Source organism: Nicotiana tabacum, chromosome 23 (genome assembly GCF_000715075.1).
Source record: "Nicotiana tabacum cultivar K326 chromosome 23, ASM71507v2, whole genome shotgun sequence".
Lineage (NCBI taxonomy): Eukaryota > Viridiplantae > Streptophyta > Magnoliopsida > Solanales > Solanaceae > Nicotiana > Nicotiana tabacum.
In genome coordinates this window covers 87650167-87938524 of record NC_134102.1, presented here as the reverse complement: position 1 = coordinate 87938524, position 288358 = coordinate 87650167, and the positions used below count along the sequence as shown (strand labels likewise).

The window sequence follows — 288358 nt, the reverse complement described above, 5'->3', positions numbered from 1 at the left end:
CAATGCCAGACCCCAATCTAGTCATCACTCCTTTTTAAAAACTTTTCGGTAATTCTTATGGTCCCTGAACATTAAGAACAAATATAAATATTTTATTAGGAAAGGTATTTTGAATGTGCTACCTGTTAAATGTACTATTTCTAAACGTTTGAATCATGTATGTGATGTATGTAAGGTATGTGCCTTAGAAAATGAAACTATCGATCATGCTCTTTAGATGTCATAAAGCTCAGTTAGTTTGGAAATTGAGTCCTATTAATTGGCCTAACTTAGAAAATACTTTAGATTTTGCTGCATGGTGGTATGATATTTTTATTAATGCTAATAAATATCCTGAATCTATTAAAATTGTTAAACTAAGTATTTTAGTTATGTGGCAAATTTGGAAGGCTAGAAATTTGTTAAATTTTAATGGGGATATATGTGAACCTAATGAAATCGTAAACAAAGCACTTTTTGATTTTCACGAATATGAAAATACTATGTGTCACACCCTTTTTTTTACCACCTTAACTACCTCTTTTAAAATAGATAAAAGTGAGTTTAAGCTCAAAAAGGTTTTCAATCATGAAAGTGACAAAATATTTATTTAAAAGGAATTTTTTCAGAGTCGCCACATGGCATATAATCTCGGTGTGCCAAGTCACCATTTAAAAGTAATTTTTCCTTAAAAAACATATTTGACTCTAAACCAGTTTGCACCAGAGATTCCGAGTAAGGGGGTTCATTTAACTCTGGGAGAAGGTGTTAGGTATTCCCGAGTCCCGTGAAAGTTACGGTTGCGTACTTGATCCGGTTGGCTTTAAAGAATACTCAAATTGAGGCAAAACAAACGAAAGAAAAATAAACACATAAGTGGCTCGAGGTCGTCCCCACCTAAATAAAAGAAAATAAAATATGAGAAAAATACCAAAAGTTTATACTATGCTCATTCCACGATATCTGTCACATCCTCCAATTACATTCACCGCAGGGGATATACAAAATTCAAAGGGCATTTTGCCAAGTATAAATTAAAGGGGACGACCTCTCACCTCAAATAAAAAATGAAATAAAAGACCTAATATTTGCCTAGCCAAGTGTGGTCGGCCTAAATATGCTACTAGCGAATAATATAATAAAATAAAAAAATAAAAAAATAAATAAAAGGAAATTTCTAAATCATGCTCAAATTCTCTTGACCTTTTATTTTTATGTATTTGGCCAAGCTCAATTCCTAAGGCATGTAAACAATTTAATCACTAATGAGCTCGGCCTTTCCCTAATACCCGCAAATCAAGAATATTATACTTCTAAAAGATCATCACTCAATGTTCCTAACAAACAAGGACTTCCAAAAATATGAACCAAAAGAAAAGACGAGAAAGAGAGGTAAAAGAATGATAGAAAAGTTTTGCACTTATACTATGAATATTAGCTTAATACTAGCAAACCTACTGAAGTCAAAATGACGTAACTAGTCCACACAGCCAGCAAAACCTCAAGAAATTGACCAAACAATTTAATAAAGTTTTGAAAAATTAGGAAAAAAAAAGATTTTAAACAACATGTTATACGAACTTCCTAATCACTCAGGCACAAATATGTAAGCACCATATTTCTCTAATATAAAGCACACACTAAATCTATGAGAATACCAAAATTTAGACGGTTTTACATGATTTAAGAACTTTCAATTGTTACGTCATAGAATAAAACTTACACTCAATTTCTATTTTAATTTATTAAGCAGATTTTAAGATCCTAAACCCATTTCACTCGGCCATTATCATAAATTAATTTCAAGCATTAAACGAACACATGAGAAATGATGAAGATATGGAACTTAAATAGAAGATTCCTTTAAAATAACTCTGTTTGGGCGAAATGTTTTGGATGACAGAAATCAACAACCAAACAGAGCACTCACAAAATTAATTAACAAAGCAGTATCAACAAGAAATCGCACACATAAAATTAAAAAGGGTAAACAAATAGAGAAGAGATAAAAATGGACCTCAAGTGAGCAAACTTCTTTTAATATATGAATTTGATAACATCTAACTTCGGCAACCCAAATCTGAACCGTAAAGATGAAAATGGCAATGGATTGACGGGAACTCGAACGAATCAAACTCGAACAGCACCTCAACTCATTCGACTTCCATATTTGAAATCCATGATCAAAGGAAGGGACTGGAATTTTGTTATCTTATTTTTTTTTGAAAATTGGAATCAAAACAGAAACATTTCATATGCAATTTTTCTAGATTCAAGAGGAAAATTAAGAAAACTAAACTGAATTTTTTTTTGTTTTTCTGGAATTCAAGAGGAAAATCGACAAGTAAACTGAATTTTGTTTTTGTTTTGAAACTCCAAGAAGAGAAACCCTAAAACTTTTCTTTTTCTCATTTCTCCGAAATTTTGTCTCTCTCCCTCTAAAAAATCTATGTGCATGTGAATATATCCGTGCCCTAGTGCTTGAAGAGGAAGAAAGAAATCTGCTAGCAAAAATCGTGTGGGCCCCTATGAAAGAAAAAAAAAATGTTAGAACCAAAATTCGTGCCCCTTTTCAATCGTGAGTGTGCACTATATGGTGAAAAATCTTTGTGGGTGGTAATGACACTAATTGAAATGGGAAGACCACCTAAAATTTGGTATACAAGAATATAAAATACAAAAAGTTGTTTATAAAAAAAATAAAAGTTTAAATAAATTCCCAAAAGGGTCCTACATTGGATTGTTGAAGAACTCATTTCTTTCTTTCCAATATTTGTCTTTGTATTTGTTTTGTTTTTTATTAATAATAAAATACAACTAGCTATACAAAATACTATTTATCTATAGTTACTAACATTAAAAAAAAAAATAATTATATTAGAAAAATATATTACTCGATATTTACTAAATACTTATAACTTAAAATCACACTAAATCAAGTAAAATATTTTTTGAAACTTTTCTTTTTATCTTTTTGTAAAAATAAAATAAAACTAATTAGAAAAAATATCAATACGATAAAACAAAGGAAAATATTGTTGTAGTTTTAAATTTTTAACATAAAATAAAGCAAAAATGAATTAAAAGTTAAAATAGCTAATCAGACATAAAACCGACATCTAAGCACTAAAAAGGTATAAAATCTCAGGGAGGGTCAAAAATTACATGTCTACAGCTGCCCCTCTTTTATTGGAAAAACGAAATATTTTTAGACAAAGAAAAGACCAGATGAGTTCTTGACCCGACCTTTATTTAAAAGAGAATAAAACTAAAAGAAAGGAGAATGTGATCGAGCCCTGGTATCTGAGCTGCCTACATATCCTTGGCTATAAAGGAATCATGTCACGTGTAGTTCAGAAGTAGAAAAAAATGGAAACGAATACCGAAGTGGAGAGTCGAGTGAAGTGCCGTCGAGGTTCCGGTTCGCGGTTCCTGCCATTACATCAAAAAATGAAAAATCAAATAAAATAAAAATTACAAGAAAAACTACAAAATCTTATCTATTGATTTGTCTTGAATCTTCTACAGTCTTATTGTGCATCTCGAACTATTGACTCGCTTTCTTGAGGCGAGCTTCTGCTACTTCTAACTTGAATTGACTCTATTCTTCAAACAGGCTCCTGTTGTTAATTTGAATTTAACTCTGAAATAAATTCTCTCGTTCTCCACGTGGGTGCCTGCTACTGACTTGAAACTTGAAATGAATTCCCTCATTCTCCAGGTAGGCGCCTGCTGCTGACTTGAAACTTAAAATAACTCTGAAATAAATTCCCTCGTTCTCCAGGTGGGTACCTGCTACTAATGCCGAAACTTGAAATAAACTCTGAAATGAATTCCCCCGTTCTCTAGGTGGGCGCCTGCTACTGACTTGAAACTTGAAATGAATTCTAAAATGAATTCCCTCATTCTCCAGGTGGGCGCCTGCTACTAACTTGACACTTGAAATAAATTCCCTCATTCTCCAGGTGGGCGCCTGTAATCACAATAAAACAGACAAAACAAAGAAAAATGTTTGCACCAGTTTGTACTAGGAACATTTGTAAGTGTTAGTTGAATCCCATTATCCATGAAGGTCCTAAAAGCTTAAAACTAAATCTCATTATCCATGAGGGTCCTGAAAACTTGAAACTAAATCCCATTATCCAGGAGGGTCCTGAAAACTAAAAACTAAATCCCATTATCTAGGAGGGTCCTAAAAACTTAAAAACTAAATCCCATTATCCAGGAGGATCCTGAAAACTTAAAACAAAATCCCATTATCCAGGAGGGACCTGAAAGCCTAAACCTAAATCCCATTATCCAAGAGGGTCCTGAAAACTTAAAACTAAATCCCATTATCCATGAGGGTCTTGAAAACTAGGAAAAAAAAAAACTAAATCCCATTATCTAGGAGGGTCCTGAAAACTTAAAACTAAATCCCATTATCCAGGAGGGTCCTGAAAACTTAAAACTAAATCATATTATCCAGGAGGGTCCTGAAAACTTAAAATCAAATCTCATTATCCAGGAGGGTCCTGAAAGCTTAAAACTAAATCTCATTATCTAGGAGGGTCCTGAAAATTTAAAAGCTAAATTCCATTATCCAGGAGGGTCCTGAAGTCTAAAATTAAATCTTATTATCCAGGAGGATCCTGAAAATTTAAAATTAGATTACATTATTCAAGAGGGTCCTGAAAACTTAAAACTAGTCCCATTATCCAGGAGGGTCCTGAAGAATCAAAAATGAACTTATATGAAACATGCTTTCCTTATGGAGGATCTCTGCAGAACGAACAAATTTTTTTGCCCCTCTTTTAAACAAAGAAAATTTTGTTAGTTTGAAAAGATGGTTGTTAATTTTTGGCATCGTTGCTGAAGGTGTCCATTTGTGCCACTGTCATGCTTTATTTGATTGGCTGCTTCGAGCTGACAAGGACTCGTTTGACCTTCTGATCAAACCTCGACCACAAAAACCTCTGAATGCCCGAGTCGCTTACACTCACTTGTTGCATTGTGTTTTCATTGTGACAATTGTTGAGCCTTTGTAATTTCCAAAATTCAAGAATTACTTGATTGCCTAAACTTCAGTTATCACTATATTGCTCCTTCTGAATCTTGTTATTTGTGATGTGCTTGGCCGAACTTCACATTATGCAATCAAAAAGCTGGTAGTAGGCTTTGAAATCCTTTCTTGCTTGTTTAACAAAGACTAACTGGAAAGAGACTCGGAAAAATAAAACCAAAAGAACAAAGCGAAGTGACTTTGAGAATTAGGAATAAAAAAGAAAAATTTCGAACAAAGATGACTATTTGAAGAAGAGTGGAAAAGAGAATTATCTGAGTGAAGCAACTGGCTCCAATGATCATGACATGCATTTCGGATTGATTAGCCTAATCCGTCCAACCAATCACACTTTCAGTTCGTGTCATGTCTTCATACTTCAAAACCGGGCCTTCATGATCTAACTTCTCTGTAAAGTCATAAACCTTTTTCGACTTGTAGTGCCCCGAAGGGTTTTTACCAACAAGCCTCTTCTATTTGTTCATCTCACAACTCACTGTCACCTTACGGTACCCACGAGGGTTTTTACCAATAAGACTTTCTCATTTTATTCATTTTTGTTCCCATGAACAAAGTGCCACCCATGATGTAAGAAAATCATACCTCTATCTCTTGCTTGACTTAGCATCCTCAAAGATTGATCGGAAGGTCTTTCTTTGGACCGTAATGTGGGCTTTTGGTCAAGGTTCGGAAGAAAGGATGGCATGAAGGCTCAAAATAATTTAAAATGAAAGGGTTTAGAATTACAACTTTTGGAATAAGATCTTTTGCCAAAACTAAAATTTCTTGCCCCAGTTTCTTTGAGTCTCGGGAATTTAAGATTTTTATTTTGATGGAACCGAACCTCAGAGTAAGGCTGCCTACATATCCTTAAAAGAAATCAGGTCAAACGTAGTTCCAACTTCAATTCGTTTTTTTCTTTTTTTTAGTTTCTTTTCTCTTTTTTCAATTTTCTAACTCTATTTTTTGATTCCAAAAGAGGGGTATGGAAGAAAAAAAATTAAGGCTAAAAAGGGGTAGTGAAGGATAAAAGTGTGTGGGTAGCTGAATAAAATGCCTTCGTCATATCAAACTTTGAAAATGCCAAGTATAAGACATGCAATTAAAGATGAGCTAAGAAATCGTAGATAGTATCTTTTGACTGCATCAGATTTGATAGCCATATCCACAACTTTTCCTTCTATGTCTGTTAAATACAAAGCGTCATTGGGCAGCACTCTTGTCACAGTGAACGGCCTCTGCCAGTTTGGGGCGAATTTTCCTTTAGCTTCAGCTTGATGTGGAAGGATGTGTTTCAATACTAGCTGGCCCACTTCAAATTTCCGGGGACGCACCTTCTTGTTGTATGCTCTTGCCATTCTCTTCTGATACAATTGACCATGACACATTGATGTCAATCTTTTCTTATCAATTAAATTCAACTGCTCCAAATGGGTTTTGACCCACTCATCATCATCAATTTTAGCTTCCCCAACAATCCGAAGGGATGGAATCTCAACCTTCGCAGGTATAACTGCCTCAGTTCCATGTACCAACAAATAAAGAATTGCACCTACTGAAGTGCGAACAATAGTGCGATAGCCCAACAAAGTAAAATGTAACATTTTATGCCACTGCCTAGAACCTTGCACCATCCTACGAAGTATCTTCTTTATGTTTTTGTTAGAAGCATCAACAGCTCCATTTGCCTTGGGGAGATATGGAGTAGAATTCCGATGCATAATCTTGTATTGTTCGCATGCCTCTTTCATCAAATGACTATTGAGATTAGCAGCATTGTATGTGATGATTACCTTGGGAATTCCAAACTGGCAAATGATATTTGAATGAACAAAATCTACCACTGCTTTCTTGGTCACGTACTTGAAAGTTACAACTTCGACCCACGTAGTAAAGTAATCAATGGCCACCAGAATAAACCTATGTCCATTTGACGCCACCGGCTCTACTGGTTAAATCACCATGCACCTGGCATTGATGACACTTGCGAACAAAGCTGATGCAATCTTGTTCCATGATTAGCCAATAATAACCTGCTCGAAGTATCTTTTTTGCCAAGACATACCCATTCATATGAGGCCTACAAACTCCAGAATGTACTTCATTCATGACAGTTGAAGCTTCCTTAGCATCTACGCACCTCAGTAATCCTAGGTCTGGAGTCCTCTTGTACAAGATTCCTCCACTTAAGAAAAAACCACTAGCCAGACGTCGAGTAGTTCTCTTTTGATCACCTGTGGCATGTACCGGATATATCTCGGACTTGAAGTATTCCTTGATATCATGGAACCAAGGTTTACCATCAAGTTCCTCTTCAACCATATTACAATAGGCATGCTAATCACAGACTTGGATATGCACGGGGTCAACATAAGCTTTATTCAGATGATGTAGCATTGAAGCCAGAGTAGACAGGGCATCGGCAATCTAATTATGAATCCTGGGAATATGCCTAAATTCTATTGACTTGAATCGTTGACCAAGATCATGCAGACACTATCGATATGGTATGAGCTTTAGGTCCCAAGTTTCTCATTCTCCCTGAATCCGGTGAACCAACAAATCTGAATCTCCCAAAACCAGTATCTCCTGGACTCCCATGTCTACAGCTAACCTCAAACCCAGAATGCATGCTCCGTACTCACCCATGTTGTTGGTGCAATAAAATCGAAGTTGGGTTGTTACAGGGTAGTGTTGCCCTGTTTCGGAAATGAGTACAACCCTTATTCCGACACCACTCATGTTAGCAGCTCTATCAAAGAAGAGTTTCCAACCTCGATTTTCATTATGATCAACTTCGTCAACATATATCACTTCTTCATCAGGGAAATAAATCCTCAATGGCACATATTCTCCATCCATAGGATTCTCGGCTAAGTGGTCGGCCAACGCTTGAGCTTTCATCGCTGTCCGAGTCACATAGATAATGTTAAACTCTGTGAGTAAAATCTGCCACTTTGCAAGTCTGCATGTAGGCATAGGCTTCTGAAAGATATACTTTAAAGGATCCATGCGAGAGATGAGGTAAGTAGTGTAGGACGAAAGATAATGCTTCAACTTTTGTGCTACCCAAGTCAGAGCACAACATGTCCTTTAAAGAAGAGTATACTTAATCTCATAAGGAGTGAACTTCTTGCAGAGATAATATATTGTCTGCTCTTTCTTGCCCGTGATGTCACGTTGACCTAGTACGCAACCAAAAGAATTATCCAAGACTGTCAAATACAAGATTAAAGGTCTCCCAGGCTCTAGTGGGACCAGCATAGGTGGGTTTGATAGGTACCTCTTGATCTTATCAAATGCTTCTTGACACTCGTCAGTCCACTTGATCGCGACATTCTTCTTCAACAACTTAAATATGGTCTCACAGGTCGTCGTGAGTTGAGCAATAAACCTGTTGATGTAATTTAACCTTACGAGCAAGCTCATTACATCAGTTTTATTTTTGGGAGGTGGTAACTCCTGGATGGCCTTGATCTTTGACGGATCAAACTTGATATCGCGTCGACTGACCATGAATCCTAACAGTTTCTCGGATGGGACACCAAATGCACATTTTGCTGGATTGAGCTTGAGATTATACATACGTAGCCTTCGGAAAAACTTCCTCAAATCCTTGACATGGTCGGACTGCTTCTTTGACTTTATGATCACAACATCTACATAAACCTCAATCTCTATGTGTATCATGTCATGAAATATAGTAGCCATCGCCCTCATGTAAGTTGCTCCAGCATTCTTCAAACCAAATGGAATTACCCGGTAGCAATATGTTCCCCATGGTATGATGAACGCTGTCTTTTCTGCATCTCCTCATTCATTAGGATCTGGTGATATCCCGCGTAGCAATCCACAAAAGACCCAATCTCATGGTTGGAATAATGGAAAATGGGAAATTGCATTTCATTGAAAATAAAAGGATAGAAGGGTTTAAACATCAAAATAAGCAAAAAATAAAAATCTGGATTACAACCCTGGAATAACCGAGATAACAGAAAGGAAAACAAAGCAAACTACCAAAACTCCTTCCAGGTGGGGAGAGGAGTAGCTTCGAAATTGCTGAGCTTCACATTTGGCCCAACGAGCTGCACATCTGCGTTACTAGAAACTTTCCCAATTTCTACCATATTAACCTCATCAAAGAGACTCTGGAACTTGTTGATCAGCTCTTCATCAACATCAACTACAACTTTCGGGATTAATGATATTGGACGTTTTGCGGCCCCTGGATTGATAAAGGACTTGGACATGTCTGGAACAGGCCTGGATAGCGACCATGCCTTCTGTTTCTGATTTTTAGCCCTTTTCACGTCCCTCTTTGTGGGCGTGAATCCCAAACCAAATGTGCCAAGATTTTCACGCAGGCATAATGAATGCACAATACCCTATAGAGATGAACCTATACCTTTACCCGGCACAAAACTATTCTTAACATTTCATTTGCTACCATGACGGACGCGGAGGATAGCTTCGGTCCTGGAATGCATTCTCCCTCGGGAATATTCTCACATACACAGTTTTGAATGTTTGGTAGACCCAAAACCCTTTATCATTTTCATTCAATAAATGGAACGGGCGGGTTATTATAAGCAGATATGTCCTCATCACCGTGCACAACTATTTCCTGCATGTCCCATTCGAATTTTACCATTTGATGTAGAGAATACGGGACTACCTTAGCCACATGTATCCAAGGCCTGCCCAACAACAGATTGTAGGAGCAACCACATCTAACACTTGAAATTCCATAGTGAACTTGACCGGACCTATCGACAATTCAAGCATTATATCACTGACAGAATCTTACCCTCCCCCATCAAAGCCTCGAACACATATACTATTCATATGGATTCTTTCAGTACTGATTTTCAACTTTTGTAAAGTAGACAAAGGGCAAATATTTGCACTAGAGTCATTATTAACCAGTACCCTCGAGACAAAAGACTCCTCGAACTTGACAGTGAGATAAAGAGCTCGGTTGTGTTTTGTACCCTCCATAGGAAGTTCATCATCTGAGAAGGTAATCCTATTTGCTTCAAAGATCTTGTTAGCAATCATTTCCAAGTGATTCAATGTGATCTTATCAGGAACATGTGCCTCATTCAAAATCTTCATCAGGGCTTTGCAGTGGTCGTCTGAATGTATTAGTAAAGACAAAAGAGAGATCTGAGCCGGTGTTTTCCTTAATTGCTCCACAATGGAATAATCTTGCACTTTCATCTTTTTCAGGAACTTTTCAACCTCTTCTTCAGTGACCGGCTTCTTTACTGGTATTTGACTATCCTTGAAATGCTTAGCCTTCCTCAATTCTTTCTTGGTAAAATACCTCTCAGAACGAGTCAGTTCTCCAGTTTCATTGACTTCTTCCTCCACTTCTTTCCCTTTATATGTCATTATCACTTGTTTGTAATTCCATGTAACAACCTTTGTATCGACCACTGGCAATTGGGCCAGTCACTTAAAAATAACAGGGGTAATAGGAGCCCCTTTCACGACTACGACAGGCTTGCTTGGGTTCCCTGGCACGACCACTTTCGGCTTATCCCGACTTGCCCCAATATCCTTCGAAGGCCCTTTCACGACCAACACAGGTGGCTTCACGTTGAGCATACTTAGTTTCTCCGCCATCCCTTCAACTGTCGAGGGAATTGCTTTTGTAGAGTCTAGAACCTTAACTGAATTACCTTCACTAGAACGAATCATCATGATAGTGTAATGACCTGGTTGGTCGTTTTGAGTATTATAATCCCGTTTCCCCATTTACTGCTCAAATTTTGAATTACATTGTTATTTGGCTTGCCGGGGTAATTGGTTTGGGTCTGGTGAGGTTTTAAAATGATTTGGAACGCTTAGTTCCAAGGTTTAGAATTTAAATTGAAAAGGTTGACCGGATGTTGACTTAGGTGTAACGACCCCGGAAAACTTTTGCTAAGGAAATTAAGGTTTGGGTTGAACAATGCACCGATGTGTAAAGGAAAATTTTATCGAAAAAAGGTCATTTCTGCGACCACTATGCGGTCGCAGAATCACTCTGCGGACCGCATAATGGTCGCAAATTGGAACAGGAAGAGGGCAAGATTTGAGAAAAATCTGCGGCGTACTATGCGACCGCATATCTGTTTTGCGGTGCATTATGCGATCACAGAACAAGTATGCGGACCGCATAATAACCGTAGAACAGGTCAGTAACGCCCAGCTTTGGAGGCCAAACTATACGGCCGGTATGCGGACTGCATACCTGTTATGCGATCGCATATGCGACCGCATAACTGCATCGGAGCTTCTATTTATAGCCCTTGAAGCTCATTTTTGAGCCAAAAATCTGATATTTTAGAGAGAGGTGAGAGCATTTTAGAGAGAGAAAGTGAAGACTTAGTGATTTATCCATCAATTCGTGTTCAAGGTTTGAAGATTTCACAAGGATCTTGCTAGGGCTTCAAAGAGGTAATAATTTCTTTCCCTAATTCTTCAATTTCGGATTTGGAGTAAAGATGGGTGATTAATAGTATGATTCTTGGGGTGTAGAGTATTATATATACATATTAATAAGATTGTGAAAAGATTGTTAAGTTCAAATGGGTAAGGATTGGGTTGAAAATGGTAGAAATTTTCATAGACTTTAATTGAAGATTTGAGGGTCAAATTGGTGTCAGATTTTGATAAAACTTATATGGTTTGATTCGTGGTTGGATGGGCGTTCATATTCTGTAGCTTTTGTCGGGTTCCGAGATATGGGCCCTACGGGCGATTTTTGAGTTAATTTCGGATTTTATTGAAAAAATTAGTATTTCATTATGGAATTAATTATAATAATTTGTATTGACTGATTCGAATTAATTGTGGCTAGATACGAGACTTTCGGAGACCAATTCTCGTGGCAAGGGCATAGCGGAATAAATAATTACACGGGTTGAGGTAAGTAACAATTATAAATCTGGTCCTGAGGGTATGAAACCCCGTATTTTGTTATCATGAGATTATTTTGGAGGTGGCGTACATGCTAGGTGACGGGCGTGTGGGCGTGCACCGAGGGGATTGTGACTTGGTCCGTCTCGGAAAATTGTAAAGTTGAATAATTTATTGTTAGCTAAATGATCTCTATGTGTTGAAGCAATTTGACTATAAATCATGTTAGAAATCATACTTAGGCTATGTTATAGTACTATTGAGACCCGTAGAAGTTGCGTACTTGTTGAATTATTTGTTAATTGCTGTCTTGTACTCAGTCATGATTTTTCTTGCGTATTATACCTCAGTCTTTCTGGATATTTGTTGATATACTATGTTATCTTTGTTTGGGCTGATCTTTGTGATTTCTGAGAGCCCGAGAGACTTGAGAGGTTGAGGACTGAGTAAGGCCGAGGGCCTGTCGGTGAGGTAAGGATATTATGGCACGTGAGTTGTCCGTGCAGGATATTATAGCACGTGAGTTGTCCGTGCAGCACGTGAGTTATCCGTGCAGCACGTGAGTTGTCCGTGCAGATTATGGCGCTTGGGCTGTAGGAGCCCCTCCGGAGTCTGTACACACCCCTAGTGAGTGCGGGTACCCATTGAGTATGAGTGCTGAGGGCTGAGAGCCGAGTGGTTGAGCTGTTGTGACGAACTGAGTCACTATTGCCTGAGAGGTTGTACTTGCTTTGCATTTGTTGTTGCACTTGGTTGCTATCTGTCATTGTTGTGAAATCTCTAAAAGAATTTATATCTGGATTACTTGAAATTGAACTATATAAATTGATTTGACTTAAACTGCCGGATTTGAAAGCATGTCTATTCTTTGCTGGAACTACTGAAAGTGAACTATGACTGTGTAGCTCATCATTATCTTCAGTTCCTTAGTTATTATTGTTACTTGCTGAGTTGGTTGTACTCATACTACACCCTGCACTTCGTGTGTAGATCCAGGTATTTCTGAACATAGCGGGTGTTGATCATTTCACGTAGTTGATTTTCAGGAGAATTTGAGGTAGCTGCCGTGTTCCGCAGACCTTGTCTCAACTTCTCTATCTCCTTGTTTACTCTATTTGGTCTCAGACTATTATAGACCATATTTTCTAGACTTGTACTCATTAGATGCTCATGTACTTAGTGACACCAGGTTTTGGGAGAGTTATATCGGAAATCGCTAAATCTTTAGTATTGTATTAAACGTTACGTTTTTAAATTTAAAGGAAATCGTGGGTTATTGATGTTGTCGGCTTGCTTAGTACTGAGATAGGCGCCATCACGACATGTTAGGAATTTAGGTCATGACAGATGGATTCGGAAGAATTCCCGGACTCCCCATCATTACGAACTATCTCAATCATGTGTGTCTCTGCGTGGGCTGGCAAAGGATTTTGGTTGATGTTTGGCGCATCTGGGATCTGCACTACAATTTGATTTGCATCAATAAGCCCTTGTATTGCTCTTTTCAAATGCCAACATTTCTTTATATCATGCCCTGGTGCATAAGAACAATATGCACACCTCAGAGAATAATCAAGATTCTTTGGCGGAGGATTTTGTATCTTTGCCTCAATCGGCATCAACACGTCCAATTGCCTCAACCTTTGAAATAAACTAGCATAGGATTATCCCAGAGGGGTGAAGGTCTCTTTACGTTGTTGCCTTTCTCTTTTATAATCTGACCCGGGTCGAAAGTTCGAACCAGTAGGGTTTCGGTAGGGTTGTGGGTGTGGATAAGAGTTTTGTGAAGCTGGTACATGCCATTGCGAGTAAGGAAGGGGTTGAGCATATGATTGTGTGTGGTGAATATGGTATTGTGGTGGCCTGACTGAGTATTGAGGATCCTGTGGTGGGAAATATTGTCGCGGTGTATTATATGGAGTGTGTGTGTAGGCTTGGAGTTGGGGTTGAGGTTGAGTGTACTGGTGAGGCGGACCCCTTGTGCCACGCCATGGCCCAGAGACAACCGTAGCAACATCATCCTTTTTCTTCTTGCCTAACAAACTTCCTGTGTCGTTCTGGATTGCCTGTGTGGTTGCTCTTATAGCGGAGTAGCTCATGATCTTGCTCGACTTGAGTCCCTCTTCTACCATCTCTCCCATCTTTACCACATCATTAAAAGGCTTGCCCATGGCTGAGATCAAGTGGCCAAAGTAAGTAGGCTCTTGGGCTTGAAGAAAGTACTTGACCATCTCGTCTTCTTCCATCGGAGGATTGACCCGGGCAGCTTGTTCTCTCCATCTGAGCCTGTATTCCCTAAAGCTTTCATTAGGCTTCTTTTCTATCTTGGTCAAGGACAGGCGATTCGGGACAATATCTATATTATACTGAAAGTGCCGGGCAAAGGACTGAGCCATATCATCCCATGTATACCACCTGCTAGTATCTTGACGTGTGTACTATTTCAGGGCTGCCCCACTCAAACTCTGACTGAAATAGGCCATCAAAAGCTCGTCCTTTCCATCAACGCCTCTCATCTTACTACAATAACCTCTCAAATGGGCCACGGGATCTCCATGTCCGTTATACAGATCAAACTTTGTCATCTTGAACCCGACGGGCAGTTGGATGTCAAGGAATAGGCACAAGTCCTTGTAAGACACACTTACTTGGTTTCCTATCCCTTGCATGTTCCTTAAATATTGCTCTAAACTCTTCACCTTCCTGAATATCTCCTCTTGCTCCACATTCTTAGCAGGCTTCTCAATTTCAACGGGGGGCTCAAAGTGAGGGGTATAATAATAGGGATCCGGGACTTTGAAAGTTGGTTCTGGAGCATAGTATTGGGCATCGGGAGCTTTGAACGCGGGTTCACTAGAAGATCGATGGATAGTAGCTTGTGAATGGGCTACAAGAATAAGAGTGGATGTTGGAGCGGGATATGAGGTTGTTTTGGCTGGTGGAGCATGGAAAGGCTGGGAAGAGGTGCCAGGGTAGTTGTGATAAGGGGTAAAGCCCGGAGCATGTTGTGGGAAAAAATCAATAGTGGTGGGAATCTGGCCTTGTGATAGTGGTAGGATGGTGGCTGGGTTTTTAGTGTAGTTAGTGAGAAATGAGGGAGGAGGATGCCCACTAATCCAAGCTTGATACATATCTGACATCTGTTGTTTCAACCTTTGAACCTCTTCATTCAACTCAGATTCTGACTCCACAATCTCTTTTGATGTATCAACAACACTTGTGTCTAATTCTTTGCTAGTCATGAATGCCTTGATCTTTGACCTAGTGTTGTATGGATGAATCACCAGAGTGCTACAAACCAACCACCTTCCTACTGCTTAATGAAAATAACAAAAAGGAGCAAAACAAAGCCAATATGTTAGCGTTAGGGCATTTATCAAATAATAATATCACATTACATGCGATGCACTTAGCAGCAATTAACGGTTCTAGAATGACTTTGAGGGTCACAAAGTCATATGGCATCATCCCGATTTGCTGGTTCCAACCTTCCTTATTTTATTTTATTTTAACGCTCTCTGGATTATATCATCTTTTTTCCTCTCTTTTCTTTATGCTTATAAATCTTTTCTTTTCTCTCATTTCTTACATCCCAAAACTTCATCTATTTTCTCTTATTTTTTAAATGAATAGATCAAACCTGTTATAGGTTGCCTACGTATCATGTTCCACATGAATCAGACCAAGCGTAGTTCTAAAAAAAAATTGACAAAATAAACTAACTACAAAAAACCTTTTCATTTATAATTTTTTTTTTTGGTTTTCAAATACAAAATAGGAAGCACGATAACAAAGGACTTGACAAACTAGACTAGACTACGATAGACTCTGACACTACCTAAAAGACTCAATACTGCTAGGCAAGACAAGAACTAAAAGACATAAAAAATTGGACTCAAAACATAAAAAGTCTCCTCAATCAGCTCCGGAATGCAACGGTCCTGGCTGGGATGGTCCTGAGACGTCTGTCATGATCAAGCTCTGTAACATGCCTCGTAAAGATGCACCAATGCTGGGAACAAAGGTCCTGGCGTGTGCCCCTGCCTCCTGAAGGCCGACCCTAAACAAATATTGACCATGATGCTCCACATTGGCTAACAAACCTGCTAATTGAGACCCTAGCAACTCAAACCTACCCCAAGGATCTAGATCTGAAGCCTCCTAGGAATCATCTGTCTGAACTGCTCGCCCCCTAAGCTGTGCTGGTAATGGGGTACTAACCCCAAGTGGAATAGACTGTAACCAAATCAAATACTCATGAGTACATTCGGGCCTGCCAATGTCCTCTACTAATATGTTTTTTTTCATCCTCTTTGCATTGTTCCAATATTGCACGTACTTGATCTCATCAGTCGCCTTTTTGCTAAAATCATGATGTGCCTACGAAGATTCAGAGTTGGTGGATCCCCTTATCTTCTGCCCAACTGTCGCATCACCCTAATTGGCGTGTATGGCATGACACACCTAAGTCCTATCAACATCAAGAAAGGTTGCATGCGACATCCTACCAAGATCTCATCTAAAGGAAGCCAAAGGTAGGTCCACAAAATATTCCCACTTGTCCTCAACCCAAAAACTCAATTCAAGCCATGACACCTACTGGATATGTAAACTTAGGAGACTCCATTCGACGCTCATGTATACCACTCGATCACGCAAAGCACGGTCAATGAAAAAAAGTAAGGAAGCAGTGTGTAAGTGCTCCATCATCCACAATTGTAGCAAAAGGTTACTCCCCTAAAAAAACCTAACACCTCCCCTAACCTCAATGAGGGCTCGATACAATTCTGCCAAGATCATTGGCACAACGATAACAATTTTGCATTGTTTCTCATAAAATAAGGCAATTACTACTGATTGTAGCCGAGTGCTAATATGCCTCTCGTCCAAAGGAAACACCAATATACCCAACAAAGCAAGGCTAAAAGCTTCAAGGTAACGTCTTTGCCATTTTTCTTTAGTTGTGCAAAACTCATCCCAAAAGACATCAAAGCCATCGTGAGGCCTAAATCTAGCAAAAAAATAATCCAAAGATATCCAAGACTGCTCGAGGCATCCCAAATGCTTGTTGTCTTAAGGCCCAAGTCGCTAAGGAATCTTGTTCTAGAGTGATCTCGGGGAAGTATCATGTTTTTGCCTTTGTAACTTAGACGAGTGAGACCAGACATTTCTGACAGGGTAGGAGTCATTTCACACTCTCTAAATCTAAAAATCATATTATGCGGGTCCCAATAGGTCAACATCGCCTCCACTAAATCCGGGCGAGGTGTGATATTAAGAAGTGAAGTGAGGGTGCCCAACTTATTCATTAGCTCGTGTTGTTCTAACAGTGAAAACATTTTCCACCACCTGACCAACTTTCTCGAAATTTTCACTACCATCAACACTTTTGATCGAATTAGTGGGTCCATACCTGAATGAAGAGAACACAGTTAGTGACTCAAGACATTATGTGACACCACATCACTTCCTATTAGACCCATTAGACACATGCAAGACATAATTGGGCTTATATATATATATATTATTCTCTTTTTGTTTTTTATAAATGGCCTATATGGTCAAGGGTGGCTATTAGTGCAAACTCAACAAATGTGACCTCAACCTAGATGTGTACTCAATATTTTAAGACACGGGTCACTGAACCACTTTTGCAAAAATGACCCCATTTTGCAAAACGGCCGATGTGACCAGAATTGGCTATACATGCAAAATTCAACAAGAATGGACCTTAACCTAAGAGGACACTTTGTTGTGGACTTAGGAATCTAAGACATGAGTTAACAAGTAACTTTAGCAAAAATATCCCTATTTTGCAAAGACGGCCGGTGTGGCCAAATGTGGCTAAACATGCAAGATTTGACTACGACCCCCGAAGCCAAGAACTTGAGACTCACTAGGAAGACCGGACCCTATGTGGGCTACCTACGTATCTCGCCCCGAAAGACGAGAATCAGGTGTGCGTAGTTCGGGAGGATTGGATATAAGAAAAAGCTTTGAAAAATGCAACTAATTGGAAAAAACTATACTTTTTTTTTTTTTTTGAAAAATGATAAGAAAGTGTAAAATCTTTTTTTTTGTAATTATTTTTTATTTTTAGAAAATGGGGCAATAAAACTACAGGTGATAAAACCCTCAATATTATTTCTTACTATATTTTTCACTCTTCTTTCCCAAATATCAGTCCGCCTAATGACCTTTCTACCATCAAAGATGTGACATTTAGCACATAGGATGATTGAATGTCCTTTTGGGCCAGCAAGCCCATTTGACATAATTTGGACAAGCTTCCTACGAAGGAACACGGTACCTAGGACCGGGCCGTGCTACGTCATAATAATATGATGCATATAATCGTGACCTAAAGGCTGACCTATGCTTGGGTTCACTAACAAGGCAATTCGAGGGAGTGTATGGCCGATGGTGGCTGCTCAAGCTTTCCACCCATTCCATACGTTCGATGGCTCCCCCTTCTAAAATAAGGGTGACTCAATAAAGAGTTCATGTACATGACGGGTACTACGAGACTTGTTGCAGAAAGAATTGACCCAAGGTTATGCAAGTGATGACAGTTATAAAGCAGTAACACATAAACAACTAGCAAATAATAAAACAAAATAAACAAAATGCAAATCAAACCAAGCAAATAAAGAACATGAAATCGGCTATCTGTGCACTTGCCCCTCAATAATGGACCAAAAAGGTCCGAATCCGAATTGGGCTTTCACTGATGAGCTAAAAATGGACCGGGTTTTGGATCCTCACTAAAACCTCTAAAATCAGGGTTTTAACACTATCAGTGTTCCCCTCTCCATATTTTCCCTTCTTCTCTTTCTCATTTCTCCGGTGAGCAAGAGCAAAAATGACCAAATTCAGGAAACTGAATCGTCCAACCGGACATCGTATGTCCATGCTCAGGTTCCTCTTTGTTCGCATAATTATTTTCCTATGTACTCTTTGTGTTAGTTGAAGAATTTCATATAATTGCAAATGGGTTTGCTGTAGGACAATGGTGTCGCAATTAGTAAAGCACGAGCGAATTGAAACTACCGTTGCTAAGGTAATAGAAGCTTTTTATTGTAGTGTTTTTACAGCTACCCACTTCGCGTAAAGTATAGCTTTGTCCACATTGATTTAGTATTTCTGCAAAGATCTTAGTATTTGTTATTCTTTGATTAATTGGTTAACTCAAACAAATGTCTGATAAAAAACTAATGGTGTACCATGTACATTACGCCACTCGAAAGTCCGATCATCTACCTACACAAACGGGTATTTTCCATAATTTTTAGCCCCCTCTTTTCCTTTTGCTAAACTGCCCACTTGGCCAAAGTTTCCCCTACTGCGTTAGGTAGTGCCGATTGGATGTTGAAAATTGCATATACCAACGACCAGAATTGTGATGGATAATGTGGGCTGTTAGAGGGGGAAGAGTATTACTCTATCTTAGCTACGAACAGTTCCTCCAGCAGTGGACAAATACTGAACTAATGTTTTATCATTTGAAGTAGATAATGGCCATCTCTGTTTGAAGAGTTACCCTTTTTTAATCCTTTAAACCTTCTTAGTATGTTAGAAATTGGCTCTCTGTTGAAATTTATTATGGTTGAGAGTGTCAGCCATGGATCATATGAGTAATTACAAAATCAAAAGATTTAGTTCAATGGCTGGACTCTCTATCTTGAGTTGTCTTTTCCATTCTTTCAGATTGCCTTTGTGGGGAAGTCCAGTGGCCTTTGTTGTATAACCTTTGGTATCCCACGGTGAAAGGTGTCTTTTAAAGGCGTGATAGTTGAAAATGGTCTTTATTCTCTTCAGGGGTTTTTATAACTAGAGTTGTGTCATGCATTTCTACTGTTGTCTTTACTAATTGTAATTGCTTCTTCCTAAATGGGTGGTTGGGAAAATCGAGCATCTGATGCATGGTTTTCTTTGTAAAGGGAGTCATAACACATGGAGAGACCATTTATTAAGTTGGGATTTGGGATCTTGGTGTCTATAAGCCTTTTCTATTATCAAAAGCTCTTTTGTGATGTGATCAAAAGCAAGGATGGCCTTTCTTCATTATAATGGTTGGGATGCAAGATATAGGAATAGATTACTTCATTTCCCCATTATCCTTGGTGATTATGGACGTATTTGGTTTAGGGAGGATCTCATAGGCAGTATCCCTTTATCTGATATATGCCGATGCTGTGTTACCTTATTCACAGGCATTCTATTCTTATCATTTTGTAACTCAAAAAAGGACTTCTTTCACAGAACCTCAATGATGTGATGATCGAGTTGCCCCTTTCCAATTTGATTGGTAATCTTATGCAGTCTACATCTCGTACCCGTAGAGTGTCTTAAGGTTCAAGTCTTTCTTCTCTATTATTAAGTTCATGATTCCAACTGGTTTTGTCTGTTATCTTTTTCCGGAAAGTGGGGGTTCCTTTTGAAACAAAAACGATTTACCGTGATATTAGTTCATCGTAGACTTCACGCCTGTCACACTTGCTTCTATATAAGACTGGTGTATATGTGCATACAAAGCAGGAGTCCCATCCATATTTGATGTGGATTGCCCTTCTGCTAGGGCATTGGAGTGGCTATTTGTAATGATGAGAGAAGCTTGTGTCGTAGTTTGAGTTCTTTCTTTCTAACTTTTTGGGTCTGATAAAATATAGAAGGTAATGTTTGTGCATATGTTTTATGCTTGTAACTTTGTGGTGTATTTGGCTTGAATGGGTTGATAGAGTGCTCTAGGACAAAGATATGGTGCCAACTTTTGCATGTTTAGAATATGGAGTCAACTATAGGAAAAGGAACTCTACTGACTACTTAGGGCCTTATGTTTTTCGTCTACATTATTGGATTGCATATGCGCTTCTAGTAAAATGGTGAAGGCTTGCTTTTTCGTGTAACATTAAATGATCTCGAGAGGAATTGCTGTAACTCCTTGTTTAGAGCTGTCTTTTGTTCTTTGTATTCTTGTTAACATCTTGTCCCAGTGTTATCAAAAACGAAAATCTGGAAAAGTGACAAGGTCTGGGGCTTAAAGCGCAAACCGTAAGTTAACATGCAAGCTTTAATGAATAAAGGCGCAAATAATAAATTGTTTAATTATAAGAATAAAGGTGCAAATAATAACTATAAGAACAAACCGTATTTATGCAGACAAAAGAATTGACATAATTACAGTTTAAAAGAATATTTAGTGTTTAGTGCTCCCCTCTTTAAGAGGGAGCTCATAGTCCATGAAACACATACCTACCTGTAATGAGCTAGCTCTGGAAATAAGGTAAGTTCTTCTAAAATGCGATACATCCTTGAAACTTGAAGTATATCTTGGTTTATTTGACAAGCATTTAAACATTACCTTTTTCTAATAAGTAACAAAACATTTTAAAGCTTTTAAAATTTCAATTTGACAAGCTACTAGATTTAATGTGTATTTGGGCTGATTAATCCCGTCTGTCTTCTTTATATGAATGCAGGCAAAGGAAGTTCGAAGGTTGGCCGACAATATGGTTCAGCTTGGAAAGGAGGTAGAAATATGGATGGAAAATTGAAATTTTGAAGTTGTTTTTTCTTAGAAATGAAATTTCTTAGGTTTTGTGGTGTGTGAAAATGTTAATCTATCGTTTTAGTCTCATTCACCCTTGAAATGCATACCATGACTTTGTACTAAAAAGTAAAATATAATATACTGCAAGAAAAGTATGCCAATTGGTCGCACCCAAGGGTGTGACCTAGTGGTCAATGAAGTGGGTGAGAACCATGAGGTCTCAGGTTCAAATCCCAGCGGAGGCAAATACTAGGTGATTTTTTCCCATCTATCCAAGCCTTGGTGGATAGAGTTATCTGGTACCTGTTGCTGGTGGGAGGTGGTAGGTATCCCGTGGAATTAGTCGAGGTGCGCGCAAGCTGGCCCGGACACCACGGTTATCAAAAACAAAAAAAAATAAAAAAAATTGCCAATTGGTCAGTAATGCTGTATACATGGTTTATTTGCTGAATTCTTAACCTAAAATTGCATCACGGCTATCCACTCTTACATAATTTCCATAAAGATTTCATTTGTTCTATCAAATTAATAGTCAAGCATCACAGCTAGTTTTAGAGAGAGAACATCTGCCTTCTCTCTAGATTTTGAGGCTGTTCTCTGCATAAGGTAGTGGCCGTTCTTTTCCGTCAGAAACTGGGTATCCTATGAAGTTAGATTAGAGCCGATTTACTGTGTAATTTAAGCCTAGGTTATGGCAAAACGAGTAGTAAGTTGGTTTGATTTCTTTTCGTTAATGAAGAGGTTCTTGGTGAGCTAGCAAGGTAGCCATCTCTATTCGTGGGTGCGACGATATGTGGTAGGTGATCAAAGCTTGTTTATAGTGTCAAGGGATGATGCAGAAAGAAAGCTTGCATTTTCGGACCCTTGCTTGGTCCGCCACTTCCATGAATGGGCAGCGTCAATAGATTTGATCGCAGATTGGTGGCGAGGTCTTGAAGAAGAGCCGACCTGACCGAAGGTGTCCAATTAAGGTGATGCCTTGTTGTTTTTCAGATTTCCCTTCAAGGTAGAAGCTGAACGAGTTTTAAAGGAAGAAAGGTGGTGGTTGTGAGTGTCTTTTGCTGCTTGACTGATGTTCCTTTAGCACACAGTGGGCAGGATTAAGAAAAAGAGAATAGGGTTTCTTTAATTAGCTTAATGGGAATTCCCATCGATCGTTGGTGCATGGGACTATTCAAACAGATTGGATATATATATATATATGTGTGTGTGTGTGTGTGTGTATCTGCAGAGGCTTTTTGGATGTGGACATACTCCTACTGATCTGTTGAAAAGTCTCAGTCAAAGACGGTGGCAGTGTTTCGAGTCATTTAGGATCAGAGATGGAGAGTTCTGCTTAAAGGTTGGGATTTCCATAGAGAAAGTTCTGTTTTGTCCCCAAATGCTTCAGTGTTTCTCCAGAAGATTCAGTTTGAATCAGGACACATGACAACTTAAGTTATGGGGGATTGCTCAATGGTGTTATGATGTTGTCTTAACCAATTAATATAAGATGCATATTACCAGTGATTGCACAGGAAGCTTTTATGTGAAGAGGTGGTGTTTGTTCTCATGAAAAAGTGGGGGATAGTGTCTATTTTGGCTTTTCTTGCCATACAGTCTCGGATCTGATTCCTCGTCTCTTTCGCGTTATTGAGGAACGATAATGAGATTTTTGTCCATGTAGAGAAAATGGAAGGACAGAAGAATTAATGAGGAAGATAGGGAACTTATCCCAAAATATGAGGAAAATAGGACAATACTAGGGAGTTCGGATCCAAAATGCCACTCTGAAATGGATTCGAGCTGAAAAGTGGCCAATCAAAGGAGATGATGTTGCTAATAAGAGCAATTTGTGTACTCAAAGAGCATAGTGGTGTTCACCTTGATTAAAAACGAGATGGCAGGAAAGTTTCTTTATTTGGGTTTGATTTAAGAGAGTGTTATCACAGGGTTGACATTTAAAGAAATGGGTGAAACATTGTTGCCTCTTTTTGAAATTTTGATTAGTTTCTCGATTGTAGAGGTAGTGTTGGCTGTTGATGATTGGAGCTTAAGCTGGTTGACCTTGGTCTTGTTGGTTTCTTTTGCGAATTGAGTTAGAACATAAGGTGAAAATACTCCTGAGTCTAATATCACTTTTTCGCATATTTCTTGTTTCAAATCTCACTTCACTGAATAAAAAAAATGGAATGTGACCTTTGTGCGCTTCTCATCTGGAAAACCCAAAAATGAGATTTGAGATGGAATCTAAAGTTATCTCTGCAATTTTATTTTTCTGTTTTCTCTCCTTTGTTTTCTGAGTGATGGTCCTGTTTTCAGGTTTTATCTTTAACTTTGTTTGTACCTGGGCACACTTTTTGAACTATTGCAGGGAAGTCTATCTGCTGCAAGACAGGCAGCTGCCTTTGTGCGTGGGGATGATGTCATTCATAAGCTATTTACTGAATTGGCTTACAGATACAAGTGAACCTCAAACCATTAAATTTCTTCTCTATTTTTTTTAATTGAAATATGGTTCTAAATATCTTGAAACTTATATATTACAGAGATAGAGCCGGTGGATACACGAGAATGCTCCGAACTCGAATTCGAGTAGGTGATGCTGCACCAATGGCCTATATAGAGTAAGATTCTCACTTTAATAGGCGCACTACTTTTGCTAGTAGACACTGAGAAATGGCTTTCTGTTGCGGGTGGGGGTTTTTTTTTTTTTGGGGGGGGGGGGGGGAGCTCGGGGCAGTGATTTGATGATCTTGGTACTTATCCCAAAAAGAAGATAAAAGTAGAATACTGGTTCAGATTTGTGGAGGGACGACTATATCCGTACACTGTCATTGACTATTTTTCTGTTATCTCGGCAGGTTTATTGATAGAGAAAATGAACTTAGACAATCCAAACCACCAAATCCTCAACCTCCACAAAGACCAGCCATGGATCCCTGGACAAGATCTCGGCTCAGCCGGCAGTTTGCACCACCTAAGGAGGAGAAAAGCTCTGACTCTGATATTTAATATTAGTTCTTTTTTGATAGTGCATTCAAGATGATTGCTTTTGTCTTCTCATTTCATATTGATGCAATTGTTTGGAGCCTACATGTAGCAATGTAATGATAATAATGTTTTTCATTCAACAGTTTCTGTATTTTCCAGCCTGCCTTGTACTCTAGGTGGTCAATACACCTGACTCAAGCAAATGATACTTGGCTAGTGCTGGATTGTAAACACACCCCCCCCCCCCGGGCGGTCGAGTCGTTTTCTCTTCAAACCATCCCCTTTTTGTCTGTACCAGGCTCCTGGGTCCTGATAACCTTCACCATGGTTAATGGAAGAGAGCAAATTTTTAATTGGGAAATGTGTGCATGAAGTTCTAATGGCCTGATTGTTTGATTGGGGCCTTGAAATCAGCTCACTACTTTTGTGACCACGTTTCTCGCTCTTTTCTCCGGAGTAATCATTATTTCAGAATAGGCTTGTGTTTACTCGAAAAATCGGATAACGTTAGATTTGTGTATGGTTCTAAGGATATGCGATACAATTTAATATAAATCGTGTAGAGAAATAGAATATGTATATTCTTGACTATGAGAATGAGAATAGTGAATAAAAGGAATGAATAAGATAAAGTAAAACAAGCACAAGGGGATATCTTTCAATGTGAAAAGTGATCTTTTTTTCCCGTCCTCCCTCTTGCTTACAATCCATGCCCCTCTTATAACAGAGGGATCCTACTTTATATACAATAAAAAATACGTAGTGGAGAGCCCATGATGTATTGTCTTTTCCTCGATTTCCGCCAAGATTCTCTCCCATAGTGCGGTTACAACGGCCCAAGTCTGCGAGCTCGATACTGGCTCGAGCTCGGTATTGGATCGAGCCCTCGGTCTTGGTCCGAGCTCGATTCTGACTTGGGGTCTCGGTATTCGGGGTGGGTGTTGGTCGGTCCATTCATCTTCGATAATCTCCGCTTTGCCTCGTAGTTCGATTTGGGTATGAGCTTGATAATGATATCGAGCTTGTCATTGATCGGTCTTAGAGCTCGAAGCTCGCCGCCCCTACTTCGGACCTTGACCGAGCTTGCCATGCGGATATATTTTGATTGAAACATTATCTTCTCGACCAGTCCGTACGACTGACTCAAATCGGTTTTGGCCGTACACAGATAGTCCCCTCGTTTCTCGGAAAAGGATGTGGTGAGAAACGATATGATTTCGCAACAGCTTGATCAGATATATACTGACATTTTCAGCGATCCCGACGATGACGTATGTGATAGTTGTCCCATCGGTTCGGTTTAACCGAGGCATTTTAATGTGTCAGACGGTGGTCGGCCACCTTTGATATTGAATCGCCACTGCTTCAATCTATAAATAGCCTTCCCTTCCACCATTCATCATTTTTACGTCTTCAATCTTTCAAATTTTTTCAAGTTCCTTTTCGTCTTTTCTGAGTTTTCTGCCTGTAAGCGTGTGAGTTTTACTGCAAATTCTTCCTTAGAACACCAAATACTTCCGTTCTTTGTTTATGAAATTTTAAATGGCAAAAACGTCTAAAACTGTTCCGCAAAAAGAAAGCGCTTCTTCATCTTGACCTGCTGGTGGCGAGGACATGGAAGAGCCCCGCCCTGAGGAATTCGTTCCTGTTGGGTGTTCGACAATATGCGATTTTAAAATTGAAAAGCCTTCTCCGAGACCGGGTCGGTGTGAGCCGATGTCGAGGTACCAATGTTCAATCACCGAAAAAGTTCTCGATAAAGTCATACAAGAATGCAACTGGGATAATAAACTCGTAGTAATCCCATTGCCCGATGAATCAATTACTACCTACGTCGAAGGGTTCTTAAGTGTTTATACTTATCCTTTCACGTTGGGACCCTGTCATCGTTGCCTTTTGTAAGAGGTACGATGTGACCCTCGGCCAAATCCACCCTTCCTTTTGGAGGATAGTGATTCTTCTTCGATTTTTCTCGAGCAAGGTCGAGGGGCGCATCTTCACCCTCGATCATCTTATACGTCTTTACAGTCCCCGACCTTATCGAGGAGGGCTGATCAAGCTTGCTCGCCGAGCAACCAAAGCGCCATTCTCAAGCATAGACGAGACCCGGGATCGGGGTTGGATGGGCCGTTTTGTTCGAATCAGAACCTCAGATCTGATCCCTGCCGATGACTTGCCATTTCCCGAGAAATGGAATATGAGCTGTGGGTTAACGTTTCTCTTTGCCCGTTTTGATTTTGTGATTGCTTTCTATTTTGTTGATCCATTTTTCCTTATCACAGTCGTAGCTCGAATGCCAAAACCGATCCCGGATCTTAGACAATGGGTCGAAAGCCTGGTATTGCAGAGACCGTACTCCGAGCGTGCTTGGGTCGAATTATCAAATGGTCGATAGGAGGCTAGCAGTCATGGTAAATCTTTTTGTCGACTTGTCTCTTCATCAGTTTGTATGGTAAATCTCCCTCTTCCCTTTTGTAGGACTTGGGAAAGATGTAGTCATGAGGCCGCCATCTGGTGGCGAAGAAGTTCCTGTCCTGAATCAGGTGAAAGAAAGGAAGAGAAAAGACGTATCGGGCTCCCCGAGCTTGGAAAAGAAGAAACCGGCTAAGAGACCTCGAAAGCCGAAGGGGGGCTCTGGTGTTATGTCTTCGGAAGCGGTCCTTCATTCAAGGGACGAGCCCGACGAAGGAGAGGAGAATTTAGCCTACGTACGGGCTAATGTTGTGATTCAACAGTCTTCCAATTTGGTGGAAACAAATCAGGGAACCTTGGCCATAATCCCAGAACAAGAGGAAGCCGAGATTGTCCCTTCTCAAGCTAAGATGGTTGGAAGGGATACCGATGGTGAATCTTCTCAGGCAGTAGAAGATATTTTAAGGGATGAGTTCAGGATAGTTGACATTGGCGGATCCTCTCAAATTTCGGATGCCATGATTCGGGAGGCCGTCATGTTGGAGGATCGGTCCTATGAGGGTATTCAGGAGTCAGCCGATATCCACGATTTTCTGGAGGGGCTCGAGTCAGGTGCCTCGGAGGAGGTTACCAGTTTTGGTGGAATACCGGTACCCAAAAAAGCGTCGCGGTCGGGTTCCACCGAGCCTACATCGATTCATAAACTGGTGGACCGATTTTCGTCCCTGAGTATCAATCCTGACCGAAGGTGGAAGATAGTGCTCTCCATACCTGCGGATACCCGAATTTTTTCTTCCCCTGTGGGAATTGCCAGTTACCTTCGGTCCTTGGTGACTGAAGAAGATCAATTAGTGATGAATGCGGTGGGGCCTGCCTGTCTCTTCAACGAGGCCCAACATGCTTTGAATCGGGTAACTCTAATGGCGTTTTCGCCGCCTTTTTTTTTTTTTTTTACACAGAGTTGCAGGTAATTCTAATGTTTCCCCTTTTTGTTTGCAGGCTTCGGTATTGCATCACGAGGCCTTTCTTCGAATCAGGGAGGAGCATGATGCCGGGGTTCGGAGCCTCACTGAGAAGAGTGACTCGTACAAGCTTCTTAGTGAAAAACTTCGAGCAGATTTGACAGCGGCTCGGGGAGAGCACGAGGAGATGGCTGAGCAGGTATTCTGAATGTTCCATGATAGTGAAGATAAAAAAGAGATAACCATTAACGATCTGATTCTGCAAGTTCGGCAGAGGATCGAGCAGATTGGACAGCTTAACTCTCAGGTAGATGCGCTACTGGCCGAGGCAGAAGAATTTAAAAGGTGTATGGATAACCGTGCCTCAAAAAAGGAAGCCGTCGAAGCTCAGTTGGAGCTGTCCGATGCCCAACTTCGATCCGCGAAAGAAAATGCTTTGGGGCTGATCGAAAAGATGAAAGAGCTTCAGCATCGGTTGGATTTGGCCACTTTAGATAAAGCAGATTTGGCCAAAGAACTCGAAGTGGCCAGATCTGAAGTGATCGAGGCAAACAAAAGAGCCGATGCCAAAGTAGCTCAGTTCAGGATCGATGTCGAGGTCAACCAAGCCAAATCTGCGAGCATGTTTGAACATGCAAAGTGGCAAGCTCGAAGAGAGGCTCTCGAGGAGGTCAGAGCTCAGGGCTTCGATGTTGGGGCCGAGATTGAACTTGCCAGGGCAGAGGAGAACGAAGCCCGGAGGTTGGCCTTTCCTGAGGAGGACTCCGATGACTCGGGGGAGTCTGAAGACGAGGATGATGCCGAGAATACGACCTCCGATGAAGATTGAGTCATTTAGGGCCTTAGGTCAATCGCTGTGTTCTTTTGATACCGCTTTCGATTTTTGTATAAAGAACTTCTTTTTGAAAGAGTAGCCGCCTCTGCACAAAAAATTTGTAAATATAAATCTTTCTTCTTTTTGAAGAGAAATGGCCTTTCAAACTAAATAGATAGTTTGAATTTAAATCTCAGTTGCCTTCGGGCCTTATGGGTAGTCCCATTTGCTTTATCAGGCTCGAACGTCCTTCAGCTTAAATAGTCAAGTGTTTGTTTTAATTCGAAGAAATGAGTAGTTTTGCTCGAAATAATGTAGCATGTGGGCGTAATAGTCGAGTGAGTGATTGCTCGAACTCGAAATAAAGGTCGAGTGAGTGATTGCTCGAACTCGAAACAAAGGTAGCTCGTAGGCTTAGCAGTCGAGTGGATGATTCGAACTCGATGCAATGTAGCCCGCAGGCGTAATAGTCAAAGTAGCCCTTAGGCTTAATGGTCGAGTGAGTGATTGCTCGAACTCGAAATAAAAGTAGCTCGTAGGCTTAATAGTCGAGCGAATGATTGAACTCGATGCAATGTAGCCCGTAGGCGTAATAGTCAAAGTAGCCCGTAGGCTTAATGGTCGAGTGAGTGATTGCTCAAACTCGAAATAAAGGTAGCCCGTAGGCTTGGCAGTCGAGCGAATGATTCGAACTTGATGCAATGTAGCTTGTAGGCGTAATAGTCAAAGTAGACCGTAGGCTTAATGGTCGAGTGAGTGATTGCTCGAACTCGAAATAAAGATATCCCGTAGGCTTGGCATTCGAGCGAATGATTCGAACTCGATGCAATATAGCCCGTAGGCGTAATAGTCAAAGTAGCCCGTAGGGCTTAATGGTCGAGTGAGTGATTGCTCGAACTCGAAATAAAGGTAGCCTGTAGGCTTGGCAGTCGAGCGAATGATTCAAACTCGATGCAATGTAGCCCGTAGGCGTAATAGTCAAAGTAGCCTGTAGGCTTAATGGTCGAGTGAGTGATTACTCGAACTCGAAATAAAGGTAACCCGTAGGCTTAGTAGTCGAAGTAGCCCGTAGGCATAATGGTCGAGTGAGTGATTGTTCGAACTCGAAATAAAGGTAGCCCGTAGGCTTAGTAGTCGAGTGAGTGATTCGAACTCGATGCAATGTAGCCCGTAGGCGTAATGGTCGAGTGAGCGCTTGTTCGAACTCGATCCTGTTTGCATAATAAATCTTGAACATAGAATATCGGTAAAGAAGAGAGCTTTCTTTGCAAGTCATTATACATGGGTTCATGTTTTGCGTCAGGGCTCAGGCCAACTACATAAGCATGGTTCGTTTTGACCATTTGGCCCTTACAACGTTTCCCGTTGAGACACTGTTTGTCATGAAATAACGAAGTAACTTCCTTTGCACCGAACATGATAATCATCACAGATGCGTTCAATGATAAAGCCCTCCAGTGTACGAGGTTGATTTTAAAGAGGCCTCGAATACTCAGTAGTAGTATCGTTTTCGCTATATGGCTGGTATCGATCTCCGGTCGACTTTTGCTTTTTCGTAACGGACCTAGAAATCAACTGGTCATCTTCGACTCTTATTTTGGATTGATATCGATTGTGCACATCTGTCCAAGTAATAGCTGGGTACTCGATCAGATTTTGCTTCAGCTGCCGTGAAGCCATCGAGCTCCACTCGTTTAGACCTTGAGTGAAAGCTTGAACAGCCCAATCGTCTGTGACTGGTGGCAGATCTATTTGTTCCATTTGAAAACGAGCTACGAACTCTCTTAGCATCTCGTTATCCTTTTGTATTACCTTGAACAGGTCTGACTTTCTGGTTTCGACCTTTATGGCTCCGGCATTTACTTTTACGAAGCAATTTGCAAGCATAGCAAAAGAATAAATGGAGTTAGATGGTAAATTATGATACCATATCATTGCCCCCTTTGACAGGGTTTCACCGAATTTTTTTAATAATACAGATTCGATCTCATCATCTTCCAAATCATTGCCCTTGATGGCACACGTGTAAGAAGTGACTTGCTCGTTGGGGTCGGTCGTTCCGTTATATTTGGATATTTCGGGCATACGGAATTTTTTGGGGATTGGTTTTGGGGCTGCACTCGAGGAAAAAGGCTTTCGAATGAATTTTTTCGAATCTAGCCCTTTTATCATTGGTGGAGCTCCCGGGATCTGGTCGACCCTGAAATTATATGTTTCTACTTTTTTATCGTTGGCTTCGACTCGTTTTGTGAGTTCCTCGAGCAATTTAGTAATTTCGGGAGTAGTCCCCGATTCTTGCTCATTTGACTTCTCTATGGCTGGTTCCGTTATGTGGGTGATTTTTCGAAGCGGATTGGGCTCCGGCCTGCTTTGTACCTGAGTTTGGCTCTGCAACTGAGCTATCGCTATTTACTGGGCTTGTAACATCTCGAAGATCATCCGTAAGCTGACTCTGATCTCCTCCACGTTATGGGTGTCTCGAGCTACTGATCGAGTACCGCCATGAATGCTTCTTTCCGGTTCGGAACGCTGATTCGCCTCTAGAGCTATTTGTGAATTGACATCCAATGGTACTTCGGCTCGAATTTCGGGTGCTTCGATTCGAGCCTCAGTGCCATCATCGGGTGGCCTTCCGGCTCCGGGTGCCAAGTTGTTGGTTTCATCTTGAAGGCCGACTTCGTGGTCGATAGGTAAAGACATTGCTGATTTTAAGTTGTAAGCTGGTGTGTATTGCAGATTTGTATCAAACAACCACTGTTATCCTTAGCCCCACGGTGGGCGCCAAACTGTTTATCCGAAAAATCGGATAACGCTAGATTTGTGTATTGTTCTAAGGATATGCGATACAATTTGATATAAATCGTGTAGAGAAATAGAATATGTATATTCTTGACTATAAGAATGAGAATAGTGAATAAAAGGAATGAATAAGATAAAGTTAAACAAGCACAAGGGGATATCTTTCAATGTGAGAAGTGATCTTTTTTCCCCGTCCTCCCTATTGCTTACAATCCATACCCCTCTTATAATAGAGGGATCCTACTTTATATACAATAAAAAATACGTAGTGAAGAGCCCATGATATATTGTCTTTTTCTCGATTTCCGTCAAGATTCTCTCCCATAGTGCGGTTGCAACGGCCCTAGTCTGCGAGCTTGATACTGGCTCTAATTTTTGGATATGAATATTTTGAAATTCGATTGATGGAAACTGCATGAGTTATGAAACTAATTATCCAAAGTAATGAATTTAAAATTGCAAGAAGTTAAGCAGGCAAACCTCCAAAAGAATATAATTCCCCTTGACTTAAAGTTTTGTTCTAAAACTTCGTTGTAAAATCTCTACAAGTTCATTATGTAATTTAACGTTGCAAGTAAATATCCATAAAAAATTGATGCAATTTGAGGCATTTCCCCCAAGGATATTTCTAGTTGGTTCTAGAAGACTAGAAGAGCCATAATACATTTTAGTATATTATCCGAACTTTACCTATGACTTAATTGATTTCTTCAAGAAGATTGTATACGGGTAAAACCGAGGGTAACATATACCCCCATTTTTGTGAGTCAAACGAAGCAGAGACATGACTGTATGGGATCAGAATTGAAGCCAGGGACTTCTCGTACCAGGGGCCGAATGGAGTGTTCGCCACTGGGCCTGGAAAGACAACACTCCCTGGAGCCAGAACGAGCTCCTAAACCTCGGGAAGCACTACGAACGGTTACACATGACTAGCAGAAAGCCGTGATATCCGCACCCAACCGGGTATCACAGCGCAAATCTCGTCCGACGGCAGTAGCATATCAGTAATTAACGAGAAATGAGAATTCTTTTTACCTTTTTTAGAGTTGTACTAGGGATGAAACTCTCCTACTATATAAAGGGGAAGCTTTTTCATTCAATACACATGGAAACACGCATATCAAAGGAATATAAACTTGTTTATTTACTTTCTAGTTTCTGAGAATTTCTTATTTTAATCATAGTTCTTCATACACATTTGGCTCCGAATCGAGGGTCCGGTCAAGGGCAGAACTATTGTTAAGTTTAAATTCGAGCACGGACTTAACGTCTCAACTGGTTTGGTTATTTATTTTATCTTTAATTCGTTTATCTAACGTTCTTGATTACTTGTGTTGAATCAATTCACATATCCTTAAAACTGCGTATAAATTTAATTGTCATCCATTTAAGGGTAAATAGTTTGGCGCCCACCGTGGGGGCTAAGGATAACAATGGTGGTTTGATACAAATCTCCATAAGACACTTTATTTTACACTTGTTCTTTAAGGTCTCAATTTCAGGTTAGCTTAAAAATGTCAAATTCTCAGTCCGCTCACTTGAACGTTGAGGATGGGTCTGGCCATCATGGCGAAAACAACAATTTGGTGCCTAGCAATGAGGTGCCCCCTGCTAATCCTAATGGGGTCCCAGTCGTAGACCCAGTCGATGCTAACTCACAGGTGGCCATCGATGCGAACCTTCCTACCGACCCCGAGAACAACGTTCGCGGAGGAGCCCGACCAACGGCTCGAGGAACGCCCGAAGGCGAAGGTGACGAGGTCAGTCTGGGATTGATCTTCGAAATGTTGCAGGCTCAACAGGCAGCGATAGCGCAGTTGCAAAATCAGAGCCGAGCCCCCAGCAGGGTGGAGCCCGAACTATCCCGGAAAAATACCCGAAGAAGTGAGAAGATCACCGAAAGGCCGGGTGAAGCTGAGTCCGGTGTCAGCCCTGAAGTAATGAAAATGCTTGATGCATTAATGAAACGGGTGAAAAGAAAATTGAGGCAAACGACAAAAAGGTGAAAACATATAATTCCCAAGTCGATCAAATCCCAGGAGCGCCCCCGATATTGAAAGGCCCGGATTCTAAAAAATTTGTTCATAAGCCTTTTCCTCTGAGCGTGACATCGAAACCAATCCCGAAGAGGTTTCGTATGCCCAATATTCCAAAATATAACGGAACCACGGATCCAAATGAGCATGTGACCTCCTACACATGCGCCATCAAAGGTAACGACCTGGAAGAAGACGAAATCGAGTCAGCGTTATGTATGTTCGGGGCGTAATATTAACTATTCTAAGAAGAGCCTTACCATGTGAATGGGCCTCCCATCAGCCCTTCGAAAGCTTGTGCCACGAGCGCTCAAAATACGACATCTGCTTGCAGATGCCTTCGATCCACTCCTTGAGCTGGGGGACCACATTGGGAACCCAAGCAACACCTGCACGATCACAAATACTGACGGTGAGAAAGGGAACAAAGATAACTCGACACCTAAGTAAAGAGTACACTTATGAGATACATTCCACTTCTCGGGGAATGGCAGAAACTCGGGAGGGATTAAATCTCTGGTCTTCACCCGAACGAAGCGCCCCTGCCAGTCTTGGTCTAGAACCTCGTCAATGCTCGAAAATGGGGCCTTGCTGGCCCGACGAGTGAGCTTGATTAGTCCCCCTCGAAAAATTCGGGGACTATATAGATGGAGTAGGTGGTGGAGGGTGAACCGAGGAGACATGGTATTATTCGCAAAGTAACGGAGGAGGATCACGATCCTCCAAAGAGACAAATGGATTTGCCCAAGGCACACCTCATATCTCTTGTAGAAGTCCAAAACAACTTAGTCTACTGGGCCCAATGTGAAGGGATAAGTGTAAACACTTAAATACTCCTCCAAATGAGTGGTGATATCGTCCTCAGACCCGGAGACTACCACGTCCTTACCTCCTCAGTTATAGTTTTCTCGGACAATGGGAAGGATATCTTCGGTGATAGAGCATATATATCTCGATGCCCCTTCACCTTGGTCTTGTTTGGATGTGGCCTTTTCAACTTTGAAGTCGTCTAAGATTGAACAGCCCCCGGGAATAAAACTTTTCATGGGGGCTCTGAGGCAGCTTCGGCGGCAACCACTTCGGGAGCAGTCGCCTCGGGAGCAGCCATCTCGAGAACAACCACTTCGGGGACGGTTGCCTCGGTGCTTGTGGCCGGGTGAGAAGATGAAAAGGCAGCCTGCTGAGATACTGATTTGAAAGTCTTGGCCATCATAAATCTGGAAGATATGTGAAGACTTGGAAAGAGTTTATGAAGATTTGAAGTTTGAGAGTGAAGATATGAGTTTCTGGGTTGAAAATCCAAGAAAATGTATGAAGACTTGAAGGTAGGATGAAGATCTGAGTAGAAACTTAAGAACAATTATGAAGATTTGAAGGTTGAAGATAAAAAGAAGAAGATTTGAAAGAGTTGGAAGCTGCTAGGAAATTCGAAGATAAGAGCTGAGATCGGAAAGTGGAAAAGGTACAAAAGGTCGAAGCTTTTATAGGAGAAAACGTAATCATTATGCGACGCTTCACATTCGGAGGCGACCAACCGATGGTTGACACGTGTCCGAAGTCAGAACGACGCGACTGATGGGACGTTTCGGCTTCTTAAAACTCCAATCGGTTTCCCATCGGTTTTAGTATATTATCCGAACTTTTCCCATGACTTAATTGATTTCTTCAAGAAGATTGTATACGGGTAAAATCGAGGGTAACATATACCCCGATTTTCGTGTGAGTCAAATGAAGCAGAGACATGACTGCATGGGATCAGAATCGAAGGCAGGGACTTCTCATACCAGGGGCCGAACGGAGTGTTCGCCACCGGGCCTGGCAAGACAATACTCCCTGGACCTAGAGCAAGCTCCTAAATCTTGGGAAGCATTACGAACGGTTGCACACGACTAACAGAAAGTCGTGATATCCGCACCCAACCAGGTATCACGGCGCGAATCCCGTCCGATGTCGGTAGCATATCAGTAATTGACGAGAAATGAGGATTGTTTTACCTTTTTTAGAATTGTACTAGGGATGAAACTCTCTTACTATATAAAGGGGAAGCTTTTTCATTCAATACATATGGTAACACGCATAGCAAAACAATATAAACTCATTCTCTGCTTTTTAGTTATTGAGAATTTCTTATTTTAATCATAGTTCTTCATACACATTTAGCTCCGAATCGAGGGTCCGATCGAGAGCAAAACTATTGTTAAGTTTAAATATGAGCCCGGACTTAACGTCTCAACTGGTTTGGTTATTTATTTTATCTTTAATTCGTTTATCTAACGTTCCTGATTACTTATGTCGAATCAATTCACATATCATTAAAATCACGTACAAATTTAAGGGTAAACAAAGATAACATATTCCATTCGGTCCGAAGAGGCAACAGATTCATATGAAGTCACGTCATAAGATAATTTATAAACGTACCTGGCAAATTGAATGATCTTCCTGCACAATTACTATTAGATTTATTACTTTTAGAACAACTTAATTAAAATATTATAGCCACTATTGAAGATAAACGTAAATCAACGTTAAACTACGAGTTTCCTAACGATCAGGTTAACTAGTAAATTGAACTTTGAGACTTGAAGTTGCAGAACTTGACCGTTTGATTGTTCTAATTACCATTTAATTATCTGATTAATACTTTCCACCCTAATAATTAGGTTAACTAAAGCTCATTTTTCTGAAGAATTTTGGCCCGTTGGTGAAGATGAATGCTACATATCAAACTCATTATCCAACAAGAGTTGTGGTGAGATGAATAGGAATCAGATGTTTTAGCGTCAAGCCTTAGTAATAAAAAAAAATATTGTTAGGAAACGCTTCCCCTTAAATGGTTCTTCCATAACACGAATCCAAATTAATCACCCAATACAATTACAGGAGCAAACAAAAAAAAGGATCAAACTCATTAGAATAAAATCAGCAAAAAAAATGTATTGAGCTTTCTTGTATGTTTGTAAGTTTATTTGTAACTATGACTTCTTAAGAGATGGTTATTTGATTTGCATGTATATCACTTAAATCCAGAAAAATTACTCATTTACTCCTCCTATTTTATTTTGTATGCCATATTTTCTTTCATTTTATTCTAAAAATAATGACACGCTTTTTTATATATAAAAACAGTTAAACTTTACATTTATTTACTCTTAATATATCATACTTTTATAATAATCACAAGAATTTCACTAGTTGATTTAAAACAACAAATTTCAAAACTCTTTCTTTCTTTTTTGAATTTCTTATCCAATTAGACTCTATATGTAAATTTGACGGGAGTATGACACTTGGACAAAAATATTTACAAGTGACGAGACTAAGAGCCCGTTTGGACATAAGAATTTTTTTACTTTTTTCGAAATCAATGTTTGACCATAAAATTTTCAATTTGCACTTGAAAATGAATTTTGAAATTTTTCGAAAATTTGAAAAACTCCAAAAAGCTGTTTTTCAAAATTCACTCAGATCACTTACAAAACTTCAAAAACAACCTAAAATTATATTCATATCCAAACATAACTCCAATTTTCAAATACCATTTTCACTTGAAATTTATTTTTACTTTTTTTTTAAAAAAAATTACAATTCTTATGTCCAAACGCCCGCTAAATTATCTATTAGCAAAATTCAAGGAAAAACAGGATTACTGTTCTGATGAGATAATTCTAAGGTATGTTAATCAAGATATTTGGAGGTCAATAATTGAGATTGAACTCAATCATTATCAAAAGATAAAGACCAAATTAAGCTCACGTCAAAGACTTAAAGAAAAGATATTTTCCAATAAAAAAAGATGAATGCTAATCCATGAAGTGTGTTGATGTGAATAATATCTTATTGGGATGATGGTGACGTGTTTATTATTCATTACATTACACGTGTCAGTTACATATTTACTAGCTGAGTTGTCTCTCTCAAGTCTCAAGACTCAAATAAATGGATGATGACGCAGAAATACCTCATCCTCATCCTCATCCTCATACATCCACTTTCTCCACCGTCCATTTCCGTATTTAGAAATTGCGTAATACTTTCTCTGTTCATTTTTAATTAACATGTATATTAAAAATAGATTTTTATTTTTATTTAACACTTTACGCATATTAAGAGAAGACAATTCTTTTTTTTATTATACCCACAATATTTATTACTTATTTCAAATTATTTTCTCAAATCCAATAAAATATGCATCAATTAATATGAGTATCATGGTAAATTATGCACTTCATTTATTATTTCTTAAAGGACGTGAAAAGTCAAAACATACCGAGTAAAAGTGAACGGAGGGAGTAATATTGAAAACAAACTTAAAACTGAGTGATAAGCTGTAAGGTGTAGTTGGGTAAAATGCATTTGATAAAATAATGCATGTATTAGCTTTGTGTATTAATAATATTTTGTTTGGTACACTTTTTGAACATATGCATTAATTATGCAGGCATTGGTTATACACTCTATTTGGTATTATGCTATGCATAACTAACGCATAGAAAACCATGGTATTAGCAATGCAATGAGTTTTAACGCATGCATTAACTTAGTTAAAGACAAAATTGCCCTTCAAATTTATGCTTGATTAAAATATGTTATTAAATAATTCAAATAGTGAGAAATAAAATTATATCCCTAGTAAATAAATAAATACTTAACATATTTTCTTTTTTATAAATAAATATTCAGTTCTATACTACAATATATTTAGACAAATCAAATAATTTTTTTAAAACTTTTTCATATAAAAACATTCCTAACATATGTTTCTTTAAAAAGATCGAGTGATGGACTGGTTTTGAGGGCATTTTTATAAACAAATAATTCTTTTAGAAATTGTGCAATGCTTTAATACATCAAACCAAACAATGGATCAGAAATATGTCAGCATAACTAATGCAAGAATAACTAATACCAGCATTACTAATACACCATATTCCGCATTATTCTTATGCACCCTACCAAACGACCCCTAAGAATTCAAATACATACATGATGTTAAATATGTACTGAAAAAATTTAAACCGTCAACCCAAACAAAGTACCAAAGCAATACAACAACAATAACAACAACAACAACAACAACAATAACAACAACAACAATATATTTAGTGCAATCCTACATTATGGGGTTTGAGGAGGGTAAAGTATGCGTAGACCTTACCCCTACCTTGTGGAGGTAGAGAGATTATTTTCGAAAAATTCTCGGCTCAAGAAAATAAGATAAGAACAAGAGAACAATAATAAGAAGGTCATACCAGAAATACTAAAGATAAGAACATTAACAACAAGAATAAAGCATTAATATAACAATGCTACTAGACACCACGAATAGGAAAACACTAAAATGATGATACTAGTGCTGGTATATAAAACAAAATCAAACAACCAAAACAAACGTAGCAGATACAGAGTCCTGAACTTGACGGCCTACTAACCCTCAACCCTAATCTTCAACCTCTATAACTTCCTATTTAGTGTCTTGTCCTCGGTAAACTGGATGTCTGCCATGTCTTGTCTAATCACTTCTCCCCAATACTTCTTCAAGCTACATCTACCTTTTCTCATACCTACAATAGCCAACCTCTCACACTTCCTCACTGTGACATATGTGCATCTCCTCTTCACATGCCCATACCACTTCACCCTCGCTTCCTTTATCTTTTCGTTCACAGAGGCCACTCCCACCTTGTCCCAAATCACTTTGTTCCTAATAATATCTCTCCTAGTATGCCCACACATCCACCTCAGTATCCTTATCTCTGCTACTTTTATCTTTTAAGCATAAGAGTTCTTGACCGGCTAACATTCCGCCCCATGCAACATAGCTGATCTAACAATCACCCTATAAAACTTATCTTTAAGTCAAAGTACTAAAGCAATCAATAAAGTATATTTCAAAATTATTGTAGATTCTTTTAGAAATTGTTAAATAGTTGTGAGGGACTTTTGTATTCTCTAACACATAATTTTACGAGGATCTCGACTTCATAAAATAATATTTTACTTATTCCTCACATAGAGAAAAGTGGAAAAATTGTTTAATGCAAATCGAATTCTACACGACATGATTTTGAAGGGTCACAAAACGTGAAAGAATGACCTATTCAGGACTTCATCTTGATCAAAATCTTATACTGGGTTTGAGCAATATATGTGGATTCAAGGAGGAAAAAAGCTAAAAGTTAAAATAAATAATAATTGTATAAAAGAGGTCACCAACTTACTTTTCACTTACGCATAAGAAACATATGTGTCAGGTTATAAGTCACCTCACCGTTTTTTGTGTCCATTTGTCAAGTTATACTGTTGATTTGAGCACTCATTTTTTCCTCTTTTTGTTATAGTTCAGATACCGTAGAGATCCTAAAATTAATAAATATATGAATTTTTTTACGTGAAATATTTAACGTATCACTAATTACCCTTTTTAAACAATAAGCGCAAGATTACTTGCTCACTTATTTTTCAAAACTTTTAAAGGAGGTATAACCTTTGGAGAATATAAGGGCGTTCTATAGGAGAAGGTTCTTCTTAGTTCTTACTACGGTAATACTGGGGTGAGCTAATTGTGTGTATCTTGATTAGTGTATTAAAATTTAGGTAGATAAAAAAAAATTACCTAATTATTTTTTGCCTCAACTGAAATTTGAATCTGAGATATTATGATTTTCCAATTTTATTGACCACTAATCGTCCACACATATCCCTAGTGCAGTAAAAAAAAAAACTCAGCCAAAGTCTCTCTCTCTCTCTCTCTCTCTCTCTCTCTCTCTCTCTCTCTCTCTCTCTCTATATATATATATATATATATATATATATATATATATATATATATATATATATATATATATATGGGTAGAGAGCTCTTACTATAGAACAATTAACTTCGTGACATGATATATTCTATCAAGTCACGAAAAGGAAAAATAAAAAAAGAAAAAGAAGAAAGAAATGTTCATGCAATAAAAAATCTAGGCCAAATATATATACAGTCCATTAATCTTGGCCCAATTTTTTATTTTGGCATTCTAACTCAGTCTAATTTGCGTCACATTCGGAAGATAGCGTTCTCTATCAAGAATTTTTTTCATACTCATAATTCGAACCCGAAATATCTGGTGCCAACTGCGAACAGATAATATATACTACTAATACTATCTTATTATTCTTAGCACCGCCCTTGCCCAGCAAGAAGATACTTTCACTTTTTTAAGTGCCAAGGAGTTGAATTCAACGCCTGTCAACATGGGCAATTTCAACACGTTGCGTGGATGTGTTTCTCATGCTAAAGCTTATGTATATTAGCCTTGATATTAAGATTTATTTTTTGCACTTCTTTTACTTTTGAATGTTTTTTCCATTTTTAATGTCTTTATTATCATAAAATTTATACTTAATTAATTAAAAAGAAGCTATACACGATTTGGAACTTGAGTTCATAGGGGTAGGAAAAAGAAAATTATCTTTTGTAAATTCAAAACTAAGCAATACACACACTTTTAGTGTAGCTTATTCTAATCAGATCAGTTTTCTTTATATATTTTGGCATTTTTGAAAATTAATTTACAATTAGTTTTTTCCTTTTTCCTACCCCTATGAACTCAAGTTCCAAATCGTGTGGTTTCCCTCTCTGGCAACCAACACGATTAAAATATTTTTTTAATTAAAAAATTGACGAACTTGGGTTATTACATTCTGATTAATTTCCTTAATTCCTCATGTACGTAAAAACAAATGACATACAGTACCTTTTTTGTCCACAAAAATAAAACGATGGTTCTCTTTTTTTCGTAAAGTTTTAACCATGAAAAAAAAAAGGAAAACAAAAAAAAACAACGGTTTGTACAGTGGTGAGTAGATATTTTGACAAGATTATAAGGGTGAAATAGTAAAAATAATTAAAACCTACATGAATTGCCAGCTTTCATAATCTAAAATCTCAGTCACCACCTCATCAGCATTCAGCCAACAGATTTCATTTTTTTGGAACTCTCTGGAAAACCATTCTTCGGTACCCCTTACCCCACCACCCCACTACCCACTCGTTCTCCACCCCCACCACCCTATAAAAGCAACACACATTTAAACCCTTCTCAGAAGTCAGAATCCTCCGGAAAAAGAAAACCCTCCTACATACATACATATAATAAAATATATATATTTATAAACTGCGCGCATTTTTCTGCATTGCATTTGCTGGACTTACGATTTGCAGGTCGGAGAATTGTTCGGAGCGTCTGTGATCGACGATCGGAGTTAAAAGTTCGTTATTCTAAGTGATTTTGCGTTAGATCTCTTTTATATTCACTTTATATAGTCCTCTGATTTTCCCGATTATTTTGCTTGAAATTTATTTCTTTTCTAGGTATGTGATCAATTCAAATTTTAATATTTTTTCTTTTAAATATTGAAAATCGCATCCCTAGAAGCAAAAGGAAAGGAAAATAATGGCGCGTTTTTATTCATTCTCTGCTATTTTCATAGTGAATTGTTGCATTAGGTGTTGTTCTGCTAAAAGCTTGTTATTTTCTTTTGTTTTTCTCTGCACTTATTGCTGGCTTTGTTTTTCTTTGCATTTTCAGCTTCTATCGCCGAAGCTTTCAACTTTTTGTGTTTATGTCTGTGCTAGGCTTTTTGCTTTTTTTTTTTTTTTTTTTTTTTTTGCTTATATGAATTACGATGCGTATGCCTTAGTTGGAACAAAGGAGATTTTTGGTGGTATTTGTACGTATTCTGATTGTTGTGCTTCCGTCATGATTTTGTTTTCCTATGGAATTTATAGGAAATTATGATTGTTGTGTGATGAAGAAAGAAAAATATTTTTTTGTTAAGGATCGTGTTTTCCGTGCTTGAGGTCACAATCCATTTGTTTGCTTGCAGTTGTTGTGCTATGAATAGTTGCCTTGCAATTGTTTAATTGCGACTACTGCTTGGTCTATTAGGTGTCTGATTATTGTTATTTTATCCTGGTTTCTTCTATGTTAAATAAAATAATGTGTACAATGTTTAAGTACTGGTTGGATAGGGTTTGATTAATAGAATCGATGTATTTCCAGCTTTGATGGCTTTAGAACCCTACTGTCATTTCTTGATGCATTTAGTGTAATTAATCCTCTATTTCGGGCATCTATCTTTGTTCAGGAATTGTGTGAGAAATTTGCCTGAGTGGCAGCAGCGTTTGTCACCTCCCTATGCAATTTCTGTCTTAGTTTGACTTTCTTTGGACCTGAATGATAGTTTAATTTGAGGTAGCACAAGTTCAGAATATGTGTTGCCGACTTATCTCAAACTCGTACATGGTTTAGTCAAATTGATTACCTAAGAATGGCTGAATGGATGCCAAAGGTGAAAAGTGTTTCAAGTGGAATTGATGGTTAATTTTGAGAACATCTGGCAAGATAGGGATTAGGAATTCTCAAGTAGGACAGATACAGATGTGATCAGAGCATCTGGTGGTTGTTCAACAAAACTTTGCCTGGCTTGTTCTTGACTGCTATTTCAGCGTATACTGTCCATGATGTCTTTCTATAGTATGTAAGCTACAGTTCTGAATCGAAATTCCAACTAGGTATTGAATATATGGAATCATAAGACTGTCTAGAAACCTTTAGAAAGTATATATAAACAGTGGACTAGTTACAAAATCTTAAAGTAGAGATTTTGAAGATCTAATACTGTTATAAGCGAAAGTATACTAATCAAAACAATCTTTACATGGAAAAACTTGGTGCAGAGGATCGTTATTTTTTTCATCTGTTCCTTTTCTGTTGCGAAATTTTGAGGCCATAAACATTAGCATTTCTACGTATGTATGTGATCAATCTGAAGTAGCAAAATTGGGAACTTGAATCAAACGGAAGTAGCAGTCATCACAGTGCCCTTTTCTTTGGACATACATGTCCATCTCCTGTGCAGTTTGTTCGTCACTCTGTGTCTTTTTTCCTATATTTTGTTCAACTTGCCGGTAACCATAGAGGCTATTGGTATTTGCAGTTTTTGCCTTCCTTTAATTGGCAGACTTTGGATTGGGAGTTTGGAGTGCTTTCCAAGACTTGGCAGGTTATTTCCTTCTGCTATGTTTTGTCATCCAACCGATGTAATCTTAGGTTTCTGAAGGAGATCATTCGTACGTGGTTGTGGCTCTCCTCAACAGTTGGCATTGACTGCATACAGTTTACTTATTGCATGAGAAGTTGGACCCCGAAAAAAGATAGATATTAAGGCACAAGATGCTTTTTATATGCATCTCAAAACTTGTAGGCATAGTAAAATATTAGGCATGTCTTTGATGAGGTCTTGGTTAACAATAATAAACTTCTGGTTGAAAAGGAAGAAACAAGTAAAGAGTTAAAAAAATAATAAGAAGAAGAAAAAGAAAAGGCAAAAAATGAGCCAGAGAGTATGGACCAGTGGACGTTGTTACACAACTGATAACACTTTCCTTTCAGACAATGACGCTTCCAAGTAACACGCTGTTAGGACTTATAAAATTCTTCATCAGGGTAAGTTTCCCATGTTGAAGACTACATGATGCAGAATCTCAGACGGAGGTAGGGTTGTTCTCGATGGACAACAAAATAATTCATCTCTGCAGTTTCTCGCACTTTTCCCCTAATGCTTTTCTCTGTGAGGACGGGTTTGATGCTTTGTCCATTGCTTTTACCTTAGGTTGGACTACCCTTCGTCAGTATCTCTTTAAATGGAGGACTTCTCCAAGAATGAAGTTATCATGCAATCATTATTATGTACTGCTGGACGCTTTGGAGCTATGCAATGCTTCATGATAGTTCTAGTTTGGGTTCCTTGTGGACCCACTTGTGGATTCTTGTAGATCAACTTGTTTTGATGAATTCTCACGGTGGAGTTTGCTGATTGGAGCTGTTCAACCTTAGTTGGAATGTGTAGTTGCTGGTTTCAATTGGTGTTCTGCAATGTGCGAGAAAGCAACATTGTCTGAGGTGTTTTGCCCATTTGGAGGGGCAAGTAGACATGCCTTTTGTAGGTTTAGGACTTTTTCCTTAACTGTTTCCTGAATGCAGGGCTTGTAGTAGTTAAGTTCATCCATAAGGCTCGATGGGAGATGTAGTGATTGAACATTCAGGGACTCCACGTTCTGAGGCAATAAACATGCACAACATAATATTTAAGAGTGATGCTGACGTGGTTCAGAATTTCCATGAGGGTTACTTGCCTGAGGATGGAACACGTGACGAAAAATCCTCTTCTACAGAAGCCCTTGACATAGGATACTTGGAATATGGGTATGTTCTCTGTCTCATTCATGATGGTAAACTTATTTCTATTTTGTCCAATCACTCTTGCTTTGACATTCGATCATTAATTCTATGATATTCTTGAAGGTATAGATACAAATCCTCTCTATGTTAGCCTATACCTCATGCATAGTGGACATATGATTGTCAACTATTCACTAATATGTTTTCGTTTCCAGCTGTTCTCACTATCGGCGTAGATGTCGCATTAGAGCCCCTTGCTGCAATGAAATATTTGACTGCAGGCATTGTCATAACGAAGCTAAGGTAAGTCCTTATGAACGACGGAATCATAATTTGGACAATAGACATGGTAATTGGAGATGAAATTGAGTACACGCTTACAAATAGTGATATTTCTGTCATCATAATTGTGACTGAAAACGTGCACAATATGCTACAGTAAAATTCCAAATAATAAAGCACCTGCATCCAGCGACACGTGCATAATCATTTGAAGGCACACTTTTTTCCTTTTCCTTTTTGGTTGCGGAGACACCTTGATTTACCCTTCACGACATTCCATGAGTGTTCTTTCTATATATCCTGGTGTTTCTGTCATTCCTATTTTATTATCTACCAATTGTTTAGATACATATCCTATCCATAGTTGGATTGTTTTATTTATATCTGCTACGCAATCTAAATCTAAAAAGTTATATTGTTCTGATATTGGTTTTGGTGTCCATTTTTTATTTAATCTGCTATCCCATAGTGTATTATATCTATCATGTTGTTCATAATTAGCTGTATAATAATTTGGGTATAATTCTTTTGGATTTTTTACACCTGATGTACTAGGTTTTTCATCCATATTTACATCTCCTGTATTTACTTCTACATTTTTTGTTTTTTCTATACTATCTAAAAGTTCTGTATATGTTTCACTTATTTCGCTTGATTCTGACTCTTGGTCATCTATATTATTATCTATTTCTTCAATTCTGAGAGTTTCTTCTGTTTGTAATATTTGTTTAAATTTATTTATTTCATCTGTTAGTTCTATTTCTTTATTCTTTTCTCTTTACTTGTTTTCATATAGTGCTTTTAACATATTTAATTCTTTTTCTAATGCTATAATCTTTGTATTTTTGGTTTCTTCCAATTGTTGTATTTCTTTGCTTGCTTGTTTTTTAATAATTTCAATTTCTTTTTTCTTATCAATTTCCTCATTTTCTCTACTTATTTTTGTCATAGCTGTTAAGCTATCTTCTAATCTTGCTGTTTCTTTTTCTATCATTAAGTATAATTGGTCTCCTATTTTTTTATATCTTCTGCCTAAGTTTGAAAATATTATTTTTATTTTTAATCCGTCTTGGTTTTCATAGGTTTTTTCATCTATTGCAAATTCTTCTTTGTTCATTTTTAATATATAGCTCTGATACCATTTGTTGGTCATTTGTCATTTGTTGGTCATTTGTTGGGTCCCTTTCGTTGTTAATTGGTTTCATTTGTTATTTCTTTATTCTTTTCTCTTTGCTTGTTTTCATATAGTGCTTTTAAAGAAAATATATCTTAAATATTTGTAACCTCCAAGGTAACATGATCTTAATGGTGCTTTTAGCAAGGTAACTCTCAAAGATGATCTCATTTCTGAGCTTACATTAATTGACTTACGAATACTCTCATGTATGAAAATATGGGGTGTAACAAAAAACATACTCCATTCCAAATTGTGAATATCGTGTCAAGAATCACCTAAATCCAAGCTCCATAACGCAAAATGTGATAAAATAACCAAAACCTATGAAATAAAGTACTTATAAGCAGTGCCCAGATAAATTCATCGTGATCGCGGCATAGCCCTCGTGATCGCGTAGAAGAAAAAATAGAACTACCATCGAAAACACATCTCGAACGTGATACCTAATCCACAAATGCATATCTTCACACTGCCAGACCTTCGCGAATTCTCTTCTACCCATGCGAACGCGATAACATAAACCCTCAGCTCCCTTGCTGAAACGACAATCACGAACCTCATATGTGAACGTGAAGAACAAGTCTATCCAGCCTAAATTCCCTTATCAGCGAACGTGATGGCTCCCTCGGGAATGTGATGAACAATGAACCCAACTGACAAAATGCCCATCACTATCACATATGTGCTCCCGTTATCGCGAAGCTCAACCAGGGCATAAGAAAAATAAATTAAACCAACAGCTCATGGCACCTCTGAAATGGTCCGAACTCAATTTGAAACACACCCCAACCCCTCGGGACCCCATCCGAACATACCAACAAGTCTCAAAATATTACACGAACCTACTCGAGGCCTCTCATCACACGAAATAACATAAAAATTACGAATCATCGATCAAGATCAATTTCTTAAGTTCATAAACTTCAAACTTCGAACCAAGCATCCGATTCAAACCTAACCAATCCAGAATCTGACCGAATGTTTCACACCAGTCCCAAATGACATAACAAACATATGCCAACTATTAGAGTAACAATTTGAATCCCATAAAATCGATGTCAACTCCCGGTCAAACTTGTGAACTTCTAAACATTCAAGTTGCAAACCTTCGCCAATTAGAGCCAAAACCTTCTAGAAACATCCAAATGCAAACCCAGGCATACGTCTAAGTCCAAATCACCATCCGGACCTAATGGAACTATAAAAACTCCGATCCAAGGTCAAATATACAAATGCCAAACTTGGTCAACTCTTCTAACTTAAAGCTTCCTAGTTGAGAATCATTCTTCCAAATCATTCTCGAACCACCCAAAAAGCAAAACCGACGATAGACGTAACTCATAATACAGTATATGAAGCCACTTATAACCTCAAACCATCGAATTGAATACAAATAATCAAAACGACCGATCGGATCGTTATACAGAGATGGCAAGCATCTAAGTCTGTATTGAATTTATCGAAGCCAAAAACAATGGAGCGTAGCTTCTCCCTTGGAAGAATTGTTGCCCGGCCTTATTGGTTCAGATGAGCTTTGGACAGATCACGCCTCCTTCCAAACCTCTACTTGCTTTGCTTAACCTTTCATGTTAGCTTGGATATATGATATAGGTTTATATAAGGAACACTACCATAAATCGTCATAAACTTACACATTAAACAATTGGGGGGTTTCGGATATGAGAGGCATGAGAATTATTGAGATTATTAAAATATAGGTTACAAAGATAAAAAGGTGTGAGTTATGAAGAGAGAATTTTTCAAATAATATATTAAATATAAAATAATGAATACCCAATAAAAGGAGAAAAAAAAGATAAATACTATATGTTTGGCTTAAGAGAGATGCCACCTCACTTTCCTAGTGCCCTCTTTCATATATACTAAAAACTTTTATCCACATTTTGCGCAATCTTAAATCAAAAATAAAATATGCAATATAGATAATGTCTTAAAATTATAAGGGAGAATAATGTGTTAAATATATAAGAGAAAATCAATCTTTACGGAGTACCAAAATATTCCTTGACGATCTGATTAATTCTGCCATGTATTATTAATAAATAATTGATATATTTACAACGAAAAACCTTGTGTACTGTTAGTTAAATTTTCTTCTTCAAACACTTAAAAGTCAAAGTCAAAACCGTAAATATAATATTCATTAATACCTCTAGCATCATCTAAATGAAAAGACTCACCTGTCTTACCATTAAAAAGTTGTACATAAAATATATATGGTTCGGTACGAATTAGCTTTGAGAATTCAAGGGAAACCAGTGGTTTAAGAAATTGAACAAACGTACAAAGTACATGAGAATAACATATATGTTTTGTGTCACGATCCAAATCCTACTATATACTGTTATGGCGCCTACTGTCGTCGTTAGTTAAGCCAACAATTAAATCATCACATTGATAGTTAATCCAAAATGTTATTCGGAACAATTAAAGAAATAAGGAGTGGATAATGTTCGTTTTAAAGATAATATAAATATTATTATTTTCAATGTTCGAATAAGGTTAAAATATAAACCAAAAAATCATAGCGGAATACAATTAAGAGAAAAAATTTAAATCTCCAAAACCCGGTGTCACAAGTTCATGAGCATCTAGTAGACTATACAATACTACTACAATAACTATCTGGAATTGGAAGTAGACAATACAATAAATGGATAGATCAGGGACTTTGTGTGCTGCGGATCGTACATAGTAAGCATCTCACCACAAACTCTCCTCAGCAATTGCACCTATGCGCCCAAATGACCATCAAAAGTACATATCTCAATACCTGCATAATTAGTGCAGAAGTGTGGCATGCGTACGTAAATCAACACGTACCTAGTAAGTAACTAGTCTAACCCTGAAGAAGTAGTGATGAGGGGTCGATATTTGACATTTAGTAGTGGTCCAATAAATCATGTATAATGAAAGTAGACATGCATGAAGCATACGAAATAAAATTGTTAGAGCAGATACCTATATACGTAATACGATCACTAACTGGATGGTAAATACGAAGTTCACAAATATGGGATACTTCATGTAACGACCAACCGGTCGTTTTGAATATTTTAGCCCTATTCCCCTATTTATTGCTCTGCTATGTTCAATTGTGGCTATGTGACTTATCGAGGTTATTGGTTTGAATTTGGGTGTATTTCAAAATGATAAAAAACTACTGCAACACCTTTCAATTCTACTTCAACCTTTCCGTTAATTTCGTAATGATAAAAAACTACTGCAACACCTTTCAATTCTACTAGTTCACTTACAATCTTTACTCTCTCTGGTGGTTTTTACCTGGCTTGTAAGGTTTTGAACTAGTAGAATTGAAAGGTGTTGCAGTATGATAATGAGTACCTAACAAAATCTCCCTTCTCTTCCTTAAATGAGTAATTAATGACTATAAGCTTTCTTAGAGTAACAAGGACGAAAACAATTAATGCCTTTTTAATTTTTTGGAGTGACATTATTTCCTTTTCTTTTTCCTCAAATGAAAGATGAGAAGGACCAGAGGAGTACTCTTTCTTACTAAGATAGGCGAGCTACAATTACTCCCCGTCCAATTTTCACCAAACCAAAGTTACTTAAATTAATAACCTCACACAATAAAAGAAAAACAAATAGAAAACATAAATAAATACAGAAAGTAACCAGGAATAGTGATAGTACTTTAGCAAAGGCAATCCATAGTTCAGTAGTGCCTTCAGACTTCAAATATGGCAGCAACATGGCCCAATATTCTCTCAATCTCCCAACAGTGTTCTCAGGGAAACCAATCAATCCATTAATAACAGTGGAAGAAACTTCCTTTCCAATTGCAGTTGAAGCACAAAATTAAAGCCAAAGGGGCTTCTTAAAGATGAGGATGTCTCAAGTAGTTAGAATAAACAAACATGTCTGTGCTAATCTAAAAGCTGGAGAAAAAGACAGCTGCTCATGTAACACAACAGAACATATCATGTCCTAAACTGAAGCATAATTGATGTAGCTAAATCTGAAGAAATAGAATGGAGCTACAACGTATTGGTACAACAACTACTATGCCTCGACCCCAAGCAAGTTAGATTGGCAACATGATACCTCACTAACCATGTCTGCTCCATTTAAGCTCATCTCAGACCAATATTGTACAAAATAGAAATAAAAGGCATTAGAAGTTCTCGATATTTTCTATGGACACGTAAATCTGGCAGGACGAAGAAACTCCTAGAAAACATAGGACCTAAACTTACTAACATGACTAAAACATATTCCCAACATGTCTACCAAGTGCATTCAAGAAAAAAGATAATAAGTTGAGGATCAAAGTAGAGCTAGAATTCAGGGAGCAATTGGTTTTGAGGGGTATTTGAAGAACAATTAAAACAGAAACCTCAAGAGCCTATGCTATCTTCACCTGAGTAGAAGGCCAAATCAAAATTTACTAGCATAGGCGACCATCACACAATCACTTAAGTCTGAATCACAATCAAGAAACCATCTCACAAGTCAAAAACACTTTGACATAACCAGACAGTCGAATTCGATTAGCAGTAAACAATGAGGACAACTATATATATGGCCTAGTGTGTTAGAAGTAATACTGGTATGAGTCAGTGATACACTACTAGAGTAACATTTAGAAGCAATATATGTAGTCATGAAACATTTATATTCATCAGACTTTGCCAAACTATTTAGCAGGTGAGAAATCAAAAATTGGGGAGCCACAAGGATGAGCTACAACCCTTGTAATTAAGATTCTTTTTCTGAGATTATACTCCACTATTACATATCAGATTCAGAACTATGTAAAGCAAAACTTGCTGTTTGCGATTGTTTAACCACTAAGACCATGAGAAAGGAAAGACAGTTCACACAAATAGCAATACATTCTCTGATCATCCATGGCTGCACACAGATGCACAAAAAAAACAGCTCTTAGGAAACAAATGATCAGGGTTTCTACTTGTTAAAACAGTGTGGCCATTTCGTCAATCATGGGCTTAGTAGCGCAATTGCAGCATCCTATGTAGCAATGAACAAGCCGGTCTCAAAAACTTCATCCCGGCTATTTGGCTTAATTGTGTTTTCAGAATCATTATTGAGTTTCTCCATCTCCTCATCAATCAAAATCGCCTCGGAACGGCAGTTCAAGCTGCAAAAAGCTTTCTCACCTCTGCAAAGACATCATACATATTTTCATTGTCAAAATCATTGAGTCACTAAAACCATTTTAAAATGCACCTAAAATCAACAGACCTGTACATGTAAATATCTTCTCCATCCAGCTTCTTCTTGCAAGAGTAACAGAAGCGCAAAAAATCGCTTGAAGGATATGAAGTGAGAACCTCCGAGCTGTCAACCACCTCAGGCAATGTGGTTTTCTCGTTAGCATTCTTACAAAAATTGGTCAACTCATTGTTGTGACATTCTAAAATGCAGTCACCAAAAATATGAGTTACTTTGGCATTAGGTCCACGGGTTCTCACACAGGTATAGTCCTCAGAAAGTTCAATGTCACTCGCCGAAATAGCACCAGCTAAGCTAGTGCTAGAGCCAACCGATGTTGGCTTAGGACCCAACTTTGAGCAACCTCTAACACATTGAGTATGTGACACCACAGGATTGGTTCCATTTTCATAACCAAAATTCGCCGAGCTTGCAAAATGTGCAATAAACCTACCAGAGTCTAGAGAACAAGAACGAAAATTTCTCGACAACTCATGCTCTAATGGGGCTTCTCCAATTCCAAACACAACATCAGAATTGCCCTTTTCAAGATTGGAGCTTTTGGACAAGGTATGAGGAAAAATCGAGATATTTTTAGGGAGTGACTTAGGTTCCTCAACACAGGTCTGAAAATTCTGTGTCTTGATCCTCATTTGTGTGCCAAAAAGAATGTTTTTACTATCCGATGATCGGAGAACTTTCCCCGATTTCTTCATCTCATCATCATTATCAAGAGAATCTACAATGCCAAGGCCTACTTTAGTGCAACAACCCCAGGTAGCCTTATTCCTAAAGGGGTTACCTAAATTTGAAAAGACCCTAAAATCAAGTGGAGAAGTAGGACTTCTCACTGAATCAGATTCTGAGCTAACCTTAGTAGGATTATTGAGCCCAACAAACACACTAGCAGGAACAGGAACATTGCAAAAGTTGTTATTTTTATTATGTTTCCTATTAGCCAACAACACATCAGATTGAGAATAGGAATCTGAGATCAAATGTTGTCCCATTTGTTGAACTTTGTGGTGTGATCTGCTCCTCTTCCTCAGCATTCTCCCTAAAGCCGTCTGCCCTAAAACTCCACCAACACCTGCACCAACATCAAGATTTTTTTCCTTAATACCTAAAATATAAAACAAATGAGAAATTTAAAAGAAAAAAGATCATACATCTAAAGAATAGCTACATTAAACAGATATTTCAAGAAACCAATACCCAGATAAATTGACAGAAGGGGGATTTTTGTTTCGAGAAAAATAAAATATAGTCAGAAAATAAGAAAAAATGAGTCAAAATCGAAGAGTACCAGGAGTCAACAAGAGAAAGACCTGAAAATGTAGATTATATAAATATTTGAACTATGATGAATACTCAAAAGCTAATGAAAATAAAAATAAAAATATCAACATTGACATATCTAATCAACAAACCACATAAACCCCATTTCTCAAGAAACCAACTTTGAGTGGTGCATCGCACAATAATCTTTAACAATCAAAAGCTGATTTTTTATTTTATTTTTTTCCTTGACGGTTTTCACTTTTTTTTCTTTCTTTTTTTTAAATTTCTTTGAAGGGGAGAGATGAACATAGAAGGAAAAGCAAACCACCTAAAGTAGATTTATTTCCAGAAGCTTCAAAGATGGAGTATTAGTATTAGTTTTTTCCTGAGAGAAGAAAGAAAAACTGAATGCAAGAAAAAAATGCACCAGTGATAGTGAAGGGCTCTTTCCCCTTTCTCTTTCTCTCTTTATCTCTCACAGTTTCTTGTGTGTGTGTGTGTGTGTGTTGTGTGTGTGGCTTCTTCAGTACTCTCTCTCTCTCTCTCTCTCTCTCTCTCTCTCTCTCTCTCTCTCTTACATTGCATCAAAATCAGTAACAGTGAGAGCTTCTCATATACTCATTTCATTTTCTCTCTCTGTATGTATAAAATGTTATGGAAATACGGAGTATAATACAAAGAATATACCTCTATAAATATGTGTAGAAATATATTATTCTATACTTTCTCCATTTCAATTTAGACAATGTTGTTTGACTCGTTACGGAATTTAATAAAAAAAAAAAACTTTTGAAACTTGTGGTCATAAAAATATTTGTTTGGTTATAAAAGTTTCTCATTAATGATAAAATGGGTCAAATGAAGAATTTAAAATTGAATTATTTCTAAATTTAAAAATATGTCATTTATTTTATAACAAATTAAAAAGGAAAGTATATCATCTAATTTGAAACGGAGGAAATACTAATTTTTACACTATCAACAAATAAATGCAAGTAATTCTATAAAAAAAATCATACTAGTGAACTAAAAATTAATATTAATTCAAATGTATTGATGGAGTAAAAATTTTTTATACCATCGATGAATATTAAGCACTTTTTAGCATATATATATATATATATGCCAATGTATCTACCACAGTTTCTCTACCAAATTCACTACAACATGTCAATTAATTGGATTTTGGTTAATTTTCTTTTTTGTTATAGTTTTTGGTCAATACTAAAACATTAAATATGCACATTCTTTTATTCATTTTGGGATAAAGTAGGAACGACATAGAAAATAAGAAAAGAAATCTCTACGTTTAGATCTTACACTTTAAATATTTAAGATAAAGAGTTATTTTCATTTAGTTCAATCTATTAAAGAAAATTTCAACAAAACTGGGACCTAAATATTTTGTATTAGAAAAAGTTCAAAAAAGAAATAAAGAAAGATCAAGTCATGCTTTACCTTCCAGTTAATTCTCATTGCTTCTTATTATCTGGTATAATAATTGTGGATAAGGATGGATTAATATGATCTGACAAGTATTAAAGATATTTTATGACTAGCTGAACTACATACTAAATATACGTAAACGTTTTTTTTACAATAAACGGATCTGAAAATGATGATGCATTTATTATCCTTGCTCGAGTATACCCCAATTTTTTTACCACAGCATAATGTCATTTATTAATTGTTTATTTTATATTTCGGTATTTTCAATGAAACATTAATGTACCAAGTTGACAAGAGACATAAGAATATTTTTTTTAATAAATTGATGGGAGCATAAAAAAGTATTATGAATAGATTATTTGTTATAAATCATTCTTTAATCACATCATTTTTTATAACTGACATATTTATTGAGCTTGATATATCTCATAGATGATGCATTATTTGGATAATTAAGTAAGTACGTAAACAATGGTAATATGGTCAAATTTATCTTCTTTTTCGGCTATGGCCGAAATAGTTAAAGTCGGATAGGAAATAATTCACATTCGTCCTTGTATTATCCAAAATTGTTAAACTTTTTTTGTTAGATTTTTAATTTATTTATACCCTTATCATTAGCAAATAATCATATATATATATATGCCCTTGCAATTAACTGTGTTTCTTTCATGAAATGGAGGGCTGTTATGTGACCAAAATTTTTGAGAGAAACATCCAAAATTATCCTCACCTTTTGACTATTGTATAAAATTAATTGGAATCTATAAATTTATCCTAACAACGTAGGTAATAGTAGATCAAAAGTTTATCGAAACTTAAGTTGCTCCGTTACAGACAATATATGGAAAAATTTGACCATTTTCCCAAGGTTTAATATTAAAGGCCAATACAGTCTTTTCAACACTATAAATTATTTTTTGGGAAAGATGTGGTACTCAGCAATATGTACCGCAAATGTACTTGTAAGGCCGTTTGATTGCCTACTTGTCGATTAGATTTATGCACGTATAAGTTATATATATATTAGTTATGCATGTATTAGTAATGCAGAGATTAGTTATATAGGTAGTAGTTATACATAGATTAGTTACGAATGGATTAATTTTTTGAATATTTGGTTTGTTGTATTAGAAATTGATATACATTATATAAATTTTGAAGTAAAATACTTGTTTACAACTATACCCTTGGCCTTCATTGGCATTTTTTTTTTCTTTTTGCATTTACTTAGTCAACAATTTAGTTAGGAACTTTGGGTGTTACATTCACTTCTTCATCATACTACTAAACTATGTGAGGTTGTAGGCATATTTGATTTTCGCTCCTTACCGTTTGATATTCCTATTGTTTAGTGACTTCTTCGGTTCATTTTGTTCTTTAAATATAAGGCAAGGCAAGGTATATAGTTGGCAAGTAAATGCAATGCAATTAAAGCCGTAAAATATAATTTAGACTATCAAAAGCCTATGATGCAACATTTTAGACAAGATTAATACTCTAATATTTACATTCGCAACTTACACATTCTATATTGTTAAATTAATGAAACTGGGCACATAGTAGAGTGACAAAACCAAAGTGAACCAACTCAAACTGATATTATATTTGACTAATGCATTATGTTTGAATAATACATGTGAAATTCAAAAAAAATGGTCATGTTAAGTATCATGTATATAATTCTTTCTTGATTTTTGGTTGAGTTTTTTGCTACATTGTTACACACCTTATTTAGTAATTCAAAAACATCATAGTACGAGCTTTTGTTGGAGAAACGAAAGTGAAAAGTTTGCTAAAGAAAATGGCAATGATTTTTATTTCAAAAACTAGTTATCCAGTAGCATTTTTTTCAAAAAAAGGTTCTATATTTCAGCAGCATTCTCCTTCCAACAACAGTTAAACAACTCTAACTCACAGCAAATACAACACCAAATTTTAAATTTCAGCACAAGCACCAACAGATTAACCAGCTGAAAATAATACCAAAATAGTGTTGGCTACTTCACAAAAACACTAGCGTCAAAATATTAGCAAATTTCCACGTGCAGTTGTTATACAAAAACAACCAACTTTAAGGCCAGAACATCAACAAATATTTACATTTGTGGATATTCACGGGTTAGCAAAATACAACATCCATATTTCATAATGTAGGTACATAAAAATAACTGAAAGCTTTAAAGTTTGTCATTAATAATCATCCACGCTATAGTCTGACGATCAAGTTCCATTCTCTTTAGGGGTAAATTCGTTATTTTATTATTTTATTCATGTATTATTAATATATGTATTAGTTATTCCATCTTTTATCCTGCATAAAATAATACACAAATTAATTTATAACTTATACATATATTATTTATGTAGAATTGTAAAATGACAACCAAATACGATATTAATTATGCTGAATTTTGTACAAAATAAAGCTACCAAACGACCTCGTAGTACATGGTGGGTCGTACTTTATTCAATTGCATGTGAATTTTTGGAATTTGGTGCTTGTATTAAAAACAAAAATCATTATTCATTAGAAAAAGATGGAAAAAGAAAATAAAAATAAAAGAAAAAAGGTGGGATGGTAGGGTAGATTTTGAAAAGGGCATCCTTTTTCAGAGTTTCAGTTACTTTTTTTTTTGGTGATGATGATTCATCAATAGACGACAAACTTAAACACCTTGTAGGGTCCTCGCAATTTCTTTTTCTTTTTCTAATTATTCTTTTCCCCTTTATTTTGTTAATATATTAATTCTTTTTTTGTTCCCACCCGTCCAGATATTCGATATCTGCTTTGGATCGAATTGCGTGGCATAAGGTTTATTAAAAAGGAAGTGCCCTACTAAAAAACTTAAATTGAAGATTTAAACTTAAATCTGTATTAAGAATAAAAGAATCTTAAAAAGTATAGGGAAGATGTAATTAGTTATTATATGAGTTTACTGAATATATGACCCTCAAAAGTAGGGGCAAGTAAGTGTTTGACCCCAAAATTTTCATATTAATATAGTATATTTTTTTATAAAAATTATTATAATTTAAATTGATATTATGCGACATGATTAATTCTTGTACAAAAGCTATATAAATTTTTGAAATAGTACAACGTATATATCCACTATTTTTCTTCTTCTAATAAGCGATGAAATATTTTACAAGATAGCGTATTTAGCCTAACTTTTAAATCATTATTTCAAACATGTCGGAAATTCGTATCAAAAGTGTTAAAAGCATAAATTTCAAACACTACAAATATGTGATATTTTATTGAAATTAGTAGAAGCCTGTTACAATCCAAAAATAAAAAATGAAGCTATTTGTTCAACGTATGAGCTTGAAATTTTGAGTTTTTATTGGGCATGACTATTTAGTATAATATACTGATTGCGGCTAGTACAGTTAGCAAAAGTTTTCATCAAAATATATGTATATTGACGTTGCCAATAGCCCGTTAATAGGTCTGATTTCTTTTTTTTCCTAAAAATATAGAGAAAAATAATTTGCAACTTTGAATGTGCATATTGAGGTCCGTAGATTAGGTGAAAAAAATATTGAGTTTAACGTTGATTCTTTTCTAAAGGCATATATTGCTTATAGAATAATTTTAACAATTCATGTAATGGTTTAATTTCCTCAGTGAAAAGAAGAAAATTAAAATTGATAAAATCTTACCTAAGATAAAAAATGATTCAAGAGAGATTAAATAAATTAATTGTATTATTAATAAAAAATAAATTATTAATAACTTTGCATCTACAAAAGTTAGAATGATAATTTAAAAAAAAAATTAGTTTAAGGCCTCTCATTATAGTTTGGTTTTAGGCCCCCATTCTTTTTGAATCGCCCCTGCTCAAAAGGAGGTTATAGAGGTCGAAGATTAGAATAGAAGGCTAGTAATTAGTAAAGTGTATTTCCCTTACATATCGATAGCGTTAGTATTACTCTAGTTGTGGCTTGTTCTTGGATTCATATTATTCCCTAATATTGCTTTTATTTCGGTTTAATTTGTTAATATCCTGTTATTGTTTATGTTTTCTTTCCATGACATAGTTTATTTTTATATTGCATTTCTTTACTGTCGATATTATGCTTATCTGAGTTGAGGATCTATCGAAAATAATCTCTCTACCTGCATAAGGTAAGAGTAAAATATGGGTACACACCATCTCCCGATCCCACTTATATATACTAGGTATATTATTATTGTAATATCGTTCATGGTGCTCAATGATCCTTTTTTTATTATTATATTTGTGAGTAAATAAACGAAAGAAATCTTTCACCTTTCGGTGGCTCCCTGGACAAGGTACAAGAGCTCTTTCTATTGACCGTTGCTTGGAGCTGCTGGTGGCAATTTGAAAATGTAATAGTTGGAAAAATTATATAATGAATTTATTATTTTATTGACGTCAACACGTGAGCAAACAATTCCACTCATAGAATCCTATAACTTCTTTGTTCAATATAAATGTGTTTAACCGAAAAACGGATAGAGTGAAATTTGTACGTAGTTATAAGGATATGTGGCGCAACTTAATATAAATTGTAAGGATAAATAGAAATAGAAATATGGATTGCAAAGAATGCAAAATAGATAAGGTTGTAAAGAAGATGAATCTTAGGACTCAACAAGTGGAATCAATTTAAGAAACGTGAAAGAACGATTCTTTACTATGGGAGAATATAGTATTTTTATTACAATGTAAGCCTAAAAAACTTGCCTTTACAGAAATGATAACCATGCCCTTTATAGTAGATGGATCTTGCTCTAAACATAATTAAAAAAAATACTTAGTGGGATACCCACGATAAATTAGCTTTTACACAATTTCTCCCAAGATTCTCTCTAGTGGGATTGCAACGGCTTTTGTCTGCGAGCTCGATCTTGACTCGAGCTCTCGATCTTAGTTTGAGCTTGATTCGGACTCGAGCTCTCGATCTTGGCTCGAGCTCGATTCTGACTCGAGCTCTCGAATTTATTCGGGGTCAATGTTGGTCAGTCTCTTGATCATAAGCTTGATAACTTTACTTTGCATCATAGTTCGATTTAGATCCGAGCTTGACAATGATATCGAACTCGACATTGATCAGCCCCACGGATTCGAAGCTTATTTGTACCATCTTCGGAACCCATCTCAAGGTCTCACTTCGATCGATTATCTTTTGAACTCGATCAGACGTACGAAGGCCGAAATCTATTTCGACCATATACAGATAGTCCCCTCGTTTCTCAGGAAGAATATGGTGAGAAACGATATTTATTTTTTAACGGCTCGATCGGATTATAAGCTAACATCTTCATTGGGCTCGATCATGACGCACGTGATATATGTCCCGTCGATTTAGTCTTTCAAGGCATTTAATGCATGTCAGAGGGTGGTCGGCCACCGTTGATACTGAACCGCCATTGTTTAAACATATAAATAATCCTTTCTTTTATCATTTACCACTTTTACCTCTTCAATCTTCCAAATTTCTCAAGTCCCTTTTTCGTATTCTCTGGCTTACCCGCAAATCTGTGATTTCTCTTTGCAAAAAGCCCCCCTTCAATTTTACCAAATCTTTATCACTTTCTTCTACTCCTCACCTTTGAATTCAAAAATGGCAAAAACGTCACAAATCATTCCTCAAAAAGAGAAGGCTTCATCTTCACAGTGTACCGCCGATGAGACACCGGCAGAACCACGGCATTAGGAGTGCGTTCCCGGGGCGTGTGTTCTTACTTCTGATTTTAAGCTCGATAAAGGCTCATCGGTCCCTGGCTGATATGAGCCAGTATCGAGGTACATATGTTCGATAACCGAGAAGCACCTCAAACAGCTAAAGAAAGATTGCAATTGGGATAAAAAAGAAATAATAATTCCTACTTCTGATGAAGATATCACCACTTATGTGAAAGGGTTTTTGAATGTGTATACTTACCCTTTCACGTTAGGTCCCCTCGATTCCATTATTATTGATTTCTGTCGTCAATACCAAATAACCCTAGGCTAGGTCCATCCTTCTTTTTGGTGGATCGTTATCTTAATTCGATACTTTGTGAACAAAATCGAGGGGTCATTCACCATCGACCATCTTATCCAATTGTACCGTCCTCGACTTTTTCGAGGAGGGTTAATAAAACTTCAGCGTCGGGCTACCAAGGCCCTATTCTCGAGCATTGACGAGGACAGGGATCGGGGCTAGATGGGCAGGTACATTCGAGTGAGGACTTCGGACCTGATTCCGACCGAAAAGATGCCATTTCCCGAGGAGTGAAATATGAAACGTAAGTGTGATCCTGCTGTTACTTCCTTCTATTTTGCTCTTTCATTTCTTTTCTCATCGATACTCTTCTTTTTATTATGCAGCGGTTCCCTAGATGTCCGGAGCAGTTTCCGATCTCAAGAACTGGGTACGAGATCTTGTTTCGACCTCCACATACGTCAAGCGCTCATGGCGTGATTTGTCAAAGGGTCGGTGGGAGGCCAAAAATCACAGTAAGCCCCTTTCTCGTACTCTTTGATAATTCGAACAAGATACCTTCCAAATATTTTAATAATTTTTTTTATATGCAGGTTTGGGCAAAGATGTGGTTTTGAGGCCCTTGTCCATCGAGGAAGAAAATTTGGCCTCTGTCCCAAAGCCGGTGAAGGAAAATTATCACGACCCAAAATCCCACTAGTCATGATGGCACCTAACCCAACCCATTGGGTAAGCTAATTTGCATCTATCAAATTCCAATGAAATTAATTAAAAGAAAATATCTAAAACCAATACATCTCCCCAAGAACTTGTAGTACAAATCATGAGCTTCTAAGAATAAAGTGTACAAAGCGAAAATGAAATAAATACATAGTCTATTTGAATAATACATAAGCAGAGCTTTTATAAATCTAAGGCTACCCTGAACAAGAGGCAGCTATAACAGGAACGCAGGTACATCTTCAGATCCCGCAACCATCGAGCACAGCAACAATGGCAGCCAATATCTGCACGCAATGTGTAGAAGTGTAGTATCAGTACAACCGACCCCATGTATTGAGTAAGTAACAAACCTAGCCGTAGGTTGAAAGTAGTGACGAGCTTCTACCAAGGTCGGGTCCAAAACCACTAGTCCACAACAGTCCATAACAACACAAAGCAAATAGTGCCAGAAGAAACACAGAGATAAAAATGCTCAGCCGAAACATGATTTCAAAAATAATAGTTCTTCCTTTCAAATACATCAGTGAAAACCCAAATCGTTTGCCGAAGTTGCCAAAAATATGAATAATTTGAGAACAGTAAGTCTTCAAAAAATTATTTCAATAGTAAATAAAATATCTCATTTTCTTTCCCAGATAACCAGTGTAAAACAAATGCATCACTATGCCCATCCGTCATCATGTGTGAAAAATCATGAATAATGTGATACCGTACAGCTTGAGGAAAATACATCTCTATGCATATATGTCATGTGTTCATGTCAATGTAATGTATCTCAGAGATTGCACTCATGTACTCACAGTCTCAGAGTACTCAATCTCATAGTCTCGCATTCTCTCTCACTGTGCTCAGCACACTCAATCACTCAGCGCTATATAATACCTGTTGCGACGTGCAGCCCGATCCCTATTTATAGTCGACTGCGCTCACTAGGGATGTCCAGACTCATGAGGGGCTCCTACAACCCAAGCGCTATAAGCACGGACAACCCACGTGCTGCACGGACAACTCACGTGCCATAACATAAATATCTGGATCCGCACGGCCATCTCACGTGTTGCACGGCCAACTCACATGCAATAATAATATAAGGATCCGCACGGCCAACTCATGCGCTGCACGGCCAACTCACGTACAATAGTAATATAAGGATCCGCACGGCCAACTCACGTGCTACACGGCCAACCTACGTGCAATAATAATATAATATATATAAAGCCAATATGGCCTGCTGCGGCGTGCAGCCCGATCCTAAAAATATCCTCACAATCAGGCCCTCGGCCTCCCTCAGTCACCAATCTCTCCGGTCTCTCTCTCATGGTCTCACAATGTCATGAGAATAGCCCAAAATGATGATATGATGTATCAATAAATAACAATAGAGAGTGAGATATGATATGAAATGAAATGAATATGACTGAGTATAAATTTTTATTTTAAAATAAATATTTCACAATAATATGACCTCTGTGGGTCCCAATAATACTGGCACATAGCCTCAAATTGATTTTTAATATGCTTTACTGCTCAATTTCTTTAACTCATAAAATCGCATGGAAAATGCCAAGATCAGTAAACTAAAAAATTTAACAGAAACAATTATGTCACAATTTCTATAGTAGCATGTGCGTCACCTCCCAACAATTCACGAAATACATATATTCAGGGTTCATACCCTCAACTCCAAGATTAGAAGAGTTACTTACCTCGAACAAGCCAAATCCAATGTCGAGCAAGCTAAGCAATGCTCCACAAATTCCATTCTGCGCGTATCAACTTTCAAATAGCTCGAATCTAGTCAAAATAATTTTATTCAGCCCACAAAAATTATAGGAATTAATTCCATATCAAAATACTAATATTTTCCAAAAATCTGAAATTGCTCCCCAAAAATTACCCGTGGAGCCCACGTCTCGGAATCCGGTAAAAATCACAAAATCCGAACCCCCATTCAACCACGAGTCCAACTATACCAAAATTACTTAAATCCGACCACAACTCGGCCTTCAAATCCTCAATTTAAACAAAGAAGGTTTTCAAACTTTTCCAACTTAATTCACCAATTAAATGATAAAAACAACCATGGATTCGGGTAAGTTAACCAATATTGAGTTAAGAACACTTACCCCGTTGTTTCTTCTGAAAATTGCCCAAATATCGCCTCAATCCGAGCTCCAAATCGTTAAATTCTGAACATAAACTTTCTGTCCAGGCCTCTCTTCTTCGCGAACGCGACAGGTCCCTCGCGTTCGCTAAGCACAACTTGACTGCCCACAAATTTAACTCTTCGCGAACGTGACCGTGGCTTCGTGAATGCGAAGCTTTGCAAATCTTACCCTTCGCGAATGCGACCACGGCTTCGCGAATGCGAAGCTTTACCAGCTCAGACCTTCGCGAACGCGAATGCGACCGCCACCTCGTGAACGCGTAGAACAAGAACCCGGGGTCCCTAATCGCCTCACTCCTCTTCGCGAATGCGACACCTCTCACGTGTTTGCGATGCACACACAGACCATACCTTCGCGTTCGCGTCCTCCCCTTCGCGAACGCGAAGAACAAAACCTCACACTCAAAAAACACTCTTCACGAATGCGAGGGCCCATTCGCGAACGCAAAAGAGAAAATCAGAAAAATGCAGCAACAAATATCACCAATCTCACCAAGGCCAAAAATGATCCGCTAACCCCTCGGAACTCACTCGAGCCCCTCGGGACCTCAACTAAATATACCGACAAGTCCTAAAACATCATAAGGACTTAGTCAAACCCTCAAATCACCTCAAACAACGTTAAAACCATGAATTACACCCCAATTCAAGCCTAGTGAACTTTGAAATTTCTAGTTTCTACAAACGATTCCGGAACCTATCAATTCACGTCTGATTGACCTCAAATTTTGCACACAAGTCATAAATGACATAACAGAGGTATTCAAATTTTCAGAGTTGGATTCCGACCTCGATATCAAAAAGTCAATCCCCCGGTCAAACTTCCCAAAAATTCAACTTTCGGCATTTCGAGCCTGATTCCACTACGGACCTCCAAATCATTTTCAGGACGTGCTCCTAACTCCAAAATCACCATACAGAGTTATTGGAATCATCAGAATTAAATTTCGAGGTTGTTTACACATAAGTCGACATCCGATCACTATTTTAACTTAAGCATTTAATCTTGGAACTAAGTGTTCCAATTCATTCCAAAACCTCACCGGACCCGAACCAATTGCCCCGGCAAGTTACACAACAACTGTAAAGCCCAATTTGAGAAGTAAATAGGGAAATGGGGTTGTAGTACTCAAAATGACTGGTCGGGTCGTTACAAAAATAAAAGGAAAAGAGCCTCCGTTCTCGAAGATCCAAACCTGAAGAAGAGGACGGCTCATAAGCCGAAAAAGAATGCCATTCCTTTGACCGTAGAATCAGTTCTGCGTCTAAGGGATGAAGATAAAGAAGAAGAAAATGATGGGTCCACGTTGGCATCCCGAACGAAGAGAACAATCGATGCCCCATCGGAAGCTGGGTCGATGATGCTTCATGAGGTTCCGCCTCAAGATGAGGGTATACCAGAGAAAGATTCGGACAGAGTCCCTGAGTTGTCGGAGATTGAAGACGCATCCCATCGGAGCCAACAGATGGGGGATATGTCTGAAGGGGCCCCTCTTGAATCCCTTCGAACCGAAGAGAATGCTCCAAGTGATTCATTTAGGGCAGCAGCAATCGAAGACTCGCCCACCTTCCCCGCTTTTTCCGCAGGGGTGATTCGGGAAACCAAGGCTCTGGGGGGCCTCGATCTAGACAGGCCTCATGATGGCGAGGATCCTTTTCGTAACCTATTTACCGGCATCGAGGACGTTGTCGGTACTAGTGATGAATCGAATCTTTTTTACGGAGGTGCAGCAGGATTTGAATCAGGTAAGCCTTAAAATTATTTTGTTGGTACTACCTTCATGTTTACTTTTCGTTTCTAACTTCGTTTCTTGTTTCTTTCCAGACAGCGGCAGTTCATCGAGAAGCACGTTCTAGGTCCCAAAATGAGTTGCGTCGATACGAGGCCAACCTTCAACGGGTTACTGAAGAGAGGAACTCTCTAAAACTTCTCTTAGGGCAAAGGTGAGAGGAAATAAAAGACCTACGAGCTGAGCTGGCCAAGGCTTACCGAGATCAGACTGATCTTCCTGAGAAGGTAATGATACAGTTAAAAGACTATGGGCTTGATATCGGAACGATGGCTAATTTCTCGGTTTCACAGTTGCAGCAAAAAATTGAGATGATCTGGAAGCTTCGTGAGGAGGTCGATGTGATAAAAGCAGAGTCTTTGTAGTGGAAAGAAAGTATGGACCGCTTTGCTGTAGAGAAAGAAACTGCTCGAGCCAAGTTATCATGGGTCGAAACCCAACTTCAAAGAATGAAGGAAAAAGGCCTGGTTCAAGCGAGAAGAATAGAGGAGCTCGAGGCTCGGTTGGCCTCTGTACTTGCCAAGGCCAAATCTGATGCCGAAAAGGCAAAGGCCGATGCGAATGCACTCGTGGCCGTCTATCGGGCTGATGTTGTAGCTGCCCAGGTTCAAGCAAGAGAGGCAACCGAGACCGCCGATACTCGAGCACATTGGGTCGCTGATCTTGCTAAGTGCCGATTTCGGAGGGAAACCCTCGAGGAGATCCATGCTCGTGATTTTGACCTCGATGAAGAGATAAAAATGGCTAAAGAACTCGAAGCCGATGCTAAAGCCTCGATTTTCGATGACGAAGATGATGACAGTGATGATGACGATGGGAGTAAGAGCGGATCCGAGAACGGGAGGGAGCCCGATAGAGAAGAGACCACTCCTGGGGATGACCAGGAAGCTTAGTCCTTAATTTTTACGTTGTAATCAATCATGTAAACAAATTTGTATATAGAAATATCCCTTTTCTTTTGCCGACTTGCTTCTATTTTATTTCCGGTCTTGTGAAGACTTTATTCACGCCTTATGAATGTTTTCACAAGGATTTAAATAACTTAATCAAATTTGGACTTCTTAGCCTCTATAAACGAGCGAGCGCTTATTCAAACTTGAAGTGATGTAGCCCTTAGGCTTATTAGTTAAGTCAATGATTTGAACTTGAAGTAACGTATCCCGTAGGCATAGTGGTCGAGTGAGTGTTTGCTCGAACGCAAAATAAAAGTAGCCCGTAGGCTTAGTAGTCGAGTGAATGATTCGAAATGTAGCCCGTAGGCGTAATGGTCGAGTGAGTGTTTGCTCGAACTCAAAATAAAAGTAGCTTGTAGGCTTAGTAGTCGAGTGAATGATTTGAACTCGAAGTAATGTAGCCCGTAGGCATAATGATCGAGTGAGTGTTTGCTCGAACTCGAAATAAAAGTAGCTCGTAGGCTTAGTAGTCGAGTGAATGATTCGAACTAGAAATAATGTAGCCCGTAGGCGTAATGGTCGAGTGAGTGCTTGCTCGAACTCGAAGTAAAAGTAGCCCGTAGGCTTAGTAGTCGAGTGAATGATTCGAACACGAAGTAATGTAGCCCGTAGGCGTAATGGTCGAGTGAGTGCTTGCTCGAACTCGAAATAAAAGTAACATGTAGGCTTAGTAGTCGAGTGAATGATTCGAACTCGAAGTAATGTAGCCCGTAGGTGTAATGGTCGAGTGAGTGCTTGCTCGAACTCGAAATAAAAGTATCCTGTAGGCTTAGTAGTCGAGTGAATGATTCGAACTCGAAGTAATGTAGCCCGTAGGCATAATGGTCGAATGAGTGCTTGCTCGAACTCGAAATAAAAGTAGCCCGTAAGGCTTAGTAGTCGAGTGAATGATTCGAACTCGAAGTATTGTAGCCCGTAGGCGTAATGGTCGAGTGAGTGTTTGCTCGAACTCAAAATAAAAGTAGCCCGTAGGCATAGTGGTCGAGTTTATCTTAATTCTGTTTGTGTAATAAATCTCCAAATAGAGGAATTTTTCTTGGATATAAGATGTCAGTAAAGAGGAGAACTTTCTTTGCAAGTCATTATACATGTGTTCATGTTTCGCGTCTGGGTCTGGGCCAACTACATGAGCATGGTTTGTTTTGACCATTTGGCTCTTACAACTTTCCCTGTTGGAACCCCGTTGTTGCGAAATAACTTTCTTGCATCAGAACTTGATATATTTGAGGGCTAATGCCCCCCCTAGTATTCGAGGTTGATTGTAAAGAGGCTTAGATACTGTTGTAAGTGCAGCACGATCATTGGTTGCCGCATTAAAAACCTTACCGAAAAACCCATTTGGGATAAAAACGGTCTAAGGAAAAAAGAGTGCAACGCGTGCTTTCATATCTAAGGCTTCGTATTGAAGGATCCATCTTAGCTCCTGATCGGACTTCTGCAGGGGTCAGTTTTGAAATGTAAATGATTATGGGAGGGTCGTACCTTAGCAGTAGTATCATTTTAGATGTGACACATTCCAATTGCTTGATAGTTGTTTGCCGTTTATAATACCGATCTTGTATGATCCCTATCCGATGTTTTTGAGAACCTGATATGGTCCTTCCCAGTTCGGTCCTAGTTTTCCTTTATTCCGATTTTGGGTATTGAGGGTAACTTTTCTTAGCACCAAGTCCCCGGGCTTAAAATGGCGGAGCTTGGTTCTTCGATTATAGTATCTTTCAATTCGTTGCTTTTGGGCGGCCAATTGTACGAGAGCAGCTTCTCGTTTTTCGTCCGATAATTCGAGGCTAGTGTTTATAGCCTCGTTATTTGATTCTTCTGTTGTGTATCAAAATCTGGCATTGGGTTCGCCAACTTCGACTGGTATCAAGGCTTCGGACCCATATACTAAGGAGAACGGGGTTGCCCCCATACTAGATTTTGACGTTGTTCGATATGCCCAAAGGACTTCGGGTAGGATTTCTCTCCACTTTCCTTTAGCGTCGTTCAACCTCTTTTTTAGGTTTTGAATGATAGTTTTGTTCGTTGATTCAGCCTGTCTGTTCCCACTTGGGTGATACGGTATTGATAATATCCTTCTTATTTTGTGATCTTCGAAGAATTTCATCACTTTGCTGCCAACAAATTGTTTCCCATTGTCACATACTATTTTGGCGGGTATCCCGTATCGACTTATGATATGATCCCAGATAAAGTCTATAACTTCTCTCTCTCTCTTACTTTCTCGAATGCCTATGCTTCAACAAATTTAGAGAAATAGTCAGTCATAAATAAAATGAATTTAGCTTTACCTGGGGTCGATGGCAGAGGGGCAACGATATCCATTCCCCATTTCATGAATGGCCATGGGGATAAGACTGAGTGAAGTTGCTCTCCGGGTTGATGGATCATTGGTGCAAACCGTTGACATTTGTCACATTTTTGAACAAATTCCTTTGCATCTTTGCCCATATCGATCCAATAATACCCTGCCCTGATTATTTTTCAGACTAATGAATCGGCACCGGAGTGATTCCCACAAGTACCCTCGTGCACCTCACGTAGGATGTAATCGGTATCTCCCGAATCTAAGCATACTTCCAATGGTCCATCAAATGTCCTTCGGTATAGCGTTCCATCCAAAGCCAACGTGAATCGAGCAGCTTTGGTTCGTAGAACCCTTGAATCTTTAGGGTCCGATGGGAGCTTTCCGTTCTTTAAATATCCAATATACTTATTTCTCCAATCCCAGGTTAAGCTCGTAGAATTTATCTCGGCATGACCTTCTTCGACCACGGATCTCGAGAGTTAAACGACAGTCCCCGAGCTCAACCCACCTTTCTCGACTGATGATCCCATGTTCGTAAGTGCATCAACCTCACTATTTTGCTCTCGTGGAACATGCTGTAAAGTCCATTGTTTAAAATAGTGCAAAGTGATATGTCGTTTGTCCAAATACCTTTGCATTCTATCTTCTCGAACTTTGAAGGTTTTGTTTACTTGATTTACCACCAGCAAAGAGTCACACTTGGCTTCAATGACTTCTGCTCCCAAGCATTTAGCTAGCTCGAGACCTGCAATCATGGCCTCATACTCGGCCTCGTTGTTAGTCAACCTGGCAGTTTTGATAGATTGCCTAATAGTGTTACCCGTGGGTGGCTTTAAAATTATGCCTAGCCCGGACCCCTTCACATTCGAAGCCCCGTCCGTAAAAAGGGTCCATAGCCCCAATGACGTACCCGATTTCAACAGGAGTTCTTTTTCGACTTCGGGTATGAGGGTTGGCGTGAAATCGGCCATGAAGTCGGCTAAAATTTGAGACTTGATGGCCGTACGGGGTTGATATTCGATATTGTACCACTGAGTTCGATGACCCATTTGGCCAATCGGCTTGATAGTTCGGGCTTGTGCAAAATATTACGAAGCGGGTAAGTGGTTAATACGCATATGGGGTGACATTGAAAGTACGATCTTAACTTTCTAGAGGCGCTTATTAGTGCCAGTGCCAATTTTTCTAGGTGCAGATATCTATTTTCTGTTTCTCCTAAGGTCCGACTTATATAATAAACGGGAAATTGCGTACCTTGCTCTTCTCGAACTAGGACACCGCTTACTGCTATTTTCGATAATGCCAAGTACAAGCAAAGTTTTTCGTCTGTTTTTGGAGTATGAAGTAGCGGTGGGATGATAGATATCGTTTTAATTCCTCTAATGCCTGTTAGTATTCTGGGGTCCAAGCGAAATCGTTCTTCCTTTTGAGTTAAGAGAAAAATTTATGACTTCAATCTGATGATCTCGAAATCAATCGGCCTAAAGCTGCAATCCGTCCCGTTAGCCTCTGTACATCTTTCACGCTATCCACGATGGTGATGTATTCGATTGCCTTGAATTTATCGGGGTTAATCTCGATTCCCCAATTTAACACCATGAAGCCGAGGAACTAGCCCGAACCGACCCCAAAAGCACATTTTTCGGGGTTGAGCTTCATGTTGTATTTCTTCTAAATCTCGAACGTTTCCTGTAAATGGGTCAAATGGTCCTCTGCGCACAGGAACTTAACTAGCATGTCATCAATATAAACTTCCATTGAGTTACCAATTTGTTCTTCGAATATTTTATTTACTAGGCGTTGGTAAGTAGCCCCTGCATTTTTTAGCCAGAAGGGCATCACATTATAACAATATGTTCCATATTTGGTGAAAATAAAGTCTTTTCCTAGTCCTCCGGGTTCATCTTGATTGATTATACCCGGAATAGGCATCGAGAAAAGTGAGGATCTCGTGATCGGCCGTGGCATCGATCATGCGATCGATGTTGGGCCACGATCGATGTTGGGCAGCGGATAGGAATCTTTGGGGCATGCTTTGTTCAAATCCTTATAATCCACACACATTCTAAGTTTGTTCCCTTTTTTAGGCACTACAACTATATTGGCTAACCATTCGGGATATTTCACCTCCCGAATGGATCCTATCTTGAGAAGTTTGGTTACCTCGTCCTTTATGAATACGTGCTTTACCTCAGACTGGGGTCTTCTCTTTTGCTTCACCGGTCTGAACCTAGGGTCCACACTTATTCACCAGCTCAGATACTAATAATTAATTATATGTTCTAAGACCTCAAAAATTACTATTTATCATTCCTCGACTTACGTGCGTAGTCCGTAAAATTTTTCGGAAAGTTTTTATGTGAAAAATGGATTAAAATGTGAATTAGAGCTTTAAAACTCAACTGAGTTGACTTTGGTCAACATTTTGAGCAAATGAACTCGGCAGTGTTTTGACAGTTTCGGTAGGTCCGTATCGTGATTTGGGACATAGGCGTATGCCCGAAATCAAATTCCGAGGTCCCTAGCCCGAGATACGGAATTTGATGAAAAATTAATAGTTTAAGTTCAAATAGTGACCGGATGTCGAATTATGCGCAAATGACCCCGGAATAGAATTTTGATGATTCCAACAGCTCCATATGGTGATTTTGGACTTAGGAGCGTGATCAGAATTTTATTTGGAAGTCCGTAGTGAAATTAGTCTTGAAATGGCTAAAATAGGATTTTAAGTTTGGAAGTTTGGCCGGGGAGTTGACTCTTTGATATCAGGGTTGGAATCCAGTTCTGAAAATTTTTACAGCTCCGTTATGTCATTTATGACTTGTGTGCAAAATTTGAGGTCAATCGGACTTGATTTGACAGGTTTCGACATCGAATGTAGAAGTTGGAAATTCTTGAGTTTCATTAAGCTTGAATTGGGGTATGATTTGTGATTTTAGCATTGTTTGACTTGATTTGAGGTTTCAAATAAGTTCGTATGATGTTTTAAGACTTGTTGGTGTATTGGGTTGAGGTCTCGAGGGCCTCGGGTGAGTTTCGGATGGTTAACGGATCAAAAGTGGGACTTAGCTGCTGCAAAAGCTGCTGCAATTTTTCTGCTGGAAATATTGTCAAAATCGGGCTGCCTATCAAAATCGGACTCCATGTCAAAATCGGACTCCCTGTCAAAATCGAGCTCCCTGACAAACCGAGCTCCCTAACAAATCGAGCTCCATGACAAAATCGAGCTCCCTAACAAAATCGAGCTCCCTCACAAATCGAGCTCCATGACAAAATCGAGCTCCATGACAAAATCGAGCTCCCTGACAAATCGAGCTCCCTGACAAATCGAGCTCCCTAACAAAATCGAGCTCCCTGACAATTCGAGCTCCATGACAAATCGAGCTCTATGACAAAATCGAATTCCATGACAAATCGAGCTTCCTGACAAAATCGAGCTCCCTGACAAAATCGAGCTCCCTGACAAATCTAGCTCCCCGACAAATCGAGCTCCCTGACAAAATCGAGCTCCGTGACAAAATCGGGCTCCCTGACAAAATCGGGCTCCCTGACAGATCTGTAAGTTATAAAAACAAGGGACTTCGTCTCATTTGCCATTTTTGACGAATTGGAGCTTGAGGAGAGGTGATTTTGATATATTTTCAAGAAAAAATATTGGGGTAAGTGATTCTAACTCGGATTTGGTTAATATACATAAATATAACATTGTTTTCACCATTTAATTAGTATTTTGAGATAGAAATTTGGGAACTTTTTAGAAATCGCATAGAAACGAATGTTTTAGATTTCGGTGTCGATCCGGAGTCGGATTTGAGTGAAATTGGTATGGCTGGACTCGTAATTGAATGGGTTATTGGATTTTGTGAGTTTCGTCGGATTCCGAGACATGGGCCCCACATGCAATTTTTGAGCTAATTTCGGATTTTATTGAAAAATATAATATTTTCTTATGAAATTGATTACTATAATTTTTGTTGACTGTATCGAATTAATTATGACTAGATACGAGTCGATCGGAGTCGCAAAATCGAGAAAAAATCATAATACTTGGTTAAATTGGAGCAAGTCGAGGTAAGTGACTTGTCTAACCTTGTGTGGGGGAAATTCCCCCTAGGATTGATAATTGTAATGTGTGGAAAGTCGTGTACACAAGGTGACCAGTGTGTACACGAGCTAAATATGAAAGATTATATTTTAAATTGTGTAAATCACTGTTGCGCATTAATTAAATTATTTCATTTTATTATATTATGCATTATTGATTTAATGTTTATATTTTAAATTTGCTTCACCTTTTCCTGCTAATTGTTTTATCTGTTTAGTTGGAACTTGATTTTTTTTATTCTGTGCATTATTTTAAGGTTGATTTTCTTTAAATTAAATATTATTAGTATGAAGTATTTGACATTTTTAAACTTGATATTGAAGCAACGTATTAAAGATTTTTAAATATTATTTTCCTGAATTATTTACTCCTCAATATTTTTGTAAGATTTTCGTACTCATTGTGATGGAGCGGTGAGCTCTTTATTGTGGAAAAATACTATTATTGAATTATTTTGACATGAGCTGTGAGCTCTTTATTGTGAAAAAATATTATTGTTGAATTATTTTGACATGAGTCGTGAGCTCTTTATTGTGGAAAAATATTATTGTTGAATTATTTTGACATGAGCCGTGAGCTCTTTATTGTGAAAAAATATTGTTGTTGAATTATTTTGGCAAGTTAAATTATTTGAGCACGTGAGGTGTAAATTGTGATATATTGTGATATTGATACGTATGCGGTGGTATAAGGTCTGGGTATTGAAACGCATGCGGTGAGATAAGGGTGGCTTGATACGCGTGGCTAATAGGGAAACTACTAGAAGTCATGCGGTGTGATAAGGATGGCTAAAACACGGGATGCTATTTCGGAAAAAAAATATTTTATTTCAAATAAATTATGAAGGCTCCCGCGGTGAGATAAGGAAATGAGATATTGTGAATTTGTTTATGATTTGGGACTACGAGGCGGTACCTCGGGAGTGCCCTTGTTGATATTGATTTATGGCCGCAGTTACCTTTGATTATTGTTGTAATTTTCTTAAAGTTGAAAAGAATTATGTTTTGTTTCCACGAGGTATTTATTTGCCATTATTTAGTGTAATTAAATGTGACATACTACTTGATTCATTTCCATTGTCATTTTATCTTATAATATTATTTAAACATTTTACCATGCCATTATTTATTCTCCAGTAGGGCCTAACCTGACCTCGTCACTATTCTACCGAGGTTAGGCTTGGCACTTACTGGGTACCGCTGTGGTGTACTCATACTACGCTTCTGCACATCTTTTTGTGCAGATCCAAGTACATCTTATCAGATCAGGCATTAGTAAACTAGCTGTACGAGGAGACTTCGAGGTATATCTGCCAGCGTCCGCAGACTCCAGAGTCCCCTTCTATCTTTCTATGTTGTCTTCCTTATTTGCTTTAGACTCTGATGTATAGAGACATAGAGAATAAATTTTTAGAAGCTTGTGACTTATTTCTACCGGGTTTTGGGAGTTGAAATTGTTTGAATTGTAGTTTATTTATTTCAGATATTTATTATTATTTCGCATAAATAGGCTTACCTAGTCTTAGAGACTAGGTGCCATCACAACATCATACAGAGAGAATTTGGGGTCGTGACAAGTTGGTATCAGAGCACTAGGTTCATAGGTGTTATGAGTCACAAGCAGGTTTAGTAAAGTCTTGCGGATCTGTACGGAGACGTCTGTACTTATCTTCGAGAGCCTATGAAATTGTTAGGAAATATTCACTTTATTTGATTCTTTATCGTGCGACATTGATTTAGCTTGAAACATATATCTTATATTCTTTTGTATCCACCCGTGTATGACATTGCGCACTAGGTATCAGTTGTGCGTCGACGGTTCGTGATGCCGCAGATGGACTACGAGAGAGCCAGAGATGCTCAAATATTGCCTCAACGTGTGGTTCCTACTGAAGATGCAAGCGTATTGAGAGATCATCTAGTGAATCATGTGGGGGGTGCAACGGACGTTGGTGTCTGGTTGATTTATACGAGCTGTGAAGGTTATTATTGTGGATCATCAGACGTTGTGACCTATGATTTCGCGCCGAGTGGGGGGAGTCCACTATCAATGGGTGGATTGCGGGGTCATGTGTTATATAAGTTTGGCCTAAAATATATATATGTGGTACTGTAAGGTTCCCTAAAATTTACATATGTTTAAGGCTTGAGCTTTTATAGAGGATAAGGTTGGGACTTGCGGTATAGAAACAACTCTAAAATTACAGAAGGTCTATTCAGCGTGGACGTTACCGTTGCTGATTTTGGGGTGCTTCGGATGAAGTACAGTTGTTGACGAGATTCTGGACTATGTGGTTCGTGCCTAGATTTGTCTGTATGGAGCTCTAGTTTTGTGGTCGTTGTGTATAAATATGGGTAAGGGTTACCCAAAAAAAGAATAGAAGATTATATTAAGAAATGGGGTAAGCTCAACAGTGTTGAGTCAGCATAACAAAAGAAGAAATTTGCCTTGGGAGAGATAATTCTCCACCGGTGTTCGTGGCAAGACTATGAAGAGGGCAGACCAGCCAATGCAACACCGCCCACTTGGCTCAGTTCTTAGAAATGCTTTTGAAAGAGTTTGTTTCGCGGACTCTCCGTAATGCGTGGCGCATAGGGTTGAACGGTTGCGTCAGGTCATCATGACGGTGTCAAAATATGCCATCAAGTTCAATAAGTTAGCCCGTCATACTCCTACTTTTCTTCCTACAGCCAGAGAGCGAGTCCACAGACTCATTAAATGACTCAATTATGATCCTAAAATTTTGTACTCGGGAGTTACAGGCTGATACTTCATTTCCGCTAGTTGTAGAAATTGCCAAGATATTAGAACATGTTCGGGGTGAGGAAAAAGGAAACTAAGGAGACCAAGACGTCTCGAGAATCTAGGGGATTCAGTGGATTCTACTATGCAAGTATAAATTATTATGGCGGGGGCTCGGGCAGTCGGCCAGCCCAGTTCGCACATCGGATTACTCGGGGTGCTCCAGTAAGTTCTTTTAATGCACCACCGACATGAGTTTCCTACAATGGTTATTCCAATTATCTGGCACAGACTCAATATGAGCAGCCAAACCCGCAAAAGAGGTTGTTATGAATACGGTGATACCAGGCACATTATGAGAAAATTTTCCCAAACTTGGGAGAGACATATTTCATCAAAGCACTCAGGCTACGTGCCCCATTGCAATTACTACACCACCCACACGACTAGTTAGGAGTGGAGGACAGACGGGTAGAAGGCGTCCTAGAGGTGGAGACCCAGCCGTTGATATATTTGTTTTACGGTATGGCGGAGGTCGCTACATCATATGGTGTTGTTACAGGTACGACCTCGATTTATTATAAAGGAATAATTTCCTTAACTTGATTCGGTTCTCAGTATCGAAACGAGTCCTCCTATGGTGCTCCACTTATGAGTAAGCTTCGTAATTCTATAATCTACTTATGTGTTTACTCTTGTTGGGAGATTCCATGGAGATAACTACGCATATCATTCCATGTTGGTCACTAATAAGACCTGTGAGGCTAAATGTGGCTTTTTGTTACTCATTTCGGTAAGTTTTGATGTAATTTACGGATAATTAATTACAAATTATGAATTATATGTCCTACCGGTGTGGGGTTCATTATGTGTTGTGATTTTGTTTAACAGAAATTATTTAGAAGGAGCAAATGAAAAGTTTCGATTGGCACGATATGCATATTACGTGTGATTCAGAACCGAGGATGAGATCCTCGTATTTTAATATAAACTATTATGTTTAAACCGGGCTACGAGCTGCGGTGGAAGTTATATAAGGACGAGATCCTTGTGAGAAAAATTCTTATGTGTAAGCTCTCCCTTGTGAATTTTAATTTGTACTATATTACTAATAGGGAGTCATGCCTGTTAGGCTTATTTGAAAATTCTATATGAAATTCTCTGTGCATACTTGCCAATTGTGTGTTGTAATTATTGAGTTTTAACCTATGAGGTAGGTTCCCGCCTAGGTGACGTTAAATGTGACTCATTTATTCGGGTAAATAATTATGAGGTCTTCATGCCTCGTGTCTCGTTATCAGTATTGTGAAGGTTTGAAATGAGATTTTTGTTAACATGAAGTTAACTGATGATTCTCTAATTGATTATGAACAACTATTAAGACCAGATTGACCCATATGGACTAAGGAATGTGAGGAGAGCTTCCAAAAGCTCAAGACAGCTTTGACTACAGCCCCAATGTTGGTATTACCTACAGGTTCAGGGTCTTATATTGTGTATTGTGATGCGTCACGTATTGATCTCGACGCAATGTTGATGCAAGACGGTAGGTTGATTGCATGCGCGTCCAGACAATTAAAGGTGCATGAGAAGAATTATCCTGTACACAACCTTGAGTTAGCAGCCATTATTCATGCCTTAAAGATTTGGCAACATTATTTGTACGGTGTCCATTGCGAGGTCTACACCGATCACCGAAGTCTACAGTATCTGTTTAAACAGAAGGATATTAATTTGCGGCAGCGGAGATGGTTGGAGTTGCTTAAGGATTATGATATCACCATTCTCTATCATCCTGGGAAGGCCAATGTAGTGGACGTTGCCTTGAGTTGTAAGGCGAAGAGTTTGGGAAGCTTAGCATATTTACCGGTAGTAGAGAGGCCTTTAGCCTTGGATGTTCAGGCCTTGGCCAACCAGTTTGTTAGACTGGATGTTTCCAAGCCGAGCCGAGTTTTGGCTTGTGTGGTTTCTTAGTCTTCTCTTTATGACCGTATCCGGGAACGCCAATATGATGACCCCCATCTTCTTGTCCTTAAGGACACAGTTCAGCACGGCAATGCCAAGGAAGTAACTATTGGAGATGAAGATGTATAATCGATGCAGGGCAGGCTATGTGTGCCAAATGTAGATGGTTTGCGCGACTTGATTTTCCAGGAGGCTCACGGTTCGCGGTACTTCATTCATCCGGGTACTGCAAAGATGTATCAAGACTTGAGACAGCACTATTGGAGGATGCGGATGAAGAAAGACATAGTGGAATATGTAGCTCGGTGCCTAAATTGTCAACAGGCGAAATATAAGCATCAACGACCGTGTGGATTGGTTCAGAAGTTGGAAATTCCATAATGGAAATGGGAGTGGATCACTATGGATTTCGTTGTTGGGCTCCCACGGACTCGAAGGAAGTTCGATGTAGTTTGGGTGATTGTGGATAGATTGACCAAGTCATCTCATTTCATTCTATGTGATTACTACTTACTCTTCATAGCAGCTGGCTCAAGTATATATTCGCGAGATTGTCAGACTTCACGGTGTACCAGTATCTATCATCTCTGACCGGGGTACACAGTTTACCTCACGGTTTTGGAGGGCTGTACATCGAGAGTTGGGTACTCATGTGGAGTTGAGTACAATATTTCACCCTCAGACGGACGGGCAGTCCGAACGCACTATTCAGATACTAGAGGATATGCTTCGTGCATGTGTGATAGATTTTGGGGGGTGCTTGGGATCCGTTCTTACCACTTGCGGAATTTGCTTACAACAACAGTTGCTAGTCAAGGATTCAGATGGCTCCGTATGAGGCCTTGTATGGTAGGCGGTGCCGGTCCCCAGTGTGTTGGTTTGAACCGGGCGAGGCTAGACTATTAGGTACAGACTTGGTTCAGGATGCCTTGGAAAAGGTTAAGTTGATTCAGGATCGACTTCGTACATCCCAATCTAGACATAAGAGTTATGCGGATCGGAAGGTTCGTGATGTTGCATTCATGGTTGGTGAGCGTGTATTGCTCCGGGTTTCGCCTAAGAAGGGTGTGATGAGGTTCAGTAAGAAGGGCAAGTTGAGCCCTAGGTATATTGGGCCTTTTGAGATTCTTAAGAGAGTTGGAGAGATGGCTTACAAACTTGCACTACCACGTAGTCTCTCTGCGGTTCATCCGGTATTCCATGTTTCCATGCTTCAGAAATATCACGCCGATCCATCTCATGTGTTGGACTTCAGTTCGGTTCAGTTGGACAAGGATCTATCTTATGTTGAGGAACCAGTGGCTATTTTGGATAGGCACGTTCGAAAGCTGAGGTCAAAGAACATTACTTCCGTGAAGGTTCAGTGGAGGGGTCATCCGGTCGAAGAGGCGACTTGGGATACCGAGCATGATATGCACAGCTGTTATCCACACTCATTCACCAGCTCAGATACTTTTTCTAACTCCGTTCGAGGACGAACATTTGTTTTAGAGTTGGAGAATGTGATGACCCAAAATGTCATCTTTAAATTAAATAATTAATTATGTGTTCTAAGACCTCAAAAAGTACTATTTATCATTCCTCGACTTGCGTGCGCAGTCCGTAAAATTTTCCGAAAAGTTTTTATGTGAAAAATGAATTAAAATATAAATTAGAGCTTTAAAACTCAACTGAGCTGACTTTGGTCAACATTTTGAGCAAATGAACTCAGATTAGTATTTTGATAGTTCCGGTAGGTCTGTATCATGATTTGGGACTTAGGCGTATGCCCGGAATCAAATTCCTAGGTCTCTAGCCCGAGATACGGAATTTTGATGGAAAATTAATAGTTTAAGTTCAAATAGTAATCGGATGTCGAATTATGTGCAAACGACCCCGGATTAGAATTTTGATGATTCCAACAGCTCCATATGGTGATTTTGGACTTAGGAGCGTGACCAGAATTTTATTTGGAAGTCCGTAGTGAAATTAGTCTTGAAATGGCTAAAATAGGATTTTAAGTTTGGAAGTTTGGCCGGGGAGTTAACTTTTTGATATCGGGGTCGGAATCCAGTTCTGAAAATTTTCACAGCTCAGTTATATCATTTATGACTTGTGTGCAAAATTTGAGGTCAATCGGACTTGATTTGACAGGTTTCGACATCGAATGTAGAAGTTGAAAATTCTTGAGTTTCATTAAGCTTGAATTGGGGTGTGATTTGTGATTTTAGCATTGATTGACTTGATTTGAGGTTTCAAATAAGTTAGTATGATGTTTTAGGACTTGTTGCTGTATTGGGTTGAGGTCCCGGGGGCCTCAGGTGAGTTTCGGATGGTTAACGGATCAAAAGTGGGACTTAGCTGCTGCAATTTTTCTGCTGGAAATGTTGTCAAAATCGGGCTGCCTGTCAAAATCGGGCTGCCTGTCAAAATCGAACTCCCTGTCAAAATCGGACTCCCTGTCAAAATCGAGCTCCCTGACAAATCGAGCTCCCTGACAAATCGAACTCCCTGACAAAATCAAGCTCCCTGACAAATCGAGCTCCCTCACAAATCGAGCTCCATGACAAAATCGAGCTCCCTGACAAAATAGAGCTTCCTGACAAATCGATCTCCCTGACAAAATTAAGCTCCCTGACAAAATAGAGCTCCCAGACAAATCGAGCTCCCTAACAAATCGATCTCATGGACAAATCGAGCTCCATGACAAATCGAGCTCCCTGACAAAATCGAGCTCCCTGACAAATCGAGCTCCTTGACAAAATCGAGTTCCCTGACAAATCGAGCTCCCTGACAAATCGAGCTCCCTGACAAATCGAGCTCCCTGACAAAATCGAGCTCCCTCACAAATCGAGCTCCCTAACAAAATCGAGCTCCCTGACAAAATCGGGCTCCCTAACAGATCTGTGAGTTATAAAAACAAGGAACTTCGTCCCATTTATCATTTTTGACGAATTGGATCTTGAGGAGAGATGATTTTGATATATTTTCAAGGAAAAATATCAGGGTAAGTGATTCTAACTCGGATTTGGTCAATATACACTAATATAACATTGTTTTTACCATTTAATTAGTGTTTTGAGATAGAAATTTGGGAAATTTTTAGAAATCGCATAGAAATGAATTTTTGAGATTTCGGTATCGATCCAGAGTCGGATTTGAGTGAAACTGGTATGGTTGGACTCGTAATTGAATGAGTTATCGGATTTTGTGAGTTTCGCTGGATTCCGAGACATGGGCCCCATATGCGATTTTTAAGCTAATTTCGGATTTTATTGAAAAAAGTAATTTTTCTTATAAAATTGATTACTATAATTTTTGTTGACTGTATCGAATTAATTATGACTAGATACGAGTCGATCGGAGTCAAAAAATCGAGGAAAAAGCATAATACTTGGTTAAATTGGAGCAAGTCGAGATAAGTGACTTGTCTAACCTTGTGTGGGAGAAATTCCCCCTAGGATTGATAATTGTAATGTGTGAAAAGTCGTGTACACAAGGTGACCAGTGTGTACACGAGCTAAATGTGAAAGATTATATTTTAAATTGTGTAAATTATTGTTGCGCATTAATTAAATTATTTCATTTTGTTATATTATTCATTATTGATTTAATGTTTATATTTTAAATTTGCTTCACCTTTTCCTGCTTATTGTTTTATCTGTTTAGTTGGAACTTGATTTTTTTTATTCTGTGCATTATTTTAAGGTTGATTTTCTTTAAATTAAATATTATTAGTATGAAGTATTTGACATTTTTAAACTTGATATTGAAGCAATGTATTAAAGATTTTTAAATATTATTTTCCTGAATTATTTACTCCTCAATATTTTTGTAAGATTTTCGTACTCATTGTGATGGAGCAGTGACCTCTTTATTGTGGAAAAATACTGTTGTTGAATTATTTTGACATGAGCTGTGAGCTCTTTATTGTGAAAAAATATTATTGTTGAATTATTTTGACATGAGCTGTGAGCTCTTTATTGTGGAAAAATATTATTGTTGAATTATTTTGACAAGAGCCGTGAGCTCTTTATTGTGAAAAAATATTGTTGTTGAATTATTTTGGCAAGTTAAATTATTTGAGCACCTGAGGTGTAAATTATGATATATTGATACGTATGCGGTGGTATAAGGTCTGGGTATTGAAACGCATGCGGTGAGATAAGGGTGGCTTGATACGCGTAGCTAATAGGGGAACTACTAGAAATCATGCGGTGTGATAAGGATGGCTAAAACACGGGATGCTATTTCGGAAAAAAAATATTTTATTTCAAATAAATTGTGAAGGCTCCCGCGGTGAGATAAGGAAATGAGATATTGTGAATTTGTTTATGATTTGGGACTACGAGGCGGTACCTCGGGAGTGCCCTTGTTGATATTGATTTATGGCCGCAGTTACCTTTGATTATTGTTGTGATTTTCTTAAAGTTGAAAAGAATTATGTTTTGTTTCCACGAGGTATTTATTTTCCGTTATTTAGTGTAATTAAATGTGATATACTATTTGATTCATTTCCATTGTCATTTTATCTTATAATATTATTTAAATATTTTACCATGCCATTATTTATTCTCCAGTAGGGCCTAACCTGACCTCGTCACTACTCTACCGAGGTTAGGCTTGGCACTTACTGGGTACCACTGTGGTGTACTCATACTACGCTTCTGCACATCTTTTTGTGCAGATCCAAGTACATCTTATCAGATCAGGCATTAGTAAACTAGCTGTACGAGGAGACTTCGAGGTATATCTGCCAGCGTCCGCAGACTCCAGAGTCCCCTTCTATCTTTCTATGTTGTCTTCCTTATTTGCTTTAGACTCTGATGTATAGAGACATAGAGAATAAATTCTTAGAAGCTTATGACTTATTTCTACCGGGTTTTGAGAGTTGAAATTGTTTGAATTGTAGTTTATTTATTTCAGATATTTATTATTATTCCGCATAAATAGGCTTACCTAGTCTTAGAGACTAGGTGCCATCACAACATCATACGGAGAAAATTTGGGGTCGTGACAGGATCCCTATTATATCTAAATGGGACTAGGCAAAATAATCAATGTTATCGATAAGAAATTGAATAAGTTTCTTCTTGAGTTCGGGGCTCAACCCCGTTCCCAGGTATACCTTCCGTTCGGGCCAATGCTCGATTAGTGTGACTTGCTCCAGTTCCTCAATCGTTGATGTGGTGGCGTCGGAGTCATCGGGAATCACGAAGGATCGAGGGATCCTCGGATCATCATCTTCTTCGATCCCCTGGTTATCAGGTTGGGTCAAAGCCGATGTCTGTGACTGCTATTTGGTATCTCGTTCCCCTTCTGAGCGCGATCCCTTTATTGGCGAAGGCGAGGATATTGGTTTCGCTTCCTCGACGACGAACATTTCTCTTGCGGCTGGTTGTTCTCCGTACACTATTTTGACTCCTCTCGATGTTGGGAATTTGAGGACCTGGTGTAGGGTCGAAGGTACAACTCTAATGTTGTAGGTCCATGGCCTTCCGAAAAGGGCGTTGTATCTCATGTCGCCTTCGATCACGTGGAACTTTGTTTCCTGGATGGTTCCGACCACGATTATTGGTAGAATTATCTCGCCTTTGGTGGTCTCACATGCCATATTGAATCCGTTTAGAACCAGGGTTGCGGGTACGATCTGGTCCTGCAAGCCGAGCTGTTCTACGACCTTTAATTTGGCCGAGCTACCTGGATCAATTAACACACACTTAACTTTAGTTTTATTCATGAGTACGGATATTACCAGTGCATCGTTATGAGGTTGTATGACTCCTTCTGCATCTTCATCATTGAAGGACAAAGTTCATATGGGTGTGTAATCTTGAGTTCGAGATCGCTTTTCTCTCACAATCGATGTCTTAGTGCGTTTAAGCACTGGTCCCTGAGGGTTATTGGCGCCGCTGATGATCATGTGAATGACGTGTTGCGGTTCTTCTTGTTCGTTTTGCTTGCCGAAATCCCTATTTTTAAAATGGTTCTTCGCCCTATCGCTTAAAATTTCTCGAAGGTGCCCTTTGTTGAATAACCGGGCCACTTCCTCTCTTAGTTGCCTGCAATCCTCCCTTCTGTGGACATGGGTACCATGATATTCGTACACTTGATTAGGATTCCTCTGGGCAGGATTGTTCTGCATAGGTTGAGGCCATTTAGTATCTTTGATGCGTCCGATAGCCAAAACGATGGCGGATGCATCAATGCTGAAGTTATATTCCGATAACGGAGGTGCTTCCTTAAATCCGACAGGCCTATCGAACCTACTTCTGTTCATCATCCCCAGGGAGGCCTGACCTCGATCACTTCTTTTGTTATTTTGCCCGAGGTTATGTCTCAATTCACTGGCTTTGTAGCTTCCGTTGTATGGTTGGTATCGATCCCCGATCGGACCTCGTTCTCGATTAGTATCCCTTCGAACAGCGGGTTCAGACCCCAATTGATCATCTTCGACCCTAATTTTTGATTGATACCGATTGTGCACGTCGGCCCACGTGATGGTTGGGTATTCAATCATGTTATGCTTTAACCATCGTTAAGCCGTCGAACTTCGTTTGTTCAAACCTTGAGTGAAATCTTAAACAACCCAATCGTCTATGACTGGTAGCAAGTCCATTCGTTCCATTTGAAAATGAGATACGAACTCCCTCAGCATCTCGTTATCCTTTTGTCTTACCTTGAAGAGGTCCGATTTCCTTGTTGCGACTTTTATGGCGTCGGCATGTGCTTTCACAAAAGAATCTGCTAACATGGCGAACGAGTCTATGGAATTTGGTGGTAGGTTGTGATATCAAATCATTGCCCCCTTCGAGAGGGTCTCTCCGAATTTTTTTAACAACATAGATTCGATTTCATCGTCTTCTAAATCATTGACTTTGATGGCACACGTGTAAGAAGTGACGTGCTCGTTGGGATCGGTCGTTCCGTTATATTTAGGAATTTCGGGCATACGAAATTTTTTGGGGATTGGTTTCGGGATTGTGCCAGAGGGAAAAGGTTTTTGCACGATTTTTTTTGAATCCAACCCTTTTATCATTGGTGGAGCTCCTGGGATCTAATCGACCCTAGATTTATAAGTTTCTACTTTTTTTATCATTAGTTTCGACTCACTTTGTGAGTTTCTCGAGCAATTTAGCAATTTCGGGAGTAGTCCCCGATTCTTGCTCATTTGACTTCACTATGGCTGGCTCCGTTCTGTGGGTAATTTCTCGAGATGGACTGGGCTCCGGCCTGCTTTGTAGCTGGGTTTGGCTCTGCAACTGAGCTATTGCTATCTGTTGGGCTTGCAACATTTCAAAAATCATACGCAAGCTAACGTCGTTTTCCTCGACGTTATGGGTATCTCGAGTTGCACACCAAGTGCCACCATGGATGCTATTCTCGGGTTCAGCATGGAGGTTCGCCTCGATGGCTACATGCGAATTGATATCTATTGGCGCTCCGATTCGAGCTCCAACGGCGTTTACAAGTGGCCTTTCGGTACTGGGTGTCAAGTTATTGTTCTCATCTTGAAGACCGGCTCCGTTGTTGATTGGTGAATCATTTGATTGGTAGTTAGTCGTTGCTAATCCGAAATCCAAGATATTTTCGGAACCGAGCGCAAAAAACACAACGGTGTGTTTCTTCAGATTCGTATCAAATAACCACTGTTATCCTTAGTCCCACGGTGGGCACCAAACTGTTTACCCGAAAAACGGATGGAGTGAAATTTGTACGTAGTTCTAAGGATATGTGGCACAGCTTAATATAAATTGTAAGCATAAATAAAAATATAAATATAGATTGTAAAGAATACAAAATAGATAAGGTTGTAAAGAAGATGAATCTTAGGACTCAACAAGTGGAATCAATTTAAGAAGCGTGAAAGAACGATTCTTTACTATGGGAGAATATAGTATTTTTATTACAATGTAAGCCTGAAAAACTTGCCTTTACAGAAATGATAACCATGCCCTTTATAGTAGAGGGATCTTGCTCTAAACATAATTAAAAAATACTCAGTGGGAGACCCACGATAAATCAGCTTTTACACAATTTCTGCCAAGATTCTCTATAGTGGGATTGCAGCGGCTTTTGTCTGCGAGCTCGATCTTGACTCGAGCTCTCGATCTTGGCTCGAGCTCTCGAATTGATTCGGGGTCAATGTTGGTCGGTCTCTGGATCATAAGCTTGATAGCTTTACTTTGCATCATAGTTCGATTTGGATCCGAGCTTGACAATGATATCGAACTCGACATTGATCAGCCCCACGGATTCGAAGCTTGTTTGTACCATCTTCGGAACCTATCTCGAGGTCTCACTTCAATCGATTATCTTTCGAACTCGATCAGACGTACAAAGGCCGAAATCTATTTCGACCATATATAGAGAGTCATACAAATATGGACATAAAAATATGCTCGATATTAATTTAAAAAGTTAGAAAGTAATTCCTGAAGCTTTGTTAATTAAATTGTATGGTTCTTGTTGTGCTTGAATAATAGGAATAAAAAAATTATTTTTTCGGTGGAAAAGAAAACCCAATAGATTTTGGAAAAAGATTTTAACCCTTAAAACTTGTGCTATAATTACATGTGATTTTCCACCTAGAGAAAAAAGAAGGCGATGGCCGAAAATTTGAGCCTTAGTTTCCTTGAAAATTCATCCAAACGAAATGACTATTTTCGGATGTTATTTGAATAACACATTAGAAGACCGTAAAATATTTGTGGATCATGATCGTGCGGGTAGTGAAAATTCCATTGAGACGTCATGGAACTGAAGCCTCACGTGACTGAAGAGGTGAGAGGTAACACGTAAAATTTCGTTTTCTAGATTACATGTGATTTTGATACGTTGATTACTTCCGATGCTTATAATAATCCATCAGTTATACTATTTAACGGAGGATGCAAATAGTATACATACAAAATATAATTAGAAAAACGGTAAAATTAATCTGTGATGTGTATGTTTATATCTAATTAAATAACAAACTTTAAAAATCAACAAATCGAAGTGAATTGTAGAAAATGAATAGTGTACTGTGTTTCTTGAATTTATTGTAATTTGTACGTCGATTGATCATGTTATGTGTCGAACCTAAGTTTGAACTCAAATTTTGGTGCTAACAATAACAGTTCAAGGCTATTGCTCAATTGTACATGTACAAATAAGGTCAAAATACACAAATCAATGTCAAAACATATAGCCACAAGTCGTATAAAGCAAAAACAGAAAACAAGAACAGTTCTTACCCAGTCTAAGAAATTCCTCAAGATTGGATTCGTTTTCTTTTTTATATTGTGAAAATGGACTTGCAATTCATGTTGATGGAGGCAACTTCAGAATTATGTACAACATTTTTCTTTTCAACATTATATTGTGACAGAATAAGACATCTTCTTAGGGAGATCTCTATCAACAAATTAAATCGAAAAGAACCAAATTAAACCACATTGATAAAGCTTATACTTGGAAAATGTAAACTAATTAGAGGCTGAAATAGACATATTTTATCGATTACCAAGGTTTTTCATCTCCGTTTCTATAAAGTCGTGTATTAAAACAAGAAAGAATCTGCATTGTATTATGTACTTTACATTTGTCAAGAAATATTCTCATAGAGAAGCTAAATTAGTTGACGTAGAGATTAAAGTGAATTTTAAGAACATATAGAGATGCAATTTTGTAGTGCTAAATGTCCGTCAAAGATTTTGGATGAATTATTAATTGATTTTCCTATAAATTTTAACTTTTTTTTCTAAGCATTCTAATTTAAAATAGTATACTACAGTTACTCTTCTTCTTTTTTTTAATTAATTCCAAAAACGTATTTGTGATTTCTCTCATTGACACGGTCAAGCATAAACTTACAAGTTTCTTAATTTCATGTGTCAAACACATTATTAATATAATTATAACCAATTTTATTTAGTACAAGGTGGGTAAAGACTAAAGACAGTTTCAACTTTCAATGTTCATTTTCTGTCCCTTGACATTGTCAAACAGGCCGGTCACTTTAAGTATAGTTTATTTGTACTTAAAAGTATCATTAACTATAATGCTTAACTAAAAGACAGCCTATTGAAGAATATTAAACAAGAAAAAAGAAAACGTCATCTCAAAAAAAATCCTTCTTATTTTATAGTATTTCATGCAACCAGCCGAACCTTTAAAATAGATGACATGAAAACATATTTCTCTATATATTTTAAAAAATCATATATCTCAACTTAACTAAAAAAAGACCCATCATTCTTAAACTAAAGTCTAGTGACCACCATTTTCTTTAAATAAGATGTTACTATTATTTAATCACATGATCTCAAATAAAATAAAATAAAATACTTATATGTGATACAAATAATAAAATTGATTTTCCTCGCCACCACAGAGATATTTAAGATTCCGTGAAAGATTACTTAAATTTGGAAAGTGTGTTTATTTGAGATGCCTAGGAAACATAACTGTCAAAGCATGTTTTGTATGTTTATTGTTTTTCTTAATTATTAGGTTAAACTTGACATTATCATGCCGGTCGCATCTCAAAACAATACATATTATTGCTTAATCTGACAATGGGTCGCGCACAAAATGCAACTAACCCAATCTATATCTGATTATCAGGTGCAAATTATTAATGTTTAATTTTGTTGGTATAAGAACCTAAATCCACTTGGTAGTTTTGATTTTTGAATAGAAATTCATCACAATAGTTAATTCTTAAAGAGAGAAAATCATTTTCCACCTCAAACTTTGTCTAAAAAATCAAAAACCTCTCCCAATATTATCATTTTTAGCTTGCGCCATAAACTATTTATATTCTATAGCCACAAAAATATATAATTTTTTTATAATTTTTATAATTTATATATATATATATATATATATATATATATATATATATATATATATATATATATATATATATATATATAGAGAGAGAGAGAGAGAGAGAGAGAGAGAGAGAGAGAGAGAGAGAGAGAGAGAGAGAGAGAGAGAGAGAGTGTTATTTTTCCAACTTTATACAATAAACATTCTTCTCCTACTATTTAAATTGATTATTTCAAGTGTTTATTGTACATCCTAGATTATCAACTTTTATATGCTTCATCTCCTTTTACCTCTTTAAATATAATAATATATTTTATCATTCTTTTAATTATGTTATGATCTCGCAAATAGAACAAATCAAATCTCTTACTACTTCTAAAGTGAAAATTTAATAACCTCGAATATTAATAAGAGAATGAGCAGAATATGCAAAAGGTTAGAATAACAAGAAATAATCAAAATTCGAGAATCTTTTTACATAATTGAATAAAAGTGATAACTTTTAAATATATATTCAATGGACATATTGCACAAAACTAATTATTAAAATAAAGGTAAATCGTATAACAAATCCATAAAGAGAGCCTCTATTTATACTTTCAATGAATTTAAAATTATAATTAATTTTTAATTTTTAATTTTTAACCTTGACTTTCTTCAAAAAAAAATTGGGAGAAGAGGTTTGGAGGAAGGGATCTTTGTGATACCATAATTATGCTATGGATATCACCAAACGCGAAATAAAATAATTTCATATTGTATTCAAGGATATTATTCCTGTCTCTTCAAACAAACGACCCCTAAACATATTTAAATTTGGACCCTTTATATAGCAAATATGTTATAAAACATATTTAAATTATTTTCAGAATGATATTCAAAATTGCAATAACTACAGGGATGTCAAGTTGTTAAGTCACACAATGAACGTTTGGGAGAAGGAGATGGAGATAAGGGTAAGAAAAAGTATGCCTATTTTTTAGAAGTATTTCGAGTTCAAACAAAGGCGATCGACTGCAAAAGTCATCTATCTTGTAAGGAGATTGATGGAGTAGAATAGGTAGAGGAAGAGGGAATCGCATATGTTGTTTATTGACCTAGAAAAAATATGTGACAAAGTCCCAACTCCTAAGGGAGGTTCTATGGAGATGTTTGGAGATTAGAGATGTACATGTGGCATACACTAGGGCGATTAGAGATTTGTATGATGGAGCTAAGACTCGGGTGATGACAGTTGGGGGAGATTTCATGCATTTCCAGTCATGATGGAGTTGTACCAGCTCTTAGCCTATTTTTATATTCCTTGATGGTGGATGAATTAGCGCGACACATTTAATAGGAGGTGCCACGGGGAATGTTATTTGTAGATAACATAGTACCGATTGACGAGACGAGAGGTGAAGTTAACGCTAGGCTGGAGGTTTAGAGACATACGTTGAAGTCTAAATGTTTCAGGTTTAGCTGGACTATAACAAAATACTTGGAGTGCAAGTTTAGTGATGTAAGCCGTATGGCGAACGTGAAAGTGAGGCTTGATACACGAGTCATTCCAAGAGAGAAAGTTTCAACTATCTTGGTATGTTATCAAATATAATATTGGGAGATTAATAATGATATCACACGATGTATTGGAGGGGGATGGATCAAATAAAGGCTCGCATTCAATGTCTTGTGCGATAATAATATATATACCATAAAGATTTAAAAGTAAATTCTACAGAGTGGTTGTTAGACCAACTATGTAATATAGGACGGACTGTTGGCTAGTCAGGAATTCTCATATCCAGAAAATGAAATTAGCTGAAATAAGAATGAGATGGATGTGTGAGCATATTATGAAAGATAAGATTAGAAATGCAGTTATTCACGACAAGGTGAGAATGACTTCCGTAGTGGACAAAACGCAGGAAGTGAGGCTCAGATAGTTTGAACACATGAAGAGGAGATGCACGGATGCCCTTGTGAGGAGATGTATCGGAAAACACGTGGGCGCAAAACATTTGCGACGATATCGGTCGGAAGTTTTCGACGTATTTGGTCGCAAAATAAAAAATAAAGGACGCATTTGAATCTAAGTGATTTGCGACCGCATTGGTCAGTAAATTTGCGACCGATTCGCTCGCAAATTTAAATAATTTTTTTAAAATATTTTTGACCGATTCGATCGGAAATTTAAATAATAAAACTAATATTTAATTACATTTTTCGGGCGAAACAACAGTACATATTAAATTAATTAAAAAAAAATCAAAAATTCACAATTTGCGACTGAATCAGTCACAAATCTAGAAAAATTTTGGTGAGATTTGCGACTGATTCGGTCGCAAATCAGCCCCAAATCTTGAAATTTTTTAATAGAATTCTATTGTATTTTCAATTACAGCACCTGCAAAATAAAACAGCCAAACAAACACCTAATATCAACACACCATTGCGTATAACAAACTAAATCCAATATTTACTACAAACCAAACACTAATATTTATAACAATCCAACCAACTAATCAAACAACATTAATTATCATCAAACAATTATCAAATACTAACTCAAATTCATAAATTAAACATGTCTCTATCTTCAACTCTAAAATATAATATGCACATTCAAATAACTACTCCTAGTCAAACTCAGTCTCTTTTTCAGACTCAGACTCCATTGTATATTGACTGTCTTTCTTTCTTATCTTTTTAAATAATTTATGGATCAAAGCTTGAGTTGCGTTCCATTCTCGCGATATTTGATCCATTCTTTGACGCATATCTTCCATGTCTTCTTGGGAAACTGACACACCAGCGAATAATGCTGCAGGACGACTGGAAGATGGTTGTACTCCAAACGCGTAGACTCGACCTTTATTTATTTTCACGAGAAATAAAGAAAATAAAGTACAAGGAGTAAGAAAACAAACACGCAATTTTTAAATTAATACTAAAATAGATAATTACATAACATCAAAACCTTTATTCACGTCACCTGTCCCATGTGTCCATATTGCAGTCATATCTTCCAGGGCCGCCTGAGTTCCTTCAGGCTGAGTTTGTCGCTATGCATCAAGATCATTATGATACTTTTTCTGAAATAAAAATGATACACATTATATAAACCAAATAATCCTAAAAAATAATATAGTGTTGGAGTTGGGATCATACAAATGTCTCTGAAGCACGCGGTTCGACCCATCCTTATCTTGTGCAGTCCTTCTTCTTCTTCTTCTTGTAGGTCTCCGCAAAAACCTCATCATGAGTCACATCCTCCCATGTTCCTTTTCCTGAAAATATATATATATATATATATATATATATATATATATATATATATATATATATATATATATATATATATATATATGTGTGTGTGTGTGTGTGTGTGTGTGTGTGTGTGTGTGTGTGTGTGTACGCGCGCGCGCGTGTGTTCTATGTGCGTACTTGTAAAATTAAAAAATATTTTATAATAAAATTACCAATCTCAAACTAATAGAACCTCGAGTATGCAACTCTCCACCCTTAGTAGAAACTTTGTTTAACTTTGCATGTTCACTCTTCTTCTTCCACTCAGCGATGTTCCACTTCTCCAAGAGCTGATTCTAGATACCTACACGGATCCACTCAGGCTTGGTGCTATCTCTCCTAGCAACATGATTTGAATCTTTTATCCACTTTTGTGCTCTCTTCTCGAAGTTAACATTTACCTCATTTTTCAGTACAGGCTACCATACGCACCTAACGTGCAAAAAAAGAATAAATAACATTAGACGAATGAGGATAAGTATTAACAAAATTTAATTTATTTTTACCTTATATTGTTGCCACATATTCATTATGATCTGGTACGGTATTTCTTTAGTTCAAAATTATTCTCACAAATTACTAACATCAAAATATGAGAAAGTTTGAAATGCAGAAAAAAAAAATATCGAGGGAAAGGGAGAGGGAGCGAGAGATAGAGGGATGGAGGTATCGCCAGAGAGGGACGAATGTCGCCGGAGCACGGTAATGCCTGGGGATGGGGGATTTCTAGCGGGGAGAGGAAGAAAAGAGAGAAGGAAAAAAGAAAGGGGTCGGGAGTTTTAAAAAAAATTTCCATCTGAATATGTCGGAAATTTGAAAAAAATTAAAAATTCTGACCGATTCGATCGCAAATGAGGCCAACGAAGTCATACCCCGTTTTAATAAATTTTTGTGATCGAATTGGTCGCAACTTTTTTTTTTCCCGACTGAATCGTTCGCTAATTCCTTCGCAGTATTTTTCGCCAAATTTTGTGACGGATATAGACAAAATATCTGCCATAATTATTATTAAAAATTGAAAAATATATTTTTATGCCATTTCCGACTACTTTTTCCGATCGGATTTTTTTTGTCGGAAATTGAGAGGTTGGTCATGGTGGGTCCAAGGAGGGGTAGAGGTAGACCTAAAAAGTATTGGGTAGAAACGATTAGGTAGGACACATCGCAACTTAAGCTTTCAGAGGACGTGATCCATGATAGGAGGGTGCAAGTAGAAGGTTAGAAGATAGTGAGGCGTATCTCTTTTTCATACCAATTGTATTAGTATTACTCTATTCTTATTCTTATATTTATATCACTACATATTATTTCTTTCATTTCGGTTATCTTATTATCTTATCTTGTTGTTGTTATTGCCTTTTTTATATTTTTCCGTAAGTGGGGGTCTATCGGAAACAACCTATATACCTTCACAAGCTAAGTGTAAGGTCTGTGTACACACATGACACAACTCTCCCCATACCTCAATTGTGAGATTACACCGAATTTATAGTTGTTGTTGTATTTTTCATAAGGATATTGCTCTTAAACATGAAGTATAACACATAGGTAATCAAATAGCGTAAAAGGTAAAAGTTCACGCACGAGCAAAAGATTGAAAACTGCACATTTCATTTAATTAAAGATAGCTGTGTTTAATTAGACATCATAAGGATCAAAGTAAGAATTTATCAAAATTTCAAGACAAAAACCACGATTTTCCTTAAAATAAATAAATAAATGGAGCATGCATGTGCACATACTGAAATGGTATAAGACCGACCGACCAGAAATGGTAGAGTTCCTTTCTTTTGGTGAAGGCTCTTTGTAGTTTCTCCTCAACTTTTTGGGATTCTTTGCCGAATTTTTACTTCAATGGTAGTCAAAGATGGTGTTCCCATCAAGAAACCGCGCGATTCGACGCCGTTTATTAAAAGCACTTTCTTTTCTTGGAGATGCCACGTAAAAAGACTCTGCGACCTTTTCCTGACCTAACCTTTCCTCTTTTCTTTTCTATTCTTTTCAGATTCAAATTCTTTTTTCCTTTAGCAAATTAGCACTTACTTTTCGATAAGAACAATTTTTTTTATTTTGGTCCTTATTTAACTGGTAAAGCACTTCAGAATTTTAATCAACTGCAATATGCATTTTGTCCCTCCATGTGTAAATTCCTCAATATTTAATTAATGAGTTATCAACTGATTCACCATGTAACTATCTATTTTTATCTATATCTATCTATTTATATTATTATAAAAGCATAAATATAATATCGATTTTCAAAAAAAAATCTTATAATATTAAGCATAATAACTCATAATAAAAGGACATAACCGGAATTCTAGATATTAGTCTTATAATCCTATTAGTTTTAGGACATAATATTACACGTTAGAAATCCTACATAATTACCTTTAGGAATCCTATTAGTATAGTTACTTTTCGTCTGTCTAATTCATATAAAATTAAACAAATAAATATCTTTAGTCATGTAATCTTATTACTTTTAGGATATACTTCTTAAAAATTTCTATTACTAATTTAATTTGAAAACGTATTATATGTCCTATTACTAATTTAATTTGAGAATGTATTATATTGTCCAAATCCATTTAGAAAAAGGGAGAGCCTATATTATTATAAAGCATAAATACAATATTAATATACCAAAATAGCCCTAAAATATTAAACGAAAGTACTCATAGGGAAAGGGCATAAGTGCAATAGCTTATTTTTTGGACTACAATACCTTCTATGCTAATTTTTAATATTTAAGATTTTAAAATTAATAAAATTTATCTATTAAATTCTTATTAAAAATATGTAGGAAGGTTTAATAAAATTAATTTCATCAGAATCCTCCATATTGGCAATACATTACCACTTCATAATGTCCAATACAAACAAAAAAAAAGTAATATTAAATGGACTGCATAAAGAGTTGAAATTAAGAAAAAAATACCCCCATAATAATATATTTTTATATTATATTTGAATTATTCTCCTACTCAAATAATATTTTTTAATCAATTTTTTGTATAATATTAAAAAATATCCAATTATTAAACAACAACTAAGAAAATATTAAGAATATAAATGTGTGAGAAAGAGAAAAAAAAATAGTAGGTGAGAGTCAATACCACTAATGATTCGACATAAAGATCTAAAAGTAAAATGTCATATCAATCTTTTACTCTTTGAAAATAAAATTTATGGTGGATAAAATTATAATTAAGATTAAATATTAAAAATAAGAGATGAACTAATATTAAGATCTGAATCAATATAGGATAAATTATTTATGTTAAAATCAAATAATTAAATCTTTTAATTAATTATTTAGCAAGAGAATCCAATTCAATTATTTTTTAAATTCATCATATGAGTAAAATTCTTATTCAAGTTTAAAATAAAATCTTAGGGTACATAAATTTATTCCATAAAAAGAGCGTTAGAACAGAAAGTAAAAAGGCTAATATATTATTAAGAATCAAAAAAGTTATAAAGTATCTGAGGAAGCGCAATCAAAACTAAATCCTAAACAAGAACAAGCTTTCAAGACTATATTATAAAGAGACAACTCTGCTATAACGGAATTATTCTTTGTAAATGCCTCTGGCAGAATAGAAATAATATTTGTATGTCACACATTACTTACAAATATAATATCACGAGGCATGACACTGTTAGCAATAATAGTAAGTGGTGTACCAATAACGATTTTATTGTGAGGCCACCCACTTTAGATTTGATATACCTCTTCAAACAACTTAAATAATCATCACAAATATATCAAAGCAGCGGAATGATGCTAAATTTATAAGGAAATCAAAAATGATAATATGGGATGAAACACTCATGGTTAAGTGTTAAACGGAGTTCTAGAGATATATTAGATATTAATGAAACGTTTGGTGAAAAATTAATGATTTGGGAGGTAATTTATGTCAAGTACTACCAGTAGTTCCCAAATCGACAAAAGCAGAGACTGTAAAAGCTAGCTTGCCAAAGTTATACTTCTGGCCTCAAATGAAAAAGATTCAACTGACAAAAAATATAAAGTAAGAACAGATCTAGTATTCAATGTTTTCTTGATTCGTGTCGGAAACGAATAAGAGCATCTAATAAAAGATGATTTGGTTCTTCTTGAACACTCGGTTATCAATCCCAATGGTAATGTTAGTGCATTTAATAAGAGAAATATTTCTATCATTAGATTAAAATACAATTTGCGCAAATCGCATGATAGAATTAAAAAGATATCTTAGCTAGCAAAAATGAATATGTTGATCAACTAAATAACAGGTTGATTGCAAATTTTTATAGTAAAAACAAAATGTATTTCTGTATTTGGCTCAACAGAAAATGATACCAATAATTACTACCAAGAAAAATACTTAAATACGTTAATACTTCTACCATACATGTTTGTTGTCAAGTTTATTATTTCTTACGTATGTTAGTATCACCGTATATATAATAGACTAAGTTGATCTTCCATTGTATATAGGTTGATTTTGAAGAAAAATATGTCTGTCATGCTACTGAAAAACTTAAATACGCCAAATATCTTATGTAATAGCACACAGATGGTATATAGAAATTTTGACAATAACGCCACACATGCAAAAATTATGATACTGGTCAATGAGCTTCTAAGTATATTCCTATCCCTGAATTCCACTTTCGTCTTCCGGAATTAAGGAATATCTTTTTAAATTTGTGTGAAAATAATTTTTAGTATGTTTATGTTTTGCAAATATAATAAATAAAGCACAAGGACAAACATCCTAAATATTAGATTATATTTACCGTAATATGTTTTCTTGCACGAACAACTGTATGTTGCACTTTCAAGTGGTATATCAAGGTCGACAACAAGAGTTCTAGTTAAGGAAGAGCAACCAAAGCATTAGGAGGAAACATACACAAAAATTATTGTCCACAAAGAAATGTTCTTTAAGATACCGTCACATTAAATACTTTTAAATTATAATACATATTTATCTAACTAACATGACAAAATTGATCATTTGTGTAAGTTTTGATGATGTCCTTTTATTTTAAATTCATGTATTATACTAATGTAATAATATTTTTTGGCATTTAGATAATTGCTGTATTATTATACATAAAAATTCTCTTATTAATTAAATTTTATTGTTCCTTCATATAAATAAATGTTTAAATCATCATGTATTATTATTAACGTGCAACGCACGTTCATAGATACTAGTATTATTATAAAAGTATGAATACAATGTCGATTTACAAAAATAACCTAATAATATTAAGCACAATAACTCATAATATAAGGACATAACTGAAATTCTAGATATTAGCGTTATAATCCTATTAGTTTTAGGACATAATACTACACGTTAGGAATCTTACATGATTACCTTTAGGAATCCTATTAGTATAATTACTTTCGGGATGTCTAATTCATAAAAATTGAACAAGTAAATATCTTTAGCCATGTAATCCTATTACTTTTAGGATATTCTTCTTAAAAATTCATATTACTAATTTAATTTGAAAACGTATTATAATATCCTATTACTAATTTAATTTGAGAATGTATTATATTGTCCAAATTCATTAGAAAATGAGAGCCTATATTATTATAAAAGCATAAATACAATATTAATATGCCAAAATAGCCCTAAAATATTAAGCGGAAGAACACATATGGAAAGGACATAACTATAATAACCTATTTTTTGGACTACAATACCTTATATGCTAATTTTTAATATTTAAAATTTAAAATTTAATAAAAATTTGTCTATTAAATTCTTATTAAAAATATGTAGGAAGGTTTAATAAAATTAATTTCATAAGAATCCTCCGTATTGGTAATACATTACCACTCCATAATATCAAATACCAGAAAAAATAATAGTAATATTAAATGGTGTCACGACCCAAAATCCCAACCTGTCGTGATGGCGCCTATCTTGATACTAGGCAAGCCGATAATCTCAATAAACCAAAACTTCTCTTTAAGGATGAAAATATAATATTTAAATACAATACAAATACTTCCCAAAACCTGGTGTCACTGAGTACATGAGCATCTAATATGAATACAAGTTTGGAAAATATAGTCTATAATAGTCTAAGACTAAATATAGTGAACAAAGAGATAGAGAAAGAGATACAAGGTCTGCGGAACACGGCAGCTACCTAAATATCTCCTGAAAATCAACCGCGCGAAAGGATCAACACCCGCAATATCTGGGAACACCTAGATCTGCACATGAAGTACAGGGTGTAGTATGAGTACAACCAACTCAGCAAGTAACAATAATAAATAAGGAACTGAAGATAGTAACGAGCTACACAGTTATGGTTCATTTTCAGTAATCCCACCAAAGAATAGACATGCTATCAAATCTGGCAGTTTAATGTCAAATCAATTTTTATACAGTTCATGTTCATGTAATCCGTATATCAACAATCTTTCAGAAGTTTCACAACAATGACAGATAGCAACTAAGTGCAACAACAAATTAAAATCAAGTACAACCTCTCAGGACAACAATCACACACTAGGCTACCAGCCCTCATCACTCCCTGGGCTCCCAGCCCTCATCACTCACTCAATGGATACCCGCGCTCACTCGGGGTGTACAAACTCCGGAGGGGCACCTACAGCCCAAGCGCTAAAATCTGCACGGACAACTCACGTGCTGCATGGGCAACTCATGTGCCAAAATATAAATATCTGGATCCGCACGGCCAACTCACGTGCCCTAATATAAATATCTAGATCCACACGGGCAACTCACGTGCTGCATGGCCAACTCACGTGCTGCACGGCCAAATCACGTGCTATAGTATAATATAAGGATCCGCATGGCCAACTTACGTGCTATAGTATAATATAAGGATCTGCACGGCCAACTCACGTGCTATAGCATAATATAAGGATCTGCACGACCAACTCACGTACTATAGTATAATATAAGGATCTGCACGGCCAACTCACGTGCTATAGTATCAATATCTCATAATCAGGCCCTCAGACTCACTCAGTCATAAATCTCTCCAGTCTCTCGGACTCTCAATAATCATGAAATTACCCCAAACAACAATGATATGATGTATCAATAATAATAACACATACTGAGATAAACTGTGCAAGTAAAAACTGAGACTGAGTACATATAGCATTTAGCAGGCAATTCAACAAGTACGTGACCTCTGTGGGTCCCAATAGTACTATCACATAGTCTAAGCATGATTTCTAACATGATTTACAGTCAAATTTTGTCAACACATAGAGAGCATATAGCTAATAATAAATTATTCAACTTTACAGTTTTTCGGGACGGACCAAGTCACAATCCCCTCGGTGCACACCCACACGCCCGTCACCTAGCATGTGCGTCACCTCCAAAATAATCACATGATACCAAAATCTGGGGTTTAATACCCTCAGGACCAGATTTAAAACTTTTACTTACTTCAAGCCGTGAAATTCTTATTCTGCAATGCCTTTTCCTCGTGAATTGGTCTCCAAACGCCTCGAATATGGTCATAAATAATTCATTTCAGTCAATAAAATTCATTGGAATTAATTAAATAAGAAAATAATGATTTCCCATAAAAATCCAAAAATTAGCTCAAAAATCGCCTGTGGGGCCTACGTTTCGGAACTCGACAAATATTACAAAATCCGAAAACCCATTCAACCACGAGTCTAACCATACCAATTTTACCAAAATCTGACCCCAACTCGACCCTCAAATCTTCAATTTAAACCAAGAGGATTTTCAATTTTTCCCAACTAAATTCACCAATTAAATGATAAAAATAACCATGGATTCGGGTAATTTAACCAATATTGAGTTAAGAACACTTACCAAGTTATTTTCTCTGAAAATCACCCAAAATCGCCTCAAATTCGAGCTCCAAATCGTCAAAAACTAAAAATGGGACAAAGTCCCATTTTCAGAACTTAAACTCTCTGCCCAGACATTTTCTCTACGCGATCGCGAACATTCCCACGCGATCGCAAACGAATTCACGCGATCGCGTAGAAGGAAAACATTATCAGATATCAGAAAATTTCAGCAGCTATTCAAGTCCAAATTTTTGATCCGTTAACCATCCAAAACTCACCCGAGCCCCTCGAAACCTCGAACAAATATACCAACAAGTCCTAAAATATCATACGGACTTAGTCGAACCCTCAAATCACCTCAAACAACGCTAAAATCATGAATTACACCCCAATTCAAGCCTAATGAATTTTGAAAATTTTAATTTCTACAAACGACTCTGGAACTTATCAAATCACGTCCGATTGACCTCAAATTTTGCACACAAGTCATAAAAATAACATAACAGAGGTATTCCAATTTTCAGAATTGGATTCCGACCCCGATATCAAAAAGTCACCCCCTCCTCCCGGTCAAACTTCTCAAAAATTAAACTTTCGGCATTTCAAGCCTAATTCCTCTACGGACTTCTAAATAATATTCCGGACACACTCCTAAGCCCAAAATCACCATACAGAGCTATTGGAATCATCAAAATTCAAATGCGAGGTCGTTTACACATTGGTACATATCCGATCCACTTTTCTACCTTAAATTTTTAATAATGAGACTAAGTGTCTCATTTCACTCCGAGTTCCTTCCGGACCCGAACCAACTAACCCGATAAGACATAAATCAATTGCAAGACATAAATCTAGCAGTAAATAGGGGAACAAGGTTATAATATTCAAAACGACCAGCCGGGTCGTTACATTTTCCCCCTCTTAAATAAACGTTCGTCCTCGAACAGGTTTAGAATAATACCTGGAGTCTCAACATAAATGAATATATTGATCAACTAAATAAAAGGTTGATTGCAAAATTTTATAGTAAAAATAAATATTTTTCAGCTTTTGACTCAACAGAAAATGATACCAATAATTACTACCAAGAAGAATATTTAAATACTTTAATACCAAATGGCCTTCTACTATACATGTTTGTTGTCAAATTTATTATTTCTTACGTATGTTAGTGTCACCGTATATATAATAGACTAAGTTAAAATTGATCTTCCATTGTACATAGGTTAATTTTGAAGAAAAATATGCCCATCATGCTACTGAAAAACTTAGATACGCTGAATAGCTTATGTAATAGCACACAGATGGTATGTAGAAGTTTTAACAATAACGTGCAAAAATTATGATACTCGTCAATGTGCTTCTAAGTATATTCTTATCCCTGGATTCAACTTTCGTCTTCCGAAACTAAGGAATATCCTTTCAAATTTGTGTGAAAATAATTTTTAGTATGTTTATGTTTTGCAAATATAATAAATAAAGTACAAGGACAAACATCCTAAATATTAGACTATATTTATCACAATATATTTTCTTGCACGCACAACTATATGTTGCACCTTCAAAAGAGATATCAAGATCGACAACAAGAATTCTGGTTAAAGCAGAGAACCCAAAGCATTAGGAGGAAACATACACACACAAAAAATATTGTCCACAAAGAAGTGTTCGTTAAGATACCATCACATTAAATACTTTTAAACTATAATACATAATTATCTAACTAACATGACAAAATTGATCATTTGTGTAAGTTTTGATGATGTTCTTTTATTTTAAATTTATGTATTATGCTAATGTAATAATATTTTTCGACATTTAGGTGATTGTTGTAGTATTAAACATAAAATTTCTCTCATTAATTAAATTTTATTGTTCCTTTATATAAATAATATTTAAATCATCACGTGCCATTATTAACGTTCTACGCACGTTCGTAGATACTAGTTATACAAATTTTATACATTTACATTTACAAATTTTAAGGTTGTGTAGTTCTATAAATAACGTGAAACCAATAAAATTCCTGTATAAGAGATAAAAAAAAATGCACATTTTAATTTTAAGTAATTAAATATTAGATGCACTTACATACACACACGTATAATCAACACTTACATAATTGTCCCATCTTCAGGGAAATTTTCATACATGGTCATATAACTATGACCTTTTTCCACTAAAGTCATATTACTTTGTTTTCTCATACAAAAATCATAAAACTTTCACTAACTCACACAAAAATCATAGTGACCGAAAAACATAATTTTTTGGTAGTATTTTCTTATTTTACATTTTTTTATTTTTTATTTTCAGTCTAATAAATAATTATCCAATTATATATATATATATATATATATATATATATATATATATATATATATATATATATATATATATATATAGAGAGAGAGAGAGAGAGAGAGAGAGAGAGAGAGAGAGAGAGAGAGAGAGAGAGAGAGAGAGAGAGATACGATTCTATATATGTTTTGGCTAGCGAATGCAATAAATTTCAATAAACCGTTCAATTTTATATTTTTCCCTTAAAATAGGAATGGCCCAATCCACCATGACAATACCCATATACATAAATTAAAATAATACCAGAAGTGTATCCTGCCCCACAAAAATCTTAGTTTGAAATGCATGAAATTCTGACAAAAAATGCTATCACTTTAAATAAAAATCCTGAAATAAAAAATAAAAGATAGAAGTATCGTATTTTGAAGGATTCACTTTTAGTATTATTTTAATTTATGTATATGGCTATTGGGTTAGGTTGTGTCATTCCTATTTTAATTAGATTATTATTTATTAGACTAAAATTAAAAAAAATAAAAATCGTGGAATGAGAAAATACTATCGAAAAAATATATTTTTCAGTCACTATAATTTTTGTGCGAGTTAGTAAAAGGTTTATGATTTTTGTATAAAATAATATAGTTATATGACTTTGGTGAAAAAAAATTATAATTATATGATCATTTGTGAAATTTACCCCATCTTTGTAGCTCTTGCATAACCACAATATGAACAAGATCTCTCGCATGAGTGAAGTAGTGAACAATAAATACTTACACGCATACAATGTTCACGTCAAATCATATCAATTTATCACGGTTTAAGTAATTTAACATAGTGAGAATACTATTAATCAGCCAATATCAAGTGATACTAGTTTATTAGCAACCACATATCATACATCTTTTGGTATGGTGTAAACACCAAGGGTGTGTTTGGTATAACGAAAAATATTTTCCGTAAAAAATAGTTTCCAAAAAAATATTTTCTTGAAAAATAAGTAGTAATCTTACTTATTTTTTGATATTTGGTACGCAAATTAAGGAAAATAACTTTTCAAGAGTATTCATAAATAATTTAGATATAATAAACACGAAACCATAAACTTTGGAACTAACAACCTTCCGAATCCACAAATTTCATAAACATCCGAGTCGCTAAACTTTCGAACCCGTAAACTCTATAATTTTTAAACCTGCAAACTTCCAAACACATAAACCTTCGAACTCATAGGTTTGGAACTCGTAAAATTTCGAATGTGTAAAATGAAAAATGAAAAAAATCAGAACTGAAAATATATTTTTAAAAAAAATTGCCACAGGGGTGGGAGGTGGGTGGTGCAGAAAAAGTGAAAAACGAAAAAATAAAAAATTAAAAATACAAAAAAAAAAGTTATTTTTTTTTACGCGGGGAGGGGGAGGGGGGGGGGGGGTCTGGGGGTGCTGTAGAAAAAGAATTATAGAAAATTAAAAATACAAAAAAAGAAATTTCGAGGGGGGTTAACAGGGTGAGTGGTGACAAAAAAAAAACTGAAATCCGAAAAAAAATCTTTTTGGAGAGAGGGGTGGGAGAGGTGGAGTAGGGGATCAGGGAAGGAGGAGGTGGTTGGGGTATGATGTGAGGGTATGTGTAGTTTTTGGAAAATATTTTCTTAATTTTTTCTAAAGAAGTTATTTTACTACAATTTTTGGGAAATGTGATATCTAGAAAAATATTTTTTCAAACTATTTTGTGCAACCAAACAATGAAAAATATTTTTCGAAAAATATTTTTACAGAGTGTAAGTAAATTTTACTAGTAGGAACTGCACTAATTTCTCTTCTAAATCTTACTCTATTTACTAGATTTTTTACAATAATAATGCTCGCATGTTGAAAGTGAAAAGTTTTAGAGAGTATCTATTAAAAGTTCGTGTCAATAATTGGAGAGAGTAGTAATTTTTAGTGGTAATCCAAAAGCACCTTCAAAAGTTGCTGTTGCAATATCTCAGATACTAATAATTATTTGTAAATAAAAAGTTGGCCATGAAATTTTGAATTTAAAGTGAAATATTATTTGAATTGCAAGTAAAATAGTAAAAACAGTGGTTTGAAAGTGTATTTCAAATAAAATTTTAAACTCTCTAACTTTATCGGAAAAATTTCAAGTGAAATTGACGTTCAAACATAAATTTGGATTTAACAATGTTTTTTAAAACTTCAACTTCAATTTTGAATACCTTTTTTTTAATAATTGAACTCAAATATTATCCAAACGCATATATTAAGATGTCGGGACATAAGTTGGTTGAGGTTTGAAAAAAGATAGTATTTGAAGTTGAAGAACGATTGTGTTTGGACATGAAAATATATTCAAAATTTTGTGAGTGAAAACTTTAAGAAAAAGTTGTAATACTTATATACCTATTTTTCAAACTTCAAATTCTTCATTTCAAATTTGAAGTTAAAAATAATGAGCCAGTGTAATAAACAAACAGGTGAATTAATACTTAAATATTAGTTCAAAATTTTAGTCAAATTCTATGGTCATTTTTATTGGCTTAGCATATACAATGCACATGCTAGATTTTTTAGTGGTTTAGCATTTAAAATGCACATGCTAAATTAATCTAAAAAAATGAAGAAAAAAGCAAAAAGAAAAAGGAACAAGAAAGGGCACAAAATGATAAGAGGACTAGATTTAATCTCATTATTGAAAGTCCCTACTTTAGTGCCCATGTTATATTTATGAGCTAACCAATACCATAATGTCTCCAATGGGACTCATTATTTCTCTTCTCTTGCACTGGTTTGGCCTTTCATTAACTTTTAGGTACACTTCCTTTGCTTTTGTCGTTTTAAATTTTTGTGGGCCAAAGGGAACGTCTAGTTCTATGTTAGGGACACGTGTACGATTTTGGTCCCATATTTCTAGTAAATCTAACGGCTGTAAGGAGAAGATTCCCCTTCTGACATTTCAGTAACTAACGGCTGTGATATTATCCGTACTTCTAACTCCGAATCGGGAAACGGGTCTCCACTGCACGTGTGCTTCCTTGTTGCCTACTCACCGTTTCAATACGCTCTCCCAATTTTATCCCCATTCTTTCTTCTTAATTACAATTACAAAGTCATCTTCTTTTACCTGGTTAGAAGAATGCAATGTTTCAATTTACGTGAACATATTTGACTGGATATTTAGTTTAAGAAAAGAGAAAAAATTTTAAATTTATGGTATAAAATGAGGTACGTATTTTTTGTGTGACTATAAATCATTGCATAAAGGTAAATTATTTTTAAATAAATAAATAGATCATTCTTTTTGACACGGACTAAAAATAAAATTGGTTTGTATAAATTGAAAAAGAGGGAGTAGCATATTTTTAAAATTTAAATTAGACAAAATTGATCTATAAAATGTATTATTTGTTATAAAATAAAAGCAACTTAGTAAAACATGAACAAGACATGTTGTTATATGAAATAAAAGCAATTTAGTAAAACATGAACAAGAAATGGAGATAGAGAGAAGGAAGAGATTTTCTTCTTTAATTATGTATATTTTCCTATCTATTACAAAGCCTTTATATAGGCATGAAAAGTGAAGAAAAATATGTCATTGAATATGTCATTAAGCATAGAAATATGTCATTGAATATGTCATTAAGCATTTGAGAAGATCATGGAGGAAGAGTAGACATCCACCATAATTTGATTTTTCTTATAACACTCCTCCTTGGATGTCCATAGATAATGTGCCTCGTTAAAACCTTATTAGGAAAAAACCTTATGGGGAAAAAAAATCCTAGTGAAGGAAAAGGAGTACACATGTTTAGAAATCCGCCTTTTGGTTGCCTCGTTAAAAACCTTGCAAGAAAAACCTAGTGGGACAAAACCTTGTAAGGAAAAAAGAGTACAACGCGTATTAACTCCCCCTGATGAGAGCATCAATTCACATCCTTGAGCCTTCGCATCCCAATCTTGTAAGCTAGTTTCTTAAAGGTTGACGTCGGTAGAGATTTGGTGAACAGATTAGCCATATTATCACTTGAACGGATCTGTTGCACATTGATATCACCATTCTTTTGAAGATCATGTGTGAAAAATAACTTTGGTGAAATTTGCTTTGTCTTATCCCCTTTATAAATCCTCCATTCAATTGGGCTATGCATGTTGCATTGTCTTCATACAAAATTGTGGGTAGTTTGTCACACTTCAAACCATATTTCTCTCGAATAAGGTGTATTATAGACTTCAAACATACACATTCTCGACTTGCTTCATGACTAGCAATTATCTCAGCATGATTAGATGAAGTAGCCACGATTGATTGCTTAGTCGATCGCCAAGATATGGCAGTGCCTCCATATGTAAACACATAGCCTGTTTGAGATCGAGCCTTGTGTGGGTCATATAAATACCCAGCATCGGCATAACCAACAAGATCGGGACTACAATCATTGCCATAAAATAATCTCATATCGGTAGTCCCCTTTAGATACCGCAATATATGTTTGATTCCATTCCAATGCCTCCTTGTAGGAGCAGAGCTATATCTTGTTAAGACATTAACTGAAAAAGTTATGTGAGACCTTGTAATGTTAGAAAGATATATTAGTGCACCAATTGCACTAAGATATGATACTTCGGGACAAATAAGCTCTTCATTATTTTTATGAGGTCGGAATGGATGTGCTTTATCCATATATAATCACTTTAAAATCATTTTAGTGTATGGTGATTGATGGACAAAAACTCCATCTTTCATATACTCAATTTGTAGACCAAGACAAAATTCTGTCTTTCCAAGATCTTTCATTTCAAATTCTTTCTTTAAATAGTCTACTGCTTTAGGAAGCTCTACTGCTTTAGGAAGCTCCCTAGGAGTTCCAATGATATTTAAATCATTAACATACACGGTGATTATAACAAATTTAGATCCATATCTTTTTATAAAGATACAAGGACAAATTGAATCCTTCTTGTACCCTTCTTTCAACAGGTACTCACTCAGGCGACTATACCACATGCGCCCTAATTGTTTCAATCCGTATAAGAATTTTTAAAACTTTATTTAATAAATTTCTTGGAAACCTTAATATGCTTCAGAACAATTTAAATTCTTCAATGATTTTCATTATACGCATATCACATTTTTCTTGTATTGCTAGATTAAAACCTGGAATGGCGACATCCACTACAGGAGAACATGTCTCTATATAATCAATGCCAGGATATTTACAAATTTTTTTGTGACACAAGTCGTCTTTATGTTTATTGACTTGCCTTTTTTTTCCGCACAAGAACGCATTTATACCTCCACTAGCTTTATACTTTCAGGTGTTGGGACTATCTGTCCAACTTCATATTTTTCAGGTGAAATCAATTTTTATCGCGTATTTTTTATTTGGCCAATCATTTATCTATCCAAATTTCATGATAGATTTGAGCTCAAGATCCTCGTCAATATTAATAATATTGAGCGCTACATTATATTAACAATATCGTCGACGATTATTTTATATCGGTTCTACTATTACCCAATAAAGACATAACTTATTGAGATCTCTTTATCTTATTATTTTCAGGTACCTGAGCCTTTCCCATGAGGTCTTATGAATTGTTATGTCGTGGTGCTCTTCTAGAGCACTTGCCTCCTTATTATGACCATCTTGAACATTTACTCCTCTCCTTTTTCAAGGAGTTTTATCTTTGGAATCGATTAGTCTATTATGCTTCATGCATGCCATAGACTCTATTCATTATGAACTTTATTTTATTTGGAGCATTGGCAGCTGAATATGATATTTAACTTTGGGTCAGCAAATACGTGTGGCAATATTTTGCAAATAAATTATTCCTTGAACTTCAAGTTCACGTTTTCTCATACGAGGATCTAGATGTACTCATAATAATTCATTACATGCATTACTTTTTCAGCTGCCCATTTTCTCTCCCTTTTGTTGGGATCACCGACACATATCCCTAGCCTTATTTGGGGATCCATCTTTGTACATTGTGGTGGAATAATTAAATCATATAGCACATTCATATTTTTAGATGGAAATTATTTGGTTCCTGACCCTGAACCGATTGTGATAGGGAGAACTTATCTTAATTTGGCTAGATGCATACAAGTACTGTTGTATATTAAATAAAACATCACATACCAAATTTTATTTTGGAAATTTTATTCTCATAACTAATGGTTTAGCTGTAATTGGAGGCATACAATTTCTGCTAAACCAACTTGGATTTAAACCAGTATTATCAAGATAAATAATCATAATTTATATTTTGGAACTGTGCTCTAATAATTTGAGCAATCAATTTTGCAAAAGCCAAACTACAAGTTGATAACAAATGCACATGTGACCAAAGAATAGATGCATCTATTCAAATCATATAATAGTAAACGGTCGAGATGGCAGGTGACTGGGCCCATATATTTATCACCTTTTATTAGTTCCGGAAATCAAAGGATTCAATCCCAACTTTAACTGATATATCATGAGAATAAGCAGCACAAGAGAATTCTTGAAGAATCTTATATTTCTTCAATATATGTCAATGTAATTCTCAATTAATTTTTCGCATTATAATTGAACCGAGATGGTAACCGGTCATGCCAACTAATATTTATTTTGGTAAACCTCTAGTTTACTTGTGACATATAATTCCATCATTATGCTTATATTTGTGTAGTACAAATAGAAAAAAAATCGGGTAATCTTTCATATTTATCCGTTATGATTATAGAAATATGAAAATATTCAATATTCCTTTCATTTATAGTCTCAATATGCCAACCACTTTGACTTATACATTTGAAACTCAAAAAGTTTCTTTTGAGACTTTACAATATCAATGTCGTGAATACTTTTATTCATTCGGGTAGTAACAAATTAATTTTTACGGAGCTCTTAATGACTTTTGTACTACAAGATCTTTTGTCACACCATTCATATAGTAAATGTCTCCTTCATGGAGAAGGCACAACAATTTTTTTTTTGGCGTATCACATGTACGTGGCCAATGACATATTCATGTAACCACACTATAATATTTATTCTCTTTATTTCATTCAAACCTCCCTCAGAGGTGAGTTGTGTGGTATTCATCCAATCATGCATTGCATGTCTTTATTCATTACTTTTATCACATATTACAATATTCACCTTTAGGAATGAGTCTGCATTCTCAATGCTTATCACAAGTCACATTCTCTTCAATGAATGTATCATAATCGGCGGCGTGCTTTATTATTTTTCATACCAATTTGATGGTAAACATTGCCTTCACATTTTGAAGAACTATTATTATTATTATTGTGAAGGGAATGTTTACCTCTTGAGTTAAACTATTCATAATGTCATTTGGATATAATTCTCAACAATAGACTTTTGTTTACTCAAATCAGCTAAGTAATTAGTGTCAAACAGATATATGAAAATATAAAATAATATTAAAAATTCACATGTGGTCTTTGCTTCAATAAGCTCACTTCAAGAAGAAAGTGATATGACTAGAACATTAAAGAAAAATAATGTATCAAATAAAATAATATAGTACTACTAGTTACCATGCACTTTTATGGAAACTAAGTATTATGCTCTCTAGAAAAACAAAGAGATATAGCAGAACCTTTAATTGAAAAAATCATTGACAATATTTTTAACATTAATGAAAAAGTCAATACTGGAATGACTTTACCATCTTGTTGCCTCCCACATCAGTTATAAAATAGGAGCAGTTATGTATTTTAAGTCACAGAAAACTAAATCTTTTTATTTTATTTAATGGAGTGTACTAAAAATATCGTGTATAAATAATAAAAAATTGGGTTGCAGAGATACAAACTCACTCAATTTTTCAATATACGAGAATTAAAATTTTTGATCGGCCAATGCTAATTCAAAATATTTTTCCATTTGGATCGTATATTTATTTATCAATAATGTATGCTAGTTGTGCTATTAAGATTATCCGAGAGAAACTTACCTCACATTACCTTTTCAAAAGTCAGAATGGCGCATGATGGTCCAGCATATATTTTATAGGAAAACGTTGAGTTAAGGGAAACTTTACATAAGGTTCTTACTTTTTTTTTAACTAAGGAACCAAAGTTCCTCAAATGACTTTGCAAAAGCTGTAGTAGCTCCCCAATTTTTTGTACTTTTTTTTTGTCTTTGGTTTAGTACGTAGCTCTTGGCTGCATCATTATATACTTCTGATTCTTATAATAAGATCTATATAACCTGGATACGAGATGAAAAAGATCAGACCAAACTTACAACAAATATTAAAAACTCGTTCATTGAAATGGATATTGATAATGCAACAAAATAAAATAAGTAAAACATGGAATAATAATTAGTTTACATTTAAGTATTTTTGTTTATAAAGTAAAACACTTAAGAATATGAATGGATTTGTAAGAAGAAAATACTTAGTATTGGAAACTTTCATAACAAATAAAGAACCTATGAGAAAAACGAATAAGAAAATGAATTAATTAAAAAGGATTAGAAAATGTATCTTAGCATTAGCATTATATGCCTTATCACAGTGTACTGGTCTCCTCAACCTTATTGTTACTTCAGTTATGTTTGATACCATGAAAAGCTTATCTCTTCAAGATGAATATTAGGCACGGCAGGAACATGCCTTTTATGATGTAGGACAATTTTGTAGATGTAAGTAACTCAATTGATTAGGGTATCGTGCTGATAACGTGTTATAAAATAAAAGCAACTTAGTAAAACATGAACAAGACATGTTGTTATATGAAATAAAAGCAATTCAGTAAAACATGAACAAGAAATAGAGATAGAGAGAAGGAAGAGATTTTCTTCTTCAATTGTGTGTATTTTCTTATCTATTACAAAGCCTTTATATAGGCATGAAAAGTGAAGAAAAATATGTTATTGAATATGTCATTAGGCATAGAAATATGTCATTGAATATGTCATTAAACATTTGAGAAGATCATGGAGGAAGAGTAGACATTCACCATAATTTAATTTTTTTTATAACATTATTAAATTTTTAGAATTTAATATGTTCCATGGCTAGTGTGTCTTAAGGTGATTCGGATGCTTATGTAGTTCCCTGGAGTTTATGTCACGAGCGTTAATTCGAAATGATATGGACGTTCCTATTATGAGTACATGCTAATTTTTAAATAGAAAAGACTACTAAATCGTACAAAAATCAAACTCTGTCTTTAAATCCAAACGTTGTTGTGTGTGATAAATAAAACAAAAGTGAGAAATAGAATTTCTTGATGATATAGTTTTTTTTTTAAACCATCCCCCCCCCCCCTCTCTTTATCTCATTGGTAAAGAAAAAATGTAGTTTGTGAAAAAGAATATGCATTTCTATAATATAAAGAACAAATCATGGTCCACTAGTTGTCGAAGTTAAATTATTTTCAGTGCTCTCAATGTTATAATCAATATTCATGATGAGATCATGTCATGTGTACAACAGTACAAGTAATAGATCATGTCAGTAAATGGACACTACCGAATTTAAAAAATATAATAAAAAACCTGAAGATAAATCTATGTATATTTGTTATATTGTTTGATTATTTATCCTTTTTTCTTGGGCAACTTATTGTCTCATTATGTCTAATTCACTTGTGTTGGATTAAAATAGAACGTAGATAGAAATTTTTGAAAATAAATTTAGTCATAATATTTAAGAAGTCGTTATATTATGTAATGAAAAATTAGGCTCATAGGAAATATTGACGTTCTTTTTGGAGACATAAATGATGAAAGAAATCAAACCGTGAGTTAAAGCCTAGATTTTATAGTACGATTTGGGGTACTATATGTTCATCATATTGTTTGGTCCAAAATGATGAGATTTTCACATATTCCATTAGTCTCAATGTAAATGTTTCATTAGATTTAAGCATAAAAAATTATAAGAGTTCTAATTTGACATTTGAACGAAAATTTTATGGAAGAAGGTACAAGTCTCTCTATTGAAAGAGTAGATGTTATTTTGTGAAACCAAAAAATAAAACATAGAACAATTTAATCTAAGACAGGATAATGAATTAAATGAGAGTTCGTCTCTATTACAAGCAGTGGGGCTAGTAAACTTATCATGTCTTTTTTTTATTTTAGTTTCTCGTCGAGTGGTCAGTATCCGTATTGAAATCTGACTAAATTCGAATTTGTATCAAAAAAATTTACACTCAAAGATAAAACACTCTCTAAAAAAAACTTCATACCCAAAGTAGGAATTTAAAACCTGTATTTCAGAATAAAGAATTACTTACTCTTCCATTACAACTCTTGTTGGTAACTTGCCATGTCATACACATATATCCTGTTGCCTAAGATGGAAATCTAGTGGTAGTTTTGATTACTTGAAGTACAACACTTGTATTGAGCTTAACCTAATTAAAAACTACTATTCCTAGGAATAAAGAGGCTGAGATTATTGTCCTTACATTTCATATTCAGACATTGTAAAACAAATTATTCACTAGAAGGATGATAATACTTGTGAACATTGCAAAGAGAAGATATTCCATATAAGAAACACTAGATAAATAAATTGGGATGGATTATTATTTTTAAAAGCAACAAGCAAAAAGAAAAAAGGATAGACAAAAGTTAACAAGATCATTAATCTTATCCATTTCATATCTTAACACTGCTTTAGGCTAACAAAAGAAGACAATTAGGGATTCACTCCAAATTCTCACATTTATTTAGAAGATAACATACTTATTTCGGATGGGTTACACCAATTGGATCTCAGCTAAAACCACATGTGCAATCCCTGTATAGTGTATATGGCTCGTCCATTCTTTTCGAGACGCTGTGTGACTTAGCATCAGATTGAGTCTTCGTATGGAAACTTATTAACTAACTGTTTAATCATAAATTTTATTAAAATAAATTTAGATATTATTTGATAATTATATGTTTGGTCATAGATTTTGCCTACATTTTGGCAAATAGCTGGTTTTGGGCCAAAATATCACTATTATATTTATTTAAAAATTACCCCAAACTTTTGTATTTTATAAAAAAATACACCATTTATTATTTTGTAACAATGTTGCTTCGTCTTCTCGGTCACGTGATAGTGTATCATGCTGTTCATTATAAAAATGATAATTTTGTATCAAATTTATTTATGTTCAGGACTATGATTTGCGATAATATAATGAATGCTATTGATAATGGTATTGTTGGGTATTTGTGATAGTTTTTAGAACTTGTGAGTATAAGTCATGTTTCATGTTTTTTCAAAATAAATTTGGGAAATATATTTTGAAAACTGATGTCCAAACACATTTTCATCTTCAAACCAAATTTTACCAAATCAGATTTTTTAGAACAATTTGAGAATCTATAGTCAAACACCGGCTAAGTGATCTGTTTCAAATTTCAGCTAAACCTTGGAATAAACAGAAATGAATTTCTATTATCCACTTTTTCATTTAATCATCCTTCAGATTCTTTGTAACCGATTAACTGGTATCTAAAAAGATAAAATATATATATGTATATAAATAATTAGTGAATATTATAGGATTTACAGATCCCAATGCTATAATATTTAATAATTAATTCAGATTAGAATGGTCAAATTATTCTTGTAGCAAAAAGAAAGAAAGAAAAAAAGAAAGAAGAAAGTTGGAATTGAAATATAAGCTCTAAAAAATCAAGGGCACGAGGGGTGAGTGGCATATCCGAGGCTGTTTGGATTTTCTTATCTGAAGAGAATTCAGATGACTCAAATGTTTCTTTTATGCCCGACATAAGTAAATAGAAATAATATTAATATAATGAGAGGTGTAATAATTTTCCTTATGACTTAGTACTATGATATATATTTAATGTCAAAAGATGTTTATATAAATCTTTTTCAAATCCCATTATTATATTGACTCATGACTTAACACAACTAACGAAAAATTCTATGTCAGTAATAATAGAAAAAAAATATCCTTGTTTTTATTCATTGGCTGTTGTAACCTATCGTTGAAAACTACAAGAGAGGAACACAAAAGACAATCAGACTATAAGACATAACTAATTTTCTGCTTCCTATATTTGATATCCAAAAAGCATTTGTAACATTTGCTTATATTTTGAAAATGTCTATCTGCTCAAAATCAAAGTTATTTGCCTTTTCCCTCTTTAAGTTAACCAACAAGAAGTTAGTATTATTTATTACTTATAATTGTATACGGTAAAAACCGATCTTAGAAGTTGGATGAATTGGAAAGTAACACGTGTCAAGGATGGCCAATCAACAATGATTCAATCATATTTACACCGGAAACAAACCTGTGGCCGGATACGATGTTGACACGGATACAAACCTATAACTGGATAAGATGTTGACACCGGATACAAACCTGTGGCCAGATAATAAACAATTCAAGATATGACCGAGATTCCTTCGGCCTTTATTATTCTTTATTACTTTTTAATTATATTTTATTATAACATTAATATTAGTAATTAAGGGGGCATGATTTGTAATCAAGCACCTCGTAGCTTTAGTATAAATAGAAGCTTTCATTCTATTGTAAAGGGAAAAAAAAAGACAATCAAGAAACACCGATAGCAAAAGGCTGATATTCTTTCTATCATTCTCTTAAGCTTTATACAAGTACTATCAAGATTTTCTAATTATTCATGATTCGGGAGAACATTCTTAAGCTCAGGCTTGTCTTTTCTTCAAGCATCTTTATTTTAATTGCTTTGTTCTTTATTATTTTATTTTAGCGGATCAATTTAATCCACGTGTTTATAAACCATGTTACAAATTTAACTATACCATTTTACGGGTAAATGATAATATGTAATGTTATAATAGTATAGACTATTATCTTGATTGAACTGGGGAAAGAAATGTTGATATGTGCAAATGAATTTGGCAACAACATTTTGCTAAATGAAATATATCTTAGTGATACTATAGTTTTTATCCTTTTGTTTTGACATAAATAAGCATTGACAGAAAATAAAAATAAAAATAAATAATACTCCTTCTATCGCAAAAAAGAACTATATGGTCACAACTCACAAGTGTGAGAGTCAAACTCATCTAATTTTCGGGTTGAATTGTATAGTACTATAAATCACAAACTTTACAGTTAAGAAAAACAACTTAACTTAAACTAATATAGTTGAAAAATATAATTAAGAAAAACAACTTAACCTCCTAAATAATAATAACGTTGAAGAATGTTATATACGCGACAGTAATATTTATCAAGGTAATTAGGGAAACAGAGTTCCAATAAGCGAAAATACCATCACTTGTGTCATATAAGAAATGGATTAATTATATCGAGTGACAAAATATGTAAATTCAACTAATGGTTCATTTTGGAAAAAAATGTATATGAGATAATATGTATATATCGAGCTTAGATAATGTTCAAGTTTTATGATAAGGCTGAACGTCACTTATGCTTATGCTCACGTCATTTTCCTCGCTCTCCCACTCACATAATTTCTCACAACCTATCTCTTATGTAGAGTTATTTCCTTATATTCAATTTGTAACTGATCATAGGAGATTATATCTTTATCTTTTAAGTGAAAAATTGAGTCGTCATTGGATAAAGTGCTATGCTTACTTTTAGTGGACACTCTATAAGGCAGAACTAAAGGGCCAGAACTACACAACTACAGCAACTCCAATCAAGTCTTCATTCCTTGTATGTACAATGTCTTCTTGTTGCTCAAAACTTGTAAGCCCAAGCCTGAGTAGTGGGTACTATTAGCCCATCTATTTTTGTCCCTAATTATTGGACTTGGACACTTGCTGATGCTCTCTTTTACGATATCTAGTCAAGTCGGTTGATGTCATACCTGTTGATATAATAATAATTAATAACAACTACATTATCGGATTAAGAGGAGAGACGAGTGGGCGATATTGATATCTCCATCAACCCTTTCAAGTATCCATTTAGTTTTTCAACTTTGATGAGAAGTCATTGGTCGAAGTCACCGAGAGGACGACGAGGCCTTTCAATTCGCCATGGTGGACTTAGAAGATATAGCTCGAAATTCTAACTATAACAAAATAACCTGAAAACACTATCTTAAAGTAGATCATATTGGCACTATGAGTCATATTGTTGCTACTTATGAACTCTTTATGACCATTTTGAATTCGATTGACTATTTGGACCTCTATAGTAATAATACTCTTAATTTTGAGTGGTGTAATTGTGTTAGAAGAATCTAGAAGCTAACGTGAGGAAATCAGGAAGAGAGAATTGAGAATGAAATCTGATTCTATATTTTCTCTCCAATGCATGAGCACAATACATATATACAATTCACACACGTGTACTCCCACTAACTAACTAACTAACTAATTAACCAACTTATTACAAAGTAAAGGCACGTGACTTCAATACTGCCCCTCAAGCTGGAGGGTGTTACCCATCTAACACTCCTAGCTTGGATAACATGTAATGGTGTTGTGCTGTACCCAACCCTTTTGTGAAAAGTTCAGTCAGATATTCTGGTCGAATCAGTCCCTTCTTGATCTTCTCCCTAATAAAATGGCAGTCGATCTCGATATGTTTTGTTCTCTCATGATATATTGGATTAGCTGCAATCTACATTGTTGCTTTACTGTTACTGAAAAACTTAACTGGTGTTGATACGTCAACACTCAATTCTTTTAGTAGACCTTCTAGCCAAACCACTTCAGCTACTGCTACTGCCATACTTCTGTACTCAGCATTAGCTGAGCTTCTGCTTATGGCTTGTTGCTTCTTGGATTTCCAAGATATCAAGGACTCCCCTAACTTGACTGTATCGCCTGTTACTGGTCTCCTTGTATTTGGACAAGCATCCCAGTCTGAATCACAAAGGGCTGCTAATTGCTCTATATCAGCTCCTCTCTTTAAGAGTATTCCTTGTCCAGGTGACCCCTTAATGTACCTCACAAATCTCAAAGCTGCATTCCAATGTGATAGTTTTGGTTATTGCATGAACTGACTCAGTATTTGCACTGCAAAACAGATATCTAGCCTGGTGATGGTCAATTACTGTAGCTTGCCTACTAACTTCTGATAACTCCCAGCATCTGTCAATTGCTCATCATCAGATTTCCCAACATGAGTATCATACTCAACAAATGTGAGTTTAAGGTTAATCTCCAGTAGTGTAGTAACAGGTTTGGATCCAGTCAAACCAATATCTTCAAGCAATTCTAAAGCATACTTTCTTTGATTAAGTAGGATCCCAGACTTAGATCTTAAAACTTCAATGCCCAGGAAATATCTCAACTTTCCTAAGTCCTTTACTTTAAGCCTGTATGAAGGGTTTCTTTAGCTTCTTTAATCAGCTTCTTGTTGCTCCCTGTGATAAGAATATCATATACATACACCAAGATTATGACTATATCATCCCCATCCCTCTTTTTCAATAGAGAATGATCATAAGAACTCTACTTGTAGCATGCTTCTATCAAGGCATCTGTGAGCTTGATGTTCCATTGTCGAGATGCTTTTTTTAAGCCATAGAGTGACTTAAGTAGTTTGCATATCTTATACTCCCCTTGTCTGTGAAAGCCTTGAGGCAAATTCATTATACTTCTTCCAATAAATCTCCTTGTAAAAAGGTATTATTTACATTCGTTTGTAAAAGATCCCAATCTCTTGAGGCTGCAATAGTTATCACTGTTCTCACTGTTACCATCTTGGAAACTGGTGAGAATGTTTCATAATAGTTTAAACCTTATTGATGTGTGTATCCTTTTCCCACTAGTCTGGCCTTGTATTTGTCAATTTCTCCATTGGCTTTGTACTTAATTTTGTACACCCATTTAGACCCCACTGTTTGTTTGCCTACTGGGAGATAAATTTTTTTTCAGGTATGGTTGTCTTCCAAGGCAGTTATTTCCTGCCTCATGGCTTCTATCCACTTCTCATCTTAAGTAGCTTCCTTAAAATTTTTTGTTTCTACAGCAATTGAGACAAGACCAACATATGATTGATAGGATTCTGGGAGGTGGTTGTAAGAAATATGATTAGTAATAGGATACTGACAGAAGGCTGAAGTCTTTTTCCCATCAACATAGTCTTTCAGCCATGTAGGAGGCTTAGTGACTCTACTAAGTTTAATTCTGCTTGGTTCTTGGTCATCAGGCTGATCTCCTGTAACAAACTCTTCAAGCTGCTCACCTATAGTCTTTTCAACAAATTGCTCACCTGCATCTTATTCACTTGTGACATCTTGTTGTTGGTTCATCTCAACAGGCATGCTAGAATATGAGATGATATTATTACAATTGGGGTTGATATTTGTGTCTGAATTGGCCATGTTTTCCTCCAGATTTGCTGTGTTTTCCAAATTTTGTTCCTTTTGAAGAAGTCTCAGAGAATGTGCCCTGTTTTAACAACTAGGCTGGTAATTTGAGATCTTGCTTCTATTGTAATAGGATCCATGCTCTCAGTTGGCATTGGATTCAACAGAAACAAATTACCATCTCCATTGTCATCACGTTTCCTTTCTTTGAAAGGAAAGACAGCTTCCCTAAAAGAAACATCTTTGCTCACCAAAAAGAACTTAGACTCTAAATCATACAACCTATATGCTTTTTGTGTTTCTGAATAGCCCATAAATACTGTTTTCTTTGCTCTTGCAGCAAATTTGTCTTCTCTTGGTAAGCCACTAGCACAACACAAACATCCAAACACCCTCAAATGCTTTAGTTTTAGTGCTATGCCATGAAACATCTCATAAGGTGACTTGCCTTTGAGGATTGCAGTTGGGAGCTTATTAATTAGATAAACTGCAGTCCTAATACACTCACCCCAAAATCTAATTGGGACTGAACTCTGAATCCTGAAAGCTCTTGTAACCTCTAAATTAAAATATGTCTATGTTTACTTTTCACAGTTCTATTTTGCCGTGTAGTATATGGACAACTACTTTGATGAACCATTCCAAGAGCAGAAAATAAAACGCTACATTTAGAATTGAAAATTTTTGTACCATTGTCAGATCTCAGTACTTTAACATTCATGCCAAACTGATTTTTTATCATTGTAAAGAAATTTGTCTACAAAACTATCACCTCACATTTGGATTATATCAAACACACCCAAGTATATCTACTATATTCATCAATAATTGTGATATATTAGTATTTCCTATCATATGTAAGTTGCTTATAGGGACCCCAAACATCTAGGTGTACAAGTTGGAAAATACAGTCTGTTTTACTTGTGCTATCTGGAAATATTGACCTATGTTGCTTTGCCATTGGGAATATTTGACATTCATGTTGAACTTGCTCATCTGCTAAACCTTTCAAGGTGGCAATATACTGCATTGCTTTCATGGAGGTATGTCCTAATCTTGAATGCCATAGTATTGTGTTACATTTTCCTTTAATCACTGTTGCTGCTGCTAATGGTTTTATTTCTTCTTGAAGGATGTAAAGACCATATGTTTCTCTACTAATCCCTATCACCTTGCCACTGTAGAGACCTTGTAAAAGATAGAAGTCGGGGAAAAACTTAACAGTGCAAACAAGATCCTTGGTCAGTTTTGATACTGAAAATGGATTGAACTTGAAGTCTGGCACAAGTAGAACATTCCTGATCCTCTGCCCCTCTAGCCTCTAGGATTATTGCACTTTCTATATATGTTATCCGTGACCTGTTTCAAGTTGGTACCTGTATTTTTTTACTTTTATGATTTCCTAGTTTGTTGATATCAACTAGCTTCTCATTGCAGGAGGTGATATGATGAGAGGCCCCGGAGTCAATAATGTCGCGCTCCGTTTTCTCGCGAAAGCAGACTTCGTCGTGTGACAACTCTTTTAAAGTGGGTATTAAAAGAGAAGAGTCGCCACCTAATAATGTTTTAGGCGCGCTAGGGAACTTATTTGCAGGTAGCTCTATTTGACTAGTCAATACCACCAAAGATCGGGTAAGGGCTCAGATTACCTCAAAGAGAAGGTGTTAGACACTCTTCGAGGTCCACAATTATGGGTCCCGGCCAAAATTTACACTATGTGGATTAGATAGTTAAGCTAGATGATCAAATAGGCAAGGAAAAGTATAGAAGTTGAAGACTCTATTATAACTCATAAGAATAAATATTCGGTACAAATCTTAAAGATTACAAGTGTATAACTGCATTGGTCTGTTAAATGACTAAGTGTAAATATAAAGAAAAGGGGTGGGTCTAAGTTTTTTAGCCTAAAGGATCACCCCGTGCAACATAAATAATACTTTGCAACTCCCTTAAGATAGGGGTTTCCCATATTATTCAGCGGGCACAAACTATGTTAATTCTAAACCGTATCCTATGCGTACACTCCCTTAAGATAGGGGTTTCCCTTATAATTATTATGTTGAAGTTGTTACTTAAAGGCTCTCTAGTTTAATTCTAAACCGTATGCTATGCGTACACTACCCGTCCCATGTCTATGGTCCAGGAGGCTTTGGACCTACTATTAGGTGATTCTAGACTCAGCTTAGGTTGCTCAAAATGATAAAACTAAGCGACATCCAAAATAGATAGGACTTCACATAAAGACTGTGAACAACTAATTTTTGACCACACCTGAATTCTATACTATTTTAGTGTAAATATTTCTTTTCGATCTAATCTTGATATTTTAAACTTGTATCTTACTCTTAATAGGTTTTATTTTAAAAATAAATAAATTTAAAAACTACTAAAAAAACTCACATTCTTAGAGTATAAATTTTATTTCTAAAAAAAAATCAAATATATTTTATTTCTAAAAAAAAATCAAAAATATATATATGTACATATACATGGTATCTTTTAATTAGAATTTCAATAAGTAAGCTACAGAATCTTTCTTAGTGTATTTATCTTGGTGTAAAAAAGTGATTGTTCAATATTATTATTTTTATAATTAACCTTATCTTTTGAAATGAAAGACAAAAAAAATAAGAAAAAAAAATAAAGTTAAATAAGTTTGTTAACAAACTTCCCCCTTCACATCCTTCCCCACTTCACATCTCTCACATCACACGATTTGCACACACATGATCATTTTCACATAAATTATGCATAATCCATAACTCACACAATACACTATATAATACGCTCACTTTTAACATTTAAAGTGGGACAAAAGGAAAAAGAAACAATTGAGTAAGTAAGAAAGAAAGAGAGGAGAGAAAAGAAACTTAGAGTAGCTAAAAACAAGAGCTTGAAATCGGCAGTTTCTTCGCGTCAAAGCGCTGCAATTAAGTTCGTCATCTTCACACACAAAATAAGTAGCTTTCTTCTACTCCCTTTAATCACTAGCTACTGGTTTTAACCGCAAAAAAAGTTGTTATTCTTCACCGAAAACCACCACGAAATAGCTGCTAATCCAGATCCAATAACTACCTAAAAAATCAACCACAAACACCCATTGAACCCAGCAAAAACAGCTACGAAAATGACCTAAAAACAATACCCTTTTCACACAAAAGGAGCAACTCCAAAGTTGAGTGAAGCGAGGTCCTCGAGTCTTCGATCGAGGTCTTATTCGAGATTCACGGTACCGATCCCGTAAGCTTCGTATTGATATGTTCTAAACAGACGTGGCTAATAGTTATTTATTTTTGTACGTGAAATTTTATTATAAATTGAAGAAAGTGTCATATTGAGGTGCATTCTTAATCCTTCCTCTATTGCTTTTGCCCCTTTTAATTCGCATATGGTTTCTGCCATAAAATTTGGATGAATGATGATATTTTTTCTTGAAATATATATATTTGTTCATATGAAATATCATTGCAGATTTTATTATAATAGCTTACTGGGTTTAAATCTACTAGTAATTGGTCTAAATTGATAAGTGTGCCATTTTGTAATTGGGATGTGTAATGATCTTATGGTTTCATTTCATTGTTTTAGATGATTACTAATTTATAGATTATCGCTTGGCTTGTTTAATAATTAAAATTTCATAATTATCAAATGCTTCCAACAACTTAGATATATCAGATATCTTGCTAATTCCCCTTAATTAAATTTTAGATTTCATCCACGAAGGACTTTCGTACCTCAAATATAATGAAAATGAACAATTCATGAATACGTTAGTGTGCTTTTAGGAACGCTCTTAATTAATCAAATTATCATGATTATGTATACATTCGCGTGGCATAATTACGATTTCCAAAATAAAACCAAGGTATGCATTCGCGCAACTTTTGGGCGAAACAATCTTAATAATAATAAAGTGTTATCAATTATGTACACGTATGCGTGACAGAATTTTGACATGCAAAACAAAATGAATACACATACACGTGATTCGTTTCAAGATAATTCTATAATTATAAATAATCAAGCAATTAAAAGAGGTTTAAGACAAAAGTGCACAAAGTTCCCTAGAACCTAAAATATCCAGAATTGGTTAAGCCAGGTATAATTATTAAAGCGACCGTGGTAGAACCACGGAACTCGGGAGTGCCTCACACCTTCTCCCAGGTTAAAAGAATTTCTTACTCGGTCTTCTGTATTTCGCAGACTTAAATAGAGTCAATTTTCTTGAATTGAAATTTTTAAAATTAATGGTGACTTGGGATACCGTAAATATCTATTCCAAGTGGCGACTCTTTAAAATAAAATAAATTAATCCCTTTTCAAATAATGTTACTTAAATTGGAAAAACTTCTTTGGCACCATCCCCTGGTAAAAAGGAGGTGTGACAGCTCTGGCGACTCTGCTGGGGACAAGAACCTAGAATCTTCTGGTTCGAGGTTCAGAATTCGATCTTGTAATGTGATCTATACTTAGCTTTTTTGATTGTATGATATTTCCGTGTTTGTGGGCCTAATATGCTAATTGCCGCTTATTTACCACTTTGATATTATCTAAACTATATAAATTGTCTTCTTACGCCTCCCTTCTGAGTCTTCTGAATTTATGGTGCACACGTGCGCGTGGCCCAATTTTCTGTTAGAGGTCATGCCAATTAGAACGAGACTGGGTCAGTAACTAGGCCGGGTAGACTTTTGTGCTCTCGGTACGTTGCCCCCACCTCGACTCGAGTTGTCCGCTTGGGTAAGCCATGTCTAAAACACTCCCCACAGGAGTTAAACATAGAATAACATAGCCTCATGCCGAATCCCTAGTAGGAACATTTGTTTGCATCACGTGCATTTGACTTTGGAGACTCAACACTGGGGTTGGGTCCATCTAGTACATGTAAACCCAATATAAAAGACCATCCTGATTTATTTTTACGTGCTACTTGTGCATATGTTTGTTTCGGTTTGCATGTTGACCGGCTTCTAAAATAGGGAAAGGAAACCAAGAAAAAATAAGAGTGAGGCATGAGAGAGAAAATTTACCCAGTTTTTGAAAAACTCAAGTATTTGAAAACCCCGAAACTCTGCCGAAATTTGAAAAAAAAAGAGAAAAAGAAAATTTCATTTCAAAATGAGCCAATATTTTCAAAAAGTCATATTTTTCAATTTGTGTCAAATATTACTGAACTACGCGTGTCTGATTCTCACCGGATGTGAAATACGTAGGGAACCTTCATCGGGTCCGGCCCCCAATTTTTAAAAATCCAAAAATATTTTCTTTTAGTTTCTACTCAAAATCCAAAAATATTTTCGTTCTTCTTCGTTAGTTTTTCTTTCGAAAAATTAAAAAGAAAATTCAAAATTTAAAAATATTTTATTTTTTCTCTAGAAGTCTTTTCTCTCATAAATTCAAAATAAAAGCTCAAAATCCAAAAAAAAAATGTTCTTTCTTCTTTAGAAGTCTTTCTTTCGAAAATTTCAAAAATAAAATAACAAAAAAATTTAGAAATCCAAAAAAATAAAAAATATATATTTTCCTTATTAGGAGCTTTCATGGTCTGAATTATATAAGAATAAGAGTTAGATTATTTGCTTCATTCCTGATCTCCCTGAACTACGTAATGATCTGATTTATGCGGCGTCATGATACGTAAGCAATCCCCATCGGATGCGATTATAGCCATAAATAAACTGAGTGAAAAAAATAAAAAAAAAACTAAGTGAAAAAAAAAGAAAAAAAAGAAAGAAAGAGAAACAAAGAGTGACAAAAACAGAAAGCGACGAACCCATAGTGTTAAAATCAAAATAAAAGAGAGGAGTAAATGAAAGAAATAATGTATAGAGTGGAAAAAGGTTAGTTAAAACCAGGATGAAACACGCAACCATTCAAACACATGATAGAAACGTTTAACTATTAGGTGCATTGCATCCTAATGTGTAATTTTCTATCTGTTAAATGCTTTGAACTAACAAATTTGTTGTGCCTGCCCAAAGCTTAGGTTCTATTTCAAGTGGTTGGTTTTGTTGGTACCATGATGATGCATATGTTGTGGCACCGCATTACTATGCGGTGATGAATACACAACCTTACACGGCCACAACATTATACACAAAACCGAACTCGACCTCTCAGAAATGCCCGTCCCTACCATGATCCATATAATCCTCAACAAAATGTTCTTCAATACAATACTCATCCAAGAGAGCCTCCTAGAAGGAATCAGTTCACCCCTATTGGTGAATCATATTCAAGTTTGTTCCAAAATCTAACCATGCTAGGTTTGCTGCAGCCAATGGCCCTGAACCGGCCGAACCCCGAGTCCCCCTTGCACCGAGCTGATGCCAAATGTGAATACCACTTTGGATGAGTGGGACACAATACTGAGGATTGTTGGACTCTCAAAAGAGTAGTGGAGGACCTCATTGAGGTCAAGGAAATAGTTAGGGAGGAAGAGGAATGTGACAAATAATCCTTAGCCTACTTACACAATGGGCCAGTCGTTGGAATGATCGGCGATGAAGGGGAATTTGATCCGGCTCTGAAAGCCATAGTATCCATTTTCACAACAGAAAAGAAACCTAAAAATGGGCACCAAACCTGAAGCTTTCCCTATCAGACGGGAGTCTCGGTAGCCGGTCTTGCTATCTTTTCTGCATTTCGGGCTATTTCAGGGTGTAATCCGAATGCTTTTACTTAATTGTCTTACTTTCTAATATAAACCCTTCTATTTTTTATATATATAATTCAAATAAATTTAATCAATATTTCATCATCCATGAATGTCTCTTTTCTTAATCTTGTCATCTTTCTTATTCTCTTTTCAGTTCTGTTAATGCAGATTTTAATGACATGATATGCTTGCGGACTTTATGCCCAGATCCTAAAATGCTGTCAGACTTCAAAATAATGAATCAAAAAGCAGAATGTGTTGAAGATAAGACTTGTGAGAAAATAAACAAAGAATTGGAACGAAGTTGAGATTCCCTCTCTTTGGATCATTGTTGAAGCCGAGATCAAGGATGAATAGTGAGTCAAAACCCGTTTGGAACAATTGACTATGATTGATATAAAATGATTGGATGCAGTTTGCCACGGGCAGTTGTACCAACAAAGAATGGTCCGTGCCAACAAGAAAGTGCGACCCAGGAAGGTTGAAGTGGGGCAACTCATTCTGAAACGCATCCTCCTGCATCATGAAGAAGCTAAAGGAAAGTTCTCCAAATTGGAAAGGTCCGCGCATTATAACAAGAGTGTTGTCAGAAGGGAGCGTTGTATTAGGGAGACATCGAAGGAAATGTCCCCGATATAACTGTCCATCCAGATGCAGTCAAAAAGTACTATGTTTAACTCATTACTTGGTGTTAACATTCTCTGATTGGTATGATAAAGGCTTTCTTTCTTGCTACCCAAACACCATTAACCATTTTTCAAACCCTTTGAGTTGGTTCCCTCTCTTTGATTACCCTCATTGGAGCCTAGAAGTTATTATTTAAAAAAACAACAAAGAAAAAAAAGAAAAAAAAAAGAATTAAAAAAAGGAGAAAAAAAAAAGAAAAGAAGCAAAAGAAAACAAAACAAAAATCAAAAGAAGTTCAAGTTAATTGAACTACGTCCGACCTGATTCCGAAAGGATACGTAGGCAGCCTCACTGTAGCGACCCAACTTGTCGTTTTAAGAATTTACACCCCATTCAGTGACTTAAGTCTCGAGCAGCTTCGCAATATATATTATGACCCGTGGGTGTGGTCGAGTTTGATTTACTAAAGATTCGGAATTAAATTAAAAGAACAATCCTTAATTTGAAGCTTAAATGGAAAGAGTTGACCGGAGAGTTGACTTTTGAGAAAACGACTCCGGAATAGAATTTTGAGGATGGACATAGATTTGTATGATGATTTTGGACTTAGGCGTATGTTCGGATTTGGATTTGAAAGTTCGTAGGACAATTCGACACATTTTGGCGAAAGTTGGAAAATATAAGATTTTGGAAGACCAAAGGGTGAATTTTTGATAACGAGGTCAGATTTCGGTTCCGGAAATAGGAATAGCTCCATTAAGTCAATTATGACTTGTGTGCAAAATTTGAAGTCATTCCGGATTGATTTGATACGTTTCGGCGCAAAATATAGAAGTTGGAAGATTTGAAAACTTATAATTCGATTCGCTGCGCGATTTGGAATTTCGGCATTATTTGACGTGGTTTGAAGCCTCGACTAAGTTCGTATTATATTTTGGGACATGTTGGTATATTTGGTTAAAGTACCAAGGGCCTCGGGTGGATTTCGGAAGGTTAACGGAGTTGATTTTTGGATGAGATAGCTGCTAGAAATTGCTGTTATTTCTGGGCGCGGAAGAAGGCAGCTGGGCATGTCTTCGCAGAAGCGATCGTTTTGTCGCAGAAGCGACATCGCAGATGCGCATTTTCTTCCGCAGATGCGAGCTCCTATTGGGCAGTGGACATTGGGACTTCGCAGATGCGCATGTTGGCTCGCAAAAGCGAGTCCACATATGCGCAAACCTGTCCGCAGAAGCTGAACTGGGAAGAAACATAAAGGACCAAAAATGGTCATTCTGCCATTTTTGATTGGATTTTTGGAGCTCGGTTTTGGGGCGATTTTGGAGGAGTTCTTCACGACTTCGACCTGGGTAAGTATCCTATATCCAAAAGTGATTATATTTCATAAATCCATGGTTATATTCATTGTTTAATTTGGATTTAAATGGAAGAAATCAAGATTTTTACAAAATCTTCCAAAAACAAAAAATAAAGATTTGGAGGTCGAGTTGTTATTGGAATTCGATAAAATTGGTATGGTTGAACTCGTATCGGAATGAGTGTTTGGATTTCATAAAAATTATATCGGGTTCCGAGGGGCAGGCCCCGCGTTGAATTTTTGAAATAAACTTTTAAGTCGACGTATTATTATCCAGAATTGTTTCCGATGAATTTTAATGGAGTTATACAATTAATTTGGATAAATTTGAGTTGTCCGGAGGTCAATTCAAGAAAGAAGGCAATTTTGGAATATCGGCCTAACTTCAAAAAGGTAAGTGTCTTGCTTAACCTCGAGTGAGGGAATTACCCCTTAGGCGTTGAGTCTTATGTGCCATTTGTGAAATGTGAAAAGCCGTATACACGAGATGACGAGTACGTACTCGGGCTTATACGTGTAAAATTCATTGAATCAAAGTCTTAGGCATTATTGTGTAGTAAATTGAGAAATTATGGAAAATTGTTAAATCATCTGTTTGCCATGCCTAAATCCTTATTGTTGAATTTGTTTTTATATGATAATTTGATGTGATTGTTACTTGAAATATTTATGAAATTTCGTGAGTATTGTTGGTTTAATATTTCTTGGAAATTAATTCCAATATAAATTTTCTTATGCAAATAGTTAATTTAAGCGAGCTTAAGAATAAGTGTTAATATAATTATCTAAATTTGCATTAATGAAGGTTTTGCTTTAGGCTGAGTAATTTCTCTCTCTATTGATTATTTTTGGATGTTATATACATTGTGTGGAGCCTTGGGCTATTTGTTGTGAAATTAATTGATTTTGTATATCTTTGGAATTTGGTTGTGGCCATTGGAAATATTGTGATATGAATTGATTTTATTATTTTGTTGTGTTAATTTTCCGTGTAAATTATTGTGTTGTGTGATTTATTATTTTGGGGAGATAAGGGTGGCATTTCACCATTGATATTATGTGGGTATAAGGGTGACATTTCACTGTTGTTGTGTTTGTTGGAATATTGTCTGGGCGGAGTGATAAGGGTGGCTATAGGAGCGATAAGGGTGACTATTGATATTGGTTGTGCGGAGCGATAAGGGTGTCTAGGCGGAGCGATAAGGGTGGCTATAGGAGTGATAAGGGTGGCAATAGGAGCGATAAGGGTGGCTATTGTCAGGGGCGATATGTGATGATGTGGGGTTGTGGTGTTGATGATTTTCATGTGATGTTGTGATTTTCTTGTGTTTATTTTTATACCTTGTGCAATTTGTCTTGTTGTTAGTAAATTGGTAACAATCTGATTTATGTTGAAATTGAGAGCTTGTGGCTATTGTCAGGCGGATTATAAAATGAAATGTGGGCATGAGGTACCGTGAGTAAATGATAATGATATTTGGCACGTGAATTGTCCGTGCAGTTGTGATATGAAATGACGGCACGAGGTGCCGGGAAAATATGACGATATAATTATGGGCACGAGGTACAGTGAAAATATAAAAATGGGCTGAGACCCGTGTTTACGACAAATATGAAAATGAGCTGAGACTCATATTTTTATGATTATGAAATGAGGTGTCACATGGTGACTTTTTAATTGAAAGAATTATATTCAAAATATTTATTTGAGAAAACTACATTTGAAAGAGAGTTATTTGGAAGAATTATATGTGAAGGATATTTATTTGAAAAACGTGAATTAATTGGGCGTACATGTATTTATTAATTATTGAGTGATATTTATGGTATTCTTGTTGTCTTGTTGCGCATACCACTGGTCGTTTTATCCTGCCCTTATTGCTATCTATTTTCTAGTATTTGTATATTATATTGCACAGGTTATTAGACTAGTGAGTGTCTTGACTCTACCTCGTCTGAGGTTAGTCTTGATACTTACTGGGTACCGACCGTGATGTACTCATACTACACTTCTGTACATTTTTTGTTCAGAGAGATATCAGACTTGAGTAGAGTTAAAGCGGGATCGTAAGGATTCAAGGTAGAGTTGCTTGGCCGTCGCAGTCCCTTGGAGTCTTTTCATTTCATTGTACTGTTAATTTGTAATCAAACAATATTGTATATTCGGTCCTCGTGATCATTCCATGTATTCAGTTAGAGTTCGTGACTCAGTACTACCAGTCTTGGGAGGTTGTATATTGTAATTATTTCCAAAAAAAAAGGCTTTAAAAGGTAATTGAAATCGGCTTACATAGTCTTAGAGACTAGGTGCCATCACGACGCCTGTGGTGAGATTTTGGGTCGTGACACTCATTTTGGGGTTCGGTCACACCAAAACAAAAATTCACATTCCCCCAAAACTGAAAATTGGGGCAGATGTTACAATAGTTCGGCAATGGTTTCGCCCGGAGGTTCCAAAGTTGTAATTCAATCCAAATTCTTTTTACCCAAATCCTTTCAAGTCTTTCCGATCAATCGGCGAGAATGTTCAAGAAGTGGTGGATACAGTTACTTGGATCGGATGCAACCAAATGGGAGAAATAAAATGAGAGAGTCATATTGAATAAAACCCTCATGGGGTACTGTAGGCGATGGTGAGCAGAGAAAATAAAAATGAGAGTCTTGTTAGTGAAAACCCGCAAAGGGCACTATAAGGCGAGGCGAGAAGAGAAATTAGAGAGGTCAGCTAGTGAAAACCCGCAAAGGGCACTGTTGATTGAAAAGAGGATCCACACAGCCATGGCATCAACACAGTCCTAAGCAAGGTTTCTTGGTTTCAAGTCAAAGGTTGAGATGAGTTCCTGAGAGTTGGACGGTTTACACAGATCAGGCATCCAGTCCAAAAGGCATGTCATGTTCATTGAAGTTCGCATGTACTCCCAGATAAGTCCGTCTTTCTGTTCCCAAAAAGGGACACCTCTTGTTTTAAACTCATTCTCTATTTCATTGTTTGTTTTTTCTTTGAATCCCTTTCGGTCTAACTTTGTTCCAAAAATAAGGCAAAGAAAAGACGACAAGACCAGTTTATAGGGTTCTCCTTTGAAGCGAGCTGATATATCCAAAAGACGCCCAGCCATGGCAAGGGCATCAAGTCGACCCTGACTGGCCATGATTGGCCGATGCTTTGAAGTTGAAAAGTTTGAAAGAAGTCAAAAGTGAAATGCCCAGAAAGGAAAAATAAAGTTGAAAAAGGTTAAGTCCCACACGACCAACCATCACGGCAGAGTTTGGAAAAGCCAAAGGTTCTCCGGGGTCAGAAATATAGTTGATATTCAGGAAATAACCAGTTGCAGTTGAAATCATTAAAGAAGATGAGCCGATATAAAGAGACAGAAATAATCAACGCCACAAACCAACCTCCACTTTAAAACTAACAAATCTTTCTTTGTTCAGAACAGGAACAAAATAATTTTAGGAAACAGTTCGTGAAAAGACTAACACCACCAAGTGATGTTCTCAAATCCTTGATTTTCTTCCAATATACATGTAATCATTTTATTTTTAGTTTCATTGTAGGGAACCAATACCCTATCTTCAATACAGGGTACTACATCCCCTGGTTGCATTTCTTATTGCCAACATAGGGTTCAATATTCCTTTGTATCATCTTAGAGCACCACGAGACTCATTTTATTGCCAACATAGGGTACGACATTCCCTAGTAGCATTTCAAAGCGCCATGAGCCTCATTTTATTGCCAACATAGGGTACGATATTCCATAGTAGCATCTTAGAGAGCCACGAGCCTCATTTTATTGCTAACATAGGGTACGACATTCCGTAGTAGCATCTCAGAGTGCCTCAAGCCTCATGTTCTGCCAATATAGGATAAAACATTCCCTAATAGCATCTAGACTACCACGAGCCTCATCTTATTGTCAACACAAGGTACTACATCCCCTGGTTGCATTTTATATTGCTAACATAGGGTACGACATTCCTTAGTAGCATCTCAGAGTGCCTCGAGCCTCATGTTATTGCCTACATAGGGTACGACATTCCCTAGTAGAATCTTAGAGAGCCAAAAGCCTTACCTTATTGCCAACACAAGGTACTACATCCCCTGGTTGCATTTCTTATTGCTAACATAGGGTATGACATTCCCTAGTAGCATCTCAAAGTGCCACAAGCCTCAATTTATTGCTAACATAGGGTACAACATTCCCTAGTAGCGTCCTAGAGTGCATCTAGCCTCATTGTTTTGCCAACACAAGTTATTACATCCCCTGGCTGTATTACTTTCTACCTACATAGGGTACGACATTCCCTAGTAGAATCTTAGAGAGCTAAAAGCCTCATCTTATTGCCAACACAGGGTACTATATCCCCTGGCTGCATTACGTTCTGCCAACATAGGGTACGACATTCCCTAGTAGCATTTTCAAGCGCCACGAGTCTCATTTTATTGCCAACTAAGGGTACGACATTCCCTAGTAGCATTTTCGAGTGCCACGAGCCTCATTTTATTGCCAACATAGGGTACAACATTCCCTAGTAGCATCTCAGAGAGCCACGAGGCTCATCTTATTGCCAACATATAGTACGACATTCTCTAGTAGCATCCTTGAGTGCCACGAGCCTCATTTTATTGCCAACATGGGGTACAACATTCCCTAATAGTATCCCAGAGTGCCACGGGCATCATCTTATTGTCAATACAGAGTATTACATCACCTGGTTGCCTTCCTTCTTCTTGACATAGGGTAAGACATCCCCTGTTTTTATTTTTTATTTTTTAAAATCTTTTTCAATTCTTTATTCTGCAATAGCAAAGATAGTTTATTGTATTTTCAATAACTCACAAAAATTTCATAGTGCAAACTGGGCCAGAAAATTTTGTACGTTTTGTTTGATTGTGATGGCTTGAAGGTTTTCCTGCAAAGAATATATTGGATGTGCCAGCTCTTGCCAGAGAAAGTGGAACGTTTGATCGCAATACTAGTAGCAACCAACTTTGACATAGGGCTCAAGATCCATCTTCTCATCATCTGATCAAAAAATAAGCCTGTGAGAATATTTCATAGTTTGTTACATTGAGAGCATCAAGTTTCAGTCTAAAGTCAATAGGGAAAGCAACTCAAGAATCAAGACAAGACTCCAGATGGCATTTAGCTAGAAATTTTATAATTCTTAGATTTCAAGAGTATGTAATTTTCTTTTCATTTTGATGTAATAGTAGGAACCGCAGATCGGAACTTCGCTGGACTCTCCATCTAAGCATACTCTATCAGCCTTCTTCCACTTGAACTATACGTGACCTGATTTCCTTACACCCTGAGATATGTAGGTTTCCTAAAGCCAAGGCTCGGCTGCAACCTAGGCTTTTCCTTTTTAAATAATAGTGAGGTAAAAAATCAGTCACCTTGTTTATTTTCTTTCCCTGAAAATTCTTCATGTTTTCAAGCAAAGATGGGCATGCTGTGAACAACTAATTTTTTACCACATCTGAATTCTATACTATTTTAGTGTAAATATTTTTTTTCGGTCTAATCTTGATATTTTAAACTTGTATCTTACTCTCAATAGGTTTTATTTAAAAAATAAATAAGTTAAAAAACTACAAAAAAAACTCACATTCTTAGAGTATAAATTTTATTTCTAAAAAAAAATCAAAAATATATATATGTACATATACATGGTATCTTTTAATTAGAATTTCAATAAGTAAGCTATAGAATCTTTCTAAGTATATTTATCTTGGTATAAAAAAGTGGTTGTTCAATATTATTATTTTTATAATTAACCTTATCTTTTGAAATGAAAGACAAAATAAAAAATAATGAAGTTAGATAAGTTTGTTAACAAACTTCCCCCTTCACGTCCTTCCCCACTTCAGATCTCTCACGTCACACGATCTGCACACACATGATCATCTTCACACACATTATGCATAATCCACAACTCATATAATGCACTATATAATACACTCACTTTTAACATTTAAAGGGGGACGAAAGGAAAAAGAAACAATTGAGTAAGTAAGAAAGAAAGAGAGGAGAGAAAAGATACTTAGAGTAGCTAAAAACAAGAGCTTGAAATCGGCAGCTTCTTCGCGTCAAAGCGCTGCAATTAAGTTCGTCATCTTCACACACAAAATAAGTAGCTTTCTTCTACTCCCTTTAATCACTAGCTACTGGTTTTAACCACAAAAAAGTTGCTATTCTTCACCGAAAACCACCACGAAATAGCTGCTAATCCAGATCCAATAACTACCTAAAAAATCAACCACAAACACCCATTAAACCCAACAAAAACAACTATGAAAATGACCTAAAAACAATACCCTTTTCGCACAAAAAGAGCAGCTCCAAAGTTGAGTGAAGCGAGGTCCTTGAGTCTTCGATCGAGGTCTTGTTCGAGATTCACGGTACCGATCTCGTAAGCTTCGTATTGATATGTTCTAAACATACGTGGCTAGTAGTTATTGATTTTTGTACGTGAAATTTCATTATAAATTAAAGAAAGGGTCATATTGAGGTGCATTCTTAATCCTTCCTCTATTGCTTTTGCCCCTTTTAATTCGTATATGGTTTCTGCCATAAGATTTGGATAAATGATGATGCTTTTTCTTGAAATATATATATTTGTTCATATGAAGTATCGTTGCAGATTTTATTATAATAGCTTACTTGGTTTAAATCTACTAGTAATTGGTCTAAATTGATAAGTGTGCCATTTTGATTACGTAATTGTGATGTGTAATGATCTTATGGTTTCATTTCATTATTTTAGATGATTACTAATTTATAGATTATCACATGACTTGTTTAATAATTAAAATTTCATAATTATAAAATGCTTCCAATAACTTAGATATATCAACGATCTTGCTAATTCCCCTTAATTGAATTTTACACTTCATTCACAAAGGACTTTCGTATCTCATGACCTCATAATAATCTCAAATGTAACAAAAATGAACAATTCATGAATATGTTAGTGTGCTTTTAGGAACACACTTAATTAATTAAATTATCGTGATTATGTATACGTTCGCGTGACATAATTAGAATTTTCAAAATTAAAACCAAGATATGCATTCGCGCAACTTTGGGCGAAACAATCTTAATAATAATAAAGTGTTATCAATTGTGTACATGTACGATTGACATGATTTTGATATACAAAATAAAACGAATACACATACACGTGATTCGTTTCAAGTTAATTCCATAATTACAAATAATCAAGCAATTAAAAGCGGTTTAAGACAAAAGTGCACAAAGTTCCCTAGAACCTAAAATATCCAGAATTGGTTAAGCCAAGTATAATTATTAAAGCGACAGTGCTAGAACCACAGAACACGAGAGTGCCTCATACCTTCTTCCGGGTTAAAAGAATTCTTTACTCGGTTTTCTGTGTTTTGCAGACTTAAACATAGTCAATTTTCTTGAATTGGGATTTTTAAAATAAATGGTGACTTGGGACACCGTAAATATTTATTCCAAGTGTCGACTCTTTAAAATAAAATATATTAATCCCTTTTCAAATAATGTCACTTAAACTGAAAAAACTCATTTGGCACCATCCCCCGGTAAATAGGAGGTGTGATAAAGACAAATAAAGGCCCAAGTTAGCCTCCACAAGTAAACAACAAATGCACGTGGGCAGATTAGGCAGTACGTAGTTTCAGAATTAAGTCTTAGAGTCCTATAGACATGGTTTCTAGGTGATTCTGAATTCAAGCATCGGATATGCAACATTATTGTCCTCTCTAAATGGTTTAGGTGAGGAGGCAGTAAACTGTTTGCAAACTTAGAATTATTAGCACTGATTTTATAAGTATACGTCTTAGGCAAGTGACATTGTCCTATAGGCATGATATCGAGTTGGGCAGTACACTAAAAGTAATAGAAGCAATTGACCAATTGATTATTTGAAGTGTTATAGGCATGGTATCTAGGTTAACAAAAACATATGTTATATATCTTATAGGCATACTGTCTAAATGCACAATAGTAACATAGAATCGAGTATAATAAATACCTGGACCAACATGTTTAAACAATGTACAAGTGAGGTGTGCATGATTCCTATAGACATGATTTCTATTAGTGTGCAGAAGTAGAGCAAGTTAAACAAAATAGCAAATAAAGCACATAGACCCTATGAGCATGTTCTCTACCCATTATGCAAGAATAAAGCACACCCATTCCCCAGTTTCACTAATTCCCCAATTATTTGTTTACAAATTATTACAGGCTCAAAATAAAGAATACATGCTCAAATATTACAAGTTAAAATGAGTGCAGGCTCAATAAGTGTAGAGCATGCCCAAAAAGGAATAACCCAGCAACTTCAAGGTCTTCAGTGATCTCATTCTTCACCCAAAAATAGTAAACCCAAGCCTAGGTACACCCTAGGACATTAAAGTGTGACAAATGCATGACTCAAACACAGACCCATACCAAGTCTGAAGGGGGAACTAACTTACCCAGCAATGCCAAACTTAACCATATGAGTAACAAATTGTACATAAATTAATCAAACCACTTGAAGTCCACACACTTAGTTCTTAGGACTACAACTAACAGTAGTTTAACTAGAGCAAATAGGCGAGATCACACGAAGTTATATACATAAGATGCTAGAAGTTCAAAGACATGATGGAACATCACAAACTAACAGACAATCCCAAGTAGAGTTTCAAGATATAATATGATCTAAGATAGACTTAAATATGATCTTGACAGAGGAATCTTGCAGAATCACAGAGAAAAGCAAGTAAAATTTCTAGCATGAGGGTCTAGTGTAAGTATGATCATAACAAGCAGGCTGATGAGCATGGTATGTAACAATCCACTCAACCGGGCATGAGGAATTTTAATATTACCAATCATACACGAAGGTTTAAATAGCACCAGGACTCGTAATGGGCAAGAAAATGTCAGATATAAGTTAACAGGACTAGCCTACACTAGGCTTAATCACATATAAAAGAAGAGGCCAGATATTGAATTCCATCGTATAATTATTAGGCCATATTAAAGAACACCAGATTAAACAAGACGAGGAACATGCATCAGTTTACAAATAGCAGAGAAAGCATGTTTGGGCTAATAACACGATCAGGAATTAACTCTAGAAAAGCATTAAGTTGCACATGGATGACTTAACAAGAATTAGAATAGGTTTTGGTCATGAATCGACTCATCACAAGGGTACAGAACAAGGTAAGAAGCTAAACCCAGAATAAGCAATACTAATAAGCATTCGAACATACACATTAGAGCAAACATGCTTAAGAGACAAAATCAAGGCAGGAAATAGGCAAATTCGATTACTAGAAGGCATAATGCCTCAAGAGGAGCTTCAGAGCAGACAATAGCATGTTGGTTCATAAAAATCTCAGAGACATAGATATGCAGAGCAGGAACTCAAACGAAAAGAAAATGAAATTACAAAGGTCATAGGTACTTACCAGTTACAGATTAATGAACAAGAAAACAAGAGGAATAATTTCAGGAACACTCTAATATCAATAGCAAAACGAACAGTAGAACCCAAGAATCTCAGTGTGCCAGAGTTCCCAAGGGTTTCGAATGAACCCCGGACAGTACTCACACTGAGAAAGGTTCGATAATCGAATTCTGATGGCCTTGGCTTTCAACCAGTCAAGAGATTAAGCCTCAGAGTAGTACAAGACAAGTGATGCATAGAGAGTAGTAGTAATTTTAGTGATTAAAGTCTATCTAAAGGGAAAATTGGGGAGGGGTTATATAGTGGTAGAAATCGAACAAGCAAACATGAAAAATAATTAATCAAACATAAATAATGAAAGAAAATATCACATGTAATCAATAATAGAACCGGTAAAGGAAAAATTGAAATTTCAAACTGTCACGGCCCGAAATTTCCCACCGACGGGATCGTGATGGCGCCTAATATTTAACTTGCTAGGAAAGCTAACGTTAGAGGATCATTAACCAATTCCTTATTTTTATTCAGTAATTAACAATAATTAACTAAGATGAAATATAATAAGTGCGGAATATCATAAAACTATATTAACTGCTACCACCCGGATCTGGAGTCACAATTCTCGAGCATTCTAGAATTTATGACAAGTAATAGTCTGAAAGAAATACAACTGTCTGAATGAAAGAAAATAGTAGGACATAAAAGATAGACGGGGACTTCAAGGTCTGTGAACGCCGATAGATCTACCTTAAGTCTCCGGACAGCGGACCAGTAGCAAATCTTGATCAACCTGAGCCGATATCAAAATCTGCACAGAAAGTGCATAGTGCAGCATCAGTACAACCGACCCCATATACTGGTAAGTGTCGAACCTAACCTCGACGAAGTAGTGACGAGGCTAGGACAAGACACCCACATATAACCTGAACCGTATAATCATCTAGTGGAAACAACAGTAAATAAAGCAATAACGCAGAAACAATGGGAAGGGGGAATACAGTGGGGGAATACAATATAAAGAGTGAGAATGATGAAAAGACAGAATTAAACAGAAAATCCTTAAACGAATTGAGCAATTAAAACAGCAAAGGAAAACTGCACGGCATCACCCTTCATGCTTTTAATCTCAACCTCACCAGATAACAAATAAGACTGCACGGCATCACCCCTCGTGCTTTTACTCTCTTCCTCACAATATAAATAATTCATGCACGACATCACCCTTCGTGCTTTACACTCTTCCCTCACAATATAAATAAATTATGCACGGCATCACCCTTCGTGCTTTATACTCTTTCCTCACAATATAAATAAATCATGCACGGCATCACCCTAAGAGGCCGTACACTCTTCCTCACAATTCATAGAATCAAGAACAACGGATAGAGAGAAGTTTCTCAAGAAATCAATATTTCATAAATGATTACTTTCACAATTTAACATCTCAACCTCGAATCAATATTCACAATTTTAACGACCTTGGTGGATCCGGATACAAGTCTCCCAACTTTTAACCAACAATAATAAGCATGGATAACAAGATTTAAGACTACAAATTTGCAAGAAATGGAATTTCACTCGCATGCTATGACTTGACCATAACGTATAGATGCTCGTCACCTCAACTATACATCGTATTCAACAACAAAACATGTAGCAAATACTCACACAATATTTGTTCCCTCAAGCCAAAGTTAGACACAACACTTACCTCGCTCCGAAGGCCATTTAATTCTCAATCACAACTTTTTCTTTGGAATTCACCTCCAAACCACTCGTATCTATTCAAAAATGACTCAATGATATCAAATATTGCTAAAGGAATCAATTATATTTCATAAATTAAATTTCCCAAATTTTTCTCCAAAAAGTAGAAAAATCGACCCCCGGGCCCGCTTGGTCAAAACTCGAGGAACGGACCAAAATCCTTTTACCCATTCATCCCCGAGCCCGAATATATAACTGGTTTTGGAATCCGACCCCAAATTGAGGTCTAAATCCCCAAATTCCCGAAATCCCTAGTTTCTACCCTAACCCCTAATTCTACCATGAAAACTCTAGATTTTTGATTGAAAATTCAAGAAATGTAATGAGTAATTGAAAGAAAAGGGTTTAGAATCACTTACCAATAATTTGGAAAAGAAATGACTCTTGAAAAATCGCCTCTCACCGTTTGATTTTTGAGAAAAATGAGTTTTTGGCTAAAATCCCGTTTTTGGATTCTGTTAAGTGCTGGGCGACAGCGTTCATCGCGTTCGCGAGAGCACTGTTGCATTCGCGAAGGGTACTGGCTGCCAAGCCTTTGCGTTTACGAGACCCAACTCGCGTTCGCGATGATTACTCCCCCTGGCCTTCGCGTTCGCGAGACATGGCTCGCGTTCGCGATGAAGCAACAACCAACCCCCCTCCCCCCAGGTCCCCACATGCTTCGCGTTGAGCCAGTCGCGTTCGCAAAGGTAAGTCCTACATCACTTCGCATTCGCGACAGGCCTTCACGTTCGCGAAGAAGAAAACTTCAGCTGCCCAGTTTACTCTTCGCGTTTGCGAGAGTACCTTCGCGAACGCGAAGAAGGACATGCCAGAACACAGACTCTGCAGAAAAACCAGATTTCCAAAGTCCAAAACATCTCGTGGCCTATTCGAAACTCACTCGAGCCCCCGGGGCTCCAAACCAAACATGCACACAAGTCTAAAAACATCATACGAACTTGCTCGCGCTTCCAAATCACCAAAATAACACTTAGAACTATGAATTTAGCACCAAATCGAATGAAATCCTCAAGAACACTTTAAAATTACTATTTTCTCAATCGAAGGTCTGAATCACGTCAAATCAACTCCGTTTCTCACCAAATTTCTCAGACATGTCTTAAATATCATAATGAACCTGTACCGGGCTCCAGAACCAAAATACGGAGCCGGTACTAACAATACCCAACATCAATCAATTCTTAAAAATAATTAATTTTCAAACTTTTAATTTTCATCAAAAATTCATAATTTGAGCTAGGGACCTCCGAATTCGATTCCGGGCATACGCCCAGGTCCCATAATTCGATACGGACCCACTGAGACCGTCAAAATATGGATCCAGGCCTGTTTACTAAAAATGTTGACCGAAGTCAACTAAAATCAACTTTTAAGGCAAACATTCTTATTTTCATTAGTTTTTAACACAAAAGCTTTTCGAAAACTTGCCCGGACTGTGCACGTAAATCAAGGAGGGTAAAAGTGAGATTTTAAGACTTAAGAGCGCAGATTCGAGTTCTAAAATATAAGATGACCTTTTGGGTCATCACATTCTCCACCTCTAAAACAACCGTTCGTCCTCGAACGGACATAGAAAAGTACATGGGCTGGTGAAAAGGTGGGGATATCTACTCCGCATATCGGACTCGGACTCCTAAGAAGATGCCTCAATAGGCTGACCTTTCCACTGCACTCGTACTGAAGGGTAACTCTTTGATCTCAACTGGCGAACTTGCCGAGCTAGAATTGCCACTGACTCCTCCTCGTAAGTCAAATCCTTGTCCAACTGGACAGAGCTGAAATCTAACACATGGGACAGATCGCCGTGATACTTTCGAAGCATGGACACATGGAATGCCGGATGAACAAATGATAAACTAGGTGGCAATGCAAGCCTGTAAGCTACTCTCCCACTCTCTCCAGAATCTCAAAAAGTCCGATATACCTAGGGCTCAACTTTCCCATCTTTCCGAACCTCATTACACCCTTCATGGGTGATACCCGAAGTAACACTCTATCTCCGACCATGAATGCAACATCACAAACTCTACGGTCGGCATAACTCTTCTGCCTGGACTGAGCTGTGCGAAGTCGATCCTGAATAATCTTGACCTTATCCAAGGCATCATGTACTAAGTCTGTGCCCAACAACCGAGCCTCTCCTGGCTCGAACCACCCAACTGGCGACCGATACCGCCTACCATATAATGCCTTATAGGGAGCCATTTGAATGCTCGACTGGTAGTTGTTGTTGTAGGCGAACTCTACAAGGGGCAAGAACTGATCACACGATCCTCCGAAGTCTATAACACAAGCGCGGAGCATATCCTCCAAGATTTGAATAGTACGCTCGGATTGCCCGTCCGTCTGAGGATGAAATGTTGTGCTCAACTCAACCTGCGTACCCAACTCACGCTGAACTGCCCTCCAAAACTGTGAGGTAAACTGCGTACCTCGATCGGAAATGATAGACAGGTACACTGTGAAGACGGACGATCTCCCGAATATAAATCTCTGCTAACCGCTCCGAGGAATAGGTAACTGCCACAAGAATGAAATGTGCTGACTTAGTCAGCCTGTCCATAATAACCCCAAACTGCATCGAACTTCCTCTGAGTCCATGGGAGTCTAACAAAATCCATAGAGATACGCTCCCACTTCCACTCAGGAATATCTAACCTCTGAAATAAACCACCAGGCCTCTGATGCTCATACTTTACCTGCTGGCAATTTAGGCACCGAGATACATAGGCAACTATGTCCTTCTTCATTCGCCTCCACCAATAATGCTGCCTCAAGTCCTGATACATCTTGGCGGCACCCGGATGAATAGAATACCGGGAACTGTGGGAATCCTCAAGGATCAACTCACGAAGTCCATCCACATCAGGCATATAGATACGACCCTGCATCCTCAAAACTCCATCATCTCTAACAGTAACCTGCTTGGCACCACCATGCCACACTGTGTCTCTAAGGACAAGTAAATGAGGATCGTCATCCTGCCGATATCTGATGCGCTCAAACAAAGAAGACCGAGCAACTGTACAAGCTAGATTATGGTTGGGCTCAGAAACATCCAACCTCACGAACTGGTTGGCCAAGGCCTGAACATCCAATGCAAGTGGTCTCTCACCCACTGGAATATATGCAAGGCTACCCATACTAGCTAATTTTCTACTCAAAGCATCGACCACCATATTGGCCTTCCCCGGATGATACAATATGGTGATATCATAGTCTTTCAATAGCTCCAACCACCTTCTCTACCTCAAATTCAGTTCCTTCTGCTTGAACAAATACTGCAAGCTCCGATGATCAGTGAATACCTCACATGGCACGCTGTAAAGATAGTGCCTCCAAATCTTTAGCACGTGAACAATGGTTGCCAGCTCTAGATCATGAACATGATAATTCTTCTCGTGAACCTTCAGTTGTCGTGAAGCATATGTAATAACCTTGCCACCCTGCATTAATACCGCACCCAGACCAATACGAGATGCATCACAATATACCGTATAAGATCATAAACCTGTGGGTAACACCAATACCGGTGCCGTAGTCAAAGCTGTCTTGAGCTTTTGAAAGCTCGCTTCACACTCGTCTGACCACCTAAATGGGGCACCCTTCTGGGTCAATCTGGTCAACGGGGCTGCTATGGATGAAAACCCCTCCACAAATCGATGGTAATAGCCCGCCAAACCCAGGAAACTACGGATCTCTGTAGCTGATATGGGCCTAGGCCAATTTTGGACTACCTCAATCTTCTTAGGATCCATCTAGATACCCTCTGCTGATACAATGTGACCCAATAAAGCAAATGAACTCAACCAAAACTCGCATTTTGAGAACTTAGCATATAACTGGCTGTCTTACAGAGTTCGAAGAATGATCCGAAGGTGCTGCTCATGCTCATCTCGACTGTGGGAGTAGATCAAGATATCATCAATAAACACAACCATAAAGGAATCCAAGTAGGGTTTGAACACCCGGTTCATTAAATCCATGAATGCTGCTGGGGCATTTGTCAGCCCAAATGACATCACTAAAAACTCATAATGCCCATACCGAGTCCGGAAAGCTGTGTTAGGAACATTGGATGCCCTAATCCTCAACTGATGATAGCCAGATCTCAAATCAATCTTTGAAAACATCTTGGCACCCTAAAGATGATCAAATAAATCATCAATCCTCGGCAATGGATACTTGTTCTTGATGGTGACTTTGTTCAACTGCCGATAATCTATACACGTCCTCATCGATCCATCTTACTTCTTCACAAAAAACACAGGTGCACCCTAGGGCGAGACACTAGGTCTAATGAAACCCTTATCAAGCAAATCTTGCAACTGCTCCTTCAATTTTTTCAACTCTAGCGGGGCCATGCGATATGGTGGAATAGAAAAAGGCTGAGTACCTGGAGCCAAATCAATGCAAAAATCAATATCCCTGTCGGGTGGAATCCTCGGCAGGTCTGCAGGAAACACCTTTGGAAATTCACGAACAATCGGCACTGAATCTATGGAAGGAACCTCCGCACTAGAATCGCGGACATAAGCCAAATAAGCTAAACACCCCTTCTTGACCATATGTCGAGCCTTCACATAAGAGACAACCCTGCTGCCAGAATGGCCAAGATTTCCTCTCCATTCTAATCGAGGCAACCCCTGCAAGGCTAAGGTCACTGTCTTGGCATAACAATTTAATATAGCATGATAAGGTGACAGCCAATCAATTACCTAGTATGACATCAAAATCAACCATGTCGAGAAGTAGGATATCTACACGAGTCTCAAGACTCCTAATAGTGACCACGCACGAACGATAAACACGATATACAACAATAGCATCTCCCACTGGTGTGGACACATACACAGGAGCACTCAAAGAATCATGGGGCATAACAAAATAAGAAGCAAAATAGGATGACACATAGGAGTAAGTAGATCCCGGATCAAATAGAACTGGAGCATCTCTACTGCAAATTGAAACAGTACGTGTGATAATAGCGTAAGATGACTCAGCCTCAGGCATGGCTGGGAAAGCATAACACCGGGCTGGGCCCCACTACCCTGAACTACATCCCTGGGATGACCTCTAGCTGGATGGTTTCCACCTCTAACGGCCTGACCTCCACCTCTAACAGTCTGGCCTCTACCTCTGGCTGTCTGACCCCCGCCTCTGGCTGGCTGAGCAAGTGGTGCAGCAACTGGTGCCGGAACCGTGGCATGAGAACTCTGATGCTGTGAGCTCCCTGTTGCCTGAGGGCAAAATCTAGAAATGTTCCTCGGATCACCACAAGTATAACATAACTTCGACTGTTGTGACTGCTGACCCTGAAACTGACCCTGTCAACCTGAATAACCACCCTGATGACTCTGGAGTGGAAGTGCACTAATAGGAGCTGGTGGTGCACTGTAGGCTAGCTGGTCAGAATAATGCATCTGAGGGCCACGACTACCTGAGGCACCGTGAGATGCCTGAAGCACGGAATGAAATGGCCTGGGAGGATGGCCTCTACCAAAAGTACTCTTGCCTCTAGGTGAGGCACCGCTGAACTCACCGGAATGACGAGGTCTCTTGTCAGACCCCTGACCTCCCTGAGTAAGAACCAGTTCGACTCATTTGGCCACATTAGCAGCCGCCTGAAAAGAAATCTCACTCCCCGTCTCCTTAGCCATCTGCAATCTGATAGGCTGAGCAAGTCCATCAATAAACCTCCTCACCCTCTCTCTCTCGGTGGGAAGCAGAAGAATAGCATGACGGGCCAAATCTACAAAATGGGTCTCATACTGAGTAACATCATACTGCCCTGCTGGAGACGCTCAAACTGACAGCGACGCTCCTCTCTCAATGTGATAGGCAGAAACTTCTCGATGAAGAGCTGAGAGAACTGGTCCCAAGTAAGAGTAGGCAACCCAACTGGTCTGGTCAACAAGTAATCTTTCCACCATTTCTTGACGGAACCCGTCATCTGAAATGCAGCAAAATTGACCCCATTGGTCTCCACTATACTCATGTTCCGTAAAACCTCGTGACAGCTGTCAAGATACTCCTGGGGATCCTCTGAAGGAACACCGCTGAAGTGAACAGGAAAGAGCTTGATAAACCTGTCTAATAGCTGGCACATCACCGACCTGTGCCCCAATAACCGGCTGAACTAATCCGATTGGCTGAGCTGCTGGAGCCTGATGCAGACTCTTAGGGTGATGCCGTGCATGATTTATTTATATTGTGAGGAAAGAGTGTAAAGCACGAAGGGTGATGCCGTGCATAATTTAATTATATTGTGAGGAAGAGTGTAAAGCACGAAGGGTGATGCTGTGCATAATTTATTTATATTGTGAGAAAGAGTGTAAAGAACGAAGGGTGATGCCGTGCATGAATTATTTATATTGTGAGGAAGAGAGTAAAATCACGAAGGATGATGTCGTGCAGTCTTATTTGTTATCTGGTGAGGTTGACAGTAAAAGCACGAAGGGTGATGCCGTGCAGTTTTCCTTTGCTGTTTTAATTGCTCAATTCGTTTAAGGATTTTCTGTTTAATTCTGTCTTTTCATCATTCTCACTCTTCATGTTGTATTCCCCCACTGTATGCCCCCTTCCCATTATTTCTGCGTTATTGCTTTATTTACTGTTGTTGCCACTAGCATGATTATACTGTTCAGGTTATATGTGGGTGTCTTATCCTAGCCTCGTCACTACTTCGCCGAGGTTAGGTTCGACACTTACCAGTACATAGGGTCGGTTGTACTGATGTTGTACTCTGCACTTTCTGTGCAGATTTTGATACCGGCTCAGGTTGATCGAGATTTGCTACTGGCCCGCTGTCCGGAGACTCAAGGTAGATCTGTCGGCGTTCACAGACCTTGAAGTCCCCATCTATCTTTTATGTCCTACTGTTTTCTTTCATTCAGACAGTTGTATTTCTTTCAGACTATTACTTGTCATAAATTCTAGAATGCTCGTGAATTGTGACTCCAGATCCGGGTGGTAGCAGTTAATACAATTTTATGATATTCCGCACTTATTATATTTCATCTTAGTTAATTATTGCTAATTACTGAATGAAAATAAGGAATTGGTTAATGATCCTCTAACGTTGGCTTGCCTAACAAGTAAAATATTAGGCGCCATCACGGTCCCGTCGGTGGGAAATTTTGGGCCGTGACACAAACCCTAGTTTGACAGAAATCAAAGAATCAACCAAAGATCTTGGTGAATCGGCCTCATATCACCTTGCCATGAATGTATACATACGAAATACCGTCTAGATCTTGAAGATTGAAGATGATTGCGCATGACTCAGGGACCGGTACTTGCCATAAATAGGCAAGTACTAGGTGATACCATAATCATGTAAGTAATACAGAGACAGAACATATAAAGAAGGAAAATCATAGAGGGATTCCATATTAAGGTCGGAATCAGAAAGGATTGAAGCGTGTGGAGGCTAGGGTTTCTCAGAGATGAATGGAATAGAGAGGATTCAGAGGCGACTTGAGTGGGGAAATAAGATTAGGGTTTGGGAGAGGGGATATAAGGAAAGGTGGGGATTTATTATGGGTCGTTGATCATTTGAGATCAACGACCAGGATTAAAGGGAAACAGGGCGGGTCATTTATACGGGTCGTGACCAGGTTCATTAAAAGGGTTGTCTGGTTTGGACTTGGGGTTATTGGGCTAGGTTTTGGGTTCGAAATTAACTCAAACATTAGGCTAAAGTTTTTAAATACATGAAAATTATAAAAAATAATTTATACAAAGTAACTAACAAATAATAAAAATATTATTTGTGTAGTAAAATGATTGAAAATAATAGTGTTTCAATATAAAAATATAAAAATGCTATTTGGGCACAAACACTGTAATAAAATATAATTATGCACAACGTATAGGCTATTATTGCAAAATTATGTAAATAACTTTAAAATACAAATATAACTATATAAAAAATGGGGTAAAATATTATGAAACATATATGTGGATGAAAATAATATATTTGGATGATTAAGTCATCACAAAATAATTTAAAGGGGTAATTAATACATATTCAAATAATTTAAATGCAAGAAAATTAATTTTACAGCTTTAACAATTATGAAAAATTATAGAAAATACCTGTATGACTCTTGTAACTTAGTGATGGTGCAGGAATGATATTTTAAAAGCTTATATAACCTTTATAAAAATATGAGGGCAAAATTGGGTATCAACAGTTGCCCCTTTTTACCCGAAAATGATGAAAGAGTTGTCCGGTAAAGAAAATAATGACTAATTTTGTCCGAAGTGAGTGAGGAATGATGTGTTTCAAAAAAATGGGGACCGAACCCTAGTTCTTGAGTTGTCTACATATCCCTTGTGTTACGGGAGTCAGGCCGTGTGTAGTTCTGGATCCAACAACGAACGAAACCGATGGAGTTATCATAAGAGTGGTCGTATGTTTTGAAAAGGATCTTTTGGATGTGATAATGTATGATTTTAGGTAGAGCTATGAATGCGAATTTGATCTCTACGGATGTATAAGGCAAGTATTTAAATGGTTACAGAACAAAGGATAATCAATTGCTAATCACCGGTTATGTTTGAGGTGATTGAAGGATGTGAATGTTATGAACGGAAACCGGAGCGAGAATTGCTCCTGTTTGTAGAAAGGTTACCTTCAGAGTTACCTGCAAAACTTAAAACACGATGCATGCGAATATATATGGGTTATTGCAAAAAATTTTAATTCCCTTCGGACCATGAGATTTGTCTTTGGACGATGAGGATGGTGTCCTTAGATTATGACGTCCTGAGCCATGGAGCATGTGATAAGGGATTCGCAGGCCATGTAATGGTGTCCTTTTGCCATGAGGATGGTTCCTCCGGACTATGACTCCTTTGAATAATGATATGTAATTTCGAGAGATCCTCAGGCCATGACATGGTATCTTCAGGCTATGAGGATGGTGCCTTCAGATAATGTGGCGATGTTTCAGCCCATGAAATGCAAGTATGCAGTAATATCAATCGTTTGATAAAAAAGATAGGTAATGCTTTGTCACATGCGAGAACGAGACAAGACAAGGCTTAATCTTGTATAAGATGAGGGCAGTGCTTAGCCCGATGCGAAGAAGAGAGACAATACTTAGTCTTATGTAAGTGGAGACAGTGTTTAGTCTCATGCGAGGGGAGACAATTCTTAGCCTCATGTAATGAATGGTGATAATGGTTAGTCTCATGCAAGGAAAGGCAATGCTTAGCCTTATGCAATAATGGAGGCAATCTTAGCCTCGTGCAAAGAATGGTGAGAGTGCTTGGTCTCATGTAAGGAAAGGCAATTCTTAGCCTTATGCAATAATGAAGGCAATGCTTAGCCTCATGCAAAGAATGGTGACAATGCTTAGTCTAATACAAGGAAATGAAATGCTTAGCCTTATGCAATAATGGAGGCTATGCATAGCCTCAAGCAAAGAATGGTGACAGTGCTTGGTCTCATACAAGGAAAGGCAATGTTTAGCCTTATTCAATAATGGGGGCAATTCTTAGCCTCATGCAAAGAATGGTGACAGGGCTTAGTCTCATGCAAACGAAGGCAGTGTTTAGCCTTATGCAATAATGGAGGCAGTGCTTAGCGTCATGCAAGGAAAGGAAATGCTTAGCCTTATGCAAAGGAAGACATCGTTTAGCCTTACGAAATAATGGAGGCAACGCTTAGCCTCATGTAAAGAATCGAGATAGTAGTTAGTCTCATGCAGAGAAAGGCAGCGTTTAGCCTTATTCAATAATGAGGGGAATTCTTATCCCTATGCAAGAAGAGCAATGATTAAATGCGAGAGGGCAAAGTATTTCTTAGCTTGACGCGTTTGCGTTTGGCGACTTATGTCGGTGTGAAGATAGTGATCTTGTTGTATGTTTATATTTGCAGACATTCCTGTTATGTCCACTATGCTTGCATCCAAAGAAAAATTGTGGGTTTTGTAGAGGGGGAAGGTTGGTTCGTGCTCTCGATTCCTTGCTTTGCCTTTGCTCCTGTCTTGTGGTCCTGTTTAAGTCACCCCGGGTAATGCCTTGCTACTATAGAAAAATGAAATTTTCGAAAAACGTGCATTTATGATAAATCGTTTATATAAAAAATGTAATTGTTTGAAATATGCGATGACGCATGAGAGCAAATAATTTTGTCGAATTGGCGACTATGACACGCTTTTGAGACATTGCAACCTCCTTAACTCAGAATTTTGAGGATCCTCCTCAAAATTCTGCCCACTTTAATTGCATACTTCTGGCGATACATTCCTTTGTGATTCTAAACGACGAGATCGGGCAAACTCGAGATCTTGTCCCTATTTCTGACCATAGGGTAGAATGAAGATCTTATTATGATGTGACCGAACCCAAATGGCTGCCTACATATCCCCTCTTAAACGGGAATCAGTTCAAGCGTAGTTCAGGTTACATCAAATAAAAAGTGCAAACATAGTCTTAAACATAATATCTCTTGATTGCGTCCGAATTGATAGGTTTTGGCCAGATCTCTCCATCTATTTATGCAAGTATAAGCGCTCCTCCTGTTAGTACTCGGTGAACCATGTAAGGGCCTTGCCAGTTGGGTGAGAATTTCCCCTTTGCTTCATCCTGATATGGGAAGATTCACTTCAACACCAATTACCCCGGTGTGAATTGCCTTAACCTAACCTTTTTTTTGAAAGCCCTTGCCATTCTGTTCTGGTAGAGTTGACCGTTACACACCACATTCATTCTTTTACCATCAATGAAAGCTAGTTGTTCGTACCGGCTCTGTACCCATTCCGCATCGCTGAGCTCGACTTCTTGTATAATTCTTAAGGAAGGGATCTCTACTTCGGCAAGGATAACAACTTCGGTACCATAGACCAGTAGATAGGGAGTTGTCCCAGTTGATGTACGAACTATGGTGCGGTATCCGAGAAAAGCAAATGGTAGCTTTTCGTGCCATTGCTTGTAGTTGTCCACCATTTTCCTCAATATCTTCTTGATGTTCTTGTTGGCGGCTTCTACGGCTCCATTCATTTGTAGCCTGTATGTTGTAGAATTGCATTGCTTGATCTTGAATGTTGAGCACATGGATGTCATCAGATCACTGTTGAGATTGGCGACATTGTCAGTAAAGATTGACTCAGGTACTCCAAATCGACAAACAATGCGGTCCCGGACAAAATCTGCTACGACCTTTTTAGTTACAGCCTTATAGGACGCGGCTTTAACCCATTTTGTGAAGTAATCTATAGCCACTAAAATAAACCTGTGTCCGTTTGAAGCAGCGGGTTCAAATGGTCCGATGACATCCATGCCGCAAGCAGAGAAAGGTCAGGGTGAACTCGTTGCACTGAATTCGTTGGCGGTACTCGTATCATATCAGCATATATCTGGCATTGGTGACACTTTTGAACATATTTAATACAGTCTGTTTCCATAGTCATCCAGAAATCCCTTCTCTTAATATCTTCTTGGCCAAAGCTAAACCGTTCATGTGAGGTCCGCAAGTTCCGGCATGTATTTCTTCGAGCAATCTAGATGCCTCCTTGGAATTGACATATCGCATTAATCCCAAATCAGGAGTCCTTTTATACAGAGTTCCTCCGCTTTGAAAAAAATGGTTGGCCAATCTTCGAAGTGTGCGCTTTTGAGTGTGTGTAGCATTCTCTGGGTGTTCTCTCTTTTCCAAGTATTCCTTGATGTCGTGGAACCATTAATTTCCGTCGAACTCTTCTTCAACATGAGCACAATAGGTCGGCTGCTTATGAATTCCTATTGGGATAGGGTCAATGAAATTCTTGTCTGGATGTTGTATCATGGAAGACAAGGTAGCTAGTACATCTGCGAACTCGTTCTGAATCCTCGGAATATGTTTGGATTCGATCTTTGTGAACCTCTTGATCAAATCTTGTACACAGTGCAAGTATGGAAATATTTTAGTGTTCTTAGTAGCCCATTGTCCTAGTACCTGGTGTACCAATAGATCAGAATCTCTGATTACCAGCAACTCCTGAACATTTATGTCAACGACCAACCTGAGTCCCAAGATGCAGGCCTCGTATTCTGCCATATTATTGGTGTACGGGAACCTGAGTTTTGCGGATACGGGGTAATATTGACCATTTTCTGATACTAAGACAGCTCTAATTCCCACTCCCTTGAAGTTTGCTACTCCGTCGAAGAACATCCTCCAACCGTCATATGCTTCGGTAATATCTTCACTTACAAATGACACCTCCTCATCAGGAAAATACTTTTTCAATGATTCGTATTCTCCGTCTACGGGATTCTCCGCCAAGTGATAAGCCAACGCTTTCCCCTTGACTGCCTTCTGAGTTACATAGATGATGTCGAACTCACTTAGCAATATCTGCCATTTTGCTAACTTACCCGTAGGCATGGGTTTCTGAAATATGTATTTTAGTGGATTCATCCTTGATATGAGATATGTAGTGTACGCACAGAAATAATGTCTCAACTTCTGGACTATCCATGTCAAAGCACAGCAGGTGCATTCCAACAAAGAGTAACGGGACTCGTAAGGCGTGAACTTCTTGCTCAGATAATATATAGCTTGCTCTTTCCTCCCAGTTTCATCATGTTGTCGTAGAACGCAGACAAAGGCTCCATCCAACATGGACAGATAAAGCAACAGAGGTCTTCATGGTTCTGGAGGGACCAACACGAGCGGTTTAGATAAATACTCCTTGATTTTATCGAAGGCTTTCTGGCATTCTTTAGTCCAGCTTGTTGCAACATCTTTCCTCAGCATCTTGAAGATCAACTGACATATCACTGTTGATTGTGCTATAAAACGACTGATATAAATGAGGCATCCTAGAAAACTCATCGCATACTTCTTATTCTTTGGCGGTGGCAAGTTCTGGATAGTTTTAATTTTTGACGGGTCTAACTCAATACCTCAACGGCTGACGATAAAACCTAGCAAATTTCCAGGAGGGACTCTGAAGGCACATTTTGCAGGGTTTAACTTCAAATTGTATTTTCGAAGTCGGTCGAAAAACTTCTTCAGGTATGCTATGTGATCTGAGCTCCTTTTGGATTTGATGATAACATTATGCACATACACCTCTATTTTCTTGTGTATCATATTGTGGAAGATAGTCGTCATGGCCCTCGTGTAGGTAGCCCCAGCATTCTTCAAACCAAACATCATTATTTTGTAACAATATATTCCCCATGGTGTGATAAAGATAGTCTTTTCGGCATCCTCTTTATCCATCCAGATCTGATGATATCCCGCGAAGCAATCCATAAAGGATTGGAGCTCATGCTTGGTGCAGTTGTTGATCAGTATGTGTATGTTAGGCAATGGAAAATCATCCTTAGGACTTGCTCTGTTTAGATCTCGGTAATAGACACATACTCTAACTTTCCCATCTTTCTTCGGAACCGGCACAATGTTGGCTAACCAAGTCGGGTATTCAACCACTCGAAGAACCTTGGATTTGATTTGCTTGGTGACCTCCTATTGTATCTTCAGACTCATATCTGGCTTGAACTTTCTGAGCTTCTGCTTTACCGGTGGACACATGTGATTGGTAGGTAGCTTGTGAGCTACTATAAATGCGCTTAACCCAGTCATATCGTCGTAGGACCATGCGAAAATGTCCTCATATTCCCTTAGGAACCTGATATACTTTTCCTTCTCTGACGGATATAGATGAATGCTTATATGTGTTTCCTTGACTATTTCAGAATCCCCTAAGTTAATGGCCTCAATTTCCTCCAAATTAGACTTTGGTTTGTTTTCAAAATTCTCTACTTCTTTGACAATTTCCTCAGGTATTATATCATCTTCCAGATCTTCCGAATCACTGTCCTTATGTTGCGTTGTCTCATTGCATGTCACAGTCGTAGGTTCATCAGGATATGTAATAATTATGCTAAAATTAATGTAGAAAGATAATAATAAATACGAAAAGCAATAATGCATTAATAAAACTTTAAAAATGTCAACAGGTACGACTCGATGGCTCGAGTAATTATTTCAAAACAAAATACTGAAAATATCTTAAATGCTCAAAATAATTTGAAAACAAGTCATGCTAATTTGCTAGGCTACCCAAGAACTCGACAAGCCCGGGATGGTGCAGAAGTCCAGTTCTTGAGAACAACTCCTTCTTCCATTGTCTGAATGGTAAGATCCTCCTCCTCCTCTTCCTCCTTAACAATTGCACTTCAGTCCATGCCTTCTTCATCCAGAAATAGCTTCCTCATACCGGCCAAAATCTCATCTTCCTCAGATCCCCACATTATGTCAGCCTGACGGAATGTGTGGTGCAGAGGTGGTATGAGTTGTTCCAGCGGATAATAATAGGTGCGCCATGGAGGTATCCAATCCTGATGTTCTTGTACGGTATATTCATAACCGAGTCTAAAGGTCATTGCATGATACTATGGTTGTATGGGTTTAGCAATCCCTTGAAACTTTTTACCGAGACCCTTGCCTGGTTCATTTCCCGTCCACAATAATATGCTTTCTATCTTCTTGCTCCACCATCGATCCTTTTTAATTGCATTCACCCGCTCAATGCGATGATATGTTTCTCCACCCAACTTCCTCATTTTTTCGATGACTGGAACGGTCTGGTTAGTGTAGATAGGGTTGCTTTCGTCTCCATGAATGATCACTTCCTGATGATTTCACTCGAACTTCACAGGCTGGTGCAGAGTAGAAGCCACTGCCCCAGCTGCATATATCCATGGTCATCCTAAAAATAGGTTGTAAGTAGCAGATATATCTAGCCCTTGGAACTCAACATCAAACCAAGTCGGACCCATCTGTAGATCAAGGTTGATTTCCCCGATAGTGGCTCTCTAAGATCCGTCGAACGCCTTCACATTCATGCTTCCCATCCGTATCTCGTGCAGGCCTTTACCTAATCTTTTCAGAGTGGTCAGTGGGCATATGTTCAAGCTCGAACCTCCATCTATCTGGACCCTGGCAATGAATTTGTCCTCAAATTGCACTGTGATTTGAAATGCCTTGTTGTGACTCAACCCTTCTGACGATAACTCATCTTCGTGGAAAGTAAATTTGTGACTCTCCAGTACCCGTCCGACCATGTTATCCATCTCTCCGCTAGTGATGTCGGCGGGTACATAAGCTTCACTTAACACTTTCATCAAGGCATTCTTGTGTGCGTCTGAGTTTTATAACAGTGATAAGATGGATATTGGAGCGGGGGTCTTGTTCAAGTGGTCAACAACAGAGTATTCCCTTACTTGTATCTTCCTCTAAAGATCGTCAGTGCCAGTCTTAACAACAGGCGGCTTAGGTGAAGCTTCTTTGCTCGTTCCTCCCAGATTCTCAGGTGTGTAAACTCTGCCAGTTCTAGTCATACCTTGCGCGTTACCTGTTTCTTCCATTTTGGCTTTTCCCTTTCTTCTTGCTTCCGCAACATAATCCCATGGGACAACATCAGGCTCGTAAGATGGTGTGGGAGCTACCATTACAGTGAAGGGTGTAGCTACCTCAAACTCAAATGCTGCCTAGGTTTGTACCACAACTGGTGTGAGGGTGACCGGAGATATTTTAGGAGTGTCTCCCTCTCGAATGAGTCTGATGGACCCTTCCTGATCCCATTCCTCATCAGTTTCTATCACGTTCACCCCTTCACCCCTGTGATCCGGGAGGGGGTTATTGCGGACATTCAGTATAGCTTCCTTTGCTTGTATAACCTTAGTGTCGATCAGCGTCTCAAACTCAAGAACTTGTTTATTTGTTTTTCTTCAAGTGTTGGCCTTACTTTTGCGGCTTCTGACTTCCAACGAGTAGCATACTCGCGGAAGGTTTCTGTCAGCTTCTTCTTGAGGTTTTGGATATAAAAAACGTCTGGCGCGTTCTCTGTGTTGAACCCGAATCTATCCATGAAATCTGATACCATACTTACCCAATTTTCCCACTTCTTCGGGTTCTGACTGATATACCAAGACAAGGCATCTCCTGTAAGACTTCGCATGAACAGTTTCATGCAGATTTGTTCATTCTTACCTACTCCTACAAGCTTGTCCCAGTAGGTTCTCAGATGCACCTTCCGATCACCAGTGCCATCGAATATTTCAAACTTGGGAGGTTTGTAACCCTCTGGCAGTTCCACATCTGGCTGAATACACAAATCATCATAGTTTAGATATTTAACTCATTTCCCACATTCAACACTCTAGACTCTCTCTGTATGTTTCTTGAGTTCCTCTGCCATGTCTTGAATGAGAAGGTCCTTTTCAGTTGGCTCAGGTATGTATAAGGTTTGTTGCGGGGTATGAGGTAAGGTTTCTACATATATCGGATTGCTTTGATGAATTCCTAAAACTTGGCTATATGAGTGGTCGTTGGTTGAGTTTTGGGGATCATGAGTTGGTTGTGGTGCACTTTGGAGAGTGTGATAAGTAGTGGTATGCGGGTATTGAGTTGGATGATGGTGGTATTGTTGAGGGATTTGCACTAGTGGTGGGTTAAGGTTTTGGGGAGGTGCGGGATTATGATACTGGTGTGGTGCGGGAGGATTTGGAGCTATGGGTGGTGGATTCTGGTTTGGTGTGTTTTGGTTTTGGGTAGTTGGATTTTGCTCGTTGATGTCGGGAACATTGGGAGTAAGGAAAAGGTTTGACAAATTTCGGACCTGCTCATGCTCGCCCTATAACTCCAGGATTTTCTGCTCCAAACGTAAGACCAACTCATTCTGCCCTGGGGTGCTTCTACCATCTGAAGTTTTAACATTTTCCTCTATAATAGCATTATCTTTCCGGATACCACTTAAATCATCCATCTTCCCTTTGCCCTTGCCTTTGCTTTTCGGGTCGCTAGGTAGAAGAGGAGGCAGAGGACCTCTGGATCTAGTGTGGTATGCTGATGATGCCAGTATGCACGAACCAACCTTTGGGAGTGAGAATAAATAAAGAAATAAAAACAAAAAGGTAACCAAGTAAGTAAGGTGAAATAAAAGAGTGTTTGCAATATTTAAACATGTTTCACAAAAATTATGCAATAATTTGCGTCCTAATTTGGGGGACCTCATTGTGCCTGAGGTAGGCCTAATCGACACATAGACTTAGAGAAAATTGATGCCAACGTTTGCTTCATCTCATTAGTGCGAAAATAGGCCAAAAAAATCTTTTACTAGATCGACACTAATAATAATAAAATCACTAATGGCATTGAGCCTTATTACATCAAAATCTAATCTAAACTAAAAAAGCAGCAAAGAACATCATCTCCTAATCTATTTGGTCCTTGAAGGACCTTCTCCATGCTTTGCTCTCTTGACCCCATCAATCATGTTTCCTAGATCGCACATGTCCAGCAATACATAAGCCTTTGCCAGCTTTCCTCCTTCATCGATGTTCATGCCTTGACAATCCCAAAGTCTCTTTCTCATCTTCCCTTCTAGCTCCATCAGCCCTTGCTCCAGGTATTCTAATCTCTCTGTTGATTTAGTGACAATCTCTTTCTATTCCCTTATCGCCTCCATGTTTACTTTGTGATGCTCCAGATGCTTAGCTTCGGACTTGAACACCCTTTTGCGTAGCCTCTTGTACTTCACCTGTGCCTCGGCCACTTTATCTATGATCCTATCCTTCAGATTGACTCCTGGTTTGACGTCCCCATATACATCGTCTTCCAGCCATGATAAATAGTAGTACATATGACCGGCGTGATACTTGTCTAGCTCAATAGTTTCTCCTTCCACAATGATCTTTTGGTTTCACATGTGTTGCACTTCAAACTTGAATGGGATGAAATCTCCCTTGAAATCTGCCTTGTACTGGACCATGTTGGAAACCCGAGGTATGATTGTTTTCTTCCAGCTTGCCTCATTACCCTTATAAGAGCGTAAGGGTATATTCCTCGCAACCCGATCAGTACCAAGTGAGTAGTCCCTTTTGATCTAATGATGAACTCACTACTAAGAAACCATTCAAACATCCAATGCACTTGCTTGTTTGTCAAATTGATGAAGAAACGCAACCAACCTACAACATTTCCAGGCTTTGCAAACCTATCTAAAATAAACATCATTTTCTTTGGGGTGATGATTGGCTATGTAGTCATACAGAGGCCTTCGCAGAAGCTGTTGACGATACTCACCCCTCTGAAAGTGTTCTAGAAGCCAGACTTGTAGCAATAGGTTACAACCCTCAAAGTGTCTAAACCCATGCTTGCACCGATCTAGAGCACGGTACATCTCAGCTAAGATCATTGGGATGATAGTATAAGCTTGTCCTTCGATGCCATCCATTAAGGTCCTTGCGACCATGGCTAAGAGAGTGAATCCTTCGTCCTTGCATCGAAAAGATCAATAACCCTAAGAAGCAGACAATAAAAATATAAACCCGGCGATGAACCCATCCTAAATAAGTAATGGCTAGTTCATCATGATAAAGACAGTATGATTTGCTATGCCCATAACGCTCGTAAAGAAACTCAAAATGGATGTATGATTTCTTTAGACATAGCGGTTGATCACTCTTCTTAAAACCCAACATATTCGAAACACCGCGCAGAGTGCAATTTTCTGGCACTATCAGTTCCGGACTATCCCATGGTAACTTGTCGAATCGAAAAATAGCTCTTTTCTAGTCCCAGAACATGGTAGCATCCTCGATCAGTTCCCTATTTGGTCGAATGTTCAGCAAAGATGGTAGGTCACCAAGTACTCTTCTCACATGATTTTTATCACAAGGTGCAAGGTCTTTCCACCAGTCAAGTAGAAAAGGCAGGATATTCTGGACCATACCGAACCTGTGGATTTCGTGCTTCATTTTCTGCAAACAAATAAAAGTTAGCCCTTTCCCTCTCGATCAGCATGTTGACACATTTTCTCCAAGTAATTCATATAACATGATAGTGTCCGTTGGGATTATTGAAATCCCGTCAGACTTTGGACAAGGTTTATCTAAGCGGGTTATTACATCAATAATGCCTCAATCCGTACTAGGTTTAGCATGATGCATGTACATTTCAAATTGGAGTGGGGTTTCTAGAAGGGTCTAGACTGGTACTCTCAAGTGAACAACTTGAGAGGGAAAGGTACGAGACTGTCGACTGCACCGATGATCGACTAGTCTACCACAAATAAGCCTTTCTGATTAAAAAGTGTGATTTCAGGAAAGTGCGGACACTCATCAAGCGCCGCTATGTTGATAATAGGCACGAGTGGAGTATGATGTGGAGCATGCTTTATGTAGAAATAATAACACATTAACAAGCATTTGCATGATGAAAGTACGTAAAAATAACAATTATGATAAAGATGAACAGGAGTAGAAACAAAAGAGAAAGAAAAATACAAAAAGAGAAGTCAGTTTAACTCATGAAAACGTGTGAGAATGTAATGAAGCAAGTAGGAAAATAGGGACTTGAGAGTCATGATATAGCAGTTTTAGACAAGATGAAAGAAATTGAGAGGGGGCATACATATCATAGCAAATAAAAGAGAATAAGGGAAGGGATGTGCATGTCATAGCAATTTAAAAAATAAATATAGAAAAACAAGAAAAATAATTCACATAAGTCAAGTTCATTATGGTAAGAGCCTAAGTATCCCCATCAGAGTCGCCATGCTGTCGCACCCCATTTTCTCGCGAAAGTGGGCTTCGACGTGTAACAACTCTTTTAAAGTTGGTATTAAAAGAGAAGAGTCATCACCTAACGATTTTTAAGGCGAGTTAGGGCACCTATTTACAAGTAGATCTGTTTGACTAGTCAACGCCACCAAAGATCGGGTAAGGGCTCAGATTACCTTAAGGAGAATGTATTAGTCACTCTTCAAGGTCCATAATTGTGGGTCCCGACCGAAATTTACACTATGTGGATTAGATAGTTAAGCTAGGTGATCAAATAGGAAAGGAATAGTATAGACATTGAAGACTCTATTATAACTCATAAGAATAAATAATCGGTACAAATCTTAAAGATTACAAGTGTAAAATTGCATTGGTCTATGTTAAATGACTAAGTGTAAATATAAAGGGGGGGGGGGGGAGAGGTCCTAAGTTTTTTAGCCTAAAAGATCACCCCTTGCAACATAAATAATATTTCACAACTCCCTTAAGATAGAGGTTGCTCATATTATTCAGCGGGCACATACTATCATCTCTTGCTACCCGATTACTATGTTGAAGTTGTTACTTAAAGGTGCTCCAGTTTACTTCTAAACCGTATCCTATGCGTGCACTACCCATCCAATGCCTATGGTCCAGGAGGCTTTGGACCTACTATTAGGTGGTTCTAGACTCAACTTAGGTTTCTCAAAATGATAAAACTAAGGGACATCCAAAACAAATAGGACTTCACATAAAGATAATTATAGGCCCAAGTTAGCCCCACACGTAAATAACAAATGCACGCGGGCATATTAGGCAGTACATAGTTTCAGAATTAAGACTTAGAGTCTTATAGACATGGTTTCTAGGCGATTCTGAATTCCAGCATCGGATATGCAACATTATTGTCCTCTCTAAATGGTTTATGTGATGAGGTAGTAAACTATTTGCAAACTTAGAATTATTAGCACTGATTTTATAAGTATACGTCTTAGGCAAGTGACATTGTCCTATAGGCATGATATCTAGATGGGCAGTACACTAAAAGTAATAGAAGCAAATTGACCAATTGATTATTTGAGGTCTTATAGGCATGGTATCTAGGTTAACAAAAACATATGTTATATATCTTATAGGCATGCTGTCTAAATGCACAATAGTAACATAGAATCGAGTATGGTAAAACTTGGACCAACATGTTTAAACAATGTACAAATGAGCTGTGCATGATTCCTATAGACATGATTTCTATTAGTGTGCACAAGTAGAGCAAATTAAACAAAATAGCAAATAAAGCACGTAGACCCTATAGGCATGTTCTCTACCCTTTATGCAAGAATAAAGCACACCCATTCCCCAAAATACTAACGCTCCAATTATTTGTTTACAGATCATTACACGCCCAAAATAAAGAATACATGCTCAAATATTACAAGCTAAAATAAGTATATCCCAATAAGCATAGCAGACCCAAAGAGGAATAACTGAGCAACTTCAAGGTCTTCGGTGATCTCATTCTTCACACAATAATAGTAAACCCAAGCCTAGGAACACCCCAGGACATTAGAGTGTGATATCTGCATGACTCGAACACAGACCCATACCAAGTCTGAAGGGGGAACTAACTTACCCAGCAATGCCAAACTTAACCATATGAGTAACAAATTGTACATAAATTAATCAGACCACTTGAAGTCCACACACTTAGTTCTTAGGACTACAACTAACAGTAGTTTAACTAGAGCAAATAGGCGAGATCACACGAAGTTATATACATAAGATGCTAGAAGTTCAAAGACAGGATGGAACATCATAAACTAACAGACAATCCCAAGTAGAGTTTCAGGATATAATATGATCTAAGATCGACTTAAATACGATCTTGACAGAGGAATCTTGCAGAATCACAGACATAAGCAAGTAAAATTTCTAGCATGAGGGTCTAGTGCAAGTATGATCATAACAAGCAGGCTGATGAACATGGTCTGTAACAATCCACTCAACTGGGCATGAGGAATTTTAACATTATCAATCATACACGAAGATTTAAATAACACAAGGACTAATAATGGGCAAGAATATGTCAGATATAGGTTAGCAGGACTAGCCTGCACTAGGCTTAATCACATATAGAAGAAGAGGCCACATATTTAATTCCATCCTAGAATTCTTAGGCAGTATTAAAGAACACCAGATTAAACAAGGTGGGGAACATGCATCCGTTTATAAATATCAGGGAAAGCATGTTTGGGATAATAACACGATCAATAGTTAACTCTAGAAAAGCATTAAGTTGCACATGAATGACTCAACAAGAATTAGAATAGGTTCTGGGCATGACTCAACTCATCACAAGGGTACAGAACAAGGTAAGAAGCTAAACCCAGAATAAGCAACAGTAATAAGCATTTGAACATACAAATTAGAGCAAACATGCTTAAGAAAACAGTATCAAGGCAACAAATAAGCAAATTCGATTAGTAGAAGGCATATTGCCTCAAGAAGAGCTTCAGAGCATACAATAGTATGTTGGTTCATAAAAATCTCATAGAGATAGATATGCAGAGCAGGAACTTAAACGAAAAGAGATTGAAATTGCAAAGGTCATAGGTATTTTCAAGTTACAGATTAGTGAACAAGTAAACAAGAGTAATAATTCAGCAACACTCCAATGTCAATAGCAAAACGAATAGTAGAACCCACGAATCTCAGTGTGTCAGAGTTTCCAAGGGTTTCGAATGAATCCCGGGCAGTGCTCACACTGAGAAAGGTTCGATAATCGAATTTCGGTGGCTTTGGCTTTCAGCCGGCCAAGAGATTAACCCTCAGAGTAGTACAAGACAAGTGAGACAAAGACAGTAGTAGTAATTTTAGTGATTAAAGTTTGCCCAAAGGGAAAATTGGGGAGGGGTTATATAGTGGTAGAAATCGAACAAGCAAATATAGAAAACAATTAATCAAACACAAATAAGAAAAGAAAATATCACATGCAATTAATAATAGAACCGGTAAAGGAAAAATTGAAATTTCAAATCCTAGTTCAACAGAAATCAAAGAATCGACCAAAGATCTTGGTGAATCGACCTCATATCACTTTGCCATGAATGTATACAGACGAAATACCGTCTAAATCTTGAAGATTGTAGATGATTGCACATGACTCAGGGCATGGTACTTGCCAAAAATAGGCAAGTACTAGGTGATACCATAATCGTGTAAGTAACACGGAGACAGAACATATAAGGAAGGAAAATCATAGAGGGATTCCATATTAAGGACTAAATCGGAGAGGATTGAAGGGTGTGGTGGCTAGGGTTTCTCAGAGACGAATGGAATAGAGAGGATTCAGAGGCGGCTGGAGAGGGGAAATAAGATTAGGGTTTGGGTGAGGAGATATAAGGAAAGGTGGGGATTTATTATGGGACGTTGATCATTTGAGATCAACGGCCATGATCGAAAGGAAATGGGGCGGGTCGTTTATATGGATCGCGATCGGTTTCATTAAAAGGGTTGTCTGGTTTGGGCTTGGGGTTATTGGGCTAGGTTTTGGGTCCGAAATTAACTCAAACATTGGGCCAAAGTTTTTAAATACACAAAAATTATAAAAAAATAATTTATAAGAAGTAATTAACAAATAATAAAAATATTATTTATGTAGTGAGATGCTTGAAAATAATAATTTGACATTCTAAAAATATAAAAATACTATTTGGGCAAACACTGTAATAAAATATAATTATGCACATCATATAGGCTATTATTATAAAATTGTGTAAATAGCTTAAAAATACAAATATAACTATATGAAAAATGAGGTAAAATATTATGAAATATATATTTGGATGCAAATAATACATTTGGATGATTAAGCCATCACAAAATGATTTAAAGGGGTAATTAATATATATTCAAATAATTTAAATGCAAAAACAATAATTTTAAACCTTTAAAAATTATGAAACATTATAGAAAATACTTGTATGACTCTTGTAAATTGGTTATGGTGCAGGAATGATATTTTAAAAGTATATATGACCTTTATAAAAATATGAGGAAAAAATTGGGTATCAACAAATAATCCATTCAAAAACACAGTCATTCGACAACATGGAAATAATACCTGCCATGTTGACTTTGCAATCACCAGCTGAAGATTTGTTTAGTAAGTTCACTAGCTGCTTATACTCATCCTCTGTGAAGAAGTGGCCTTGAGACTGGCTCTCAGCAGAACAGTTCCCTTCAGTAGAACTATTTCCTTCAACTGTTACATTGTTAGCATAGGGCTTGAAGCCACCATCACCCTGCATTGGCTTTCTTTTGCCCTTGAAATTAGGTGGATATCCCACAATATTATAGAAATTCCTTTTGATGCCCCTTATACCCATAATGTTCACAGATTAAATCAAACCTTTTTTCTTTCATCATTTGTCCTCTGCCAGCTAACATGGTCAATGGCTCTTTACTCATGTCCATTACATCAAGAGCCCTTTGGCTTTCTTCTTGTATCACTAAGGCATATGCTTGATTCACTGATAACACAAGTATTTTTAATAAAATTTGACTGCGGGCGTGAGCATAGGTTTCATTTAATCCCACTAAAATTGCACAACACATTGCTGATAAAACATTTCAAAATATGATTTTGACTCCTTACACCTACATCCTCGACCTGGTATCAAGGTATCTTGTTCATCCCATAAGTCTTTCATCTTAGTAAAGTATGTGGTAACAGAATCAGTACCTTGAGTTAGGGTTCCAATTTGAGTCCAAAGATGATAGAATCTAGTCAAGTTAGATTTTTCAAACCTCTCTTTTAATTCAACCCAAACCTTTGCTACATTTGACGCATAGACGATGCTTGGTAACAATTCCTGTGACACACATATTCCAATCCATGTGAGAACTATATCATTACATTGTTCCCACAAATCTGCTAATTTCCTTTGTCTAGACTATTTACATGACATGTTCCTTCTACGAAACCTAGCTTGTTCTTCCCCAATAGAGCCAAATGCATCGATCTACTCCACAATACGTAATTTTCTGGGCATGTGAGCTTGATATCTATCAAAATCGCTCCAGGCGTATCAGATGGTTGGAGATAGAGTGGGTGACGATGGTCAATTTGAGGTGTTGAGGTGTCTCCCATGGCGGACAACTCTAGAATTGATAATGGCAAACCAGCTGGGTGAAGGAGAAGAAGCAGATTCAGAGCCCTAATCGCTGCTCTGATACCATGTTAGAAGAATGTAGAAGCTAACGTGAAGAACAAAGGAAACGAGGAAGAGAGAATTGAGAATGAAATCTGATTCTATATCTCCTCTGCAATGCATGAGCACTGTGCATATATACACTTCACATACATGCACTCCCACTAATTAACTAACTAACCAACTTATTACAAAGTAAAGGCATGTGACTTCAATAAATAGCCCAAGGGAGCGCGGGTGGTCAAGCTCAAAGATTGTCTTACCTTCGAGCTTAAACTCTTTCACTCTGCAAGGGTGTTGAAATGCTAAAAAACAAAACCCAGGGACTAAAGTCTTCATAATTTTGTTTGAAATCTACAAATTGGAAATTGCCCAAATGAACCGCATATTAAATCTGGACAAAAAGCGCGCTCAAATTCATTCACCACATTTCCCACACACACAATCACACACTCTCTCTCTTCACACACACACACACACTCTCTCTGCAAACAGAAAATGGAACCTTCTAGAGACGCTGCTGCCGCCGACGATCAGCTTGCTCGAACTTCTGAAATCGAATCTCAGCTTTCCTCTGTCCTTTACGGTAATCTACACATCCATTTTAATAGAGTATCGATGTTTAAATCACAATTCTCCGTCAATTTGATGTCAACGGAATAATATTTTCTTAATCACAATTGGAGGAGCCATAGTATGTGTTTTACCTTGAAGATTTGCAATCTATTGAATTTGGCTGGAAGTTATGTATGTTTCGAGCATCAAATTGCTAGTTATTGTGTACTACTTCCTGTAGCAATCCTTTTCGCTTATACATAAGCCTTCATTTGCTATTTTTCTGCTTTAGTGTTGCACATGTGGTTTTTTTTGTTGCATTTTTTTTTTTCGAATTTGGTCTTTGATTATAAGCAACGAGTTGTTTGTTATTTTTAATTATTTTTTTCTTCAGTTTTTTTCTTGCCTATGTTGGGTGATTTCTCTGTCTTCAGTAGCTATTGATTGAATTTTTATCGAAATTTTGTATGTTTTCCTAATTTAGTTTTTCCTGAATTAGAGAGAATTAAGATGTTAGATCAATTGTTAGAAACAATTTAGAATTTACATGGTAAACTTGATATATTAAAAATTAGTGTCGTAGTAGCTGTCTAAAGAATAAGGCAGCTGTCTCAATTAACCTTCAAACATTCATGAATTTTCCACATGCAATTTAGACAAGTGCAAATTAATGCTAAGGAATTTGATTGGAATTGAGACTTCAAATGAATAATGAACTGATCTAAACTAAGCTGTTTCATGGTCGTTCAGTGACAACTGGTATGCTGCTTTAAGCATAATTTTTACATCATTTCATCTGATTTTGGAAGTGCATGCCATTGTAAGTTGCGTTTCTCTCCATCCTACTGAAGGCAAAAATTGAACGTATCAGGTGGTCTGAAATAGAAGATATTAAGCTAGTATTCTTGAAGATCCTATGGCATAGAATGACAATGAATTAGCACTTGAATATCTTGGAAACTTATATGTCTAGACTATACATACTTAATGAAAAATAAATAAGGAGCAAATATTGCAATCGCCATATTTCCATTTCTGCTCAAATAAAAAATAGGAACTGGTTGGGGAAGATTGAGAAAGAATGAAGTGATCAGTTTGAGTTGCATGTCTAGATACTGCTGAAGTTTATATTTTAAATATGTTGATTCATGTAGTTTAGCTGACCTATTACGAGCAGGAGCATGCAATTCAATCTTGCTTGAGACATAAGCACACTGAGGTTCTCCTTACCTATTAACTAAGTAATTGAGGAAACCGGTAATTCACATCTATAACTTCCTATTGGAGAATTTGTGAATGCTCCAAACTGACATGTCAATGGAAATAATGGAACATCAAGCTAAAAGAAGTAAGCTTCGCTGAATCCCGATATTATTGTTGGTGGTTCATTATTGGGTTGGACTCAATGGAAGAGAATGTAATATTTTTTTTTACCCCTGCAGGTTCTCAATATGATACTATTTGAGAAATCTTTTGAATTTTTTTTTCTCTTTTCCTTTAGTCATTAATGTTACTGGCCTGGTCATGTTGAAATGGAACCTCTATTTTCAGTGGAAAGTTTATAATGTGTTGATATATGTTGCCATCAAATGTTGTAAGGAAATGTTAATATACCTTGTGTAATTACACGTTATGCGGAACTTATTTGTTCCACATAATGGATATGCAGACCTCTCACAACAAGTGCAAGTGGCAATGGAGCACATGCTGAAGATGATAAAGTAAGCTGATTAGCACTGAGACTCGAGGAAGTATATTTTTATCCACATAGCGGCATGAAGAAGTGGGAAATATTTACATTAGCTTTGAAAACTTGTACTTGTACTGTCAATATTTGCCTATTCTGTCCATTGTCACATGTTCTTGACAAATCTCAAGATTACTATTTTTCAAATGTCAATTGCATTATTTTTCGATGTCAACCAGGATTTTGTGTAGTTCTCCTCTGAAGCTATTGGTATTCATATTTCACTCTTCCATCATAGTCTTTCTTGCATTTTTACCGTAACAGCTTGTTCTTTCTTGTAACTATAAGTTAGAGCTATAGACCGTTACCATTATTTTCATTGCATCTACAAACATACCATTATTTTCATTGCATCTACAAAACATTTCTTTCACACTTTTCCTGTCTATCTGCTTGTATCGTGTATACCCTTTCACATTTTTATCACTTTCTACAGTGAAATTGATCAGAGCTCTACTGAAGTAACAGAAGACATGGAGAAGTGCAAGGACTCTGCTCTTGAGAGGAGGAAAACTTTAGAGGAACAGAAGGATAATTTTCAAAGAGCTTCTTATGCTATTTTGAACATGCTGAATAACCAGGAGGGCGGCTAGAACTTGTAAGTATATCAGTGAACCCTTGATCTCTGTTTTTCATAGCATGATTGTGATTTCAACTCATGCATAACTGGTGATGTTTATCTCATTAAGATATATCGGTTTGATTTCTCATGCATTGTTGTCATGCCATCTGATGATCGTGACAGACACATTCTCTTCTGGATGTTCGTTTACTCATTAGGCTTCTTTTCTCGAGTAATATACAGGTGATATAAAATGTAAATATTATGCTAAGTATCAATTTGAACAACTGGCAAAATGTAAACATAGATTCACCATTCTGTTCCTTATGGCTACAGCAGTTTGAAATGCTTTTGACTTGTGATTGTAGTGTTTAACTCTTAAACTGTTGATACTTAATTTCCATATGTTGTAGATCTAGGAATAGATAGCACAATCTGCTCATGTATAATGGTCTTGTATTATAGATGCCTAGTAGCATTAGCTCACAGTTGAGCATCTTCAAAATATTCATCAGGTTTTAATTCATTGTGCAGGTATGTAGACCATATCAGACATGTTGACCCCATCATTCCTCGTTACGATGTAAAAGTTTTAGAGAATCCATGTCACCTAGCTCTGAGGTATTTCAGAAAATAATTTTGAGCCGTACGCCTACCCGTTAAATAACTATTGCTTGAGTCTGAACGTTAATAGTCAATGTATGATCTCTATGAATCATGTGCTTTTGTGCCTGCTGAGTGCTGACTATCCTAAAAGTTCGCTTTTATGGCCTCCTAAGGCAAAAGCTTTAATTCGGATTCTTTTCCAAAGTCGTATAAGTTGTTTCTGCAATACTGGGAAGTATTCTCAAATGTTTAGACCAAAGTCCAAAAATATGTTGCTTCTCCCAAAGTACCTCTAAAGCTCGTTTGGAAAGTGTCTTCAAAATAAGCAAATTCTAAAGCATGATCAAACAACCTCTAGCTTAGTCGAATAGAATATTTCACGTTCAGAACTTGCGTTCTCGAATTTTTTTAAAACGATATTCACTTATTAACATACGTGAATTCGGTAATGTAGCGTTAAGGGCTAGCCAAAAAATGTTGTTATCAAATTTATGAAACTGATTGGCCATTGGCCAAGCAGGCCTAGGCCGTTTATTGAGCTGAAGCAACCATTGTTTATTTAAATGCTTAGACTACGGGTGCCTTTTTCTTTTCTTTTTTTTATTTTTTTTATTTTATAGGTTTTGTTGGTTAAAAATGTCTTGAAATATTTTTTAGGGAAATAAGTTTCTCAAAAGTCAAAAAATAATTTCTCTGTAGGGAAAACAAATTTAACAAGTAACAATCAACATGTGGCATCCTTGTCTTTGCATTCATTTGTTGCATGGCTTACGTCACATGTGCTTAATTTTGGATACAAGACAACAGAACACGAATATTGGCTCTCACTTCTTAGTGAGCCTTGACTGTTCAGTTACACTTTTGACCAACAAAAAGTAGGAAAAAAAAACAAGAAGAAAAGAATCTGTTATATGCCAGGTTTTTGCTAGTCTACGAAGAATAATTACCTTGCGATTCTGAAAAGTTGAATGTCTTCTCATATAATTGTACAACTTTTTTGCTTTCTTTGGAGTTAATTATCGTCTTAGACTTTTACAATGATGTTTCGAGAAACTTTTCCAATATTCACTTAATCTCTATATAACGTTACAAACAAAGAATTTTTATTTGTTTAATTTCACCTTAAGAGATAAGAACTTATTCAAATTAACTCTCAAATTATGAAAATGTTAGATTAGTGGCTATTATTTTGTGTGTGCTTTCGCGTGTGGAATATTTATGCTCGGACGTAGCTTATATATAGAAGAACTAATTGAGTTTTAGCAGTTTATAATTACCAAAGCCTGGCATTCTGTCTTTTTCTAATGAATCTGATTCTCGGTAGAGGGAGAATGGAGATGTATCATGTCCCTTCGGAATGAAGTCTTCGATCGAAAATTTCATTTTGTGCAATTAATAAACTTGATAAAATATGAAGTAAATCATTAACAACTTATATTTTTCTTTTTTATGTTAAAGTTTTATTCGTCAAGATTTAATTTTAGTTTTCTGAGCCATCTAATTGTTCACACTGCCACAGCCCCCCCTCCCCCTCAAAAAGAAAAATCTCATTGAACGGTTGAAGCCTCCTAATTACTATTGGCAAATTAGAAGGAAAAAAGTTAAAAGTCAAAAAAGCTAAAGGAGAATAGAAAAAATAAACCTATTGACCTAAAGCTTGTATTCCTCTATCTCAAATTATCATCTTTTATATGTCCCTTAAGAAATATTAATTAGGAAAATAATTAGACTATTTTACCCTTATTTATGTCTTAAGATAAAATGTCTCTTCATTGAATATTTATTCTATTTATGTGTTATTTTCATATTCAAGAATAATTATTACTAATGGTAAAAAAAGAAAAAAATAATTAATTTTGTCTTGAATTTTTAAAATGATAAATAATTTGAGATAATTATTTTTAGTAGCCTCGACTGATAATATGAGAAGGAGAAAATCTTATTCAAATTAGTTATGGGCTTATCTCTATGCAACTTTTCCTGACTACCTCATCCGCATTTAATTCGCCCTGAGCTCGACGGATTCTGTAACTATAATTGGATTTAATTCACTTTCCCCTTATTCCCCAGTTTAGACTACCAAACACATTTTGCATTCTTTTGTTGATCAAACCATTTTAATTTTCTTTTTTTTGAATCTCTCAGCTTAAGTAAACTGAGCTCCAATTTCTTTATTCCTTATTGAAGCACATAGACCCCAGGCATTGCACACATATAATTTACTCCCCCGTTTCAATTTACGTGAACCCATTTGACTGAGCACGGAGTTTAAAAAAAGAGAGAAAACTTTTAAACTTGTGGTGTAAAATGAGACACATATATTTTGTGTGGCTATAAATCATTGCATAAAGGTAAATTGCTTCCAAATAAGAAAAGATGTCATTCTTTTTGGCACAGACTAAAAAGAAAATAGGTTCACATAAATTGAAACGGAGGGACTATGTGTTTTATACTTTGCCGATTTTAAGAAATGTATACAACTTATCAAAGATATGGGTAAAATAACCTGAACAACACTGTTACAGTTTATTTTTTCAACATAAGCAGAGTAACTTAGCTGCATTTATCGGTAAAAGAAAAACTAAGAATACAAGTCAATGCATCTACTTAAACTACTTAGTACTCCCTCTGTTGTATTTTATAAAGTCCAGAAAAGAAGATTCATTTTTATGAAATAATTTAATTTTAAATTTTTTATTCGTAATAATATGTTTATAACATTATCGTGGAAAGTTTAAGAACATAAGTCTTAAAATCTACTCCTTTTTTCCTCTTAAAAACTCTTCGACCAATCAAACATCACCATGTACTCATGTAGGATGAAATGGAGAAAGTATAAATTATGGTCAAACTCAATTTAATGACAAAGTATATCCTCAACTCAATCATATACCTTCAAGACATAAAAGGGAATCAATTATTATACACTTAAAACGAAAGTTCATCCTAATTCAGAAGATAATTTCAGAATTTTGTGAGTCAAAATTTGACTTAAATTAAGGTGGTAACTGAAAATAAAACCCCCTGATTTTCTCTCTTTCACACACACTTATCATTTTCATCCTTCTATTTTCTTTACTAATGGGAGCTGTAGTAATCTTGTTATACACCATTCTACTTCTCTTTCTCCACTCATCAATGGCAGTTCATCCCACCAAAAAAACCTACATTGTACACATGAAACATCACCTCAAACCTCCTTCTTTCTCTACTCACAATCAATGGTACAAATCCTATCTCCAGTCTCTAACTTCTTCAAATAAAAATTCTCTTCTCTATACGTACAACATTGCCTCTCACGGCTTTGCCGCAAGTCTTTATCCCCATGAAGTTGAATTACTCCGCCAATCTGACTCTGTCGTTAATGTCTATGAAGACACTTTTTACACCCTTCAAACAACCCGTACCCCTGAATTTCTTGGCCTCGATAATCTCAATTCATGGGCTGGACGTACTTTACCAGAATTGAACAATGCTGCTCAAGATGTTATTATTGGAGTTCTTGATAGTGGAATTTGGCCTGAGTCTAAGAGTTTTAATGATTTGGGCATGTCTAATGTGCCGTCCAGATGGCGGGGGGAATGCCAATCGGCACCTGATTTCGATCCGAATGTGCATTGCAATAGGAAACTTATTGGTGCTCAGTATTTTGTTAAAGGTTGTAAGGTTTCTAGCAGCTGCTCTAAGGAGATTGAATCGCCCCGGGACCATAACGGCCATGGCACTCATACTGCGAGCACAGCTGCAGGTAGTGACGGATTCAAGATTTAAACTTGATGCATTTAATAAATTATGTGTTAATTATTGAAGATTTAGTAATTATTTACCTATATATATCTACATTTCGTGTCAAAAAGGCTGGATTCAGTTGGACTCATATTGCATGCAGGATCCATTGTGGCAAATGCTAGTCTCTTTGGCTATGCTAAAGGGACTGCACGAGGGATGGCGCCACAAGCCCGTATAGCGAGCTACAAAGTGTGCTGGAATGAAACTTGTGCTGGCTCTGATATCCTTGCTGCATTCGACCGTGCTATTATGGATGGTGTTGATGTATTGTCCGTGTCATTGTCTAATAATGCAACAACATATTACAACGATGCCATTGCTCTGGGTGCTTTCGCTGCTATTGAGAAAGGGATTCTTGTGTCGTGTTCAGCTGGGAATGATGGTCCTGGAAAATCAACAGTTGTGAACACGGCTCCATGGATCGTTACTGTTGGTGCTGCAACTCTTGACCGAGACTTTCCTGCTTTTATTACTCTGGGAAATGGCCAAAAACTTCAAGGTGTATCGTTGTATAGTGGAGAAGAAATGGAAAATAAATCACTGAGCTTAGTTTACCTAAAAGGAAACAACTCCTCTAGCAATTTGTGCTTGCGTGGTTCGCTTGACCCAAACGTGGTTCGCGGAAAAGTAGTGTTATGTGACAGGGGGACTAATGATAGAGTTGAGAAGGGACTAGTAGTGACGGAAGCCAATGGAATAGGTATGATATTAGCCAATACACCCGAGACGGGGAGGAGTTACTCGCGGATAGCCAATTATTGCCTGCAGTGGCTGTTGGGAGGAAGGTGGGGGATGTAATAAGGGAATATGTGAAAACAGAAAGCAATCCAACAGTTGTTTTTACTTTTGTTGGGACAGTGGTGAAAGTTAAACCATCCCCTGTTGTCGCTGGATTTAGCTCAAGAGGGCCAAATGCAATTGCTGCTCAGATATTAAAGCCTGATGTCATTGGTCCTGGAGTGAATATCTTGGCAGCTTGGCCTGAAAATGTAGGGCCAACTTCACTTGATGTCGATACACGAAAGACTTCATTCAATATCATTTCTGGCACTTCTATGGCTTGTCCTCATGTTACAGGAGTTGCTGCATTGATAAAAGCTGTACATCCTGAATGGAGTCCAAGCGCGATCAAATCAGCAATCATGACAACCGCGTACACTCAAGATAACACCAACTCCTCGTTTCGTGATTCTGCAGAAGACAGTATATTTTCCAGTCCATTGGCTCATGGATCAGGCCATGTAAATCCCCAGAATGCACTCTCCCCCGGACTCATATACGATATCAGAATTCAGGATCATATCAAGTTCTTGTGCTCCTTACACTACCCTATGGATCAAATACAAGCTATTGTCAAAAGAGTCAACTTCACTTGTGCAAACAAGTTTGCAGATGCTGGGCAGATCAACTACCCATCATTCTCGGTCTTGTTTGGAGTTAATTCAACGCGAGTTGTTCGTTACACTCGGGAAGTGACCAATGTTGGAGCTGCAGGGTCAGTGTATGAAGTAGCCATTGATGGTCCTTCATCTGTTACGGTGACCGTGAAGCCGCCAAAGCTTGTATTCAAGAAAGTAGGAGAAAAACTCCATTACACAGTCACATTTGTGTCCAAGAAAGGTATTAAAACAGGAAATGCATTTGGTTGGATTTCATGGAAAAATGCTGAAAATCAAGTGAGAAGTCCAGTTGCATATTCCTGGATGACACACCTCAATTAGATTGGAAACATACCTATTTCCCAGTGTAACATTTGCATGTATGGTGCTAATTAAGGCTTTAACTTGTGTGGCAGTGGTACTCTTACTATCATATTGTACAACTACTACAAAGGGATGTATGATAAATAATTGCATCTCTATTTAATGGAAATGAAATAGCTAACCCTCTGGAATCCAATGAGATTTTATTGGTCCCTCATCATTTTTCTCTCTCGATATAAATTATGATTTTTTTTCCTAATATTAATTATTTTGTATTAGAATTTATATTTTGTTATTTATATGATGGGATGCCCTCAGAGGCTTGATGATGTTATGAATGCATATACCTATGCATGGTATGACATTTATACGCATATGCATGACATTATAAAAAAATAAAATGATTTACAGAGCTATTCAGTCTTACATGTCGAGTCTTTTACTCCATGTTTCTCTCATGTCTATTATTTACTAATTTTCCTTTTCCGGCTATCACCGGACTCCCACCGGCATCGGAAATGAAATCTCAACTCTCCATCTCATTTAGGTACTTCCGACTTTCCATTTCCATCTATAAAATCTAATTGCACATTTCTCTCGAAATCCAATAGGAAAATCGTCCTGAATTCTATCAGCTTGACTTATTAAGCATCTGATGATTTTTCCGTCAAACTATATACAAGTGATCATTTTCTCGCAAAGCACCCAAATCCTCCATTGGGAAGCCATCTGCCATGACAATTGTACTTCCTCTTTTTCGAAATCTTTTTTCTGCATCCACAAAAATTATTGTAATTCCTCTCTTGCATTCTTATTCCTTGACAATGCAATCATTGATGTTAATTTCGTATTAGAGAATGGATTTGTTGAGAGTATTGGCTAAATATCACTGCTTCACAAGCTGAAGTCCAGTAGACTAAGTACTTAGGCTTACCTGCTATTATTAGGAGATCTTCAACTGACTCAGGTAGATGTATTAATTTTCCTGCAATTCCTCCTTCATTTGGTTTGTCATGTGGATGATGTCCATGTATTATAACCCTAGTGGGGAGTGTTGTTGTGGTAATTCCTGTAAAATTATAATTTATTGAAAGATGTTTTAGGGTTTCCTAACCAAAAATTTCATTGTATTATACTCCTTAAGTCATGCAAAACTAAAAGGCAAATACAAGCAACCCATAGTCAAAGACTAAATCTTAGTTGTCTAAGTGAGATTCAACTCATGAATTTAAACTGGAAATGCCCATTTTGTAAACTGCAAATTCTGGTCAAACTTTTAAAGAAGCATTTTGGCTTTTTACGGGAGTTTTTCCACATTGATAGAATTACTTACTTTATCAAAAAGAAAAAAGGGCATGTCGACAACCCAAAACATTTCAAGTTTTTTCAATTTCAAACTTATTACATGTCTGCAGAAAACTAAAACGTTGCTTATTTGAGTAAAATAGTAGTATAAGGTCAAATGCAGATGCAGGTAGAATGTAGCTAAGAAGTTTTCAAAATAACCAGGGGTTATGTCCATCAAATTTCACCATTCTATGTTCCTTAAAATTTTACATACTCTGCAAAGTTTCATAGTCACATTTATGGCATATATGATACGATCTTTGGTATATTTTGATGCCAATTGTCCACGCTTGCTGTCAGCACATATATCTTACTCACATTGTGAGATATTAATAACGGAACAGTTCTAGGTGAGGCATAAGCTTACTATTTCCGTCTTGGCTTTGTCCTTCATGATTTTGTCCCCTACTCATTGTACTCACCTGCAAGAGAATGAAGCATTAATCATCATAGAAATTGGATAAAAGTTCAAGTGGATAAGATTTTGGAAGCCTTTCATTTGCCTGACTGTGCTTCTTGCTTTGCTTCGCTAGTGTTCACTGTTGCACAAGATTTTGCAACTTTATTATGTTAGATTTGGAAATCATTATTGTTGTATTGTCAACCGGTCATTGTCAAACCTTTCTAGGAATATCTTTTCCCCTGTTTTTTTAGGATATCAAAAAAGGGTAACCTTGTTTGTTACCGTTGAAGGTACAAGATGATGGATAAAAAGTTTGTCTTATTCATTACTGAGATAGACGTATATTTCATTGTTTGGTATGACAAAAGTCATTTTCAATGGAAAACATTTTCCTGGAAAATGTTTGTGTTTGGTTAGTGAGTGCAAAATATATTTTCTGGAAAAAAGTATATCTTAAAGATTAATAATGATATTAACAAGGGTGTTTGGATGAAAAATTTGAGTATTAACGAATAATAATATTCCCTCCGTTTCAATTTAGATTATGTAGTTTGATTTGACATAAGGTTTAAGAAAAAAAAAGAAGACTATTGAAATATATGGTCCTAAAAGCTTAAGGGGCAAAAGCTTCGTGGGGCCATGATATTTTTGGCTATAAAAGCTTCTCATTAAGGGTAAAGTGGGTAAAATAAAAAGTTTAAAGTGAAATTGTTACCAAATATAAAAATGTGTCATTCTTTTTGGAACAGACTAATAAGTAAAGTGTGTCATTTAAATTGAAACAAGGGGAGTAATATCTAAGTATTAGTTGGAGCATGTAATATGAAGTTGAAAGTTAAGATAGTTGTAAAGAAAATGACTTTTCCTCTAAGTGAGGTAAGTTGTATTTCCCTTTTGTGGGAAATATTTTCCTTGAATGAGGAAAATGAGGAAAATCATAAGTTAAGATAGTTGTAAGGAAAACAGCATCTACTGATAAGTTAGGTAGTAACTCTCCGGAAAACATTTTATGGTAACCAAACACTAAGGAGATGACTTTCTCATTGGAAACATTTCTTTGGAAAATCCCTTTCTTCATGCCACTCTTCAGGAGTCTTGAGTGGGGAAGGTAATAATATCTGCTCATTTGGGAATGAGGGGAAAATCCAGGTTCAAGTGGCAAAGGTAGAGGGACTTGTGACGTAGGTCACAAGTTCAAGCTCCGAGCCATATGAATTAATCGTGGTATTTATGTGGTGAAGGGTGTGTGTAATCCCCGAGTTTCGGAGGCTGCGGTAAGTCCTAAAGGTTCATCCCAGAAGAATCTCTCAGTCATCCAAAAAAAAAAAGGATCAAGCCAAGTTCAAGTACTTGCTCAGTTTAATGCCATAGATTTTGCTAGTTTATTGCAAAGGATTACCTCACTATTCACGTCACTGAGCAGCTGTGATATGAGTGGTATCTCTTGTAGCTCTTCCTTTTCCATTCCTTTAAGATTCTGATTTATATCATGTCACAAGACCATGATGTGAGTATGAATACAGAGATAACTAACATAAGAGCTAATCTGATGAGCTGTCATCTAATGGAAAATGCCATTACCAGCTCAGTGTTACTGACGCTCAGATCTTCGAGCATAGGGTGCACGAAACTTTAATAACTAGCTTGTCACTGGGGATGTTATGATGTTCAAGACTAGCAACTAAAAGCTACCACAGTACCTGAAGAAAATTGGAGAGGATTATCTTTCCATCTGCGTTAAGGGGCTGCACCAGTTGCTTGAAATGATGATGGCTGATTCGAACAACCTGAGAAAGTCTCTTACTTCTCACGGTAAAAGGCTGGGGCGTATTAAAGATAACACCTACTTCACCGAACAATTCTGGGGACTCCAACTTTGACAGGAACTGTTCAGCAGAAAGGAGAAACTTTTTTAAGAAAAGAACTCTCTGATTAATTGGAGATTTTCATACTATGATAAATGTTGGCTTAATTGACCAATGAATGGTATAATGTAAGTAGAGGTTGTCTGGTTCGAGTTAGCATCACTTTTCGATAACTTTTATGATTGAACATGCAATTTATTACCAACAATGGTTAGGTTACATAACTGTCATGTTTTAAGTTAAAACAACAATTGACAGCATCTGCTCACATATCATTCAATAATGGTTTGTTATGATGTATCTTGATTTGTTCAGTAGATAATAAATGACATTTCAGATTGTTGGATGCAGCTAAAAAGGTACATTGAGAAAGTTACATCTAGTCGCACTTAGCTATGCAGTTTCTAATTTAATAGATGTGAAATCCTTGTCAACTGATCATTAATCTAGACATTATAGTCGAATGAACTCTCAACATTATACGCTTTTCACCCTCTCTCGATTAGTTTAAGAGTTATTCTTTTATAGCCTCTACCACAAAGCTTATAGCCTCTGCTGGTCATGGGCATGTCGTTGATCTGTTTCATTACTTCTGAGTCAAAGAGTCTGTTTATCTCAATGTACGGTATTAGTTCAAGTGTCAAACAGTTTTGGTGAGTAAAGCTATTTTTGTGATTTGTCTGTTATACCCATATTATTTTAGCTATCAGGCTTTACATAAGAAAAGTAGCATTTGTTTCCTGATAATTCACTTCCTCGAGCTGAGAATTTCTCCTAGATCAAGCTTGATATGTAGTTTAAATATCCTTTAGGCACTGTCCTCATTGTTATAAGATGGTTTCCACCAGCTTTCAAGATCTTTATGGCAAACTTTTGATGTAATTGATGTTCATATATCCTACTTAAGCTTCTTGTCGTGCTTAATGTCTGAAGTTTGTTTAAACTAATATAGAGGTTCTGTAATCTCTTGTTAAATACTGATAAATGTAAGAAATGTGATTGGTTTGAATTTGACAATATATGAGAAAGTACACTTATTAGAATAGATTAGATTGTTCTCTCGAACTATTTCTAGCAACCAAACGATACTCATCTTCTGTTCTCTTTTTCTCTAGAATAGTTGAAATCAGTATGCACCGATTTTTTTTTCTCATTTTCAAAAAAAAAAAGTATTCACCGTGGACTTTCTGACCCTGTAGTCTCCGGGCACTTGGATATAAATACTTATTCCTTCGCTTCTTCATCCTTTAAAGTTAGCCAACTTTTACTTGGTCTAGCAATGACTAGGACGGCAAAGAAAAATTAGGAGCAGCATCAAACAATATGAGAATGTGATAACTAACCTGTTCCATTCCATTCTTGTATGTAACCACTTCCTGCAGTTTTCAACCAGTGACCAGTTAACTGTGTAGGAGTAGTAAGAGCAAAAGTTGACGGGAATGGCACGTACCACAGCTCCAGAGACAATAATGTAGAAATCTGTTGGTATCTCATTTTGAATAACAATGTCAACTTTTGGTGGAAAGTATTCTGCTTTTATCTCGGAAACCTGTAAGATCAAAAATCGAAGGGCATAGCTTAGTTATGTGGAGCTGTTTAGGTTAAATATTCTGCTTTTAGTAGGCAGGTAAGAGAATGCATCACCAACTGGACTATGAAGTCTTCAGAAACCCCTTTGAAAAGGTAGGTATTTTCAAGTGTTGTATGGAAGAGATATTGTGCAATGCTACATCTTATTGCCTTGGGTAAGTCTCTTATTACTTCCTCTTGCTGTAGTTCTGCAGTCTTGAATTTGAGAGTCAAATGTGCTGACATTTGCTCTTTTATACCTTCTGGAAGTCTATTCTTGCTTGCATATCTCAGTGTCTTATTGATGGCATCCCGCTGCAATTAAAAACTGATTATCATATTGTTTTTAGAACTGAGACTTGAAATGTAGATTGCTTAAACTGTACTCTCATTTTTCTTTTAAGGTGTCACTACCACAGCGAAGGTCCGAGCAATGCCATGAACAATAAGATTGGTCATGTTGCCAATTAAGTAGGCAGTGAGACCAATGTTGAAAAGCATGTAGAAGATGGAGAAAACCTTCTCTCCTGTATTATGTGCACGGAGATCGCCATAGCCGACTGTGGTGAGAGTAGCAACAGACCAATACATGGAATATGTGTATCCTAGAGAGATACTTCTTTCTTGGAAATTAGTAACATTTGACCCAATCCAGGTATTCTCTGCAGTATGATAATGAGTTGCTAGCCAGTAATATAAACATCCAACAGAATGCACTGCGAATAAGGTCACCTATGACAGAATTATAGCCATAAGATGGACGGTTACTTGAAGAAAAGAACCTGTATATCTGCAGGATCAGGTAAAGTTGGAAAACGAAAGTGCTTACACAGATTAGTTTACAGAATCTTGTCCAGAAGTAGCTGAACCGAATGTCCTTCTCTAGCCTGTAAGAAAGGAAGAGATTAACAATGAGATTGAATTTGATGGGATTTTTATTGGAACTTAAGATTAGAATTAAATTACACGATTTTTGGAAATGATCGTGTTTGAGTATTAATGTCAACGCAATACCTTGAGAAGAATTTACTAACACGCCGTAGTCGCCAAAGTCTTAGCAAGTTGAGGAAGCCAAAAACATCATCTCCTTGCTTCTTCCCATTAAAAATTCGGTATATGGTTTGAAATGGTATGGTTGATGCAACATCCATTGGGAACCCTAGATGAGTGACATACCTTTCAAAATAAAAATAACTAAAATGTTGTCTCAAATTATCTTATATATAGTTGACCCGATAGTGTGAAATATTCCTTTATAATATTAGCGTATAGAAATTAAACATTTTTTTTCATGTGCAAACGATCTTTAATCGGAAATTCAAAGCATTACTAAATATAAAGTACCTGAAAGCAATTTTCTTGTGATCATCAACGAGTAAACAAGTGTATTTGTCCAAGTAAGAGACAAAGAAAGTGAGAAGAATGTCAATGGCGAAGAAGGCATCGACCACTAAATCAAGAGGCAAAAGGCCTTCACTTGCTACCTTCTTGAATGCCAACTCGAAAGGGGATGACCATCCTGAGTATGCCACCAATACCACCAAAAATGTTTGCCATTTTCTGTAATATTCACCATATGTTAAAATTAAGCAAAACAAGGAAATGATCTTGCTCTTTCAACCTTTTTTTTTTCTTAATCGTGAGACTGGACTATATTTGCAATATTTGTACCCTAAAGACTACTGGAAACTGTGAGTCTAGAGGCAGATACAAGATTTAAACGCATTATTCTATTTTTAAGGTTACGAGTTTAAATCTACTGCATATTGCAGTTTAACATAAATTTATGCTCCGCACCGAAAGTACTAGGGTTCAGATGAACTCGGTACCAAAGGGTTGGATCCGCCCCTAACATACACATACTAGCTAGTAGGGAGAACACCAACGTAGGACACAAACTTGTGAATAAGGGGTAGAATTTGAACCCAAGAGCAGTTAGTTCTGGTACCTCTTTTTGATGACTAAACCAAGACTTCATCGTCCTCTTGAGATTTTACAAAGTACATTTGGAGCTAACACGAACTCTAAGAGCTAAGCCCCATAAATATATAATATTCGTCACTCTCTCTTAATTTGTTTCTTCCTGAGGATCTATTAGTTATGAATAAAATTTGCTAAACCTATATATGAATATCTACATGCAAGTAGCATTAAGACAAAAAGAAAAAAGGGATTTAACAAATTAACATGAGCACACATATGCATACACAAACTTTATGGGAAAAATAGAAAACTGAGTTAATTATAAATACGTCGCAGAGAGAATAATTGACCTATATCTACGATCATAAGGAGCAATAACAAATCTTTTCAGCTTTACAGAGCCTTCACCCATGACTGTACGTACTGTGCCAAAAGCTGGCAAGAGGCTACTTGAAACTGACGGCGCCGGGGACCTTCTCATCGGAAGTGTCGCCGGCGATCTCGTCGTTTCCGTCAATGATATAGTTGGTGGAGTTTTCTTGGTAATTACGTAGTTTGTTGTTTAGGGTATATTATGATACACAAGATTATAAGGGATATTATACGTCCTACTCTGATGAATTATTTATTTGTTAACTTGTTCTTGGAAGAGTTGAATAATTCTAACAAAATACAAATAAAGATTGGAAATCTCACTAGCTAGGATAACTCTAGCATTTTAATAAATCAAGGTAATTAATGATGCAACCTTTTATCCTTTACATATAATTCTATATAGTATCGATTTTGCTTATTTATTATATAATATATATGGGTCGACACTTTTTACATACACACATAGGAAGAAAAAACTCAAGATAATGAGTTCGATGTATCTTCTTTTAAAAGAGAAATTTAGGTTAAGATTAGTCCATCAATAACAAAGGAGAAGATGAAAAATACTTGTTATGAGATTGGAAATATACACTTAAATGATGCAAAGTGAAACTGCAACTCTAATCTTAATTCAAACGTATTGACTATGAGAATATCTAATTTCCATTTGTGTTTCCACAGATCGGTACGTGTCATACGATAAAGATGCCAATTGGTCTGGATGAAATCAATTAGTGGTGGATGAATTTGATTTGACGTTTAACAATATCATACTGCAAGCCATTTTAGTAGTACTATCTCTAAAAAATCTATGATACAAAACTTACACATATCAAGCCAATTTTTCACTATTTAATGCACTATAACTCATTATATTCAGCAGAAAACTATGTAAAAAATCCAATTTTTTTGTGGTACTGTTGGAAGTTGCTCAAGTTCACCCTTTATTATAGTTTGTATCCACTGCCATTTGCACATCGTTTCGCATTTACCCTAGTTATTAACTGAACAAGGGTAAATGAGTAAACTCTACATGTTATGATACTTCAAGAAAAGAGGTTTAAATTCGCACCTCTACTTTTGACTACTCCATAATTTAAACTTACATGAAAGCTGAAGCTAGGATCAAGGGTAAGAAAGAACGAAACTTTCCTAACCGCGAATATAAATTAACGAAAGAGAATATATATATATATATGTCCAGAATATTTGGTACACTGATTTGCAGAACCATCCCAAAAAAGAAACCCCTTTTCAAAGCTCTCTTCAAATCTAAAGGATATACATATTATGGTTCCAAAAAGTTAATTGAAAAAGCACAATGGCATTGGCCCCTCCTCAAACAAATAAAAAAATAAGGAGTTTGAGGGAGTTGGACCCCAACCTAATAAAAATGGATGCCCACTCTTTATGTGTTTCTTTATATACAGATGAAAAAATCGAACATAAGAAAAATCAACCACAAATCCAGACTTCTGCAACTTCCCAGCTTTGAGCAACTTCAAATATGTAGTTCAATCCTTGACATCAGAATATATATACGAATTTCGCTTCATGCTTTGATCAAAGGGACTTGAGATGCTCGTGCGGCAGCGCCATGCTGCCAAAGGACGGATTACACCTCGCCGTACTCGTTAAAATGGTGATAACGTTAACTGACTGCATGCACACTGGGTAACATGGATGAGAAATCTGAAACCACAACGATGAGCAAAACTACATCCCAAATGTGAAACCAGGCACACACTTCTAAAGTGATTGTGCCATGGAGCAAGCTACGTTGCCAATCTAAAACAAAGCAACCAGCAAATCTTTGACAATGACCTTATATTATGCTGCAGAAAACAAAATTTCTGCATAGTAAGCCGCAACCACTTCAAACCAACTTCACATCCTAGAACCCAGACTACATGTACTGAGCGAGCCATTGTTTGCACATATCAAGAACTGGAAGTGCATTAGCATGTAATGCCTGCGTTGAGAGTCAAAGACAGAAAGAGAAATCAGCAAAGAAGTGGTAAACTTAGTCAGGACCCCTATCCTACAAAATATAATAGTAAAAAAGAAAGAAAAGAAACATCTTCACGCCTAAAAAACACCTAAAAGTACCATATTCAAATTCCAGTAAACCTCGTAAAAAATATAGGTACGCATTTCATAAAGGTAGAATCAACTGGTATCTACTCTATTCTTCCAGTTTCTCAAAGGCATAACTAAGGAGACAAACGTCAAACACACCAAAACCATATATTTCCTGATCTATACCTATGAAAAAACTGATTCAAAAGTTCAGAAATCTGCTATTCCATGGAACTCCACATGCTGGATACTGGCTGCAGAAACATCTTGTAGAGGTAGAGACTAACTTGATAAGTATGTCGGAAAAAACTTGTAGGACCGGAGTGTTTACAGAACAAATTTTTCCATTAAAGATTAACCACCTTCAAATTATTCACCATAGCTGAAGGTATAAACACGCTGAGGATATCAAAGAGCCAAAATAACCGGCTGAGGTACATGATTGTTTTCAGCTCTCAAGTTGACATTCCTAATTTGGTTATTAAGGTTCTAAATATTAATCACCTAAAACATTTACAAATTTATCTTTGGCATCGGTTAAGTAGTCATTGCATTAGTTTGGATTTGGAATACCTTAAACCAATATGTCGAGTGTTCCAGCAAATGGGCCCTCAGTATATGAACGGAAAGCAGTTAAAACATTATCATGCATGTGCATTCCTTGAAATATAAATACGTCGATTGGAATAGATATTTAACCTCTGGAATTGCAAAAGACCAACATGCTAAATCAGTTAGCAATGTTGGACTCTACTCTGGAATATAGAGCCCTAACAGAGAGGAATCAGTGAAGAAGGCCACTCTTCTCATGGAATATGAGGAACACCTGAAAAATGAAGAAATTGCATGGAGGCAGAGATCCAGAACTCTTTGGCTTAAGGAAGGGGACAAGAATACAAGTTTCTTTCATAAAACTGCTAATGCACATAAGAGAAGCAATAACATTGATCAGTTAGTTATCCAGGAAGAAACAATTGTAGAGCCACAAAGAATCAAGGCTGAGATATTGACTTTTACAAAGAGTTATATACAGAGAATGAAGAGTGGAGACATGTGTGCAATTATGATATATGTCCTAAAATATCTGAAGAAGAAAAGGAGTTTTTGCAAAGAAGCTTTGACGAACAAGAGGTGTTGGGGTGTTTGAAGATGTGTGCAGTGGACAAGGCTCCTGGACCTGATGGTTACACAATGGGTTTTTTAATCAAGTGCTGGGATGTAATGAAGCGGGACAATATGGAGGTTTTCCACAATTTTCACTCCCACGAAATCTTTGGCCTATAAGCTTGATAGGAAGTGTGTATAAGCTAATTTCAAAAGTTTTGACAGAGAGGCTTAAAGGAGTGATGGAGAAATTGGTGGATTCACAACAGATGGCTTTCATCAAAGGAAGGCAAATAATGGATGTTGTTCTGATTGCCAATGAAGCTGTGGATTCAAGAACTAAACAGAAGAAGCCGGGAATTCTTTGTAAACTAGACATCGAAAAAGCATATGATCATGTAAACTGGAACTTCTTGTTAAATATGCTATGCCAAATGGGTTTTGGGGTAAAATGGATCAACTGGGTTAAATATTGTATCTCCACTGTCAGATTTTCAATCATCATAAATGGATCTCCTGAGAGTTTTTTCCCTGCCCATAGAGGTTTAAGGCAAGGTGATCCTTTATCTCCCTTTCTCTTCATATTAGTCATGGAAGGTCTGAATAACATGATTAAAACAGCAAATAAGCAATGGGTGGATCAAAGGGTTTGAGGTAGCTAGAAGTGGAAACAATAGTGTGGAGATCACACACCTTCAATATGTTGATGTCACATTAATCTTCTGTGGCGCAGAAAAGGAGCAACTGAGGTTTCTAAGAGTTATTCTAATAATGTTTGAAGGAATTTCAGGACTTCATGTTAATTGGAAAAAGAGCCATCTTTACCCAATAATTGAAGTACCTGATATGGAACAATTGGCACTAATCTTGGGAGGTGAAGTAGAAACTCTACCTACTGTCTATCTTGGCATGCCTTTGGGTGCCAAATCTAAATCCAAAGAGATATGGAACAATATTATTGAAAAGTGTGAGAAGAAGCTGTCCAGATGGAAATCCCAGTACCTATCAATGGGAGGAAGACTCATCCTCGTCAACTCAGTTTTAGATGCACTCCCAACATATATGATGTCACTCTTCCTTATTCCTGCAGGAGTCATACAGAGATTGGACAAACTAAGAACCTTTTTGTGGCAAGGGAACAGAGAAAAAAGGGTTTTTCACTTAGTCAAGTGGAAATCTCTTATAGTTGGCAGAGCTCATGGTGGACTAGGCATCAGGAATTTGAAGGACCATAGCAAGGCTCTTAAGATGAAATGGCTATGGAGGTATTCTCAAGAACCCCAAACCTTATGGGGTAATGTGATCAAAGCCAAATATGGTGAGGAAGACAAGTGGATAACAAAGGAAGTAAATACAACATATGGAGTTAGCTTATGGAGATCCATCAGGTCACTCTGGCCTATTCTAAAGAACAACTCATCCATCAAAGTGCAAGATGGCAATAAAACCTCCTTCTGGAAAGATAACTGGTTGGGAGATTGATGCTTAAAGGACCTCTACCCTGATATGTATGTTCTGGCACAACACCAACACAACACAGTAGCTGAAATGTGCCCTCCCCCAAGCATGGACACTTATTTTTAGGAGAAGTTTGAATGATTGGGAGGTGGCCAGAATGACCGACTTCATCAAACATCTGGAAAGATTCATAGGTTTACAGAGTGGGGTGGACACAAAAAGGTGGCAGGGACATAACAATAGCATCTATAAGGTGAATGCAGCATACAAGATCCTGAATCAAGCTAACCAGCAGATTAACAACTGGCCTTGGAAGCATATATGGAAAATCAAGATTCCCTATAACGTAACATGTTTTTCTTGGTTACTAGCAAAGGAGGATGTTCTGACACAAGACAATCTTATAAAGAGAGGGATTCAATTGTGCTCAAGATGTCACTTATGTGGAGAAGATGTTGAGACAGTTAGCCATCTATTTTTACATTGCAAGATAACTGACCAGTTATGCAAGATCTTTATTAATCTCAGGGGCATAGCTTGGACAATGCCTAGTAAGATTACTGAAATTCTTTTAAGTTGGGATAAAGTTAGAACTGGAACAAGAGACATAGATAGATGGAGAACTATCCCAGCATGTATTTGGTGGACAATCTGGAAAGAAAGGAATTCCAGATGTTTTGAGGATAGAAGAAACTCTGTGCAGAAGATCAAGCTTAATTGTGTTTTACTTTTTTGCTTTTGGTGTAAACAGATCTACGCAGAAGATACTGTTTCAATCCTAGATGTCCTAGAATCTTGTTAGGCCTGAGGGACAAAGTTTTTTTCTTTTGGCTACTCACTTGTAAATATGATTTCAGTACAACCTGTGTACTGATTTTATTATAATATACAATATGTTACCATCTCAAAAAAAAAATAGATATTTAACCTCTGAAGTTCATGATCGTAACGAACCTGATGTGCAACATACTGAACATCAGCCACACTTCCACTTCTGGATGCAATTTGGAATGCACTTTTGAGACGCCCGCAGACAACACAAGCAAGTACTTTCCTGGGAAAGCCAAGCTAAAAAATGAGGCGGCACTCAAAGTTTACCAGCTAGTTTTTAAATTAAGAGCATAGAAATTTAAAGTATATTATTGAATTGTGCAGACCGTCTCATCTAAAAAGCTTAACCTATTAGTTGCTTGATCTGTTAGAGAACATACACTTCACTTTATTTATTTTACGTATGCACATGAAAATATTTTGTTGTTGACCTGATATTATTCATCTGCATATTGAAGATCATCATGAGCAATGCTAAGTAAATTTTTCCGAACTTTTGCAGCATACAAGATGCAACTTTACATCACCCGTGATCTCATCCTCAATGGTCTGGATAATCTCCAGACTTTAATTCCTTAAGATTTAGAGTAGATGCAACAGTAGAAAATATACTGCCCTGTTTTTAAAAGATTCTAACATGCATCCTGATGGAAGTACAACTTTCTTAAATAAACTGACCTGTGGCTACTAGTCAACATGTCAATCAGGCGGTCAGGTCGCTCTTTGTGTTTATTTGCATACACATTGATGGCTGCTCCCAAAACCTAAAACATAATAGAATTCGTTAAATATGCCGTCAGATCATTAGAAACTAGTGTAAATAGAAACCAAGCAGTACAAAACTAAGTTTAGATAGAAATACTACTATCCTTATAAATCAGATTCTATTGTTGGAAAAATAATAGAATCCATTAACGTTTGGCTTCTTGGGATGTTCTTATGCAATTCTACTGTTGACAAGATGAAATTTAGAATAATGACTTCAGAGCTCTTCTACCAAGATGGTCTGCACTAACAAAAGATTAGTTATCAATACCTGAATGAATGACAAAACGATCAGAGGAGGTTATCAATTCCGAGCTTTAGTACTTGGCTTAGTGGCCGTTAAACAATCATGAAGCATAAGATCATTGAAATAGGTTACCATTGTGGGTGCTAGTTAAAGCTGTTTTAAAATATAACAGTTGAACCGGGAGAAGTGTGAGTAGACTTGATACATGTCACCTTAACAACAAAATAAATACTACACTAGTGTAGAATCTATGCCCCCGACCCCACACACACTTTATTATACTTGACCCTCCCAAATACGAGCATTCCTTAAGATATGAGTTATAAAAAAGAAAAGGGAAAGACAGGCCAATCATCTGTTGCGGAATAGACAAAGCAACACACATTGAAGACAACTGCATTCATAAAAATACCTGATCCCAATCATCATCATCAATGGTTCCTTTAATGTTCCTAAAGAACTCCGTGAGTTGGCTTCCCCTCTTTCTCTCAGCAAGTGATGCAGCAACACCAGCATATATGTCAACAGCTGAAACAGTTGAGCATAAACCAATAGTAAGTTCTACTACGGGAGCATACCCTGGAAAAGTTTTGAAGAAAGTTGAAAGTACATGAACTACCTGGAAGGTTGAACCCATGGATCACCTGGAAAGCCAAGTCGAAATTCCTCTCAGCAAGAGTCTCTGCAATTTCACACCTCCTCCTGCATAATGTTGGCAATGTTAAATATATACGTTAGTATATATCTAAGTCAATAATATAAAAATTCTTCCCAATTCTGTTATTATTTAAAATTTGGTATTTATGTAATTTTTCTAAAGTAATAACTTCCTTTATTTCATGCAGTCTAAAGTTTCATCACCTCATGTAGTCTAAACTCCTCTATAAATCTCATGTAGACTAAACTCCTATATAAGAGCCCTGTCATACATTTTCGACAACCATACAAAAAAGAATTCTCATTTTAAATGGAATTAGAGCCTCAACCATCTTTATAGGAAACCTAAATAGTCCTGCGCGGTTAAAGTTTTTCCCTTGTCATAATTTAGTGTAACCGTTCCTGTGGCACCGCTTATTCCAGCTATTGCAAAATATTTTCTAACATTTCTTTTTCTCTTCTACCAGAGTCCGAGTATTGAACCCCTACGCTGAACATTGAAATTTTGGTTAATGTCCCAGAAAAACTTCTCTTCCTTTTCCTCATTGTTTTTGAGCTTGGTAACATTTCATTAAAAACAAACGCACAAAAACCCAAGACTAACACACCTGAAAGTTTCAGGATCATTTGGATTCCCAAAAAGTGAATGTTTCCACTGTGGTCCTTCTGCATCATTAAAGCATTTGACAACATCTATCTGCAAATCAGGAAGCATAAACAATCATGAACTCAAGATAGACGTGAAACAACTTAAGCATCAAACCCTTATGAGTGCTAATGATCATGTCCAATCCACACACTGAATGACGTTAGAAGCATTATCATTAGATCTGATGTCAGAAGTCATTTACAAATCCTGTTTCCTCCATCCTCTCTAATCAGTAAATGGCTCATTTTGACAGAAGGAATTCTCCTAGTAATGAACGAGAGTTATATGCTGTTGATAGAGGTAAGAAATGAAATGCAGGATTCAAACATCTTGCTTTTATGAGAAGAACCTCCCGTTATTCTGGATTCTTACAGAAGTTATGTGCGAAATTAAAAAGGCTATCTTTCAGAGCATCAACTCTCGGATAACAGAGAATAAGGTTCTGAAAACAGAACATCAAAAATGAAAGAAGCAACAATGGTATGCACCTAACTGCATTTGGCTGACAGGTGAAGATATTTCCAATCTCAGTTTATTAGCATCCCATGCTTACCTGAATAGCAACTCTAGCAGAAAATTTGACAAGTCCTTCTTCGGTTAGTTTCTCAGAAGCACTTTTTCCTCGGATGCCCTTGGTAATAAGCTTAGTAGACTCTCCTGCTTTATGTCGCGCTGACAAGCCTTCCTCAAAATGCATCTATATCACAAATGAAGAATACGCAGACCACACAGGAGTTAGAGCACAAGTTAGCAATTAAAACCCCACAGAAGGTGAAAGCAATCCTTGCATAGGGAAAGAGGGGATGATCAAAAGATGCAGATAAAGAATATGGAAACAGCATATCTGCTGGCAATGCAATAAAGAAATAGCAAAAGAGAAAACAATTTGTGATAATTCACAAGAAGAAGAAATATGTATACAAAGCAATTGAGGTGCCAGTGAACTGTCAGGTTATATATATCCCGTGTCATTTATGTCGAGCATCAATCATCTCAAACTACCTACCCATGCATATATACAATTTTTTGTTCGGCTGATGTATAAATACCATAATCTATACTTTATTTATATCCATGTAATTTCTGCTTTTATATACTATAGATACAGATATACTAAAGATACAAGATATAGGCGGATAAGATTTTTCTAAAGAAGTCTTAGTAAGACCATATTGCTGATACTAACTTATCTGACATAAAAACTAACACATTCTAATTAATGTAATATACATAATAAATAACTATATATACACACATACAACAGACACATATATATTTTATTTGACCAAGCAATCAACTTTTTGCTAAAAGAATTTTCATAAATTCATTCCTAATAAGAATTCATTATTAACCAATTTTTTATATACACAATTAGATATTATTAGGATCCTGATAAGGTCTTTCTGTGGAAATATAAGTGTCAAAACATAAGGAAATAAACTAAGCCAGATTTCTCGCGACTATCCTAGAATTTCAGACAAATTTCACCACCAAATCATATTTTGACATTCCGCTATATCAATAAGTTTGGTCCAGTGATAGTTTTTTTGATACTGGTACCAATATATTAAGAAAAGAAAAGCACTAAGGCAGTGCAAAGCCATATGTACAAGGGGGAAGATCAAATCTGATCCACCAGACTTACAAAAAACCTAACATGTCAACCAGGGACTCTGTATTCTCCACATGCCTTTCTTTACACCAAAAATAAAACAGAAGAATACAATTCATCTTAACATTCTGAAGAGTATTGTATCTGTCTTCAAAAACTCTTGAGTTCCTCTCTATCCACACTGTCCACCATACACAAGCAGGTATCACTCTCCACCATGTCTTCTGACTGACTACACCTCCCATGTTATTCCAGGATTTTAGAAGCTCCAGGGTAGTTGCAGGCATTGCCCATCTGAGACCCACAATGTTAAGGAACAATTGCCACAATTGACTAGTGATAGGACAATGCAGAAACAGATGATGACTGTTGGTCTCCAGATCTCTGCCACATAACAAACATCTCGAGCATAACAGAAATCCCCTTCTTTGTAGGTTGTCTTGGGTTAAACAGGCTTCTCTTGCTACCAGCCATGTGAAACAAACCACCTTAAAGGGAGCTTTTGCTTTCCATATGTTCTTCCATGGCCATCCCACTGTATGTTGATCTGCATTTGTAAGCATGAAATAGGTAGATTTGACAGTGTATACCCCGTTCTTGCCACAGTGCCAGAATAAGGTGTCTTCATTTTCATCGAGTCCTTTGAACCCTTCCAAAACCTTAAAAAAATCAGCAATTCTCCCCATTTCCAAGTCATTCAGACCTCTTCTGAAAGTGATATTCCAACCATGCTGACCGCAAGCTACTTCCATTTTAATATCAGGCATGTTTGCAATACTGAAAAATTCTGGAAACATCTCTTTAAGTGGACCATGCCCAAGCCAATTATCATTCCAAAATAGTGTCTTCCTACCATTACCCACCCTTGTGCTAGTGTTAACCAACACAGAGCTCCATAGTTGTCTGATAGATTTCCAAACACCTAGCCCATAGGAACTGTTGACAGGACTAGTGCACCACTGCTCAGTTTGACCATATTTCTCCCTTATAACCTTTCTCCACAAAGCATTAGCGTCTGAGTTGTATCTCCACATCCACTTCATAAGTAAACTTTGGTTGTGTGCCTTGAGGTTCCTGAGTCCCAGACCCCCCTGCCTTTTGCTGGTGATAAGTGAGCTCCAATTTACCAAATGTATGGCTCTCTTATCTTTGTTACCCTGCCAGATAAAATTACTCCTAAGTGCATCAATTCTTTTCCTCACCTTGGATGGTATAGGAAACAATGACATGACATAGGTCGGGAGTGCATCCAATACTGTGTTAGCCAAGACCACTCTGCCTCCCAAAGAAAGATACTGACTCTTCCAAGTTGCTAGTCTTTTTTCACATCTTTCCAGCACTCCACTCCATATTTCTTGAGCTTTATTCTTGGAGCCTAGTGATAACCCCAGATAAGTAGTTAGCAAAGATCCCACCTGGCAGCCCAAAATTGCAGCTAATACCTGTGTATTATCAACCGGAAACAAAGAAACAGCTTCGAATATTACAAGGATTAATCTTAGATGTTTTAGTTGCTCAGCATCAGCATCACAGAAAACTAAAGAGTCATCAGCATACAATAAATGTGTGATCCTCAAACTGTTGTCTTCCCTACTTGAGACTGAGAAGCCTCTTAGCCAAGGATTCCCCTGGGCAATCTGTATCATCTGACCCAAACCCTCCATAGCAATTAGAAACAGAAACGGGGACAAAGGGTCACCTTGTCTGAGACCTCTTTCTCACGGGAAAAATCCTTCTAGAGAAGCATTAACAAGAATAGAGAACCTAATAGTTCTTATACAGAAAGAGATCCAATTAATCCACTTTGCACCAAAGCCCATATCCTTTAGAACTTTCAGAAGAAAACTCCAGTTTACATTATCATATGCTTTCTCAATATCTAGCTTGCATAGGATCCCTGGAGTTTGCCTTCTAATTCTAGAGTCCACACATTCATTTGCTATCAATGCAGCATCCATAATTTGTCTGCCTTTGATGAATGCCATTTGGTGAGTATTAACCAACTTATCCACCACTCTTTTCAGCCTCTCTGTCAATGTTTTAGAGATGATCTTATACACACTTCCAATTAGGCTAATAGGTCTAAAATCTCTCAGATCCTTTGCACCATTCTTTTTAGGGATTAGTGCTATATAAGAGGCATTGAAACTCTTCTCAAAGTATTCATTGCAATGGAAATTCTTAATGGTCTTCATAAGATCCTCTTTGACTACCTCCCAACACTTGTGAAAAAATCCCATAGTGAATCCATCTAGCCCAGGTGCTTTATCTGATGCACACAGTTTTAAGCTTTCCAATACTTCTTGTTCTTCAAAGTCCCTTTGCATCCACACCCTTTCTTCCTCTGTAATGCTTGTCCCACCCATTATGTTGAAATCAGGCCTCCATGGTTCTGTTTCGGCATACAGTTTCTGATAGTAGGCTGCAATCTCCCTTTTAATATCATCTGGATTAGTAATGACTTCCCCTCGAACTTCCAATTTATTTATGTAGTTGAATCTTCTGCGAGAGTTTGCCATTTTTTGAAAAAACTTGGAGTTTTTATCTCCTTCCTTAAGCCACAATGTTCTGGACTTCTGCCTCCATGATATCTCTGCATGTTTTGCTACCTCCTCGAACTCCATGTAAAGACTTGCCTTTTGTAACAATTCATTCTCATTAATAGGTCTTTGTTCCTGTAAGTTATCTAGAGCTGAGATCTGCTCCAGAATAGCACTCTTCTTTACCTTCAAACTCCCATAATTGTTGGCATTCCATTGCTTCAGCTTTGTTTTCAAACCTTTAAGTTTGTAGGCCAGAACATAATCTGGTCTTCCTTCTATCTGAAAAGAGTTCCACCAGCCTTCCACCCTCTCCGTAAAGCCTTCAACCTCCAGCCACCAGTTCTCAAACTTGAAATAAGACTTTGAGAATTCCCAATCCCCACATTTCAGAGAAATTGAGCAGTGATCGGAGCTAATCCTAGGAAGTAAGGACTGCTTAATGTTACTAAACACCTCATCCCACTCAACAGAGAATAGAAATCTATCTATTCTAGAAGAGCATTCTTGATTTTCCTTTTTCGCCCAGGTAAACATTCCCCCTAACAGTGGAGGATCTACAAGTTCCAGCTCTCCAATGATCTTTGAAAAATCCCTCATTGCCCTGGTAAGCCCACCATTATGTCTTCCCTCATTTGCAAATCTAGTTGTATTGAAATCCCCACAAACCACCCAAGCCCCCTCACATACCCCTCTAGAAGCCGCCATTTCCCACCATAATTCCTCTCTTTCCCTTCTAGTTTGTGGACCATACACCCCAGTTAGATACCAATCAAAATTATTATGCAGCGATTTAATTTTGCAAGTGATGCTGTACAAACCAGAATTAACTAACTCCCCCCTCCATCCTCTTTTATCCCACATAATTAAGATACCACCACTCCTCCCATTAGCCTCTAATCCCACATAATCTGCCCATCTATTACTACACAAATGTTTGACTATTGTACCACATTCCCCTTCCAACTTTGTTTCCTGAAAGCAGTATATGTCTGCTCTCCATTCTTGAATCAAAGATTTGATAACCCTTTTTTTTCCAACCCCATTTACCCCCCTCACATTCCAAGAAGAGATAATGTGTACCTTCATTGATCACTATTACATGTGTTTCTCCCCCTGTTTCTCGATCCTCCTTCTTTGAATTTGATTCCAAAGGAGGTCAGATTATTGACCTCTTTAGATCCTTTTTGTTTTGGTGTAGGTGTGGTAGAGCTGCTGGGAACACAAAGTTTCACCTGTCTTTTCCTGTCCAACTTCATGAAGAGCTTGAGAGCCACCCATTCGCAACCCTGAAAATCCACTCCGAACTGTTTGCTTAATTTCATCACGTTTCTGTGAACCCACAAAGAAGCTTCAAGTTCTGCTAACTGAATCTGCATCTCCAGAGGAAGAGGGTCCTCCATCGGCTATTGGTGAGGTTGTTCTGCTGTCACCAATTGTAACTCATTCACCCCATAGCTACTGTTTGCCAAATCCCCAATTATCTGATTTATACCTTCATTTGTATCTATGTTGCTCACATCTGAAAAGGCAAGGTATCCTGAGCTTCTTTGTGACACTTCTTCTCTGTCTTCCACTACTTCCACCATCGCCAATTTCGTTTGATAGATGTTTGCTTCGATCTCATCTAACAAAGGGTCGTATTTAATAAATGTATTGGGCCTATTTTCAGTAAAAGATTCCAATAAAAAATCAGGCCCAACAGCTGCAAACTCCTTTTGTTCATTTATATTCAGACTCTGGTCCAGGCCCATAACTTGGCCCAAAACTCTTTTCCCTATAAAACCCACAGCTAGGCCCTCTGCCTCCCTAGCGTGCTCCACGTAGGAAGTCTCACCCACATGCCCCACACACTCCTTATTTTTGAAAATTTGCACAGTCATCTCCTTACCCACTTGCCCAGCCACTCTATATCCCCTAGACTCAGACAAGTGATTGGACTCCTGCAATTTCACGTCTCTAGGATCCCCGTCGTACTTTCTACCAACTCTCACCGTCGGCGTCCATTCACACCAAATCGGTAAGGTAAAAATCAGACCATTTTTCTCCAGATCAATGAAGCGAGGAATATTTTCTGGTGGACCTCTAACTTTGATTCTTGCCCACTTCAGGTGATTTTTCAGTGTTGTCTCCTCTTCTGTTTCAATCCACCCGCCACACTTATTGCCTATTTCCACCATCGCCTCCTTTGTCCAGAGATGAGCCCAATACTTCATCAGAGGTTCGTGCCTCCACTTCCAGTCACCTAGCATCACCTGCACAGCCATGTTCCTGTTGGGAAATTCGAACAGATATTGCCGCTCATTCAGATCATAAATAAGTACTCCATATACTGACTTCCATTTATCAGCCACCCATCTGTGCAAATCTGCTCGAGTAGGAACTTCTGACTTCCCTGAGAAACTGCCTAGTAAGCACCTGCTTAACAGATCATTTTCTGTGTTATCATCGACTCCAGAGAAGCTGATACAGTCACTGTGATGCTCAATCCTGTGACCACCTTCCTTCAAAGACCATTTGCTTTTGGCTAGAGCATCACCATAAGAGATTTTCATCATGGGAGGCAGCTTCTCAACATCATTCACAACTCCTTTGTCTGTAAACTTTGAGATTTTTTTAGCTATATCTCCCCACCCCCTGTTAGGAGCCAGTTCAGGAACAATAATAACTGATCTCCTCTCCCCTTGTACTGCCACAATACTGATGAATCTGCCGTAACTGTTGTACTTCTGAGAACAAAAGTAATTGTGTAAATGGTCTTTAAGTTTCCAGTTGTTATACCCATTTCCCTTGGTTCCTGTTGCCAAATGTAATAAATGGAAAATCCACAGCAGGGCCTTCTTGCTAACTGTCATTCTGTGCATTGAACTCCCTTTCCTTTCCACCCAATCATACCACATTTCAGAACCAGAAAAGTCTTCCGTTATATCGAAAGATTTGACTCCCGCATTAAAATAAACAGTATTGTCCATATTATGTTGATCTCAGATGAAAACAGGATATAGGAAGGGAAGAAAGATTTCTGGTGCTGAACAAAGGTAAACAGTCGCCGAAATCTGGAGTATATTCGCCGGAAAATAGAAAAAGTCGTCTGATTTTGGTGAAACTGAAATGTGCATGCTCGGAAAAGCCTCGAGAATAGTGTGTTTGAAGAAAGAAGTTTGAAAGGTTGCCGGAATAAGCCACACGCGCCAGCGCGTGGCTGAAATCTCGCCGGAAAAAACAGTCGTGTTGGCCGCGCGTGAGGGCGCGTGAAGGCTCGGTTGCCGGAGAACTTTACTGGGGTTTGGTTGCGGGAAGCTTGGCTCTTGATGGGGGTGATGGAGTCCTAGGAAGTAGAAGAGAGAAGAACCTCGGTGATGGTGATGGTGATGGTGAGTTTCCTTACTCTCTTAAGTGTTTTACCACTGTTCCATCTTTTGACTGACTCTCACTTTAACTGTTAGATAATCATAGTCTATGATAGCATCACTGCATCCATCGCTATCACATATAACCATATGTGAAACGTTCACCTCATACAACTCTCCAGAGGGCACAAATAAATCTATGGACGCTTTCTTATTCTTTTTCTTGATATGTTTGTCATATAGAGTCAAAATCCATTCTAAGGTCCCAAATTAGACCAATGAAACTGTCTGCTATATTTAGAACTAATAAATAAGTGCTTCAATTGATTCCATCAATTAAGAATTATCATTTTTCACATATAAATTTTAATCTCAAAGTTGCAAATATAGTAAAACAATAAGGAATTCTATTTCAAGAATGGTCCAATTCAAGGAGTAACCAGCCATTATTCAGGTCTGCATTCCTTGCATTAGAAGCACGCTGCTTATAAAATTGCACCTTGCCAGTATTTTTTGGCTTCCCTAAGCATCTAAACTTGGTTTGATAACTAGGACAGAGAAAAGAGAGCACAGCACCTGAGCTTAGCGTTTGTAAAACCAATAATTCATTGATGACCATAAACACCATCTATAAAGCAGATGTGCAGCAGAACAAATTCTTAAAATGGACTGACCTTGGCATTCTCCAAGTGTCTTATAGCTTCTTCCTGAGAAGAAGAATTCATAAACAATTGTATGCAACAAAGCCCAGCTGCCACATGATCCTTCTTTGTCACCTGATCATCGTGCAATTTTAAAATACACAGGACGGAGACATGGCATTAGTACATAGTTATATACAGAAAATGGAAGCAAATCGACTAGGGCAACCTATCAGAGAATATGATCAAATTCTGGAGTGAAGCTTGTGGAAAAACAGAAAGATTGAGCTTCTTGAGGTTTACCAAAGCACCTAAACTAAGAAACCAGCACTACCGGAACCCATACATGAAATCTAAAGAAATTAGCAAATGTTTTTGCTTAAAAGTTGAAGCATTTCTTAAAAACTGGGTTACAGCCTAATAAGTCAGATCAGAGAGGCAGTCTACTCTTAGTCAATCTTTCGTCAAGTGTATCTGATGAAATGGATGTATTTCACTAGCCAATTAATTTTATCTCCATCAATTAAAGGTCTATAATTCCAGAGGCACGTGTAAAGAAATTTAACATCAGCCTCGACAAAAGGGTCACCATTTACTTCATTTTTCCAAATGAAAGAGTTCAAAGGAAAAGATAGTGAATAATACCTGAAACTTGTATAAATAATTGAAATGCTTGTGAGTTTCACAATAATTACAGATGCGAGAAAGTGCTGCAGTTGTATGTTTGTTCACTGATGGATCCTGTGATGTTATATTTGAAGTTCTTCCTGACAGTACTTCCTCCAAAACAGGCATGGCTCCATAAGCAGTGCACAAATCACACAATAGATCAAGGGTCCCATAATCTGTTGCCAAAGGATCCTGTCGTTGAGGGGAAGAAGATGAAGTAACAACGCCTGAAGATGGTTGTGGAGGTGGAGGAACAGAATTGGGAGGGAAAAATAACAAGCAAGCATCCTTGTAGTGCCCATGTCGAAACATGAAATCAAGCAGATGTTGACGAGCATACTGCATTTCAAAGTGTAATACATCAGTGGTTATACAGATATCAAGCAAGCCTAACTGCTCTACATGGAAAAAATGAAGATTTGCAAGATCAATAAGCAGAAGAACAATATGGAAGGATGAAGAAAAAAATTGAGCAAGGTGGTGACGGAGGGAAGAGCCATGCATAGCAAGCATCTAAACATTTAGGTTGTGCTCTCGTCCAAGAGGAAGGAAACAACTCATTCAATCTCCGAAGACAATACTCCTCCCATCCGATTTAAAAATATGCCTCCTATTCTAGCAAGAGCCCAAATGTTGACCCTTTTCTACCATGCTATACATCTTTTCACAAGTTAGAAGAACATGAAACAATTGTTTCTATAACTAACGAAAAATTCTTGTGTTATCATTACATAATCTCTTTCAAGATGTCAAGTATGATGGTATATTTGTATATATACACTGACTCAAAACAATACATGTTTATAAGTAGGGGCATGCAAATAATGAAGACAGCAGAAATAGACATCTGGCAGGTTGAGGAAGCTGAAACTCTAAAAATACACACAACAGGGGAGGAGATAGAGGGGAACTGGACACATCATTATGGGTCTATCAGAATGTGATCAAATTAAGCAAGCAATTTGGGATTGATTTCCAGGGGTGCGAAAAGGAGGCAATGGCATGTTCATGAAAATCGACAACAGTAGGCAAGTAAAGAGACACAAGGCAGAATTTCCAATTGCTGCTACTCCTAAAAAGAAAGGCATGCAAGAATTGAAAGGGCTGATTATTGACATGAAATTCAAAAGTAATGGAACCAGATATAGAGGGAGAGGAGATCAATGTGGATTAATGAATATTAAATTCTATCATGGAATGTGAGGGGGCTGAACCACATGGATAGGAGAAGGGTGATAAACAACTTGATCTTTAAATTGAAGGCCGATATATTTTGTTTTCAAGAAACAAAACTAGTAGGGGATATTACAGATAAAGTCAAACAATTATGGGGGAATAGGGGAGTCAAATTTGCACAATTGGAGGCCGGTGGAACTAGAGGGGGTATCCTAATTATGTGGGATAGTAAAGTTTGGGAGGGGGAGATTGTGGCTAGTGGGGAATTTACCCTAACCTGCAAATTTGTTTCTCAACTGCAAGACCTTAATTGGAACTTAACAGGGGTTTATGCCCCTAACTGTGACAAAGAAAGGCAAGAGGTGTGGTGGGAGATTGGAGCTGCTAGGGGACTATTCAATGGACCATGGGTTTTAGCTGGTGATTTTCACATAGTTAGATTCCCCTATGAGAAGAGGAATTGTGTTAGAAGTGTGAGAAAGCAGGGGAAAAATATTATTTATCTTCTTTTAAGTAGTTAGTCATGTATAGTGTCCAACATCGGGTAAGTAGATACCTATTATTATGTAATCACTGTATATAAATAGGGCATTGTACAACACTTTAGAGAAGGAATAAGATTTTTCTCTCGTGCTTTCTCACATCTTCCATTAAGTGTTTTACAATAGCCCTATTTATAACTATACACAATACATATTCTACTCATATTCCATGTGGGACTAGGGTTATTTACATAACTATCTAACACTCCCCTCAAACCGGTTCATATAAATATTATATATCGAGCTAGTTACATATGTAACTAATACGAGGACCAGTGAGGGACTTAGTAAAAATATCTGCAAGCTGATCATTCGAATTCACAAACTTTGTAGCAATATCTCCTACGAGTATCTTTTCTTTGACGAAGTGACAGTCAATCTCAATGTGGAACACGGGATTTAATGCGATATGAAGGGCAGCTTGATTATCACACAAGTTCCATCTTGCTGATCTCATCAAATTTCAACTTCTTGAGCAAACGTTTGATCCAAACTAGCTCACATGTTGCCACAACCATTGCTCGATATTCTACTTCTACACTAGACCGAGCAACCACATTATGTTTCTTGCTCTTCCAAGATCAAATTACCTCCTACTAAAATACAATATCCAGATGTAGAACGTCTATTAAAAGGTGATCCTGCCCGGTCAGCATCTGATTATCCAACAATTTGCTCATGGCCTCGATCTTCAAACAGTAATCCTTTGCATGGAGCCGATTTTATTTACCGAAGAATGCAGACAACTGCATCCCAATGACTATCACATGGAGAATCCATAAACCGACTCACCACACTCACAGGAAAGGAAATGTCAGGTCTAGTCACTGTGAAGTAATTTAATTTACCAACCAACCGCCTATATCTCGCAGGATCGCGATCCATAGAAGTGTCAACAGGTCTAAATCTTATCATTCTTATCTCTTCAACAATGTCTAAGGCATATTTCCGTTGTGAGATCACAATATCTGAGCTAGACTGAGCGACCTCAATACCCAGAAAATACTTTAATTTGCGCAGATCCTTAGTCTGAATGTGCTGAAAGAGATGTTGTTCAACTTAGTAATACCATCATAGTTATTGCGGTAATAACAATATCATAAACAAAACCACCAGATAAATACAGAGATTTGAAGCAGAATGTTGATAAATCACAAAGTGATCAGTTTCACTACGAGTCATGCTAAACTCCTGAATAATTGAACTGAACTTACCAAACCATGCTCGAGGAGACTGCTTTAGACCATAGAAGGACTAGCGCAGCCGACATACAAGGCCACTAGACTCCCCCTGAGCAACAAAACCAGGTGGTTGCTCCATATAAACTCCATCCGCAAGGTCACCGTAAAGAAAAGCATTCTTAATATCCAACTGATAGAAAGGCCAATAGCGAACAACCATGGATAGAAAAAGGCGGACTGATGCTATTTTAGCCACGGGATAGAAAGTATCACAGCAATCAAGCCCAAATATCTGAGTATATCATTTGGCAACAAGACGAGCCTTAAGTCGATCAACCTGGCCATCTGGATCAACTTTGACTGCATAAACCCAACGACAACCAACAGTAGATTTACCCGAAGGAAGAGGAACAAGCTCCCAAGTACCACTTATATGTAAAGCAGACATCTCGCCAATTATAGCATGTCGCCATCCTGGATGAGACAATGTTTCACCTATAGACTTAGGGATGGAAACAGAGGACAAAGTGATGCAAATACATAATGGAAAATAGTGACTGAATCTCCAAAAGATGAAACTGGTAGCACCTCAGAAATATCTAAGTGATCACCTGGACTTGTGAAGTATGATTGGGTTTCAAAGAAGGTAACATAAGCAGACATAAGGTACAACTGGAGATCAGGTGAATAACATCGATATCCCTTTTGCATTCTCGAGTAACCCAGAAATACGCACTTAAGAGCACGATGAGCTAACTCATCTTTTCCTAGAGTAAGGTTATGAACAAAACAAGTGCTCCCAAAGACATGGGGTGAAAAAGTGGAAAAGAAAACAAAGATGAGTGGGGAAACAAGGCAGAGAATGGAACTTGATTTTGGATAGCTGAGGATAGCATACGATTAATAAGATAACAAAATGTAAGAACTGCATCCCCCAAAAAATGCAATGGAACATGAGATTGTATGAGTAGGGTACGAGCAATTTCAATAAGATGTTTATTCTTTCTTTCAGCTACCCCATTTTGTTGAAATGTGTACGAACAAGATGTTTGATGAATAATCCCATGAGAGTTCATAAATTGTTGAAATGGGTAAGAGAAATACACTAGGGCATTATCACTACGAAATGTGCGGATAGAAACCCCAAATTGATTTTGAATTTTAGTGTGGAAGGTCTAGAAATTTTTATCAAAAATATCCAAGTGTCTGGAATAATCATCAATAAAACTGACAAAGTAGCGGAATCCCATGGTAGAACTGACCCGACTAGGACCTCAAACATCTGAATGGACTAAAGTAAAAGGTGACTCTACTCGATTATCAAGACGCCGAGGGAAATGGGAGCGGGTATGCTTAACGAGCTGACATGACTCACACTCTAGAGTGGACAAGTGAGATAAACTAGGTACCATTTTCTGACGTTTTGACAAATTGGGATGTCCCAACCGTTTATGTAATAAATATGGTGAATCAGTAACAGGACAAGTTGTCGAAGGAAGACAAGATGTGAGTCCATGTGATTTAGCAAGGATAAGATAATAAAGTCCATTTGATTCACACTCGTTACCAATGATCCGCCCCGTACTGTATAAAAAAAAAGGTCATCAAGAAATAAAACATAGCGTTTAAGTAATTTGGCTAAGCGATTAAAAGGATTACCGAGAACATAAAGAACTGAATCTAAAAGTAAGGAAGAAAGTGGACTTGCTTGACCTATTCCAGTTGCCATGGTTTGACACCCGTTGGCCGTTGTGACTGTTGGAAGAGATTGAGTGACCCAAGAATCGGAGGATGAAGATTGGGAGACACAAGTCACGATATTACCTGTTTGAACAATGGAAGTTATCTCTGAATATGTCTGTTTACATGCTTTATACTGAAGGAACTCAATATAATCCGGTATAGAAACCATCCAACTATTCATAGTATTGGATCCCATTTTGCTACAACCAGTCTCTCAAATTTTTGACTAAAGGTTGTATTGGTTAACCTTGGAATGCCAAATCAGAACAAGTTAAGTTGGAGATTTTTTATTCTTTGGGAAAACACTGTTCACACCAGAAGAAACATTGTTCACGCTGGAAAACACTGATTACTTGCCGGAAAATAAAAAAGTTATCGGAATTTGGTGTAACCTGGATGGGTAGGCTCGGAAACACCTCGCGACCAAACTGTCCTCAAGAAGTTTTGCGGGAAAGTAGCTGGAAAGACTCGCACGCACCGGGAGAACTGTAGCTTTTGACGACGCGTGTGACGTCCGTTGCCGGAGATTCTGGCTGGTATTTGTTTGCTCGCCAGAGGATTCTTTTTTTTTTTATGAAGTAAGAGAATTGTATTAAAGGCATCAAAAAGATGCAAGAAGTACAAAAGAGAGATACATAAAGACATAGTCAGCTCTATAGACAAAAACCAGGCTAAAGCTAAAGAGTTGACGAAGTCCAAAAGATTAATAGGACAATTGACAGGAGCTAAGTTCTGCCAACTATATAACCATATAAGACATCTAGTCTTAAGTGCGTATGTTGGAGTTGATATCCCATCAAAACATCTGCGATTCCTTTCTGTCCAAACACACCAAAAAATACAAGAAGGGATCATCTGCCATACTTTACTGATGGATTTATCAACTTTCCATGAAGACCAACTTTCATAGGTATCCTTAATGTTCTGAGGCATGACCCAGCTTAAACCAAAGATGGCAAAGAACATACACCAGATATCTGCTGCAATTGGGCAGTGAAAAGAGATGCATGTTGGATTCTAGCTGCTGCAAACACATATAACATCTGTTGGCCAATTGAAAACTTCTTCTGCTGAGATTGTCGTGGGTTAGACATGCTTCATTTAGGGCTATCCAACTGAAACAGGAGATTTCTGTAGGTAGCTTGGTCTTCCAGATGTATTTCCAAGGCCATCTATCAATGATTTCATTGGTGGAGTAAAAGTGAGTGTAGCTTACTTTAACGGTGTAAAGGCCATCCTTGGAACTCCCCCATCCAGAAGATTCTTAACCTTGTGGTGGTGTTGGTTTTCGCACAACACCAACAGAAAAGGAACTGATGCCGGACAACCACCGGAATTCGCACAATGACTGGGTTTTTTTCTTCCTGGAGTTGCTAGTATTTTTGCACATCGATGAATCTCTCACGTATGCTCTGATACCATGTGAGAAAGCACGAGAAAAATATTATTTATCTTCTATTAAGTGTTTTACAATACCCCTATTTATAACTATACACAATACATGTTCTACTCCTATTCCATATGGGACTAGGGTTATTTACATAACTATCTAACAAGAAGCACCGGACCAATGTCAGAATTCTCAGAGTATATTGATGATATGGAGTTGATTGTACCACAATGGAAAGGGGCAACTACACATGGTTTGGGGGAATATAGGATTGACAGGTTCCTGGTGACAAAGGATTGGGATGATATGTTCAGAGCTATAGAAATCCTACCAGAGTTGTTTCAGATCACTCTCCACTAGTTTTAAATTGTGGTAACTGGGAGACAACCAAATCTTATTTCAAGTTTGAAAATTGGTGGCGGGAGACTGAAGGTTTCAGTGATAGAGTAAAGATTTGGTAGACCTCTTTTGATATTACAGGCAGACCAGACTATATTGTAGCAGGAAAGCTGAAAGCGCTCAAAAGCAAATTGAGAGAGTGGAGCCTGAATACTTATGGCAAACTAGAGAGGGAGAGGGAGAAAAATGCTATCTTAAATCTCACTATCTTTCTCTGGGAGGCAGGGTGATTTAATAAACTCTTTTGGATGTACTCCCTACCTATATGAAACCTTTTTTCTTCTACCCGTTAGTGTGGAAAAGAGGTTAGACGCATTGAAAAGGAATTTTCTATGGCAGGGCAATAAAGAGAATAGAGACATTCATTTGGTTAAATGGAAAAACTTGACAATCATCAAAAGAGAAGGAGGGCTGGGAATCAGAAACTTGGAAAAACAAAACAAATGTCTGTTAATGAAATGGTCATGGAGATTCACAAGAGAAAGAACAAGCTTTATGGAGCACTGGAAGGATAATTGATTGGGAAATGACAGTCTAATGGTGATGTTCCCTGATCTATATGGTTTGAGTCTACAACAGGAGGCCACTCTAAGGGAGGTTTGGTCCACACACGAATGGAATCCAACTTTCAGAAGATTACTTCAAGATTGGGAAATACCAAGGATAACCGAGTTTTTTGGTACTTTGGAACAGAGCAATGGGCTGCATGAGGGAGAAGATACACTTAGATGGCAAAGCCTTTGTAGTGGAAACTATACGATTAGCTCAGCTTACAAAGATCTGAACCAGGTAAGATCTCAGCTCACATTGTGTCCTTGGAAATATATCCGGAAAGTCAAGGTGCCATATAAGGTGGCCTGTTTCACTTGGTTAGTAGCAAGAGAAGCTATTTTGACTCAGGATAATCTCATACGAGGGGATTCCAACTCTGTTCAAAATACTACTTGTGTGGACAGGAAGCAAAGATAATCAACCATCTGTTTTTACATTGTAGAATTACTATCTAGCTATGGGACTTATTCATTAGTCTCAGAGGAATCAGATGGGTAATGCCTGGAAGAACTTCTAATGCGTTGACATACTGGAACAAAGGTAGAACCTGTACCATGAACAAAGACAGATGGAAAATTGTCCCAGCAAGCATTTGTGAACAATATGGAAGGAGAGGAATTCAAGATGTTTTGAAGATACAAGCAGCTCTTTACAGAAAATCAAGAAGAATTGTATACTTCTTTTCAGTTTTTGGCGTAAATCTGAATACATAGAGGATCCTGAGGCAATTCTAGATGTGTTAGATTCCTTGTAAGAAGAACAAGGACATTTGGTTTTTTTTTTTTTTCCCATCATTCTTTTCTGGTGAACTGATGTAACCTTTTCATTTTGACTTCCAGCACAATCTTTGTGCTGATGATTATATTTATACATGTTACCATTCTCAAAGAAAAAAAAAAAGAATGAAGGATGTTCTTCCTTCCTTACTGGCTGACACTCAAGCTGCATTTGTTCAAGGAAGGTCATTGGTGCACAATAATCTGATTTGTCAATGGCCTAATGAGGCATTACTATAGGAAAACATCTCCTAGATGCATGATGAACATTGTTTTGAGGATGGCTTATGATAGTTGGGAGTTCATTGAAGAAAGGCAATAGGCAAAATACATAAGTAACCACCTGAACTATACACCAAATCCCCGTTACATACTTTCTGAGGACGAATATCATATTACACACGCAACCTTTCAAAATTGACTAGTACACACTACTTTTGTCAGATGGCACGCGTGTGTTTAACAAAAAGAACTAAGCGCGTCAAACCTATGCATTATCAATCCAAATCCTTATATAATCACACGTGTCTAAATCTTTTTTTTTCTCCTTATTTTTCTTAAATTATTAGTTAAAAGAAAAGAAAAAGGTGCCCAGGCCCTTCTTCCCCATTTGGAGCCCCTGCCGCCCTGAGAATCCAGCGACAACCACAACTTCCTTTTATCTCCCACGCCTCCCATCTCCTCCCCCTTTCATCTCCTGTAAGTAGATCTTGGCCATAACTCGTAACGCCGGCGACGACCTCAAGCAACGCCGAGACCTCTGTTGCCAGGTCGTTACTTTCAACAGTTCATGGCCGACGAGGTCAGATCTTCTCTGGTTGGGTAAAGCTCTCAGATCTTTCCGGCAAGTTGGTGGTTCTTCGTTCAGATCTTGTCTCGTTTGGTTAAAAAATGCAAACGACAACGACCTCCATTTTCCAGCCACTGTTACAGTAGGAACACCCATCGGTAAAAATGTTGTTTCCATAGCAAACATAAAAAACAAAACCTAGAAACCAAAAAATGGTGATAAAGTTTTAGAGCAAGGAGAAATAGTGGTAAAGAAGAACAAAGATGATGAAGAAAGTGGGTCTTCAAAGAAAGAGAAGAATTGAAGTATGGTGGTGTCTCTGGTTTTCTTCTGAAAGAGAAAGAGACGAGGAAAGAGAAACTGGTCAAGAGAAATTTAAGTATTTTTTTTAATTATTAACACGTGTCACGATGTTATTGGTGCGTGACAATACACATATTCTGAAAAATTGGTCAAGAAAAAAGTAGTGTGTACTAGACACAATTTTGAAAGGTTGCGTGTGTAATATGATATTTGTCCTCACAAAATGTGTAACAGGGATTTAGTGAATAGTTCAGGTGGCTACTTATGTATTTTGCCTTGAAGAAATGCTGACAGATTTTGGGTTCCCTAAGAAGTTTATCTAGTTAGTTATGATATGTATTACCTCCACAAAGTTTTCAATGAAGGTGAATGGAGAGAAACATGGCTACTTTGAAGTGAGGAGGGGGCCAATTTCGCCTTTTTTATTTGTCCGTCTCATGGAATATTTCTCCCGAGTTATGAGCAAGAAGTGCCAACTCCCTGACTTTAGATTTCATCCTATGCGTAAAGGCTTGAAACTGACTCATCTTATATTTGCAGATGACAGAGAGTCAAAGTTCTTAATTTTGACCATGAATTTGGACATAAAATCTCTACATTTTTTGAAATAAAATTTAAATATTTGAAAACTACGTAAAAAGTACTGTAAGTCACAATAATTAAAAATTCAAAATATCTAAAAGGCATATAAAAAAATAGTGGTCAAAGAAAACTTCAGTTGACTTTCGAAATCCAAATGGTGCCACATAAATTGGGAGTATTCCGTTGTCTGCATTGACCTGCTATCAATTTAGATCCCCTTTAACATCTTTCCTGAAAACTAATTTTGACCCTCCAATAACTAAATTTAGTATAAACTATATTAACTTTATATCATTTCAGAATTAATGTGAATTTTTTTCAAAACAAACTTCTTTAGTTTCCTTCATTTCTAACTATTATTTCAATAGCTCCTTTACCAAACTCAATATAATAATATTTTTTACGCTATTCACTCTCAAACTCCCCGAAAGTCAACCCAGGACAACTAAAAAAAGCCAGGAAGAAACACAAAAATGTGGAAAATTATATTTAAAAAACTTGTGTCTTTGGCTTCTTTAATGGGTTTTGACTTTGATAGTGGAAGTCGCCAAAATAAGCACTCAGTAGTTTAGAGTGGAAGGAGCTCTAAGTTGGAGTTCGATAGTCAAACAAATTGTGCCCCATGTTTCCTAAAAGACAATCATCAATGGAAGCTTAAATATCATTAAAAGGGGCAATAATTTATACGTCCGAAAAATAGAATATAAGTTATTTTCTGGAAGCATCAAACATTGGTAAAACTTCATTGCCTTTTACAATCTTAAGTTTTATGTGCACAAGGATTATAATTCTTCTTTATTTCTTGGAAAACAAAACAAAAGGGGAAAACAGAAAAAGAGATGTAATTTTTTTTTATAAGGTCGACATGAACTTATTTTATGGAAATGATTTCTTTCTAAAAATTCTTTTTCCAATCGCATTAATCAGTATCAAGAGATTTAAAGCATCCTAGTTGAAACCTTATACTCACTTGTCATTTGTAATTTACAAACTACAAGCTTCTTAATTAAAAGATAAAGAAGCCTGGTGTGAAACAAAACTAAGATATAGAAAAAAGATAAAGAACCCAGCCTTCATACCTGACACACGAATAGACACAATGCATTCTTTGACTAATAACTATATGCAGTGCACATTCATGCAAGATAATGAAGGGAAAACTATAGTTCAGACTGATGCAAAGCTCATTCAATTGTTCCAATGGGAATAGCCAAAGATCAATTTGCTATAACTACTACTCTGATATAACACTGATACAGATGCTTCAAGCATGCTTATCGAGATAACAATTGGGTAGAGGATCTTGGAAAAAAAGTAGAGTAATCCCAAAGTGTACCTGTTCTAGGTAAAAAGAGACTTACTTCTTGAAAATAATTGATGCATTCAAGATATCTAACACTGTCCAAGTTGCTCTTGGGTCCATCTTCGAAGTGTGTATTGTTGGAAGAACTGTCATTTAAGGCTTCTTGAGATCTCCTGGATCTCTCTGACCGAGGAAAAGTGGATGGCATGTATAAGACATTGAGATAGGAATCAGCAGAGAGAGAATCATCTAAAATGGCTGGTGCACTTCGAGCCAAATGCTCATACCTTGCATTGTTGTCAGAAAAACCAAGATGAGAATTTAACCTTAATTGAGAAGCTAATCATCCCAATAGAGAAATGAGCCGGATGAAGCATTTTTTGTTTATCTCAGTCAGAGTACAGTAAGAGTGACCAAAGAGAAGACCTTTACATTATTGACTAAGTTACGGTAGATAGAATAGCGTTGCTCAAAAGAGAGATGATGGAAGTTGCAATGAGAAAACAAAATACATAACAACAGCCAAGATGGCCAAAAGCAACTCCAAACCACTTAAAATTCATTCTTCCAATCACATGGTCTACAAAATCTACTGTACCCTATGCCAGAAACCAGTTAGTAGACTGTCAAAACAGGAAGAAAACCAGATACTATTCAAACACAAAATGACTAACAATCAACATCAACACGGCACCAGCAGCTGGAGAACAGAAGATTAAAATTCGGTATAATGTAACAGACTAGAAGTAATTGCACTAAAATTGCAAAGTTTAACAGCCAAATCATTCAGAAGTTTGGTATTCTAGGTGGAATTCTATGATCGCCAAGTAAAATAGAAACATGGACTACTACCACCTTACCTCTCCCCCAGCAGAAAAAGAAAAGAAAAAACAAAAGAAAAGGGTTTATAAATATATACAAAAAGTAAACGGTTGCTCCATGGTGGCAGTAACTGATTTTTCTCCTAAATGCACAGCCCAAATAACAGAAGACATACTATAAAAAAACCTAGAATATCATCGAAGAGAAAATTTGCGTTTAAACCAAATTTGATGTTGGATTTAAATACTATCTCTCATAAGATGTGGCTTTATAACATCCATAATTGCATCACGACCAAATAGTTCAAGCATGCACAACAAGAAAGGTCCTTTCCTTCTATATTTTTTTCAATCGTGCTCTCAAATTCTAAGTTGCTCGGACTCTTCACTTTCAGTGCCGCACCCGTGTCGACACGACGTGGGTGTGGGTATGGGTGTGGGATCCGTGTCGGATCTGGTCAACAGATTTTGGATACTTTGACCAAAATCAACGGAGAAATTTGGGACAGATACAATAATTTTTGAAAACAAATCAAAAGCTAGGGTGATATGGAAGAAAATGGAATACCTTGTATATATAAAATTCTATGTCAGTCCTTTTCCTTTTATCTCCTTCTAAAATTCTAATCTTATTCAATATTTTCTCCTTCTCGGAATACCTTGTAAGTTTTTCACATAATGTCTCATAATTTAGACATATTTTTATAACTCTATTTTTAAATAATTGAATTATTTTTAGCCGAATCCCCGCACCCGTATCCGTACCTGGATCCGTACCCCCGAATCTTTAAATTTAGATCATGAAGGATCTGACCTCTAGATCCGCACTCGTATCGGACACCCGCACCCGAGTCCAAGCAACTTAGCTCAAATTAGCCCACCCAGAGACTCTTCTCTCTCTTCTTCTTCCTAAGACTCCACCACCCCCATCAAAGAGCCAAGCTTCCCGCGTCCAAACCCCAGTGAAGTTCTCCGGCAACCAAGCCCTCACGCGCGGCCAACTCGCCTGCTTATCCAGAGTGATCTCAGCCACGTGCCGGCGCGTGTGGCTTTTTCCGGCGACTTTTTCAAACTTTTTTCTTCAGACAGTCTCTTCTTGAGGCTTTACCGAGCCTAGGCTTCTTCCGGCCAGATCTCACTTCTTCTTTTTTGGGATAGCCACATTTAGAATATGATGGATTCTACATAGAGAAGCTCTTTCTTCTCTAGAATCTAGAAAACTGGAAAACATGTCTTTTATCAAAGCTGCCTCTTGGCCAGCCCTAGAACTTGGGGAAAGATGCCATCGAAAGCTCGACGTAGGGCAGGAGCCGCACTTCTCGCTGTCTGAGGAGCACACTCTAAGGCGCAAGGGTTTCTTGGAATCTGACTTCATTGGGTCTTTCTCCAAATGGGTTGGTTCTCCAGAGGATGTTAGGAACTGGGCAGCAGAGGCATGGAACGTCAAGGACGGGCTGAAAATATCGCAACTGGGAGACACTCAATATCTCTTTCGTTTTGTCGAAAGTATCAAGCTTCAGATATTCTTGTCAAAGGAAACAGGTGGTTCGATGGGAACTTCTTAAAGCTAGACAGATGGGTGGAGCATGATGGGTATCGAGACCCTCGTTTCACCGGCGAATCATTGGTGGTCAACATGGTGGGTCTCCCGGTGCATCTTTGGTGTCTTGACCGATTTAAGAAGATCGGGGAAATCTGTGGGGGTTTTATTAATGTCACTTGCAGCTTACACGATCTCTCGCGAGTGAGGATTGTGGTGAGGAAAGGGGGCAGAATCCTTATTTCCACTGTGGTGGAAGATGGCTACTTGAGTTATAGGATTTGGCTGAGCCCTGAATTTCGCCATTATCTTTATGTCTGTGATAGTGGCGGAAGAAAAGGGAAGGTCAAATAGAAGGGAGGGGAAATCAGTCTCTGAGGGGAGGGGAGGGCTCACTGGATCAGTGGACTAAGCCGGAATCAGACATTAGATCGAGAAAAAACGGGAGGTTTGAATTTGGGAGAAGAAGACAAAATTTTAACAGGAGGAAAAGACGTGAATAAGTTAGTGATGCAGGCTGGAAAGGCAGAATGGGTCGGTCCTCTTTTAACTATCATAGGGCAGGGCAAGATTTCAGCAAGTATAGGCCTGGGCCTCCACACATAGGCCAAGCAACTTTTTCCAATTCTATTAGAATTGATCCCAAGGGGCCCAGATTATATCAAGTTGCGTCTGATAAGGCTCTTAAGCATATGGGAGCAGTCGCTCCTTCTTCTTCTGCCAATGGTGCCTCACACAGTGGTATTTCTTCACCAAGCACTAGTGACCTGCGCCCCTCTTCGGCCACTGCTCCAGGGGCAGCACCGGCTAAAGCTGGTGGTGTTATTCCACGGTCCCCCGCCTCTAATGGACCCAGCTCCATCGCCCCCTCATCTCCCCATGTGCTTAGTTGTGCTGAGGTTACAATACAAGCTCATTCCTCTTCTGGGGAGATTGTTGCGCTTGCCCCAATTGATGTCAGTGGCGGACCAGTAATACCAATTAATATGCCGCCAAGTGCTCCATCACGATACCCTGCCAGAGAGGCATGAATTTCAGAGGTTGGTGCCTCCCAAGGAAACGATGAGATCCACCCGGCACCTAAAGTTCCTATTGCTAGCAATGTTATGGTCTTGCATTCCTCCGGTAGGGGCAAGGAAAAGGTACTTATAGAAGACGCATGTCCAATTTCGTCACGGATTGGAGAAGGGGATATGTCATTCTAGATGGAGGATAAACTATTAAACTTTGGGAAGTTCTTAGGTGTTTCTTTTGAAGGGAAGGAAGATAGGGTGCTAGAACTGTTGAGGGAGATTGAGCAACAGTCTTTTTACGAAGGTGCAGGGAGGGAGTTGGATAAAGGTGTTAAGCAAAATAACTTAGGGAATGTAGTGGTGTATCAGAGAAGGGACGGGGTGTGTGACGGGGAGAAAGGGACCTCGGCTAGGGGGGTGGGGAAATGGGGGCTATTGTTACTTATGGAAGTTAAGATTCTTTCATGGAATGTGAGGGGGATGAATAACCCAAACAAAAGGGTCATCATCAAAGTGGGAGTTAGGGAGTGGGGTGCCAACCTAATTTGTTTTCAGGAGACCAAAATGAAAGTTTTGTCGGATGCGATCGTGAGAAGTGTCTGGGGAGGTAGTTGGGTGAAATATGACTAGGTCCCAACAGCGGGAAGTGCCGGGGGCATTTTAAATGACAGAAGCTTGGAGGTAAAGGAGATTAGGAAGGGAGTTTTTTCTTTAGCAGCTCTCGTCAAAGATAGAGTGAGTGGGGTGGAGTGGGGATTTGGGGGAGTGTACGGACCGGTAGGGGAAGGGTCCAAGGTGTCTTTCTGGGAGGAACTGGCCAATATTATGGGGGAATGGGACATTCCATGGGTTCTAGGGGGAGACTTTAGCACTATTAGATTCCCGGATGAGAGATTAGGGTGTAATCTGATTTCGAGGGCCATGGAGGAGTTTTCTGACTTCATCAATGATCACTTTCTCATTGATCTTCCTCTGTCAGGGGAAAGGTTTACTTGGACCAGGGCGGAGGATTCCAACTCAAGGTTTAAACTTGATAGATTTCTGATATCGCCCTCCTAGGATGAGCTGGTGCCGAATGTGTTGCAGATTCCTTTACCTAGGCTAACTTCGGATCATTTGCCTATCTTGCTAGATGGATGCAGGGGGAGGGGGTGCGTGCTCCCTTCCGATTTGAGAACATGTGGTTGAAAGTGCCAGGATTTGGTGACAAAGTGAAAGAATGGTGGACAAGCTACGGGGTATCAAGGTCACCTTCATTTCGTCTGTCGAAGAAACTCAAATTGCTCAAGGGAGATATTATTAGGTGGAATAATGAGGTATTTGGGAGGGTAAAGGTCAAAAGGAGGGATCTTATGCATGAATTGGGGGAATTAAAGAGATGGGAAGGGGCGAGGGAGCTAGATGAATCTGAGAAAGCGAGATTGGGGGAGATTAAGAGGGAAATAGTCGAGTTAGCAATAGCGCAGGAGACTAGTTGGCGGCAAAAATCAAGGGCGCTCTGGTTAAAGGAGGGGCACTCGAATACCAAGTTTTTCCGCAGGGTTGCGGTTGCAAAACGAAGGAGAAACTTCATAGAGTCCTTAGTTGTGGATGGGGTGAGGATTGAGGGAGAGGAGGAGGTAAAGGGGGCGATAGTGGGGTTCTATGAGAACTTATACAAAGAGGAAGTTAGTTGGAGGCCTACTTTGGGGGGAGAATAGAGTTCAACCACATAGGGGAGGGAGACAGTAAGTGGCTAGAAAGAGCTTTCGAGGAGGAGGAGGTGCACAATGTTGTGTCGAGTTGTGCTGGTGATAAGGCCCCCGGGCCTAATGATTTCTCCTTGGCCTTCTTCCAGCTCTGTTGGGACACCATTAAGGGGGAGTTGATGGAAGCCATTGAATACTTCCACGTGAATGGTGCTTTCGAGAGAAGTATCAATGTTTCTTTTATTACTATTATGCCTAAGAAAGAAGGCGCATTTTGTATCAGAGACTACAGGCCTATCAGTCTCGTGGGGAGCATTTACAAGATTATTTCTAAAGTGCTCTCCAACAGACTCAAGAAGGTTCTTGACGTGTCTGTTTCGTCCTCCCAGAATGCGTTTGTGGAAGGTAGGCAGATCCTGGATGCTGCTCTGGTGGCAAATGAACTTGTAGACTCCAGAAGGAAAAATAGAGAACCCGGCTTACTATGCAAGTTGGACCTTGAGAAAGCTTTCGACCATGTCAATTGGGAGTTCCTGGACTTCATTATAAAGCGGATGAGGTTTGGGGAAAGATGGAGGGGATGGATCAAGTTCTGCATTTCCTCAGTCAGATTCTCTATCCTGGTTAATGGTAGCCCGTGTGGTTTCTTTGGCAGCTCCAGGGGTCTCAGGCAAGGTGACCCTTATCCCCCATGCTATTCATTTTAGTGATGAATGCTCTGAGTAAAATGATGGATCGTCCGGCGGGTGGAGGCTTCTTGAGAGGATTCTCAGCTCCGATCGGGGTGCTCATGATGCCGATATGGATCAGTTAACCTGCCTGAAGCAGGTACTGCAGTGGTTTCAGATAGTATCAGGACTCAAAATCAACCTCGGCAAGTGTGAGATTTTCCCGGTGGGTGAGGTTGCTAACATTGATGCTTTGTTTCACGTTCTCAGATGCAAGTTGGGATCTCTTCCCACTACTTACGTGGGTCTACCATTGGGCGCTTTGCATAAGGATACTACGGTTTGGAATCCAGTCATTGAAAGGGTTGAAAAAAGATTAGCAGGCTGGCAGAAACGGTACTTGTCAAAAGGCGGTAAGGAAGTGCTTATCAAAAGCACTTTGTCAAGTATCCCTACCTATTACTTGTCTCTGTTGCAAGCTCCTGTGAGCATCACAGAAAAACTAGAGCAGCTTCAAAGGAATTTTCTTTGGAATGTGGCGGATGGAACTAGAAAGTTTCATCTAGTGAATTGGCAGACAGTCACTTCCCCAAAGAATTGGGGTGGACTTGGAGTAAAAGATCTTAGGGTATTCAACAGAGTTTTGCTGGGGAAGTGGCTTTGGAGATTCGGAGTAGAAGAGCATGGTCTATGGAGGGAGGTCATAGTAGAAAAGTACGATTCCACGGGAGGGGGTTGGAGGACCAAGGCAATCACAGCACCGTTCGGGTGTGGCATGTGGAGGAACATCATGAAGAACTTAGAAGCTTTCTATGGCAATATCACTTACAGGGTGGGAGATGGAAGGAGAATCAACTTTTGGAATCACAGGTGGTGTGGAGAGGATACTCTGAGGGTCTCTTTCCCCACGTCTTCTGCGTTTCAAACTAGAAGGAATTGATGGTCCAACAGATTCGCAAGAAGCATGAAGGGGTAGTATGGGACCTCTCTTTTAGAAGGAACATGCAAGATTGGGAGATTTCGGAGCTCCAAAATTTGTTGGCACTGCTATACGGGCAAGACAGGCCCCATCCATCTTGCGATTCTTGGAGATGGGGGTTGTGTGGCGATGGTTTGTTCACCGTAAAGTCATTTTACCAGAGTATGTTGGCGAGAGAGCAGGCTTCTTTTCCATACTCATCGATCTGGATTCCTAAGGCGCCCACGAAGGTGTGCTTTTTTGCATGGCTAGCAGCGAGGGGAGTGATCTTGAGCTGAAAATCTGCAAAAGAGAGAAATTACACTTGTTAGTTGGTGCTACATGTGTAAAAGCTCAGGGTAAGAAGTTGATCATCTTCTGCTGCATTGCCCTGTGTCCTGGGGTTTGTGGAGGGCAATCTTGAATCTTTTTAGTGTTCAATGGGTGATGTCAAACACTGTAAAGGAAATGCTATATAACTGGGCCGGTTTCCGTAGAAGAAGCAAGCAAAAGGCGTGGAAGTACGCCCCGTTAGCTCTCATGTGGATAGTCTCCATTTTCATATCTTAAAAATAGTCTTTTATCTTTGACGCTTTTTGGTGCACACATATAGCCCCTACTTGTGTAGAAGATTGGGCGTCTTTTGTAGAGAATCATGTTCTGATGTAAATTCTCTACTTTTTGGTATACTTCTTGTATGCGGAAGTTTTTTCTCCCTTTTGATTAATACAATTTACCTTATCAAAAAGATGTGGTTTTAAAAGAGTCTGATCATCCAACCAGAATCCTTAAGACCATTGGTAGAGTAGCTCAGGACGTTATAAATCCCTTTAGAACCATACATAATCCATGTAGGACATGTTTTTAACACCCTCCTGCATGTGTAACCTGATTCAATGGTTTACACATGGAATGAAGACCTTTTTTCTGTGAGAAGACTACAGCGGCTCAAGGGGCTGAAAGCTGGGCCTGGAGCAGAGAGTATGCTTGACGGTTAAGGAGTGAGCTTGGACCAGAGTGAAAAGACTTGACAAACTGAGTGGTTCTAGAACAGAGTTAATCGCTCAATAAGCTGAACTCAGAGAGAGGCACAAAGCAGCTCGATGGATTATGTTGAGAGAGGAGTCCAGAACGATAAGAGTGGGTATAGAGAAAAGATGTGAAATCGGCCTACCAATGTGAAAAATCTCAGCATCCAACCCCAATATTTTAAGGCAATGGGTGGAGTAGCTCGGGCATTATAAATCCCTTAGAACCCCTTGCACAATAAATCTAGGACATTCTTTAACAATGACATCTTATAAATATAGCACTAGCCCCTAAATGCTGCTACTTTAAAATAACCTAAGAAGAAGAGATTCAACAGCATGCATAAAAGAAAGAACAGGACCAGCATTTGCAGATAAGATATCTCATGTCTTCCTCATATTAAGTCACCAATATATAGAGACAAAAGTATTTACTATCTTACATGGACCGAACAGATGAAACATCTACCGGTGGACCTCCTTCAATGGTGCCAATTATCTCCATTATAACAGTTGCAGCATCACCCTTGTACAATTGAAGTGCTTGCCTAGAAATTGTCAAATGGTAAGAAAAGTGCAGAGACAAGAATTCAAAAAATAGGTTTTGTTGGTGGTTGACAAAAAGTAGGAAATAATATTATTCCTACATACTTAAATTTCACACGAGCTTGTGCATAGCGCTCCATCCTAATCAGAGCATGACCCCATGCATTCCACACAGGAAAAACATCAATCTGAGAGTAAGTTGCCAATTAGAATTTACTTTATGGTGCAAAGAGGACAATCATGCACATAAAAAAAATTATCTTCCATACTACCTTACACTTCTTGCAAGTGTAGACAGCCATGCTGTATCTTTCATCTAGAATTAATCTATTCCGAAGTCGCTCAGATGACTCTTTATCAGCAATATCATCCAGTGAGGCAGCTATTCCGGAACCCAAAAGACTTTGCAGCAATTCAGCACGTCCTAGCCACGTCTCAGCTTGTGCCAGTACTCCAGACAGCTCATCAGTAGACTGACTACCCACACTAGAGCTTCCAGCATCAGAAGATGCATCATCAGCATCCTTACTTCTTTCTGAACTACTTGACAAGTCAGTGCCCCCAGAAAGCTTTCTAAGGAGGGATTTTGCGAAAAGCAGGCCCTACAAGATCAAAACTCAACATATTACTGCACTATTTCATGAATATTTTCATTTAGTCTTACATTGAATGCAGAGTAGATACCTGAACAAAAGTTTCTGTGGCATGATATGCTCGGCCAATAGTTTCCATTGTTGCATTCTCAGGTAACTGTAGGGAGCTTAATACACTTTTCATCTGGCCAACACACAAGTCCAAAGCACCTCTGGCAGATGCACTCTCATCCGAACACATTGAAAGCAGTGCCTTAAATCCAAAGTAAAAATATTAAGAATTTCAGAAAGTAAAATAAGAACAGTCAAATTAGCATGTTTTAGAGTGCAGAACATAATTAAAATAAGAGCAATTCCTGAAAGCATAGATACAGAAAAAACTCAGTCTCTTATTAGGACAATCTCAAATCTAGGCCAGAAAGGTATCGCTTAATACCCACAAGAGAAAAAACAGAACGTGTGCAATTCAAGGCGTAAATTCCGCTTTCATGACATAGGGCTCACATTTTGCAATAAAGAGGGATAATGTCATGAAAATATTAACGTCCTGCACGTCACGCCATCCCAATCCAAAATTCACATCAGCCATTTAAGATCAGCAAGAATTATGCAGCCACTCATTCTTTCTGCCCAACTATCTCCTTATAACAACAATACTTAGACAATGAGAAATTACCTGATCAAATAGTCATGTTTACCAGACACATAAAATTAGAAAGGCTCAGTATTACACATTATTGAAGAAATAATTAAATGAACAGAAGTGTGCTCTTTCTTACAGCTTAAGCTAAAAGATGAGATGATCACACACTTCTCTACAATCTTGGTAGAGACTCAAATAGCTTCCGTTACCGGCGGGCAGTATCGGCCAATGTGTACTGCTCGTCCGGCCAATATTTTCTTCTTTTATTCTTCCTTTAAGTGCCCGATGATGCTCCTATCTTCGGCAACCGGTGCCCTTATCTCTATATGACCATTCAAGCACCTCTCCTTTCTCTAGGATCGTTCAAGTACCGATCATCTCTCTGGTGACCGGCACTGCTACTTTTAACGGGGCTAACACACTCCTCTAAACGTTGAATTTCTTATTATTGTTCTGCCAATTCAAGTTACAGATGATGTTCTGAGATGTGCAAGACCATATTCTTTTTGGTGATTGAGAATAGATTCCTTTTCGTGAATAGTGCAAAAAGCACTTTCTTTCGCTCTACCATTACCAACGGATTTCCGGAGGAAAGAATTCCAGCGCCGTTTTTCTTTTTGGTAATTGTGCACTATTCCAGCGAGATTAGGCATCAACTTTCTATATTTTCAAAATAAGCAAACTCAAGTTGGTTTCCCCCACTTTGAGTTTGAGGGAGTCTGCTAGATTATCAAGTGAATAAGTATCTATACTCATTGTACTTGAATAAGGAAAACAATATAATAATCATATACTCCCTCCGTTCCGGTTTATGTGAACTTATTTCCTTTTTGGTCCGTTCCAAAATGAATGACCCCTTTCTAAATTTGGAAACAATTTGGCTTAAACTTCCAATTCTACCCTTAATGAGAAGCTTTTATAACCACACAAACATTCTGGACCCCTTTTTGACTTGTTTAGAACCACAAATTTCAAAAGTCTTATTTTTTCTTAAATTCCGTGCCCAGTCAAACAGGTTCACATAAATTGGAACGGAGGGAGTAGTTTATATATGATACCTTAGGAAATTATGTATTTAATTATATAATTACCTTACTATCATATGGATTGATTACCTTTTAATACATATTTCTGAATAACACCATCCTCAAAAAAGAAACTTTCTAATGCAGAGAAGAGTAAATTTGCTACTGCGGAAATTAAAAGGAAGTATTTAATTCTAGGTGCGACAAAAAACAATTAGCAATGCAAGAATTCTTTTCCGCCTATGAAAAATCAGAATCAATAGATTTTCAGTTAATAGAGGCAAAAGAACCACCTCAAAACTCGTGCCAGGTGTGATCCAGCAGAAACATACTGATTAGAGAAAATAACCATACCTTGAAAAGAGTAATATCCGGGGTACTTTCATATCGATGCGATGAACGGACAGCTTCATCCTTCTTTGGGTCACCTGTGAGCATCCACATCTCAGCAATAGCAACAGCAGGCAGCCGTTCTTGCCCATCTGCAGCAAATAATGTAACACGGTCTTCCTGAATGACAGTAGTTGGCTCCCACGCCACTCTCTCAGATTGCATTACACCAGAGCTCTTTCTCTTCCTATGTGTATCCTTTGATGCACCTTTATCTCCAGTTTGGACCCAAGAAAATGCTCTGCGGGCCTCTTTTTGAAAATTACTAAGGCTACTAGTGAATGATGACCTTGTAGGTGTTCCCATTTTTGTCTTCTGTCTTGCTCTTGGAGTCGAAATTGAAATCCTCGGATCCCTGGAAGGAGCACTAATGCTGACAGCGATAGCTTTGGCAGCATATATAAGAATCATATTGTTGTCTCTCAAGGAGGGGAATTCCTTAAGTATCTGCAAGAAAAAAACCAAGGCCGCATCAAAGATAATGACAGAAATGAAAAAATTAACCTTCTCTACACTTGCAACTTATTACCAGAGATGCAGATTGAAGTTGTTTTCTCATCAGCAAAACCTCTAGAATCAAATGAGGGTGCTCGTGTAGGGGAGAGCATTTTTGCTGCAATGGTAATGGCAAAACAGCCAGAACACGTAACCCTAAAGCCCAGGAGTTGAGCCTGGAAACTTCTGACTCTGATAAATTATTATCCCTTCTTTTCAGGAAAAAGTGAACCTTCAGAGAAACAAAAATAAAATAAACTAAAAAACTGAATTATTTGCAAGGAGAACTTTTTAAGGCTGATAGCAATCAATTTCAGAGCAACTCTGATAAAGAAATGTTATAGGAGGAAACGTCATTACAAGAAGCTGTTTTGATCGTAGGTTGGGCAAAAGCTGCATTGCACTCATTGCAACAGGTAAAGCATCTGCAGTGTCACGTAAAGAAGAAAGAAAACGTGAAGCTTCTGCAGGGCCTCCACCGTTTAAAGGATCTGCTGTTAGAAGCTTCACAAGTTGACGCCCCTGCAGCTCTCTGCGCAGTTCGATAGACAGCCCTTCACTTTCAGCCACTTCTAAAGCAGCAGAAACAGCTCCCTTCTCAGCTAGTCTAAGGGCAAGACCCTCAGGATCTTCTTTACACTCGGACTCCACCTAAAAATTCAAAAGAAATGCTTCACATGAGATGAAAAGGTGAAAACAAACACGGGGAGAGAAAAAGAAGAGCTCTAGAAACACGAACAAGATTATAATCTTACAGTTCCCCAAAATCTAACTAATAACAAGCAAGGAAGAGCTAATAATAACCTCTAGCCAGCTGTGGAAGCGGTTATCTGCACTTAATATATGGCTGTACCTCTGGAGAGCTTGTCTCATCTGAACAACCTAGTTGTACCATCAATGCATCAAGAAAACAGATATAAAGTTAGCATTCCAAGGCAAATCCAAGTACATATAGATAAATCAGATACAAAAAATAATGCCTAGAAATAGCAACAAGTGTAAGATTACACAACCGCAGTACGGGCATACATTATCTTTAATAGGATCATTTCCAAGCAAGTGGCAGCTGCACATAGTGAGAACATCCAAAGCAGCATCCAGTTCCCATCTATGCAAATATCTGGAGTACACAAAAAAATAGAGCTGAGCTTTCTAAATATCAAACTTCCAGAGCAAACCTAATCTGTGCGATAGTCTGAGTTTAAAAATAAATAAATCAATTAATAAAACTAAATTATCAGTTAAAATACCAAGATATGCTAAATATTAAAGAAGGTTCTCACTGAATCACCTTTTTTAGACAAAATGAAAATGTAAAGCAGCGGGCACGTCTGCTCTTGACATAGGTTCTGTGGAGGTATGGCATTAAGGCCCCCCTATTCACTTTTAAAATACTGGTAAAGGTTTATGCCGAACCTCACCACAAATACAAGTGTCAGTTTACAGATATGTATAGTGTAGTCTTGTCCCACATTGGAAGAGGAGTAATATCTCCTTGTAGTGTATAGCTATAAATAGGGGCCTATTGTATTTATCATCTAATATCAATAACATATTTTCTCTCGTGCCTTCTCATATGGTATCAGAGCATTAGTGAGAAAAGATCAATGTGCGTCATTCCAGCGTTAACCGGGAAGAAAGAACTTAGTCATCGTGCAATTTTTCCGGTGACCTAACGCTTGTCTAAGTGAAAATCATTTTATGTCGGCGTTGTGCTAAAACCAACACCACCACGAGGTAGATCACCCTCCGACGACCAACCCCTGAAATTTTATCCGTCAGAAAAGCCACCACGCTCCTCCACGCGCCGGCAACAACTTTTCCGGCGAGGGTTCCGGCCATTTTTTCGCGAAGCTTCTTCAGGACAGTGTGCTCTCAAAATTCCGAGCCTACCCATCTAATTCAAATCAAATTCCTACCACTTTTATATTTTTCCGGCGTGAACAGTGACCTTTCCGGCCATTTTTTGAAAATATTTCTTCAGGACAGCTTGCTCGCAAAGGAATTCCGAGTCTATCCATCCTGGTTACGACAAATTCCGACAACTTTGGAATTTTCCGGCGAGCAACAGTGTTTTCGGCGCAGAACAATGTTTTGTTTTCCTACTGTAAACAGTGTTTTTCAAGCTATTTCTTCAGTTTTCTCACAGGAGTTACTTATTTCCACTATTTCAAGTTAACCCTACTACTACAAATTGTAGCGACATGGGAACCGATACTTTGAATAGTCGGATGGTTTCTTTAGCGGATTATATTGAGTTCCTTCAGTATAAAGCATGTAAGGAGACATCTTTTGAGATAGCTTCTGTTGTTCAAACAGGTAATAGCGTGACTTGTTTCTCCCAATCTTCATCCTCTGAGTCTTGGGTCATTGATTCAGGTGCATCAGATCATATTTCTGGTAACAAATCTCTTTTCACTACTATTTCGTATTCTCAATCTCTTCCAAAAGTCACAATGGCCAATGGGTCTCAAACCATAGCAACTGCAATAGGTCAAGCAAGCCCACTTCCTTCCTTACCTTTAGATTAAGTCCTTTATGTTCCCAATAGTCCTTTTAATCTCATGGTTGTTAGTCGCTTAGCCAAATCACTTAAATGCGCTGTTTTATTTCTTGATGACCATGTTTTTATACAGGAACGCAGTACGGGGCGGATTATTGGTACCGGGCGTGAATCAAACGGACTTTTTTACCTTATCCTTGCTAAATCACATGAACTCACATCTTGTCTTCCTTCTACAACTTGTCCTGTTACTGATTCACCAGATTTATTACATAAACGGTTGGGACATCCCAGTTTATCAAAACTTCAGAAAATGGTATCTGGTTTATCTCACTTGTCAGCTCTAGAGTGTGAGTCATGTCAGCTCGGTAAGCATACCCGCTCCCATTTCCCTCGGCGTCTTGATAATTGAGCAGAGTCACCTTTTACTTTAGTCCATTCAGATGTTTGGGGTCCTAGTCGAGTCAGTTCCACCTTGGGATTCCGCTACTTTGTCAATTTCATTGATGATTATTCCAGGTGCACTTGGATATTTTTGATAAAAAAATCGATCTGAGTTGTTTTCTATTTTCCAGACCTTCCACGCTGAAATTCAAAATCAATTTGGGGTTTCTATTCGCACATTTCGTAGTGATAATGCCCGAGAGTATTTGTCTTCCCCATTTCAGTAGTTTATAAAGTCTCATGGGATTATTCATCAAACATCTTGTCCGTACACATCTCAACAAAATGGGGTAGCTGAAAGAAAGAATAGACATCTTATTGAAACTGCTCGTACCCTACTCATACAATCTCATGCTCCGTTGCGTTTTGGGGGGATGCAGTTCTTACATCTTGCTATCTTATTAATCGTATGTCATCTTGAGCTATCCAGAACCAAGTTCCATTCTCTGTCAGTCATGTTTTCCCACTTACCTTTGTTCTCTCTTCCACCCCGTATCTTTGGAAGCACTTGTTTTGTCCATAACCGTACTCCAGGAACAGATAAGTTAGCTCCCCGTGCTCTTAAGTGCTTTTTTTGGGTTTCTCGAAAACACAAAAGGGGTATCGATGCTACTCTCCTGACCTCCAGCGGTACCTTATGTCTGCTGATGTTACCTTCTTTGAAACCCAATCATACTTCACAGGTTCAGGTCATCACTTAGATATTTCTGAGGTACTACCAGTTTCATCTTTTGGAGATTCAGTCACTCTAGCTCCACCACCTACAGCTCCAGTTGTAGCTCCACCACCTATAGCTCCAGTTGTAGCTCTAGTAGCTCCACCACCTATAGCTCCAGTTCCTCCGCATAATCCAGTTCAACCTTCTGCAGCTCCACCACTCTTGACTTATCATCGTCGTCCACATCCAGCATCAGGCCCAGGTGATTCACTCCCCGCATCAGATTCTGCTCCTAATCTGTGTATTTATCTAGTGGTTTATGTTGATGATATTGTTATTACTGGTAATAATTAGGATGGTATTACTAATCTGAAGCAACATCTCTTTTAGCACTTCCAGACTAAGGATTTGGGCAGATTGAAGTATTTTCTAGGTATTGAGGTCGCTCAGTCTAGCTCAGGTATTGTTATTTCACAGCGGAAGTATGCCTTAGACATTCTTGAGGAGACTGGAATTATGGGTTGCAGACCTATTGACTCTCCTATGGATCCGAATGCTAAGCTTCTGCCTGGACAGGGGAGCCTCTTAGAGACCTACGAGATATAGGAGGTTAGTTGGCAAATTGAATTACCTCACAGTGACTAGACCTGACATTTCTTTTCCGGCGAGTGTTGTAAGTCAGTTTACGGATTCTCCATGTGATAGTCACTGGGATGCAGTTATTCGCATTCTTCGGTATATAAAGTCAGCTCCAGGCAAAGGATTACTATACGAGGATCGAAGCCACGAGCAGATTGTTGGGTACACAGATGCTGATTGGGCAGGATCACCTTTTGATAGACGTTCTACGTCTGGATATTGTGTTCTAGTAGGAGGTAATTTGGTCTCGTGGAAGAGCAAGAAACAGAATGTAGTTGCTCGATCTAGCGCCGAAGCCGAATATCGGGCCATGGCTATGGCGACGTGTGAGTTAGTTTGGGTCAAGCAGTTGCTCAAGGAGTTAAAGTTCGGAGAAATCAGCAAGATGGAACTAATGTGTGATAACCAAGCTGCTCTTCATATTATGTCAAATCCGGTGTTCCATGAGAGGACTAAACACATTGAGATCGACTCACTTTGTCAGAGAAAAAATACTTTCATGAGATATTATTACAAAGTTTGTAAAGTCGAATGATCAACTAGCAGATATTTTCACTAAGTCTCTTACTGATTCTCGTATTAGTTACATGTGTAACAAGCTCGGTACATATGATGTGTATGCACCGGCTTGAGGGGGAGTGTTAGTTTACAGATATATATAGTGTAGTCTTATCCCACATTGGAAGAGGACTAATATCTCCTTGCAGTGTATAGCTATAAATAGGGACCTCTTGTATTGTATTTATCATCTAATATCAATAACATATTTTCTCCTGTGCCTTCTCACAACAAGGTAAATTTAACCCCCACCCCCCAAACAAAAAAATAAAAGAAGAAGAAGATTGACTACACTACAGTAATTTTACATAGCAAGTGTATCTCACTTTAGAGAAGCAAAGAAAAGAGACAAATATCCGGGTAAAGTTGGCAGACTTGGAGATAGAAAGTCCAACTTTTCTCCTAGATTTCGAGTTAGGTTACTTTTTCCAGGAAGTTCTGTTAATCCTAGATTCCAGGTTTGTGTTTTATCAATCATTGATTAGAATTATTGTCTTAAAACTCATTCCGTCCAATATGTCAAGGAAGTTACTCTTCATCATGGGCTTGAAATCTTTCGATATTACTGAAATTGCATCAGCTAGGGCATCTAGTATGAATGGATGAAGAGGAGAAAGAACTTCATCAGAAAACTGACAATCAACACAAAGATGCTACTATGGACCTGTCGTATGATGATTGCATGTTGGAGTGTCATGGACTCATGGCAATAAGGTCAAAAGATGGACTCAGATGGATCAACTATATGAAGACTCAGTGGTTCAAAACTTCAAAATTCATGGTAGGTTTATGGCTATACGTGCAAGGCAAGGTGACCGGAGAATACAGGATGGGTGGATGTTGCACACAAAAGTTAAAGGTTCACAGGAAAGGCCCAACTTCTCAAAGGGAAGTAACAAGAGAGCTTTGATGAAGCAATGAAAACAAGAAGATGGTCGAAGAAGAAATAAGAGCCCGTTTGGATTAGCTGATTGTAAATTGCCGATAAGCTTGAAGTGCAGAAAAGCATTTTAAAGTGTTCAAAATAAGTTTTTAAATAAGCATTTACGTGTTTAGATAGACGTGTTGAAACTGATATAAGTTGTTCTTTTATTAAAATGACTAAAATATCCTTAAAAACTTTACAAAAGATTATAAATTAAAAAGTTTCTTTGTAAAGAAAAATATGAACAACGAATATGGAATGAAAAGAAAGTTAGAAAATTTATTTTGGGAAAAATATATTGTGAATTAAAAAATATTATTAAGGATAAAGTTGTAAAAGCCTTAGTCAAACTAAAAGTGCTTATAAGCTAAAAAGCCTATAAGTTGGGGGTGACCAACTTATGACTTATGGCTGATTTTAGCTTATAAGCACTTTGGGTGTTTACCAAACAGGTAAATAAGCCAAAAGGTGCTTATAAGCCAATTTGACCAGCTTATAAGCTTAGCCAAACACCCTCTAAGTCTGAAACTGAAACCCACAGCCAAAAAACTATTGGAGACTAAAGCTGTATAAATCAGACAATGGAGTCTCTACAAAATTGTCTGGTGGAAGATTTAAGGGAAACACAGGAGATGTCAACAAGCAATGAACTCAGATTCACAATAGTTGCAGGGTCTTTGAAACAAATGGCCTAAAGGTTCTTTTTGAACTACCATCAAAGAAGGAGGCAAGAAGGATCTTTAATGGGAGTTGGAGTGGGAAAAATATGAGTCTAAATTTACATTCGTGATCACCAGAAGTAGGTTGTATCTCAGAGCACTTTGAGCCAGAATGGATATGGGTCAGGTTACTGGACATGAGATTTTTGTCTCCAAGATACTTCTTCTGCTTTAGCTAGTTGCTGAATTTCCACTTGGAGTTTCATAATATTGGCTTTTTCTTCGTGGGAAAAAATAGGCTTTGAAATTCATAATATTGGCATAATATTTTTTTTTTGATTTGCACCGGGTGTCCAAGTCTCTTTGAGCCCCGACTAATCTCGGGGGTGCACAGGCCCTCGGCAAGGAGTTTCCCGCAAGTGCACCACGGTTAATTCAGGTTTTACCCAGTCCGATGGCCCTCAGAAATTGTTTGCACCCAGTGGGTTTCGAACTTGAGACCTTGAAAGGGAGCAAACCCCAAGGCTCAAGTCAATTGCCACCAGGCCAACCCCTGAGGGTTGAACTAGAGTTTATATCACCATTGGATAGAGAGCACCATAATAGTTTGTTGGAAAATGGGAGCTCATCAATCTAATGTTGTCCCCCGAGATAATGAAGATGATGAACCATGTTTCAAGACCACCACAGTTCAATAGACACACCATTGGGTACTAGAAATCATGTTAATGGGCAAGTGTGGGATTCGAATTTTGAATTCAATCCCCATACTAGATGCGAGACACGTGCTCCATTCCGAAATAAAAGGGCCCGAGGCCCTCAACAAGAAAAGCTTTCCATTATTAATAAGCTCAATCCTTTTGGGCCTCTATTAACAGAACCAGCAACGGCCGAACCTTCAACCCAACAAGCTATGGAGCAGAAATCACGAGTTGGACTTGGGAGCAAGCAGATGAGGTTGGATTTTGAAGGATTTGAAAGGGAGGCAATATAATTATTCGCCAAAATTGACACCAAGAGACTTAAAGGTCTCCAAAAAGCACCATGGTTAATCGAGTAGGCTAAAAGGTGTGAAAAATGAACTCAAAGACCAAAAGTTCAATGTCAATTACGGGGAATAGTGAAAGATTTAAGGGAGGTTTTTAAATTTTGAGGAATCGTGAAGCTGAAAATTGTAAGCTGGAACGTCAGAGGTCTTAACAGCAAGGGTTTTGAAGATGTTGATACTCAAACGGAAAGCAGATATCTATTGGAAATGGAGACCAAACTGAATTAATCTCCACTTCTACGGTGAGACAGCTTTGGTCGAATAGATGGGATGGTTATGCACACTTAGAGGGTAAAGGAAGCAAGGGAAGCATCTTAGTTCTATGAGATAAAAGATAGTGTGAAGGTATGCTAGTTGTTATAGGGTTTTACAGCTCCACTATGCTTTCTGAAAGCCTATTCGGGAATTTCAACTGACATCTTATAGGGATTTACGGTCCTAACAGAGGGAAGGGAAGAGAAGATATATGGCTGGAAATGGCTACAGCCAGAGGTTTAAGCCACGGCCCATGGGTTACTAGTGGGGATTTCAAACTTACAAGACATGTGGGAGAGAATAAAAATAATACTAGAACTAGAAGAACCAGAGATATGTGGTCTTTTTTGGAACAAATTAAGGAACTTGGGCTAATTGGCAGTTTTTTTACATAACTCTAAGGGATAACTCCACAGTTGCATCTAGAATTGATAGGATCATGTTCTCAGTAGAATGGGATGAGGAATTCAGATTTATAAAATAATTACACTGCCCAAACTTTCCTCGGATCATACTCCCCTACTTCTACAATGGAATGGGAAAGAAGTAACAGTTATTTTAAATCCGAAAACTGATGGCTAGAAAAAAGAGGGTTTCAAAGTTATTTTAACATGTCTTCTTTTATGATCAAGGGTAGTCTACATTACATTTGGAACAAAAATTAAAATTACTAAAGTCGAAATGGAAGAAATGGATTGGAGAAACTGTCAGAAATTAGATAAGAGGAAAATCTGAGTTGTTAGGCAGATACGAGACACTAACAAAAAAATGGAAGATGGGGAATCGACTGAGGATGAATTGGTAGAAAAACCAATCATTAAAATGGAGATGGAGGAAACTGCAAAGCCAAAGGAAATCTCCTCGAGAGAAAACTCAACATTCTTATGGCAAAAACAATGGGATAGGACCACTAAATTCTTTCAGAAGATGGCCAGGCCCACAGGAGATACAACCACGTAGAGAAAATAGAAGTAAACAGTACAATGAAGGAGGAATCAAAAGAGATGAAGAAAGAAATGTTAGAATTTATGAAAAACTCTACACCTAGACTAAATATTGGACCTCCACCACTCAACATGGGAGATGCCACAAAGATCAGTGAGAAAGACAACTGATTATAAAGGCCTTTTGATGAAGAAGAGGTCCTTGATGTGGTTAAAAAGTGTGCAAGTGACAACAAAGCACGAGGGTCGGATGGGTACACAATGTGGTTCTTTCAAAAATGTTGGTCAACTTTGGAAGAAGTTATTATCAGGGCCAATGAACACATCCAATCAACATGAAAGTCAGAAAAGAGCTCCAGTGCTACATACATTGCACTAATTCCTAAGAAGAAGGCTGCCAGAGAACTTAAGGACTTCACGGCCATAGGTTTATTGGAAACTTTTCAACAAGATTATTGCCAAATTGGTTACAGTAAGATTGATTAAGATCATGCCTAAGTTAATTTCCAGAACACCACGGCTTTTGTAAAACACAAATAATGGAAGCTATGTTAATAGCAAATGAATGCCTTGATTCCACAAAGGAGAGAAACCAGGGATCACGCGTAAGCTTTACAGTGGAAAAGCTTATGGTCATGTAACCTTGGGTTTTTTGCAAAATGTGCATAATGAATTAGGTTTTGAAAAGAAATGGCAGCGATTGGTATGGTTTTGCATCAGCACAGTTAGATTCTCCATTCTAACTAATGGATACGGTTTTTTTCCAACTCAAAGGGATCTGAGAAAAGGAGATCCAACTCCATTTTCGTTCTTGTTGTTTAAGGAAGGTCTCAATAGAATGATAATTTGGCAGTAAATGAAAAGGTGGATCAAGGATTCAAGGTGAACAGAGGGCAAGAAAATACTTTGACTATTTCACATCTCTTGTATGCTGATGACACCCTCATTTTTTGTGAACCTAAGGTGGGTTAATTAAGTACCTAAGGGTGATCCTAAATGTCTTTGAAGTTGTGCCTGGACTTCATGTAAATTGGTCCAAAAGTAGACTAATCCCTTTTAACTTAGTACAAGAATTACAGGGGCTGGCCACAATTCTAGGATGCCAAAGAAACCATTCTTACAGTTTACATTTGGGTTGGGAAGGTTGTAGTTTAGAATCTAGATATATAGAGTCAAAAAAGGGAAATCATTTTCCTGTTCTCCACTTTACTCTCAATCTCTCACTGATGTGTTTCAAAAGTTCAGCAAGTGATAGCTTGGTGAGTACCCTGGGGTCAGCAGGAACATGCAAAACCAACCAATTGTAGCTCCAGTGTTTGCAAGGGTGAGGAGTGATGCATGAACCCACATCCAAATCACTTCCATTTTACACATAATAAAGAACTCAACAGAAGAAAAAGAGACTTATAGACATACTTGAGTGCAAGTCTAGCTGCCAATTGTTTATCCTTCAAACGCAGACAGTACTGCCAGCTATGGCTCCAATTATGGTTGCCTGAGTAACCTTGAGACTGTCCAGACAATATATTTTCCTCTCCGCGTTCAATTAGTAACTGAAGCAACCGATCTGAGGCTCCAATTTGCAAGAAACGATCAGAAATGGCAAGAGCATCCATCAATTTTCCTTCATCAATCAACCTGTTGACATGAAAAATGTTAAAGGTGAGCCTACACTCTTCCAGGTAGCCACTGTTAAGATGCATAAAACTTACACTATATATCGTTTTCAATAATGAAAGAGAAAATAGTAACCATGAATTGCAACAACTGCAGTGTGAACATAGCCCTTACGGGAAGGAATTATAGACAGAGACTGCAGAAAAGGATGAACAGAAAACAAGGAAATAAGATACAAGATAGAGAAATTTGCAAAAAGAACAAACCAACTTAAACCAAAGAGGTTTTGTGAACTAGAACACCCTCTAAGGGATGCAGTTCCCTATGCATTATTGAAGGTGAGTTAATGAAACCAAAATACAGTTGTTAGGAAGAGGAAGGTGGTTTCAGCGGCTAATATTCATTTCAACTAAAGAACTGCTTAAGCAGGCAGAAATATAACACCATTTAGACAGAAAACCCCCCTTCTTCTTTTTTTAATAAGTAATGTAAGTCTTTTATTAACAGTAAGTGTCACCAACAAGGTACTTGGTCAGCACAACAGTGAGAGTGAAATTCTACCTCTCAAGTATGCAGGGACTCGAATTCAACAGCATTTTCAGGATCTTCTACATGCTCTCCATACACCAAAGGTACGTATTCTCCAAGTATTTAAGTTATGCAAAAGATAAGGATAAAGTTCTATCCTCGAAACATATATGGTTATTTCACTCCAAAAATGTGCAAAAAGTACAGAGTAATGACGTTGCATAGCTTTCTCTGACTCTTCTTCACCTCTGTCCCTACCAGCTGCTTACACTATCCACCAACTTCCCAGGCATCATCTAATAATTCCAAATAAGTTCAACAACATAGACAATATCTACTACTCCCTCCGTTTCAATTTATATCAACCTATTTCCTTTTTAGTCCGTGCCAAAAAGGACCCCTTTCCATATTTGGAAACGATTTACCTTTATGCAATGATTTATAGCCACACAAAATATATGTGCCTCATTCTACACTACAAGTTCAAAAGTCTTCACTTTTTTCTTAAACTCCGTGCCCAATCAAATAGGTTCACATAAATCGAAACGGATGGAGTATATGTATTTACATTGCAGGAGTAGGTGCTTCACTGATTTAGTGTTATTTTTGCTGTGAAAGGGTGCACTACTCAGCTGAACCCTTTCCTCGGCAAGTTGTCATGTGTTAGACATGCTTCATGTCAAAAACCCACACAAAACCACCCACTTCTTTTTCTTTTCTTCTTCTTCTTTTTTTTTTTTTTTGGGGGGGGGGGGGGCAGTGATCACCCAAATCGTGTTCCATAGCCAGTATACCTTCTAGCAACCAATCACAACATGCTTTTACTGAGAAGTTTCCATCGATTTCAAACACACCTACAAGGTAATCGTGTTGGTCTTCCTTGAGCAAAAACCTTCAAGTTTACCAATCAGCTCGCTGACATTTCTAGTAAATTTCTTCTAAATTGCATGTTCCAGCATCCATCATTAAGGCAGTCAGCCAAAGTGCAAAATTTGACAGTGACCAGATTATACAGATTAGGAAACTCCAACATACCATTTTCCAGCCACCTATCCTGCCAAATTCTAATCCTCTACCATTCCCCACATTTAGTTTTATTACTTCAGTAAACACTACCACGGGTTCCTTATTTGTTTTCTGCAGTTGCACCACCAAATCTATCATCAGGCTGAGAGCTTCCATCACCGATAGAAATAGGAAAGAAGAAAGAGGATCCCCTTGTCTCAACTCCTTTTGCAGGAAAAGAAACCTGTTGGTGCTCAACTAATAAGTATTGAAAATCTGGTAGGAGAGAATAGATTTAATCCATTCATCCACTTACAACCAAATCCCAACAGTTTCAGCATCTTGAGAAGAAAAAACCAATTCATAATTCCATATGCTTTTACCAAATCCATTTTACAAAGGATACCTTCTTCCACTTTTCTCAATGGAGGGCATTCTTAGCAGTTAGTGTTGTATCCATGATTTGCTTCTGCCAGGTAGATGCATTTTTATTCCCAATAATCAACCGCATCACTTTCTTCATCTTTTTCTGTTAGAACTTCAGATATGATCTTGTACATGCTTCCCAGAAGACTGATTGGTTGGAAATCTTTCAGTTCAACTGCCTATATCTTCATTGGTAGTAAGACGATGAATGTAGTACTTTAACTTTTCGCAAGTGTGCCTTTCTGACAAAAGTGCCTAACAGGTTAACAAACACCCACAATGTCATTCTTCAAGGATTTCAGAGGCATCATGTCACGATAAATCCACGATAGGTGGGGCCTTATCACCAGCACTGCTCATTCTGACTGCACCAACTTAGATAACTTGAACGCGCTTTAGAACTGTTGTCTTAACTAGAAAAGGTTCACTTGCGCTAAATATACAAACAAACAAAGATTTTCAAGGAAGCATAATACATAATCTCCCGTATCTCCAACATTGACAATCTCCCGTTGTCTTCAATCTAGAGGTATGTGCATAACTTATGCTTCACCACAAGGAGATTTGTCTTTATGCTATATTAGGAAATAAGTTTCACGTATCTCCTACAAACAGCCTAGAGAAGGATCATTCATGGTTAGCAGCTAGAGGAGCAACATTTCCAGCAAAGAACCTGACGGAAAGGATGATCATTTATGTCAGTTGGTGCTACATTTGCATATGTACGGGAGAAGAATTGAATCATCTCTTATTGCATTGTAAAGTAACAGCACGCTTGTGGTGGGTGGTAACGAATGGAGTTTGGAGTGCATTGGCTGATGCCAAGCACTGTCAAGGAGGCATAGCCACATAGCATATACGAGAAGGAAGAGAAGATCCATCGCATAGGATATTCCCCCTTTAGCTCTTACGTGGGTAATATGACAACAACAACAGCAACAACCCAGTGAAATCCCACAAGTGGGGTTTGGGGAAAGAGAGAAATAGGAGAGCATTTGAATGGTGTTGGAAAGACTTCGTACATTTGAGAAGTAGCCTTAGATGATTAAGCCACTTAAAATATTTTTATACAAGTTCTCTACTTTTCGTATACTTCTCATACAGGTGTTTCCCCACATGTTCATGAGATTATTTACCTCATCGAAAAAACAAATAGCCTATAGAAGATTCGTACATGAGATCTATTATTTCCTCTACTAGCAAAATTCTCAAGGATCTTCTTGCTCCTTAGCCCAGAAGATATTAGAAGTTCATATTTTAATGTTCTATATATACACTTTCTGCTGCAAATGATCATTGTTTTCCAGACCTGTACCCAATCCCTAAGGTTCAGCCACTGTTATGCTGGCTCATGGGGGATGAGACCAAGTTTCAGCTCCCCAAACACGATACGTACGCTAATTTCTTCATGATTATTGTCCAGTGCAAGCGAATCCCACAAGACAAGCAGGTTAGATCAGCAAAAACACTATGGATGACACAAGCAAGACCAACTTTATATGAACAACAATTGTCAAAACAAAAATAAAGGAGATGGAGTACCGTTCCACAGCTTTCTCATATGGGCCTTCATTCTCGCAATCAAAAGAAAGAAAAACTGTAGTACAATCAGAACTTTCGGATTTTAGGGAATCGTGCCAAGGATCAGAAGATCCTCCCATTTCTTTCTTGATCTCCTGGGCATTTATTGATATATTATTACTACCAGCAAGTTCATCAACTTCAGAGTCAGCATCACTATCATGATCACGAAATCGCTTCATAGCAGTTTTGCATTCAGGTACATCTTTGCCATCCCTCGTTGTGTGATCAGCCATTATCGCAAATTCTGAGACTCGATGAAGATTGGTCTGCATCTGTATCCAGCGATTCAGGGTAGGGAACCTGCTCAGGAAGTCATGACAAGAAACTGACCAAAAAGATAAAAGAAAAAAAGTATCCGCATATGTCACATATATTAGTGATCCATTTTACAAACTCAATTTAGCATGTTACAAACCTCTCAGATTGGTCAAGTGCGAACTCAAAGAATAACCTATCAGCATCAGGAGTTTGTAACGAGCAACTTTTCAGAGATCTAGATACAGTAGTATCCCTGCCACGATAAAGTATAGAACTTCCAAAGACGCATGCTAATACAGCTCTAACTGGGGATAATTTGATGAGATGCTTCACTATATCCAATTGGAGAGGATAAAGAGGTAATTCAACATCCCCTGAGGAAGGGGTGAAAGACCCAGGCTTGGCCTCTCTGCATGAAGGGGATATTACTCTATTTTCAGAGAAATTCTCAGTGTGTGTAGGAATTACTGGGATGCAAGCCCAACCATGACCATATCTTGGAGGATAAACTGGAGGCACACAAGCAGAAATCACTTCATGAACAAAATCAGCATTCATAATTTCTGCTGCCTTTTCAGCTGCATCGGTACTGCCTTGCTCAAACACTAGACGAGTTAAAAGCTGCGAGCAAAGTGATGAACAGAAAAGTGAGCAAGTTAAGACCAAACAGAAATAAGAATAATATCATCTTAGCATATATTTTGTGAGAGCAAGAAAGCTCTAATGAAATATTTTAGACCAAGCATGTTGCTTCCCGTCTTTAACTTTATCCTCTCTCAATCTGCTATCTTCTTTGCAAGAGGAGCGGTATTGCTTAGCTAAATACCATAAATGTTACCTCTAAAGAATGTGAGATCCTAATAAAATTCAAATCCAGGGTTCTACAACAAAACTTGTTACTAGACTTTCACGTTACTTTTGCCAGTTCACACAGTTCCCCGCAATGGTAATAAAAGATGGAAAAAGAAAGCTTACGTCTTTAGGCCATTCATACACTAGTGAGAAGTAGTTGAAATCATGAGTGGTATCAGTCCCATCAACAATGTCCCCAATGGCAGCAAGGTAGAGAACAAATTGTGATAGAAATGTGGTCATTCTGGAGCTGAACGTCCCGAATAATCTTTTTCCAGTTTCCTTGACATCATATCCACCAGAAGGTATATTGTTGTCACCAGCTGCTGAAGTTATCAGAAGCTGCTTCAAGATTTTCAACCCAAGCCCAATAACACCATTTCTGCTGTACAGTAACAATCCTTTCCTGTCAGAACGTGAGCCATCCTCCTTAACCTGTTCCCTCTCTGTTTCTTCATCGGCTAGAGCTCTTGCCAAATTGTGGAGCTTACCTAAATTTTTCCAAAGCACCAAAAATTTATATGCATGACTTTTGAGAGAGTAAGTACACGCATACAGGAAAATCCATAGGGATCTAGCTAAACATTCAAGAATAAAAACATAATTGAAACATGCAATTACATCAAAAAAGTAGAAGCAATAAAGAGGGAGAGATAGAGACGAAACGCACATGGAGAGGAGGAAGAAAATGAAGGGAGAGAAACAATAAGATAGCCTCACCACTTATTCTATTTAATTCTCCAACCCACAAAACTTGCAACTACCAACAATAGATGTCATAAAGAGAGGATAAAGAAGCAAAAACTAACCGCTAAGAAACTGTCTCTTCCCCATATGAGCATCTTCAATCATTTGATGCAGCATGGCTAGTGCACGCTCCTTATGACCTTGCCGGTGAAAATCCTTTGAGGATAAAAGGATCATTTCTCCGGTTAAAATGTCTTGAAGAGCTGAAGGCTTATCCTGAAATTGTCAGACAGGTTTTCCAATTATTAACTCGATATTAGTATTCTAAAGCACGGGCAAGGGGACTACCATGGACCAAACCAGAGATGCTACATCAAGCATTCTGATGATATTTTTTTATTCCGGGCGTAGCACTAATTTGATAAAAGTTGTGTATAAGGAAGAGAAATAATTAGTAGCATAAAAAATGAGGAAGGCAACAGAGAGGCGGAGACAAGGTGTCCTCCGGTTACAAGAAAAGTAAAGTAACTACAAAATGAATCTCGGCAGATCTCTTTAAAAATGGTTAAAGCTATTACTAGAATAATCCTACAACGATGCAACATATAGAATCACGAAAACTAGTGTGCAAAACTTATGCTGGAGCAATTCTCTTTCCTCAAAAAGCAAATGCACTACATAATTCGAGCTTTGCGCACTTTCAAGTGTATTCCTTCTTTAATGCTATCAAGACACTTGTGAGAAAAGAGCAAAAACTGATGTTGGCCAATCTGAAAGAGCCTTAGCGCATCTTTCATTTGTTGTCACTAAAGAAGGCAAGAGTTGTGAACATCAAAGACTTTACCTATAAGGTCCTTTAAAATTTAAAAATTAGATGACATGATGTCAATGTCTCAGAACACTTTTGTGGAAGGCGGAATTATTAGGTGCAGGCACTGGTTGCGAACAAGTTAGTTGCATCCAGGATAAGGGGTGGAAATGGGATCTATAATGCAAATTAGACCAGGAAAAGGCCTACAACCTGTTAACTGTGGCTTTCCGGCAGTGTTGTCAAAGGCGCGCTTAAAGCGCGCTTAAGCCCTGAAGCAAGGCTCAAAACATGTTGAGCGATTCGCCTTTAGTATCACATCAAGGCTCGAAGGCATACTATTCCTTGCCAATGAGTGTAATCATGAAAAGGCAACATTAAACAATTGATATTTCACTTTATCGTAATCTTTTTCCAATTTCTTTATCCATATATTTGTTATTCATGCTTATAATTATTAGTCTTGTACTAAATATACATATTTTTACTTTTTCTCCAGTTGCGCCTTTTTTCATTAAAGCTCACGCTTTATTTGCGTTTTGCGCTTAAAGCCCCAACGTACCTTAGAGCTTTTTTGCGCTTTTCGCCTTTGATAAAACTGCTTTCCGGACACTTTTTTTTTAGAATGTGCGTTCCAGACATTTTTCTGGAGAGAATAGGGTAAGGAGAAAAGTGGAATCTGTATTTGTATATCTACAATGAAGTTTTCAATTGGGGTCAGTGGAAATTTCACAGGTTTCTTCGAGAGAACAACGGTCCTATGACAAGGCGATCATCCATCACCCATGCTGCTCATTTGTGTCAGAGAAGCACTAAGCAAATGATGGAGCAGCATGGGAAGATATTTGAGTGGATTCACAGCAAGGAGAGAAAGACAAGATAGTGGTGTCCCATTTGCAAGATAGTTTACAGGTGCCTCATTTTTTACTCGTTCTCTTTGTGGATGATACACCTGTGTTGTAATTGTTAATTTACAGCATGTATATAGTGTAGTATTGTCCCACATGGTATCAGAGCAATTGTGAGAGACTTATCGCTGTGCATAAATTCCAGCGATTCTGGGAAAGAGAAATCAGTATTTTTTAAGGTTGTTTTCTATCTGCTTTATTTCTGTCAGTGTTGTGCAAAATCCAACACTACCACAAGAGTCGTCACTGTCCGGCGACCAAACCCCAGTGAACAACTCCGGCAGAAGCAGCCTCACGCGCCTCCACGCGCCACCAGAAGCTCACGCGCGTGAGCTCACGCGCCAGCGCGTACGACCACTTCCGGCCATTTTTTGAAAATCCTCCTTCAGAACAGTTGGGTCGCCTGGTAATTCCGATCCTACCCCTACTGTTTTCATTTCATTCCGACAACTTTGAGTTTTTTCCGGTAGCTACAGTACTATTCCGACACTATTCCGATAGCTACAGTAGATTCCGGCAGCTACAGTATTTCAGTATTCTGTTTCTGTGTTTCCGTACACTGTTTCAGTGAATTACAGTTGATTCTTTCTCCTATTTGGTAATAATTTGCAACAATGTCTTTGGGATTTGATGCTTTTGGGTCTAGAAACATGAGTTCTGGAAACTCTAGTGCTATTATTACCTCGGAACCTTTAATGGGAGGTTCAAACTACTTAGCTTGGGCTTCATCTGTCGAGTTATGGTGTAGAGGTCAAGGTGTTCAAGATCATCTAATCAAACAGTCTAGCGATGGAGATGAAAAGGCAATAGCACTTTGGGCAAAAATCGATGCTCAGTTATGTAGCATCTTGTGGCGATCTATTGATTCCAAGTTGATGCCCTTGTTTCGTCCATTCCAGACATGTTATTTGGTTTGGGCAAAGGCACGCACCTTATACACTAATGACATATCTCGCTTCTATGATGTGATATCACGGATGACAAACTTAAAGAAGCAGGAATTGGATATGTCTACTTACTTGGGTCAAGTACAGGCAGTCATGGAGGAATTTGAGAAGTTGATGCCAGTTTCGGCTAGTGTGGAAAAACAACAAGAGCAGCGACAGAAGATGTTTCTCGTTCTTACCCTCGCTGGACTTCCTAATGATCTTGATTCAGTACGCGACCAGATTTTGGCTAGTCCGTCTGTCCCAACAGTTGATGAATTATTCTCTCGATTACTCCGCCTTGCTGCAGCACCAAGTCCACCAGTGAGCTCATCACAGATACTTGATTCCTCTGTTCTTGCATCCCAGACAATGGATGTTCGGGCATCTCAAACTATGGAGCATAGACGAGGAGGAGTTCGTTTTGGAAGATCTAGACCCAAGTGTTCTTATTGTCACAAACTTGGACACACTCGTGAAATGTGTTATTCCTTACATGGTCGTCCACCCAAAAATGCTTACATTGTTCAGACCGAGACTCCAGGTAACCAAGGATTTTCTTTATCTAAAGAAGAATATAATGAGCTCCTTCAGTATCGAGCAAGTAAGCAGACATCTCCACAAGTAGCCTCAGTTGCTCAGACTGATACTTCTGTTTCTGGTAATTCTTTTGCTTGTGTTTCCCAGTCTAGCACTCTTGGCCCATGGGTCATGGACTCCGGCGCTTCTTATCACATCTCTGGTAATATATCACTTTTGTCAAATATTGTATATTCACAGTCTCTTCCCACTGTTACTTTAGCCAATGGATGTCAAACTAAGGCAAAAGGAGTTGGACAAGCTAATCCCTTGTCTTCTATCACCCTAGATTCCGTTCTTTATGTTCCTGGCTGTCCTTTTAGTCTTGCATCTGTTAGTCGTTTGACTCGTGCCCTCCATTGTGGTATATACTTTATTGATGATTCTTTTATTATGCAGGACCGCAGTACGGGACAGACAATTGGTACAGGACGTGAATCAGAAGGCCTTTACTACCTTAACTCACTCAGTCCTTCCACAACATGTCTAGTTACAGATCCTCCAGATCTAATCCACAGACGTTTAGGACATCCGAGTTTATCCAAACTTCAGAAGATGGTGCCTAGTTTATCTAGTTTGTCTACATTAGATTGTGAGTCGTGTCAACTTGGGAAACATACCCGAGCCTCCTTTTCGCGTAGTGTTGAGAGTCATGCATAGTCTGTCTTCTCCTTAGTTCATTTTGATATATGGGGTCCTAGTAGAGTCAGTTCATTCTTGGGATTTCGTTACTTTGTCAGTTTCATTGATGATTATTCAAGATGTACTTGGCTTTTCTTAATGAAAGATCGTTCTGAGTTATTTTCTATATTCCAGAGTTTCTGTGCTGAAATCAAAAACCAATTTGGTGTTTCTATTCGCATTTTTCGCAGTGATAATGCCTTAGAATATTTATCTTCTCAATTTCAGCAATTTATGACTTCTCAGGGAATTATTCATCAGACATCTTGTCCTTATACCCCTCAGCAAAATGGGGTTGCTGAGAGAAAGAATAGGCACCTTATTGAGACTGCTCGCACATTTCTAATTGAATCTCGTGTTCCGTTGCATTTTTGGGGCGATGCAGTTCTCACAGCTTGTTATTTGATTAATCGGATGCCTTCATCTCCCATCAAGAATCAGATTCCGCATTCAGTATTGTTTCCCCAGTCACCCTTATACTCTCTTCCACCTCGTGTTTTTGGGAGCACGTATTTTGTTCATAACTTAGCCCCTGGGAAAGATAAGTTAGCTCCCCGTGCTCTCAAGTGTGTCTTCCTTGGTTATTCTCGTGTTCAGAAGGGATATCGTTGTTATTCTCCAGATCTTCGTAGGTACCTTATGTCAGCTGACGTCACATTTTTTTAGTCTAAACCTTTCTTTACCTCTGCTGACCACCATGATATATCTGAGGTCTTACCTATACCGACCTTTGAGGAGTTTACTATAGCTCCTCCTCCACCTTCGACCACAGAGTTTTCATCCATACCAACCGTTGAGGAGTCTAGTGTTGTTCCCCCTAGTTCCCCGGCCACAGGAACACCACTCTTGACTTATCATCGTCGTTTGCGTCCTCCATCAGGCCCAACTGGTTCTCGTCCTGTACCTGACCCTGCTCCTGCTGCGAACCCTGCTCCTAGTACACCGATTGCACTTCGGAAAGGTATAAGGACCACACTTAACCCTAATCCTCATTATGTCGGTTTGAGCTATTATCGTCTGTCATCTCCCCATTATGCTTTTATATCTTCTTTGTCCTCAGTTTCCATCCCTAAGTCTACAGGTGAAGCGTTGTCTCATCCAGGATGGCGCCAGGCTATGAGTGACGAGATGTCTGCTTTACATACAAGTGGTACTTGGGAGCTTGTTCCTCTTCCCTCAGGTAAATCTACTGTTGGTTGTCGTTGGGTTTATGCAGTCAAAGTTGGTCCCGATGGACAGATTGATCGACTTAAGGCCCGTCTTGTTGCCAAAGGATATACTCAGATATTTGCGCTCGATTACAGTGATACCTTCTCTCCCGTGGCTAAAGTGGCTTCAGTCCGCCTTTTTCTATCCATGGCTGCGGTTCGTCATTGGCCCCTCTATCAGCTGGACATTAAAAATGCCTTTCTTCACGGTGATCTTGAGGATGAGATTTATATGGAGCAACCACCTGGTTTTGTTGCTCAGGGGGAGTCTCGTGGCCTTGTATGTCGCTTGCGTCGGTCACTTTATGGTCTAAAGCAGTCTCCTCGAGCCTGGTTTGGTAAGTTCAGCACGGTTATCCAGGAGGTTGGCATGATTCGTAGTGAAGCTGATCACGCTGTGTTTTATCGGCACTCTGCTTCAAGTCTCTGTATTTATCTGGTAGTCTATGTTGATGATATTGTTATTACTGGCAATGATCAGGATGGTATTACCAACCTGAAACAGCATCTCTTCCAGCACTTCCAAACTAAGGATCTAGGCAGATTGAAGTACTTTCTGGGTATTGAGGTTGCCCAGTCTAGCTCAGGTATTGTTATTTCTCAAAGAAAATATGCTTTAGACATTCTTGAGGAGACGGGGATGATAGGTTGCAGACCTGTTGACACTCCGATGGATCCGAATTCTAAACTTATGCCAGGACAGGGGGAGCTGCTTAGCGATCCTGCAAGCTATAGGCGGCTGGTTGGAAAATTAAATTATCTCACAGTGACTAGACCCGACATTTCCTATCCTGTGAGTGTGGTAAGTCAGTTTATGAATTCCCCCTGTGATAGCCATTGGGATGCAGTTGTCCGCATTATTCGATATATAAAATCGGCTCCAGGCAAAGGGTTACTCTTTGAGGATCGAGATCATGAGCAGATCATTGGATACTCAGATGCTGATTGGGCAGGATCACCTTCTGATAGACGTTCTACGTCTGGATATTGTGTTTTAGTATGAGGAAATTTGGTGTCCTGGAAGAGCAAGAAACAGAATGTAGTTGCTCGGTCTAGTGCAGAGGCAGAATATCGAGCAATGGCTATGGCAACATGTGAGCTAGTCTGGACCAAACAATTGCTCAAGGTATTGAAATTTGGTGAAATCAGTAGGATGGAACTTGTGTGCGATAATCAAGCTGCCCTTCATATTGCATCAAATCCGGTGTTCCATGAGAGAACTAAACACATTGAGATTGATTGTCACTTCGTCAGAGAAAAGATACTTTCAGGAGAGATTGCTACAAAGTTTGTGAGGTCAAATGATCAACTTGCAGATATCTTCACCAAGTCTCTCACTGGTCCTCGTATTAGTTATATATGTAACAAGCTCGGTACATATGATTTGTATGCACCGGCTTGAGGGGGAGTGTTAATTTACAGCATGTATATAGTGTAGTATTGTCCCACATTGGTAGAGGAGTAGTATGTCCTTGTATAGTATAGCTATAAATAAGGACCTCTTGTGTAGTATTATTCATTCATTCAATATATCAATAACATATTTTCTCCCGTGCCTTCTCACACTAATGATGCAGAGACGAACCAGCTTCACCATCTAAGGAACAAATTGTTAAGGTTTCAAGCGGTTTCAAGATTGAGGACAAATCTAAGAAATTAAAGATAATTCTAATGGAAAAGAAAATCATTAGGCAAAGGCTCTTAACTATAAGGTTGGCTCTCTTCCAGTAATTTAATGGGGTTTTCCATTTGGGTGCAACAAACAAGGGCAGTACAATATGAAACCTGGTAGTTGAGAAGTTTTAAAAGAGGCTTGCTGGATGATAAAAGAGAGATTTATCAAAGATACGAAAAGGATACTGATAAAGAGCATGTCGTCTGCATTCTAGCATACTACATGTCACTACTACACATATCAGCGACAATGACACAAAGATTGGAGAAGCTACAAATACGATTGGACAGGTTGGACCTGAAAAAGTACCTTCTTGTTAATCATTTACATCAATGAAGATAGGAGTCTTGCGGATAGGAATTTAAGAGTTTCCAATAAAGCCTTATTAGGAAAATGGTGACAAAGTTTTGGTGGAAGAGCAAGCACTGTGGAGGCAGACAAAGAGTTAGGGGAACAAACCAGACCATGCAATTATTACGGTGGCGCTAGGGAAGAGTATAATAAAAGGGTGGAAATAATTCTAAAGAAATATGAAACTTAGAGCAGGGAATTGAGCCAAAATCATCTTTTGGAAGCAAAAAAATTGGTGCAGTTAGCCCCTTTTGTGGAACTTTTCCGTCCATTTCCAATATCTCAAGCTAGCAGAAAGTTGTAGTTTCCCAGGTTTGCAATGAATAGCGTGGTGAAGTTTATGGGGTCTACTACTACAACAACAACAACAACAACAAACCTAGTGTAATCCCATCAAGTCGGGTATGGGAGGGTAGAGTATAGGCAAACCTTACCCCTACCTTGTGAAGGTAGAGAAGCTGTGTCTGATAGACCCCCCCGGCTCCAAGTAAAAGTGAAAAAGAGGCGGACACAACAAAGGCAGCTCGGTGCACTAAGCTCCCGCTATGCGCGGGGTTCGGGGAAGGGTATTGTACGCGGTCTTACCCTGCATTTCTGCAAGAGGTTGTTTCCACGGCTCGAACCCGTGACCTCCTAGTCACATGACAGCAACTTTACCAGTTACGCCAAATCAAAGCACGGAGACAAACATATAGCAAACAGATCTATAAAAAAGTAATAGAAATCGAGAAAGAAGAAAAATATCAAGTGCTACTCCATACTTAATCTTCATGTGCTGAAAAAACATTTGGCTAAATAAGGGACATTTGGCATTTAATAGAAGGGAAACTTAGCCATACAGCGCACACACCATACTTAAACCAGGATTATAGTTACCAGTACAAGTAAGTCAAGGAATCGAGAATTCACCAACTAATGCAACTCCACTCACCTGTTCCAGTTGTTCCTGTAGACGCTTAAGAACGCGCTTGATTACAGATATCATTGCCACTTCACGAATCTGATCCCAGTAGGTTGACCCAATTTTAGGGGAATTACCAGGGTAAATCTCTGACAACATAACTTGAGCCTGCATACCCCAAAAGTTCAACTTTAACCATAAATAACATCAATATTGAAGCTATAAACTTCAGCTCAGGAACAGGAATGTGGAAAACATAGGAAAATATATGTTTATTTATTTCAACAGAGGTAGATATCAAAGACAAGCTGGAGATTGATTTATCTCACGCACATCCTGATCTCCCGTTGGGACAGAAGCCTCTTATGCACAATCTTAAAAATCCACATGGTAATAATTTATTGCATTCTTAGTTTGAAAGGATCACCCAAATAAGGTCTACTGCTATCTAACTTTGATCATATGAGGACTGTGGCTTACACCCATATCGCTCTGCCCTCTCTTACTAATAGCAATGTAGCTCATATATCTTACAATAGTAAGTGGCGATTTGGTAATGCTGGTGCAAGGAAAACCTACTATTGAATGTCAAGAGCTAAAGCAGTTCAAACAATGGGCCATGCCATCCATAAATTACTTTGGTTGTGATTGAAGGTTATAAGATCTCACTTCAAATTTGATTATCCTATGGGACAGAATAGTGATAACAAGGCAACGATTAATATACACAGATTCCAGTCCAACACGATAAGAACAAAGCATGAAGTTGATGAAACTTTATACAGGAGAAATAGGCTGCAGAATTACTTCACATACCCTTCATCAAAACTAGAGCTTGGTCGCGTCCTAGCTATGAGAGTAGCAAGTTACTTGTTTCATAGTACTCCAGAAAAGCATGGCACATATGACATTTATATACCAACTTGAGGAGTGCTTAACAAAGTTGCACGGACTCTTCATTTGTGGTGTTGCACCCGTGTCGACACGACACCGACACTAGTATGGATGTGGGATACGTATCGGATCTGGTCAATCAACATTGGGTTCTTTTACCACAAACTACGGAGAAAGTAGATTAGAATTGGCATTTTGATTTCTCAACACAAAAACTACTGTAGATTTCAGTGCCTACCTACAACTTGAGAATAAAAGATTGAATTACTGCACTCTACAAGCTACAGGTAAGTTTTCCACGTAATGTCTCATAATTTAGGAATATTTTTATAGCTCTATTTTTGGATATAGATGAATCCCGCACCCGTATCCATACCTCGACTCGTGCCCCCAATCTTAAAATTTAGATCATGAATTATCCAATCTCTAGATCTGCACCCGTATCGGACACCCGAACCCGAGTGCGCTGAGGTTTTTTCTTTTCTTTTCTTTTTCTTTATAAAAATTTCCATTAAGGGCATTATTGTACATTGCACATTGGTGGGATATGAATAAAACTTAGGATACCATACTAATACAGCTCTTCTTCCAGGTTAGCAGCATATCCTCTTCCACTCCTTCTTTCTCTCTCCTTTATGACTCATGAATATTATTCAGCCTTAAGATTAACTATCAGTAACTAAAAGAAAAGCTGATATCTAGTCATTATCATCAGCAGCACATAGCGCTCCTGATCATAAAACTAAAGCCTGATATTTTGGCTTCCCTGAAACGTCCTGTAACAACCAACTTTATGAAATTTTGTTATATGTTCTTCTTATCACATTATGGTTATCAGCTTTATGAACTTTCAAGCATCACTAGGTACACAACCACTTTTCCTAAATTTTTTGTGGTTGAAAGTGGGGGGTGGTTCACGTAGAAGTTTCTCTGGAAAAAGCTCAAGCTTCGGGATTATTCAGAATCCACGCGAGCCATCTGGAAGTGTTTTTCGTTGCTTTGTGAAGCAAATAGTCATCCAAGAGCCAAAGCTACAACAAAGGTAGGTCTTTCAGATTTAGAAGCTTCAATTTCAAGGAGTAGACCTGTAGCAACTTATGATACATCAACTTCTTCTACATGTGCAGAAGGCTAGCAAAAGGACTCAATTTCCTTACGATCAAACTTTCACCTTGATTCAAGAACTCGTAGAAGCAAAATCTTGTTCTTCTCACATTCATCAATAGAAACTGAACAGCATACCATGATCTATTTAAATCAATCACACCCACAATATGCAACAAAACAGTTAAATCCAAATACTTAATGTCAAGACAAAGGATCACCAGACAATATGAGCAATTGGTGAACCGGGTCATGTTCAATGGTCATTAGTTAAGGCACTCCATGATCATATTGTGATTAGAAAGAAGGACAATCCAAATCAAGAAGATATGGCAAAGACAGAGAAATGATGATAGAACTAGAATAAAAGCAATCATAGAATTGCGATGAATCGTGCTATGCAATTCCAAGCACAGTTGTGGCACATACCTGACTTAACAGCTTCCAGGATATATTTGAAGATTTTGCAGAGGTTGCAGCTATATCAACGCACAGGAGAATCTTAAAAGAAAAGGAAAACATGTCACTCTACAAATTCATCCATGAAAAAACGAGTGGCCATGTTGACATGCATAGAAACATCAAAATGAGGGAAAAGACACCGAGAGGATGAACATGGTGTCTTACAGCTGGTAGAGGACCTAACTGAGCACGTAAAGACGAGAAATCCAGTTCTTGAACCGGGGAAGTCCCATCAGCAGCACGGGAAACAGCATCTTCAACCTGACAAAAGATAATGACAAATATATTTAGAATGTCTACAATCTGAAAGTTGTCTCTGCTACCCATAAAATGAGTTCACTTACTAGACAAGCATCCTCATTCTATAAACACACTAACACCATGCAGCAACATTTATAGGATTATCTGAGAGCAATGCATCAAAGCAAATATTTTTGCACTTTGATAAAAAAGAAAGCGTGCATTGTAGAGAATCCTGTTTAATTAAAATCTATTCATATCAATCAGTATTCACCAAAGTGTTGTTGTAGTTAATATTGCAGCTGATTGTGAAACCATATGAAGCACTAGTCAGGATACTTCTTTCCCATTATCCAAAATGAAAACATAGTCAATCCTTTAAAATCTAAACAACAGGAGCTTACAAGATGTCCATCACAGGAAGAGCGTATCATATCAAGAACCCTAAGCTCACAAAACTGAAGTCCTAAGTCTCTGATCATTATTAAATAATCTAAAAGGAGACTGGTAATAAGTCATGCCACAATTCTGACAAGAACTCTAAGCTCAGAAAGCTAACGTCCAACTTTATGTTTCTTCTTACACGTCTAACATTAGTTCGATTTCTTCATTCAAAGACAGCAATTATTCACACATATGGAAAATCCAACTAAATGCCAGTTAACAGCAATAATAGCCCCCTCATAGCTAGCCAGGTGAAACAACCTTTCTCGGAACCCCAGGAATCCATACCAAAAGATATTGAAAAGTGTACTCCTCTCAGACCAGAAGCTTAGGACTTGACAGAAAAGACGCCATTATTCCCTGCTCCCCATTTCCATACATCATGGCTAGCCAGCGGAAAACTTTGTTTGTGAAGCTTCTCAATTAAACTAAGAAATTTTGTGACCTACCAATCTTAGCCCTCTACCCCCATCAAAAACCCCATATTTCTCCACAATCACCCCCCTTCAAAGTGCATTCTCATCTATCCGTAATCTCCGTAACCAATTTCCATTAATGCCCTGTTAAAGGCTTTCAAATCTTTGATCCCAAGCCCACCCCAACACTTTGGTGTTGTGACAGTCTCCCATTTACCAAGTTAAATTTCCTTTCCCCGCTAGAAGTGTCCCATACGAAATGGAGCATTTAACAAAGACATGAAATATGTAAGAATACTCGAAAGGGTACTCTTTAATAACACTTCCTTTCCTCCTTTGAATAGGTATCTCTTTTGCCAACCCGCAAGTCTTTTTTCAACCCTATCAATCACCAGATTCCAAACTGTTTGGTCCTTATAAGATGCTCCAAGTGGTAATTCGAAAAGTAGTAGGAAGCGCCCCCACCTTGCAATTTCAAACTTGTGCTAATGCCTCAATGTTTTCCACCTCACCAACTAGGATGATTTTACATTCTCTCTAAGAAGGATTTTTAGACCAGATACCACCTGGAACCATGTCAACACTTGTCTCAAGCACTCCAACTGAGCCCTGCCGAGCTCTAGTAAAAACTTTGAATATGTAAAAAAACATTAGAATGGGTCTGAGATTAGATCTTTCAACATACAAACAGTCTTGTGCCGCCCACTTTACCTATTTACACGTTACGTGAGCTTTTCTCTGGGCTAAAGTTTTTGAAAGGAGAACCAATCAGCTTAGAGCCAAGCATTCCTGTCTACTCAAGGAGATCAGAATAGAGATGGATTTATAACATTAACTTCATCAACTTGCCAGCCCCCATGCCCTTATTATGATAAGCACTTACCCTTATTTCAAAATATCAGAAGTTCAAGCTCCCATGTTTTCTGAGTTTCTCTTTGATTCTTTCTTATGCAAATCCAGCTAAAGGATATTGAAGAACCAAGAGACTTAATTTTATCATGTCTGGCCCAGATTTAAAGACCCACAAAATCAAAATACAGCAGTCCAAAAACATGAAGACCAGTAGCAAACGGTATCACAGAATTATTGTAAAAGAAAAAACTAGCCACCAACTATATCCAATTTTAGGGACAAACTAGAAAATATATGTAAAATACATAGAAGTTCCAGCACGGGATATTAATTGATACACATACAATCAGCAGATAAGGAACATACAGATGCTCTTCCAAAGGCGCTATCTACCCATTCAGCCAGCTCTAGTGTAGCTTTGTCTTCTGGAGGCAAAGAGAAACGGTTGACAGCCTCTTCTCCAATATCATACTTTGCCCTTTGCATACAGCTGCATCAACGCAATTAAAACGATATTGCTTAAGCCAAAAATTGACCTCACATCTATAGGTGATAAGAGTGCAGGTTAAGGAGCAGCTTGATAACCTAATTTAGCACTTAAAACCGTAGTCCTGATTTATATGTACAAGGGAAAGCAATGGAAACAAAGTTGCAATGGTATCAGATTGTACTCCTCAACTCTTTCCTAGGACTGGTATATCTATAACGAATTTTAGGATGCAGACTGTTCCAAACCCGAATTTGGTACACAAACTTAACTTGGGTTCTAAATGTAATGATAATGGCAAAATGACATGTCGAAGAATCTAAATATCCAAATGAAAACTTTAAAACAATGATTGGGATGACCGAAGACATCTATAAATCCCTTTGGATGCCTCTTCATAATAGATACGAGATACTATTTAACCCAGTCAGATATAAGTGTGTCAAATATTTGACTCTGATATCGTATGAAACACTCTAAGAATCCAACCGTAACTTTCAAGGCAATGGTTGGAAAGGCACAAGACTATTTTTTTTATAAGGCTAATATCATTAATCATGCGAAAAGTTCCTACATACAAGCAGTATATAGTACAAGACTATTATAGGCCACTTTGTACGTTATATCCAATGTGTGACGCTATATAACTGAATATGACCAAATCTCTAAAACGCTAAATTCCTTAATGACTATAGCATGGGAAAGAATGGAGGATATTTATAATGGGAGGGAGAGAGCTAAGATAGGCAAGTTGATGTTCAACTGAACTAAGGACTGAAAGGTAAGGGGCAACACTAGAGGCTCACAATGCAAGGATAGAAATTAACTGAGGTGGAGGATAAGAGATATCCCCAAAAATAGGAAAAAGGTTAAGGCAATATGGTAACTATATCATCCCAGCACGATACAACTCTACATTGACATGACAATTCTGCCAGAGCATCAAACGGATAAATTCAAGGCATTGCTGTAAAATCGAAACTAAGATTTAAATTATCTTTCCAGCATAAAAATTAAAATGTTTAACCATTATCTAAAAGGAAAAACATTTAAGATTAGATACAATGCAGGCTCGCCAAGAACTCTCAAGGCAACAAGAGATACAACTACTGGCCTGTAAACAAGAGACACAGATTTAGAAAGAGCTACCTTCAACCCTAAATATTTCTAGGTAGTAGTAAATTGATAGAGAGGTACACTCTTTCTGAGAAAAATTTTATAATGCATTCCCAATAATCAAAAATGAAATAAGAGAAGGCATACAGTGAGGACAACTAGAACAACACTTTTTCTAAGGTTTTTGACTCAGTTTTCTAGAAACAAAAGGACATTTCTAAATTATATGCATTAAAACAACAAAGTAGAAACACTAGTACTTACAGGTTTAGCAGTTTGGATGGGGCTGCACGTAATATCGTAAGAGCCTCCCTCCATCTCCACTGTCTTTCAGAGAAGGGCAGAAGGCACTGCAAAATTGACAAACGCCATTCCCAATCCTCAATAAATCTTTTGGCATTCATAATTCTCCATTCTATGGCTTCTTTGATACCAGCAGACATATTTACTTCCCCGTTATTCTCCTTCTCTGAGTTTGAAGATGGTAGATATTTCCGCAATATATCTAATAGTTGCCCTATAAACATTACAACGTTCTTATTTCGCCCATCATGAGTTGCATCCTCCAATTGTTGCTCCCTCGATATATTGGATGATTCAGATGAGCTGCTTGATGAAGCACAAGGTGTCAAATTGAGAGAAAGGCCATCCATATGCAGAAGAGAGATGATAATGTTCACCATCAGTATCTGTGATTGCATGGGGGAAAAAAGCCCTTTGCTGTAAGTAATACAAGGACTAATAAAACAAATGCAAGGGGCAAGACGGAAATAGCAAACTTCATAAATCATTCCTCCAACTAGATCAAAAATCAAACCACAGTCCACACAAAAGAAAATTTCTGTCATTGCAACAGTAACACAAATCATTCGATGGAAGTTGCTTGTTTTCAGTACCACCTTCGCTCAACTGGGAGAAAGATATTTCTGAGGCTAGCATGTACCTTCTCCAAAATACTTCTGTCAAGCTTAGCAATCTCCAGAATAACAATTTAAGATATAATCAAAAAAAAAATTGAACAGGAAACTAATGGGTCAGCAACCTCACTGTGACATAATATGCTCCCTCAACTTAGCATATTGCTCTTCTACCTCTGTATGACCACATCCTCACCTTAATTTCAACATAAAAGCAATACAATACCGAGTCTGCGTTCCAGGTATTCCGCTAATATTCTCCAATATTCTTAATTTTGCCACAACCTCATGTAACTGATGTTAATGTTCAGCCCAAATGCGCTGAAAACCTGTTGCATCGAAGCTGGAGAAAGGCCAGCCTCAGAAAGCGCAGGGCACCAACCACCAAGGTAAGTGCATCTCTGAGTATTGGGGTTATTTAGAGCTCCTACATGCTAGCCCTAACATCCAAATCCAAGGATTTTGCCTAGGATCTTCATCTCTCTCAAGAAGCTTAAAAGTTGAAAATTTCAGAATTTGTCGTCAAGAGGTAATCCACTACCCGGTCTAGGTGATTATGAGTGGAATTCTAATTTGATTGAAATATTAGTTAAAACCTAGAAATGGGTCTTTGTTGAATATGGTTGAGTAATTGGGGAAGAAGATGCAAAGTGGTTGGGGATTGTTAAATAAGTATACTAGTGACTTGAATAGCTTCAATAGCCTATTTTATTAAGAGAATTGAATTGAAGAAGAATTCGGGTTACACATTTAACAGGAAATCAGATGTGGATGGCTTGTATCCAATGTTTGAGCCCTAAACAGTCTCATCGGATTCAAGCAAATACGAATTGACAGAATGGAATTATACACATGTAGACTAAATGCGTTGGACATTTGGAGCATCATGTAACGGAAGAAGGATAAAGCTAAGGCTAAGGTAAGTTGAGGCCTAACCTTTCTTAAGGCGTTTTCCAAAATTGCATGATTTTATTCTTTCAAAAAGGGATTTGAAATGTGGACATATGCTAGTGGGGGCGAGCGAGTGTATGTAACGCCATGATTGAACAAAGTAATATAAACTTGAGCTATCTAGTACACTAAACATTATAGATGAGAAGTGGATATAGTTATGCATTGTGAAATGTGATGGATAGCTTGGGAATGAACCTAATTAGATTCCATGATAGTCGTGTGATTAGCCATGAATGGCATGTTATCTAAATTGTAGAATGTAAGGACGAGAGGCCACTTCTTGAATGTATGCTTGGGCCAAGAGACATAGGGATATGTTGTTTAGGCCAGATGAGCCATATATAAATTTTTAACCACTTTATTGAAACCATCCAGCTTAACATCAAATTTTGAATTGTTGAATTCATGTTTATGCTCTTGAGGTGATGTGGTGAAGTTCGGGAGACCGGAATTTAGGTACCAACCGTGATTGTTGTAACAACCTCGGGGGCCTGGAAGTTGGTATGAACAAGCAAGCAAAGAAGACTTGGTATAAACCTTGATTTACAAAGTCTCACAACGAATGGTACCATTGAACAAATTTGAATATCGGTAACCGAGAACCCAGAAATTGGGCACGAGTATGCCATGACATAAATAGAACGTGGGAAGCTAGAGTACTTGGGAGCCCGCTTGGGTGTGTGTACTAGCAGGACATAATAACAATTGGTGCAGTGTATTGAAGCACCATAACTAAAGCTGGTAAGCCAACTTGAAAACTTTGAAAAGTTTTCCTATTGAACTGGAAATGCATGATAATTTCGAAGTTATGATTTCATCATAAAATATGTGATTGCTATTAAGCTTGTGTTTTAATTAAAGAATTGCCTTTAAGCATTTAATTTACATGCATGCTTCTTATAAGTCTTGTCCCACCTTTTGAAGGGAGGTCGATGACACTAACCGAGTATTTTATACTCAGTCCACGTTGTTGTTTTCTTTTTTTCCTACAGTTGCAGGTATTCTATGAGGCGACGTCGAGTTAAGATCCCCATCCTCTCGTCACCTTGATAGATCCCACTTGCTAGCTCGGTGGGTGCATCTTTGAGTTTTCTCTTCTTGATTAAGTCGGGCTATGTCTCGAGATCTTGTGTATTGTTAGCAAAGTCTTAAAAGGTCCATGATGATCCCGTGATGTATTATGGGATAGTTTTATAATGTATATTTTTAAGTCCAGAGTAAGGACTCTTCCTCAAAGATTGTTTTCTTATAAATGATCCTATTATGAGAAGCTTCTGTTTAGGGAGGAGTCAGTTTTTCCACATATCTCAGTATGGATCCTAGGATACCAAAGAAAGTGTGTTTTTTCACTTGGCTAGCTACGAGGGATGATCTTTGACTGCAGAAAATTTGAGGAAGAGGAATATTACTTGTGTCAATTGGTGCTTCATGTGTAAAAACTCAGGTGAGATGAGAATCACCACCTTTTACATTGTCAATAGCATCTTGCTTGTGGTGGAAAATTCTGAGATAATTCGGAATTGAGTGGGTGATGTCGGGCACGGTGAAAGAAATAATGTTTAGTTGGACCTTTAGAAGAAGAGAAGAAGCAGGGCATTAGATGCAGCTCCTCTAGCACTTATTTGAACCGTATAGAAAGGGAGAGAGAGAGAGAGAAATAGGAGAGTTTTTGATGGAGTAGAAAAGGATTTTGTACACTTGAGGAATAGCTCTTATCCTTTATATTTCTTTTTGGATCACTCACGAGGTTCTTATATGTATAGAAGAATGAGTGTCATCCATAGAAAACCATTTCTATTAAAAATGAGTGTCATTCGTAGAAAGCCATTTCTTTTTGTAAGATTTCTGCTTTTTGGTATACTTCTTGTATACAGACTATTTTCTTGCCATTTTTTTAATGAAATTTATTAATTGATCGAAAAAAAACAATTGCATGGAACAATGTGATGTGTGAATGAATGTCCTTCTGCAAGTGTAGCTTATTGACATACTAGGCATTATGGATTCGTCCGACAGGAATTAATGGGTGCCGTCAAGTCTCCTTGGGATTTGGGGTGTGACATCAACGAATATACATAACAAATCCTCAGGAGGTAGAATGGCACAGCTTTTCAGTGGAACCATTTTTCTCCTCTTTCCCTATAGAACCCACAACTATATTGGATTCCCCTCTTTCTCCTCCCAATTGTTGGATTGGTAAAATATCCTAGGAATGTCTAGTTTTTCCTGAGTTAATAACATAGAAAGGCGGAGGATCTAGGAATTTCAGCGGTTTCTCTTTCTACTGCTCATTTGTCCTCATTTCCAACCATACAGACACTGTTCAAGATAATCCAGCATAATTGTTGCTCATTCTTCTCCTATCTTTTGCAATCCAGGTTTTCTAAAGCTTTCACTTTACCTACTTTAAATTATAAAACTTGCGTACTGGCAGACAAAAGGATAACGAAAAGATATCACATGATTCATGATTCAGCTTAGCTCAATTTATAAGGGGCTCTTGATTGAGGGGTGATAGCCACTCCCCTGTTGACATCTGCTGACATCACCTATTTAGTATACATGACACAGTAAGCAGTTAGCAAGCGTCCTAGTGAACCATTTGAGCATCGGAAAGCAGAACTGTGCACAAATCAAAGATAAGCATTATATTTTCACATTTTTCTTTACTTTTTTAATGAGATTTTGAAGTTTAAAAGTTATATACCAACTTATTGATGTGGACTTTACTGACGAGGTAATGTGTGAGTCGAACTATAAAGTCACTTGCATTAACTGAATTAAGAATACAGAAGACAAGGACAGAGCAAGAACAAGAACAGACAGACAACTACATAAGAAATTTTCAGATAGTAGACACCTTGCGGAAAATGTTGTTGATGGCATCAAGATGGTTCTTCAGATCTTTCAGGTAGCAAAAATTGAATTGGCCATTTCCTACTCCCTCACTGATATTCTTTTCCATCTCTCCAAGTGCAAGGACAGCAGATTCCAAAGCATAACGCATGTGCATGAGTTCAATGTCCTCCATCCTACCAAAGTACAAATGGAATAAAAGGAAAACATATGCAGTGAGTACCTACTTTCTCCATACACATTTTAGCCATTAGAAGTTTGATCCCAGACTAAGAACAAAATTTAACATTTTAAATAATCATGTCGTAACCCTTTCAAAAAAATTATCATGCTGTAACATTAAGGACATTAATACAAGCGCCATTTGCTCAGTAGTAATGCATCGACACACAAGCACAGCAGCTCTATAATTACTTTATCAAAAAAAAATGAATGAATAAAGAAGCAGCTATCTCTACAAAGTTATGCTTGCTGTGAATAAAGAAGCAGCTATCTCTACAAAGTTATGCTTGCTGCCCTACAATTCAGCCGAATCTAAAGTATCTACATGCATGATGTAAACGTAGAACTGAACCTAAGTCATACAACACATTGCAAAAGAATGAGTCACCACACCTCTTCCAGGCTGCTAGATTGGAAGTAATTGGCTGCATGCTAATCAGTTCAATAGCATCTTGAAACTTAATGCTTGGAACCACATCAAATAATACCTAGAAGATGGCAAAGAATTACAAATCCAAAATATTATCAAAGCAAAAGAAAAGAATTAAATCAACCATGTTAATACAGTCAAACCTCTCTATAACAGCCTCGTTTGTAATAAATATTTTTGGATGTTATAGCGAATTGCTGTTATAGAGAACATATATTATAACATAACATAAAAATTGGTTCCGAAAAAGCTTGGCTTTTATAGAGAAGTGTTGTTATATAGGGATGTTGTTATAGAGAGATCTGACTGTACAAGGATAGTAGGTAGTCAAGATCATAACAGAAGCAAAGAGATGGGAGAGGGAGGGAGAGAGAGAGAGAGAGAGAGAGAGAGGAGAGAAGTAATTTGTGCAATAATCTACCAAAAATATTGTTTGCTGATCTTAAACTTAAAATTTTCTGGCTCTTGGATTGGTTCTACTGGTAGTTCTATTTTTTCTAGTGAATTTAGGCAACGTGATGATCCTTTTATCGGGGATGTGAACATGTACCAGTTGTTAGCACTCTTCTATCCCATCTGTGGACAGGCTATGACCACTCAAATTTTAATGAATCTTTAGAATTTTTTTAATGAATCTTTAGAATTTGAGGATAATATTATATTAAGAGAGGCGACATCTTAACTTGATCATCTTCTTTCGTAATAGTATCATACAATCCATACACACTACCTGCAGATGCAACCTCAAGATTCAATGAGCAGGCAAGTAAGGTACCGAGTAAATGCAAATGCATTTCAATGAAACTCTAGCCAAATTTGTAAGTAAAACATATTTATACAAACAAAAAAAAAAGGAAAACTATATAGAATTGAACAACTGAACAAGTGGGACATTAAATACCTTATCAAAAACAAGTGGGACATAAAATAAGCTGCTTACCTTCAACTAAACAACAACAAACCCAGTGATTTCCCACAAGTGGGGTCTGAGGAGGGTAAGATGTATGCGGCCTTACCCTTACCCTGGAAGGGCAGAGAGGTTGTTTCCGATAAACCCTCGGCTAGAGAAAGGATGAAAGTAAGCTGCTTACCTTCAACTATTATTAAAAATTCTTCATACAAAAGATACTTCTCTTCCAAAAATAAAACGAAACCAAAAATCCGCGAAACACATCACCAGTGCAAACAGTAATGTTCTACTGTGGAAGGACAGCATAGAGTTTACCCGCAAAGGACTCTGTACAGATAATCTTTCCAGCACAAAATTTTCAACAAAGGGATCCCATTGCACATCTTCATTTCCTTGTTGCATAAACTCTTTACCAGACAACAGTAGTGAGGACTTCAAACTCCATGACTTGCCAGAATTCGCGCATGCTACAAAAGAAGCAAGATCAAGCTGATAACACAGGAGATCACAGAGATGTTCGATGCAAGACACCTGCCAAAGTAAAGGTAGTTTAAGTAAAAACCTACAAATTTATCTGCTCATGAAAGAACATAACATAACTTGCAGAGGAATAACATTAGACAGGAAAGGGAAAAAAAAACTGCAGTCTGCCCCATCTCTATCATGACAGAAGAATGGGAACTACCTCATCTGATCTATTTCCATAATGTGGAGAGTCTTCCAGGCGAAGAGCTTGTGATTTACTTGTCCACAGAAGCTGCATCAATTTCCTTCTTAAACCCGTTTTACCAGACAAAAGATCCCAACCGAGGACGGCTACAAGAGGCTGAAGTCGGGGCAACAGCAAAAGAATCTATATAGAAAAGGATACAACACATTTTTTATTCAAAAAAAGGTAAAAAGGATAGAAGTTAGTAATGCAATTCATTGTCAATTAAAAATGAAGTAACAAGTGAGTTAACATCAGAATGTGCCATTCTTTTTTCTTTCTTCTAAAGAGAAGTATCAGAATGCGACTTCTTATGCTCAACGCAAATGAATCTCTAGCTTATATATGGGATTTTGCATATAAAAAGCAGAAGGTGTAATTGTGAACAGTACATCACTGGCTTCTTGCAGTTCCTCCTTTCTCACAGCAGACAGGGCAGTATCCATGATACATTCCAGTACATGCAAGCCACGAACACGAGCATAATGGTACATTTCTCTCATGCAAGAAGTAATAACAGTCTCCAGCAATGAATTTGTGTTGTTTAAAGTCGTCTCAGAATTCAGTTCTCGGACAAAAACTTTGAGACGCTGAAGAGGAAGAGGAATCTGCTCACTTTCAGAAGCTTTGAGACTCTCAATCTCTTCCAAGAGCATTTCATCGTGAATGACCTGTAAATACTCCAGAAATCAACATTCAGTTCCACTTATTAAGGGCGTATAAGTGTGTATCTTCAAAAATAAGTATGCGGGTTATCTGCCCAAAGCTAGGTTCGATTTAGATCTTCACTCAGACAAAGATGAGATCATACAAAAAAATAGAAGTTTGTAGACGGTAGTTCCCAACATAGCAGTGGTTTTAAAAACGAAGAGCACAAAAAAATGAAAAGGCTCATGGGGCTTTAAGTGAAAAGCAAGAAAGGGTACACTTCTTAGTTTTATGGAAAATACAAAAATACTAGTATAAATGTATGAATGTAATATTATAACATCAAATACAATTAAAATTACTAATAACAACAATATTAACCTAAGCATAATCAAGCGTAACTTCAATGAGGCCCAAAAAACATACCGTCAGTCAAAAAAATAATTTTCAATTTCCAATAAATCAATCACATAAAAGAATTAGTTTTACAGCATTTTGTTTGCCACTAAATTACTTTGATACTGTACTAAGGTAATAGAAGGAGAAGCAAAAAGGAAGCTAGAACCACAAGTCGTACAAGAGGACTAACACACTAGGAGAAGTAAAGAAGAAAGAAATGAATTAAAAGAAAAGGGGGGAAAAACCAGAGAACAGAAGCAGCAAAGAATAGGCATTATAAACTCGAGAATAAGAAGAAGACAATGATGATAATAAGAACACCACAACCATACATGAGAAGAAGCATGTGAGAAAAGTCCTAGTATTCAAATGGAAAAGGACCATTTTTTCCTCTTTTCCCTTCTTTCCTTATCTTCGGAAAATCAAATTCAAAAGAATCAACCGCTTTTTATGGATCATTTTGCACCTTACGGCCCAAAACACATCGCTTCACCTATAAGGTCAACCACGAGGCTGTAACTCTCTGTTTTCCATACTGCATCAGTTTAAGCAACAAATTGATGGCTTTTAATAACACTGCAACATAGTGTTTTAGGCAAGAAAGCATAGCTCAGACAATACCTAGGAGAATCACACAAGAGGAAGAACTTCCTCAACAGGGTCACTGAAAGCTATAAGTGAGTGAGAATGAAAGGTGAGAACCTGAAGATGTCAGTGTTTGGTGATACCGTCTCGCTATACAATTATCATCGGAAGCTGAAGCTAACAAACTTCTATGTTAGGGACAAAGGCTGGAATACACATTCAAGCATGGCGAATCAGTAGCCTCACTGTGAAGGGGGTACTGCTGGTGAGCTTGGTTGGCTACCTATTTACTTTGGTTTGGTGTCTAGATCTATTAAGGTAAGTGAAGAATCTGTGTAGGGATTTCTAAAGCTGGAGATCAACATGGCCCCCAAGAATCTTTATATTAAGAGTCTTAAAATAGGGGCAAGATTCCAATTATATGCTAATTGAAGATATGGATTTCTGCAGAAGTTGCAGAAGTTGGCTATTACGGAAGGGGGAAACTGAAATAACAACAAGCCATATCTGGGGGCCCATGTTGAAAAAGTGTCTCAACTTAAATTGTGGATGATATATGTGTTACGTGATGACAAGGTAGATCAACACCATCATCTGAAAAGCATAGTGTGAGATTTTTTACCAGTTTGGCTTTTAGGATAAATACGAAGAAATTTGACATAAATCCAACAAGCAAGGTGGATAATATTGAACCATTAGTAGAATTCCTCGATTGTAAGCTTAGCTCCCTTCGACTGACTTATGTGGGACTACCTTTAGGTGCAGCTTCCAAGGACTGTGTTGCATGGAATCCAATGGTTGAAAGAATCGACAAGAAGTTAGTAAGGTGGCAAACTAAACACTTATTATAAGGGGAGAACGAGACAAATTAGAAGAACTATGTTATATTTCTACTCGTTATATGTCTTCAAAATGCATAGTGATCTCAATAGCAAAAAAGATAGAAAATTTGTAAGGAGATTTTATGTTGAACACGAGTGGGAAGGTGAAAGGAGTACAATTTCATTAATTAGGAAAAAAAACATATCTTTTGATAAGGCAAACAAGTTTATTGACTTGAAAAAATACAAGCAGTATACCAAAAAATTAGAGGCCTACACAAAATTATGATTCTCTACAAAAGACACTCAATCTTCAATACAATAGGAACTTCATGGGTGCACCAAAGGCTAACTAAGAATAATAGGTTATTCCTTATAGGTTCAAATTCTTCGATTCCCCAAAAAGTTCTCCTATTTTTGTCCTTCCACAGGATCCACTTGATGACTAGTGGGTAAACATGTCATGTCTTATGTCTTCCCTTCTTTCTCCTAAAGGCTCAGATAGGTAGCGCATCCAACACTAAATGTGACATCATCCACTGCACCCCAAACCCATCACAATGGCGTAGTCACTTGATAAAGAAATAGGAGGTGATCCACATTTTTGCATGAATATACGTACATAAAGCACTAGCTAACATATGTAATCATCTTCTTCCTCAAGTTTTCCACATTTAAATCGCCCTCATTGTTGTCAACCAAGGAAAGAACGTCGTTCAAGGCACTTAGGAATCCAAACCCATACATGTGGGAACCCCATGACCTCCTCGCTCACCTAAAGCTTGTGCTAATTAGAAAAAAATTACATCAGCTATGAAATTTGGGGTCCTAGGGACTAGAGCTTTTAGGATTTTCGATAAAGCTGTACACGGGGAACTGAAAAAGTATGGAGTTCAAACGGTAGTGGGAGACCAGTCAGATCACTTTGTTGCATTTCTGAGGTATTATAACAAAAGTGTAGGAAGATGTTTTCAGGAATTTTAGAGATAATGCAGGCAGTGGTGCTAGAATCAATTTTTGGAAAAAGAGATTTAAAGCAAGCAATGGTGATATAATCCATTTTTGGAAACAAAGATTTGCGTAAAGCTTCAGTTTCAACATTTCTGGCCAAAACACAGCGCAGTCATTCAGCTGATTATGAGTTCTAGATTTAGCTATTGACGATATGTTGTCTTTTTTCTGTAAACCTTTCTATTTGTTAGTAGAAAGAATAACCTTTTCCCGTGAAAATTATAATACCCTCTTCCCAAATTCAAGAGAGAGCATTTAATCCTTCTAAAACAATGCAAGCCGTCTAAATTACTCCTCCAATCTGATGAACAAGGCAGGTATTAAAAGTTAAAATTTGAACAATTATCACTCCTATATTTAATCTTGAAAGTATATAAAGCAATGGTTTCAAATGTAAACATAGTAGAACAGTTAGTTGATAGGATTCCAAATCAGGTTGAAAAAATGTAATTAGTAGTTAGCTTCTATTAGATCGAACGGGTAGAAAGAGACAAAAATTTCATCTAAGGAAAGATGTCAATTTTTTGGAACAACCTAAAATGGGGGCAAGGTCAATTTTTTAGGAAAAGAGTAATTATAGTGATACTTGATTTTGCATATAGTATTACATTTTAAAGAGGATTTGAACATAACCAAGGATTTGGTAAACCTAACTAACGCGATAGGTGGTTTGGGGGGGGGTGCATAACCAAGCAAAGATTTTTTTTTCGGTGGTGTTCGGCCAGCTTTCGCACATATCAGCTAATCCACCGGTTGCATACTACCTCCCACCAACACATGCATTGGAAAACCATGTCCGCCAAATTTAGGAAGATGAGGATAAAACACCTAGTATTTTCTGTCTCTGTTGAAAATTTGGACCCCAGTCTCCCATGGTCCATTCCAGCTTCATTGACCGCTATGCGACACCCTTGGGCGCAATCAAGCAAAGATTTAAAAGGGAAGCACTTTACTAAGCAACTATCAAAAGCAAAACAACATTTTAAGTACACAATCTCAGATATTGCAGGCTGTAAAAAAAATTATGTGAGATTTCCACATGAAAAACCAATATTCAGAATCGACTGTACTTTCAGTAAGAAATGTCATCACCACCTGTATCATCTTAACAAGAGGTGTACAACGAGATGAAAGTGCTTCCCCATAAACTGATAAGAATTTGTCTCGCATCTCGAACCAAGCATCTCCATAATTGTCCTTCCCAGGTAACACCCTCCTGAGTAGATCTCTTGAGACCGTGCTAGATAACAGAGAACAAGAATAGAATAACGAAACAGAGACAAGAACATCACAGGAAATAAATTGAACACCAAAAAGTAACACATTTTGCTTCCTTCCTATATCACAAGCACGTCCAACACTGCCCATTCAGTCATTTTGTAAAAATTAATTTTTCCAATGTTCTCCATCCACATGATGGCAGAAATAGAATATATTGCATATTTGCATTTTATATTGGTGCATGAAAAGAAAGTTGACCATCCATCAGGAAAAGCAACATGTTGATCTGCATTAGCTGAGGACAGAACTAATAATATTCGAGAAAAAACATATGGTCATGTCCATTAACCAAATATGAATCACCTACTCAATCCTAAAATTCAGTGGCATAACAGAAAACATTAAAAAGAACCGTAGTTGTGATAAATATGGAACTCTTAGGCACTCTTCATATTAAAACGTGAGCAAGCTGTCCTTTGGAATAGTTAAGGTGCGTGATGGGTCCAGAAACTACCGTCATCATAAAAAAAAAACTCCTTTGTCTGAAGGCAGCCTTTATAAAACAATCCGCAGTAATGAAGTAATCTTAATCAAACTAATATTTCCACGCCCTACTGCCCTTCAATAAGGTAAGTAGCTTCATAAAGCATATGCAAAGTCTCCACCTCTTTTGTTTCATTGTGAGTGTAACTCCCTTCTTCTAATTTTTTTGGAAATGGAAACTCCCTTCTTCCCATTTTATTGGACCTGTACTTTAGACCAATTCAAAAATATGACTTTTGCCTTAAAATGGAGAATTGTATTCTCTTAAAAAAGAAATTTAAGAATGAATGTTCTCCTTAACAATGTAAATTAATATAAAGTGTACTACTATGTACTAATTTCAAATTTGATGTTACCTTTTTTCTTGTTACAACTATGTTGTCCTAGAAAACTTGTATGCACCTTATTTCACCACAAACTCAGGTATCGGGTAGCCCTGCCTACCAAGACTTCGGTAGATAGGAAGAAATCACGCAACACTTTCACCTCTTTTTTTCTGCTTGTTTTGGAAGATTGAAACGACGGACAAGTGGTGACTATGAGACAACCTTGCTACTTGTAGGATTCGAACCCTAATCTTCCAAGGTTTTCGTCCAAATTATTGACATGTCAATGTTAACTTTTATTTTAACCTTTTTTTTTTTTGAGAATGATAACAGATACAAACTATTATTATAATAAATTCTATCAGTCAAACTGAAAACAATAATCCATGCAAACATTTTACTTCTTGATCACAGTGAAAGTCGGCCTAGGGTCTAAGATAGTAATAACTTCCCACAAATCCATTGTAATTATGCTTCACTTTCATAAGGACGTGACAGAGCATGGGATGCAGCTCCTCTAGCACTTATGTGGACCGTATGGAAAGAGCATAATAGGAATGCTTCTGATGAAGTATAACCTCTTATCCCTTATTTTTTTTGGTGCACCCATGAGATTCCCATATGTAAAGAAGATTGGGTGTCTTTTGTAGAAAACTATAGCTTTTTGTAATGTTTTCTACTTGTTTGATATACTTTTCAAACATGGGCATGCATTGCCTACTTTTAATGAAAATTATTACTTTATCAAGAAATTTATGCTCCACTTCCGTGCGGAGTAACTCCTAATACCCAACTACGTATTTCATATTTCAGCAATCCATGGAACAATGAACTTACAAATCACAGGTAACAGTCACTTAACAATTTATTTACAATGATATTAAACAAATATATTTAAGTTATGAACTTATCAAATAATGATGTAAAACCATGATTCTACATACCGATACTCCTCCTCATCGGCCCCATAATCCAAATGTAGAAATTGAATATGCGAAACAGCTACATCCACATCATTATTCATTAGGCAGGCCCTCATAGCATCCAAATGTGACATTTGAATGGACTTTTGCAGTGATTTAAGTACCCTATCCTCAACCTCCTTATGCTTCACTATCGTCCTGACTGTGATTGCCATACCCGAATCCTCATTCTCAACCCAACCAACTTGTTTCTCTATATTTAGAGACAAAACATCAAAGATATCTGCATTTTCCAAAAATAGCGTCCTCAAACACGTCATTTCCTCTTCCTCCACTATAATATCTCCCCCTGAATTACCCTCACTTTCTACCGTGTCATCCATTTCAATCAAATCCGGCCTCAAGCGCCTCAAACCAACATCAGCAATTTTCACCAAAACCCTCAAACTTTCACTTAAACCCTTCAAATCTTCATTAATACCCGAAGCATCTCCATTTAAATCTACATTTTCAACAGCTTCTTCGTCCAATTTCAAACTCGAGATGCTTTCTGAAACCCTTGAAATCACAGTTTGTAAGTACAAACAGAATTCAGCCCTTAATTTAAGAGTAGCAGCATCAAAAGACCAAAGTTGGGAAGTAGGTTCATTAAAATGGAGGAGTTCAAGGGTGCAGAGGAAAGTGAGTAGTGCAGGAGAAGGGCAGGAGCGGGACCAGGTAATCGAATCTAATCTGCCGCCATGTGCAACAATTGTTTGGAGAATCGCTCGAGAGAGTTCAGGATTCCGAGCACGAAGACTCCGCAGAGTGGCTCGGAATGGCTCGAATTGAGCCAAGAAAAGATGGTTCGCGCTGACTTTACACAGCAGCTCTGTGTCTTTGTCTTCCATAGTTAAAAGTTACACAGTCAAACGTCGTACTATAAGTCGATTCATGTTATAAGCAAACAGAGAGGAATTGAGATGAGATACAGAAGATTAGGGTTTTTGAGGTAGGATTTTTCTCAAAGATTCTTCTGGAGATATTTCATGGCGATTTGGATCGGTTACAACGGTTGAAAAAAACAGGGGAAAAGGTTGACAAGAAAAAGGAGGAGTTTATATAGAGTTCGACGGCGAGACTTGAACATTGGGACAGTAGCATTTTGCTAGGAGAGAACGCCGTCGTTTAGAGTGTTCTCACCAGATTGCTGCGCTTTCCACTGCCAGAATTCACACTTTTTTTTCCGTATTTTATTTCGTGAAATTGACCCCTGCGTTAATCTCAACAAAAATAAAAATAAAAATAGGCGTGTGCTCTTTATTCCTTGAGTATTTATTTAAAGGGAAAAGGCCCAAAAATGATCTTGTGATATTCGAAATGGATCAATTATAATCTCGTTTAAACTTGGGTTCAAAAATAACTCTATTATTATAGAATGGGTCTAATAATGCCCTTGTGTTATTCGAAATTGATCAATTATAACCCTCGTTTAAATTTGAGCACATTAATGACCATGCCGTTAAAAAATGGGTCTAATACTGTTATCTCCCTCAGATAGTAATGATTAGGGGTGTAAATGAATATTTAAAAATCGACTAAACCGACATAATCGTACCGTGCCGAACCGATTTTTAGGTTTTTTTAAAATAAAACCGTATGTTTTTATATAAATCTATAACTGTACCGATAATTAGGGTAGCTTCTTTATTTTATAAAAATAAACCGAAAAAATATTGAACCGTACCGAATAAATTTACTTGTGAATATATGTTTCACATGTAAATGTATTCGAACCGTACCGAATAAATTTACATGTGAATATATGTTTCACATGTAAATATATCAAACATATTATTAGACCTAGTATAAATACATGTTTCACATGTAAATTTATTCGGTACGGTTCGATATTTATATATTAAGTTTAAAAATGATAATGGGTCTAATATTTATAAAGAATGGGTCGAATAAGTTTAAAATTTGAGCTCACTAATGACCTTGCCGTTAAAGAATGAGTCTAATATTTATATTTGTAAATAATAATGTATTAATATAAATAATGTACAAATTTTAATACATTATTATTTTTAAACTTAATATATAAATATATGTTTCATATGTAAATTTATTCGGTACGGTTCAATATTTTTTCGGTTTATTTTTATAAAATAAAAAACATACCCTAATTATCGGTACAGTTATAGATTTATATAAAAACATACGGTTTTATTAAAATAAAACTAAAAATCGGTTCGGTACGGTACGATTATGTCGGTTTAGTCAGTTTTTAAATATTCATTTACTCCCCTAATCATTACTAACTAAGTATTAGACTCATTCTTTAACGGCATGGTCATTAGTGAGCTCAAATTTAAACGAGGGTTATAATTGATCCATTTGGAATAAAACAAGGGCATTATTAGACCCATTTTATAACGGCAGGGTCATTTTTGGACTCAAATTTAAACGGGGGTTATAATTGATCCATTTCGAATACCACAAGGTCATTTTTGGGTATTTTCCCTTATTTAAATAGCACAATAATAACAACTACACATTAGTCCCAAATAAAATGGAAGCCTATAAACTTTCAGTTCTTTCTTAAGATCGTTTTATATTATCATCATGCAAAAATAAAATATATAAATAATAGTAATAATTAAAAAAATTAACTAAAGCCTATTTCTAACTAGTAAGTAATCTTTATTTATTATTTTCAAAAGAAAATTTTATCTATCATAGCTAATTCCAAAAGTTATTTATGGATAATAACTACTACATTTTAATTTAATTAATTTTCATAACTACAATAAATTTTCTATTTACCTATCATAGCTATATAAAAAACATAGAGTTATTCCACTTTATTAATCTTTTCCCTTACCCCCTCTCTCTCTCTCCTCCCTCAACTCTCTCTTATTTTTCCCTCTCTTCTCCCTCGGCCAGCCGTCGTCCAACTCCGTAGCCCCCATCAACCACTCCATCTCCCTCCTCCTTCTGGCTCCTCACTGTCACAAAAGACAGAGACAGACGGAGAGGGCAAAAACAGAAGGAGAAAAGGCGAGCAATAGCAGTAGAGAAGTCGCCAATCATCTTCTCCGGCAAAGCTCTACCCGAGCCCAACCAAACAAACGCCTCTCTCTCCCCCCTTCTCTCATCTCTATGCATCACCACCGTACGCCTTCTCCACAAATCATCACCGTCGAACCAGACGCATCACCACCCGCTACCAAACCACTACTACATTTTATGTGAATCACCCTTAAACATCGCCACCATCCACCGTCGCATCCAGATCTGAAATCACAAAGTTACGATCAATCCATTATTGGCGACGAAAACAATGGAGGAGAAAGATTGGAGGCGTCACCGGATCCGGATCTAATGGAGATAACGGAATCCATGGCTTCTTCTCCTTCTTTGTATCTCATATCTATGTGTATTTGTCTGGCCAGAAATTTATTCCTCTGTCACTGCTTTTCATGACAAGAAAAGGAGCTGCCTCTTTCTCATCTGCTACCTTTCATGCTAGAAAAATTGTGTATTTTGTATTTCGTCAGAGATCTAAAGTGTATTTTGTATTTTCACCGGAAATCTGACGAAATTTTATTGTATTTTTCATTTTTAAATACAATGTATTTTATATTCTCGTCGGAGATTTGACCGAATTTGAATGTATTCTTTAATTTTTAGTGTAAATACGGTGTATTTTTAAAAGAATTTGAATGTATTCTTCATTTTTTTTAGAGTAAATACACTATTATTTGTATTTCGCCGGAGATTCGTCTGGCTTTGATTGTATTCTTCCTTTTAAATATATTATATTTTGTATATTTCGCCGGAGAGTTGATTGTATTCTCAATTTCGTTATTTTTTTAGTGTAAATATATTCAAATACGTTTAACATTGCAACATCAAATAAGGTTGGATACAATTGAACAGTGTATTCAGATGCATTCAAATATATGCGGGGGAAAAATACACCAGAACAATGTATTCAAATACAACGAATTATCCAAAACTAGCTACAAAATATAAATACATAAAATGTAGCTACAGATTGTTAAAAGCTCTTACAAGGTAGTGGTTTATGTAAGTTTCCCTTTTCAAAATAGTATTCATGCATGCCGCAATAACATTTTAACAAATAATTTAGTAAAAAAATAGAATTATATAAAAATCGATGTAAAGGGGTTTTGAGCCATAATATCGTTTATTACAAGTAATGATATTATGACATGTTTCCTAATAACGACAACTAAATCATAATTAACTAGTTATATCTTGCAGATTTGCAATATCTTAACACCTATCTTTTATTTCAAATCCCCTAAGAAATTTATTATGTTTGTCAACAACTATCTTATCAACAAAATAGTTTTCTCAAATAGTAACAAAGTTAATACAAATTTGGAGCATATATTTTTAATATATGTGTGACCTTAATCTTGAATTTTACTATAATTTAACATACTAGGAATAGATGAAATTCATATACATTTTTCTCTCGCCAGTAACGTAAAAAATATTTGAGATAGATTTGCACTTTCGAGAATAATTCAACATAAAGGATATTGTAAAATGATCTCAAGATGAGCTGATATACATAAAATATACACAGTGACTATAAATATAAAACTAACTAACAAAAAGTAGGATGATAGAAATCTCTATATAAATTGAAGAAAATAAAGAATCTCATACCATAACTGAACGTCTATAGTAAATTAATAATAAGAAAGAATCAACAATATAAAGATCTAAGAACGAATTAATATTAGGATCAAGCTTGAAAGTAATTCAAAGTGCAATCATAACAAAGACGATTTATCATCACAACAATATTTACCAATTTCAAAATATAACAAAACTCTTACAAAGAATGAGTATATGAGGTATTTATAGCTATTAAATAAAGTAATTAGAAAAAGATCAAACTTCACACATTAAAATCTGACATAAATACCACTCCAGTACGAAACACTATCTCAAAATCTCAACTCTCAAGCACAGTGCAATACATTGGCTCAATTTTTTCAGAGAACTTTGATTCACGTGTTTTGGTGCAACATGCTGGCCCAAGTCGCAAGTCTAGTGCAATGCATTGGCCTGTATACTTCAACAATGTACTTCTGACCTTGTTATAGCAATTTCTATAGCCCAAAAAATGATATTCTTGCACAAATAATTAGAACGGCCCTCAATATCTTTTTCTAACCAACCATTAAAGATCTTACAATTCTTTAATGTAAAACTTTTTGATTGCTCTGGTCTTAGAATGAGTCAACAATCCATTAGACATCTCGAGATCTTTCAAATATGCTTTGTGCTATACAAGATTGTATCATTAACTAAACGTAAAAAGGTAAAAACTACCCTTATCATATAGTAAATAGTTTAAGTTTATTATTTTATCCATCTTTTGGTCCGTAAATGTCACGACTCAAAATTCACTATAGGCCATGATAGTGCCTAACGCCACAGTCAGGCAAGTCAACGATGATTAACCAACATAATTACTCATTTTATTATCTTTAAAATCATAAATCTCATTAAATAAATAGAGTGAAATCTGGTACTCGTAGAACACCAGTGATTTTTATTTACCAATTTCCGTATAAAGTATAAATTATAAGATAAAATGATAATAATTATGTGACTACAATAATGAACATCCACAGGGAACCCCCAAAACTCGGTGTCACAAGTGCATGGGTATCTACTAAGAAATATAATAAAATACAAAATCTGTCTGGAATACAAGTTAGACAGGAGAATGTAAGTAACTCTGATAGAGACTCTGTATGTTGCGGATCGTAACCTGGAATGCAGCTCACCATAAAGCCCTCGCAATAGCCGCGCCTCTGCGCCCAAAAGACCTCCCCCCCACGCATATATATGTATATGCACAATAAGTGCAGAAGTGTAGCATGGGTACGTAAATCAACGCGTACCTAGTAAGTATCTAGTCTAATCCCGGAGAAGTAGTGACGAAAGGTCGATATCGACACTTATTGGTTGTCCAATATATCAAGTGCAATAGAAGGTAAATAAGTATGAGGCATGGTAAAAGTAAATAAATAGTGTAAACAGATATAGGTACGTGATACGATCCCCCTCTGTAACAGTAAATACAAGCTCTCAGTTATCGGTCACCTCCTCAACCGAAGTATATATGTAAAATGGTCCCCACCAGATAGATCGTCACAACTCAAATCAGGAAACCTCACGGATACGATGGCTTCTTGTCAAATATTACGCATGGCGTTGCCGAGGCGAACGGCCCGTTCCCATTAGAGTGTTTCATAAAGCTGCAGAAGCGAATGACCTGATCCCATAAGAGTTTTTATAGAAATGTTGAGGTGAACGACCCGATCCCATAATAATGTGTACGTTGCCGAGGGTCGAACGACACGAATTATAGATGCATCTATTATACTGTCGAGGCGAACATCCCGCTCCCATAAGAGTAGTGTTGTCATACTGCCGAGGCAAATGGCCCGATCCAATAAGAATATGATACTTTAACGGGTCCCTGACCCCACTCATGAATATACGAGTAAGTTATAAAGTTTAAAGAAGCTTTTCGGTGAAAACGCAGAACGCGAAAGAAATTCGTAAAGGAAGCACAACTATTCCGCAACTAATCAAGTAGCTCGTCAAATCTCTACAATAGCGAGTCTATCACTCTACGCAAGCCTAGTCTCAGTTCACAACGCGAAATAAAGGACTTATACAGGCAAGGATAACTCAAAGGGCACAATTAAAGCATGGTGTGAAACTCAGTCTACCCGGACACAATCAGGAATTCTAGCATACGCACGGACACTCGTCACCTCGTACATGCGCAACTCCCACAACATGTAGCATACAACAAGAACAACACCTACGAGGTAAATTCCCCCTCACATGGTTAGACAGGAGACTTACCTCGCTCCAAAATTGCATAACCGGCTCCAACACCTCTCTAGAACCTAAAACCAAATGCTCATCGATCCGAAACTAGTCAAACAATCATGAAAACTAATAAAAATACACTCCAACATCATAATTAATTAATTTATAACACTTCCCAACTTCGCTCGAAAAGTCAACAAATTCAACCCTCGGGCCTACGTGCCCGGATTCCGAAACTTTTCGAAGATAAACATTACTCATAACATTACAAACTCAAATATATAATTTATTCCAAATTCCATGTCCAACTTTGTGGTAAAAATCTAAAAATGACAATTCTAGGTCTTTCTTCAGAATTCCAAATTTTTCACAACTTTTCATGTTAAAATTTCATGTGTTCATGAAATATAATCAAAAGTGGTTTAGAACACTTACCCCCAAGAGATAGGTGAAATAGCTCTCCAAAATCACCCCAAGGTCGGCTCAAAGAGAGAAAAATGAGATGAAATGAGCAAATCCCGTTTTTGCTAACTTATATTCTGCCCAGGCCTCCCTTCTACACGATCGCGGAAAAGACCTCGCGACCGCAGAGGCCAAACAGACCTTTCCCAGAAATTCTCTTACGCGAACGCGATAAACTGTTCGCGATCGCGAAGCTTAACCAAACAAGCCTACGCGAACACGGGTCAAACCATGCGAACGCGAAGGCAATACACCCCCAGCCTCAGAAATTTCCCTACGTGATCGCATGAGTCCTTCCGCGATCACATAACACAACTCCCCTAAACATGCCTGCCTCTTCAACTCACTACGTTCGCAACTCAGCCGACGCGAACATGAAGAAACAACCGCTCCAGCTTCGCGATCGCTTTCTTTTTTTTACGCAATCACGATGAACAAAACCTCCACCAGCCCAGCTAACCCTTTGCGATCGCATCTTTACTTGCGATCGCGATGCACACCAACCACACCAGAAACCAGTAGTGACAAAACAAGGAGAATTGATCCGAAATTATCCGAAACTCACCCGAGGCCCCCGGGACCCTGCCCGATCACACCAACAAATCCCAATACCTTATCCAAACTTATCCAAAGGCTTGAAACACCACGAATAACAACAAAATCATGAATCAGAATCAAAATCCTTCTTTCAACTTTCAAACTTCCAAACTTCGACGAACGTGTATGAATCATACTTTAACATTCCGGAATGACGCCAAACTTTACGCACAAGTCATAAATCACAATAAGAACCTATTTCAAGGCTCAAAACCCTAAACGGACATAGATAACACCAAAATCCACTTCAAATCAAACTTAAGAAATTCATAAACTTTCAAAATACCAACTTTCCAAAATAAGCGCTGAAATGCTCCCGGACCGCCCGATACTCAACCTGAACGTACGCCCAAGTCTGAAATCATCATACGAACCTATCGGAACCTTCAAATCTTGATTCCAAGGTCATTTACTCAAAAGTCAAACCTTGGTCAACATTCCTAACTTAAAACTTCCGAATTGAGAATTTTTCTTCCGAAACGACTCAGATCTTCCGACATTCAATTCCGACCACACGTACAAGTCATAAAATATGAAGTAAAACTATTCAAGGCCTCACACCGCCGAACGACGCGCTAGAGCTCAAAACGATCCCAAATAATTATTTTCTAGCTTAACAAAACTACTCCTAAAATAATGGACTCATGACTTGGCATGTTGGTGTACAAGTGGCACTCCACCATTTCTACACGTGGAATCAAAAATCAAATAAGATCCAACTGAGGCTGTCTATGGGGGTAGGGGGTTCTAGGTACTTAATGACTGGGTAAGGGGCAATACCGGTAAGGGAAGCGGGTTCCTAAAGGGGACTAGAGTTAAGGGAAATTAAGGGTATGAGGTAAGGAGTTTTTTGTGGGTATCGTACCTGTACTACTACCAGTTATAAGGGGTAATGGGCGGTAAGGGTACTTAAGGATATTTTTAAATTAAAATTTAATAAATTATTATATTTTACTACACACAAACCTTAAGAGATGAAAAACTTAAGGCTATAAAGTGCCTTTTATTTTATTTAATGCAATATAAATATTAGATTTCTAATACGAGTTACAAGTATTTACGTGTATTTCAATACTTGTAAAAATAAAATTACATATTTAATTTGAACGATTTACATAATTTTCAATAATTTTTCATAGTTCTTCGCTTAGATTTGGTAGCGCTTGATTTTCTATATTCCCGTCGTCTCTGGTAGATAGTATTTTATTATATGCATCGTCATCTTCTTGAATTATTTCTGGAATGCCAAAATTTTGTTTCTTCGCTTTAATCCAATCTCTGAAAAAATGGTAGTCTCTATATATTATTATTATTTTGTTTATATTCAAAAAACAACATCAAAATTCCTGCTATATAAATTAACATGCTAGAAATAGTTGAATTATATACGCCAAAAAAGTTCATTAGTAGCATAAAAAAAATTTAAAAATTGAATAAGATGAAAAGCGATATCCCAATCATCATCTATTATCATATCATGTATAGAATAAACATGTGCATTAAATATGTTCGTAATATGTAATCGATATTCAATAAACAACAAAAAACATATCATATACTGAATTCCATCTAGTTGCAACTTCTTGACGAATTTTTCTAAAGGGTATTTTATAAGATCAAATGCATCTTAAACATCTACGTCTAGAAGGTATTTGAGAGCGAAAAATATAACCAACTGCAAATCGACTTTTGTCAAGAGTACTACCAAATTAAAAAAGTCCATCTTGAAAAATGATCACGCCCAACTATGCCTTATAAAAATGACTAAGCGGTCGTTGCAAATATAATCCGGTTTACAAGTCCGGAGTCGAATCCCACATGGAATTAACCTACTAACCACAACTGCTAGTTCCGCAAGAATTCAAGTAATCAACTTCCAGAAATATTGAATAATGAGTTGAGTGTTTACTAACTAAAAGCAAGGTAATTAAAAAGCTGTAATTTTATTACTAACAAAGCAAATGTTGTAGACAAGATTGGAAAGGTCTAGGGTTACGATTTCCCCTCTTATCGGAATCCACACCGCTACATCTCCTATAAATTCGCCTAGATATTCTCTACCGATTGTGAGCACTTTAGGTATCGTAATTCTCTTACGAGCAACTACAATAATAAACTAGACCTATTCTTCCGAACTATGCTACGTGACATTAGTTCACTGCTCACTAAGTTCACACCAATATTTTGTTATTCTTAATCCGACCTTTAAACCCTCCGTACTGATCCCTCATATATGTTAGGAGTGATGTTGTTCAACAACTACCTAAATATGTACCCTTTTCTAAGCAATACACACTAAATAGGCATAGTCAATTGAGGGCCCTTCAATCAACCACAATAATCACGTAGTTGAACAAGTAGAGAAATGTCACTACCCAAAATTCACTATAGGACGTGATGGCGCCCAATGTCGCCGTTAGGCAAGCCAACAGTGAACTATCACGTAAATTGTTCATTTTTATTTCTTTCGAAATCATAAACTTTTATTAAGTAAGAAAATTTATACCTTTCAAATTCACGGGGTACATACATAATTAGTATTGCATAAAATAAAAAGTGATAATAATATGCAAATCCGTAAGCATCAACTAGAATATCCCCAAAATCCGGTGCCACCAAATGGACCTGTCAAATCCTGCACATTTAGTGCAGAGGTGTAGCATGAGTACGAAAATTAATGCGTACCCAGTAAGTGTCTAGCCTAACCCCGGAGAAGTAGTGACGAGGGGCCGATATCGACACTTACTAGAGGTTTAATAAAGCAGTATGCTAAATCCTAAACAGATATGAAGCACAACAGTAATAGTGGGATAAAATGATAACCAACATAATCTTTCAAAATTTCATTTAACGATATAAATTTCTCAATCTCGTATTCTATCTCAACAGCTCGGAAAATATCAAGTGCCAATATCAAATGAATAAGGAATACCATATGAAAAGAGAGGCATCAATAGAAGGATAATCTCGTGAATATTCGGATTGCTAGCGATATAATGCACGATTATACTAAGGTCGTACGACCCGATCCAGAATAATGTGTACACTGCCGAGGGTCGAGCGGCATGAACCATAGATGCATCTATTATACTGCTGAGGCGTTCGACCCGCTCCACAAGAAAGGAAGAAACTTATCGAATCACGAGGCACATGCTTACAACACATATACAGGTGCATAATAGTGAATATAACCCTTTAAGTTTATCAAATATATTGGCAACAACTCAAGTTGATAAAGCTCGGCCTAGTATATATATGTTTCTAAATCAATTTCAATTGTAATTTCAATTAATTAAGCTAGCAAAAATGTAATGACCCGACCAGTCGTTTCGCTTCCTAGATCTCCGTTCTCCTAAATAAGACTCCCATATGTGATTTTGTTATTTTATGCCTCGTGGGGATGGTTAGTTCGGGATTTAGAAGGGTTCGGGTTGAAATCGGAACACTTAGTTCCCTAGTTTGCTTTAAAGGGCTAAGTTTGACTTTGGTCAATATTTTTGGTAAATGACTTTGGAACCAGGATTTGACGGTCCCAATAGGTTCGTATGATGATTTTGAACTTGAGCGTATGTTCGGATCGGGTTTTGGATGACCCGGGAGAGTTTCAACGCATAAAGTTGAAAATTGGCGCATTGAAAGTTTAAAAGTTCTTTAAATTTGGTTTAGAATAGTTTTTGGTGTTATCAAGGTCTGTTTGTGATACCTGAAAATAGTTCCGTATGATGATTTAAGACTTGCACGCAAAATTTGGTGTCATTCCGAGTAGTTTATGTCTGAATCGGCACGTTCGGAGTAAGCTGGAAGAATTTGTAGTTCATAAGTTAATCCTGGGTTTGATTCAATGTTCTGACTAGAACTGGGTTGTGAAAAGGTTGGCTTTTCACTGAATAAAGACTTTTCTTTGGAGTCTTCTATTTGTCTAGAAATGACATGAAGGAGTTGATTCGAGTAATTGTTTTGTTCAATAACTTGATCAAGATCAGAATAAGCAACTATATTAGTTGGCTTCTCACTTTTGATTTTAAAAGGGGAAGCAGAGACAATAACATTTGAAACTGGGATTTTTATTCCTTCTAGAGGAGGAGTGACAGATTCAACAACCTTGTTGTTGGCTGTATACCATTTGTTAATAAGGACTTGCAGGCAGTCCTTCTGATGTTCATATTTTTCAGATATTTCAAACCATTTAAAGAAATCGATTTCGCATCTCATTCTTTTCATGTCTGATATCCAGCAATCTCTGAAGTCTTTTCTCTGTTCAAGAGAATAAGTAGCAACATACCACTTTCTTTTAGGTACATTATCAGGATGAGACCATTGTTGGTCGATCTTCTTCTGATCTAGGATATATGGATCACTAGATCTGATCATTTTGATATATTCAGGGACTTCTTCCTGAGGAGGATACATATCGGTAGGGATTGGACTAGCGGGATGATCTTGGTAATAAACTTTTGGGGCTGTATGGGAGAAACCTACTCCCGTAACTTTCCCTTTGTTGTTACCAGTAGTTGGAACGGAAGTTGCGACGTTTTCAGTTACGTCTTCCTCCGGAGGTTTAGAAGAAGAAGGTACGGAAGGAACAAAAGTCTTTCTTCTACAGGAACTAGTTCTGCTCGAGAGATTAGAACTTGATCCTAGGAATTATAGATCAATAGATCCATCAGGAAATTGAATTACCTGTTCAATTTGAGATCTTTCAATATTCGAAGTGGAAGGTTGAGTTATGGCATCGAAGTGCCATTCATCACTTGTGAGTATATCATTCCAATTAAGGAGTCTGGGAACAAATACCGTGCTATGGTCAGTATTTGCTTCCATAAGCATGGTGACTCCCTTGACACTTTCAACTCGAGCTCTAGGTGCAAGACTAGTGTCCATGTAGCTGTTATAGACTCTGTGAATGATAGCTATTTCACGAGTATTAATTTTGCTATTCATGTTCTTGGTTTTGACGTTCAAAGTCAAAGTATCCATGACGTTAGGGTCATTGATATCTACCGAGAAATTAGGATAGCAGTTAAAGTATACCGGGCCATTGGCTAGGTTACTTTGAAGAACTTCTAAGAGAGAGTCGTCAAAGTTCAGGAGACGAGCATCTCTTAGAAGGACGCAGATGGGTATGTCTAAACCTTTTCTGAAGAGAGGTTTGACAGCAACTTGTACTAAGCCAATATGCAAGTAGTTGAATTGACGTCTATATCTATTCAAATCTTGCTCAGAAAGTAGTTTAATAATTTCTAAGGAATTAAGTGGACTCACAGGTCTTAATGTTATGTTTCTTAATGAAACTGAAACTTCCTAATTCATAAATCCTTTTAAAAGGTTCATTGGGGATGTTCCAATTTTGTAAATCAGTTTCTAATTTAGCAATCTTAGTTGCTGCAGAATATAGATTAACATTATTCAAAACATGCTGGTTTGAATTCATGATAAGAAAATACTGTCTTAGGGGCTTATAGGGCCAAAATAACTAATCAATACGTATAAGTAAACAGTAAATATGTATAGCAAGATACAATACCTTAATCTCTTAGATCTAATGGCTTCTCAGTAAGGTCTTCTTGGTTTTACATCCTTTTCTCTAAAGTCATCTTAGCGACGGGAACACCTAGCAAGGTCTAAACGCCTACCTCGGCAACAGCGACCTATCTCATTCAGGCTTGCCAACGTCTGAACCGGATATTAATCGGTGACTTCATACTTATAGAGAAAATAACTACCTCATACAGGAACTTTGAAGCTAATTAAAACCAGAGATATAAAAAACTGTATACTAGATATACATAGATATAGTTTAAATAATACCATAATTGAAAGTAATTTTGCCATGCCCTAGACAGTATATGTACTTAGCTGCTCATACTAAGTACGCATACTGCCAACATGGCTCTGATACCAAGTAGGCTTATAAGATCCTTGGTAAAGATCGTGACCTAAGAATCTGATAGTTGTTTGGAAGAGTTTGATCTTTTGGGCACTAACTACCAAACCGTTTCTCTTAACAACTTTCAGGAAGGTGTTGAGATGCTTAAAGTGAGAATCTATGTTATCAGAAAATATAAGAACATCATCTATATAAACTATAGACATATAACTGTAATCATTAAAGATGGAGTTCATGATATTCTGAAACTCGGATGGGGCATTCTTGAGCCCAAATGGCATCACATTCCATTCGTATTGACCGAAAGGAACATTAAAAGCCGTTTTGTATCTGTCTTTCTCGGCTACTTGAATTTGCCAGAAACCAGACTTCATATCGAACTTACTATAAACGTTGGCTTTGTAAGTTCTTTTCAAAAGATCTCTTTTGGGATAGGATATCTAATCTATTTAAGGACAACATTCAATAGTTTATAGTTTATAACTAATCGAGGGGCACCTCTCTCTTTCTCTGCACTCTTGTTAACATAAAATGCAGAGCAACTCCAAGGGTATTTAGAGGGACGAATAATGTTATTCTTGAGGAGATTTGAAATCTTATTTTCCGTTGCAATTTTCATAATGTTCAATCAATAAAACTATTGTAAGTTTTTAAAGGGCTTTTCTTATACTGACTTTAAGTTTTTTAATTCTTGAGCCCAAATGGAATCACATTCCATTCGTATTGACCGAAAGGAACATTAAAAGCCGTTTTGTATCTGTCTTTCTCGGCTACTTGAATTTGCCAGAAACCAGACTTCATATCGAACTTACTATAAACGTTGGCTTTGTAAGTTCTTTTCAAAAGATCCCTTTTGTTGGGGATAGGATATCTAATCCATTTAAGGACAACATTCAATGGTTTATAGTTTATAACTAATCGAGGGGCACCTCTCTCTTTCTCTGCACTTTTGTTAACATAAAATGCAGAGCAACTCCAAGGGGATTTAGAGGGATGAATAATGTTATTCTTGAGGAGATTTGAAATCTCATTTTTGCAAATTTCCATCATTTGATGATTCATCTGAATAGGTCTTGCTTTGGTAGAGATAACATGTTCATTGAATCCTTCAATATATGGAAGTTCGACTAAATGCTTTTTTCTTTCCCAAAAAGCGTTAGGAAAATCAGAGCATATTTCTTGTTCAAAAGTATTTTGAAGATTAGCTATTTTAGTAACTATATTTTTAACATCTTTTTGTAAAATCTCTTTAGCAGATTTACAATCTACTCTAACCAAGAATTCTTTGTTAATAAGATCGTCTTGAAATTTAGTGATACATAGCACTATAGACAAAACTTCTTTCTTAACAGTAGAATAGTTTTTCTGGGCGGAATTCCAGATTCCTGAAGTAAAACGAACCAACTGTTCAGAAGACTCAATGGAAATCTTTTGTTTTAGGATACCTCCGTAACCAATATCTGAAGCATCTGTTTCAACTATCATAGAAGCTTCTAGGTTAGGAATTCCTAAGCAAGGAAGGTTTTGGACCAGTTTTTTTACTTGGATAACAGACTGTGTTTGTTCTTGGCTCCAAGGTATAGGATTCTTCCTAAGTCCACGAACCATAGATGCATCTATTATACTGCTAAGGCGTTCGACCCGCTCCACAAGAAAGGAAGAAACTTATCGAATCACGAGGCACATGCTTACAACACATATATATGTGCATAATAGTGAATATACCCCTTTAAGTTTATCAAATATCTTAGCAACAACTCAAGTTGATAAAGCTCGGTCTAGTATATATATGTTTCTAAATCAATTTCAATTGTAATTTCAATTAATTAAGCTAGCAAAAATGTAATAACCCGACCAGTCGTTTCGCTTCCTAGATCTCCGTTCTCCTAAATAAGACTCCCATATGTGATTTTGTTATTTTATGACTCGTGGGGATGGTTAGTTCAGGATTTAGAAGGGTTCAGGTTGAAATCGAAACACTTAGTTCCTTAGTTTGCTTTAAAGGGCTAAGTTTGACTTTGGTCAATATTTTTAGTAAATGACTTTGGAACCAGGATTTGACGGTCCCAATAGGTTCGTATGATGATTTTGGACTTGAGCGTATGTTCGGATCGGGTTTTGGATGACCCGGGAGAGTTTCAACGCATAAAGTTGAAAGCTGGCGCATTGAAAGTTTAAAAGTTCTTTAAATTTGGTTTGGAATAGGTTTTGGTGTTATCAAGGTCCGTTTGTGATTCCGAGCCTGAAAATAGTTCCGTATGGTGATTTAAGACTTGCACGCAAAATTTGGTATCATTCCGAGTAGTTTAAGTATGAATCGGCGCGTTCGGAGTAAGCTGGAAGAATTTGCAGTTCATAAGTTAATCCTATTGGTTTTGGGTTGCGATTACTAGTTTTAATGTTGTTTTGCGCATTCCGAGGGTGCGAGCAAGTCCATTTTATGTTTACAAACTTGTTGGTATGTTTGGACGAGGCCTCAGGGGTCCCGGATGCCATTCAGACACAGGTGCGAGCTCGCAGAAGCGAGCCAGCAGCCGCAGAAGTGGCCCGGCGTAGGCAGCCCAGAAACCGTAGAAGCGGGTGAGGGCGCGCACCTGCGAAGGAAGCTACTGCAGAAGCGGTCAAAGTCGTAGGTACGACACACACGTCGCAGCAGCGGTCCCGCAGAAGCGAAAGAGGCCTTCAGAGGGGGAGCTGCATCTGAGAGGCTTTTTCCGCAGATGCGGCCATAGAGCCGCAGAAGCGGAAGCCCCGGAGGCAGAAAGGTTCATTTATTACGGGACTTAGGCCATTTTTGACCCATTTCTCTCACTTCTTGGGCGTTTTTGGAGCTTCTTAGAGAGGGGTTTTCACTAGCTATTTGAGGTAAGTAATTTCTATCCAAGCTAAGTTAAATACATAGATTATGGGTGGTTTTTAACATGTAAAATTATGAAAATTACGGGGTTATATGAACAAACCTAGATTTTGATAAAAATGGGATTTAACCATGAAAATGGTTGTGAGTTTGAACGAAAAATTATATATTTGAGTTCATGAGGTTATGGATAACATTTATCTGCAAAAAATTTCAAAATCCGAGTAAGTGAGCCATGGGGTAAATTTTAGGAATATTCCAATTTTGATTGGTAATTACTTTAATAGTTAAATTGCGAACTTTTGAACATGTATTGATTAATTTATATAACATTTGACTAGTTTTCGGGTCGTTTGGCACCGAGTTGAGGATTTAAAGCATATTTATGGTTCGAAAATGAGCTTGAGAATGAGGTAAGTCTCTTTCTTAATCTTGTAAGAGAGAACTCATCCCCTTAGGTGTATTTGTTGTGAACTACTTGTGTGGGGAGCTACGCACGCACTAGGTGATGAGAGTCCGTGCGTAACTAAATTCCATGTGATGTCCGAGTAGTCTTAGATTTACATCATGCTTTGTTTGTACTGTTATGTTGATTTTTCATGTTAATTGTCTTAAATAGAGCTAGGATTAAGGATATTAAGATTTAAAGTCACCAGCTCGGATTTCTTATATTTGGGAAGAATTGAAGAATTTTATAATAACTCTGATAAATCCATGTTTACTCGCGTCGCAAGTATTTCCGCGAGCGAGGTAAATTTCCTTTACTCTCATGGGAGCGGGCCATTCGCCTCGGCAGGTTAATAGATGCATCTATGGTTCGTGCCGTTCGACCCTCGGTAGTGCACACGGTATATTTTCTGGATCGGGCTGTACGACCTCGGCATAAATCGTGCGTGATAATACTCGGAGTCTAATTATATTTGATATTATTTTATGTCTTGAGCGATTATAATTACTTAATGACAGAAATTGACTTGGAATTGATTATTAGTGGAAGAATTATTATTCATTGCTTGTTACTGAGTTGTATTTATTATTTTTATGATCAATGCTTATTTAGAATTTCTGTATTTTCTCGTTAGCCCATAGTAAGTGTCGATGTCGACCCCTTGTCACTACTTCTTCAAGGTTATACTAGACACTTACTGGGAACATGTTGTTTATATAATCACGCTACACTTCTGCACTAATCGTGCAGGTTATGAGCAGGCGCATCTAGTAGTTATCCCGGCGCACACCCTTGATACTTCGAGACTTCGTGGTGAGCTGTTTTCCGAGTCCATCCTGCAACACCTGGAGTCTCTCTTTTGCTTTTATTTTCTGTCTACTCCACTGGAACAATAGTTTATAGTTTTGTATATTCTACTAGTAGCTCATACACTTGTGACACCATGTCTTGAAATTTTTGCTAGTAGACACTTGATGATTTTGAGTATTTTATTTCACTATACCTGTTTGTAAAATCGTTCACGCTTCATTTTATTAAATTTCTCACCTCTTACTTATTTAATAATTAAAAATCAACTATTTCTAAAATGTTAAAAGAATAAATACATGGTTAGTTCATCGTTGGCTTGCCTAGCGGCGACGTTGGGCGTCATCACGGCCTATAGGAAATTTGGATTGTGACAAAAAATGAGTCCAAATAATTCAAATATTACATGATAAAGTCCTAAGTCTACCCGTACATAAATATTCTTTAGTTACGTACGAACTCTCGTCACCTCGTGTGCACGTAGCACCCACAACTAGTAGCACATAACAATTACATCAACTAGGATATAGTTTCCCCTTCAAAAGGTTAGACATGAGACTTACCTCGCTCTGAAGTTCCATAACCGGCTCAAATGCCTCTCTAACTCTTCAATTCTAAGCCAAACGATCTGAAACTAATCAAACAATGTGCAAACCAATAGAAATACACTCTAACGCTCATAATTAATTAATTTATAACAATTTCTAACTTCGCTTAAATAGTCAACAAAGTCAATCCTCGGGCCCACGTGCCCGAATATCGAAAGTTTTTGAAGATAAGCATTACCCACAATGTTACGAACTCAAATATATAATGTATTCCTAATTCTTCTTCCAAAATCGTGGTAAAAATCCAAAAATTATCAATTCTAGGTTTTTTCTTCAAAATCTCACAGTTTTGCCACAAATCTCCATGTTAAATCCTTATGAAATCCTTGAAATCAACTTACAATACGTGGGAAGTACTTACCTTGCAGTTGATGATAAGAATCCCTTCTTGAAGAGCTCCAAAAATGCCCAAACCAAATGAAAATGTGGGAGAAATGGGCTAAGTCTCGGATTAAAAGCGCCCCACTGCCAGCGAATTTTGCATCTGCGATCAACTAGCCGCTTCTGCGGCTCCACACCTGCGGAAAATCCATCGCAAGCGCGGCTCCAACTCAAGCTAGCAACCTTCGTTTCTGCGCCCCAAATAGCGCATGTGCGCTTTCCATATCCCATATATATATATATATATATATATATATATATATATATATATATATATATATATATATTTGTGATTTTTTTTTGTAAATAGAAATAAAATTTGTACTCTAAGAATGTGAGTATCATTAAAAGTACATATAAATATTTAGTTTTTCTATATTATAAGAATTTTTGGTTAATCTTCTTATCTTTATAATTTAATTTATCTTTCAGAAAAAAATAAAGAAAAATAAATGAACTTTAACGTCAAAGAGATAAAGTTTGTTAAAACCTGATTTTAATTTTTTTATTTTTACTTTGCTAATCCCATAATTTGCATTTTCTAGCCTAACTCCCCACCCTTCACGTCACTCACTTCCACTCTCCCTCACGTCTCCCTCATAAATCCTCCCCACTTCCCCACTTCCCCACATCAGTTATAGAGCAAATACACATCTATATATAATTCACACTTGCATCTGGGGGGGGGGGGACAAACACCAAAAGGAAACTGAAAAAAAACGTGCTTCTGCATTTCAAGTTTTCCATAGCAAAAGCTCAGAAATTGCAGCCATGAAAACAAGCTGAAACTTTTTCCAAGACCACCATAAAACGTCCAGTCATGGACGCAATCAATTCAGCCAAAAAGGTCTCCAAAAATACCTCAAAAATGAAGCTGAAGTCATCCTCAAAACACAGCAAAAATAGCTACCTAACAGCTCCAAAAATAGTCCGTAAACCACCCTTTAACAACCTAAAAACGTCTCTTAACATAGCTTAAAAAACCAGCCTAAAATTTCAGCAGAAAATCAACACCTAATACCTCGTCTTCCTCCATGAACCACCACCTGAACCCAACCCAAAACACCACTACATAAGAGCTTTAGTCGAGGTCGTATTGCTTACTGTTTATTTTAGTTTTAGTTAGTAAATGCGGTGTTAACACGCCTTGAATTCCTTGGATAATTCTTTTGGTGTTAAGATGTGAATTTTGCTTCACTGGTTTCGCTATTTTGGAATAATTATTGATGCTAAGAATATGGGCTCAAAGCTTAATTGGTAAATGAATTATTAGGCTGTATGCTAATATCTTAAAAAGATAAGATGTATATTCACATGAAATGATTGGGCTCTAGGAATAATTTCTAGTGATAAGTACGATTGGGTTAATAACTGTATTACTGTCATTTGGGCCTATTTCTATAGATTATAAGATGAATTGCAAGAGCCTTTTTGCCATCAAGTTCTAAATGATTCATAAGCAATTAAGATACTTCATCCACAAATAATTTCCACAACTCTTAGCCTCACATTAATCTCAAATTAGTTTAGGACAATGACTTTTAAATACGCTAGTATGCTTTTAGGTGCGCTCTTAATTAATCAAATCATCATGATTATGTATACGTTCGTGTGACATAATTGCGATTCCCAAAATTAAAACCAAGGTATGCGTTCGTGCAACTTTGGGCGAAACAATCTTAAATAATAATAAAGTATTATTAATTGTGTACACGTACATGTGACATGATTTTGACACGCTAAACAAAATGAATACATAGACACGTTATTCTTTCAAAGATAATTCCATAACAAAGTGATTAAAAACGGCAAAAGGCAACAACGCACATAGGTTTTAAAACACGTAATAATCAAATAATTAAGCCAAGTATGACTGTCAAGCGACCGTGATAAAATCACAGAACTCGGGAGTGCCTCACACCTTCTCCAGGGTTAACAGAATTCCTTACCCGATTTTGTATATTTTGCGGACCGTAAACAGAGTCAAATTTCCTTGAATTAGGATTTAAAATAAATTGGTGACTTGGAACACGACGAATAATTAATTCCAAATGGCGACTCTTTAATTAAATAATCAATCCCTTTTTAAATAATGTCACTTTAATTGAAAAAACTTCTTTATCCCATTCCCCACAAAAAAAGGAGGTGTGACAGTGACCAAGTCCGCTTCTGCGGCCCTAGGCCTCTTGGCAAAATTCCGCTTCTGTGATCTCTTCTCCGCATCTACGACTTCGCAAGTGAGGAATTTTCCTTGCATCTACGGTCCCAGACCTCCTCCACAAAATCCGCACATGCGATGGCCCCTACGCAACTACGGACACACCTTTCGCAGGTGCGATAACACCAGACTTCAGCAGCAACAACATGTCCTAAATTCAAAGTTTCAATATGTTTCAACCCCGAGGCCCCCGGGACCCCATCCAAACGTACCAATACATCCCAAAACACAATACCGACTTGCTCAAAGCCCTCAAATCATACCATACAACATCCAAACTACGAATCGATGATCGAAACCTTCTTTAAATTTTCAAACTTCGACGAACAGATGCAAATTATACTTAAACATTCCAGAATGATGCCAAACTTTACGCACAAGTAACAAATCACGATACGAACCTATTTCAAGTCTCGGAACCCCAAACGGATATTGATAACACCAAAGTCCACTTCAAACCAAACTTAAGGAAATTCTTAAACTTTCAAAATGCCAACTTTCCATAACAAGCGCCGAAATGCTCCCGGGCCAACTGATACTCAACCCAAATACACGCCTAAGTCCGAAATCATCATACAAATCTATTGGAACCTTCAAATCCCGATTCCGAGGTCGTTTACTCAAAAGTCAACTTCAGTCAGCTCTTCCAACATAAGCTTCCGAATTTAGAATTTTCTATCCGAATCATCCCCGAACTTCCCGAAATTCAATTCCGACCACACGTACAAGTCATCACAGATGAAGTGAAACTTCTCAAGGCCTCAAACTATCGAACAACGTGCTAGGGCTCAAAACAATCGGTCAGGTCGTTACAAGAAAATTCAATGACAAACTTATATTAAAACGCAACAAAAATTCATCCTCCAAGAGGTTCCATCAAACCCTAGAATAAAGAGTTTAGCTACTCATAATTGTTTCCACAAATACAATATAATATTTCATCACCAATAATAGAAAAAAGGAAGAAGAAAGATAAAAACTCGTTTCCGAATCTTCCGCCTTGCTCCTTGCTTGTTCTTGCCTTCAAAGGTGTTGTCTAACCCTTAAAAAGTTGTTCTTTGATGTATTTATATCACTTAGGGTTGATGAGGGGTGGAACGTTTCAATCCAACTTCGGATGGGAGAAGCTGGAATCCGCGTTTGCCTCCGCGCGTCGCGCGCTCTTGGATGCGGATTCAGCTTTTGAAATTCTTCCATTTTGAGGAGCAATTCGTGCCTTTGCTTCACTTAGCTGTTTTGTGCCTTCACTTTTCTTCTTTTGCGTGTCCGTTTTCATGCCACACACGAGAATAGATGAGTTCCCAATCTTTCTTTTTTTCTACTTTTTTGCAATAATTTGATATCTTTTGATCCATTACCATCCAAGCTCACTCCTACAAATAAGAAATACGTAACGAGTATAATTCACTTCAAAAATTATGTAATCTATTACGCGGCACTTTTCTGAGATTCTTTGGGAGGGCGACGTAAAGCTAAGCAATCAATGTCAGTACGATTGCTGTCCGCCAACTGAGGTTCCCTCTGTACGCTAGACTAGATTGTAATGTCGTACGGAAAAACCAATGTCATGAGCAATTGAGAGAGAGCAGAAAAGAGAATTGGGAATGAAAGAAAGCTTGATTGAATTGAATGAATGCTATGATAGAAAAACAACACGGTGTCGGGGGGGAGAGACACCGGTATAGAGAATTGTTTGCTTGCTAGAAAGTTTGATTGCTTGGTCCCCCTTAATAATGCTTAAAAAAAATAAACCAAAGTTACATGACTTGACCTAAATAGGCTGTAAAAGCACACCGAAAGAAAATGCAGTAAAACTACTCTATATTTACAATGAAAAGAACTTAGTCTTCTACAAATTAGAAACAAGTCTGTTGGCAGCAACTTTGTCTTTAGCATCAGGGTCTGCGCGCACGGCGCTGTTGGCATCTGCCAGTGGCTGGGCGCTGGTGATGGCTATCGGTAGGGCGACAGAGGCATATGAGTGCTTGTCACTTGGAGCTGCCAAGACCACGGGGCCGACCGTGGCGCTGGGCGTTGGGAGGCTTGCCAAGACGCCACGGGACGCGTCCAAGGGGTCATGGGGCATGGCTGGAAAGCCGCCCATGACATTCTCCCCCACCTGAGTTGGCAATGTCCTCGGTGCCTTACTTGCAAGATAATCATCAATTAGGCTCTTGTAGGCTTTGAGGTTTGTTCGCCTCTCCCAAGTATTCTCCTCTGCATCACATCCCTACCATTTCACCAATAACTCTTGGTGATCTTTCCTTGAGGCGTGAATCACTCGATCATCAAGAATAGCCTCAGCACGCCTTTTCCCGGTTGAATTGGGGCCTCGAATACTTGGTATTGTGAGTTGGCTTCATGAAGGATCCTTCATATCTTCCCAAAAAGTTTTCAGGAGACTGTCATGGAAAATAGGATGGATTTTGCACCAAGCTGGGGTATCCACACGGTATGCGACTTTCCCAATGCGCCTTTCAATGGACAAGGGTCCAATATATTTTTGCAATAGGCGAGGGTCATGGACCCCTGCAAACAAGTACCGCTTTGGGATTTTGACCATCACTTTGTCTCCCACTTGGTATTCAACAAAATGTCAATTCTGATCAGCATGCCTCCTCATCCGCTTTTGAGCTTTGACAAGATAACTTTGCACTATCTCTAAATTTTGCTTCCATTCTTTTGAGAAGCTAGCAGCCCGAGGAGATTTTGACATGTTTGGTGTGTTCACAGTATGTGGGAGTAGAGGTTGCTATCCGGTATTAATTTTAAAAGTGCTTTTGTTGGTACTTGAGCTCTTTTGTGAATTGAAACACAATTGAGCAGCATCCAAAAGCTTCACCCAATTCTTCTGCGATCCGGTTACAAAGTGCCGGAGATATTCCTCCAGCATGCCATTGAATCACTCCATCTGACCATCAGATTGCGGATGAAAACTTGAGCTATGACTCAATTTTGACCCGAGGCACTTAAAGAGTTGAGTCCAAAATTTGCTAGTGAAGCGTTAGCCGCGATCACTAATGATGTCTTTAGGCATGCCCCAATATTTGATGACATGAGAGAAGAAGAGTCAAGATGTATCTTCTGCTGATATATATTGTGGGATTGCTATAAAGGTAACATACTTGGAAAACCGATCCACCACAACCAAGATAGTTGTGAGATCTCCGACCTTGGGCAATCCGGTTATGAAGTCCAGGGAAACGCTTTCCCAAGGTCTTTTTGGGACAGCTAGTGGTTCCAAGAGTCCTACCTGCATCAAGCGGTATGACTTATCCTTATGGTATACTAGACAAGTCTTCATATACTGAGCGACGTCATCGGCCATTTGAGGCCAATAATATGCACGACGAAGCAATGCCATGGTGCGTTCTTCACCGGGATGACCGGCCCACACAGTATTGTGGCATTCCGCCAGAAGAGCCCTTCGCATATCTCCTCCTTTAGGAACATAAAGTCGGTTCCCTTTTACTTTCAGGAAACCATCTTCTATGTAGAACTGGCGAGTCTTGCCCTGTCTTACCAAATTAACCAAATACTGTGCAGCAGGATCCTTGATGAGTAGATCCAATATCTGGTCTTTTATGGTGGTGTTTACTTCGCTCCCCCTTAGGGTGGCCAGTACGCACACCAATGCTAGATCATCTCTCTGACTGAGCGCATCAACAACATGATTAATTTTCCCACTTCGATACTCCAGGTTGAAGTGAAATTACGCTATGAGTTTCTGCCACCTAGCCTATCGACCATTCAGCTTTGGTTGGGTCATGAAATGGCTAACAGTTGTGTTGTCTGTCTTGATCACGAATGGGGTCCCCAGTAGATAATGCCTCCAAAGGCGTAAGCAATGAAAGACAACCAATAATTCTTTTCGTGGGCGGCATAACACCGCTTTGCATCCTTCAGTTTCCGACTCTCGTACGCTACGGGATGCCCTTATTGTATCAAGACTCCACCAAGTGCATAGTCATAGGCATCTGTTTGTACCTCGAATGGCTTGGCCAAATCAGGGAGGGCCAAGACGGGGCTACTAGACATAGTCATTTTCAATGTGTTGAAGGCCTCTGCTCGCTTGGGGCCCCAATCCTAGGGTGTGACCTTCTTGAGAAGTTCTGTCAGCAGCACTGCAATGAGGGAGTAACTTTTTACAAATCACCGATATAAGTTGCATAGGCTAAGGAACGACCTCAAGGCAGGGATATCCTTAGGCGGCGGCCAATCTGCGATGGCCTGAATCTTCTGTTAGTCCATCTTGATCCGCCCTTCCTCAATAACATGTCCGAGGAAGTCAATTTGTTTCTGATCAAAGGAGCACTTTGATAGCTTCGCATATAATTCGTTCTCCCGCAATCAGGCTAGGACCTTCCGCAAGTGCTCCAGGTGTTCTTCCATGGTCTGGCTATATACCACAATGTCATCCAAGTAGACCATGACGAATTCATCAATGTATTCTTGGAAGACTTTGTTCATCCGGGTGCAAAATGTGGCTGGCGCGTTAGTCAAGCCAAATGGCATAACCAGGAAGTCGTACGACCCATATCTTGTCACGCAGGTCATCTTGTGTTCATCACCCTCTGCAATCCGAACTTGACAATAACCTGTCCTCAGGTCTATTTTGGTGAACACCGTCGTACCACACAGTCTATCAAACAAGTTTGCCATTAGCGGAACAGGGTACTTGTTCTTCACGATGATTTTGTTTAGAGCCCAATAATCCACGCAGAGTCATATACTGCCATCATGTTTCTTTTGGAATTACACAGGGGACCCGTATGGGGAATTGAAGGGTACGATGATCCCTGTGTCTAGCATTTTCGTTAATTATTTCCAAAGTTCGGTGAGTTTGGGTTGTGACATTCTGTACGACACCCGGGCAGGTGGCTTCGCACCCGGAACTAACTCAATCTCATGGTCCACATTTTGCCTAGGCGGGAGGCGCTTTGGCATGTCTTGTGGCATGATGTCTTCAAATTCCAGTAGCAGCTCCTTCACGGGTGTAGGAATGGGACCCGAAGAGCATTCTATATCTTCAATGCAGAGGGTAGCCAGGAACGTAGGTTCATGTCTTCTAACCCCCTTCTTAAGCTGTAAAGCCGAGATGTTCTCAGCGGCCATCTTCATAGGCATGCACGGGATAATGCAGGGCTTGGCCCCATTTTCTCCCATCATCATTAACATGTCTGCATATGGTACGGGTATGGTGTTGGTTTGCCTCAGGAATTCTAACCCCACTATCAACTCGAAGTCATCTATGATCACCACGCGCAGGGTGAATTTTCCTTCATAAGGGCCAAGCTTCACTAGTACTTCTTTGGCTATTCCACCCACTGGCTGTGGAGGTGAGTTGATAGCCTTGACACGACCTTTGCCCTTTCCTACAACTAGGCCAAGGCGCTCCACTTGAGTCGAGGCTAAGTAGTTGTGGGTAGCACCCGTGTCTATCATGGCCCGAATGGGCTTGCCATTTACCTTCATGTCAACGAACATTAAGGTCCTCTCTTGATTAGGAGGAGTCCTCTCATTCGCCTTCTTTTTCCCTTTCTTAGTGATTGGGCAGGGTCCTTCTTCTTACGGATACCAGCACTATTTCCCGCTAAGGACTCATAAATATAGCCAATAGTTGCATTGAATGCACCTCCTGGTTCAGTATGGTCCGCATCATCTGCGTCGTAATCCGTCCCATCATCAAAAGCTTGATAGGAATTCATTTGTGTGTGTGGGCATTCCTTATTCCAATGTGGTCCACCGCAATGCCGACATCCTGATGGGGGTTTCCTTCCCCGATCGTTGTTGTTAGATGCAGTGCTAGTACTGCTTGAGGAGGGATCCTTAGATTTGGTTGCACTCCGGTCTCCTCCACTTTTACTAGGGCCACCAGTATTCGGCTGGCCCCCTTTGTATCCTCCTCAGATAGGCTGTTGAGGTATGTCCTTCTGGGCTTTCACTTGATAATCCCCAAGGCACTCTGCTGCTTGGATCGCCTTAGGTAACGTGTCTACCCTTTGTCTTTGTAACTCCATGCGGGCATAAGGTTTCAACCCTTCCAGAAAGGTGAAGCTCAGAGAATTCCCGCATGTAATCCTGCACTGATTTGGTCTGGCGAAGCTCCCACAGCTTTCTCCTTGCATTGTGCTCAACATTTTCGGGGAAGAACTATAGGCGTATGGCTATCTTCAGCTCTACCCATGTCTCGAGGGCATCTTCACCGGCCGTGATGGCTTCGTATTTCACCCGCCACCAGAGTTTGGAATCACCCTGAAGATACATGGCCGCAGTTGCTACCTTCTTAGCTTCTTCTAGGCCCCCACGACATTGAAGTATTGTTCGATGTCGAAAATAAAGTTTTCCACTTCTTTGGCATTCCGAGCTCCACTGTATGGCTTTGGCTCAGGAATTTTTAGTTTTTGTGCCACAGGGGCGAGGTTCACAACACCCCCAATTTGGTTTCCGCCTCCTCAAAGCAGGCCCTGTAAAGCAGCATTGACAATGTTGAGTTGGTCTGTCAAGTTGTCTATAGTTTGTTGCATGGCAGTCACCTTGTCTGCCTCTTGTGCCTTGTGGGCTAAATCCTCGGCACGCTCCTGTTGGAGGACCTCGAATTTACCAAAAATTTCGGCTGCCTCTGTGGCTGCCATTTACCGGTCTCCTTCAAAGTGGGGACTGATGCTTTCTATGTCAACTTCGGCTTGGATCCGTCTGCAGTCTAGGTCATCCAACCTTTGCACCAGGCTGGTCTTTAGGTCAGGCATCATTTCCACATGGGACCGTAATGCGTCAACCGTTCCCTCAAGGGTCGCGATGCGATCCCCAAAATTCACTATGGTTAGAAATTGTGGTAATTGTAATGTAATACCTCTCCTGATGTTGATCCTAGGCTGTGATACCAACTGTTACATGGCGCCTTCCTGAGATTCTTTGGAAGGGC

At 37.8% G+C, this 288358-nt stretch overlaps 5 protein-coding genes, 2 long non-coding RNA genes and 1 pseudogene across 18 annotated transcripts; 5 read left to right on the top strand and 3 right to left on the bottom strand.

Annotated features, from left to right (window-relative positions):
* Window positions 1-18686: 18686 nt before the first annotated feature.
* On the top strand, window positions 18687-24589 carry LOC107819732 (uncharacterized). Its single transcript, XM_075246739.1, has 6 exons — window positions 18687-18844; window positions 18932-18986; window positions 21406-21456; window positions 23830-23921; window positions 24005-24082; window positions 24320-24589. The coding sequence occupies exons 1-6, from the start codon at window positions 18789-18791 to the stop codon at window positions 24468-24470; spliced, it is 483 nt and encodes a 160-aa protein (XP_075102840.1). The 5' UTR covers window positions 18687-18788; the 3' UTR covers window positions 24471-24589.
* A 16859-nt stretch (window positions 24590-41448) lies between these two features.
* On the top strand, window positions 41449-45417 carry LOC107763215 (uncharacterized). Of its 2 annotated transcripts, XR_001642960.2 has the most exons (3): window positions 41561-41734; window positions 43466-44733; window positions 44925-45417. It is a non-coding gene; the product is annotated as an uncharacterized LOC107763215 (long non-coding RNA). The 2 variants fall into 2 exon arrangements; XR_012705881.1 differs by having other exon boundaries at window positions 41449-44733.
* A 5396-nt stretch (window positions 45418-50813) lies between these two features.
* On the bottom strand, window positions 50814-53374 carry LOC107763214 (FCS-Like Zinc finger 10-like). Of its 4 annotated transcripts, none has more exons than XM_075246350.1 (3): window positions 52695-53374; window positions 51419-52478; window positions 50814-51335 (listed from the first exon to the last, which is right to left on the bottom strand). In XM_075246350.1, the coding sequence occupies exons 2-3, from the start codon at window positions 52438-52440 to the stop codon at window positions 51185-51187; spliced, it is 1173 nt and encodes a 390-aa protein (XP_075102451.1). In that variant the 5' UTR covers window positions 52441-52478; window positions 52695-53374; the 3' UTR covers window positions 50814-51184. The 4 variants fall into 4 exon arrangements, with proteins under 4 accessions (XP_075102451.1, XP_075102452.1, XP_016437167.1 ...); XM_075246351.1 differs by having other exon boundaries at window positions 52819-53374; XM_016581681.2 differs by having other exon boundaries at window positions 52998-53373.
* A 108995-nt stretch (window positions 53375-162369) lies between these two features.
* On the top strand, window positions 162370-165661 carry LOC107773137 (uncharacterized). The gene is made up of 4 exons (XM_016592586.2): window positions 162370-162567; window positions 164206-164257; window positions 164720-164881; window positions 165380-165661. Exons 1-3 carry the CDS (start codon window positions 162480-162482, stop codon window positions 164874-164876), a joined length of 297 nt encoding a protein of 98 aa, XP_016448072.1. The 5' UTR covers window positions 162370-162479; the 3' UTR covers window positions 164877-164881; window positions 165380-165661.
* A 2758-nt stretch (window positions 165662-168419) lies between these two features.
* Window positions 168420-171102, top strand: LOC107773128 (subtilisin-like protease SBT1.8; annotated as a pseudogene).
* Window positions 171103-171423: 321 nt separating this feature from the next.
* LOC107773119 (uncharacterized) lies at window positions 171424-177092 on the top strand. Its single transcript, XR_001645242.2, has 2 exons — window positions 171424-171490; window positions 176532-177092. It is a non-coding gene; the product is annotated as an uncharacterized LOC107773119 (long non-coding RNA).
* LOC107773102 (potassium channel KAT3-like) lies at window positions 171486-178641 on the bottom strand. Of its 4 annotated transcripts, none has more exons than XM_075246499.1 (13): window positions 178401-178639; window positions 177472-177687; window positions 177142-177303; window positions 176957-177014; window positions 176647-176859; window positions 176203-176442; window positions 176009-176107; window positions 175902-175934; window positions 174394-174579; window positions 174093-174170; window positions 172658-172712; window positions 171878-172012; window positions 171486-171714 (listed from the first exon to the last, which is right to left on the bottom strand). In XM_075246499.1, the coding sequence occupies exons 1-13, from the start codon at window positions 178529-178531 to the stop codon at window positions 171611-171613; spliced, it is 1710 nt and encodes a 569-aa protein (XP_075102600.1). In that variant the 5' UTR covers window positions 178532-178639; the 3' UTR covers window positions 171486-171610. The 4 variants fall into 4 exon arrangements, with proteins under 4 accessions (XP_075102600.1, XP_016448031.1, XP_075102601.1 ...); XM_016592545.2 differs by having other exon boundaries at window positions 176542-176859; window positions 178401-178637; XM_075246500.1 differs by having other exon boundaries at window positions 176542-176859; window positions 177142-177286; window positions 178401-178539.
* Window positions 178642-179594: 953 nt separating this feature from the next.
* On the bottom strand, window positions 179595-261495 carry LOC107773091 (uncharacterized). 5 transcript variants are annotated; one of them, XR_012706080.1, is made up of 37 exons: window positions 260311-261495; window positions 258372-258516; window positions 254205-254483; window positions 253789-253956; window positions 253419-253634; window positions 252157-252251; window positions 251546-251717; window positions 247079-247503; window positions 245578-245701; window positions 243425-243520; window positions 243227-243298; window positions 240830-240967; window positions 232885-233038; window positions 232199-232566; window positions 231381-231844; window positions 230924-231265; window positions 227222-227443; window positions 218202-218292; window positions 217977-218054; window positions 217533-217823; window positions 217207-217404; window positions 216642-217124; window positions 214711-214872; window positions 214299-214628; window positions 214132-214214; window positions 213924-214028; window positions 205823-206051; window positions 195004-195366; window positions 194392-194493; window positions 186769-186912; window positions 186175-186263; window positions 185529-185611; window positions 185322-185437; window positions 184576-184661; window positions 184021-184120; window positions 181204-181330; window positions 180261-180397 (listed from the first exon to the last, which is right to left on the bottom strand). XR_012706080.1 is itself a non-coding variant. In XM_075246646.1 (36 exons), the coding sequence occupies exons 1-36, from the start codon at window positions 261177-261179 to the stop codon at window positions 180332-180334; spliced, it is 7548 nt and encodes a 2515-aa protein (XP_075102747.1). In that variant the 5' UTR covers window positions 261180-261495; the 3' UTR covers window positions 179595-180331. The 5 variants fall into 5 exon arrangements, 3 of the variants coding, with proteins under 3 accessions (XP_075102747.1, XP_075102748.1, XP_075102749.1); XR_012706081.1 differs by lacking the exon at window positions 181204-181330 and having other exon boundaries at window positions 179595-180397; window positions 184576-184903; XM_075246646.1 differs by lacking the exon at window positions 181204-181330 and having other exon boundaries at window positions 179595-180397.
* Between the last annotated feature and the right edge of the window lie 26863 nt (window positions 261496-288358).

Coding starts and splice junctions, on each gene's coding strand:
- LOC107819732 (XM_075246739.1), top strand. CDS start 18,789: ATGACCAAATTCAGGAAACTGAATCGTCCAACCGGACATCGTATGTCC. Junction 18,987..21,405: donor TTGAAACTACCGTTGCTAAG/GTAATAGAAGCT, acceptor ATATGAATGCAG/GCAAAGGAAGTTCGAAGGTT. Junction 24,083..24,319: donor GCACCAATGGCCTATATAGA/GTAAGATTCTCA, acceptor TTATCTCGGCAG/GTTTATTGATAGAGAAAATG.
- LOC107763214 (XM_075246350.1), bottom strand. CDS start 52,440: ATGCTGAGGAAGAGGAGCAGATCACACCACAAAGTTCAACAAATGGGA. Junction 51,336..51,418: donor GAAGATATTTACATGTACAG/GTCTGTTGATTT, acceptor ATGTCTTTGCAG/AGGTGAGAAAGCTTTTTGCA.
- LOC107773137 (XM_016592586.2), top strand. CDS start 162,480: ATGGAACCTTCTAGAGACGCTGCTGCCGCCGACGATCAGCTTGCTCGA. Junction 162,568..164,205: donor GCTTTCCTCTGTCCTTTACG/GTAATCTACACA, acceptor ATGGATATGCAG/ACCTCTCACAACAAGTGCAA. Junction 164,258..164,719: donor CACATGCTGAAGATGATAAA/GTAAGCTGATTA, acceptor CACTTTCTACAG/TGAAATTGATCAGAGCTCTA.
- LOC107773102 (XM_016592545.2), bottom strand. CDS start 178,531: ATGAGAAGGTCCCCGGCGCCGTCAGTTTCAAGTAGCCTCTTGCCAGCT. Junction 176,108..176,202: donor AAGACTTCATAGTCCAGTTG/GTGATGCATTCT, acceptor TTGATCTTACAG/GTTTCCGAGATAAAAGCAGA. Junction 172,713..174,092: donor TCAGTGACGTGAATAGTGAG/GTAATCCTTTGC, acceptor ATTCTCTTGCAG/GTGAGTACAATGAGTAGGGG.
- LOC107773091 (XM_075246646.1), bottom strand. CDS start 261,179: ATGGAAGACAAAGACACAGAGCTGCTGTGTAAAGTCAGCGCGAACCAT. Junction 245,702..247,078: donor CCATCCAAACTGCTAAACCT/GTAAGTACTAGT, acceptor GCGTTGATGCAG/CTGTATGCAAAGGGCAAAGT. Junction 214,629..214,710: donor CCACAGAAACTTTTGTTCAG/GTATCTACTCTG, acceptor TTGATCTTGTAG/GGCCTGCTTTTCGCAAAATC.